The 267293-nt window shown below is 41.9% G+C and overlaps 2 protein-coding genes across 10 annotated transcripts in view; both read left to right on the top strand.

Moving 5' to 3' along the window:
• The first annotated feature begins 69389 nt into the window (after positions 1 to 69389).
• Positions 69390 to 194528, top strand: ADD3 (adducin 3). 8 transcript variants are annotated; one of them, XR_004972126.1, is made up of 15 exons: positions 69392 to 69606; positions 163870 to 164090; positions 174555 to 174693; positions 176062 to 176213; positions 177134 to 177214; positions 178262 to 178411; positions 178888 to 179031; positions 179144 to 179242; positions 180369 to 180551; positions 181148 to 181405; positions 182771 to 182890; positions 183334 to 183420; positions 187117 to 187240; positions 191571 to 191762; positions 192272 to 192405. XR_004972126.1 is itself a non-coding variant. In XM_036336040.1 (15 exons), the coding sequence occupies exons 2-15, from the start codon at positions 163896 to 163898 to the stop codon at positions 192562 to 192564; spliced, it is 2121 nt and encodes a 706-aa protein (XP_036191933.1). In that variant the 5' UTR covers positions 69392 to 69606; positions 163870 to 163895; the 3' UTR covers positions 192565 to 194528. The 8 variants fall into 8 exon arrangements, 7 of the variants coding, with proteins under 7 accessions (XP_036191937.1, XP_036191933.1, XP_036191936.1 ...); XM_036336040.1 differs by having other exon boundaries at positions 191571 to 191666; positions 192272 to 194528; XM_036336041.1 differs by lacking the exon at positions 69392 to 69606 and adding an exon at positions 71424 to 71741 and having other exon boundaries at positions 191571 to 191666; positions 192272 to 194528.
• Positions 194529 to 241240: 46712 nt separating this feature from the next.
• MXI1 (MAX interactor 1, dimerization protein) overlaps positions 241241 to 267293 on the top strand; it is a 70184-nt gene continuing 44131 nt past the window's right edge. Inside the window, exons 1-2 of one of the 2 annotated variants that reach the window (XM_036336037.1) lie at positions 241241 to 241502; positions 261167 to 261299. In XM_036336037.1, coding sequence (XP_036191930.1) covers positions 241241 to 241502; positions 261167 to 261299 — 395 coding nt within the window. Of the gene's footprint in view, positions 241503 to 258849; positions 259120 to 261166; positions 261300 to 267293 lie in introns of those variants that run through there. The other variant, XM_036336038.1, reaches the window with a different exon arrangement.

Genomic DNA, 267293 nt, shown 5'->3' with positions numbered 1-267293 from the left:
TTTTACATGATAAAAAAAATTACTTATATGCATTGTATTCTGTCCACCATTACATACCACATACACACACACACACACACACACACACACACACACCATAGCCATCAGTGCAGGGATTGTTTCTATTTTGTTTAATGGTGAGTAATACCTGATATGTAGGAAGTTCTCATATATTTTCGGTATGAATGAATGTCCCCAGAATGTGAAGTCCTCAAGGATAGGGACAGTCGCTCTCTTGTTCATTGTTATGACCCTGGTGCTTAGAATGGCACCTGGCACAGAGTCAGCACTTAAGAAATATTTGCTAAATGAAAGTGACCACATTTTTTTTTTTGCTTTGACCTTGGTGAAGGCCTGTAATCAAATAGGTTCTGCTGCCTTCAAGAGCCCGAAGTTCTAATTGTTATTCAACAAGCATTTCGACAAGCTAAATCCGGCCCTGTAGACCAAGTATGAAAAAAATAAATAAATGATGTGGTGCCTTGGAAAGCAGCAGACGTCTGCTCCATTTCCCCAAATTTATGGAGCCAAAAAGAGGGAGATTGTAAATAAAGTGACTGGTCCCAGCCCACAGCTGAGAGATGGTGGGAAAGATCAGGCTGTACTAGGGAAAAGGAGAAGTCAAAGAGATAGATAACTGGGGCCTAAAGGGAACAGGTATTTCGTAATCACGTTGCCTAGAGGAGTCTGCTCAGAATTTATGGCATCTGGCTTCAGGGGAGAAAAAGAGAAATAATTGTGTTCCCTGAAACAGATTTGTAGTCCTGTTTGCAGAACAACAAGGCCCCCTCCCCCATCTTGAACTTCTTTCCGCAGAACCTTAAGGAGAAAGTGAGCTGGATTTTCACTAAAGGTTGAGAACACTAGGCTCTTCTCATGGCTCTGCAGTCCTCACGTGTTTGAAGAGGTGGGACAGTCACACTAACATTTACTGAGCGCCTGGCCCACAATGACCCAGTGAGTGAAGGACTGTTGACCTCAATTGACTGGTTGAGGAGACAGGTTTTTAGAGATTGTCATTTGCCCGAAGTTTGCAAGCTAGTGTGTGATGGGGCTGTGGTGCGCATTCAGGCAGCGGGATGGATTCCTAGCCCCTGAACACTTAATCACTAAATTACATGGAAGAAACACTGAAAGTCCCATCATCCAGCCTAGCCCACACAGTGGAAGGAGGGAGGCAACCAGATTCACCATCCAAACTCAGACTGGGTAGATTTTAAATGGAGCCAGAAATATTAAGTGCGTGGAAACATGGGTTGAATTGCATCCTCCCAGAGTTCATATGTTGATGCCCAAACCCCAGTACCTCAAAATGTGATCTTGTTTGAATATAGGGCCATTGCAGATATAATGAGTAAAGATGGCGATTTTCAACCTTCTTCATCTCATGGCACACATTAACTAATTACTAAAATTCTGCAACACAACAAAAATTTTTTATTTTTTGCTGGTCTGACAAAAAAAAAGTTATAATTTTGATTCATTCACACCAGACAGCTATTGTTGTGTTGGCTGTTGTCATTTTTTTTATTTAACAGTCTGAGGGAAAAAAGGTCAGTGCCCTTGACTAAATAGTCAGGCATTGCATGTTTTAAAAATTCTTGCGGCACACAGGTTGAAAATCACTGAGTTAAGATGAGGTCATAATAGAGTATGACCCTCATGCAGTATGACTGGTATCCTTATTAGGAAGGGGAATTTGGACACAAAGAGAATGCCAAGTGAAGAAAAAAGCAAAATTCAGCGTGATGCATCTATGAGCCAAGGAATGCCAACAAATCACTAGAAGCTAGGAGAGAGGCATGGAAGTTTCCTTCATGGCCCTCAGAAAGAACCAACCCTGCAAATGCCTTGCTCTTGGACTTCCAGCCTCCGTAACTGTGACACAATAGATTTCCATTTAATCCACTGAATTGGTGGTACTCTGTTCTGAAAGCCCTAGGAAACAGTACAAAATGGGTTCTAAATGTCCAAGTGTATCCATGTGAGACTGTCATTTTGGCCACACAACATTCACCCATTACCCTTCTAGTTACCATCCTCCTATTCCCTCTGAGGACCCATACTTTTCTCCTTCCCTCCCTCCTTTATTCTCAGTCTGTGTTCTCTGACTGAAACACTTGGATTCTAGGAGTCCACCGTGACCCAGTGATAAGCCATAGGGATAGGCTCAGAGGTTGCAATGGGACCAGGGTGTGGGAAGCCGCCCATTGTCTTCACTAGCAGAGAGGTGTGGACAAGGAACCCGGAAGGCTGGTGACCCTTGAGCCCTGGCAAAGGTCAGAGTTATGCACCCACTGTTTAGTCGAGACAATGGTAGCTGAAGCAACTTCCCCACCAGATAGTCATGTAAATCCTTACTGATAAGATAGTCTGTCTATTACTGGAAATTGCCTGCCTAAGGGCTATGGGTATATCCCAAATTGAATAAAAGGATGGCAAGGCCTGAGCCCAAGTGGAGTCCATCTTCTTGCTTTGGGCTCCCGTCTGGCCCCCCAATTTCCAAATTATTATTTCTTGTCTCGTCTCTGTCTTTTGCACACAGCCCCTTCTCCAGAGCCCGAACCCTGAACCACGTGGGATGTGGGTCTTCACACCAGGGCAATGAAGTTTCCTGGTAAGTGCTGGCACAGAGTCTTGTTCTCCTCTGCCAGGTGAGAACCTGGATGCAGATGCTCTGAAACTCTTGCCTCTACATGCAACATGTGAATAGCACCAAAGCAGCAGAAGATAGAGAAGAGAGGAACAGAAGCAGAAATCTCACAATATTATTTGAGCCCTGAATCCTGCCCTGCTTGAAACTAGATCTCCCACTGGACTTTTCAGATGTCAGCCAAAAATTTCCTTTTGTGTTTAAGCCAGTGTGGCATGGAATTTCTGCTATTTGTGATAAAAAGACTCCTCATTGAATAATTTTAACTTTGTTTCATCTGTGCAACTGAATTTTATATGTGAAGTAGATATAACCTCTTAAATATTGATCATTAGTTATGAACTAAGAAATGGAAAAAGTAATTATAAACCAATGTAATACCCTACTTTATAATTATACTAGAGGCCCAGTGCACAAATTCATGCATGGGTGGTCCCTAGGGGTGGCCTGCAGGGATCAGGCCCCAGCTTGTGCCCCCAGCCTCGCAGCCCTGCAGCCCTGCCTGGCACCCTGCAGTGGCCTGGCGCCACCCCCTCACCTCTGCTCCACCATGCTGCCTATGGGGCGATCAATAGGGGCTGCCCTCGACGCCCAGCTCTCTCAGTGCCTGGAAGCTGGGTGGCAGCCCCACCCTCCACCGCCACCACTGCTGGTCACAGTCTACAGGGTGACCGGTGGGGCGATCGGACCCCCACTCACACCCACCTTGGCCTGGTGCCTCCTACTCATCTGCTCCCACCGTCCCACCACAGTCCCACTGTCTTTGGGGCCCATTGGAGCTGGCAGCATCTTCACTGCTGCCCACTACCAGCGCCACATCACTGATGCCCGCCATGGTCTGCGCCACCCCCTGGTGGTCAGCGCACATCACAGCAAGCAGTCAAACTCCTGGTTCAACTCCCAGTCAAATGACTGCCCGAGGGGACAATTTGCATATTAGGCTTTTATTATATAGGATATGTAATTTTATAATTATATATATTCTGATATAGACATGGTTTTAGAATAAAAGAAAAATTATCCACAAAATATTAACAGTGCTTTTCTTAAGTTGGCAGATTTCTGGGTGATCTTAATTTTGCTATGCTTTTTTGGGTTGGGTTTAGGTTTTTTTAATTTTCTTTTTTATTTAAAAGAAACTCAAATACTAATAATTTCTCTGATCATTTCTCCTTTGAAGATAGAATGAAGGACCTGTTATATCTTCCAAATCTGAGCACCTCTAGCAATAGTCCTCCAACCTTCAATTTGATAACTGGTTGATGGCCTAACCATTGATCGAAGAGGGAGGAACCCCTTTGATAAACCCCCAGATGAAAGGACTGAAAAATAGACATTCTTATACACTAGCAAACAAAATTATAACTCTAGAGGAGGGTTTTAACCTTTTCAAACATTTCAATTTGTTTTACTAAAATTGATAGTTATAAGAACACTGATGAGTGAGGCTCTCATAAATTGTTATAACATGGCCTTATTTTTTTTATAAAGTTAACTGAAAGATAGGCTTGTGGTTACACCCTAGAAAGGAATGGGAGAAGAAAGGCCAAATTTCAGGATTGCAGAGTCTGCCAGAACAATGTACTGTAAATTAAGGGTGAGAGAATGCATTTGGCTCAGTTCAGAATTCACTCACCCTTTGTATTCAATGAAAACTAAACTCAGACCTCTTGATATCTGAGTTCCATTTACTCTTGGCAAAGTTCATTTCTCTGGTTCAAATTTTAAAAAATGGCCGGGAGGGTTTCTTGGACTACAAATGGTTCTTGCATAAACAACATGTTGATGAGCTAAGTGTAAATGAATCAGAAACATACAGAGTAAGCGGCTCAAACACACAGAAACCTCCTATGCTATAGGAAAATGGGCTCAGGGCAGCACTGTGTTTGTCTCTTCTTTTAAGGAGTATTCCTTTTACCGTATTTTATCCCTTTCTCGGGAAGTCTTTGAGAGCCCTTTGTAAAATGTGGGGAAGGGAAGAGAGTATATATCCAGCTGTTCCTAATGTTGACTTCTCATAATCCCTTCCTAACTATGCCTTAAAAGCTGGGCTTTGGAAAGAGGCAGCATGACCTCGAGGTTAAGGTCAAGTGAGAAGTTCTGACCCTAGCCCTGCCACTAAATAGGCATGTGACTTCAGACCGGCAGGCCACCCTCTTCTCTGATTTCCTAAGAAAGGGCCTTTGACCAGCCTCTTCCAGGCTGGCTATGCATTCGATCAAGTCATAATCAGAGAACTTGAAGTTGACAGCCTGGCATATGTGTTATATGTGACCCTCACTATATTCCTTCTCTTGTGTGTGTGTAACAACTTTATATAATTCACATGCCATACAATTCATCCATTTAAAGCAGCGACTTTCAACTAGTATGCTGTAAGAATTTTAAAAACACACTATACCTTTCTATTTAGTCAGGGGCACTGACCTCTTTTCCCTTAAATTGTCAAATAAATTTTAAAAATGACAACAGCCAACACCACAATAGCCATCGGGTGTGAGTGAATCAAAATCATACCTTTCTTTGTCAGATCGGCAAAAAAATATGTATTTTTTTGGTGTGCTGCAGAATTTTAGAAACTAGTTTATGTGTGCCATGAGATGACAATCACTGCTTTGAAGTATGCAATTCAATGGTTTTTCATATATTCACAGGCTTATGCAACCATCACCACAATCAATTTTAAAACATTTTCATCACCCCAAAAGAAACCTGCATGCTTTAGCAGTCACTTCCCATTTCCTTCCATTCTTCCCTCTCGAACTTAATATCTCTACAGCTTTGCCTCTTCTGGACATGTCATATAAATGGAATCATATTTTAACTGGCCTTGTGTGACTGGCCTCTTTCACTTATCATTGTTTTCAAGGTTTCTTGATTTCTTTTTATTGCCAAATAAGATTCATATAATGTTTAGCCATTCATGACTTGATGGACATTTCAATTGTTTCCACTTTTTGAATATTGTGAATAATGCTGCTGTGAACATTCAAGTACAAGTTTCTGCGTAAACATGTTTTCATTTCTCTTGAGCATATATCTACACATGGAAATGTGGAGTCATATGGTCACTCTATGTTTAACCTTTCAAGCAGCCGCTGAAGTGTTTTTCCAAAGGGCTACACCATTTCACATTCCCACCAGCACGTATGAGGGTTCCAGTTTCTCCATAGCCTCACCAACACTTATCTATTTGATTCTAGCCCCCCTGGTGGATATAAAAATGGTACCTCACGTCGAAACCGGTTTGGCTCAGTGGATAGAGCATCGGCCTGCGGACTGAAGGGTCCCAGGTTCAATTCTGGTCAAGGGCATGTACCTGGGTTGTGGGCACATCCCCAATAGGAGATGTGCAGGAGGCGGCTGATCGATGTTTCTCTCTCATCGATGTTTCTAACTCTCTCTATCTCTCTCCCTTCCTCTCTGTAAAAAATCAATAAAATATATTTTTTTTAAAAAAATGGTACCTCACAGTGGGTTTGATTTGCATTTCCCTGATAACTAATGACATTGAGCTTCATTTTATGTGCTCATTGGCTATGTATATGTCTTCATTAGAGAAATGTCTATTCAGATTCCTTGCCTATATTAAAAATCTGTATTATTGAGTTGTAAGTATTCTTTAACTCTTCTAGATGAAAGTCCCTCATCAAGATATGTGATTTATAAACATTATCTCCCATTCTGCATTTTTTAAAAATTTTATTGATTTTTTTTTTGAGAGAGAGAGAGAGAGAGAGAGAGAGAGAGAGAGAGAGAGAGAGAGATTGGCTGCCTCCCGCATGCACTCCGATCAAGGATCAAACCCACAACCCAGGCATGTGCCCTGACTGGGAGTCAAACCCACCACCCTTGCTGTGCAGGACAATGCTCCAACCATATGAGACACACTGGCCAGGGTTCCCATTCTGCATTTTTTATTCTAATTAAGTAGCAACATTTAAAAAGAAAGGTTGCTATTTTAAAAATCCATATCCTCAGCTTCTGTTGGAAACCCTGCCTTCTGTGCAGCAACAAGCAATATGAACAGAGCAGGGGCTACCCCCTTGAAATGGGACAGGGAGCCCTCCATCTGACCATGTAGGCACTTATACTTTACCTGTCAGGCTCTTGTAGACATCCCAGGTGTGACTCCTCCTCTTAGAGAATTTGACAAAGCATGGCCTGGATTTCAACTCCACTGAAATTGTCCTTGCCATTGAGTTACATCAACTACTTCTTGCCAAGATCTTTTCACCTTTGGCATTTAGAGAGAGGAAGAAAGAGAGAGAAACATTGGTTGTTGACACAGAATCCCCCAAACTTAGCACCATGAACTATCAAGTCCTCCACTCTTCCTGTTTTGCCATTTGTATTTTGCAACGCATGGGGTAACTCACTGGGGCATGGCAAGGCCTCCAGAATTTTGGCAGCCTTGTTGGTACTGATGTCATGAGTGTTCCTTGCCATAATGCATCCTTGTTACTAACGCAAACCAGCCAAACTCAAACAAATGGAGTTTTAAAAAAACAACAAAAAAACAGAGTAACAGGCTGCCTGAGCTATGAAACACTACAAAAAAAAATCAGAAAAACTATTTCATGCTTAGAACATAGCCAAGAATGAAAATCACAATTTGTGATTGTTAATCATCCTTTTTTCTAATTATAATTTGCCTACTAACCTGCTCAGAATAAAATGAGGATCTCTAAAAAGACTCATTAGTAACTGAACCTTGTCACATAACATTATTTTCACCTGTTTCTTAACTTTTCATTCATCTATCTCTTTATTTAAATAGTTTTATTCTTTTTTTTAATCCTCACCTGAGGACATGCTTAGAGAGAGAGAGAGAAAGAGAGAAACATCAATTGGTTGCCTTCTGTAACTGAGGATCAAATCCACAACCCAGATACGTGCCCCTACCAGGAACTGAACCAGCCGTGTTTCAGTACACAGAACAATGCTCAACCAACTGAGCCACGCTGGCCAGGTGTAAATATTCTTTTTCTTACTTGTTCTTTTTTTAAACAGCTTTATTGAGATATAATTCACATACTATACAACTCACCCATTTAAAGTGTACAAGTAAATGGTTATTAGTATACTCACCGAGAGTTATACAATCATCACTACTATCTAATTTCAGAACATCTTCCTCACCCTGAAAAGTAACCTCATATCTTTTAGCTTCACTCCCCATTTCCCCCACCATTTTCAGCCCTCGGCAACCACTAATCTGTTTTCTGTTTCTCTAGAGTTACCTCTTCTGAGCATTTTATATAAATAAAATGACATTTACTATGTCAATTTTGCGTCTGGCTTCTTTCATTTAACACAATGTTTTCAAGGTTCATCTATGTTGTAGCATGTATCACCACTTCATTCCTTTTGATTGAAGAATAATATTACATTGTATGGATATGCCAAATTTTATTTACCTATTAAAGTGGACATTTGGGGTATATTAAAGAAAAACAATTTAATAGCAAAATAATTAATAATAATAATCCAATTACAAAATGGGCAAAACACTTGTATAGAGATTTTTCCAAAGAAAACATACATATGCCAACAGGTATAAGAAAAGGTACTCTATATTGCTAATCATCAGGGAAGTGCAAAACAAGACTATAATGAGATATCACCTCACACCTGTTAAGATGGATATTAAAACCATGCTAATAATGGCTAAAAAAAAGAAAAGATAATAAGTATTGGCAAAGATGTGGAGAAAAAGAAACCCTTTTGCACCCTTGTTGGGAATATAAATTGGTACATTTTGAAAAATAATATGGAGGCTCTTCAAAAATTAAAAATACAACTACCATATGATCCAACAATCCCACTTCTGGGTGTATACCCAAAGGAAATAAAATCACCATCTTGAGAAACTGTCTGCACGCGCATGTTTATTACAACCTAAGTGCCTATCGATGGATGAATGGATAAAGGAAGTGTGGTACATATACAATGGACTATCAGTCAGCCTGACAAAAAGAAGAGAAAGTCCTCCCATTTCAGACAACATGGGTGAACCTCAAGGACATTATGCTAAGTGAAGTAAGCCAGACACAGAAAGAAAATTATTACATGATTTCACTTACATGTGGACTCTTTTTTTTATTTTTTTCATATACTTTATTGATTTTTTACAGAGAGGAAGGGAGAGGGATAGAGAGTTAGAAACATTGATGAGAGAGAAACATCAATCAGCTGCCTCCTGCACACCTCCTACTGGGGATGTGCCCGCAACCAAGGTACATGCCCTTGACCGGAATCGAACCTGGGACCTTTCAGTCCGCAGGCCGATGCTCTATCCACTGAGCCAAACCAGTTAGGACTACATGTGGACTCAATAAAATTTTTAAAAAGTCAAATCATAATAACAAAGTAGAATGCTGGTTACCAGAGGCTGGGGGTAAGGGGAAAAGAGGAGATTTTTATCAGAGTACAAACTTCCAGTTGTAAGTTGAGTAAGTTCTGGAGACCTAATGTGCATCAGGGTGAATATAGCTAATAATGTAATACTTGAAACTTGTGTCCCCACCACACAAAAAAGTAACTTTAGGAGGTGATGGATATGTTAATTTGATTATGGTAATCATTTCACAATGTCAAAACATCACAGTGCATACCCTAAATATATACTTTTTAATTTTTTACCAGTAAATAAATAAATAAATAAATAAAATTTTAAGCAAAGTAATGCTGCTATGAACATTCATGTATGATTTCTTTTTTTGGTAGGAATATGTTTTCATTTCTCTTGAACATATACCTAGGAGTGGAATTGCTCAGTCATATGGTAACTTTATTTTTAATACTTTGAGGAACTGCCAGACTGTTCCTAAAATGGCTGTATTATTTTAGATACCCACCAGCAGTGAACAAGAGTTCCAATTTCTGCACAGCCTTGTCTGTTCTTACCATTTTTTAATCAGTATATTTGTTCTTCTTCCTCCATTAACTCTCCCCAGATTCCAAATGAAATTCCTAATGATGTTTTCCACTGGAGAAGTGAGGTGGCACTTCATTTCAGAGTGAACCCTTACTTGGCCTCTATTTTAAGGAAGCATTGGGAAAAAAGTATACTCCAAAGGTCCCATTTACTCTAGTACAGTGGTTCTCAACCTTCTGGCCCTTTAAATACAGTTTCTCATGTTGTGACCCAACCATAAAATTATTTTCATTGCTACTTCATAACTGTCATGTTGCTACTGTTATGAATCGTCATGTAAATATCTGATATGCAGGATGGTCTTAGGCGACCCCTGTGAAAAGGTCGTTCGACCGCCTAAGGGGTCGAAACCCACAGGTTGAGAACCGCTGCTCTAGTAAATCAGGTTTGTTTCCATAGAAACCATAAGCCTGGGTCTCTAATCACCTCGTCTGGATATCTTGGATACAAGCAAAAGACAGTAATTCAACCACATAAAGTAAAGCCATAGATTTATGGAAGTTTGAAACTGGAAGAACCCTAAGGATCCCTTCACCAGCGTTTTCACTTTATAAATGAGGATGCTCAAGCCAAGAGAGAGATTCTCATGGGCAAGACCACATAGCTGGTTTGCTACAGAATCAGACTGAAACCCAGGTCTTCTGATTCCATCACTTTGTCAGTTCAACCTGGTCTCTCAGTCCCCTGTGCAAACCCAGCTTAGCCAACACTGGAGCACTTACAAGTTCCAGGGCAAAGGCTGCATCCATACACACACCAAGCAAAGAATTAGGTGATCCCTGGCATAACACCTACCATAACACCCACTCAGGTGAAAACCTTCACCAAAGGTGGTGAATTGGGTACCCGAGGCTTATTCTACATGGTATTTTAAGATGTTTTTTACAGTTACCAACTCATAAAAATGAAGTGATTTCACCTCCAAAACTCTATTAATATTGGGCCTGTGGTTCCTGATTAAACTTTCCAACCAACAGGCTGGGGTTGAGCAGTACCGCCCAGTGCCCACCCAGTGGGCCTGGCCCATCCTGCTACCTGCCTGGTTCTTGGAAGTATATGAATAGGACTCAATTCAGGTCATAGAGAAATAGAAGAGGTGTTGGTGCATTTGTTGTCTGCAGGAGTACTACCACTCTACGTGGCCCTGTTTAAAAGAGAAAATGACAGTCACAAGACAGACAGACAAATACTGGTAGGCACCTGAGATCTTTGCAGGCTTGAAGGATGTGAGGTGGGCCGGGGAGGTGATCAAACAGGAACGCCACAGTGCTGCGAGTAGAGTGAGGAGGAAGCCGTGGGGCCTCCTTTTGGCCTAAGTTCACAAAATTAGCAGCAGGTGCTGTGAGGCGTCTACAGATTTCAAAGAGAAATAAAGACAGTGTGTTTGCCTCAGAGCACAAGTCCCCACAGAGAGTCCGGGAACAGCACGCAGCCTCCTGAGCAGCGGCCCCTCGCCTCCTCTGGTGCGAAGACCTGGGCTTGTTTCCAGAAAGTGCCATCTAGTTTGCTCTGCTGTGCAGCACACCGAGCTCTTCTAATCAATTGCTAATTGGTGATTGGGGAAAAGGCTACCTGACTGGAAAGGCTATTCTGAAGACTAAACAAAAAAGACGCAAGCCCTACCTGGTTTGGCTCAGTGGATACAGACTGAAGGGTTCCCGGGGTTTGATTCAGGTCAAGGGTGCATGCCCAGGTTGCAGGATGGATCCCCAATAGGGGGCGTGCAGGAGGCAGCCAAACAATGATTCTCTCTCATCATTGATGTTTCTATCTCTCCCTCTCCCTTCCTCTCTGAATTCAGAAAATATGTGAGAAAAAAAAGAATGCAAGAAAAGCACTTCCCACTGTGTCTAGAGCCTAGAAAGGACCCAACAAGTGTTAATTAATACTGGTGAACTTCCACAGTGCATTTTTAACATCGGATAGCTATGCATCTTCATAAAATCAGGACTGTCAAAACCGGAGGAGTCCTCGGAGAGCATGGAGCTCACTAAACTTATGAGAAAAGCAGTTTCCTCCTTCCTAAGATGAGGTGGTGGCCTTGACCAGTGTGTGGTCCCATCAGTCTAGGCTTTTGTCAATGCCCGCATTGTGACAAGCAAGGCACACCTGTAGACACCAGGGTAGGTCTGCCCATGGGGGAGACCTCGCTGTTATGCTGAAGCGTCACCTTGCCTGGCAGCTTGGGCTCACTACTTAGCAGCCAGAACTTAAGAGGCCCCTGGGTGAGGCTCAGAGACAAATGAGCTGGGAGCCCACATGGGAGGGCGTGATTTACATCCTTTCCCTCCTCCCCAGAGTTGCCCGAGTGTCTGAGGAGTGGGATGGAAGGCTCTGGGGTTGGAGTTCAGCACAGCTGTACAAACAGCCTGTCCCGATGGCTCTCCCCAGCTCTTTGGCACAAAGAAGCCGCGGAGAGGCTGGAGGAGGTAAGAGCAAAGGAAGAACTGCTTCTAAATGCAGAGAGAGGAAAACAAAACAGAAATTTCTATTGTATGAACTTATTGCCAACCAGGTCTCTCTCTTCCTTTCTTTGAAGTTAGGTGGAACTGGAATCATGTGGGTGTTAAGTAACATTTTTTTAAAGTAATAGATTCAAAATCGCTAATGATTTTGTGGTATGCCATGATGAGCAATTCTTAAGACCTGTCAACTGAAAACAGGCTTTAAAAACCTAAAAACCTTAAGGTGCCCTGCTGGGCAAGGCTGTGTCCAACCCTCTTCCTCATTCTTCCTTTGTGCCTCAGGACCTTTGCATGTAATAAATGGCCTAAGGGGCTGCAGCTTTCCTGGAAAGCTGTACTCCAAGGTTAGGAGTGAGGGGTGGGGGAAGGGGGTCATGGAGCTTAAAGGAAATGGGATCCACATGATTTCTCCGAGAAGTAGCAGAACAAACTGAAAGAAGGGGTCCTGGCTCTTAGGAGACCTGGATCTGCTTAGTGCTGAGCTGTGGTTTGACCCCAGGGAGTCCAACCACAATCCCCACTGAGCCACAATCCCGTTATCTATAATATAGAGGCCTGGATGTGCTTCGAGACCTGTTCTTGCTGGCAAAGATATTCCTGTCCTAGGTCTGCACACGCAACATGCACACATACATATGTTCACCAAAAGGCACATACAACTGCAGCACTGTTCATTGTAGCCCCAAATCAGAAACTACCCAAATGTCCATGAACAGGAGAATAGATATATTGTGGTATATCCATATCATTGAATAGTATAAAGCCATGAGAATGAACAAATGCACAACATGAATGACTCTCACAAACAAGGCCAGACACCTAAGAGTACATGCTGTTTGAATCCTCCTTTATCAAGTTCAATAACAGGAGAAACCTATCTGTCACATTGCAAGTTAGGTTAGTGGTTACCCAATCAAAATTCATGGAGCTGCACCCTTATAACTTATGCACTTTCCTGTAAGTATATTATATGTCAATTAAGATTTTATTTAAAGATCTTTTTAGAAGAAAATACTGGAGACTATCTTTAAGATTTTGGTGTAGGAAGAAATTTCTTAAGACACAAAGAATATAAATCATGAAGGCAAAGTTGATTAATTAGATGAAAATTTTAATTAAGGGGAAGCAGTAACAGTAACTACAATGACTCTGCAAACAGCTTCAGTAGAGTAATATCAAGAATAGGAAACACTTGTTTTTCTATGAACTAGGCCAAGCCCTTTGCAAGCATTGCCCATGGAGCCCTTATAACTGCCCTGTGAGCTCAGCGCTATCATCACCCCTATTTTGCAGATGGGCAAACTGAGGCTTGGAGTTAAATTGCTTGCCTAAGGGCACTTGGCTAGTGAGCCAGTACTTGAACTCAGGTGGGCCTGACTTCCGGGCTCTTCCCCATTCTCCACTCAGCCAAGGAGGGTTAGAGGTCCGCTTGCCAGAGATCCGGATTGGAAAAAGAGGGAGGTCACAGGTCCAGAGTCCCATCCCAGTCCACCCCCCAGCAGTGTTTTGAAATAGAGCAGGTAACCGGACTTGGGATGCCGAGCAGCCACCCACTGAAATCAAGAGCCTGAGGTCCAGTCGGAAATCCCTCCTCCTCACCAGGAAATGAGTGTGAAGGACAGGATAAGGGGTTGGGACCTGAGAAGAGATGGGCTTCTCCCTTTCATTCCCTGTGCCTGTTCCCATCAGGTGATGATGGTTTTCACAGCTCCTCAAAAGAAATAGTCTGCTCGAGCCAACCCTCTGCCCCTGGGTGTGGCCCCAGCCAGCGTGCCAGGTTCATTCCAGCCTCTGCACAGTGTCAGTGTCTCCCACCTGGAAGACCCGTCCCTCCTCTGCTATCTAATTCTGCCAGAGCCATACCTATTCTCTGAAGCCGGCCTCTCTTCTTCTAGGCCAGCACTGCCCAATAGAAGTCTCTCTGCAACGTGAAAATAATTTTGTTTTTTTAAATATATTTTTATTGATTTCAGAGAGGAAAGGGAAAGGGAGAGATAGAAACATCAATGAGAAAGAATAATTGATCGGCTGCCTCCTGCACGCCTCCTGGCCCCCACTGTGGCTGGAGCCTGCAACCCAGGCACGTGCCCTTGATCGGAATCGAACCCAGGACCCTTCAGTCTGCACGCCACTGCTCAATCCAATGAGCCAAACCGGCTAGGGCAAAAATAATAATTTTTCACTGCTCAGTATGATGGCCACTAGCCACATGTGCCTGCAGAGCACCTACTATGGCTAGAATGGCTGGTAAAATGAGTTTTAAATTTTATTTACTTTTACTTTATATTCAAATAGCCACATGTGGCATAGTAGCTACCATATTGGATAGCACAGCTCTAGGCTATGCTGACACCCTGTATTGCCTTGATTTTTATTTCTCCAGGAACTGAATACAAATGTGATTGGTCCTCAATATTTCACTTAGAGAAGTCTCGTGTTTGGAGCTGGGCTGTTAGCATAAGAAGGGAGGTAAAGGTAGGAAAAATCTACTATGTGGCCCATTATTGGTACACAGTGTACGCACAGGACAGGTTGGACTCCTGCTGAAATCAATTGTTGCTCAGAACAGGCAGAGGCAGACTGCAAGGCCTGGAGCACTTGGAAGCTGAAGTAGCTGATGCTCCAATATGGAAGGGAGGTGCTGGTGAAGTGTGATTGGGGGTGGGGTGGGAGTGGGGGGAAGCTAATAGCTCCCCTGATAAAGAAGCCAACCCATAGCACGCCCAGATGAAGGCAGCTTTAGTCCCACCCAAGTACTTCCACCCCTCTGAGGCCTCCTGCATTTCCTGGAATCCTCTTCTTGCACTCAGAAGTGGTTTTCGATTTGTAAACACCCAGGTGTAGGGCAGAGTTCAGGGGTGATTACAAAGCAGCAGGCTGGAAGGAGCAGGAGTGGCCCTGGGTGCTAATTAGAGGCATTCTCTGTTGCACTGCTGTGACGCCCTGGACTCTGCCTTCCCTTCTCCAAGCTTCAGAAACACCCTCATTGAGCCCTATCTGGTTTGGCTAAGCGGATAGGGCTTCGGCCTAGGGACTGAAAGGTCCTGGGTTCGATTCTGGTCAGGGCATGTACCTCAGTTGCAGGCTCCTCCCTGGCCCGGGGCCCTGATCAGGGCTCAATCATCCATGTGTCTCTCTCTCCACCTCCCACTCTTTCTAAAAATCAATGGGAAGATATCCTCTGCTGAGAACTGGAAAAAAAAAGCAAGAAAGAAACACCCTCATTGAGATTTTCTCTCTGAAGTGCTGACTGATCAGCAGAGGCTTAAGAGGAGCTGGTAGGCTGGGGGCACCTTGGCACAGGCCAGTCACCACAGCTTATCTTCTGGCTCTTAAATCTAGGTTGCTTTCCACGGGGACAGGCAGTCAGCAGGGACACTGTCAGCAATAGAAGGAAAGGAGAAGGGGCTGTGAGTCCATTGAGACAGGAAGATGAAAGACACGAAGGGGTTAAAGCCTAATAAAGCATGTTCATCGGATCTCCCAAGGCACAGACACTCCCACAGGTCAAACAGGGTTTTTGAAACAGAAACAACAGATGAAGGTTGAGCTGTAAGATGAAGACATGAGTGAAAGGGAAAGGATTCGGGGGAACCTGGATGTTGGAGCAAGTAGTCTACACATTAGGCATTCTGGGAGCTTCTTGTATGGAGTTTGAAGGGGCCCCCATACCTTCCTTTAGGATGAGGTGGGAGGTGGAGAGGAGGAGAGATACCCATTAGTACCCAGGATGCCCAAGCTACTGCTGGAAGATGCCCCTGGGCTGGCCTGGGGCAGGAGGGGGTGGAGAGCAGGAAGGTACCTGAATACCTGAGCACTTTACAGATGGGGTTCTTACCTAGTCTAGAAGGAAGTATTTGGGTCTATATGCTCTGGTCCACCATCTGTAGTAGACTCCCACCCTCACCTCCTGTGCCCACACCTGCCCTCCCTGTCCAGAGAGAGGACCATCAATAGGTTAAATGACCTAATACAAAATGTATTTAATCTCTTTCTGGCCCTGTCAGGAAAAAAGCTCGCTCTCTCTCTCTCTCTCTCTCTCCCTCTCTCTCTCTCCTCCAAATTCTGCCCTCTCTTCCCTTGACCTTCAGGGACAGGCTCTGCAAGGTGAGGTCCCCTGTCACTTCCTCCATGACTCATTTCCCCTGTTTACTCACTGACTCTCCCCAACCCATCACATCCCTGTGCAGGGGCCACCAATGACCTCCCAGATGCCAAACTGAACAGACTGCTGAGGCCTGACTTGTCCTAAACAGACATTACTTTAGCCTCAGAGATGACCCCTCCCTCCTTCATGAACTGTTCCTCCCCTAGGCCTTCTTAATAGGCTGTTCCCCTCGCTTTCTCCAGTTCCCTGGGTCCTCCTTCCTCTCCCCGCTTTTGCGGTGTCAGGACTCCTTCTCACTCACCCTGCACTGACTCTGGGTGCGTTCCCTAACCAGCGGTTCTCAACCTGTGGGTCGCGACCCCTTTGGCGGTCGAATGACCCTTTCACAGGGGTCGCCAAAGACCATCCTGCATATCAGATATTTACATGACGATTCATAACAGTAGCAACATTACAGTTATGAAGTAGCAACGAAAATAATTTTATGGTTGGGTCACAACATGAGGAAGTGTATTTAAAGGGCCAGAAGGTTGAGAACCACTGCGTAAACCGACTTGCCTCCATTGTCACATCTCCTAACTATCATACCTATAACTCCAGCCCAAATCTGGTTTTCTGAGCACTGGGTCCTTAGTTGTAACTTTCTACTCAACAGTATTGCCCAAATATTTTGCAGGCACTTGAAACTCAACATATCCAAAATTTCAATTATCTTCTCTCCTTGATATTTGATTCTCTCATTGTATTTACAAATATTCAATACCATTCTATTCATTAATAGAAAGCCAGCACTGAATGAGATGCATTTTTATAATTATCCCCTTTCTGTTGACAGGACACGGGTTTTCATTCAGACAAGACCCCTGGCCCTCGCCCCTCCCCATCCCCAGCCTGAGGGCATCTGGGGAAGATGGTGCCAGGCCTAGTTTCTTGTTTACCAGCATATCCCATCCTTCTGGCCACAAATTACCCAATTTGAATTAGTGAGATGTGCAGAGATATTCTCTGGGGGAAAATATGCCTCGCTCTATAAACTCCATGGACAACTGCTTTTCTCTGATGGATGTAACTAAGAAAGCAGGAAGCTCTCAGAGCATTCTGGCAGTCATCCTGTTATCTTAAGGCAGCTAGTGAAACAGATAGCCTGGAAGTCAGAAGAAAGAGAGGAGAAACTGGCTCTTTGGTGAACTTCTAGATCAAGCTTCCCCTGAAGGCCACCTTACCACTGGGCTTGTCGAGAAATTCCTTTTATATTTTACTAGTAAGACTGTTGGAACTGGGTTTTCTATTACTTGTAACCAAAAGCACAGTGAGAGATACAGCTAGTAATAAATCCTCAATAACTATTGGTTGAATTGAACTGACCCCTAAGGATGCATTAATTATGCTTTGGCCTCCAGGCAATGTAAAGCCTTGATCCAGTTAAACTACACACATCTCATTAAGAAAGCACTGGATAACTTTTCCTTACAAGTCAATAAATTTGACCTTTTGCTGATGTCACTTTGGGTCAGGGTTTTGTCACATGTAAGAATCCTGAGTTGGCAACTTTTTAAAACTAGATTGAACAAAAATAAATTTCGTGAAATCAAGGTTACCTTAGAGCAGTGGTTCTCAACCTTCCTAATGCCGCGACCCTTTAAAACAGTTCCTCATGTTGTGGTGACCCCCAACCATAAAATTATTTTTGTTGCTACTTCATAACTGTAATTTTGCTAGTGTTATGAATTGTAATGTAAATATCTGATATGCAGGATGTATTTTCATTGTTACAAATTGAACATAATGAAAGCGTAGTGATTAATCACAAAAACAATATGTAATTATATATGTGTTTTCCGATGGTCTTAGGCAACCCCTGTGAAAGGGCCGTTCAACCCCCAAAGGGGTCGCGACCCACAGGTTGAGAACCGCTGCCTTAGAGTAACATCGCTCTCCTTTGCATTCTGCTATGCTTTCTTGAGTGTGAGAGCAGGGCGTGAAGAAAGAGCCAACACCAGTAATGGCATTCAACCTACAGTTTAGGTGTCTCTTGAAGTGAGAGACCAAAAATCTGAGCCTCCTGAAATAGTGTCTCCTGGTCTCGGCTACATTTCATCTGTGACTCTTCACAAGATAAAGGGTGAAAACCTCTTTACTGTGGTAATTCTTAGATTTATTTCTTAGGTTCCTTCCAGACTGTGTACATGACTTTTATCATCACAGCACATTTCTGTCTATATCTTTGTGGATTTCTCAAAGCACTTCCCCACTCAACTCACAGGCACACTTGCACAGATGCCACCTAAGCTCCCTCCAGCAATTATGATACCATTTTACAAATGGAGACACTGAATCTGAGAAAGGTGAAGCAATTTGCCCAGCCCCACAGCAGGAGGAACTCAGGTTTGCTCATCCTAACCAGCTCCCTTTCCTCCTCCCAGGAGGGCCAATGAGATCATAAGTAGGAAAGCACTTTGGAAAGAAAGAAACTCTATTGATGCCAGATGTATTATTATAAGCCAAACCTAAGTACAGAATGACCTTGTTATCACCCCTGGAGTGGGGATGCTTACAGATCAGGCCTGTTTAATCTCCTGGTGCCCTGGGGTGAGCATCTGGGGCTTTCTCTAGCAGGGTTAAGCCTTGCCTCTTCCTGACATTACTTTCCCCAGAGGGGACCCATCAGGAAGAAAAGAGTGACATCCCCCTTCATTCCTTACAAACATCACCCCCAATTATGCCCAGCTCAGGCCGATCCAAATGTCAGAGGGTAACAGCATAGGTAGATGTCAGGATTCCAAATTTATAGATGGTGTGGACGTGTGTGATAGTTTGTCTGGAGAAATGGACTTGTCATGTGCAAGATATATGGCACCAGATAAAACATCCTGACAATATTACATGCTTGGGGTGGGGGTGCACGAGCATACTATTTTGAAAGTCCACTGTTATGACATTTTAAAAGTTCCAGAGTGAATGCTGAGCAAATCCAGAGGCTAATGCAATGCGGGAACATAAAGCATCCATTCTGCATCACAACGTGCACTTTTCATTTTCTTCTCTCTCCAGTCATGGAATTCAGTGCATTTTAAGCAAATTTGATTGGAGTATATTTAAAAGTTGGTCATGTAAAAGTAATAATAAAGACTCATTTTTGAAAATACAAATACTTGCCGAAACTGGTTTGGCTCAGTGGATAGAGCGTCAGCCTGTGGACTGGGAGGTCCCAGGTTCGATTCCGGTCAAGGGCATGTCCCTGGGTTGCAGGCACATCCCCAGTGGGAGATGTGTAGGAGGCAGCTGATCGATGTTTCTAACTTTCTATCTCTCTCCCTTCCTCTCTGTAAAAAATCAATAAAATATATTAAAAAAAAAAAAAGAAAAAGAAAATACAAATACTTTTAAAATGTGCTCAAAATTGCAAACTTTTTAACCTGAGAGCCCAGTGAGTTGGAGACTCTGCTTATTCTCTCGCCAGCTGTTCAACATAAGTGGCTGCCATCCTTTCCCAGGAGGAGTCTTGAGTCATAAGATTTGTTTGCTTTTCATTTACATGAGGTCTTAGAAAGTGCAACCCTCGTGTAAAATGCAACTTCCTTGTACTCAGATGTACTAAATGTTTGTAGAGGGCTTAAGATATACGGGTGTTCCCACGTCTGCTATTTTACACTTCACAACAGCCTAAGAGGATGATAATACCTCCTTCATTTTACAGAGGAGAAAATGGAGACAGAGGATTCCAGTAACTTGCCCAAGTTACATAGGCAGGAGGGTGCAGAACAAGAACTCACAGGCAGGGCTTCTAATTTCTAATGCCACAACCAATTCTCAGGACAACCTCTTACGCTTGTACATAATTTGTGTGAGTGAGAGGTGTGTGTGTGTGTGTATGTGTGTGTGTGTAAATCAGAAAAAGGTATGAATTTTATGTCTCGTCACTGTGAACCAGAACAGAGACCATTTGAGCTAAATAACTCAAGAATGAAAGGAATCCATAAGAACAGAAGCTCCATGGGGAATTTAGTAATGACTTGGAAAAAGTTTTGGATACCCATAGGACAAGGAATTGAGAGTTCATTCCATTTTCACCTAGACCTCAAGGAAAAGGGAAGTTCCAGCTACCATCTGGGTTCCATACCAAGGAACAATGAAATCCAGTCTTCAGAGTGAGACAGGGTTAAGCAGACACAGAGAGAGACCGTATTGCTTCTTGTATTAAGTAGGCGAGGGTGTGGTAACAAGTACATAAAATTTAATAATCGCTCAAAAACAATATGATTTGTTATGTTGTTGCTTTCTAACAGTCTGAAGACAGCTCTTTTCCATGTGGTGATTCAGAACCCAGGCTCCTTCCAGTTTGTGACTACACTATCCTCTAGAGCAGGGGTCCTCAAACTTTTTAAACAGGGGGCCAGTTCACTGTCCCTCAGACCGTTGGAGGGCCAGACTATAGTTTAAAAAAAAATATGAACAAATTCCTATGCACACTGCACATATCTTATTTTGAAGTAAAACAACAAAACGGGAACAAATACAATATTTGTAGTTGCATGTGGCCCGCGGGCCGTAGTTTGGGGACCCCTGCTCTAGAGTTTAGGTTCTCATTGTTATATATATCTAGCAGAAGGGAAATGAAGCAAGGAGGGGACACACGACCTTCTCAGCCTGGAAATGGCCTACATCGCTTTCACTCACATTCTGTTGGCTGGAACTCATGCATATAGCCACACCTAACTAACTCTGTAGCCCAGGAAGTGTGGTTTAACGGTGCATTAAAGAAAAAGAGGAAATGCCTGGCCTGCGTGGTTCAGTGGTTACTCGTCAACCTATGAACCAGGAGGTCATGGTTCCATTCCTGGTCAGGGCATGTGCCCAGGTTGTGGGTTCGATCCCCAGTGTGGGGCATGCAGGAGGCAGCTGATCAATGATTCTCTCTCATCATTGATATTTCTGCCTCTCTTTTCTCCTTTCTTCTCTTTGAAATCAGTAAAAAATATATATATATATTTTTTTTTTTTTTTAAAAGAGGAAATAGATTTTTGGTAAATAGCTGTCAATCTATCACTTCCAGACACTCGCTGTCCATTTGCACCCTTCTTCCCACAGAGAGCCTACATCATGCCTTTCTCAAAGAAGACACCACTGAGTCACTACATCCATCTCTAGGTCTGGGATTCTTGAAAATACAATGTCTTTTCAATTAGGTTTGAATGTGGCTCTTCATGGATACAGCAATTTATTAACTAAAAGACCAGTTATCTTGCCCCTTTAACACACATCCACTATACCACTATACCAATTTAGTGATATTTTGGAAAAGGTTTTGGATACCCATAGGAAAAGGAATTGAGAGTTCATTCCAGTTTCACCTAGAACTCAAGGAAAAGGGAAGTTCCAGTTACCCTCTGGGCAACATACAGAGAAACAATGAAATCCAGTCTTCAGAGTGAGACAGTGTTAAGTAGACACAGAGAGAGACCACGTTGCCTCTTGTATTAAGTAGGCTAGGGTGTGGTAACAAGTACAAAAATTTTATAATTGCTCAAAAGCAATATGATTTGTTATGTTGTTGTTGCTCACTCAACAGTCTGGAACAGGGACTTGAACGGCAATGACACTCTTATTGAGAAAAGGGAAGAATGGGAAAAACAGAGACCTTGGTTAATAGCATGATGGAACCTCTAGGCGGTATGAAGGCTCTCTGCCTGGTAAGAGGGGATAAGTCCCTTGCTTCGTCCTTTAATCTGCTTTCTGGGAGGAATTCATGGTCTATTTTTCTCTAGGGCCCCTTACTACATACACCCTCTGGATAGCCCTCCTTGTCCATTATCCCTTTTGGCCACTTCTGAATTGCCCTCCTCGAAGATTCTAAATAGCTAGCCTTCAGAGTCCACTTTCTTTCTACTCATGCAAATTTAGCACTGAAGGCTAAGGTTTCACCAATCAAAGATTATTTCATCCAAGCTTGTGATTTCTTTAACAATACAATTCCCTCAAAAACTTAGTAAGATTCTCATTTACTTGCTTCGAGTGTATTCCAAGCGCCAGTAACCACACCCAAAATTCCTTCCTGGACATAGTTCTGAAGCCTGAATTATTTGCTTCCTTGTCTCTATAGCTTTCTCTCAATGTAATGGCAGCTACCTCAGGTGATCTGAACAACAGACTTGAGTAGAAAGGCTACACCTTTAATCTGATCTTTGCTGCAAGGGTTGAGCTGCTATATTTAACTGAGAATTCTTAATGGGATTTAGTCTTTTCCAAATCTGGGGTTTTAATTACATTCTTCCCATCTTATTTCTTATTGCAGGGGGATCCAGAATCAATGGGTTTTTCCAAATGTGGGTGCTCTCTTCATTCCCTGTTATTTCTGCTTATAAACTGGTCATTTATTGTCAGGGCTATTTTTTCTAGTAATAACTTGTAGCAAGACACTCAACTCTAACACACACTAACGTTCAGTCTCTTTCTAATGGCCTTCTCTAGAGCTACCGGTCCATCTTGATCTGCCTTTTCCAGATGATTGCTGGCCACAGTTATAACAAATATTTTGCTACTGTACAACACAGCTCACCATCTTTGCTGCCTACTCTGTTTTCTTGTCTCTCACTGCACAACTACTGAGTGCCATATATTTTAGATGTTTCTTACATTAGCATTCCCTTTCTAACACCAACTTTTGTATTACTTAAGATAGAAAAACTGCTGTTAAAAAAACAGGCCCAAAATGTATAATGATTTGAGCAAAATAAAAATGTTTCCCACTCACATAACAGTCTAAGGCAGCAGCTCCTGATTGTTGGCTGACTCCCCTCCACAGGGTGACTCGGGAATCACACTCCCTGACCCTGTAGCTCTGCCACTCCTGGAGTTTCCTCATCTGCATCCAGTCTCACAGGGTGAAGAGAGTAAAAGGGGGCATCCCTGCTTATTAAAAGTTGACCCAAAAATGGTCGTGTTACATTGACTGGAACTCAGTCACATGGTAGCCACGCCCAATTACAAGGGAAGCTGGGAGATTAGTTCCTGGCTGGGAAGCCACTTTCTAACAACTGTATACTTAGTTAGTTCCAGGAATCTTCAAACTATAGCCCACAGACAAAACTAGGCTCATTGCTAGTTTTTTAAATAAAGTTTTATTGGAACACAGCCATGCTCATTCATTTACCTATAGTCTAAGGCTGCTTTTGCACTCAAACATCAGAGTGGAGTAGCTACAATAGAAGCATGGCTAAAATATTTCCTATCTGGGCCCTTCACAGAAAGTGTGCGGACCCCTCCTTTACACTGAGGAGGCTGGAACTATTGCAGCCATCTTGCCACCACAAGAGGGAGTCTGGAACTGCTGGGGCCACCACAGGATGGCTGAAAATGAAGCCAATCCAACAGAAGGCAGAGCCTAGAGATGGAGAGAAACCAAGTCCAGATGACCTCATTTGAGCCAAGAAGCCAGCCCCTCCTGAAGCCATCCTAGCCTTGGGCTTTTTAGCTAGCCGATCTAATGCATTTCCTTTTTCACTTAAACCAATTTGAATTGAGTTTTTGACAACAGAAAGGGCCCTCACTGTTCATCTCTCCCACCATAGCAGTGACAGGTAATGACAGAGAGAAGGATGCCTAACTTATACTTAAGAATGGTGACAAAATTATACTCTGACTTAGCACACCAACGAGTCAGACTGGAACTGCAGACAAGTCCTACTGAGGCGTAACCAACATGTGACACTCCCCGCCCCCCCCCCCCCCCCCACTTTAACCCTGCAGGCCAGTGAGACACTGATTGTTGGGAGCTTCCTCTAAATATTTCATGCCTCTGTCTGAATCGATCAGATTTCTGAAGGCAGGTGAAGTGAAAGGCAGGGGTTCGGCGAGGCAGCTGTTGAATGATCCCTCACCCCTAGAAGGCCTTGGATAAAACCTGGCCAAGAAACAAAGCAGAGATTTTTTTCAGACTGGCCTGTCCTGGGAAGGCCCTGTGTTATCCACACAGAGAAACATAATAAGCGGTGTCTCCTCCCGGCTGAGCCTCAGAGCTCTGCAGGCGCACTGGCAGAGCATGGAGGGGTTGGCAAAGGGCAGGTGGCTTTGTTCTCCCTGCTGCCTCCTCCTCAGAAGTTGCTCATTACAGAGTGAGACGGTGGTGTTATATAACAAGAGTGCGGCCTGACTCCACTAGAGTACACGGGAGAGCAAAATACCTAAATGTCTTCAACACACAGCACACTGAGAGACCAAATATAGAGCCCTTTAGACCTCGACAGACAGGCAATGCCTTAAAGTCATTATAAGCCGTAGGCTTCCTGTGAGGTGCCCCGTATGAAGGCAAACACTGATGTGATAAGAGTCGTCTAGAGTAGGGTCAACATTAGCAAAGCCTGTGTTTCTAATAATTCTTGGCATTAGCCAAGTAACTTCCCTCCATGGATATCCAAGAGCTCCTCAAACATTTGCTGTAAAATAACTTTACACACACGCATACAACTATACTTACTTTTTAAAATCTGCCTCGCAAATAAGCAAAAGAGTAATTATACACACTCCCTTTTCATTAACAAACATGTCCTCCCATAACCACATATCTCCTGTGACATGAATAAAAAATACGACACCCAGGAGATGGAAATGAGGCCAGTTTCTCTTTAACCCTTTGTAAAATTATGGGATTGCTGTGTAAAGAACATGGTTTCCAAGCAGAAGTATGTAGGGCAAGCATGCTACAAGCCACTGAAGCACAAAAAAGCAGGAGCCGGGAGGTCGTGAGCCTGCAAACAGTCGTGCGTGCACCTCACTGGGTTCAGTCACACCTACTTACCCAGGTCCCTCGGGGTCAATCTGTGAGGTCTCAGGGTTGGAAGCAGATCAAAGGAAGTTTTATTCAGAAAAATAAACAGCAGCTGGGCCAAAAAGAAAGTTTAAATCATGGTCATCTAGGAGAAAAATACAAGGTTAAAATGTAGAAATATGGAGTGAGGTGACTTCATGTGTAGAAAAATAAGTCAGAAACTGGGAAGGTCAGGTAGAGAGGTCAACTGCAAGGTGAGTCAGAGTAAAAGGTCCAGTAGGAAACATATATATGGCGAGAGAGAGAAAGAAAGAGAGAGAGAGAGAGAGAGAGAGAGAGAGAGAGAGAGAGAGAGAGAGAGACAAAGACTTATTTTCAAAATTTGGCTTTTATGTGGTTGTGGGGCTGGCAATTCCTAAATCCATAGGGAAAGCCAGCATGCTGGAAATTCAGGTAAGAGCTGGTATTGCAGGTTTGAGTACAAATATGTAGGGCAGGCCAATAGGATTTCAACTCAGGTGAGCTTTTTATGTTACAGTCTTGAGGCAGAGTTCCTCCTTCTCCAAGAAACCTCAGTCTTCTTTCTTAAGACTTTCAACTGGCTGGATGAAGCCCATTCGAGTTATGGGGCTACATTCCCTTACTTAACATCCGCTGACTGTAAATGTTAACCACGTCTACAAAGTACCTTCAGAGCAACAGAGAGACTAGTGTTTGGCCAACCATCTGGGCACCATAGCCTGCCCAGTTGACACATAAAATTAACCATCACCTGGTGTTTAAAGATGCCCAACAGAGCCGGATGTTTCCTGAGTTCCTTACATCTGAGGGATTTAGGGCTAGGAGAGACTCTCTATTCAGCGGTTCTCAACCTGTGGGTCGCGCCCCCTTTGGGGGTCGAACGACCCTTTCACAGGGGTCGCCTAAGACCATCGGAAAACACATATATAATTCCATATTGTTTTTGTGATTAATCACTATACTTCAATTATGTTCAATTTGTAACAATGAAATTGGGGGTCACCACAACATGAGGAACTGTATTAAAGGGTCGCGGCAATAGGAAGGTTGAGAACCACTGCGATAGATAAAGAAAATAAGAACCAGACAATGGTGAAGGGTGACCCTTGGGTCAGTCAATAGAGAGGCTGGAGCTTGGGTTTCCTAACCCCAATCCAATGTGTTGTTTTTTTTGTCAAATTCTGGAGCGAGGCTTCCTGAACCTCAGTGCCAAATCCCACACAGTTTCTCTCTTTTTTTTTTTTTTTGATCAAACTTGGTTGAATATAAAAACAGACATGTGCCTTGAAATCAGTGCCAGCTAGATCACATTCTCATCATCCAAATGCCTATTTCTTCAATAACTTCAGGAGGAAATTAGGGATAACAGAAGGCTAAGGACAACAGCAAAATGCAAGAGTTTCCAAGAGGCTGGAAAGCATATGTGGACTTGGAGCCTTGCCCTCATGGGTTTTAATTCCGAGTCAACTACATCTCCGCAGCAATGACTTTGGAAATTTGCGTTTGCACCAATGTTCATCGATTTGCAAAAATGACTTACATCAATATGGGCCTGCCTATCAAGATAGGGTTGTTCACTTTTTTACTCGCTAGGACTAAAATGGCAAAATCAGCTTGTTTCAGACTTTTTGTGAATGAAATAACAATGCTTGCTGTGTGGAACCATCTGGTCCATGCCCCGCGTGGATTGTTTGCATCAAACCCCACCTGGCATCCCTCAGAGGTCAGGACCCTCCTGTGGCTGCGGTGCCTCCAGGAAGTGCTTAGAGCAACAAAAAACTTGGCAAAAATCATCCACGAGAGCATTATGAATGCAAAAGCTCTTCCCGCAAGAGAACGATTACCAGATAAGCCAGGCACTTTTCTGTGGGAACCAGGGTATACTTGAAGGAATCATCCAGAGGCCAAGGCAGAGAGAGAGGGTCTGTTATCATTCTCCTGACATGGCCTGTTTCATGTCTCTAAAACCGCAGTTTGCCATGTGTGGGTGTTACCATGCTGTCCCGCCCGTGCCCCCCCCCCCCCCAATGGATGGCATAGTAGCATTGTTTCAGAATTTAACTGACAACTCTTTTCTTTCTTAGTGATGCTTAAAGTAATGATAAGGTTTTACAATCAATGGCATCTTAAATATGATGAGATACTGAAGGTGGGAGAGACAAGGTAGAAGCCAGGCAGTTTGGAGCTGGAGTCTATGTTCTCAGGCTGTGCAGTAAGGAATCCTTGTCAGGCCGTGCAGTAAGAAATCCTTGCTGCCTCGCTGCATAGTGAGAAGGGAAGGGGAAAGCAGGCTTTGACTTCAGCCAGGAGTTCCCAAAGTGCTGCGAATAGGATTTCCAAGGAGAACACACCATTTACTTCGTTCTTAACTTGGTCATTAAAAAAGCAAAACTTTACTTAGTTGGTTTTGAAATGGAAAAAAAGCTAAGGCAGCCTAACCCAGTTGCTCCATCGGTTTTATTTTTTTAATCCTCGATGCTTTTTGATAAATAAAAATCTCATACTGGTTTCCTCCCTCTGACACCCCCAGGAATTCTGATATGCTGACCCTCCCATCACCCCATTCAGTGTGAGAATCTTTGACCTGAAGAATAGCTAAAGATTTTCTTGTTCTGTGTATAATAATTACTCATGGGATTTGACCCACCTTTTACTTTCCCTACTTCTAGAGCATAATAATATTCACAGAGCACTAAACTTAAACTTTGAAAAAGAGCGAGGCTAAGTCAAGGGTGAAGAGGGAGAGTTAGGTTTATGTGTGTTTGTGTGCTCTGTGTGTGTGTTTTGTTTGAGTTTTTTATTTGCTTTCTGTTGTTTTGTTTTATATTTTTGGTTGGTAGGGAGGAAATCTCTCTTAAAAAGAAAATCTGTAATTTAAACCAATTTATTATCCCCAGTATTTCTACCAACAACACATTGATTTTGTTGCCCAGGAAACTGGAGAGAGTTTCTGGAGAATTAATTACCTCATTCCAAACCCGGGGTCACTAAACACTGTTTTCAACTCTGTTTTCATAGGAAACAAAGGCCATTCCTTGTAGCTCACCTGAGCCTCTCTGAGTCTGAAACCTGAGCCTCTGCTCATTCCTGGGATTTCGCACTTCCTGCTGCAAACCATATGTTATGTTATAACTGGGAAAACCCTGTAGTTACAGTTGGAGAGGGTGGGGGAGAAAGGATGAGGTCACACGTTCCTGCAGGAGGCAATCGCAGCTTTGGCCCAAAGCTGCTAGAAAAACATGTTCCAATAAATTAGATAGCTTGTTTTCATAGCCCTCCAACGTCAACATTTGGCTCTTGATGGTTGGAAGTGTCTTTCCCTCTACTAGTTAGTGTCAAACGTGAGCTCTTTCTGGACATCTGCAAAAGCTAGTGCCTCGCCTGCCCTGGCCTGCAATCTGCCTGGATTTTGTTCCCTGCACCTGGAAAGTCCTTTTAATTAGATGCATTTTTATTCCTCTCCTGTCTTTGGTGGAGACACCACAGAAGGAGGGTCTGGGGGAGGGGACGTCTCCAGAGTCACTAAAGAAGACTGAGGCCTCCCGGGGCTTCAGCGGTGCTGAGAACCCACCTAGGGCTGCAGTAAAAGATGCCCGAGGGCTATGGACCAGAGCACCAGGGGAGAATTTGGCCTCCCAAGGGCACAAGGATGGGAATGAAGATTCACTGACTTGCCTCCCTGCCCCCCTCCCGGCTGTGTGAAGGAAGACCTGAGTAACCAGGAGGCCTCCCGTTACCAATCGGAGCCAGAAGAAATCTGTCACCGGAGGTGGGGGCGTAGTCATTGTCCTGTAAACAGAGGACAACAGGAGGGAGTGCTTCCTTAAAAATCACTGGCACAGAACTGACTCATATCGGGGCGGAGAAAGAGAGAGGGACCGGGATTTGAAATCTGGCAGATCTAAATTTGAATCTTGGCTTTGCCACTTGCTAGCTAGGTGATGTGCAGTGAGTAACCCTGGCTCTCTAAACCTCTGTTGCCTCCTCTATGGAGAGAGGATTACAATGTAAAGTAGGATTCTTAGGAGAATAAAATTATACCATGTATTTACAGTGCCCGACACACAAAGGCTCTGAATGAATGCTCTGCCCCTGTGCAATGCATCGTCCAGATCCCCAGGGCTTCACATCCCCACCTGAGGGGATTAGGGCCACACCTTTGCTTCCGAGGGACCATCTCTCCAAGACAGCCCCGTTATGCTTCTTTTTCTTCTCCCCAACAAAGCTCAGACTTATCCCACTCCTCAGCACATCTTGGCTGCTTGTCTCTAGAGCAGCCGTTCTCAACCTGTGGGTCGCGACCCCTTTGGGGGTTGAACGACCCTTTCACAGGGGTCGCCTAAGACCATCGGAAAACACATATATAATTACATATTGTTTTTGTGATTAATCACTATGCTTTCATTATGTTCAATTTGTAACAATGAAAATACATCCTGCATATCAGATATTTACATGACGATTCATAACAGTAGCAAAATTACAGTTATGAAGTAGCAAAGAAAATAATTTTATGGTTGGGGGTCACCACAACATGAGGAACTGTATTAAAGGGTCGTGGCATTAGGAAGGTTGAGAACCACTGCTCTAGAGCCTGGTGGGCCTCCGAAGTTAGAGCTGTGCTTTTTCCACTTCCAACAAGAGACCAGGGACGTGGACCCTCTGGCCTTGCAGGCACTGTGCTGTTTGGACCGATCTGGGTAATGTCATAGACAATTTACTGCCTCGTGCACTATCAAAAACCACTTACAGCGATATCTTCTCTTTCTTCCAGCTCGGCTCTTTGAATTTATTTCCATAATAAGCTCAAGTTAGAAGCCACTTGGCCGATTGCTGCTTCCCTTAATCCTTCCGAAGGCCTAAAGCCTGTAAAATCTCCGGTCTGCCTGATTCTCGGCAGCCCCACCTGCTCCATGAAGCCCTCTCTGGTTGCCCAGCACCCACTGTGCCCTCCCTTCTCAGAATGCCTGCAACGCTGCTAATCAGCACCAGATGGCTCAGCAGGGAAGGCTCCTCTTGCTCGTAGCACCGTCCCTGGTCGGCCCCATGACAAGGGCTGCCAGATAACATACAGGATGCCCAGTTAAATTTGAATTTCAGAGAAGCATCAAATACCTTCTTCGTTTACATATATCCCAAGTATTGCATCCCATACTTTTATATGCTACATCTGGCGACCATAAGGCCAGACTCTTTATGCTTCTGCTTCTACAACAGCCCCCAGCATAGAAGTGAGACTGTTCTGGGCCACGCAGTTAATAATTACTGATAACAGCAACAACAATAACAACAGCTAGCATCTATCGCACATTGAGCTCCTACGTTTGCCAGATACTGTGCTAAATCCAGAGACTGGGTCAAGGGGAGGACACATACATAAACGTTGTTGACAAGGCGGAATTTGATTTTTTTTTTTTTTTTTAAGGCAATGTGGTTTAAAGATTGAAGGATCTCCCTCTAAGGCACATAGTCCAGCTCTGTCCTTTACTGTCCCGCTGACTGTGGGTGTTTACCAAATCTTTCCTTATTTTTTCCTCATTTATAAAACGATGGCCTTCCTCCTGGAGCTGTTTAATTCAGACAATACACTAAAGATAAATGGAATAAGACAGTAAGCCCAGCACATAGTAGGTTCTTAGGAACTGTGAAAGGTGTCATGGTGATAGAGATGGTGTCGCTCTCATTGGAATTTAGAGAGAGAAGCTCTTTGGCTTGGGTGGTCAACAGAACCTTCAAGGACTGGGAAATCTGACAAGTCAGGGCAGCAGGACAGTAGGAAAGTGGGAGGCAATTTGTGAGTCAAATGGTGAGTGAACGTATTTGCCAGAAATTAACAACCTAGCTGCTTTCAATTGCATTAATTGAAAACGTCTTTACCATTGAAAATGTTCTGTTAAAAATTTCACTGTCTTAGTTTGTAGGTCTAAGGATACAAGTTGAATATTTAGTGATATGATGGTGTGTTTTTTTTTTAATAAAAGAAGCCATCAGGTACAGTTCTAAAACTTCCTAAGAAAGTTCTAAAACTTTCTAAGCTTCTCACCAGGGAATAACCTTCACCAAGGCACTGAGCTATTTATTGACTGAATCTATCAATTGACAGTAAGAGGCTTGTATTCTGTTGATAATGAACCCGGAGAATGCTCTCCAAAAATTCCTTTTGCCCCCTTTATTTTCCTGCAGGAAGACGAGGGTACAGAAGTGTGGGCCCAGCGCTTGGGGCCTTTTGCAGGATCTCGGCTTCCCCTGAGGTTTCTGCTCAGCGCTGGGGCTGTGGGAATGAAACCATTGTGGGTGCCAGATGGCAGGGTGTGGGAAGTCTCGGGCTGGAAAGGGATGGCCAAGATAAACAAGCGACTAGAGGTCTGAAACATGAATGGATAAACATCCAGACCAAAGTCAACAATGCTGGAGGATCCAGCCCAGTCTCCACAGGCGGGGACGTCTTGACACTCGAGTTCACTCAAGTCCCTGAAAGAACTTTTGTGCATCCGATTCTTAAGCATCCCTGCCTTGGGGCGTTGGGTAGGGGGCAGATCACACAGCTCCTGTAGCAATGCAGAACTGTGCTAGTGGCACCAGTATGACTTTCTGTAAGATTTCTGCTTAAAAATCAGATGACTAGATACTGGTTGATATTAAAGAGGTAATGTTAATTTTAAAAACGTGACAATTATATTGTGTTTGTAAAATAATCTTTCTTTTTCGAGCTACCTATTGAACATTATTCGATGAAACGATCCGATGTGTTTGTGCTTCAAAATAATCCAGGAAGAGAGACTGGATTCTCTTTTATTATATGATCCAAAAAGTTTATTTTGTATCATAAAAAATCCAAATTGGGCTCTAATAGTTGGTTTTTGTTTTGTTTTGTTTTGTTTTTAGCACAAAAGACATTGGATTCAGATCTACATAGAAACAAAACGACATGGCATACCGGCAAAACTGAGCCACTTGGAGCTATGGCATGAAAATCTTATAGATTTGCATATTTCATTACAGAATGCTGATGCTTTCCTGTAAACTCGTAGATAACACGTGCGGAGTACTGTTGGTATTCTTACTTTCCTGGATAACTGGGTTGGGTGGGTGGACCTGATCTCAGGAAATAATAAGTTCAAGTAGTAGAGTTTATGGTGTGGATCTAAGAGATGCTTTAGTCTAGCAGCTATTCCTTGGTTGGCTAGTGGCCCGTTTGCAGTTCACTGGGATCTTGACACAGACTGGGGCAAAAAGAGGAAACAATTACTTGAAAGTAAGGAGTCTAACACTGTCCAAAAAGTCCCCGCTGGAATTCTTTTCTGACTCAACTCATTTCCTCCTAGCCTTCTGGTACTATGGGATTTTTTGTTTATTTGGTTTGTCCTTTCAATCTCTGATAAATTTGAATTACAGTCACTCTGTGATGTGTGCAAAAGAAAAAAAAAAGCACCCAAAAAGCAAACTGTTGAGAATCCTTGTTTAAACTAGAATAACTGATTCCGCTTTGAAAGTAATACATGATCGTTTCCTGCCCAGCAAAAGACCCCAAATCCTGTGTGACCAGAATTAGTATTTATGCAGCTAAAATGCCTCAAGTTTCTTTGCTGTCGCTGGAAATGCCCTGCTGGCTCTCTAAAGTCTGGTTGGCACAGCCATTGACCCCACCATCATACTTGGTTTGCAAAGTTGTTAGAAAACCAGCCCATGTCATGTCAGATTGTTTTTAATGCGGTGAAGAGTCAGATGATACTGCACAGCCCGCACAACTCAGGAGGGCCATGTGCAGGCCTGGCTGCTCTGCTCGCCGAGTCCAAATCAATTATGCTCTAATCAGGACTGTTTCCGGAGCTGGTCGGATGGAGGTTCAGAGTGAAAAGGAAAAATTGTTATTTCTCTCCAGATCCTGTTTGCATCAGCAGACTCCATCTGAGACACATCCTGTTTGACCTCTGGTGGAGCGGGGGAGGGGAACTGCTTTGTTTGACTTTTGACTGTCACCCAGAGGAGGCCCTCCTCTTTTTTCTTTTTTTAGAAAAAAAAAAATACTAATTTTTTGAATTAGTATTAAAATTCTGTCATCGTCCTCAGTTCATAAAGATACACAGTTTGGACTCTTCATTTCCCCAAATAGTGATTTCCTCACTCATCAGAAGCCCCAGAGGCTGGTTTAAAATGCACATTTCCAGCCCTACCTTGAGACACAGTCTCTGGAAGGTGCTATTCTGACAAAATAGGAAGGCGATTCTGAAGTGTAGTCAAGTTCAAGAACTTGTATCAGGATGAGAACTTCTCAAATCCAGGTTCCTAGTCTTAGGCCATTGACTCCAGCCAGGCCCAATTCCCTATTTATGCTCTGATGCTGGGAAAGTTGTTTTGCATTTTGGCACTTAGAAGGGACCGCCCAAAGCGATGCCCCTGCCTATGGGTCCGGGAAGGCTTTAGGACATCAGCCGCATACATGCCCAGGGAGCGGTCAGTGAGGACTGGAAGGTAAACCTGGAGCAATGTCGGTCTGGTCTGTCCGAAGGCTACTGTCAGACCCTTACCAAGTTTTCGCCAAGGCATGTCAGAAAGAGAAAAATAAGGGTAAAGTTACATTTATGTAAATTACTATTATTATTAATCTCCACCAAAGGATATTTTCCATTGATTTTTAGAGAGAGTAGAAGAGAGAAATATCAATGTGAAAGAAACACATCAATTGGCTGCCTCCTGCACTAGCTGCGACCAAGAGCCCAGGCCAGGAAGAATTCTGCAACCGAGGTACATGCCTCTGACTAGAACTGAACCTGGGACCTTTCAGTCCTCAGGTTGACACTCTATCCAGGGATGGGCAAACTTTTTGACTCGAGGGCCACAATGGGTTCTTAAACTGGACCGGAGGGCTGGAACAAAAGCATGGATGGAGTGTTTGTGTGAACTAATATAAATTCAAAGTAAACATCATTACATAAAAGGGTACGGTCTTTTTTTTTTTTTAGTTTTATTCATTTCAAACGGGCCGTAGTTTGCCCATGGCTGCATCTATCCACTGAGCCAAACGGGCTAGGGCTATATAAATTATTTTGTGATTATGTTAGCCATATCTTTCTGGAGATGTTAAAACATCTGTCTTTTTTTGAGCTGCTGTAACAAAATACCACCGACTGGCTAGCTTATAAACAACAGAAATTTGTTGATTCTAATTCTGGAGGCTACGAAGTCCAAGATCAAGATGCCAACATGGTGTGCTTCTGGTGAGGGTCCCCTTCCTGGTTCATAGCCCACACATTCTCTAAGTATCCTCACATGGTGGGAGGAGCTAGGAATTTTGAAGGAGCCTTTTTTATGAACCACTAATCTTATTCATAAGTGTTCCACCCTCATGACTTAAGCCCCCACCTCCTAACACCATCACCTCTGGGAGTTAGGATTTCAACATATAAATGGGGGGAGGAGGGAACACAAATATTCAGTCCCTAGCAATAGCTTCACTTTTAGAGATTTATTTTCTACTTATTTATTTATTTAAAAAATAGTTGATACATGATGCCCCTTGCACAGAATTCAAAATGTACAAAACCTACATCTCCCTCCTATCCCAGACTTCTGGTTCCCAAACCCAGAAGCAGCCGCGGTTACTATTTTCGTATTCTTCAAGAAATGCTCTGTGCATATGCAAGCAGACATGTTCATAGAAAATTTTTCTTAATATAGCAGGTGGCATTCTGCCTCTTCCTTTTTTCACTTCATAACACATTATACAGATATTTCCATATCAGTTCATTTGGGAATCTTTTTAAAAAATAATTCAATGATAGTGATGATATATTATCCTTGGGCATTTTTTTAAGTGTCCTAATGACAACACACACACACACACACACACACACACACACACACACATATTTAGCAGCCTCATGTTAGAGCTCTAAAAATTGTTTAAAAATTTTTTCTAGCCCATGAAATCTAAAAGCTGAAACTACTGGTATTATTTATAATACCAATAAATAATAATAACTTAATAATTACAGTATTATACCTAATATCTTTTTTTTTTTCTTTTTAAGGTGTTTTTTTTTTTTTTTGATTGATTTTTTTACAGAGAGGAAGGGAGAGAGATAGAGAGTTAGAAACATCGATGAGAGAGAAACATCGATTAGCTGCCTCCTGCACATCTCCCACTTGGGGATGTGCCCGCAACCCAGGTACATGCCCCCGACCGGAACCGAACCTGGGACCCTTAAGTCCGCAGGCCGATGCTCTATCCACTGAGCCAAACCGGTTTCGGCATACTTAATATCTTATAATAAAATAGAAATTAGTGATTTATTAAACTATTAATTAAGTAACAATAACACACATTTCAGAAACAAATACTTCTGGGTTTGCATCTTACTCCTGTTGTTTTCTAGCTCTAAGAACTTAGGTAAGTTACTAATTTCCCTGAGCCAGCTTCCTCATTTAGCAAAACTAAGGGTGGAGTGGGAAATAAAGCCTCCCTCCTGCAGTTGTAAAGTTTAAATAAATAATGAATACAAAGCACCTGGAGCCTTGGAAATTATCAGTTCATGGGACACGGGTATAGAGAGCTGGCAACAGACGAACGCTTGCAGAGAGGTCTTGGCGGGGCTGGAAATGTGCGTTGACTTTGGCAGCTGGGAGATCAATGAAGACTCAGGCAGAGCTCAGCAGGGTATTGCCAAGCAGAAACCTGAGCTGGTGGGAGGGAAGAGAAGGAGGGTGGTGGTGAGGTCATGCATCCTTGTTGAACTTGGGCACTATGTGGTCCAGTCTCAGAGCCTTTTCATTTCATTTTCAACAACAATCAACTCATGGCCAATTTCCCTGCACATTTCCTGCCCCTCCCCCCTCCCCTGTGAACCAAATACTAGTATCTCGAAGTATTTTATATCATTTCATCTCTAAGTATTTCAGCATGTATCGCTAAAAGATAAAGATTTTTTAAAAACAAAACTGCAATACTATGATCACCCTAAAAAGGTAACAATAATTCCTTAACATCATCAAATATCCAACGAGTGTTCAAATTGCCGGTGGTCTCATGAATGTCTATTGTCTCTGAACAGATTATCTGGGCAAGAGAAGACAGGAGCCAAGGGGAAAGGCCTAGTTGCTTCGTTCTGAAAACATTCCACCCTCCTCCAGGAAAATTTGAGTCCAATTTAACAAACAGAAAGGTAGTAGACTTGACCTTGTGTTCAACTCAGTTATTTTCAAAATGATACTGTGGTTTACTTAAAGGTCCAGTGCAAATAATTGGGTTCATATGTTTCACCAACTCAAATGAAAAATGAGTACCGGTGTGAGTTTGTGATAAGTCTCCTTTAAACAGAGAAACTCAGACTAAAAGAGGCAACCCAGTGCAGCTGTGGTGTTTGTTGCTCAGAGCTCAGACTTCGGGGTTAGAGAGACCTTGTCATCCTTCTAGCTGTGTATCTTTAAGCAAGTTGCTCAGTTACTCTGAGCCAGATTGTCTTTGTCTATAAAGTGAGGATAACATTGTTGTGAGCACATGTGTTGAGCACTGGACATTGAGTCAACCAGAGTATGTGTTCAAGAACTGGTTTCTGTTGCTGCTGCTAGGAGTTCTCAGAGAATCAGACTTAACGGATGTGCACATGTTAAAAATAAACTTTTAAATTTTGGAATAATTTTGCATTTATGGAAAAGTTTCAAAAATAGTCCAGGGAATTCCATTTACCCTTCACCTAGATTTTTTAAATGTTAACATCTTACATTACTGTGGTACATTTGCCAAAACTGAGAAGCCAATATTGGCATATTACAATTAACATTGCTATTACTATTAAACTCAACACTTTATTCAGATTTTACAGTTTCTTATTCTAGGATATCACATTGCATTTAGAAGAATAATTTTTAATTGATATGATAATCAACATTATTAATCAATCAATTAGTGACTTCATAGTCAAAAACCTACATTTACCTTTCTAACAACACTTGAGAGGTCTCAAAAACCATTTATTCTTTTAAGTATTTTTTCTTTTTTTACAAACTGATTGACCAAAGTAAATCCTTTTGCATGGTTAGGGAAATAGTCAAATGCAGGTTAGAAGCTATCTGAATTATCACAATATTTAGATGTGAAATTAATAAGATTTTCCTGTGTACATAAATCATGGCCTGTAAAGAGATACAGTGTCTGGCACTTAGTAGGTCTTCAAAGAGTGTGTGTTGCTAAGTTAAATGTGAAAGGGAATCCAGATTTCCTGACAGCTTGATCTGCTTACAGGCACAGGTAGGTGTGTTTTGCTTTGAGCTGGCTCTTGTTTTGAATTATCTCTCAGAGCTTGATTGCCCACAGAACCTGTTTGTACAAGAATCTAAGCAAATAAGACTTACTGTTTGGCAAACCATGAATTCCTCTACCATCTTTCACTCAGCAAAGATTGTCCCTCGGGGAGATCAATTCTGATGTTGAAAATAAATCAGCTTTACTTTTATCTCTGAGGAAAAAAATATTCATGTGTGTGAATTCAATTTCTTGGAGGTCAGTTGTGGTAGTTGCTATTTTTAATAAACAGAATGATGAGAATCACCGGGGTAGCTCTGGCAATGAGAAAGACAGAGATGAGAATGTCCAGCCAGCCGTGAGCTTCATGGCGTGACCTGGTGGGTCTGCTGCAACCACACTGGGACCTCCAGGGTAAGTTATTACAAGATAGGTACGGCAAGGGCATGGCTATCTACACCAATGTTGGCCAATGCAGCATTCATTGCATCCAAGTCATTCATTTAATTATTCTTTTTTTCAACATAAAATACCTAGCCAGCGGCAGATATAGACCATCTATTAGATTTTTGCTACTGAAAGTGTGGCTTCAGGAGCATCCATCTCCTTGCGGGCTTATTAGAAATGCAGAATTCCATGGCCCACCTGAGAGTGTGAATCAGAATCTGCATTTGAATAAGATCTGTAGGTGATTCTCATGTGAGAAGCATAAGAGCCAGGAACCTGTCAGGAGACAAATGATATATTTATTGGAGGGACTATTACTAAAATTTCCGTCAGTCACAGGACACCAATAAAGAACGGTGAAGCACCCTGAAACTAGTACTAGCAGAAAGCTCTTACTATCCCAGCAGGAGCTGAAGCTGGAGGACAGAGTTGCTCAATAGAACCAATGGTCTTTGGTAGAGGGAAGCAAACATTACCAAACTGCGCTTTGGCAAGGAGTGAACTAAGGAATAAATACCCCAGCTTTTCTCTCATTCTCCTGCCAGTGCATCCTAGCCTAATGTAAAGCCAGAGGGCAAAAGAGACCAGTTGGTGCAGTCTGTAAATATCATGTGCCCTGGGCAGAGAGCACAGTGGGAAAACGTGGAAAGTGTCTCTCTGGTGGGGCCAGCAGAGAATACGCATCACACCATGAAATATGGCCTCTGTCCTCGGCGAGTTTGGTCTCCAGAAGACCTTATGTACTTGTGGATTGGAGTGATCATAGTCCCTACTGCTCCAACTTAAACAAAAGGTGTAGTTTCAAAGTGGCCTTGAATTTGATATTCTAGGATTCTCCCAGACCCCTCTTGAACAAGTCAACCACCCATCTTAGTAACTAGTATGTGAAAGGCATTCAACTAGATATTAAGAAGGAGATAGAAGTAGTAGCTATGGTCCCTGCCTTCAAGAAGTTTGTGAAGGTAAAACTTTGCAAAGAGTCTCAATCAACCAACCAGAATCCAATGAAGCAGTGTATGGAGTTGAGAGCCTGAAACCAGACCGTTAGCTTCGAACCTCAGTCCTGACACTTACCAGCTGTGGGGTTGTGGACTTGCTGCCTAACTTCTCTATGGTTCTTTTTCTTCCTCTGTGAAGTTGGGTCAGTAGAAAGTGTTACCTGCCTCAATGGTTGAGGATGAAATGTGTCAGTAGGTGAAAAGTATTTTCAACAGCGCCTATTTAGTCAACCCTCTATGTGTTAGTTATTAAAAGCTAAGGAATAACCATGTTCCCACTGGCAGGAGGGCGTAAAAGAGCAGACTATCAGGCCCATGATATAAAGTTGCCCTTCTAAATGTATGTATTTAAATAAGTCAATTAAAGGAGAAAATAAATAAATAACTGTACAGTTGTCACAACGATAAGGGGAGTATTGAAACCAATAAGTCTGAGAAACCCTGACCCCCAATTACTCCTAGGCCCTAGATTTCATGCAGTGCCTTGTCTGAGAGTCCTTAGAGGATGAAGAGACTTTCTAAGGGGACGGGTTCCTACAAAACGTCCTGGTTTAGAGGTAAACGGAATGTAAGTATAAAAATGGGAGTGTCTTTAAGAAACTGAAGTTGGTTGTGAACTCAAAACTAATTAAACGAGTTCTAAATATGTATGGGGGTGCAGCTCTTCTGGGTATTGAATGTGCTAAACAGCTGTGCTGACGGAGGTCCTATACGTATGTCTGAGGGCAGAAGTCAGCTCTGAAGATTTTGTTTACTTACCTTAGTCAGGATTTCCAAAATTATAGGCTCCTTTTGTTTGATCCAGCACTTTTCTTTGCTTTTGGATGAACTTTTGACTTAAATTGTATTTCCAATTACCAGTCATTTCATGGAAGGTCATTAGTGACTGGCTAAGCACACACGAGCACGCGTGCGTGCACACACTCACACACACTCACACACACACACACACACACACACACACACACACACACACACAGTCATATATTACATTTCCAGACCAATTGAATTACAGAAGAAACTCATTTGAAAACTTATTAAATTAAAACCCTGAAAGAGAGAGATGGCTTTTATTGTTGGCGGTTGGCATGACAACTTGATAGGCTAGAGAGTAATATGTGCTCTGTTCACATCGTTGGAGACTCTGACAAGTTTAAGGCCAGGCCTTTGCCTCTTAATCTTGTTGCCAAGGTAATGCAGCATAAGGCCAGAGTCCACTGAAATGAATACCTCTGACAGCTCATGCCAGCAGGAGCTATCTGATTAAAAGGGATCTTAAAAAAGAAAGAAAGAAACAGTATTTTAACAAGAGCAGGAGGAGAATGCAAAGGCGGGATATTGAAATATGGGCAACAGAAAATCTGAAAAGAAAGCAGCCAGTGGGTGCCAAGAAGTATCTAAATAAAAGGGTCTGTTTTATTATCAAAGGGTGGGTGATGTGTGAAGGTCTGCAGGCAACCATTTTTGTAGGCAAAATGCTACCGCCCCAGTTTGGTTCCCTGGCTCAAGTTCAGCAGAATGACTTCACTTGATTGGTAGCCACTCCCCTTCCCTCCGCAGACTTTACTTTGACAGATTTTCTTCTGTGATAATACATGACAGAAAATGGTTTCTGAGGGACTTTGTAGGTCACACACATGTCCCAAGAAGCAAAGGGAATCCACAAAAAACTCAACCCAGAGATCAAATGCCACTGCCTTCAGCCACTAGAATGGCCTTTTGGATATTCTCCCAATTCATGTCCCTGTGATTTGTTAGTTGATGATTTACAGGATAATATTCTCAGGATCGTGATCCTTTGGGATTCTTTTTTCCTAGTTTTATGTGCCAGTTGGTCTTGGATTTGTTCATGATGAAACCGTGGTCCTTGGAGTATCTTACGCTTTACAAATGGAGAAGAACAAATCTTCAAGTTCATGATCATATTTCCCATCCAGATTTTATCCATGTGCCATGTGAACCATCTCTCCTTTACACTTCCAGGGATTTAATGGGAATAAGCAGTAAATTGGAATATGTGTGGGTAAGAGAGTAAAAGGTGGAATCTGACAGGAATTCAGAATCCAGTTCAGCAGTTCTAATTTAAAGTTTCTATGAATTCAGATCAGAGTATCTATCTATCTATCTATCTATCTATCTATCTATCTATCTATATGCCAAGTGACCGGAAGGACCAGAATGACTAGTCATTATGATGTGCACTGCAGCTGGCCAACTGGCCCAATCGGGGGCCAACCTCCCATGGCCCCTCCCCCCAGCTGGCCCTAGCCCCAATCGCACCCCCCTATTGGGGGTGAGGTCGATCCACCTCCCTTGTCCCTCCTCCCCCCGCCAGCCAACTTCCCATGGCCCCTCGCCCCCACACACCCACCGGCCCGGCCCAATCAGCCTCGATTGGGGGCGGGCCAGCTGGACCCGACCCATGCATGAATTCATGCATTGGGCCTCTAGTTATTTCATAAGCAAATGAGGGAATGCAAGTTTACCATGCTTATCCTACCCTATACAAGTAGCTTCTACAATATGGAGAGGATTTTGGCCTTTGAATTACTGATCCAAATCTAACTCCTGCCTCTGCAAATGATTAGCTGAGTGACCTTGGCAAAGTATTTAACATGTTTGGTCTCTGTTTCTTAAGCTATAAACAAGGTGAATGATCCCAGCCTTTTCCTTTAACAGTAGTTCTCTACCTGGAATGTACAACCAAGTTACAGAGAGAACGCTTTAGAAATTCAGATTCCCTGGGCCCTGCCCCATTCTCTACTGAGTCAAAATTTATATTTTTCAAGAGCTCTGATTTGCATCTCTGTTTTCAACAAAGAGTATACATAACTTGTACAGATCAACTAATATATCTGAGTTGTCTCAAGCCCCTTAATCCAAGAAGGCTACTGCTAAGTTTAACTTATTTTTTTAGCTCATATTTTTAATTTTTAAAATGGCAAAGAAATTAGAAATGTAGGAAAGTTGGCATGCATATAGTGGTTACCTTACCCTCTATCATTTGAAGTATTTGGAGATGTCCAAGCTTTAAATGAAAAGCTCTTTGAAGTAACTCTCTTTGTTCATGGTTTGCAATATTCCCCTCAGTCTTTATTGACCTGGACAGAATGATAATTGATGTTAATCTAATCTTACTGGCACTATTCTGAGTGCTTTATGAGTATTAGCTCATTTGATCTTACCCTGTTTTACACACATGCTGTGGGGAGATTAAGTAACGTGTGGAAGGCCTCAATAACAGGAAGAGGTGGTCTTTGAACCCAGGAACCCCATTCCAAAGCCCCACTCTTAATCTTTGTGCTATCCTCCACTTGGTAGGTCACACATTTCCAATGAGTAAATCGCTCAACTTTCTCAAGTGAAAACAAACTCTATGTATAGGAGTTTCTCGAGGCCTAAGTCATCATTTCTGAAATTATGTCCTTAGACTTCCTGATCTGAATGATATGAGGGTTTATTAAAAAATGCAGTTTCCCAGGACTACTCCCAGACCTAACTGGCATTTAGAAAATATACTTCTTAGGTGATTTTCCCCCCAGCTTCATTGAGGTATGATTGACAAATACAAATTATATATATTTAGGTTGTACAATGCAATTTTTAAAGGTATACGACGTGATGACAACATATATATGGATACATTGTGAGATGATTAGCACATTCAGATTAATTAGCACGTCTATCACATTTTGTGGGTGGGCCTCTGGTGAGAATACTTAAGATTTATTCTCTTAACAAGTGAAGGTGACTCTCAAGCCCAGCAAAGTGAAAGATTGATTGGCCTGGATCAATATTTGTGGGTCACCACTGTTGGGGGTGAGTGTGGGTAGAACATTTTGGGAGCCACCCAACCGAAGCTATTTTCCAGAATCACCCATTGGGTGCTGCCTGGGTGGAATGTTCGGTCTTGTGGCTAATGAATAATTTGCTCAAGGCACAACTTCTGGGCAGGAACAAATGATTGTTGTCTGTCAGGGAAGGAGGCCATCAAACTGACAGTATGAATTTGCCTGCAGGGCCCAGATCTCATTTCCCTTCAAGGGGTTCCCACTTGCTGGTAGCAAGTCTAGCATTGGCCTGGAACTTTGATGTTTTCTTTTTCAAGATCTAAATGCCAGGGAGGCTCTGTGTCACTGCACACAGGCACAATGGCTGAGTCAGGGAGCGTTCTGTTTGGAATGCAGGCTGGCCCCATTAGGGCTTTGAATTGGGCTGGAACTTGGAGACTTTCACAAGAGTTTATCGTGGTGTCTTTTTCAGATGGGCAAAGAAAAGGAGGCCAAGAGGCTAACCTAGAAGGACTGGGGATTTGTATTTTGGAAGAAGATCCCAGTGATGCTTTGAGGTATGGAAAACTTTTATGTGCGGTTCACTGAGGTATAATTCACATGCAGTAAATTTCGCTTTTTTGTGTGTGTACTATTCAATGAGTTTTGGGGGGCAGTTACCCTCAAGATCATACCACCAATGCCAGTTCAGTAACTTTTCACTAATGTCAGGTAGCCAACATCAAATAAGATATAGAACGTTTTTTTATTTCCTAAAACATTCCCTTGTACCCCTTTGCAGCCAACCCCACTCCCTTTCCCCTAGCCCTTGGCTACCAACTGATCTGATATGTGTCTGTATTCCAGAATATCACATGAACGGAATCTTATAATAGACAGCCTTTTGTTGTTACGTACATCAATTGTTCTTCCCTATTTATTAATAAGTAGTATTCATTGTGTGGGTTGTCACAATTTATTTATTGATTCACCAGCTGATGGAAACTTGAGTTACATTTACTCTTTGGCAGGCATTGAGAAATAAGGGAGAACTAATTCAGCAAGCATTTATTGAACACTGGAAAATAGGATACTTTATGCCTTCAGCCTGTGATAAAAATAATCACAGTGGAAGTTCTAACAACCAAAGACGGAGCTTCATTTGTGGTCCTAGAAACAGATGGGAAGGAGGAGAATGCCATGAAATGGTGCTGGAGTGACTAGAAGAGCATTTTATGCCCTTTGAAAAGCCCCAAATGAGACTACCATGCTGAGACACATGAGGGCACTGTAACCAGCCAGCATTACCAAACAGTTTTCATTCTAACAAAGGTTGTTTGTTTTTTAATTTATTGGAATGTTTTGTCGAAAACCCTGGTGAATTCTCACTCCCACCTTTGGTTTCATTGGCCACTCTTGGATGATAGGAAAGAATTTGGCATCAAGTGAATCCGTCTTTGACTAGTCTTTAGGGGTTTATTGTACCCAACCACAGTTTTATGGTGAGGCTCCAGTCGGCTTCCCTACTTCACCCTACATGGAGAAGCTTCCAAAGGGCTCTAGATTAGAATGTCTCATAAATCACAGAGCAAACTGAGATTGTCCCTAAAGTTCCTTTCTTACTTTACTGTTATTTTCAGGCCTTCCCGGAATGTAGCAGACAATAATCACCAGGCAACATTTTAGAAAGACTTGCTAGGCACTCCTTGCACATGGGGCAACAGTTTAGCTGGTTGAGGGTTGTTCATTCGTGTCAAAGGAACCACTGTGATCCACAGGGAGGAAAGCCATCTTTACAACAAAGCAGCAGGGAGAGAGGACAGGGTTACTGGATTTGGCTTCTGAATGACTGTTCAAAACAAAAACCAAAAAAAAAAAAGTCTGGATACATTTAAAATTTTTGAAAATCAATGACTCATTTGTTAAAGAGGAACCAAGTACAAAATAAAAGACACTTCATAAAAACTTGATTTGGGATGCTCTGATGAGACCCTAAATGAATTTAGTGCTGGGGGAGAAGGGTACATGATTTTCTTGCCAGGTCTGTAAAGTCTTAGACCCTTCCTCACTTAGGGGCAGGGTTTAGTTTCACCATTTGCAAGGGTGTCTCCGCAAAGACTTTTTACAATTAACAGAATAAAATGATCTCTTGAGGAAAGAAGTCTTTTATTCAGTCAGCCTATCCAACATAAAATCTGATAATTGTTTCAAGCAGAAAATTATCTTTGGCTGTTATATTCAAATTATATAATAGCATGGCTTTCAAATTAGGAAGAAAATAGTGAAGAGACGATTCCCAGCAAAGGGTATGGGCCTGGCCTGGATTCATGGATGCTTGGAACCAACTAGGAGGACCACCGTGGGGTACTCTCTCTCCCCATTTGGGTAAAATCCTGAACTGCTCAACCAGACCTGAACCCTTCACAGGGTCCCACTGTAGACCTCCTCAATCATCCTCTTCAAAGGGCATTCTTTCATTCTCTCCTTATCTTATCCCTTTTTTCCAAAGCTCACTCACTGGCTGTGTGTCTGTTGCTTAAAAAGATAGACCAATGAGTCATAGCTGGTTATGTGATCTTAAAAAAATTACCTTTCTAAGCCTCAATTTCTCCAATATAAAATGGAGATTGTAATAGCATCTATTTCATGTCCCCATAATAGTACCTATCTGAAGTTGTTGGGAAGATTAAAAATGATAATACATAAAAAGCAATAAGTCAGTGCATATAAATAATGCATATATAGAGCCTGATATATACATAGTAAGCATTCAATAGAGATTGGCATTATTATCATCATCATCAACATTATTATTATTCCTAATTTGCCCCCTCTCAACTATGACTGGACCTCCCCATCCTGGCAATCCATCTTTAGACTCCCCTGGAAAGAATCTTTCTAGTCAATCAAACTCTTAACCTCTCCTGTCCCTGCATCTTCCCCAAGAGTTGTCCCCTCTCCTCCCGCCAGGGCTCACAAACAAAATGCAGTCAATGTTAACAAATTTGTCCCATCACATAGCAGAGTTGTCTAAGAATGCCAGGAATGTCAAATGGCCATCACCTTAGCTAATTATCAATCTGGGATGGATTTACCTTAAGTGTGACACACACTTCATTCTATATAATAAAAGGCTAATATGCAAATTGTCCCCTCAACTGGGAGCTCAACAAGGAGTTCAACCAGGGGGCGGGGCCGGCTGGCCAACCTCCCCTGTCCCCTGCCCCTGGCCAGCCCAGCCCAATCGCCCCAATCGAGGTGGGCCGGCCAGACCCCACCCGTGCACAAATTTGTGCACCCGGCCTCTAGTTCTACTATAAATCCCTACACTCTTCATCCCTCCAGAGGAGAAATGTGAGCATATTCTGCCCATCAACAATCATCTTCTTATAAATGAGATGCAGAAAGAGTACAATGTGAGTGGAAAGGTATTCTGTTTAAGGAGGGGAAATGCTATTTTATGTTATTCCAATTATGTCCCCAGCAAGGAATAGAGTCAAAGCCAAGGCTGACAGCTATAACTTCCAGTTTTGCAAGAGAAGTGGAATAAAAGAGAAGAAAATCCAAAGAGACAGTGATCCCAGTTTTAGAAAATTGCCTCTGGTGATAAAGCTCTGCAAAGGATGAATGAGGAGAATCAAAGTGCCTCAAAATAGATCTGCTTACATTTCCTTTTCAAGAATGAAAGGGAGGGGGCGGGTATTACAGACAATTCAGAATAACTTTAGTCAAGCTGTATTTTAAACAAGTTTTCTTGATTAGCTGGTATAGTGATGTAGATTCTGGATCTGTCTAGCTGGGTTGATATTCTGCCTCTGTCCCTTAACTTCCCTAACCCTTGGTTTCCTCACATGAAAAATGGAGGTAATATCATTGTCTACCTCATAGCATTATTATTAGTTAAATACAATTGCCCATATATAGCACAGTGCCTGGAATGAGAAAAGTGTTGGGATATGAAGAAGAAAATAATAGACTAAGATTAAACAGAGAGGGACCCTGTCTAGACTAATGATGAAAGATGATGCGAACCCACAAGTGTGATTAATTCAACCCCATGTACCCGAGGTCCAAGGGAAGCAGTATGGTGTAGGAGCTTTAACACATGGACTCTGATGCTGTTTGCCTGTTCATCTTTTTATTTATTTCCTCATTTTCCACTGTGTCTGATTAGATCATAGGCAAGTTCCAGAGCAAAGGGGTAGCAAACAGAAAGGAGCTGTAGCATATACATGTGCATAGAGGTAAATCCACAGGCCAAAGGGACAGTAGAGGCCCTTTAGCTCAACCCTCTGAGGTTGGGGAGGTTAGTGGTCGCTCAAAGTAGTGCAGCTAAGGAGAGCCACGCCAGGACAGAATCTGAAGGTGTCTTGGGTTCTCCCAGTACATCAGACTGCAAGAGGAATGCAGATAATAATAATAATAATAATAATAATAATAATAATGCTATTTTATTTCATATCTTATGTTCAATAAAAAATAAAAGAGAAGCTTCTATACAGGCATCTTTTGAAGTTCAACTCACAATAGGCTTTGCCCTTTAAATGGGTCACTCTGTATCACCATGGTGATGCTTCCAAAGTTTCCTGGAATCATCAGCTGTTTTCTAATGAGGGCACTCCCAAAAACTTGCAACTCCACCAAATAGATAAACATTTCCCAGTAGGAATACTTAGGTCCTTAAGTAGTTTAGTCTGCAATTAATTTTCCTTCTCCACTTCTCACTCAAGGCAGCAGTTTAAAGCATGCTCTTACATTTGCTTTAGATGTTATAGAGTTCTTAAAGAAAAAAAAAACTTTAAAAAATGAACAATAATAATAACATTATTATTACCAATTATTATTATTATTATTTTAATCCTCACTCAAGGATCGTACCTGCAACCTGAGTATGTGTCCTGACTGAAATTGAACCGGGAACCTTTTGGTGCAGGAAAGATGCTCAACCACCTGAACCACACCAGCCAGGGCCATAGAGTTGTTTTTAAAAACCTCTAGCCAAAACCGGTTTGGCTCGGTGGATAGAGCGTCGACTTGCGGACTGAAAGGTCCCAGGTTCGATTCCGGTCAAGGGCATGTACCTGGGTTGCGGGCACATCCCTAGTAGGAGATGTGCAGGAGGCAGCTGATCGATGTTTCTCTCTCATCGATGTTTCTAACTCTCTATCTCTCTCCCTTCCTCTCTGTAAAAAAATCAATAAAATATATTTTAAAAAAATAAAAAATAAATAAAAACCTCTTGATTCTGCTGATGGCAAGTCTACCTTCCTGGTTTTTGTGTGATTTATATATTGAGAAACAGCTACCTTCTTGCCTCCTATCATTCTGAGCAGTAAGTATGTCAATTAAAGAGCCTTATAGTAGGGCTACTCCCCAAAATATTTTTTAAAATTACATATGATTCAGTAACTCTATTTCTGAATATATAGCTAAAAGAACTGGAAGCAGGGTCTCAAAAAGATATTTGTGCACCCATGTTCATAGCAGCATTATTCATAGTAGCCAAAAGCTGAAAGTAACCCAAGTAGCCATCGATAGGTGAATGAATAAACAAAATGTAATATATATATATATATATATATATATATATATATATATATATAAAATGAAATATTATTCAGTCCTTAAATGGAAGGAAATTCCGACACATGCTATAATATGGATGAATCTTGAAGACATTATGCTAAGTAAAATAAACTTGGCACAAAAAGACAAACACTGTATGATTCCACTTATATGAGGAATCTAGAGTGGTCAAGTTCATAGAGACAGAAAGTAGTTGCCAGGGGTGGGGGGATGGGGGGGGCAGAAATGGGAAGTTGTTGTTTAATGTGTATAGAATTTCAGTGGGGTTTTTGTTTCTTTGTTTGCTTTTAGAATTTCAGTTTTGCAAGATGAAAAAGTTCTGGGGATTGATCGCAAACAATATGAGTATTTAGTTGACCCTTGAACCACGTGAACATGAAGGCAGTGACCTACAAGCCAAGAAGCACTGATGCTGGCCAGCAAACCACCAGACGCTAGGGGAGAGGCGCAGAACTGATTCTCCCTCGTGGCCCTGAAAAGGAACTATGCCTGCTGAAACCCTGATCTTGAACTCCTAGCCCCCAAAACTGTGAGACAATAGATTTCTTTTGTTTAAGTCAATGAATAAAAGCCTTGGCATGAGCTTCACTAACATCATTTCCCTTTTCCTTGATTCTTTTTCCTCTTAGATCCGTCTGCTCTTATTCAATTCTCTTCCCGCCAGTTTCTTGCTCAGGCTCTATTTTTAATTAATTTTATTAACTTGTTTCCTTTTATTATAAAAGTAATATCGAGTCATGTTTAAAATTGGCTTTCAGCCCTAGCCAGCTTGGCTCAGTGGATAAAGCGTCAGCCTGCAGACCGGGAGGTCCCGGGTTCAATTCCGGCCAAGGGCACATACAAGCCTGGGTTTCGGGCTCGATCCCCAATGGGGGGCAAGCAGGAGGCAGCCGATCAATGATTCTCTCTCATCATTGATGTGTCTATCTCTCTCTCCTCCCTTTCTCCCTGAAATCAATAAAGAAATATATTTTTTGAAAAAATTGGCTTTCACATAATTCAAAGGGATGTAAAGTGAAAAGAAAGAGGCCTCCCTCTTCATCCCCACCTGAGCAGGCCTTCTCATCACCTCCCCAGAGACAATCTCTATTAAAGTTGGGTACATAGTCCTCCAGAATTGTTGATGCCTATACATACATGCATCTATGATTTATGCATTTGTTTTTAAAATGATAAAATGTAATAAAAATATGCTGTTTTACAACCTGTTTTTCTTTAATTAAGAATATATCCTGAACAGTTTTCTAAATCAGAATATGATATGACTCTTCCTATCATGGATGTTCCTTAAGTTATTTAACCAATTCACCAATAAAGGATATTTAGGTTATTTCCAGTTTAGTACTGTGGAAATCAGCACTGAAATGAACATTCTTATGTTCGTAGCTTGAGCACTTATTTGAGTATACTACCTACAGGATTAATGATTCTGCACCCAATTTACAATGTGGGGGTAGTTTCCCCACATCACCAAGCAATTCTCTGACAACAGCGGGGTGTCCTACAATTCAATTCAATTCTGACACTATCTAGCTGGAGATAACATCAGATCCCACAGGTTAAAGGTTCAGTCCTATAAGACTGCCCACCACTTCCAAGGTCATTGCAAATCTATGTTATCACCTGGGCTTCTGACAGATCAGTTATAGATTGGAGGTTATAGACTCCTTGGCTGGGTTGGGTTCATTTGCTAGAGCAGCTTACAACACTTAGAGAAACATTTTACTTGCTAGATTACTAATTTACTACAAAAGCTATACCTCAGGAACAGCCTTGTGGAAGAGACGTAAAGAGATGTATAGGGAAAGGACGGACACAGAGCTTTCATGCTTTCTGAGGGTGCTATTCTCCCCAAATCTCCATTTGCTCACCAATGCAGAAGCTCTCCGAACCCCATCTTTTAGGGTTTTTATGAAGGCTTCGTTGCATAGGCACTATTGATTAATTCATTGGCCACTGGCGATTGAACTCAAACTTCAACCCCTTTCCCCGCCTCAGAGGTCAGGAGGTGTGAAGTTCCAATTTTCTAATCACATGGTTGGCTCCACTGGCAACCAGCCCCAATCCTAATAAAAGACACCTAATCAAAGGCACTTTCATCTCTCTCTCTCTCTCTCTCTCTCTCTCTCTCTCTCTCTCTCTCTCTCTCTTTCTCTTTCATCACTTAGCAATTCCAACAGTTTTAGGAGCTGCATGCCAGATACTGACAAAGACCAAAAATATATTTCTTATTATAAAACACAATATCACAAGGATAAATTCCTAGCAGAATTATTGGGTCAGAGGATATATGCATTTTATATTTCCATAGCTACTTCCATGAACCTTAGTATCTGACAAAGCTGGGGTTGATTCTGTGCTCTGTCACTTAATGGTGTTGTTACATCAAACAAGTTACTCTACTCATTCTCTGTTTCCTTGGATATAAATTAAAGACCATCTCATGCCCTAACCGGTTTGGCTCAGTGGATAGAGCGTCGGCCTGCGGACTCAAGGGTCCCAGGTTCGATTCCGGTCAAGGGCATGTACCTTGGTTGCGGGCACATCCCCAGTAGGGAGTGTGCAGGAGGGAGCTGATCGATGTTTCTCTCACATCGATGTTTCTAACTCTCTATCCCTCTTCCTTCCTCTCTGTAAGAAGTCAATAAAACATATTTAAAAAAAAAAAAAATAAATAAAGACCATCTCAGAGTTGTTCATGGGTGAAACAATAGATTTAGTTCATATTGGTTAGGCGTTAGTTCACATACACTCAATCATCCCTTTCTCTCCTTTAATGTCTTTCTTCTAACTCTTCCTTGGGTTTTTGCAAAGATCCCATTTCAAGTCAACAAATATTCCTAGAACATCTAATACATGCAAGCTTTGACAAATGCTGAGGGGACTCTAATCTTTTTTAAAGACAGTCTTTTTTGGAGTTTATGATATTATATAGGATAAAAAATCTCTCAGGTCCTAGTACATGGTAATCCCTGACTTAATATTATCGGGATGAATGAATAAAGGAAGGAAAGGGTGTTGTTGAATGAGTAACACACCCATTCTGGAAGAGGACTCAGTTGGGGTCCTAGCATCATTGAGTAGAGCATGGAGTTAGGTTCCACAGAGATTAGGCTTCTCAAAACTTTTCCTCTGAATTTCACCTAATGGCAAGGGTGGCACTGGGGCTGCAGGCCAAAGGATTTGGCTAGAAAATTACTTGAAGTCTTGTGGTTTATCGTAAAACTTCACATATAATTTGTATCCTATTTCATGTTTGCTTCCATATAAATGGCATCCTCCTGCCCAATCGTAGGGTAAAATAAACATGCCAGAAAGATGTACCATATTTATCAGGTGACTCAAGCACCTCTTGACATGCTGCCAGCAGTGCGCATACCTGAGTTTGAGAAGCATGAGATTAAGATAGATGGTGAATGAGCTGTCACTTCATGCTTCACCAACTATCTCCCCATATGCCTGCCCTACACAACCATCACACCCTTAGCAGCCTCATCCCTCCCAACTTTCTGCTAACACTCTTCCCTACTGTCTCCCTACCTCTGTTTTCTCTTCAATGCTGATTTTGTTTTCTAAATTTTATGTTGAAACTTCTCAAAAATATTTAAGAAAAACAACTCAACTGCAAAACTGCTCCAATAACCATGCGAGGTCATTAAAGTCTCCTTCATTAGTCCACATTGTGTTGGCTTTTGGTCTGTCTCATTTCTGTCACCTATGACAACAGACTCTTAGAGGATGTGGCTTGTTTCATTTAAGTCTTGACAAGCACCCAAACCAATGCCGTGATCAATTAATGTTGCTCTGGTTCTGAGTGCTCAGTGAAGTGCTCTCCTCTGTGTTTGAAGGACACTGTATGTGGAACATGTGTTTTGAATTGCTTCTCCAGAGCTCAGGGTGACTCCCTGATCTGTCCGCCTCTTCTCCACTCCCACTGCCTGGGCTCTGGGTCAGGCCCTCATCATTTCTCATTTACATTATTGCTTAGCTCCCTGCGAGGGACTTCTTGTCCTTCCACTCTCCTCCTCCTCAGAACTGTTCGAGTGATTTTCCCAACACAGAGGTCAGCCATGCCATTCCCCTGCTTAAAACTTAGGTAACAATGGTCTGCAACTACATGCAATGAAATTATGTTGCACTTACCAATATGAGTGAGAGAGCCAGATACAAGAGAGTACATATGTTAAATAAAGCACAGAACCAATCTATGGTGGTAGAAGTCACTATTGTGGCCAACAAACAAGTACTCAACATCACTACCCACCAGGGAAATGCAAATCAAAACCACAATGTGATATCACCTCATACCTACTGGGTTGGCTGTTACTAAAAAATAAAAATAAAAAATAAATGTTAAGAGTTGGCAAGGATGTAGAGAAAAGGAAACCCTAATACTCAGCTAATAGGAATGTAAATTGGTGCAGCCACTATGAAAGCCAGTATGCCAGTTCCTCAAAAAAATTAAGAATAGAACTACCATATGATCCAGCAATTTCACCTCTGGTATTTATCCAGAGGAATCAAAATCAGAATCTTGAAGAGTCCCTGCACTCCCAGATTCATTGTAACATTGTTCTCAATAGCCAAGATTTGAAAACAACTTAAGGGCCCCTCGACAGATAAATGGATAAAGGAAAGATGATATAATATAAATATATATAAATATATATATATATATATATATATATATATATATATATTTCAAGCCATAAAAAAAAGAGGAAATCCCACTATTTGTGACAACATGGATGAATCTGGAGAACATTATGCTAAATGAAATAAGCCAGACACGGAATGACAAATACTCCATGACCTCACTTATATGTGGAAGCTAAAATAGTCAAACTCCAGCCCTAGCTGGTTTGGCTCAGTGGACAGAGTGTCAGCCTGTGGACTGAAGGGTCCTGGTCAAGGGCACATGCCTAGGTTGTGGGCTCCATTCCCAGTAGGGGGCGTGTAGGTGGCAGCCAATCAATGATTCTCTCTCATCATTGATGTTTCCCTCTATCCCTCTCCCTTCCTCTCTGAAATCAATAAAAATATATTAAAACAAAACAAACAAAAACTCCAAAAGCATAGAGTAAAATAGTGGTTGAGAGGGGAAGGGGAAATAGAGAGGTGATAGTAAAAGATTACAAAGTTTCAGTTCTGCAAGATAAATAAGTTCGTATCTCTACTATACAGCGTAGTTCTTATAGCTAACAATACTGTATTGTATACTTTAAAATTTGCTAAGACAGGATATATGTTATGTTGAATTTTACCATGAAAAAAAGAGAGTTATAATAAAGGAGGTGGGAGAAACCTTGGGGAGGTGATGGATATGTTTACAAGTGGTGATGCATTTGTAATGTATTCTTATCCCCAAACTCATAGAGATATATACATTAAACATTTAGAAATTTTTATATGTCAATCATACCTCAATAAAGTGGCTAAAAAAAAAAGAAAAGAAAGAAAGAAAGCAGGATAGCAGCTCCTGGCAAGGTTGGGGAGCAGTAGTGATTGGTAGAGATTGTGAAAGGGGCTTCTGGGAGGCTCTTAAGGTCTCTTTTGCCCTGGGTGCTAGTAAAATAGATGTGTTCAGTGTGTGCACCTCCATCAAGCTGTACACTTATGTTTTGGGCACTCTTCTCTGTGTACATTCCTTCAATAAAAGAGAAAAACAAACGGCATTGTTTGCTTTCCCAGGATGATAAACCGTCCTTCACCTATCTCCTACCTTTTCCCCTCCAAACCCATTCATCTTCCCCAGGATCCAACCACATCAGATGACTCAGTGTTCTACAAACACAGCACACTTCCTACTTTTATCTGCCGCTGCTCACTTAGACAGGAAGCCATTCAGCTGGAAGTCCACTTATCCCTTGAGGCTCTGTTCAGAGAGCACCTCCTCCTGAGATTTCTTTCTGCCCACCCTCGGCAAAATTAGTGGTTCCCTTCTCTGTGCTTTTGCAGTACTTTGTAATTCTTGTCCTACAGCCGTAGTGACCATCCTTTCAATATTTAAAAAAACAACACCCACCGGGTTCTTGGTCTGAAGTATGAGTTATACTTAAAAGGTCAATAGGACAGAAGACTGGGATCAGGAATGGCCTGGAACATCAGGCTGTGTTTAAAAAATTGTAAAATAGTAATTTCTCTGAATTTGTGTCTCTATCTAGACCAGAGGTTCTTAATCCTTTCCGTGCCATGAATCCCTCCGGCAGACTGGTGAAGCCTAAGGCCCCTCTTTTTAAGGTAAAATTTTACTGAAGTATAACAACTGTAAGTGCACAAATGATAGATGGATAATAGCTCAATGCATTTATACCAAGTGAGCATGTACACATTGCTAGCATCTCGATCAACACATAACCCAGAGCCACAACCCCTCCCATCCCCTACCCAACAAAAGGTAAACACTATCTTGACTTCTAACGCCATTGATTTGTTAAGTTGTTCTTAAACTTCATATAAATTGAATCATACAGTTCTCTCTTGTGTCTGGTTTCTTTCTTTCAATCTTATGTTTGTGAGTTTCACCCATGTTGCTGAATGTAGCAATGGTTTATTCATACTTGTTGCTGGTAGTATTTCATTGTATGAATATCTTACTACTGATTTACCCATTCACCTATTGATAAACATGTAGTTTGTTTTCAGTTTTTCATTATAACGAATAGTGCTGTTATGGATGATATCCTTATACAAGGTAAATATATGTTGGGTACTCATTTCAGAACATTGGTTTAAAATGCATAAAATGAAATAGATAGGGATGCAAAGTAAATAAACTAATACATAGCTTTCAAAATATAAAACAAAATTTGAGATATAGTTATATATGTGCTTCTTTATTAACACAATTCCCAGATCTAACAGTGGGCCTAATTGCTATTATAATTTCAAAGTAATGATGTGCATAAATGAAATTTTAAAATTTCTGTAAAACTATAACATGTTTTAAAAATGTTGCTGATTTATGTTGATGACAAAGTGACATATACTGTAAGTACCTCTGTGATTTGTGGTATAAATTCATAATGAAGGAATGTTAAATTCTAGTTAGAGACTAGTAAAAAAATAAAGATGTGCCATTTTTCTCCCCATCCAAGTTCAGGAAGTTCCTGAATTCACCTCTGGTGTACATTTAACCTCCTTAAAAACAAGGATTATATCCTAATCACATTAAAAATTTCTAATCTGATACAAATCTTGACACACAATACAGGTGATCAATACATTTTTTGAATATTAACTCATGAATGGTAATAGCAAACTTTGGTTGAGCATGTACTATGTGCCAGGTATTGTGCTAAGCTCTTTAAATGTTCTCCTAAAAATCCTCACAACAACCTTTTAACTACAGCCCCCGTTTTATAGATGAGGACTGGAGGCTTGGATAGGTTATACAACTTGCCAAGCTTTTACAACCAGTAAGTGGCAGTCCAGGAATTCAAACTCAAGTGTTTCTGACTCCAAGGTTTCCCAGCTGGCCACTAACTTCTATGTCTTACTATTGACAATAGAATGGAGAGATAAGTGAATAACTGAATGAACAACTGGATGAACTCAACCAGTCACAACTGCTATTCTCCTAATCCTTACAGCTAGTAGAACAATTTCAAGAAGCAATCTGCTAGAATCGGTGATGTAGCCTGGTTGTTGAAGATTATATTGTGTGAGGCAATTTGGCACCTTGAAAAAAATCAAACCCAAGGGCTCATCAACATTGTTCTCTAATTGAACTGGCATCTAGTAAATGCTTGGTGACAGGTCTACAGTGCTGAGCTTTGGAAGGCAAGCTCCTGGGCCACAGAGCTTTATTTATAGTCACCAGCACTTAACCCCAAGTGCACACACAGGTTGCTTATGGAAAATGATCTGATGACCAACTCTCACCTCCTTTCAAGGAAAACCCTCGTAACAGTCACACTCCACTCAAAACATTTGGCCCTATCTGCAGTCCAAAGGAAGTAGTGGAGAGGTAGGAAGGAACCCTGTGATGTCAGGAGTTCCAGATTCCTCCATTGAGGGCTTGGATAGGAGGGTGTCTTTCTAGGGCAGCGGTTCTCAACCTGTGGGTCGCGACCCCTTTGGGGGTCGAATGACCCTTTCACAGGGGTCGCCTAAGACCATCAGAAAACACATCTATAATTACATATTGTTTTTATGATTAATCACTATGCTTTAATAATGTTCAATTTGTAACAATGAAATTGGGGGTCACCACAACATGAGGAACTGTATTAAAGGGTCGCGGCATTAGGAAGGTTGAGAACCACTGTTCTAGGGAATCAAACAAGATGGTCTTTCAATTCTGAGGTTCTTTTTAGCCAAGGGAAACAGATGGACTTTATCCATCTCTCTTGAAAAGGTATTTTCTATGTGTGGACTCCTGAAATTTAAGAAAAGGTAGCTGAGTGCTTAAATGTATGTTCCTGAACTTAGCTATTCTTATTTTATTGTTTTAAAATTGTTGTGCCCAGATTTCAAGATTCCCAAGGGCCCACCAGGGAGCCAGCGAGTCCGATGCAAAAGCAAAGAGTCCTTCATTTCAAGCTAGCTTGAGCTCCCCGTCCACCACACTCACCGACACAACGGCAAGCCAAGTGGCCGAGAGAGAGTACTCTGTGTGGAGAGAGGTTTTATAGGGGGTTGAGGTAAAGGGAGGAGAAAGGACTGTGGGCCCTGCCGATTGGCCAGGCGCAAGTCGGTGTCTTGTTACACAGGATGTGGTCATATCTATGGCCCTTGATTGTAAAGAAGTCCTGGGTGTGGCTAGCAGAGGCTTGGCTTCTGGGAAGAAGCCTTGCTGAGCACATGGCCAAGGTAAGATGGAGGGCATAGCCCTTACCCTGGGGCAAGGTAGAGGGTGTAGTCCTCGCCCTTTCAAAAACATTAAACAAATAATACTTATATGTGTAAAACCACTCAAATATATAAGCATTTAAAGTAAAAAATCAGTGTCCCTCACCCTCCTAATCCCACTCCTCAGAAGTAAGTCCTGTTAAACATTAGCAGTTTCATATATAGATTTCTAAACTTTTTATAGGAAGTGATTATTTATTTAGGACTGGAATAAGGGGAAATGTTAAGAAAATTTCAGAACAAGAACATGAAATCTTGCCATAAACTGCTCAGGCCTCAATAAATATTGACTTTGTTATGTTCTAAGAAAAAGAATCTTCTTAGTCCTTTCATTAAGCACTCCCTATATGGAGGTATTTTATTTAAATTATTTCTAATTTTCCCAACAAAATTAGGTTGCACTTTCTTCATTAGACAGGTAAACAAACTGAGCCTCATAGAACTAATGCAATTTGGCCAAGATTTCACAGCTTCACATGGGGTCTGGGTGCAGGCTCACCTGATTCTCTTCCTACTGTAGTAGATGATCTCTTGCCATCCAAGTTACCAACTCAGAATTTCATTGGAAAGAAGGAAGAACAGTGAATGGAGGTCCAGAGATGCAGAACTGAGCTCATGATAAGGACAATAAGGAAATTAGGAGTGTCCTTTCCTGGAAGGTGGGGTAACTGGTTATCTATCAGGAGTATTGTAGATTAAATTCCTGTGGCGGATCAGAGGTTGGATCAAATGAAGATCCCCTCCAAGTCTACAAATGTATAATTTGACTCCCACACCCACTTTAAAGATGGGGAAACAGAGGTTCAGAATCATTAAGTAACTTGCTCAAGTTCACAGCTAACTACTGCAGAACCCAATCATCTTGGTGACTCTTCTACTGAGCTTTTCCCCAGAACACTTTCTAGCATTTGAATTCCTAATCCAGTAATAAAAGAATTAATGTTGTATATAAAGAAAGCAATGATATGAAGGAGGGAAGCTGCTTACTCCCAGAAAATACAAAGGACAAGCCCAACCAGAGGTACATCCTGTAAAAACTCTGGCAAACTTTTAAAAAGCAGTCAGGCCCAGCCGGTTTGGCTTAGTGGTTGAGCATTGACCTATGAACCAGGAGGTCATGATTCAATTCCCGATCAGGGCACATGCCCGGGTTGCCGGTTCAATCCCCAGTGTGGGGGCGTGCAGGAGACAGCTGATCAATGATTCTCTCTCATCATTGATGTTTGTATCTCTCCCTCTCTCTTCCTCTCTGAAATCAATTTTTTTAAAAAGCTGTCACAGTTGGATCAATTCTATATCAAGGAAAAGAAAATTCAGTATTTCATGGAGGAGAAAAAGAAAGAGACTAAGAAGAGTCTTCAAGAAACTACCACCTTCTGGGCTGAAGCATGTTGTGTCATGGCCAGACTCCAGGAAAACTGGCTCAGAAAATCCACACTGGACTTGAAGAGCCTCCAAATATTTGGAACTAAGATGTTTGTTGTCTATATCATTCTCTCTCCATACCCAGGTTCCTCACTCCCAGATGCAAATCCAGACCGGTGTCTCAACTGCCTCCCTGGCAAAGAAGTAACAACCACCATCTTGCAAAGATCCCACTTTTCTGAGAGACATTGCCACTCATTCCCCCTTCTCAAATCCATTGGAACAGAGTATGACCTTTGGGGAATTTGAAAACCAAGTCCTTGTTCACAAATTTGTAGGCTTGACTTAGATTAGATTCCCTACCTTCTCATTACTTTACTTAATGTGAAATCTGAGTAAGTAAATTTCTGTCAAGGCTGCTGGAAAGGCTCATTGATTAGTAAACAAGTAACCTCCAAGCAATTTGGTTCCTGAAAAGCCTGTTCATATTGATTACCTGGCTCAGGTAGTTTTCAAAATGTAATTTTTAAATATTCAAAGTGAGCGTTAGAAGGGTCTCAAATGATGATAGAAGGAAAGAGCAGGTGCTGTTTCACTAATTGGTCAGTGTTGGGAGGTAGTAGGAAAGGGGGTAAGAGCCCAGATTCTGGAGCCATTTTATTATCTGGACTCAAAACCCAACCTTTACCATTTACCAGCTCTTTAGGCAAATTACTTCATTTCTCAGTGGCTCAGTTCCATTGCTTCTAAGCAAGGATAATAGGACAATAACTCACTGGGTTGTTGTAAAGATTAAATGAGGTATTTACATTATAAAGCAGTTTGAATAGTACCTAGCACATAGTAAGTGCTCAGTAAAAGTAATTTGCCCTAGACAGTTTGCTTCAGTGGATAGAGCGTCAGCCTGGGGACTGAAGGGTCCCAGGTTCGATTCCAGCCATGGGCACATTCCTGGGTGGTGGGCTCGATCCCCAGTAGGGGGTGTGCAGGAGGCAGCCTATCAATGATTCTCCCTCATCATTGATGTTTCTATATCTCCATCCCTCTCCCTTCCTCTTTAAAATCAATAAAAAAATATTTTTTAAAAGTTAGTAATCCTATTTTATGTTTCAATGATAAGAATGATCCCCACCCCTTTTTGAAATGAAAATGATTTGCCATGCAAACTTAACATAGATTTATATCCAGATTTTGTTGTTATGTTAGTTTTCACAAATAGCAACCACCATTAAAAACAAAAATAAATTAATTAGGGTGTTCACATTTGATCTTCATTTATACTGCATATAATCTGCAAGTGATTAGATTTCCCTTCCTAGCACATGCTCCTTATCTCTCCCTGGGTGTGGTACACATAAGCATACTTCCTTTAGCATCCTATCTGTCTGTTGTGACTTAATTTCAGTAATCACTAGGAAAGAGGTTGTGAGAAACTTGTATTGTCCCAAGAATACTGCTTATAAGACATGAATTAAGTCAATTTCTTAGAGTCTTAAAGAATTATAGGTCTGTTTTAAAATGGGGGGGAAGGGAGAGGTCAACAGATGACTAGGATTTAACCCAAATGATTCGAAGGACAGGATGTTCTTATTTTCCCCTAGGGGCCACAGAAGGAAATGAGGACTAAATTTAATACTATGCGTTCTCATGTTCATGAATTGATGTCTTAGGTTTATGTGTCCCAGTAATTATGCCTGCTTTACCCTGAAAGTTCAGTCTGAAGATAGGAACTCAGGAGCTGAGAGGGCTGAGCAGAAACTACAGAACAAGAGAATCGAGAATTTCCAGCAAGGTGTTTATCTCCTGTACACTCAGGGCAAACTTGTGAAGTGGAATTTATGTGTTGTACCCCAGTCATCCCTTTCCTCCCGACCCCAGTGGTAGAACTGACGTCAAGCCATGGAGCCCTTTCACTCCCCTCTGCCTGACACAGTGCTGCTCAGGCTCTGCTCTCAGACACACTGGAGCGAAAACTTAGGTCAGCGTGTTCCTGCTCCCAGGAAGAATTTGTTTTAAAGACTTTACCTCTAATTATAGATTTTAATTGCAATGAATCTAATTGCTGTGTCTTAGATTATACTGCGGGCAACTGAGACCTCTCTACCTTAAGCGGAAAGCTTGGCAGACTAAGGCTCATGGCTTGTAGAATTGAGGAAAAAGCCAAAGAATCAGGTGTTGGAAGACAGAAGCCAACTCTGTGAGATCCTTGTGGCAGTATTCAGTGACATTCTCCTCAGGGACCCCCCTCAAGATAACTCTGATCTTCTTAAGTCTTTGTGTTACTCTCCTCAAGAATCAAATGCCGGAGAGAGAACATCTGCTTGGTCCCCCTTGGTGCCAACCCCTTGCTCAGGCAGAGGTCAGGGCTTCAAGACTGCAGCCTTAGGGCCAAAAAAAGTTCCACAGAGGAATACTGAAGCGTTCTTACTGGAAAGGGGATTAGATGCCGTGCAAACAAAAACATTCATTTACTATAATTACCAAGTAAAGGAACTTCACACACCTGCACGTAGGTGTGGACACACACTTTGGAGATGAGGTAAAGGAGGAGGACTGCCCCAGCTCTTAGGGAGTCCTCTTTCTTCACACGAAGATTCCTTCTTAGTGATCCCTTCCTGCCCTCCAATGTAAGTCAAATGAAATAGTAGGAACCCCAGGAGTCTTTCAATGGCTTTCTCTCAAAATCTTTCAAATCAACACCTTATGTTTTGAGTGTATTTGAAAATACCGTGAATTCTTAAAGCCATACGTTGTAGCCTTTTGGTATGGTGCTGAAATGTGGTTTCTAAGATATTCGAATGAACACTAATATATCTAAACCACTGGTTTAGACTGTTGACCACTGCCCATCTACAGTGCTGGCTGAAAATGCAGTTTCCTGAGTACAATCCCCAGACCTACTAAAGCAGAGTCCTGGTGGGGAGAGGTTAGGGTGAGGGCTGATACTAAACTCTTAAAAAAAAGAAAGATATTTTTATTGATTTCAGAGAGGAAGGGAGAGGGAGAGAGAGAGAGAGATAGAAACATCAATGATGAGAGAGAATCATTGATCAGCTGCCTCCTACACACCCCACACTATGGAGCAAATCCACAACCCAGGCCTTGACCAGGCAATGGACCGTGACCTCCTGGTTCATAGGTCGATGCCCAACCACTCAGACAAACTGGCCGGGCTGATTCTAAACTTTTTTTTTTTTAAAGGGTTCATCTTTTTTAAAAAATATATTTTATTGATTTTTTACAGAGAGGAAGGGAGAGAGATAAAGAGTTAGAAACATCGATGAGAGAGAAACATTGATCACCTGCCTCCTGCACACCCTCTACTGGGGATGTGCCCACAACCAAGGTACATGCCCTTGACTGGAATCGAACCTAGGGCCCGTTAGTCCACAGGCCAATGCTCTATCCACTGAGCCAAACCAGCTAGGGCAGATTCTAAACTTTTAATAAGCTGCCTGGGTGGTTTTGATGAACACTTAAGTTTGAGTACCATGAACCAGACTCCACAAATCCTAATATTTATTGAGCATATACCTGTGCCAGTTAGTGTTTTAAGACTCTAGGGATACAACCATGAACACTAGAAGCCAATTTCTTGCCGTTTTGAAGATTTTTATGGGGAGGAAATTAACGAACAAATACAAAAAATTAACAAGATAATTATAGAGTGGGATAAGTACTCTGAAGAGAAGAAGAGGGTGATCTCAAGCTTAACATAACCAAAGAGCAGTGTTCACCTTTACCTGTCATACTATTTCTTCTCAAGTCTTCTCTGTCTTAGATAATTGTGTCCCCATCCGCTCAGATGCTCAGGCCAAAGGCTTGCAGATCATTCCGGACAGATTCCTCTCTTCCTTTCTTTTTTCTTATTCCCCCACATGCCTCTAGCAGCAAGTTATGTCAGCTCTACCTCCAAAATATACCCTAAGTCTAATGACTTCTCCTCATCTCCACAGCCACTCCTACAACAGAGCCCATTTCTTCTTGTGTGAATGACTTTAATGGCTTCCTAACTGGCTTCCCTGTCTCTACTCACATCTCTCTATAGTCCATTCTTCACACAGAGGTGAGAGTGAAATTTCAAAAATGTAAACAAGACCCTATCCCTCTTTTGATTAAAACCTCCCCAAAGTCAAACTCTCACCTTGATCTGTCAGACCTGTCTGCTCCAGTCCCTGCCCAGCTCTCCAGCCAAATCTGGGGCCCCTCTGTCCTTTGCTCAGAGTGCTCAACCACTAAGCCAGTCCCTGTCTCATGACCTTTGAACTAACTTTCTTTCCAGCTGACAACTTGGGATCATTCGGGTCTCAGCTCAAATGCCACCTCCTCAAAGAGGCCTTCTAAGGAAAGTAGAACTCTACCCACCGCCCCCCTAGTCGTTTTCAATGGTCTGTTCTATTTTCTTCATAGCCCTTAGCATATGAAATAACCTTACTTACTGATTTGTTGATGGTAACATCTGTGTTTTCCCAGTACAATAAAAGCTTCGTGGGTGCAAGGATTTTTGTCCGTTTTATTCACTGACCTATCCCTAGCACCCGAACAGTGGCTGGCACATAGTCACAGTTCAATACATACTGTTTCCTCAATGAATGAAAATAAGTGAGTGAATTAATGAAAAGTAACTGGAGATGGGGCTACTTAAAAAGGCTATCAGAAAATAGTCTGGCTGGCATGGCTCAGTGGTTGAGCGTCGACCTATGAGCCAGGAGGTCACGGTTGGATTCCTGGTCAGGGCACATGCCTAGGGTTGCGAGCTGGATACCCAGTGTGGGGGGCGTGCAGGAGGCAGCCAATCAATGATTCTCTTTCATTGTTGATGTTTCTATCTCTCTCTCCCTCTTCTTTCCTCTATGAAATCAATAAAAATATAAAAAATAAAAAATAAATAAAATAAATAGGCTATCAGAAAATGAAGGCTGAGTTTTCAGGGTTGTGGGTTTGGAGACTCCATAAACTTTAACTTTGCCCTACACCAACTCTTCATTTCAGGCAAACAGAGTTTGTTTGCTGTTCTACCAACACACCTCATACTTTCCAGTCTCTGCTCAGTGAAGAGGCCTAGGGTGTGCATTCACCATGAGTGTGGCCCTGAGCAAAGTGCAGGGGGCCCTGTCTCAGAAAACACATACATATTTTGTTCCTCTCTCCTCCATCATCAAAGGCCTTTCTTCCCCATCTTTCCCCCATCACAATTCTGCTCTTCCTCCTCAGAGACGTCGTCTGTTTTCTCTAGTAGGAACTAACCCTCTCTTCCCCAATTCCTTGTAAACTCTTTATATGTCCTATTTAGCCTGGTGCTGGTATACTCACTAAATTCATGCTTTGTTATTTATGCATGGCAAGTTATTTAACCTCTCTGAGCCTTATTTTCTTCATTTGAAAAATAGTTTCAATGATTCTGATTTAACAGGATTGATAAGATTATTAAATATATGTAAAATGCCAAGCACAATGCTTGACATATAATCACTCATTACATGGTAGCTATAACAATTATTATTTCTTCTTATTGTTAATAAAACTATAAGAATTATGTCTTCTTAGTTATTGAAGAAGAAAATAATGATGATGAGGCAGATATTTATTGAACATTTACCATTTGCTAGGAGTTTCACGTTTATTATCTCATACATGATGATTTTGCAGTCTAGTTGCTTCATACATTTGTGTTTATTACCCAACTAAATGGTTAGAGCATAGGTTATGTTGTAAGGTTTCTTTTTAAATAATCTTCCCAGTGCCAAACTAGTTCATAATTTATAGCAAGTGCTTAAGAACTATTTGTTGCAAATGATACAATGGTCTATAGCTCTAAAATTTAGTGACTTGCATTACGTCAAATTATAAGTTGGTCTGAAAAATCAGATCATCAATTTTTACAATTTAGAACTTGGGTTGAGATACATCAGTTGCTTAAAAAGAGTGCTGATGAAAGCTCTGCCTTCCATTCATTCAATAAATATTTTTGAACACCTACTATATGCCACATTCTGTTTTGGGCAACTAACAAAGGCTTCAAAAATAAGGAAATGATTGCATTCATTTGTCTGTATATCTGGCATGTTTGTAAACTTCATTTTTGCAGTTGCTTATTCCTTCCAAGGGACTGGCTCATATGTTGGAATCTAAGCACTTAGAGGATATACAAAACATACGGCATAATGAATAGTTAGGCTCTGGAGTCAGAAAGACTGGGTTGCATCTCAGCTCTACTAATTCTTTGCTCTGAGATCCTGGCAAGTTACCTATCCTCTCTAAGCTTCAGTTCCTTCATCTCTAAAATGAAAATAATAGTACCTACCTTCAAGGATTATTTTAGGTATGAAATAAAATAATGCATATAAAGCAGTCAGTACTGGCATACTATCAGAACTCAAAATATTAGCTATTACTAAATTACGAGTTCTAATTTCTCCACCAAGCATACTAAGGACACTAAACAAGAAGAATGCACCTGGAAACTCACTTTTGAATAAGGAGAGAGGGAATGAACATATATTTAATTCCATTATGTGTCAGGCATTAGAGTAGAAGCTCTGCATATGCCATTTAATCCTCACAACAACACAGTCAAACAGGTACTATTTCGCAGGTGAGGATAATAGGACTCAGAGAGGTGTGTATCTTGCTCAAGTTTACCCCAGAGACCTGGTGGAGCCAAAGTTAATCTTCTCTGAATCCCTCTCACATCATGAAAAAGGACCCACCTACGTTTCACTCATAGTGTCTCTGAGAGTCTACACACATTGCATTCTTTCTATAGGAAACCTGTGCCCAAATTTTGCTGTGCAAGAGAATCACGCAGGGTGCTTTAAGAAAATCCAGGGGTCCGCCCCGAACAAATGTAATTCAAGGATAAGACCCCAGGATCAGCATTTTAGGAAATTCCTAAATCATGACTCTGTTAGAAAAGGAAGGTAGAGAATGGAGTTATTGTTTTAGACAATACAAATTACAAGTATTTCTGTTGCAGATAGTTCCTGATCACATTCTAGAAACAGTGCCATAAGGATGAAAACAATCACATAATTCATATATATATATATAAATATATATATGTATATATATATATACACGCACACACACACAATCACACACATGATTAGTTGAAATCTTAAGGCATGTGATCATGTGATGAAAAGATAGATAGGTGAACTGACATATTTTAGGGTTCACACAGCAATTGCATGCTTTGTATTCACTTTGCAGTTTCTTTCCTACACAGAAACTGAAAACTTTAATTGATTTTGTATGAGTTTTTATGTGCTACCTATGAATGAGCCTCTCGTTGGGAGTATCTTCTTTATATTAGTTGTTTATTTACTAGTTGTTTGTTTATTAGAAGTTATTGTGACAATTTTAAAAGGCTCCACCAAATAGATTTAAATAAGGATAAATACCTTTAAAATAAAGAAGGTGGGGGAAGAGAACCCTAGAGCTGATAGCTCCTTAATGTTACAGAAATGATCAGGCCTGATTACATAAACAGGTGTATAAGGACCTGTCAGATATTTGGCTGAGGTAATTCCTTGAGAATAAGCCATATAGGTCACATAGTGCTAATAAAATATGTTGAGGCATCCTTGCGTATTGCCCTGATTATGTCTCCTTGGGGAATGGAGAACTCATTAGCATGAGTTCCCTGTCAGTCCTTCCTGCTCTGTTCCCCAAGTACTTTCCAGATGGGCTTGGCACAAAAGGGTGATCGAAATGTACGTAGCACGGCCAAGTTTCAGATGAATGGCTCATCTAACCCCTCCGATTAAATACATGGCACTACGCAGTATGAAAAGGCTGTTGTGCTTCACTGACTTCACTTTTCTGTCTGAGAGCTTGAAAAAGGGAAAAATTTGCAGAAGGAAGCGGGGAGGGCTGTCTGTAAAGTCTTGGTTTTTCATATTCCACTGCAGATGCATGTTTCCCAGACTAGGGGAAAGCTTCAGAACGGAGAAGCTAAATTGGGAGCAGCAGGGTGTGTGTGTGTAAACACACAGGGAGAGAGATAAACCTGTTTGCTTTCTGAGACAATAAGTAGTAAAACAGGTTGTTTAGAGTAGAGTCCCTTGAACTAGATATTTGATTTTAAGTACATCTGCATATAATAATACCTTCTATTACCTAGTGCTTTTGAAAGTTTCAAAGCATTTTCACATTTATGATTTCATTTGAACTTCATAACAACCCTACGAAGTAGTTACAACAGGTATTATATCCATCATCACCACCACTTAAAAGATGGCTAAACTGAGTCATGAGCATGTCAAGAAACTAGTTTGAGGTCACATAATCACTTGGTGTCACAGCTAGAAGAACTAGAGCACTGGAATTTTGAAATTTAAGCCTGTGTTTTCTTGGCAGAAAGTGTCTCAGCTACTGTTTGATCTACCCAGAGTTCATGTGGAGATTTGTGGCTACAATTTAATTGAAGAATACAAATCAGGCATGCCTAAGAGCTCTACAGAAAGGAGATTGTTTCTCTTAGATCGGGACTGTGTTAGAGAAGGGAAGTAGAGAATGGAGTCAGTTGTTTTGCACAATGCAAATTACAAACAAACAAAAACACTTTGTAATCAGCTTCTAGATATCTGGGGGGCTATTCATTCATTAATTTGTGCATTCATTTTTTAAAAAGTATCTATTAAGTGTCTTTATATAAGAGACTGTGCTTAGACCTTTTGGGAAGATACCAAGAAATGCATTTAATTTTTATTTTTTTTTTGGGGGGGGGGTTTGCTTTGAATTATACAGATAATTGCCATTATAGTCATTGTCTAATACCACCTGGTAATGAAATAAAATGCAGAAGAGCAAGATATGTTTCATTCTTACTGGCAGAAGAGCAAGATAAACAAAAACAAATGAAGAAACTGGGTGACTAATTTCCTTCAATTTTCTTCCTATAGGAGGCATTTTTTTAAAAATCCAGGTGATAAATTGTCCTGCCAGATACACAAAACACAAAATTTGCTGTGCCGTCTAATATAACACAGACTTTAACTGTAACATTTGCATTAGTGCCAGGTTCCTTATTAGGAATGCCAGATCAGGATTTAAGAGAAAATGTTCACCCTGACCGGTTTGGCTCAGTGGATAGAGTGTCGGTCTGAGGATTGAAGGGTCCCAGGTTCGATTCCGACCAAGGGCATGTACCTTGGTTGCGGGCACATCCCCAGTAGGGGGTGTGCAGGAAGCAGCTGAATCAATGTTTCTCTCTCATCGACGTTTCTAACTGTCTATCCCTCTCCTTCTCCCTTCCTCTTTGTAAAAAAATCAATAAAATATACTTTTTAAAAAAAGAGAGAGAAAATGCTCTTAGCCCAAAAAGTAACTTCCAACAAGCATCTCTGAAGGCCAGGATTAATTCTCTACAATACTTTCCCCTGCCCAACTCCAAAACCAACTTTCCCTCTGGGCAGGCATGTTTAAGGATGTAGACAAAAGGGAACAGAGGCACCAATGGGCATAAGAAAACGGACAAGAGTTGGAGGCCCTGTCATCCTGTGGAACATAAGCAAGTGTTCTAAGTTTCCTTGGAGATTACTTAAAAAAAACCCCAAAAAACAAAAACCCCAAAATTTCCCTGGACAAACTTCTTTACTTTCTAGCATAAACATCTCCAAACCAGAAGGCAAAATTTGTGCTAATATTTACATACATTATAAGTACTTGTTTGATATAATTCTTTAATTTATACTACATGTGCACAAATACTGTCATTGAGTGAAACTACTTTTTTTGTTGTTGTTGTGACAGGTTCTGCTCAGCTCCCAATGTGTATATGTGAAACAGTGTGTATGTTCATACCTATTGTTTATTTGCCTCACGTGTGTCAACCCCACCTCTGTCCCTTCTCTGTCCTCATCTGTGTTTCTAATTTTTCCACTTGTGATATTACAGGGTTAGAGTCAGTGAGCTCTAAACTCTATTTCAACTGTACCATGTGATGTGCTCCAGTTTTTAAGTGGTTTTGTGGCTACTAAACATACATTAAATGTATTCCAGTTAATCAGTATCCTTAGCAATATAGTAGGGTCCTGCTTCAGGGAAATTTAGCACAAGTCGAATAAAATTAAGTTTATTTCTGAATAGTGATAAATAACAAACCTGGTTATACATGTAAAATATTTATTTTTAAAACCCATGTTTTTCTTGATTTTTTAGAGAGAGAGGTAGGGAGAGGGATAGAGAGATAGAAACATGGACGAGAGAGAAACATTGATTGGCTGCCTTCTGGATGCACCCTGCTGGGGATTGAGCCCACAACCCAGGCATGTGCCCTGACCTGGAATCGAACCATGACCTCCTGGTTCATAGGTTGATGCTCAACCACTGAGCCACGCTGGCCCAGCTGCTAAAATTATTTTAAATGTTACATATTTTGGGTTTTCTATAAATAATATTTTGATTTTTATTTTACTTATTTAATTTTTTTAAAATATATTTTATTGATTTTAGTGAGGACGGAGAGGGAGAGAGAGAGAGAAACATCAATGATGAGAGAGAATCACTGATTGGCTGCCTCCTGCACGCCCCCACTGGGGATGGAGCTGCAACTCAGGCATGTGCCCTTGACCAGAGTCAACCTGGGACCCTTCAGTCCGGAGGCTGACGCTGTATCCATTGAGCCAAACCAGCGAGGGCAATATTGTGATTTTTATAACATGTGAACAGATTAACCTCTGTCAATAATATATTTTCTAATACTGAAATCTCAGGCATGCTTATAGGTATTAGTAGAACTTGACTCCATTGCTCCCAGCCACATAAATGAGTTTTATTTTATTATTCTTGTATTAAATACTAAACAACCCCTCTTTATATAGTTTCCATTTTGGTGCAGTGATTGAAAATGAAATATTAGCACAAAATACTAATCAGTTTCAAGGTACAGGGATTTATTTTTGCCCAGACCCCAATGTTCGAAGTTATCAGGGCTCTTTAAAACTAGTGCCTCTAGCATTTCAATGACTCACATTAAATCGGTCCCTCGATCACCCAGTTTATTTTAACCTTGACCTCCCACAGCTGTACTGCTTTCCTAGGTCCAAAAAAACTCCCCGCTTCCACCCTTTTCTGCTTCTGATGAAGCAATCGCGGGGAGGACAAACCAAACCCATTCCTTTAAGAAAGATTCCGCCTCCTCTCTTATAAGCAAGCGCCTCATGCTAATTGTGGAGTCTCTCCTAAGTCACAACACTTTACTACTCAGCACTGGGAGAAGCTGCTGGCTGCTGGCTGCTGGCTGCTGGCGGCTGCTGCTGCCGCTGCTTCTGCCGCCGCCGCCGCCGCGGGTCTGAGGCTGCGGCGGGTTTCTGTGCAGCACTGCAGAACCCACACCTAGAAGACCCGCGTCTACTGCCCTGCACAGAAGAAAGCCTCGCATCCTCAGCGGGTAAGCACGATTTTTTATCCCATTTTGCTCAGAAGCTGTGTGCAAGGGAGAAGATTGCTCATCAGACATGCTTAAAATGGGTTGTGTTAATTTGCCTTCCTTTGATGGGGGGAGGGGGGTTGTCTAGATTTGTGACTGGCAAATGCCCTGCACAGAGGAGACTATTGTCTGATATGTGCCCATAACATACTTTTTTGGGGGGGAGGGGGGCTATTCATAAAAAGGCTAACCTCAATGCAAGCAAAGGCTTTTCATTTATTTGCTTTTTTAAATGCTTTTTAAAAGCCACTCCCAATATCTCTCTCCAATACTGCAGATATTCTTAAATGCCAAATAAAAATGACGGGTTAAGGATTTTTAAAAGTATTTTCTCCCCAAAGCCAGGAAGCCTTCCTCACGATCCCATCACCATGCTTTATGATTTAAAGCGTGGCTAGATTTTTGAGCAGATGGGAGATGGTGGTAGACTAAAAATGTCTATAGCCGTAGTCCAGTGAAGAGAGAAAACGAGGATAAATGGAATCACAGTTTATGCCAAGACAAGATTCATTTTCCACGCTTCATATGTGGGAAGAGGAAACTACATTTTAATCAGCACATTTTTAGGGGAGAAGGCGGGGATGAAGACGAGGAGATGGCGTGAAGTATTTGAGGGGGAAGAGTCTGCAGGGGAGGAAGGAAAGGAAATGCACCGTGGCTTGGAAGCGAAGGGATCTTGGGTGGGGAATGAAGTTTGCTGTGTGCGTTCGGGTGGGGTTGACCCCAGGGACCATGAATAACCAGAATGGCGCTTGGAGGGGTGTGCTCGGGAGTGGATGCTTGCCGGGGGTGGAGGACGTGTGTGCGGGAGGGATGTGCAAGTCGTGGGTGGCAGAGCAAGGTGCGCGTGGCTGAGAGGTCTGCCTCGAGACGAGGTCGTGGTGAGAAGCGTGGCTGGGCGGCGGGGTGGGCGGCCCAGTGTCACCTGTGGATGGAGCCACCTCCCGGCAAATGCATGTTGCAAAGTTTCCCAGGCCCCGGATTCATTCTGAAGGCTCGCGGCGCCTCGACATTTCGCCTCCAGGAGGTCAGCTCACATAAAGCCACAAGGGCGGCGGCCAAAGTGGGGGGTGAAGACCCTCGAAGGGTCCCAGGGTAGCAGGATTGAGAGAGGCCCTGCCCCTGCCCTGCCCCTCGGTGGAGCTAAGGGGGAGGAGGCGCCCCCACGGGCAACTGTGCTCGGGAGAAAAATCCAGGCCCCTCCGATGGGGGGCGTGCGGAGCTTGGACCTCAGCAGTGACCCAGCCCTGCAGACCCAACGATCAGTGCGGACAGCAGAGGCGGACCCGGAAAGAGGCCGCCCAGCCTCCGAATGGGGGGGTGGGGGGTCTCGCCCAGGTTAGAGCGGGCGACACTTCCGAGGCGCTCCTCCTCCCCTCGCAGTCGGGTTTCTGTCGGGGTCGCTTCCCGCTCCGACCCTCAGGGGACGCCTCGGATCCGAGCTGCAACGCCGGGGGAAGCGGTGCCAGGCGGCCGCCCGCGCCAAGCCCTCGCGGAGACCCCCAGGGCCGCAGCTCCACCGACTGGGCGCTCGCGCGCGTGGAGGGGGCCGCAAGGGGCGGGGCCAAAGCTCCGGAGGGGCGCGAGGGGCCGAGGGGCGTGGCCTCGAGGAGGCGGGGCCAGGGACGTCCTGTGATTCCGAGGGGCAGGGCTAAGCCGCGCAGGGGCCCAAGGGGCGGGACTAGGGGCGCTCGGGGGCTGCGAGAGGCGGCCCGTAGGGGGTGGAGCCAGGGACGCTCGGGGGCCGAGGGGCGGGGCCACGGACGCTCGAGAGGCGCCGGGCCAGTCCCGCCAGACCGCGGTCCGCCGCCCGTAACGGTCGTCAGCACTCGGGGCGCGCGGGGAAGGAGTGGGGTTTAAATGATATTTTTGAGAACCGGAGCGAGAGGCGTCGGCGACTCAGGTGTCGCGGCTTCCTGCTGCCCGGGGCTCGGCTCCTAGTCCCACCTTCCTCACGCCTCCTCCCCCTTTCCTGCCCTCCCCGCTGGAGCCTTGGGGCGCTTAAGAAGCGGCGGCGGCGGATCAGACGGCCGCTGCAGCGCCGGCGGCCGCGGAGAAAGAGGGAGGGGAGCACAAAGCCGGCTGCGCGCTCGGAGGTAAATCTGAGGGACGGGCCGGCGCTGGGGCTCAGCCCCTCCTCCCGGCGGGGTCGCGGCCGCTCCCGCAGGCTGGGCTTGCGGGGACCCTTCTGGGAGTCGCGCGGGGGTCGAGAGCGCGGTGGCTCGCCGAGGCGAGGGGACTTCCTATTGGCTGCCCCCGCGGCCGGTGACCCCCCCCCTCCTCACCCAGGGGCCGGACTGGGAGCTTCGGGTTGGCCCGAGGGGAGCGGATTTGCGCGGAGGGTCTGGGGGCGCCGCGGGGTGGGCCCCACTCTGGGGCGCATGTTGGGGGCGAGGGCTGGGAGTTGTAAAAATCTGGAGCGCGCGGCAGCGTTGGGGGCCCGGGGACCTCGCGCTCGGGAGGTGCGCTCCCGGCGGGTGGGAGGTTCCCGCGCTCGGGAAAGGTGGCGGTAACCCGGGAGGGAGCGCTGGTTCGGTTTGTTTTTCCTACTTAAGACACTTTGTTACAAGTTGGAAGTGTTCAGCCACCTTTCTCTTGCGACCCGCGTCCCCGTCGTTCCCCCCCCCCCCCCACCGCCCCACCATGCGCGCGCGCACAGACACACACACACACCCCCACCCCCGCCCCCTAGAAACACGCGTTACCAGGTAGGTTGAGTTTTCCACCCCGGGCGACAAGCGGAGTTGGCAGCAGGTCCGGCTCGCCGGTGTTTGGGACGCGTCCAGCTTCTTCGGAGGTATGCTGTTATAGCCAGGCAAGACCACAGAGACAGGTAGAAGAAGCTAGGCCTCTCTTAAAATGCCAAGAATGGCCTCAGGTGAACTTTTTGTTGTTGTTGCTGCAGAGATTTAATTGCAAGTAGGTGCCCGTTTACGATGGGAACGTAAGGAAAACCACTAATTTCTTTGGCACGTGTGCCCTTGCAGTTGACCTGCTGGGGTGGTCTGGAGAGAGACATGGAATTCAACTCAGCCAAGAGTCCCGGCATGGCTATGCTCTTATGCATGTTGGGTGAAGGAGATGATAAGGTTCTGGGGCTTGGAACCAGCTACCTGAACCTATGTGCACGCTTATGTTCAATTATGCATGTTAGACTTAGCAGGAATGAAGTGGCTCTTTTCTTGGGATTCAGTGTGCAGCATGCCCATGAGTACATCTTAATTTTGGCTCTAGAAGACATATAGTGAGGGTTTTTGTTGGAGAATAAAATAAGGGTACAGTGTCATTTGTCATTTGAAAATTAAGATGCCTAACTATTAAAATGTTTGTGCAATTAGGTATGAGAACGACTCATTTATAGGGTTGGGTTACTTTTGGAGCACAGGTATAGTTTTTATATCTCAGTCTCGATTGCATTATATTTGCCCTGTAACTCGTTTTCCTTTGCTTAAATTAAGCACATTAACTTTGCAGGGGAAGGACCAGACTCCCCCCCACCCCCCCCCCCGCCCCCAAATGGCCACTTTTGCTGTTTAACTTTTCATCTTCCTAAAGAGTTCAGTGTTAATATTGACCTCAAATACTGGCATGTTGATAGTAGTTACGTTTGAAGGGGGGGAGGGGGGAAAGCAGTGTGTCTGTTTTGAGTGTTAAACATAATTTAATACTCCTTGAGATAGTTGGTTATAAGCATTCAGTATTTTGTAGGTTTTTACATGTGTGATATCAGGACATGTTTGGTAATATTTAACATATGACTTAGGTGATCATCTACCTAGGAAATACTTTACATTATAGAAGGGTTTTATTTTCAGAATATAAATTTTATGTTCTGAAAAAGAACAGTGTACACTTTGCTATTTCCAACCCCCTTTTTTTCCAATAATGTTATACTGTAATGGATCTGAGTTTTGCTCAATGGTATTTAAAGTATGGATTTGATGTTTGTAAAACCAGAATGTTTTTTGAGACTAAGAGCACATAGAACCAGGCCACCTCCTACATACAATCTAAAACCTAGATCAATGATGGCAAACCTATGACACGCATGTCAGAGGTGACACACAAACTCATTTTTTTGGTTGATTTTTCTTTGTTAAATGGCATTTAAATATATAAAATAAATATCAAAAATATAAGTCTTTGTTTTACTATGGTTGCAAATATAAAAAAAATTCTATATGTGACACGGCACCAGAGTTAAGTTAGGGTTTTTCAAAATGCTGACACGCCGAGCTCAAAAGGTTCGCCATCACTGATAGATACAGGGTGGGGCTCAACATCTAAGGTTGCAAGGCTTCCTGCAGCAGGCCTATTATGTATGTTTTTTGTTATACCTAAGTCTGTACAGGTTGTTAGCTGTTTAATGTCACTGATCTCAAAGCAGTTTGTTAGAACTACTGGGCAAAACTTATGCATGTCATCAGGATATAAGAAACATTTCTGTTGAGAGAAGAAATCACATAAATGCATAGAAACCCAACTCTGAACAAACTGAGTGTATAGAATGTTGTGGGACAATAGTATAAGAACCTTAGCTTAACCCTGTTGTTATATGTAAAGTGCTTCGAATATAGTCTGGTGCTGAGTAAGTGCTTTATGTATTTATCATCAGTATATTAAAAACACGTTTTTGAAGACGGTTATATCATGCTACCCACCAGGTGAAGACTCAGCAAATATTTGTAACAGTCAGTATTTATTTGCTCTACCTCTGTGCCAAGCACAGTTTTATATGATTTAATTTTCTTAATCCTCATGACAACCCAATGACTAAACAGAGACCCAGGGAGGTTAAGTATTTTACCCAAGGTATACAATTACCAGGTGGCACAGGTTAGTTCTGAACCCAGGGTCTGGCCCAAGAGTAAGCCCATGTAACTAGTGAGCCCTTAAACTCTATTACACTCCTGGTAATAGTTGCAAATGATACTTCACAGTATGCCCAAGACTACAGCTGTGCATGTGTCTTGTTTAGCCACACCCTCCAATATTAATACCACCAATAGGTTGTGTTTAAACCTGAAGGGTGGTGATTAATCTGCATTAAGTAGAATCACCTTTTGACTTTGGAAGAGGATTTTCACACAACATATGTTTAGCTAGGATGCTAGAGTATATTATTTTAATTACTAATAACATTAAAATCTTTTTTTTTTTAAAGCTTGCCAAGTATATAGGGCTCCAACTGGCCCATCGGGCAATGATGCACCTACAAGAGGTTCAGGTTCTGCACTAAATCAGTGGGCCTGATCTTCTAATTACCAACACCATACCCACCTGAGATAGATTTTTTTTTTTTAATTTTTTTTTTTTTTAAATATATTTTATTGATTTTCTACAGAGAGGAAGGGAGAGAGATAGAGAGTTAGAAACATCGATGAGAGAGAAACATCGATCAGCTGCCTCCTGCACATCTCCTACTGGGGATATGCCCGCAACCCAGGTACATGCCCTTGACCGGAATCGAACCTGGGACCTTTCAGTCCGCAGGCCGACGTTCTATCCACTGAGCCAAACCGGTTTCGGCTGATTTTTAACTTATATCTGTCTTAAGTTCCACCTGAGTTGCCCTTAAAATTAACCTTAAGTGAAAAGATGGAACTTGTGACTTCACTCACATTCCTGTGTGTTGCTGCTTCACCAGTGTAGTTGATAGGTAAAACAAAATTAATTATAACCTAAATTAGGAGCCATTTTAAGTAATGTATAGAATTATTGTAGAGACCTGATAAGTCATTTTTTTTGACAAGTTAGTGAGATGTAATATAAGGGGAAAATGTTTAAAAATAAGCATATGTTGAATTTAAAAAGCTCAAGCTGTATCAGAGACACAAGTTACTAACTACTCTGTTTCTCACATTAAATAAACACAATATTCAGTGCTATTTCCAATTTCTTTGGAAATATTAAATTTATAGAGTTTGAATAGGAAAAAATTTACTGTCTAATCCAGAGTACTATTCTTCCCTTTAAACGTAGATACTCTATTTGAAATTAATTGACCAATCATAGGCTGTCATGTCATTCCAGATTCAAAATGAGTGACCTAATACTTTATTTTATGTCTTCTTTGTTAACACTTTATCATTGGATCTTGGGGTCCTTGCCAAAGTATTTATAGATGAGATTGTTATGAGGTCTTTCAGGTTCTGCTGGAGACTAAATCCTCTTGGCCAAAAGCCAAGACAATCTCAAATTTTTACTGTAATGGGTTGTATTAAGAATCCTCTCTAAGTCATGCAGGTTAGACGTCTTTTATTGGCAGTGACTTGAAAGGAAAAAAAAAGTCTGTTATCCCTTATGTATGATAATTAGATGAATTTAATTATTTCTTTCTTCCAGCAGTAGCTAGTTATGGACACACATGCATGTAACCATTCTACTTGGGGGATACTTTTCCTTTCAGGAAAGGTCACCTGGCATTCATGCAGTATTTCAATACTAACAGCATGCACAGAACAAGAACTATAACTGAAAATTAACCAAAAGTGTTGGAGAAAAAAGGTTCATGGGAATTTTCTTGGTTTATTTATTGTATGTGTATTTTAATGTTGGTTTTTAAATATCTAGACAAGTTTCATAATAATGTTCAGACTTATTTGCACCGTTGAAAACATATCTGAATGTTAAGAAAGTACTGTGTAACTTACCCTACAGCCTTAGATGATAGCATAGAAGAGAATCAGTTTCTTGTTTCCTTATGTTGAGTATCTTTGAAAAGCTGCATTAATAATCTCTTTTAGCTTTCTAGGACATTACTTACTACACTGAAGGAGCAATTTAACAAAGAGTATCTTAGAAACCTTAAAGAATGAATGTGGCTGTCAGTACTGTCTAGCATAACCCAAAAAGTGGTAGCCTGGTCACGAAAAGGTATGAAGTGGATGGAACCCATCTTTGATGTTGAAAGGTTTACCATATTAATAAATTTCAGTCTTAGGAAGATAGTATAGACTAGTTTTTAACTATGCGAAAGCTGTACTGTTATTGTAAAAGACATATAGGGTTTGACATAATTCTATCTTTATAACGAGTTTAGATCAAAATTGAGCTTTTACCTGATGTCAGTCTGATCTGAATCACCACCATAAACTTTAAATTTATTTTTTTAAAAAGTTGGCTTTAGTTTAAGCTTAATTGTGAATGGTAAGATTCCCTGATGTAAGATGAACTTTGAAATCTCTTTGCTTCAAATTGCCTGAAACTGAGCCTGAGGATATTGGTGTATGTATAGGTAGTACATTAATTAGCACTTAAGGTTGCTACCTCCTCAAACAAAGCTACAGTTTGAACCTCAGGTTATGAAACTCACTTTTTTCTGCTGTAGGCATACATGATTTCCATAGGCTAAAAATTTCCCACAACCAGCCAACCAGGGGATAAAAACACTTTTTAGAAACTTAAGAGCAAAAACAACATAATGTTCTTAAAATCAATGTCTCAGGAAATATACTGTATATATTAATAAAATGTAATGTTCACAATGTGCACTAAGGCAAATCAGCATCAAGGTAAGCAATGGATTAAGCAACATGAAAACCTAACTCTATGTAACATACATGAATTTATTCTTTTTGGTAACTCTCATACCCCTTTAAATTTATCCTTGTAATTTTTACTCCCCATCTGCCACTTAGGACGTACCTCCTTGATGGAAGAGGGAAGGACAATGCAGGAGTGAGTTCAGAGCCTGCTTTACTCAGCTCCCATGGCTGTTGTTGATTGCCTGCTGGGGGAGTTGGAATTCCAATGATGTAAAAAGCAATCAGGCTGGAGAAATGCTGAGTTTTTCAGTATCTTGGGGACTTGATGCATGCCTTTAATTTGTCACCATCAGCAATGTTTCTGTGAAGTTCTTCCACAATGGCTCAGCTCATCCTTTGCAAGGACAGCATTTCCTTTTTCCTTTTCCATACAATATTCTCATCCTGTCATCTTTTGATCTTCTGGAATGACTAAATGCCATAGCAAAAAGATGGATTTACTCAATATCCTCATGGAGAAGGTAATTAGGCTTATTTTGTATGTTTGAAGAACTCTATTTTGGGATCACGGCTTCCCCAGGGACTCTTTAAGAGCCCTCTACTTTTAATCCTTCAGAAATTAGAGCTACAGTGGATAGAGTGTTGGCCCGCCGACTAAAGGGTCCTGGGTTCAGTTCCAGTCAAGGGCATGTACCTCAGTTGCGGGCTTCATCCCCAGCCCTGGGTGTGTGCTGGAGACAGCCAGTCAATGTGTCTCTCTCACATGGATGTTTCTTTCTCTTCCTCTCCCTTCCTCTCCTCTTCTCTCTCTTTCTCTCTCTCTCTCTCTCTCCCTCTCTCTCTCTCTCTCTAAAAATCAATGGAAAAATATCTTTGGGCCCGGCTGGCATGGCTCAGTGGTTGAGCATTAACCTATGAATCAGGAAGTCACAATTCGATTCCCGGTCAGGCCGTATGTCTGGGTTGCGGGCTTGATCTCCCAATGTGGAGTGTGCAGAAGGCAGCTGATGAATGATTCTCTCTCATCATTGATGTTTCCATTTCCCTCCCCCTCTCCCTTTTGAAATCAGTAATAAAAATATATTAGAAAAACAACAAACCCATAAATTTGAAAGGTACAAGTTCAATTTGAAAAGAAAATAAAAATAATCTCCGGTGAGGATTAATCAAAAAAAGGGGAGAAATTAGGGCCAGCAACTGTTAACTGCATTGTCATTTCTAATCTCATTTGTCTTATTAATACATAAGAAAAAGATTCTGGAAGGTCAGCCTTTTAATATCTAAGGAAGTGGTTGGGGAAGGGTGATGGTCAGAGCTCAAGTGGGATTGTGAGTGGGCTCAAGTGCTTAGGATGAGAGGTGGAAATGGGAAAGAGATGGCAGTGAAGTTGATATATTGGCCTTATTATCCCTGTTCCCAGCTTGTAGTTGTTGTTTTTTAACTTTAAAACAGTTTTCCTCTTATCTTCCTACTATGACTTTTATTGCCGGGACTTTTATCTCTCCTAGAAAAAGGTGGAATTTTTTTGTTTGTTTGTTTTTGTTAATCCTCACCTGAGAATATGTTTCCATTGATTTTTTAGGGAGAGTGGAAGAGAGAGGGAAAGACAGAGAGAAACATAAATGTGAGAGAAACACATCAATTGGTTGCCTCCTGCACACACCGACAAGGGCTTAGGACCAGGGGAGGAGCCTACAACCCAGGTACATGCCCTGACCGGAATTGAACCCGGGACCCTTTAGTCCAGTGGTTCTCAACCTTCCTAATGCCACGACCCTTTAATACAGTTCCTCATGTTGTGGTGACCCCCAATTTCATTGTTACTGATTGAACATTATTAAAGCATAGTGATTAATCACAAAAACAATATGTAATTATATATGTGTTTTCCGATGGTCTTAGGTGACCCCTGTGAAAGGGTTGTTCGACCCCCAAAGAGGGCGCGACCCACAGGTTGAGAACCGCTGCTTTAGTCCACAGGCTGACGCTCTATCCACTGAGCCAAATGGGCTAGGGTGAGAAAGGTAGAATTTTTAAGGGGATTCACTATCATATTGCTGAAAAGTTTGGCTTTCAACTGGATGTTACACTAAAAGGATTTTACTTCCATCTCCACAACTGTCAGCTTTTTAAATTTCAAAAAGATCTTAAACAGAAGTAGCTTACTCATCATATAATAGTTGGGATCCATTTTGTATTAAAGTAAAATACATATCATTAATGAATCAGAAATCCATATTGCTTTACACATTTTTTGGGGGGGCAACACTATATAAAACCCTAATATGCAAATAGACTGAATGGCGAACAACCAAACAACTGGTCGCTATGACGTGCGCTGACCACCAGGGAACGCACTGAACATGGCGGGCGTCGGCAGCAGGCGGCAGAGCGTGGAACATGGCGGGCTTTGGCCGGGGCGGGATGGTGGAGCAGGTGAGCGTGGGCGCCAGACCAAGACGGGCGCTGGTTGCTGTCATTGGGGTGAGCCTCTGGTGGTTACTGAAAATTCTTTGCTCCTGTGCGCCATGGTCCCGCCCTGGTCCCGCCTGGCACTCGCACCCACTACCAGTGCTGGCCCTACTAGCAACCTGGCGCCAGCACCGATCGCGCGGCACCATCAGCGGGTGTGAGCGGTGGCTGCTGCCCTGATTGCCCCTCAGGAGCTTCACCTTGCACCCGCTGACTATGCCGGTCCCAATCACTCTGCGCCATCAGTGGTTGCGTCAGTGGGTGCAAGCGGGGCTGGTGCCATCAGTGAGTGGGAGCGTCAGCGGCAGCAGTGGGAGCGGGGCTGCCAGCAGACGGGGCTGGGGGCCACGGCAGGGGTGTGGAGGATGGGCCAAGACCCGCCCCTGTGCCCACTGCAGCCTTGCGGCCCACAGTTCCTTTAAGGAGCACAAATTCGTGTACTGGGCTCCTAATATCTAATAATTTTGTATTAGGATGTTTGATTCTTTTTAAGGGGTTATCACAAATTATTTTAAATAAAAAATGTTGAAAGTAATATGAAAGTAATACATCTTTTGTTAATCTTAGTGAATGTTGATAATGACAGAAATCATAGTTCTACATACTTTGTTATTATTAAATACCCTAATGAAATATTTGATAGATAGACAAGGATCTGGTCACCTCTATAGTAGAATGTAATAGGGAAGGAACATTTTATGCCTGAATATCTGCTTGACATAGTGAAGGCTCTGAGAAGCTGATCACTTGGTAATCACTTAAGTTAGGTGATTTTATGTTGTGTTTGATGTTTTATAATCTGAACTTTCCTGGGCTCTTTAAAAGTGTCTGGTTGGGCCATCAGTTTTTGATGAATGTATTTCTGGAGGGATTGTGACTATCAGTTAAGTACTTTGAAGAGAGAATTCCTGCTTTGTATCACACCTGAATGTCAAAGAACATGGTCCTTTGAGGTTGTCTAATTTGGGCTCAAAGGAAGAGTGCCATCTACTGAATGGCCAGCATTAAGTTGAGCAGCCCCAAGTTTTTCTTAGGGAACTCTCATCTGACTGAGAAACCAGGCTCAGCTTCATTGAAGGATCTGGCAGAATCTTAGTACTGAGTGGAATTGTTGCTTGCTTAATTTTAATTATGCTTCCCAGCAGGAGTCGTAGGCACATGATGAAGAACTAATTCACTACTTGTTGAAATGCATGGGAAAGGAGCAACTAAGTTGTTGAGACTTTATATTTAAGAATAGTTTAGTGATGGTGAAGTCATTATTAAAAGTGGTAAAGAAAAATTATTTCAATGCGGTATGCATTATTAGTGGCTCTGGTTATTGATGGCTTTTGCAGATAGTAATGATGATGTTTGAAATTTATTTGAGCTTAAAATCATCAAACAAACAAACAAAAAATCATCAAACAGATCATCTGCTTAACTAGAGGTAGAGTTTTAAGAGATGATTTTTTTTTTCTTGCATTTTTACTTTGTTTCAGTTTCTAAGGCAGTGATTCCTACATAAGTGAATTCATTTTTTTTTCAGAGTGGATTTTGTTGTTTTGGTTTACTCAAGTGGCCTCTTGTTTTTTTCTTTCTTTTTTGGGTCAAGTTTTCCCAAATTTCCAGAAAATGCCGATGATAGTAGCCGTGGGTAGAACTGGAGGTAGTAGAACCAGTATAGGTCAGTGGAGGTTGAGCACACCTGGAATAGGCCTATCAAAGCCAGATAAGAAGGAACTTGGACAATTTGTAGTGAAAGGAAGCTTTGAAATTGTTATGATAAGATCTTTGTTGTTATTATTTAATCAGTAACCATTTTTTTTTCACCCCTTAAAACCTGCCAAGGATTATGTTAAGCACTTGACATAAATTATCTGAAGTTAAGTAACTTGCCCAAGACCATACAGTTAATAAGTGGCAGAGCCAAGATTTGGAGCCCAGGGCCAATTTCCTTTAAACACTATGCTTACTGCTAATGCATTTAAGCCCATTCTTGCTGGAAACTGCACAAAAAACTTGAACCAAGATTAGAATGATATTTCTGACTCTGCTGGAAAACATTGGTGGTTTTTTGTTTGTTTATTTTTTAAGAAGGTGATGAAGTGGGTAAATAGGATTGAGATTTCACTAGAATCAGGAATTATGTTTATATGGGCCTTCAAATACTTGTTAATTGATTTTGTCTATAATGTTCATTTCTTTGTTCCTTTTGCTATATTATATATTAATTTAAGCCACAAGGAAAGTTTATTATTGAAACATTGAAGTGAATTATTTCATGTTGCTTAGAATATGCTACTTCATGGGAGGAGATGTTGAATTATTGAGGGGTTTTATGCTGTGTTTGCGGGGGTCAGCAGGGTGGGGGATCCAGTTGGGTTGGGGTGGAGTTTGTTAGTTGTCTTTCTGTATTTTGCTTGCTCCTACATACTTTTAGGTAGTAGTACTTTTTGGTATGGCAATGATATCCCATGTCCACAGAACAGTAAAATTTAATCATGTGCCAGTTTGAGGTCCTGGGGGAACCTTAACTTCTCATGCACACCAAGTATGCACTGTAGACCAACTAAATACCATACTTCTCATATAAGTACTAATACTTTTGAATGCATGTACCCACTCAAGAGATATTTAATACCTGATTACTATTTGAGTGTGTGTTTTTTAAACATTTCAACCTTAAAAGGCATTCTTCCTACTTTGAAAGGTTGGGAATTACTGATTTTGTATAACCAAAAGCTTCTAAAATTAAAGTTCAGTGATGGTTGTGCTGTGTATTTTAAACTTAATCATTTTTTTAGAACTTCTGATTCTTCCCCTTCATGTGTAAGAGAATCAATATGTTATCTTCCAGAAAACCTCCATAGGGATATCAATTATGTATAAAACTCTTTGGAATTCTGACTTGACTTTCCAGTCAAACATAGAGGTCAGCAACAACTAAGATGACAGTACAAAAGATGTTACTTGACAGTGTGTGCTGTATGCTAAATGACAGGTACAGATAACAAATGTCACAGGTCATCTGGTCAAGAATACAGCACCATAGATGGAGTGGTCGGAAAAAGATCCCCAGGAAAGAGGAACAGGGGTGGGCTTTGACAGACAGGGTAGGATTTCACTAGGTGCAGGCTATGGAAAGAGTTATGGCAAGAAATTACTGTCCATGAAAATAATAAATCTTTTTCTGTAACACTAGAGGCCCGATGCACGAAATTCGTGCAAGGGGCTTGCTCCCTGCTCCCACCACTGCCGTGGCTGCCTCTGCTTCGGCCCCCACCCGCTGCAGCTTCGTCCAGAAGGTCGTCCGGAAGGACATCCAGTCTAATAAGCATATTACGCTTTTATTATTATAGATCAGTGGTTCTCAACCTTCCTAATGCCGCGACCCTTTAATACAGTTCCTCATGTTGTGGTGACCCCCAACCATAAAATTATTTTCATTGCTACTTCATAACTGTAATTTTGCTACTGTTATGAATCGTCATGTAAATATCTGATATGCAGGATGTATTTTCATTGTTACAAATTGAACATAATTAAAGCATAGTGATTAATCACAAAAACAATATATAATTATATATGTGTTTTCCGATGGTCTTAGGCAACCCCGGTGAAAGGGTCGTTCGACCCCCAAAGGGGTCGCGACCCACATGTTGAGAACCACTGTTATAGATGATAGGAAATAGTTTATAACAGTGGTTCACAATCTCTTTCCATTGTAAGGCTCTTGAAGGCTAGAACATACATACCCCTATTACTAATAGCACCAAGGACATACCTCCCTAAGAGGTATATTAGAATATTAGAGAGGTGGGGTTTCTGAACCCCACATAAAAATGACTAGTTCATAGAAACATACTTATATTGCTGTTTTGAAGCTAGTAATGCTTGGGAAAGTTGGCATATGAAAAAAGACTTTAGAAATCCTCGTCATTCCCATCACTGGCCAAGGAAAGTCTCCTTTTGGGAAGAAGTTTACATTTTTAAAAAAAGCTAAATTTGTCCATCATGTACTTTGCTGAATGCTAGAATATAGTTCTGTTGATACCTCTGTTATGATTTTTAAAGCTAATGTATGGATAGATAGAGTTGTTGATATTAGGATATATAACAGTGATGGCGAACCTTTTGAGCTCGGCGTGTCAGCATTTTGAAAAACCCTAACTTAACTCTGGTGCCGTGTCACACATAGAAATTTTTTGATATTTGCAACCATAGTAAAACAAAGACTTATATTTTTGATATTTATTTTATATATTTAAATGCCATTTAACAAAGAAAAATCAACCAAAAAAATGAGTTCGCCTGTCACCTCTGACACATGTGTCATAGGTTTGCCATCACTGATATATAATCATTTCTACTTAATTTTTGTAAATAACATTGTTTGGTTTTGGATTTTAAACAGTTTGTTCCAAAGTGTCTGAATACTCTTGGACTTACTAATGTTTATCACCTACTATATGAAAATACTTAGTGTAATTATGCAAGATACTTTGGAGCAAGTCACTTTCTTTTTTAGTTTTCTCATATGTAAATATGTGAGGGGGTGGGATAGATTGTCTTAAGATTCATTGCCACAGTTTGAAGATGCTGTGATTATACCTCCAAAGGAAGTGAATTCAACAACTAATGGTTTTAGTTAGAAGGTGGCCAAGAAATCTGTGATTGTATTATGTGAAGGTATTGTGATTGGGCCTAATAGAAGCCCAAGGCCATGAAAGTCCTTGGCTCAACATTTATGTGTCAATTGAGAAAAGGACATTATCACTCCAAGAACTTGTCAACTCCCAGTTTATTTTAGTTCTTCAGAAGCTAAAGGACCTTGGCAATGGATGATGGACAGATCCTTTTCAAAAACAATGAAATGAGCAAGGATAGCAGTTTTCCCTCAGCAGCGGTTGCCAACCTTTTGGACTTCACGGACCAACAGTGGTCTGCGGACCACCGGTTGGCGTCTGCTGCTCCAAAGGTTTCCTTAAACCAGCAGTTGCCAACCTTTGGTGACCACTGCAAGCAGACTGTAAAAACATTGTGGCATATTTTTTTAGAAATGGTGCTTTCCATTGTCACCCCAACTTTATGTTTAGTATATTAATTCCTTATAAATATTTCATTGACTTCCGTTTAGATCTTTTATTTTATCTTTATTTTAAAAATACATTTGTATTGATTTCATAGAGGGAAGAGAGATAGAAACATCAATGATGAGAGAGAATCATTGATCAGCTGCCTCCTGCACTCCCCCTACTGGGGATCGAGCCCACAACCCAGGCATGTGCCCTTGACTGGAAGTGAACCCGGAACCCTTCAGTCTGCAGGCTGATGCTCTATCCACTGAGCCAAACCAGCAAGGGCAGATCTTTTCTTTTTTGAGCAGCTTTATGTTTCCTTTAATTTGTTCACTTATTCATTCAACAAGTATTTATTGAGCACTTATTATGTGTCAGGCTCTGTTCTAAGTGCTGAAAATTCAGCAGTAAGCAAAACAGACAATCCTCCTGCCCTAATAGAGTTTATATTCTTGGAGGTAAATAGAAAAAAACAAGTAGAGTGTATGTTGTGTGGGTGTGGATGTTATGAAGAAATGTAGAATAGGGAAGGAAGATAAAGGGAGTGTTTGGGGGTAATGACAAATTTAAATCTAATGGTGAGGTGAAGGCCTCACTGAGAAGATGACACATGAGCAAAGACTTCAGAATGTATCTCATATCAAGGAGAAGATCATGGCGACAAGGAACAACAAGCCCAAAGGCCCTGAGGCCCAAGTGTATGTGGCATGGATGAAACAGAATGAGGGATGGGTGCTGGGAAGCCACTGGATGGCTTTGAACAGAAGTGGGACATGATCTGTAGGTTTTAAAACAATTCTTTTGGTTGTGTTTTGACACTAGAGCATACTGATGCATTAATTGTGGTGAGAGATAATGTGTCTGGTAGAGATGGTGAGATAGATTGAATTCTAGGTATATTTAATTTGAAGGCAACAGGATTTACTAACTGGTATATGGGGGTAGGTGTGAGAGAAAGAAGTCAAACTTGTCACCAAGGTTTGGAGTCTAAGCAAAAGTTATAGGAGGAACAAGTTTAGGGTGTGGGAGAGAACAGGAGTTCAGTTTGAGGAATGTTAGGTTTGAAATGTCTACTAGACATCCATTTGGAGATTTTGAGGAGGAAGTTGCGATGGGTGGAGATCAGTGCAGAGTTATAAACTTGAGAGTTGTCCTTTTCCTCTTTCATTTTTAAATATTTGCATATTTAATCTCTTTGGTGACTAGAATAAACTTTGCTGTAATAGGGGTTTGATCTATTTCTTTACATCTTTATGCTTTGAAGACATTTAGTCTCTCTTGTAAAATCTTGAATTTATTTTAACTTCTGAGCACCCTGGGTCCCAAAGGAAATATTTTTCTCTACAGATAGGACAATTTGCTTTCAATGAAAATGTGAAAATAAAAATAGTGTTGTTACTGCCCTTTGAAAATGTGTGTGAATGTAAAATGGAACGGTTTAGCTATTCTTCCAAAAGTTAATGTGGTTTGATAGTTAAAAATAGTAACATATATAAGTTATCATTATGACACAGTAATTCTACTCCTAGGTATATATATATATATATATATATATACTCAAGTGAAAACATATGTTTACACAAAAAACTTATATACCAATGTTGATAGCATAATAGCCAAAAAGTGGAAACATCCCAGATGTCTATCAACTGACTAATGGATAAATAAGTGTGGTATATCTATGCAATGGTATATTATTCAATCTTAAAAAGAAGTGAAGTACGGATATATTTTACAGCATGGATGAACCTTGAAAGCACTATGCTAAGCGAAAGAAGCCAGATGCAAAAGGCCAATATTGTGTAGTTCCATTTATATGAAGTGTACAGAATAGGCTTACCCAAAGAGACTGAAAGCAGATTAGTGGTTGCTAAGGGATGGAGGTTGGAGAAATAGGGAGTGACTGCTTAATAGGTACTGGGTTTTCCTTAGGGGTGATGAAAGAGTTCTAGAACTTGTACAATTTAAGAGCGAATTTTATCTCAATTTTTAGAAAAGATATCAGGAAAAAAGTGTGTTTGTGTGTACTCATGTACATGAGAACAACTAAAACAACTTAGGTGGACCTAATTTCTAAAATAGAACTGCTTTTGCAATAGGAGGTTGAGGAAGGAAGAATAGTTGCACTAAACCTGGTTTAGGTTGCTTTGCTTAAAGAGGCAGAGTAAAGATACTTTCATCATTCAGGTAGCAATCAGGAGGCAGTTTTTTTATCTTATCCTTTGCAACTCATGGATGAGTCTAATTTTTTTAAAATACCCCATTTTATGGAGATGAGCAAGATAAGCAAAAGAAGGCTTTATTATTATCATTTCCATATATTTTAGACAGCAGAACCAGTTTATAAACTAGTTTATAAGGTCTTAAGTCAATAGAGATGGTTTGATTTTTTTCTCCATACGTATACTTTTAAAATAAGGAGAACTCAGTTCCCAGTAATTTTTTCAGACAAGTCAAGATGATATTTACCATTTTAAAAACAACATTATTACTTATTAAAGAGTTGCCTGTTGAAGAAGTATATGAAAGGATTATCTTTAATTTTCTTGTACCACTTACCCTAATGTGTTAAAATTAAGATATAATTCATATTCCACAAAACTTACCCCTTAATTTTATTGTGAATATATACGGTAGATATGTATATATTCCTTTATTAGAATGAAAATATTCTAGAGCAGCTGTGGGCAAACTACGGCCCCGCGGGCTGGATCCGGCCCGCTTGAAATGAATAAAACTATTGAAAAAAAAAGACCGTACCCTTTTATGTAATGATGTTTACTTTGAATTTATATTAGTTCACACAAACACTCCATCCATGCTTTTGTTCCAGCCCTCCGGTCCAGTTTAAGAACCCATTGTGGCCCTCGAGTCAAAAAGTTTGCCCACCCCTGTTCTAGAGAATAGAGGTTCAGATTATTTGAATGGTGATATGTTTTCAGCATTTTACGGGAAACATATGTGAACCAGACAAGAATTGTAGTAGGGAAGAGAGATACCATAACTGACTAGAGGCCCAGTGCACGAATTTGTGCACCATTGGGGTCCCTCGGCCTGGCCTGCAGAATCAGGCCAAAACTGGCTCTCCATAACCCCCAAAGGATCCCGGATTGCGAAAGGGTGCAGGCCAGGCTGAGGGACCCCACGGTGCACGATCAGAGCCAGGGAGAGATGTGGGAGGTTGGCCAGCCGAGGAGGGACCCCGGGAGGACTCCAGGGCATGTCCGTCCTGTCTCGCTCAGTCCCGATTGGCTGGACCCCAGTAGCAAGCTAACCTACCAGTTGGAGCGTCTACCCCCTGGTGGTCAGTGCATGTCATAGCGACTGGTCAACTGCCCCCTGATGGTCAGTGCACGTCATAGTGAGCAGTTGAGTGGCCTTAGCATATCATTAGCATATTATGCTTTGGTTGAATGGCTGACTGGTGGACTGGACACTTAGCATATTAGGCTTTTATTATATAGGACTAGAGGCCCGGTGCACAAAAATTTGTGCACTCGGGGGAGAAGGGGGTCCCTCAGCCCGGCCTGTGCCCTCTCGCAGTCTGGGACCCCTCAGGAGATAACGACCTGCTGGCTTAGGCCTGCTCCCAGGTGGCAGGGCAGGCCCAATCCCTAGGTGCAGCCCCTGGTCAGGCTCAGAGCAGGGCCGATTGGGGAGTTGGGGCGCCGCCCCCTGTCATGCACAGAGCAGGGCGGATCGGGAGGTTGCGATGCCACCCTCAGTCACGCTCAGGGTAGGGCTGATTGGGGGGTTGGGGCACCGCCCCCTGTCACACTCAAGGCAGGGTCGATGGGGAGGTTGCGGCTTCACCCCCTGTCACGCACAGAGCAGGGCCAATCGGGGTTGGGGCTCCGTACCCTGTCACGCACAGAGCAGGGCCAATCAGGGGGTTGGGGCTCCGTACCCTGTCACGCACAGAGCAGGACCAATCGGGGTTGGGGCACTGCCCCCTGTCATGCACAGAGCAGGGCCCATCAGGGGGGTTGGGGCTCCGTACCCTGTCACGTACAGAGCGGGGCCCATCAGGGGGTTGGGAAGCTACCCCCTGTCACGCACAGAGCAGGGCCCATCAGGGGGTTGGGGCGCCGCCCTCTATCACACACAGAGCAGGGCTGATTGGGGTTGGGGCGCCACCACTGTCACACTCAGAGCAGGGCCATGAGGAGGTTATGGCTCTACCCCATCACACACAGAGCAGGGCCCGTGGAGGGGGGGTTGGGGCGCCGCCCTCTATCACCCACAGAGCAGGGCCGATCAGGGGGTTGGGGCGCCGCCACTCTCACACTCAGGGCAGGGCTGATGGGGAGGTTATGGCTCTACCCCGTCACACACAGAGCAGGGCCCGTGGTGGGGAGGTTGGGGTGCTGCACCCTGTCACACACACAACAGGGCCAATCAGGGGGTTGGGGTGCCGCACCCTGTCACACACAGAGCCGCAGGCCGATTAGGAGGTTGGGGAGCTCCCCCCTATTAGGCACAGAGCAGGGCTGATCAGGGGGTTGGGGCGCCTTCCCCTGTCACGAACAGAGCAGGGCGGATAGGGAGGTTGTGGCCCTGCCCCCTGTCACACACAGAGCCGCAGGGCAATCAGGGGGTTTGGGCGCTGCCCCCTGTCACACTGATCCCGGTGCTGGGAGGCATATTACCCTTTTACTATATAGGATAGAGGCCTGGTGCACGGGTGGGGGCTGGCTGGTTTGCCCTGAAGGGTGTCCTGGATCAGGGTGGGGGTCCCCACTGGGGTGCCTGGCCAGCCTGGGTGAGGGGCTGATGGGTGTTTGCAGCTGGTCACACACCCTTCAGGGTGGGGGTCCCCACTGGGGTGCCTGGCCAGTCTGGGTGAGGGGCTGAGGGCTGTTTTCAGGCTGGCAGGTGACTGATGCTCCCAACTGCTCCTTTTTTTCTTTTTTTTTTTATTCTGGGCCAGCTTTAGCTCTGGCTCCAGCTCTGAGGCCTCTGCTGCTGAAAGCAGGTATCTGGTTTGTTTGGGTTCTATAATCGAAACACTGTATCAACTCCAACTCTGAGATCCCAGCTGGCTGAAAGCAGGTTTCTGGGGTGTTGTTTAGCTTCTAAATTTGTAACAATGTTTGAAACTGCAAGCTCAGAGGCCGGCAAGGCAGGCGGGGAGCGTTGGTTTCCTCCATCACTGAAGCAAGCAAGCCTCATGTTAGCTTCAAGCTGCCTGGCTGCCGGCCGCCATCTTGGCTGGCAGTTAATTTGCATATCTTGCCGATTAGCCAATGGGAAGGGTAGCGGATGTACGCTAATTACCATGTTTCTCTTTTATTAGATAGGATGCCAACACCAGCCTGAGAGTTATGTATAACAGTGATTTAAAGGAAGTGCAGGTGGGCACAAAGAAGGGAAATGCTTATCTCACTGCGGGGAGACAGTTCATGGAGGAGGATGTCATTTGAGTTGATCTTTAGAGGATCTCTCAAATGTTGAAGAGGAGGATGTTACAGACCAAGATAATAGAACATGCACAAGCATGTAGGTCTGTGGATTGATGGATCTGGTGGGAGGACGAGGGGGAAAGGTAAGGTTGAGAGGATTAGATCATGAAGGCCTTGGGTGCTGTTTTAAAAAATTTAGATTTTTACTCCATGGCACTTATTTTAGCTGATGAGAGAGGCATAATCAGATTTGGTGTTGTGAAGAATGTTGTGACAGTGTTGGCAAAGAGACGAGTTAGGAGGTATTTAGAGATAAGCAAATGAACTAAGGCAGTGGCTTTGAGGTTAGAAAGGGAGGAATGGGATATTTTGGAAGCAGAAATCCATACATCTCACTGAACACTGCAGGGGTTGAAGGAACATTTGATCATGGGATAAAAATTTAAATACTGTATTTTACTCCATTTCTGATACTCTGATTTGTGACAGTGGGAAGATGCACCTGTACTACTAGATATTAGGTAGATTCAGCAAATCTTGAAGGTACCATATGTAAAATAAGTTAGAAACTTGACTATTTCTTCATTTTCTTTCATTTTTTATTGCTTGTCAGTTATTAATTGTCTAATCTTTGGATTAGTTTTCATTTGTTTATTTGGAAATGACTGAATAGTCAACATTTTGGCTGAAGAATAGTCTTTTTGTTTCCAAATGAAACTGCTTCCCTATACTGTTTTTGTGTTTCATTTTAAACTTTTGTAGAATAAGAAAAGAAAGAATTGAAGACATTGAGCATTGCAATATTAAGTATTGCATGCTGTCATTACAGGAAGTCATTGTGCCATCTTAAAGTTTCTCTTTAATAACATTTAGTGGTTCATCTTGGAACTTCAAAAGTAAACGTAGTAAGTGTGTCTAAGAAACAATTAGAAATGTCAAAAGTAGCACATGCAAAATCATTTGTTTTGCTCTGTAAATTTAGTGGAGAATCTAATCCAGTAAGACTTTGTATATTTGCATAATAAAACAACCAATATGAGATTTGGCTCCTCTAATGTTAACTTACAGCTTATTTCCAGGCATGATGGCCATTTTTGTGTGTTTGTAGCCCCCTCTAATAGGATATATAACAAAAAAGGCTGTTGTACTAGCACGTAGTGATTTTATAAATGGATGGAAGAAAGTACCAGATTTGACAGACTAATTTCTAAAATATTGCAGTAAAAAACTTGCTTTCTATGCTTAAAAATTTTGAGCATTAAGTAATGTTTAAAATAACATTTATTCAAAAGTAACTTAATAAAAGTAATACTTCATGGACATAAAATACAATTGAAAGTTTAAAAATTAGAAATGTAAAGAGCACTCTCATTGAGTTGTGTTTTTTTTTAAATATATTTTTATTGATTTCAGAGAGAAAGGGAGAGGGAAGAGAGATAGAAACATCAATGATGAGAATCATTCATCAGCTGCCTCCTGCATGCCCCCTACTGGGGATTGAGCCTATGACCCAGGCATGTGCCCTTGACCAGAATCAAACCCAGGACCCTTCAGTCTGCAGGCTGACCAACGCTTTATCCACTGAGCTAAACCAGCTAGGGCTCACTGAGATTTTTAAAAGCAAGAATGATTTTATTAACTTGGTTTCTAAGGTAAACTTACTATTGAAGTCACATTTTTATAAAATCAATTTTATTTTTAAATATTTAAAATTAGTGTTTGAGTACAGAATATAAGGGTGTGGAACAAAAATCCAAAAGGCATGAAAGAGTATACAGTGAAAAGTAAATTGTCACTCCCCTCCCTCAACACTCAGCTTTCTTACTTTCTTGTATATTATTCCAGAAATATTTTTCATTGTTTATTTTTAAATTCCTGAATCAAGACTTGGCCTGCCTACACCTGGTAGTGAATTGCTGCATAAACGATATAGCTTTAGGCTCAGAACAACCTGGGGAAATAACCAGGCCTGTTCTCCTAAGTATGGTTTCCATATCCATTGTGTCTTTTTATTAAAGAGTGTGTTTTCCCAGCTTCCCCTCCACTTATGGCAGAGCTATGGAAAGTGGGAGGTGGTCATTGTAATCTTTCACTCATATCTTATCCTAGGCAATGACAAATAACTCTTATGAAATGACGCATGCTAACAAAGCAAGTTTCAGCTGAGGAGTGCTCCCACAGGAAAACATCTAGTAGGGAGGCAAAGAAGAGGTCAGGAATGGTCAGCTTTTTCCATCTTTATGTTTCTATCCTGTTATGCCAGTTAGAACTGGATTCTTCTAAAACTTTAATTTTACTTTTTTAGTACTTGACATTATTTTGTTGACTCTCCTTTCATTACCCAAATCATAACTTTTTCTCTAGACTTTGGGATTACCTGACTGACTCTAAGCTTGCTGCTACTAGACTTGGTCTTTATCTTTTTTTGAATGGTATTTGGTAGTATGTAATTACTATGCAGAAACTATAAATAATAGTCATATTTCATGGGCTGGGGTGGGGAGTCCTGTTTTTAGAATTTCCAATATATTTTTATTTTGTACCAGTCATGTTTTATTGGTCATTATTCTTAATTAGGATATGAAAGGATTCAGCAATGATCAAGTTTCTCAAGGAGTGGTGCAAAGAAGGATGCCCTTCATACTGGGCCCTCTTCATCGTTACTTGCGTAGCTGCTACTATTTGAGTTCCTTGTAATAAAGGTAGTAGCTGAAAAGCATGTAAGCTGCCAGCACCATAGAAACCCTAGCATGCTCCTTTGTTCACATGGACATGTTTGTTGTAATACAGGTAAGAATCTATTTAAAATACTCCACCAGTGTCTTTAGGGGCAAAATCCTGTATCAATATCCAGCTTGGTACTCCTCTATGTTACATCCATGAGTTTCTTCTTCACCGGTACAACTGATGCCCTCTTGGAGTGCTGGGGTCTGCTGTCTTCCAGTATTTTTTATTGTGGTAAAATATACATAACATTAAATTTACCATCATAACCATTTTTAAGTGTACAGTCAATGGTATGAAATCATAATGCTGTGAATGCATAATGTTTGTGTAGGCTTTCTATAATGACTGGAAGTGGGAATTTTCTGTAAACCTTAAAATTTGGAGAGTTAAATAGGCATAAAGAGAGGAATGAATTCTAGAGTCATAGAATTTTTGGAACCCTCACCTCACTTTATGTATGAAAGGAAGGACTTGGTCGGATAGAATGAAGTGACATGTTCTAGAGTCTACAATTGTGGTTCCTGTCTCTCAGTCCAGTGCCTTTTTTTTTTTTTTTTTTTTTTGAGAGGGAGGGAGAGGTGGGTGGCGGGGAGAGATTGAGATCTATCAGTTGCTCCCGTATGCACCCTTATGGGATCAAACCACAATCTAGGTATGTGCCCTGACCCGGAATCCAACCTTTGACCTTCTTGTGCAGGGAATGACTCTCCAACCAACTGAGCCACACTGGCCAGGACCTGGTCCAGTCCTTTTATACTTTATCACATAACCAGCCATCTTAACCCATTCAGGCAATTCTGAAGTGTGGGTATTCCACAGAATTCCTTTTGACTTTCCCTAGAGCAGGGTTTAGAAAGGATGAGAGACCTCAATCTCTTAAGGATTTGAAACTGCTTTTCAAGAAATAGTTGGTACCTGTCTTTGTTTTTGATTCTTTACTTCTTCCATTGAATTCAGGAAAGTGTTGTGAAGAAGTTCTTTAAAAAGTCTGGAATGTCATGAACTATCTTGTTTTCTTGACAAAAAGCTATGCTGATCTGTGTATTCCAGGTTTTGCATGCTCTTCATTGATGCAAGTGATGTATATGGTAAATGTTTCTGACATGTTTAGGAACATTATGTTGAAAATTCAAACTAGATGTATTTGGCTGCCTTGACATTTTCTTTTGGAAGGGAACATATTTAAATGAGAAACAGTTTCACCCACCAGTGAAAAGAAAGTTTTAGGTCATTTGTTTCAGTAAAATAGTTTATAAAACTTATGGCCGTAATTTTCCATTATTTTCAAGAAACTGGGCCATTTCATAAGGCACAGTCAAGGAAGAAATCTGTCATATTAGAAATGTTAGTGTTTTAATCTAATTTTGTAATGAAACTTACTTATCAAATAAGATTTTAGCTATCATGAATGCATTTTATCTCTTGCATCATACCAAGGACTCTGAATGGAATCTATCAGATTTGTTTTTATTTTTTGAATGTTTGGCTATGGCATTTGGTTCATGACAACAGTTTTAAAAGGCAGTTTTCAAGTTAGCCTCGTCTTTTCAAAGTAAAGCCTTCTATAACACATCCTTCTGAGGAACTGAAAAGATTCATTATTGTGCTGATGGGGTCTAAATAAAATATAATTGCTTTTTATCTTATTATGAGTATAAAATGTCTTTTGATCTGTTTTTTAATTTTTTTATTGATTAAGTTATTACATATGTGTCCTTATCCCCACATTACCCCCTACCCCCCCCCCCCAACTCATGTCCTCACCCCCCTGTTGTCCGTGTCCATTGGTTAGGCCTATATGCTTGCATATAAGTCCTTTGGTTGATCTCTCCCCCTTACCCCCACCCTGCCCTACCTTCCCTCTGAGGCCCGATGGTCTGATTGATGTCTCTCTGTCTCTGGATCTTTTGATCTATTTTTAAATCAGTTTTAATAGGAATAGGTCCAAGGTATTTACTGGAAAACTTTGAATTCAGTGTTTTATAAAGTTGATTTAAACTGCTTGGGGACTAGCTGTGTTTCATGGTGACAGTGTTTTTATTTAAAATACTAGGGGCCAGTGCACAAATTCGTGCACCTCGAAAGGAACTGTGGGCCGTGAGGCTGCAGTGGGCACAGGGGCAGGTCTTAGCCCATCCTTTGTGCCCCCGCCTGGCCCCTCCTGCCATGGCCCCCGATCCCCTGTTTGCCAGCAGCCCTGCTCCTGCTGCCGCTGCTCCCACGCGCTGATGGCGCCATCCCCTCTCGCACCCACTGACGGCACAGAGCGATTGGGGCCTACACCAGCAGCGGGTTTGAGCGGGGTCAGCGCCGTCAGTGGGTGTGAGCGGCAGCTGCTACCTCAATCGCCCCTCAGGAGTAGGGGGAGGTGGAGAAGCCCTAAGGGCTGATTGAGGCCAGCACCAGCAGCGGTGCAAACAGGGCCAGCGCCGGCAGCAGGTGCGAGCGCCAGGCAGGACTGCGGCGCACGGGAGCAAAGAATTTTTAGTAACTACCAGACGCTCACCCAGAGCCCCATCTTGGTCTGGCGCTTCTGCTCACTTGCTCCCCATCCTGCTGCGGCCGATGCCCACCATGTTCAGCATTCTGCCACCCGCTGCCAATGCCCACCATGTTCAGCACTCTGCCACCTGCTGCCAATGCCCATCATGTTCTGCATGCGCCCCCTGGTGGTTGGCACACATCATAGCGACCGGTTGTTTGGTTGTTCCACCATTTGGTCTATTTGCATATTAGCCTTTTATTTCTAGGATTGTAGTTCAATTTTTATGAAAACCATGTAATTTTTCTTTTAACTTATGGATTTTTTTTTTAAAGCTTCTAGTGCTTTTTTAAAAAGCTTCTAGTGCTTTTTTATAGAGAATGAAATGTCGATTAAATAGAAATGTCAATTGCCTGAAATTCCTTAGGTCCTCTAATGAGGAGGACCAAATGATTAAAAATACAAATGGATTTCAGGGATGTATTGGAACCAGTAATTTTTAGGTGCATCCTAAAGTCAGTGCACATTAACCCCAATATTTCTGTAGTCTACTACTGTACTTAGAATCAGTATTCAGAATGAAGACCCTACTATCTTTTTTAAAAATTTATTTTTAGAGTTAACATAATAATAATAATAATATGTTAGTTTCAGGTGTACCACATAGTGATTAGACACTTAATGTAACTTATAAGTGGTCACCCCAATAAGACTGTAATATCTTACACAAGCCTTAAGCAGTAAAGATACTATGTTCATGAAAATATATGAAACTGGAAGTTGGAATGATGGCTTTTAGGATTTTGGGGGAGTATGGGAGAGAAGGCTTCACTTATTGACTTGTTATAAGAATTGAAATTTACTATTTCTGATCAGAATAATTACATGGGTCTCCCCAAATTGTTTTTCTTTTGATCATCCACTACATTTTTTTAAAAAAGAGGTTTAATCATAAGAGTTTGGGCCTTCTCTTCAGGGATGATTTTTGTACAGGGCGATGAGATGGCTTTTGGGCAAATTACCTGCATAGTTTGAAGTTTTATAGGAAGGTCCTAGAATACTATTATCCCTTCCCTAAAAATACATATGTAATTTAAAATTTTCTAGTAACCACATTAAAAGAAAAAAGAAACATGAAATTAATTTTAAAAATATATTTAGTACAATTTAAAAATATCTTCCAACATGTAATTAATATTAATGAAATATTGGTTAGAAATATTAATCAATGAAAGATTAATGAGATTTATTTTTTCTATATGTCAAGTGTTTGAAATCCTGTGTGCATTTTACACTATAGCACATATCAATTTGGACCAGCCACATTTCAAGTCCTCATAGTCACATGTGACTAGTGGTTACCAAATTGGACAGCACAGCCTTAGAACATCTTTTTCTTTTGTCCCACATCAGTGTTGAGGAATCTTCTACTAGAAGTTTATCTTGTCATCTCTACATATACTCTTCTATAATTGAATGGAAAATGAAACACTTTAGAGAGAAAAACACACATTAAACCATTTAGATCTGATAGTTTTAACCATTTTTGCCTTTATAATGTGATAATAAAAAATGAGTACTTCTGAAGAAATGCAAATGTTACTGAATGAGAAATTTAGAGAGTAAGATCAGTTGGTTGTGCTTAAATGAGGAGAAAGGTGGAGTGGAAAAGAAGAGTCAGCATAGGATAGTCCAAATGGGATGGGTTTTACTATGAGACAGACCTCAATTCTGCTGGCCTTGAGCAAGTTATTTAACTTCGCTGAGCCTTTTTACTTTATTCATGTGTAGAATTAGGATAAAACTAACCTATTTCTTAAGTTGCTATGAAGATTAAGATTGCATATGTAGCCTGGTCAGTGTGGCTCAGTGGGTGAGCATTGACCTATGAACCAGGAGGTCAGGGTTCAATTCCCGATCAGGGCATATGCCTGGATTGTGAACTTGGTCCCCAGTGTGGGGCATGCAGGAGACAGCCAATTGATGATCCTCTTTCATCATTGATGTTTCTAACTCTCTCTCCCTCTCTCTTCCTCTTTGAAATCAATAAAAAAATATATAAAAAGGATTGCATATGTACAGTACCTCCTATGTTTGATACTTAGGAGATGCTCAGAAAATTTATATTAAATTAATAAATGATTATTGCTTACTTATGTTCTCTACTCCCAAATCCCTGCTTAGGAAGAGGAAGGAGGCATGCCTAAAATGAATATTGGAATATATTAAAGTAACAGTCCGTGTACTGTATTGACTAGGATTCTGTGTTTCTCTAGAACAAACTAGTCCCTAAGCATTGTGGTTAATTGAGATTTTAATTCAGGACCATTATATGAAAGTTTCAGAAAGTGATGATGAGAAATAAATTATACTCTACATTCTTTAAATAGTGAGAAATGAATTTTGCCAGTTAATTTTATTTCAGTATACTTTTTCCATTAATCAGTAAACATAGCATCTGTAAATGTTTCTAAATTTGTTTCAATTAAGAGAAAAATCTCAATTATTAAAGATATTTATTTTTATCTTTTCCTAGATAGGATACAAATGCAAAGTTTTCCATTTTTTAAAGTTTTATAACAGGGTTGTTGCAACTTGAAATTTAATGTTTTGCATCTACTGTGGAAGGCTAGCCTACCAAGTAATATTATATTGATGAGTGTAAACTTGTGTAGTAGTTGGAACTAAGAAAACATTTCTAAATGGAAGAAAACTGCCACTCTGTGCCTGAACTTTACATTATAATACAAGTTGTTGTTCAGGCATTCACATGTATTTTTATTTTTAGATAGAATGACATTAGCTTTATGGTGTGTTCTGAATCTATTTAGGAGGAGGGAGTTTTCAATCATACAGAGTAGTGCAAAAGTAGGCTTACAGTTGTTCATATGGAAAATAATACAATAATTAATGAATAATAATATAAAAATAAACTTATGTTTCACCCTAAATACATTTTGAGGAGTTTACTTTATATGAAACTTTGAGCCATCATTGAAATGTGTGGGAAAGAGTGGAGAGCTCTGAGTAGATGATTAGATTAGATATGAGCTTTTCAAAACTTTATATTCAGTGTGTAGGCCAGGGGTCCTCAAACTGTGGCCCGCAGGCCACATGCAGCCCGCTGAAAACATTTATCCGGCCCGCCGGGTGTTTTTGCCACCGCTGTGTATATAGGAATTTGTTCATAGTTTTTTTTTTAAACTATAGTCTGGCCCTCCAACAGTCTGAGGGACAGTGAACTGGCCCCCTGTTTAAAAAGTTTGAGGACCCATGGTGTAGGCCATGCTTATGGTAATGTTCTAGGAAATCGATCACATTTGAAATTGGTAAAATTCTTTGCCAACAACATCTGGTTGCACTTTACATGCTATGAAAGTACTTCTTGAATTGCAAAAGAGCAAACCATATGACACATGCTTTCCTTACCTGATTGAAACTTGTTTACCATTATAGTTGAATTTTAACAAACTTAGCATAACCAAAGACATAATTGTCCAAGTGCATGGATTATTGCAACACCTGATATAGATTCCTATATTTATCAGCTTTTAAAAATTGTCTAGACTTTTACATTATTCTAGTGACCCCTTACAAAGGTCTTATTTATTAAACATTCTTTCAGGTTTGTGGGATTTCAAAGGCACTGTCCTGATTGGAATATACTCTATTAATGCTCAATCTAGTAATAGTGTTGATTGATCTGATTGGCATTCCTCTATCAATTTCTTACAGCTCCCAACAGCTGTTACTGGTTATATACTTGTGTATATGTTTGTCATAGCTGACTATGAGCTTTTAATACACAGATGTCTTATTTTTTTTGTTAAAAAAATATATTTGTATTGATTTCAGAGAGGAAGGGAGAGGGAAAGAGACAGAAACATCAATGATGAGAGAGAATCATGGATCGGCTGCTTCCTGCACACCCCACACTGGGGATTGAGCCCACAAATCGGGCATGTGCCCTGACTGGGAATTGAAATGTGCCCTCCTGCTTCATAGGTCAACGCTCAAACACTGAACCACACTGGCTGGGCAGCAGTTGTCTTGTGATTATAGTATTCCAGGGCTTCGCAAACTCGAAGATTTGTGAGATGGTTTTAAGTGGCATAGATCTAGGCTAACCTGTCAACTAGGCAAAGACATCTTTGGTGCTTTTAAGATTCCCTTCTCAACACCCCCAATTTAGGTATCCTTTGCTTCTCCTCCTTCCTCTTGACTCCCCAGGTGGCTAACCTGTCTGAGATAATCCCTGTTGAAATGTTAACTGATTAGTTTACTGCTTTCCCAGAGAGGTTTACTTTTCCAGGGAGGTTTACATTTTAAATGTGAGATCTTTTAATAACAAGGATTTTAAGGTCCCTAATAAGATCGTGGAATAACAAGAATTAGGGTAGATTTTTTGGACTTGGCCCAGGTTTGGTGTCAAGATTGTTGCTCTTGTATATGGCTGTTGGCCACTTGAATTCTAGCTAGAACTTAATTGAGATGCACTAAGTGTAAAATACATACTAGATTTCTAAGACTTAATATGGGGAAAAAGAATGTAAAATAACTCAATGTTTTATATTTATTACAGGTTGAAATTATGGTATTTTGGGTTAAATAAAACATATTAAAATTAACTTCACCTGTTTTTTTTACTTTTATAATGTGGCTACTAGAAAATTTAAAAGCATTTGTGGTTCACATTATATTTCTATTGGACAATACTGTTATAAAAACGAGACTTTATATTGTGGTCTTACGGGTGGGAACTTGCAGAGATTCAGGGAAATGCTCCCCAAGGATGTCTTGGCTACAGTTATTTCAGCTGACTTGGCTGGGCCACTTGGTATTACAGGGCTGTTTTGAGGGCTATTACCTACAAGCAGCCACTACTTCTCTTCCTTCTCTAACTCTTGCAATTCATGAGGTATTAAAAAAAATTACTCCACCACCATCTCTAATGGTTGCTAACTTCTGTCTAGCTTCTTGAAGACAGGTGATTTAAAAAATTAAATTTATAGCTACTATTTATTGGGTGCCTGCCATGTATCAGATACTGTGCCAGGTACTTTACATAAGATATTAAATCTTCACATCACTTCTGCAAGATTGAAATTATAAGATAAAGAAAGAGATTCAGGTATATTGGGACTTTGCCCTGGGACTCAGCCAGTAAGTAGCAGAATCAGGATTCCAACCCAAGTCTGCCTGGTTCTAGGACCATTATTCTTTCTGCTCTATTATGCTTTTCTTGTATCTGCCATTAACTGTGTGTCTTTTTAGCTTGAAGCAAAGTACCAAAGGGGTCTCTTGCCAAATAGTGTTGATTGATCCTTGAGTTGTTTTCCTTTGCCTTGATGAATAACTTCAATGCCCCTCACTCAAGGCCACCTTCCTCCCCTGTCTGGTATGTGAGTTGTCCAGACATTATTGAAGAGACTTTTTGACAAGCCTATTGAGCAGGCTAGATAATCTAAAAGCTTCTTGAGAAAGAGCATCTTTCCCACCTTGAAAATCAGTCAACAAAGTATATTTCAGATGCCTTCGGGGAAAGATACAAGAAGAGTTTCCTTCTCTAAATTCCAGGAATATGGAATCTTAGACTTCAGAGACTGGCCATAGAAGGAAAGGGCTTTTTATAGACAGAGGGTTGAAGTAAAATAATGGGATAGAATAAGCGTATTGAGCTGGATGAGTCTTGTATAATTAATCGTAGGTCATCTCTTAATGGCTGTGTCCTTGACATTATTGCATTAAGAATGAGAGCAAAGGGAAATAGTCCATGTGTTGGCATGCTGGTCTGTAAATTAGAGTAGATGTAATCACAACTCATGAGTGAGTGCTCTGGAAGGCCGGATGCTGCATTCACTCACTGCTGCCTTCACTTAGGCTCAAGCAAGTGATGATGACTTGGGAAAGAGAGGGAGAGAAAGGGCAGAACAAAGAGATTCAAAATGTAAAACTAGACTGGATGTGGGCTGCAGGGAGGTTTGGGCGAGTTCAAACTACAAAGCTCTTCGTGTGTGTGTATATATATATATATATTATACAGTATTTATAATACTAAAAGCTATGTATACTGTAAAATGCTATTATTTAAGAAAAGAAACTGATGTACTAGAAAGAAAATAAAATTTCTGACTAGGTGGTCTGGATTCAATTTTCCCAGCTCCATTACCCTAACTGTGTAACTTAAGGAAAGTATAGAATCTGAGATTATAATTGTCTTTCTATATATCTGGGGTCTTTACATGATTTAATAAGATTGTGATGAATTTTAAAAACTTTGTGTTTGTTCCTATGTTGTATACGTGTTGTTACTGTTTTTATACAATTATTTGCTCTTCATCTGAAGTATTGCCTACATGAAACTTCTTTGAGAGGAAAAAATGTATACCCAAGAACCACCCACATTATGACTAAGGGAAGGGAGAGTTAAATTAAATAACCAATTTAAATAGGGCTAATTTAGCTCTCATTCCCAGGCTTTATAAAAGGGACAGTGGCAGCCTTGTGGGAGAAGGGAATGCAGGCCTAAGTACTTATTTAATTTAATCATTCATCCCTTTAACTCCTTTTAAAACTTGACTTTTGTAGGTTAATTATATAATGCATGAGCATGAAAGCACACACATGGTGCTTCTCTTTTACATGAAAAGCCCTATTGAATGCCTATTTTAAAAGATTTTGATATATTCATAGTAATAAACCTGGTTTGCATTTCTTTGAGGTTCATGGTCTTCAACTTCCGACCTAGTAAAGGGTTGCTATTACTACCAGATGTCAGTCTTTCCTAATCCAGAGTTAGATGCCAACAGACTAATACAGAATAGATGTAAACAGAATTTGGAGTATTATTTAAACTGTTCATCTAGCAAATTTAGCATAAAGAGGACAAGTTGAATATATTCATATTACCATATAATTGTTTGGTTCTCAGGGCAGTCCCAGAATTTATCTTTAATTTGTGTTCTATGTTAAATGCTGGGTACAGGGATATTTTGCCAAGTGCCAGTATGAAATTTACTTGGGGCCCATCCAGCTGGCAGATCAGTTGTACTAATCAGATGAGCTCATTTCTGGGGAATGGATTTCATAGGAGGAGCAGTGTTCTTAACTTATTTTTAAAGTAACTATACTGTAGCTTTTAATTTAAAATTCTCATGTGCTTTATTAAAATGTATATAATATAAACATTGTAATGTATATAGTACACATAATTCATGCATTTTTGTAAATAATAAATAGCAGGCACAATAAGTTCATTGTATTGTACTCATTTGTTTTTCATTTTATTTTGAGTTTTCTGGGATCACAACTTGCTTCCTCCTTAATCTCTTTGAACAAGAAAGATACTGAAGTGCAGATGGGTTAAACCTAATAACTTGAGCAACTAACTTTCTGTGTAGCACAAACTCTAATACTCTTTTTAAAACAAGCCAGGTAGATAGGCCTCATCAAAGACCACTTGGCACATTTGAAAAGGAATTCAAAGATCATAGATGGGATTAGTCCTGAAGAACTAGTATGGATCCTTTTTAACCTGAAGATTAACCCTATATAAGTAATGTCACTTTCCATTAGCAACCTCATGCCCCAGAGTAGCATTTCCCACAGTATGTTTTGTAGATCTTTAGTTCTAAGAGATTTTTCAGGAAAATTAGTTTCAAATGTGTTTGGGAAACTATTTTCTGCACTTTTTAAAAAGTTCATAATGCACATTAGCATCGCAAAGACTGAGAAGTATTGCTAAGTACTGGGTTTACCTTTCTTAGATCAAGGAAATCAATCTTCAAGTAAAATGTATTAATAGCCCAGGAACTCCTGATTTTTAGAACACACTTGGGGGAAACAGTGCCTTTAGGTAATGTTGACAGCAGATCTTAGAGTTTATTTTTGTGATTACTTTTTTAAAAATCACAATAATAAACTACAAATTATATTTGGTAGTTATAGATCTCTCAGTATGGGGAATATAATGCTTTTGTTTAAAAATTTTATTTTAAAATTTGTATTATATGTCAGTTTTTCATAGAAATAGCAATTTCTATGGGAGATGTCTTTAAATTGATATTATCTTTTGGGGGCATTTCGATGTTTTTGTAAATGTAATTTTCCTTATATTTGAAAATTTTCATTTACTTTAGATAGACCAGATAATTTTTAACGAGCTATTTTCAAATTTACATTATATTTTTTCAAAAATAAAATAAAATGGAATTATTTTAAATTCAACTATTAGATAAAGAGACATTTTAGTAGCAGTTAAACTAATCTTAATTGTTTTCACTTGAACTGGAAGGAAAACCAAAGATTTCAGTAACCCAAGATACTGCCATGTAACTAATTCTATTTTGAGACTGTCAACTTAGTGACACACTAAGCATAAACAAATTACTTATCTATACCAAAGACTACTATTATATTCTCTAACTTGAATATACATCAAGGGTTTTAAAGATTTCTTTGTTTTCCATGAATTTTTTAAAAATGACATCTCATGCCAAGACCAGTTTGGCTCAGTGGATAGAGCGTCGGCCTGCGGACTGAAAGGTCCCAGGTTCGATTCTGGTCAAGGGCATGTACGTTGGTTGCGGGCACATCCCCAGTGGGAGGTGTGCAGAAGGCAGCTGGTCTATGTTTCTCTCTCATCGATGTTTCTGACTATCTCTCTCCCTTCCTCTCTGTAAAAAATCAATAAAAATATATTAAAAAAAGAATATTGTTTAAAAAAAAATGACATCTCAGAATGGTTTTTAAAATGTTACAGCTAAATGTGGATCTTGAATCATCCCTAGGTTGGAAAACTGGAAAGTTGTGTCATATTGTGAGTAATAGAAGCTCGAATATATTTAGTATTTTGTAAGTTTGAGCCAGAGCATAAATTAAACCAAAAATGCTTAACCAGCCATGTTTCAGGTTTTGGGACATGTAATATATAAATGTAACCTCCTGCTGGAAAAGAAATAGTTCTCTTACCATTAACCACCAAACCAAATCATGAGACAATATTTTATTTTCAGTTGTATTTGAAAAACCATGTATCTGTTAGCTCTGGCTTGCCATTTACTAAATAACTAAAAATGGCATGTTTAATGCTAAGTAGTATTTATGACTAGGCCATCAAACCCCAAATGGAATTGAGGTGGAGATTCTTCCATACTGAAATATAAAATGAACATTTTGCCTTAGTGTTTTATTAGACAATATAAGATCCTTAAAATTACTTTTTTATGGAACATATCATCTTACGGAACATATGGATTATCCATATGGTTTCCTTTCTTCAATGGTTCATCCACTCAGCTTCCTTGGCTGCTAATCACTCTTCATTGACATTCCCTTTCCACCTTTATTCCTCAACCCCACCCCATCTGCATCCCATGTTTTAGGAATTACAGGTATTAGAGGGTAGACCCACTAGAACAATCTTCTACAAGATTTTGCTTGGTGACAAAGCCTAAATATTAGAGTGATAACTGGTTAGGAAGCCTAAAGATCAGTGATAACTAACGCTACCAGGAAGGAACTGCTCAGCAACAGAAGTGGGACCGAAAGCCCTAAAGCTAAGCTAGACTAGCTGACCAAACAGAAACTGCGCTTGGGGAACTGTCCACTACCTGGAGTGGACCTGCTCTGCTTTCCACCACCAGGGCTAACAGTCCTTTTAGACCGGCGGTTCTCAGACTGAGCATGCACTGGGTGTGTGTGTGGGGCCGCTCCTACACTTTCAGATGCAGTGGGTCTGGAGGAAAGCCAATAATTTGCATTTCTTTTTTTTAAATTTTGTTTTATTGCTTAAAGTATTACAAAGAGTATTAGATATGTCTCCTCCCCCCCCCCCCCTTGACATTCCCCTGGCCTCCCCTACCCCCCAGTGTCTTATGTCCATTGGTTATGCTTATATGCATGCATACAAGTCCTTACCCACCCCCCTCCCGCCCCCCAACCCTCCCCAATAATTTGCATTTCTAACCAGTTTCCTGGTGCTGCTCCTGCTGCTGGTCAAAGACCAATTTTGAGAACCGCTCTTTTGTTTAAGACTAGGAAGGAAATCTTTTTGAACCCTCTCTTTTCCTTCCTCATGCTACCATAGCCCCATCAAAACCAGCCCACTTCTGCTATGGACTGTCCTAGAAGCCCTCTTTTCTTATGAACTTTTCTACATCAGTTCCTTTATTTTTTAAAAAAATAGTTTTATTGATTTCAGAGAGGAAGGAAGAGGGAGAGAGAAATGAAAACATCAGTGATGAGAGACAATTATTGACCAGCTGCCTCCTGCATGCCCCGCACTAGGAATCGAGCCTGCAAACTGGCGTGTGCCCTGACTGGGAATGGAACCGGGACCTCCTGGTTCATAGGTCGATGCTCAGCCACTGAGCCACTCAGGCTGGGCAGTTCCTTTATTTTTAAACCATCAGGAGTGAGGCAGTATTGTACAGTCAGCAGTGTTTATAATTACTGGACAGTATTTTTACCAGCTTAGAATTCTTTATATTTTCTCTAAGTTTTGATACTTCTCATGTGAACACTTTAATTTTTAAAGTTGCCACATTTTAATTTTAAATACAGGCATACATCAGATATATTACTGGTCAGTTCCAGACCACTGCAATAAAGAGAGTTGTAATCTTCTTTGCTGATGAAGGGTCTTGCCTCTCATTTGTACAAAACACAAGATCAGTAAAGCACAATTAAGTTAAACAATAAAATGAGGTATGCTTCTAGATCAGCCGTGGGCAAACTACGGCCCACGGGCCGGATCCGGCCAGTTTGAAATGAATAAAACTAAAAAAAAAAAAAAAAAAAGACCGTACCCTTTTATGTAATGATGTTTACTTTGAATTTATATTAGTTCACACAAACACTCCATCCATGCTTTTGTTCCGGCCCTCCGGTCCAGTTTAAGAACCCATTGTGGCCCTCGAGTCAAAAAGTTTGCCCACCCCTGTTCTAGATACTTCCCAATTTCTGAGGTAATGCCATATATGTGATCTTCTAAATTCACAGTGGCTTAAGCTCTGAAAGTATTCCTTAGAGGAGTGTGCAGATAATTGCTCAGCAATAGAAAGTAGTGTCATGACCAGTCTGCTGGAGTTAGAAGTTAGGTGAGGAGAAACAGACTATCCCTCTTCAAGCAACTATTGCTTTAGCCACAAACAGTTTAGCCTCTTTTGTAATCTGACCTCCTACCTGGGCCTTGATTAATCAGAGGTAACCAGGTACTGAGTTCTGAGGACGAGCAGGTGGGTTTTCTGGGCGATAGAGTTAAGGAAGCACTAGGTGCATCATAAAAAAGAAACAAGCCGAAGCCGGTTTGACTCAGTGGATAGAGCGTCGGCCTGCGGACTGGGGGGGGTCCCAGGTTCGATTCCTGTCAAGGGCATGTACCTGGGTTGCGGGCACATCCCCAGTGGGAGATGTGCAGGAGGCAGCTGATCGATGTTTCTCTCTCATCGATGTTTCTAACTCTCTATCTCTCTCCCTTCCTCTCTGTGAAAAATCAATAAAATATATTAAAAAAAAATTTAAAAAAAAAAAGAAAGAAAGAAAATGTTAGTTGGAAAAATTGTTCATAGGCCTTAGAGGTTGTGTCATTCAGCATTCTAATTTTACACAGTAAGAAATGGGACATCCCCTGGACTTGCCCAAGGTCATATAGCCTGTTAATCAAAGATTACTGGACCCCTGTTTCCATTTTGCCTCAAGGCTTCTGCTGTTCTTTGACATTGGCATGAAGGGGAATTTTTGTGGCACACTCTGGTAGTAACTAACCACATAGTTCAGCTTCTTAGGAAATTAGCAGCATATAATATTTAATTTTTAAATAATGGTTTTAGTGATTTAAAGTGTATTTACATTTGAATAAATCACTGCGATATAACATACACTGTGTGCATGTGTGTATTCAGCACTGTTAATTGGTTTGTTTCTGACTGTAAAAATAACATAAGCTCATGGTAAAATGTTTGGAAAATGCAGATACAAGTTAGTAAATAAAAACCAGTAATAAATCATCTAGTTCTAGCCTATTATATTAGGGTAGGCTATCTGTGCTTATAAATACCTCCAACTTCAGTGATTCAATGCAGTGGTTTACTTTTCACTATGTGTAGTTCAATGTAGATTGGTTGTGAGGGGTAGGAGAGGATTTGTTCTCATAACCAGGCTCATCCAGTGGCTTCTTCCCCCAGGCCTTTAAATGCTGCACTGGATCTTGGCTCTTTTGCAACCAGCTGGTAAGTGAGGTAAGAGAGAGACCATGAAGGAACCCATTGTAGTTTTTTAAAAAATATATTTTATTGATTTTTTATAGAGAGGAAGGGAGAGGGATAGTTAGAAACATCGATGAGAGAGAAACATCAATCAGCTGCCTCCTGCACACCTCCTACTGGGGATGTGCCCGCAACCAAGGTACATGCCCTTGGCCGGAATCAAACCTGGGACCTCTCAGTCCGCAGCCCAATGCTCTATCCACTGAGCCAAACCAGTTAGGCCCCATTGTAGTTTTTAAGAACTAGCAGTAAAACCTGAGACAGCAGTCAAAAACAATTTTGTATCTTATTTTATTAAAACATTTATTTGTCATTTGCCCCTGTAAGAAATAAGGCGAGCCCCCTAATTGTGGGGTCCTGGTAGAACACAAAACATACTTGGGAGCCAGGTAGCAAAGCAATTATCTTTACTTCTACGTAGAAGGGTGCGCACACATGGTCTGGAAGCATGCACACACTCAGCAGGTGGTCTGCTGGGCTTTTTAAGCCTGCTGCACGTGACCTGCCCTCACTCTTGATTGGAGCTCAGGCGCACAGTCTTTCTTGATTGGCTAATTCAAAGGGAGGGGTTGGCCTTTGACGTTTCAGGATGGCGGCCCCCAGGGAAGCTGCAAGTCATGCAGGCAACATGGTGGCTGCCAAGTCACGCAGTCCAAAATGGGGGCTGTCTAAACTGTTCTTTGACAGAAAAGATGACTTATTCTCACACCCCTAATCATGAAGTGTTATTGGAATATTATGAAGCCCTTACCGACTGTCTAATTAATAACCACATTGTCTTTAAACTTGTGAAAGTCACATATGACCCGTAGAGGAAGTCCCAATGTAGTCAGAGCTCCATCCCTTATGTGTAATGATCCTTTGCCCATGAGGAGCAAGTTTAAATGCTGAACTTACAAACCTCAGCATGGGAACTACGTTCATTTAGGGACTGCAGGCAGTATTATGATATATTTTTGGGCTATTGCTTTGTTTTCTTACTGAACCATCTCTTAACAGAACTGATGTCATGAGTTCCTTCTATTTATTTACGATTGTATCCATACCTGCCCATTATATTCTTTCTTAGGAAATGGACTTGATCTATAATCATAGTTAAAATGTGTACATAGGACCTAAAGTAACTCCACATCCCATAGTCATATCCCTTCCCTCCCCTTCCTCATCTTTCAACAGATAACAGGTACCCAAATATCTTTTATGGTTCTTTTTCTTAGTGTTTGGGTTTTTCCCCTTTAAAGTTGGTATGTTACTCAAGTTTGAGAAATGCTGCTTTAAGGAACTTCTGATGATATGTGAGAGATAGGGGAAGAATTTATGTGCTTCATTTTTATAAGAGAAAAGCATACATGAGCACTTTCTAATCTATAATAATAAAAGTGTAATATGCTAATTAGACCAGACAACCTTCCAGACAAAGCCGGGGCTGCGAGGGAAGCCTGGGTCCTGGGTACCTGCTGGCAGCCAGAGGGAAGCCCAAGTCCCGGGTGCCACAGGAAAGCTGGTGCCAGCAGCTGGGGGATGGAAGGCCTACTCTTGCATGAATTTCATGCATCAGGCCTGTAGTGTTAAAACAAGCACAACTCAAAACTATATTAATCTATTGCTGTGTAACAAATCACCACAAAACTGAGCAGTTCAAGACAACAAACATTTATTATTTCACAATTTCTGTGGATCAGAAATGTAAGAAGAGAATAGCTGGGTGGTTCTGGCTCAAGATCTTTTTGAAGTTGCAGTCAAGCTGCTGGCTAGAGCTGTAGTCATCTAAAGGCTTAACAGAGGCTGGAGAATCTGCTTCCAAGATCACACACTTTTTGGCACACCTTAGTTACTCAGGGGCTGGAGAGCCTCAGTTCTTTGCCAAATAAGCCTTGCTTATTGGGTCTGTCTGAGTGTCCTTAAGTCATGGCAGCTGGCTTTCTCCAGAACAAGTGGGGGAGTGTGTATGACAGAGAATCTTGCAAACGTTATCATTGCTTCTGTCATATGCTATTGCTCTCTCAGACCAATCATGATACAGTGTGAGAGGGTACACATAAGAGTGTAAATACTAGGAGGGTTGCAACATTGCAGGGCATCTTAGAGGCTGCCTACCACAAATAACAGTTTTCTTTTCTTTTTCTTTTTTAAATATATTTTATTGATTTTTTACAGAGAGGAAGGGAGAGGAATAGAGAGCTAGAAACATCGATGAGAGAGAAACATCGATCAACTGCCTCTTGCACAACTCCTACTGGGGATGTGCCCACAACCAAGGTACATGCCCTTGACCGGAATCGAACCTGGGACCCTTCAGTCCGCAGGCCGACGCTCTATCCACTGAGCCAAACTGGTTAGGGCAACAGTTTTCTTTTTAGGTAAATCATTAGGGAAGTTAATTTTTTCCCCCACAGATTTCCAATCCTTTATCTTATAATAAGATGTTTGACATTGCCAGAAATGGTTGTTTGGGTGAGAATATACTCAGTGGAAAATATGATGTGGTTTTTTTTCTTACACTAATGGAGAAAGATCATGTAAAACTATTGCCAAGAATGAGAGGTAATTAATGGGCCAGCTTAATTGAAAAGATTGACACTGGCATGATTACCCAGCACACATCCAGCTTCACCAATTAGGGTGTGTATACTTATACAGTAATTTTTTAATGATTATCATCCACAATTAGGAGTAGTTCATTGCAAATTTAAGTACTCATTATTTCATTGCAGTGTAAAACAGATAGTAATTTTATAGTAAAAATTATATGAAGAAATTTACATACCATGCTAAGGAATTTGAATTCTATTCTTTGGGAAATGGGGAGCCATTGAAGGACTTGTAGGAAGTGATCAGATTTTGTTTCTAAAATCTCATTTGGCAGAAGTATCAAAAGTAGATTGAGGGATGAAATGTTGAAGACAAAGAGATTATTATGATATTCTAGGAGAGAGAAAATGAATGCCTAAAATAAATCAGTAGACTCAGGGATAGAGAGGAAGAGATTGGGCTGAGAGGAAAATGGTGAAATCAGAGGGAATTGGGAGGTGAAGGTCAGGTTAAAGAAACTCCTAGGTTTCTGGCATGGAGAAAGAAAACTGGGACAAAGATCTCTCTCTATCTTTATTTCTGTAGAAGAATTTGTGAGTAATTTTTATTTTTTATCCTTTGGAGGTTGAGAGACTTGGACAGCAGTAGGAGATTCAAGGTGAGCAATTTGACATGTAGATCTGAAGCATAAGAAGTTTGACAATTGGAAATACACATTTTTTAATTATAAGAAGAGAAATGACAGTTGGCATTGTAGGAGGCAAATGAGGGTGTCCAAAGTGAATGTGCAGAATGAGAGAAGTTTGTCAAATACCAAGTAAGGCACTATAAAATTATTCTTCTAAAAGCCACACTCCACAGAAGGAAATATCAGTGAAGGGGTCCATTCGAATCCCAGCCTTCCTGGGTTTACATTGATTGAAGTAACAGGACTCCTATGTGACTTTGAACAAATTACTTAAATTCTCTGAGCCTAACATTCTTCATCTATAAAATGAGGAGATTGATTTAAATCAATAGTTTTCAGGCTTTTTTTCCTGCTGGATTATGTATAATATAAGATGTTCACATGTACCATACATTTTCACAGATGTGCTCAGAATTATGGGCAATATCATTACTATGGCTCTGTCATACAAGAAATGCAAGCGAATGAGAAGTTATGTTAATATAAAGATAACATTGGGTCTGCTTTATTATGTATTTCAAATATTTCACAAACTTGAATACTTTACCAGCAACAAGGTACTTGTGACAGATACCCCACAGTTGATTGGCATATACCAACGACACCAGATTTAAAACCCCCAATCTACTTACATCACTTCCTTTTGGGTCAGAGGCCCCTTGAGAATCTGATGAAAGCAATGGACTTTCCCCAGAAAACTGCACATGATTTTTTGTGTTTAATTTGAGAGAATCCAAAATTTTCTGAAGTTTATCCATGGAATCTCTTGGGATCCGTGGGCTGAACTGTGTTAAATTCCTTATCTAGAAAAATCTCCTTGAAGATTTTATGACTTGATATGTTGCAAAAGGAGCCCTCATTCTTTGGAAATATACTTTGTCTTTAGATAATTGTAGGTAAATTCTATAGTCATTTTTAAAGTGTTGTTTTTTCAAGGCATTATTGTTATTTGTATCAGAGTTTATCATAATTAGAAAATAGCTGCCTAGTTTGTGGGCAAACTAGAGCCACAGTAACATGAAGAATAAAGTGAAACTAATATTCTATATTATCTTCTTGGGAGGGAGGCAATGAGGGCGGATGGTACCAAGGCATCCAGAAAGTGACAGAGCCCAGGCATTCAGGAAGTTTGACCAGTGCAAAAAGTGTTTTTGCTTGATCATAGCAGCATGTTTATTAAAGTCAGTCTTGCCAAAGTGACAGAGGTGTTTAGGTGAGCTGAGAAATAAATTATCCTGTAAATCATTTTACAAAAAAAACCCCTCATGCTTTCAAAAGAGAAAAAGTAATTTAGATTAAAAGTGCTATTTTTAATCAGGAAATTTTCTTGAATAAGATGGAATATGGATTTTAATTTAGAAATAGTACACTAATACAATAATAATAATAACAATAATCTTACTCATGACTGAATTTTGTCTAGTACTTTTTTCATAATTTTTTTTTTTTTTTACTGCTTAGGCACAGGAACCAAATCTAATTCTTCTGATAATAACAAATAAGTACTACTTCAACAATTTTCCATCATCCAGTTGTTTCATAAGAAAACTTCTATTAGCCGAAACCGGTTTGGCTCAGTGGATAGAGTGTCGGCCTGCGGACTGAAAGGTCCCAGGTTCGATTCCGGTCAAGGGCATGTACCTGGGTTGCGGGCACATCCCCAGGAGGAGATGTGCAGGAGGCAGCTAATCGATGTTTCTCTCTCATCGATGTTTCTAACTCTCTATCTCTCTCCCTTCCTCTCTGTAAAAAATCAATAAAATATATATTAAAAAAAAAAAAAAGAAAACTTCTATTAATGGCAAAACAGTTTGATTTTGTTCTTTTTCTAAAATGATACATATACCAAAGAAAATTTAATTTTGATCTAAACTAGTTATTAAAACTTTGAGAAAAAAGTAGAATGCATTTTTAAAATTAATGGGTCACTATTTTATTTTTCATGAATGATCTTATATTTCAGGTTTTGAGCAAATTGCATATGCTCGTCCAGTAATATTTAATCCTGGTCCAGTAGTCAAGAACGTTGATTTAAAAAAACTTATTTCCAGGCTGTGGAATAACCTAGGGAGGGCATAGTAATTTTGTTTGTGTTTAAGTTGCATGCTGGAGACCTTATTTGTATGGTTGTTGGACCACCCGGTTTTCAGTCTGTCTGCTGGCTCTTTACAGGTGGCCTTTCTTCTTGCCTTCTCCCTTTTATTTCTTGTAGTAGTAACTTTTCTTGAGGTTGTCTTGGCCTTTAAATCCAGATGAGTTGTTGTTTTTTGCTGAAATAATTTTAAGCATTTAAAAATAGGATTAGTATATCTGTCAAACTTTTTTGATATTTTAAAATCATGTAATAGAAAGTTTTCAAATCTTCACATGTATATATTTTGAGAGAATGAATATTTATGCTCACCTGTATCTGAGTTAACGTTTTTAGAGAAAGCTATAACATTATCATATAAAGAAATTTATTCCCCGCCCTTGTTTTTTCTAACAGTCCTATTTATTTTTTTAAGTATAGCTAGTCTTTTCTTAAGATTTCCTATCTTTATTATGTAAGTTGCTTTTGAATGATTTTGGCCATTTCATACTCCCATTTGCTGTTTATTCCATTTTTATGGTTAACTTACCCAGTCTGCTTTTTCATTTTTATGTTTCAACCAAGAATGAATAGCTTGGGAAGAATTACATGGCAAAAAAACATATCTTTCTTTGAGGGTGAAGGGAGAAAGGAGAGTATCACCATTGTAGACACATTTTTTCCACTGAATAAGTGTTTCCAAGTGTAGATTGGGAAAATTTTAAAGCTACATTAATTCCTTGAAACTGGTATGCTGTTTTCAAATTATTACGTTAAATTTTTCATTTAATATTTTAATTCTTGCTGATACTAACCTGGATAGAGGATACAAAGATAAATATAAAATAGATTCTTTCTCTAGGAATATAAAGTCATTTGGGGAAGATATGCTGTGTACTTGAATAATTATATTGTAAAGTACAAAGAAGTACAAAGGTACTGATCAAGGGCTGTGGTAGCTCAAAGGAAGAATTGCATATATTTAGTTTGAGAGGAATGAAAGAATTAGGAAAGATATTCTTATGCACCTTTATGTTAAAATTTGTTAAATACTTAGTAGAAAAAAAGAGTCTTCTGGTTATATAAATTAAACTTTATACCCAATGGGAAACCTTTGGTGAGAATTTACTTTTGTATGTTTCTGTCTTCTGGCCTATCAGACCATTGGTCCCTTGATAGTAAGAATCATATTATCTTTGTGTTGCCAGAACTTTATACTTGATTGATGTTTATTACATGATTTTTTAGGCTAGGAACCTAGAAATTTACACACCAAAATCAAGACAAGCATTTCATATAATTTTGTATTCTAGTCTAACATAGATACTGTCCTCTGTAACATGAGTTTCAAAACATTAAAAATATTCACAAAGCATCCCTAGTTGATAAGTAACACTAATGAAATTTTTATTCCAGGATAGTTAGTGATGGAGAAAGGAACAAATATACTCCTTCACAATAAAATTGTAAACTATGGAAGTAAAATGTGTTAGAAGGGTAGGTGGTGGAGTCTTAAGATATTTCCTATGAAATTAAAAAGTAATAACCTTTTAATTCAAAATGGAAAACTATTGTGATTTATACTTTGGAACAAAGTAACTATACAGTGTTGGCAAATGATATTTCTAAAACTATTGTACTCATAGTTAATATATAAATGCATTTTGACTGCAAACTTACCAACGGACTCTTACTATAAAGTACTCCCTGGCCTAAGGAAGAGTATCAACAATTTGGGGCACAGGGAGGTAGCTGATTGCTTTCCTACAGTACTTTTTCTAGCACACAAAATTTGAAGGAAAGTACTCATGCTGATACTTCTGCCAGGATTTTGTTCCTGATTGTGAAAGAATAGACTGTTTTAGGGTTCTTTATTGCTATTTAACAGTTTTGAGCTACTAGTTATATCAAGAATTTGTATAAGTTTTATCTATATAATTCTAGAGAAAGGGAGGATCAAAAGCTTTGAAGAACATGAAATCCTATCTAATGTGAAATTTTTAGATTAAGTACATAAATTTATAAGTTGCAAGACAGTTAAAAGTATGGAATTCTAATCCAGCTAATCTTGTAACTTTGGAAATTGCTAAATCTTCTAGGCTTTGTTTTCCTCATCTACAAGATGGAGATATAGTTGCCTTTTTAAGTTAGTGGTTAACATTAAATAAAATGTATGTATAAGTCACTTAGCATGGGTACCTTGTACATAATAAGTGTTTCAAAAACTAGTGTTGCAGAGAAACAACAAAAACAATCCCATTTACCATTGCACCAAAAAATTAAGATACCCAGGAATAAACTTAACTAAGGAGGTAAAAGACCTGTACTCAGAAAACTACAGGACATTGAAAAAAGAGATAGAGGAAGTCATAAACAAATGGAAGAACATACCATGTTCATGGATTGGTAGACTCAAATCATTAAAATGTCCATAACTACCCAAATCAATCTATAGATTTAACGCAATCCCCATTAAAATACCAATGGCATATTTCACAGACCTAGAACAAACTCTCCAAAAATTCATATGGAATAAGAAAAGACCCCAAATAGCTGCAGCAATCTTGAGAAGGAATAATAAAGTTTGAGGGATCACAATACCAGATATCAAGCTATATTACAAAGCCACGGTTCTCAAAACTGCCTGGTACTGGCACAAGAATAGACATATGGACCAATAGAACAGAACAGAGAACCCAGAAATCAACCCAAGCCATTATGCTCAATTAGTATTTGACAAAGGAGGCAAAAGCATACAATGGAGTCAAGACAGTCTCTTCAATAAATGGTGTTGGGAAAATTGAACAGATACATGCAAAAAAATGAAGCTAGACCACTAACTTATACCATACACAAAAACAAACTCAAAATGGATAAAGGACTTAAACTAAGGAGAAAATAAACAAATGGGACTACATCAAAATAAAAAGCTGCTGCACAGCAAAAGAAATCATCAACAAAACAACAGGGAAGCCCACTGCATGGGAGAACATATTTGCCAATATAATATCCAATAAGGGCCTAATCTCCAAAATTTATAGGGAACTCATCTTAACAAAAGGAAGATAAACAATCTAATCAAAAAATGGGGAAAGGACTTAGACACTTTTCAAAGTGGACATACAGAAGGCCACGAGACATATGAAAACATGCTCAAAGTCACTAATTATCTGAGAGATGCAAATCAAAACGACAATGCAATACCATCTCACACCTGTCAGAATGGCTATCATCGACAAACGACAAGTGCTGGCGAGGATGTGGAGAAAAAGGAGCCCTCGCACACTGCTGGTGGGAATGCAGACTGGTGCAGCCACTGTGGAGAACAGTATGCAGTTTTCTCAAAGAAGTAAAAATGGAGCTCCCATTCAACCCAGTAATCCCACTTCTAGGAATATATCTCAAGAAATCAGAAACACCATTCATATGCACCCCTATGTTCATAGCAGCACAATTTACAATAGCTAAGATTTGGAAACAGCCTAAGTGCCCATCAGATGAGTGTATTAGAAAACTGTGGTATATCTACACAATGGAATACTACGCCACTATGAAAAAGAAGGAACTTTTACCATTTGCAACAGCATGGATGGACCTGGAGAGCATTATCCTAAGCGAAATAAGCTAGTCAGAGAAAGATAAATATCACATGATCTCACTCATGTGGAATATAATGAACAACATAAACTGATGAACAAAAATAGAGTCAGAGACATAGAAGCATCAAACAGAACGTCATACTTCAGAGGGAAGGTAGGGGAGGCTGGGGAGGGAGTAAGAGATCAACCAAAGGACTTGTATGCATGCATATAAGCATAACCAATGGACACAGACACTAGGCGGGTAAGGGCATGTGCTGAGTGGTGAGGGTGGCCGGGGAAGGTCAATGGGGAAAAAAGGAGGCATATGTAATACTATATGTAATACTTTAGAATTAAAATAGTGTTGCAGATGCTTTTTTGGTTTGATGTAGTCCCATTTGTTTATTGTTTCCTTTGTTTCCCTTGCCCTAGGAGATACATTAGCAAAAGTATTGCTAGTTGAGATTTTACTGCCTTCTAGGGGGATGTGGGTGGGGCAAATGGGATGAAAGAAGGTAAAGAGAGTAACCAAAGAACATATATGCATAGCCCATGGATACAGACAACAGGGTGGGTGGTTAGGACCAGAGGGAGGGGAGGGCAGGGTCTGAGGGCTAAAGGGAAGAAAATGAGGGACATCTGTAATAATGTCAACAATAAGAACAAACTTAAAAAAATAGTGTTGCTAATGAAGCATTTATGAAATATTGGTTTGAAAATATTTGGTGTGAAATTTTAAAAGAGTAAAACCTGGCTCTGGTTGTTGTGGCTCAGTTCGTTGGAGCGTCTGCCCCTACACTGAAAGGTTGTGGGTTTGATTCCCCAGTCAGGGCACATACCTAAGCTGTGGGTTCCATCCCTGGTCAAGGTGGGAACAGGAGGCAATCAATCTCTCCTCTCTTTGTGAAATCAATACAAAAATATCCTCAGGTTAGGATTTAAAAACAAAAAAAACAGAGTAAAACCTGAAATACTGTCATAATTCAGGGTAGTTTGTCTCTTTTTTGGTTTGTTTTATGGAGTTTGTATTCAGGCACTGCTGAGATCCAGTGTAATTTTAAAGTGATGTCTACTATAAGCCATTGAAGTTTGTTCATAGGTGACAGTGCAGGCTATTTTGAGATGAAGTATTTGACATCCTAAAAACAGTGGGATGGAGTTTTCCCCAGGTCACTTGATAATATATGTTTTAAGGGCCATGGTTTCCTAGTGTGCCTCTATAATAAGGATAGTTACTTCAAAGTAACTATATGTTATTCATTATTTAATACTTACCTATAGAGCTCTATAAGAGTTTTCCTATTGATAGATCATTCAAATGTTTAAAACTCTTGTAAATAAGTTACTATGTAAAAATAACTGTTTTGTATTTTTTTGGTTTAAATAAATTGGATATAAAACATTTTTTAATAATTTCAACAAAAATTTTTGTTGCTACATACCGGTACAAATTAACACTCTTTTTTAACAACCATAATTTTGAGCTTAGGCCGTTTTGTGTAATATATTTATAGTTGGAGGACTTGTATTCTGTTACATGACCTTGGGCTAGTCACTCGGCTAACTCAGCCTCATGTTGCCCATCTGTATATATATACACTATAACACAGAACTGTTATATAGAAATGTCATAATGGTCATATGAAATCTAGTGGTTCTTGAACAGGGAGGTGCATTAGAATCAGATGCTAGCATTTTACAGGTATATGTCTGGGTCCCATTCTAGGTCTTCTGAATTAGGATATTTTTATTTATTTATTTATTTATTTATTTTTCATTATTATTTTTCTTTTCTTTTTTTAAATAGGATCTTTTTAGATTGAGGCCTATATAATTTTTATATTGCTTAAGAACATTTTTACAAACACTATCTTGTCATATTTATACTTCCTTGAATCTTAAATGAGTATTTTGGGGCTACTGGAGAGAAACACTTGTCATGCTACTTATCATAGGTATTTTAGAAAAATAAGAAAACTCAACCATAGGAAAAAGACTCAGTTGCAGAACAAAAAGTGAGTGTCTTGGAAGCAAATAAAAAGAATAAGTTAAATCCCAATGCTTTCTCGCCAAAAAAAAGAAAAGAAAAATAAAAGTTTCATGTGTATCTCCAATCAAAAAACATCTTGGGGACCTAAAGTAAAGATGAGTATATTTTAAAACTATACTCACCTAGTGAAAATCACCAGCCATTTGAAACAAATATATTATTAAAAGATTTACGTATGTATGATATTTACAAACTTTATTTAAAAGATAGTTACCTAAGTATGATATTAAATATATCCTGTCTCAAGCCATATTATATTACTCTCAAACATATGTTTGGACGATTTGGAAAATAGATCCACCAAAATTGAAAAATAAGTGGGTTACCAAATTACACAATATAAGTTATTGGGCTAATGGTATTATTTAAGGTTCAAAGTCTATACGTATTTACAAAGTTAATAACTTACTTTTTCTTGATTTTATTCATACTACAAGTCTAAGAAAAGTGCAGATTTTAAAAACTGATAAGCTAAAACTTTAGTGACTAAAGTATAACAGCTCACTTGCCTAAGAATAAAAAGACAGGTGTCAGAAGACTTGGATTCCAGTCCTAATTTTTCCATTTATTAACTCTGTGTCCTTGCTGGATTTTAGTCTGTAATGAAGGTATAATTTTACAGAGTTGATTTGAGCATAAAATGAAATAGATATGAAGTGTATTGTAAACTAGAAGGCACTATGCACATAGAAGGAGCTACATATTCTTTTTCTAATTTAGACTTTCTTTGCACAGTATGCTTTATTAGATGACATAAAAGCCCATCATGACAGTTTTCTTAATGGAATGAGATAGTAATGGTAAAATGGAACACTTATTGTAATCCATGCTAACCAGTATGAAATCTTTTGGCCTAGCTAAACATGCAGACTAATACAGTGCCTGTGGTAGCATATATGAGCTTATGACCTGAGGACTGTTGAATTGCAGATTTTTATACGTCAGCAGAAACATTAATCCAAAGTCACATCTCAGTTCCAAGTGTTCTTAATGAGATGACTAACTACATAACTATCATTCTCCCTCAGTTCCAAGGTTTAGGTTTAGAGGGGAAGCCTTTTGAGCTGATATAATTCAAAAGGGTTCTGATGAGCCTCACATGTATATATAGTTCTATGAATAATAAATTGCTTGCCAGAATTACTTCCATTTTGCATTTGCAGACTTTCTGTTGCTGGATTGAATGGTATGTTTTCTAATTAGTTGATTCCTTTAATGATCAAATCCAGGCATGAAGAGTAATATTTATAAAAAGCATGAAAGTGCAAGGGGGAACTAGCAAGGACTAAAAAAATTAGTCTTGACCTTTTATATTGGGAACTAAAATTATTTTGAATATGACTGCCAGCTGAAGTGGAGGGTTTTTTCCCCCTCATCAAAACAATAGTAGTAAGGGGGAGAGATCAACCAAAGGACTTGTATGCATGCATGCATATAAGCCCAACCAATGGACACAGACAACAGGGGGGCGAGGGCATGAGTGGAGGGAGGAGTGTTATGGGGGGAATGAGGCCACATATGTAATACCTTAATCGATAAAGAAATTCAAGATATGAAAAAACCAAAAACAATAGTAGACATAATTTTTAGAAGTAGAGTATCTTTCCTTATGCTTTAGGGAAAAATGGGACTTTTTCCAAAATAATTCAGGATTTGGAGTAGAAAGTGAAGTATTAAAGTATTAATTTGCTCTGACCAAGAATTAACAGAAGGAAATGAGAAATGGACAAATCAGATTTTTTGTCTAGTCAACACTGAGTAGATTCACAAAAATATTGAGTTTGAAACTACTGGTGTACATTTAAAACCCAAGACCCCTGTCCTCAACTTCTGAGTGAAATTTGATGATGTGACATTACAGCCCACCTTCCTCAGAAGTAACCTCACCATGTATCTAGAGCAAATGCAGAACTCTCTTTTGACTGGTCTTCTTCAGTCTCCAAAGAAACTGTTAGACATTGGCTTTGCTAGTGGGAAGGTGGAATTATAATTACATTACTCTTGGTCCTCTCTAGATCTATATTTTTATTAGAAAGTTGTTTGGATTCCTGTGCTCAGTGGTGTAAGGAAACCCTAGGTTATTAACAGTTTCCAATTATTTCCTTAAGAGTTCCTTTGGTTGCAAAATCTTTTGATGTCTTTGTTCATAAGAGGTGGAATATGAGGGTATTGACTGCAAAAGGATTTTTAAATTTATTCTTCACAATGGTGAATAATGTAAGTTCCTTGAGGGCAGGAAGCTTGTTGTCCATTGTGCCCCAACATGTAAGCTGGTATTTAGTGCATAGGAGGCACTCAAAAGAATGCTTTTTACTGAATGATCAAATACGCTTGTTACAAATCAGTATAAATTAAAGAAAAAACCAAGCATCAGTCCTTTGAGATAATCTGAATTGTAAGAGCTAGTGATAAGCTAGTTAAGAAATATGGAACCTTTTTGTGTATGTGTGGAAGGAAAGCTGAAACTAGATACTTATTAAAAATATGTATAGATAAAAATCCCTGCATGAACATCAAGTGCATATATGTTCTTATCATTCCCTTCAGATTTGCACTTAAGATAACCCACTAAGACAAAACGATGAATCCCCAAAGGCTAACTTCTACCATGAAACATTTCTTTGACTTAGTTCTTTTCTCCTGTAGCTCTTGAAAAAAATTTCTGCTTGTTGTATGCATGTATTTTGCTTTTCGTGTGTGTGTGTGTGTGTGTGTGTGTGTGTGTGTGTGTGTGTAAATAAAGGCGGTGCTCTGTCTTCGCCCTTCAGGAAACACCTTTTTTCTGTGTGGCAGTTTTTGTCATTTCCACTTTAATGTGAATGAAGAAGTCAGTCATCCTTTTCCTGTGAAAAGGAAGTTTCCCAGCTGTTTATGAATTGTGGCGTTTGCTGTGGGAGAGGGCAAGATTTCAGAGAGCGTTCTTTCGCTCTATTCCATGTGTTCTTTTATTGCTTTTTTCATACAGCTGATCTTTTCATTTCTAATGTGTACCATCTAATTGACAAGATGGTGACTTCCTCTTTGAAAGTTAGCTCTGTTTTTGTGTATCAGACTCATGGTGATAGTACTTTGTGAGGACTGTGCTAACACTGGTGTTCTCTCCTCTGATTTAAGAGGTAAGCTGGTAAAGTCAAGAGATTGAAAGGAGTGTTATGTTGAAAGTAATTCTATAGTGTTTTCTTGGTTAAAATGCTCACCACTTCCTCTCTTCTCTAAACACACCCATTTGAGCATATCACTGTTTCCTTTGTTTTGAGCCTCTTTTATTTATGTGTGTAGAACTACTATTTGGAAGGTGATCTCCTGTTGATTCACCTGAGCACGTCTACTCAGCAGCTAAGTATCCAGCTAACTGACTCTTTTCAGTATTACAAACCAATTATCATTGGTCCCAAATATACCATTGCTTTTGTTCATGCTACTCCTAGTGCCTAAAGCACATTCTTGCTGCTTCTTTGCATAGCTAGCTCTATCTTTTAAAATATAATTTATAAATCACACATGTACATATGTATGTGTAATATATACATCACTTATAAATCACATGGTAGCTCTATTATGAAATGCTCCCTTTCACCTTTGTTGCCTTGGCCTAGGTTAGGTGCCTTGTTTGTTAACTCACATAGTATCTTGCAAAAGATAAAAAAGAAAATTATTGTTTTTTAGTTATATTTTGGTGCCATGGAAACAACTTTCAGAAATGGGAAACTAAAGATCATTCATACAAGTATGAATTTCTTAAGAGCCAAGGCTGGTTTTGTCATTTTTGCTTTAACCTGTTTCTTCAGAAGAGTATATCCAACACAGGTTTTTTATTTGGGGACATCATAATTAAAGATTATTCTGTGAACTTGTTATCCATCAAGTTCAACACTTCATCTAGGCTATTTGATTGAGTGTATTATACAATCCTGGTCAAAGGGTGAGTGTGTGCTGGAAATGTGAAGTGAAATCAATAGACTTGGGGCCTGGGAACATTTATATTTTTTAAATTGCTACTTCCTGGTCAGCAAAAGAGAGTCCTGTAACTTTGCTGATCGCTAAGGAGATAGTCCTGAAAGTCTGGCAGATCACAGCTGTATCCTGTACTTAGTATGAAAATGTATTTGCTTTCCCTCCTGTTCATTTACTTTTTCTAATTTCCTAATAAAAGTTTATTCCAGTGTTTCATGGATCAAGAGGTGGGATATATGCCCAGATGAGGATGAGAACAATGGTTAAATACTAGGGTATAGACTGAGAGTGAATTAAAAAGGGGGACATGTGTGTGTAAAAACTGAATGACGAGGAGAAACCCATTCTGAATAATTTTTTAAAAGAAGGTCCTAAGAAGAGTATTTGGATGTTTTAGACTACTGCTATAATTGAAGCAGTTGTATTTCTTCTATAGACCATGCAGTTCCTTTACAAAGAATCACATACTTGCTCTGGATTCTAAGAGTTCTACCATTTTCTCTCTCAAAGATTCAGAACAACCTTAGGACGTTATTTCTTTCATCTTACCATCCTAAACATCTTTGATTGCCACTGGAACAATATTAATTACCCAGAACTCTTTCCTTTCTTCCTTCCTTCTACCCTTCCTTCCATCTTCCTATTTTATACTCTGACTAGGGGCCCGGTACACGAAATTCGTGCACTGGGTGTGTGTGTGTGTGGGGGGGGGGAGTGTCCCTCAGCCCAGCCTGCCCCCTCTCACATACTGGGAGCCCTCAGGCGTTGACCCCCATCACCCTCCGATCGCCTGATCGGCCCCTTGCCCAGGCCTGACGCCTCCGCCAGAGGTGTCAGGCTTGGACAGGGGACCCCCATCTCCCCCCGATCACTGGCTCTGGCCCCCGCCCAGGCCTGAGGCCTCTGGCCCAGGAATCATGCCTGGGCAGGGGACCCCCATCTCCCTCTGATCGCTTGCTCCACCCCCCGCCCAAGCCTGACGCCTCTGACCCAGGCTTCAGGCCTGGGCAAGGGGACCATCATATCCCCCCAATCCCCGGCTCTGCTCCCCACCCAGGCCTGATGCCTCAGCCAGAGGAGTTGACCCTCATCACCCTCCGATCACCAATCACCGGATCGGCCCCTTGACCAGGCCTGAGGCCTCCGGCAGAGGTGTCAGGCCTGGGCAGGGGACCCCCAGCTCCCCGTGGTTGCAGGCTCCGCCCCTGCCCAGGCCTAATGCCTCTGGCCTAGGCGTCTGGCCCGGGCAGCGGGGACCTGCAGTGGCAGCGGGGGGCGCCACGATCGTGGGCTTCGCTTTAGGCCCAGGCAAGGGACCCCTAGCTCCTGGGACTGCCAGCTTCCACCGTGCCCAGCTCCCATCGCTGGCTCCACCCCTACTTCCTGCTATCACTGACCAGGGCGGCAAAGGCGCCTGATTCGCCGATCATGGCTGGGGGGCAGGGCAAAGGCGGCCCCAGGGCCGCCTTTGCCCTGCCCCCCAGCTCTTAGCTCCACCCTGGGTTTCAGATCACTGTCAGTGGCAGGGGGCTTCTTCCTGCTTTCCCTTCCGCCTCCCTGCATTGTGCCTACATATGCAAATTAGCCGCCATCTTGTTGGCAGTTAACTGCCACTCTTAGTTGGCAGTTAACTGCCAATCTTAGTTGGCAGTTAATTTGCATATAGCCCTGATTAGCCAATGAAAACGGTATAGCCGTACGCCAATTACCATTTTTCTCTTTTATTAGTGTAGGTGTCTGTGTAAGCCTAAAACACTAACTAGTAGGTCACTCACAACAGCGCAAGTTCATTTCTTGACATTGGAAAGATAGCTTGATGTTTTTCATCATTTCAGTTAACGTGGGTGGGATGTTTCATTGACGATACAGAGTAATGACAACATGTTCCATAGGGAAGAATATTACAATTTTAGCATTCTTTCCTGAGTGGCAACTTTAACTTTGATAGAATGGAAGGAGTGCTGGCCTAAAATCAGGAGATATGTTTTCTGTATGACCATAGGTAGCAGCCCTAGGTACCTCTGAATTCTCACAAATGAAGAAATTGGACTAGATGACCTTTAAGTTATTTTCAGCTGTATTTGACATTCATGAAGCCTGAGCTTTCTGCTTGTACAAAACATAGTCGTCTCTCTTATTATATTAGTGTCAGTTACTCCCAAAGACCCACTATATAATATGAAAGGTGGAAAGAAGGTAAGCCAGTTGAGCTGTTTGAAGGATGAAGCCTCAGTTCCAAATGGTGAGGCTCACGCAGCAGGACACAGACTACAGCTGAAGTAGATGCAAGTAATACTGATGGCCTGACAGCGTAGGTAGTGGACAGGGGTTCATGGATTGATTTATTCAATGGCGCTCACTTGTATTGGTATAGCACAGTCTAGAAAAGGTTTTTTTTTTTTTCTACAGCTTCTTGGTCTTGGGGAAGCCTAAGTGAGAGGATTGATCGTAGTCAAGCCTTCCTTTGTGATCACAGAGTAAGAGCATCTTCAAAAGTACTTTTGTAAGGAGCGAAGCAAGTTGGTGCTGTATTTCACACAGGGTATGCTCTTCCTGCATACATAAAAACTGAAATACATAGATAAAATCTAGGTGCTTATAGCCTGGCCAGTGTGGCTCAGTTGGTTGGGTGTTGTCTCATGCACCAAAAGGTTGCCAGTTCAATTTCTGCTCTGGCACATGCTCAGGCTTGTGGGCTTGATTTTGGGTAGGGGGTGTGCAGGAATCAGCCAATCAACATTTCTCTCTACATTGATGGTTCTCTCTCTCCCTCTCCTTTTCTCACTCTCTCTGAAAATCAAAAATCTAAAAAAAACACCTAGGTGCTTATAGAGGTGCATGGAGACCTACCACAGCAAATGCACTGGCTAATGAAGGATTAACTATTTGCTTTTGCTTTTATGTTGCTTTGTTATTTTTATCTGGGTAGCCTAATCCATGTAAATTTCTAGTCTGAGATACATTCTTCAGTATACTTAGCATTGTATGAAATCTTTGAGGGAATGTAGTTCTGTCCCCTCATTTACAGTTGAGAAAATTGAAGCTGAAAGAGAGTGAGCAGTGATTTGGCCAAAATCATGCTATGAGTTAGAATTGGAGTTCGACCTGGAACTAGAACCCAATTCTAGTTATTCCTAGATTTTCACTATTGATGTTGTGGAGTGCGAGAGACAGAATGAGCAGAACTCCAGACTGATTAAAATTTAGAGAGCCTTTATTGACTGGCCAGTGTCCGCTCCTCCACTCGGGAAGCCCAAGAGAGAAGCGGCCCCGACCAGCTGCAGAGTCCAATATTTAAAGGGGACAACTACATCCGTGTTCAGGTTCCCATAGCAAGCAAAGCCAAGTTACAAAAGCTAATTGCGTAGTTTTAGCCAAGCTATTCATCATCCTCCTGTTATTCATTTCTGGGTAACTTAAAGGTCAGGACTGTTCTTAATTTTGACCTGTCTGTTCTTTGTAGGTCGTTGCTCAGGTGTGTGAGCGCAGTTCCTAGAAACTTTGCACAGGCTGTCAAGCTGCTGAGGTGGCTAGGTAATTAAGCAGGCCTAAAAAAAAATTTCTACTCTGTAACATTGAAAATATGAGCCTTAAAAGTATGAAGTGTACCCACAAAAATTTCCAAAATGGTAAGCAATTTTAGTAAGTTAGTGAATGAGACTAAATCTTCCTTTTCCCCCTTAGGGCCCTTAGGAATCCTCCCCCTCAGCCTTTGCTCTTCAACAACTGAAAGAAGCATTCTGCCAATAGACATCTCTCTCTCAGATTCTTAGACTGTGGTATAAAGCAGTATTAGGCAAAAGCAGGATAACATAAATGTAAGTTTCTGTACAGTAAAAATCCAGAAAATTCTCCTATGGTGGCAAGATTGTGTAACACTGAAATATGTTGGCTTTGAATAGAAATGTCAGTGTCTTACTCATCAGAGAATGTGATAAAGGCAAAAAGAAAATCCCTGATTATTTGCCATGCATTAGTAATTATATGTAGTTTTTTTTTCATCTTACATCATTATTTAGTTGGAAAAATGTCTTTAATTTTTTTAAATGACTATGAGGTCTAATTTATCTTTAAATGTTTTGTGAACATTTTGGGAATGTTTCTAGTCACTGAAAAATGATATTAGGATCTGAAGATGGGAGAACCTGTTGAATACATTGAGACAATGGAACATATTAATATTTTAATATTACTGTTGGCCACAGTGATTGAACATGGTCGTCATTTCAGCTATACTGTACAACTCTATCCATTCATTATATTATTAATGTGGAGTATCTAGTCTGCTGATTTGAGACCTAAATTCTCTCTTTGAGAATCTCTTAATTTATTATGCTGAGCAGTTAAAACTATTATAAACTTTGTTCTTGTTTTTATAGGAAATATGCAATTTAACATGTAAGATAACTTGCATTTCTTATAAGTGTTTAGATTAGGCCCTAACCAGTTTGGCTCAGTGGATAGAGCGTCGGCCTGCGAACTCAAGGGTCCCTGGTTCGATTCCGGTCAAGCGCATGTACCTTGGTTGCGGGCACATCCACAGTAGGGGGTGTGCAGGAGGCAGCTGATTGGTGTTTCTCTCATCGATGTTTCTAACTCTCTGGCCCTCTCCCTTCCTCTCTGTGGAAATCAATAAAAAATAAAAGAGTTTAGATTAGGAAAATGCTTTGGTTTTGTGAGAAAGGATTTAACAAATCTTCTAGCTTCCTTTGCTCTTTTATCCATGAAATTCATCCATATTGTTGCATGTAACAATAATTCTCATTATTGTGTGTAATCCATTTTATGATTGATGGGCATTCAGATTGTCTCCAGTTTTAAAGTATTAAACACAATTCTGCCATGAACTTTTTTTTTGGTGTTCATATGTATGCATTCCTATTAGGTGTATTCCTGGGAGAGAAGTGACTGGATTATAGGGCATGTATGTGTCTAGCTTTCATAGATAATGTCAAACAGTTTTCCAAAGTATTTGTACTAATTGACATAAAGACTTATAGTATTTAAGAATTCTAAATGTTTCACATCCTTGCCAATACTTAGTATTAAGTTTTTTATTTTTGTTTTCATTTCAGCCATACAGGTGTGTAGATAGCAGTATTTCAATGTGGTTTTCACTTGTATTTCCCTGATGCCTGATGATGATGGGCACTTCATGTATCTATCTATTGGTTGTTTGGATGTTCTCTTTTATAACATGCCTGTCCAGATCTTTTACTGATAGGCAAAATTGGGTTGTCTTTTCTTATTATTATCTTTACAGTGCCTTTTTTATTTCTCTGACTGAGATTTAAGGAAGAAATACATTTTCATGCTTCGAAAAAGCTAGATACTACTTCTGATTTTCAGTACTCTTTTTTTTTTATTGTTGAAAGTATTACATATGTTCTCTCCCCTCCACCCTCCCTATCCCCACCACCACCACCACCATTGACTCCTTCCAGTCCACCCCTACCCCAGGCCTTCACCACTTATTTTATGTTCTGTGTGTCGAAGTTCTATTATCTGAAGTTCTGGGGAGCAAGGGAAGAAGGTGCCAAATTCTACTCTGTTGTTCCTACTGACTTTTGTTTAATGTGGTTTGTTTATTCATGTGCTTTGTAATTCTGAATTTTGAACTTGGCAGCATTTATGTGTGGCAATCCTTAGGCAGCCTGTTTTGGGAGTACCTTTATGCGGACAGGATTTATGTTACCTTTTTGCCAACTGTCTGGGGGGTGCTACCGACCTAAGACTACTTTGTGTTATTACTCTCTAGACTTGGAGTTTGCTGGACCATGCTGGTGTGTAAATTCAAATTCTAAATTCTTGGGAGGGTCAACCTGTTGGTACAGATTCTCAGGGGAGACTTTCCTTTCCCACTCAGCATTTTTGAAAAAACATATACTAGTAATGTTTTTTGGTTGTTTGTTCTGTTTGTGTGTGTGTGTGTGTGTGTGTGTGTGTGTGTGTGTTTAATTCCACTTGGTGGACAATTTTTTTCGTGTGTGTGTGTGTGTGTCTACCTTTTTACTGAGGATATTACCTTTTCAGACTCTGACTGTATGTGTTGGAGCTCTGTAACAGCTCCCTATCTTGTAGAAAGAACTTGCATTCTATATTCCCCTATAATTGGTGAAAACCTGGCTTCTAATTTAGCAATTTTTTCTTGACAACATTGAGTTCATCATTTTCAGAAGTTTTAAGCTGTTTATATTCTCTGTGATGCAATTAAATGTCTAGGGTGTTTTCTTTCTTTTTTTTTCAAAATTACTCAAATAAGAGTATTCTTGAGTATCTTTTAATAATGATACAATCTATATAATGACTTTATATTGAGGTTTGCATGTTTAGATTCCTCTTTTGAGTTAGAGCTATACATTTTGTTTTTAAACTGATGAGTCAGAATCCTAGTGCTATAGCTGGTTGCTCTGTTCTGACTTCTAAAAACACCAGGTCTAGATGTATTAGTGCTTACTGGTTTATCAGGTACATCTTGATTTTTGTGTCATGGCAAAAGCCAACACTTGTTGAATATACAGGGTCCTTTTTCCAGTTCTGTAGGAAGGTACTAATGAATGCTTGGAGGAATGAACAGATTTGATTAATGTAATATAAATCATGTGCAAAAAGCTTGAAATATTTTTTCTCCTGCTTCGTTTCTGAGGGTGTAACAAAGGTGTTACATAACTGTTAAACTAGAAATTTAAGAAAGTAATTTGTTTCTGGCAGAAGCCCTCTCCGAAATCCTTTCTGTAATTTTTAGCCACATGATTGAAAAATATAGCATTCAGTGTATTATCTTATTGTTTCTCATTTTCAGTTTTTTTTTTAATTGGGACAACTATCTTTATATTTTTTTGACCATGAAAAAATACATTTAAGTATGTTAGTTCTTAATTTAATGAAATACAAAGACTATCATTTAGAGTGGAAATAGTACAGTTTTGTTACTAGTCCAGTGATTCTTTTTTTAATAAATCTTTATTGTTCAGATTATTACAGTTGTTCCTCTCCCCTCCCATAACTCCCCTCCACCCAGTTCCCACCCCATCCCATGCCCTTACCACCCCCACCACTGTCCTCATCCATAGGTGTAAGATTTTTGTCCAATCTCTTCCCGTACCCCCTACACCCACTTACCCTTGAGAATTGTCAGTCCACTCCCTTTCTATGCCCGTGATTCTATTATATTCACCAGTTTATTCTGTTCATCAGATTTTTTATTCACTTGATTTTTAGATTCACTTGTTGATAGATATGTATTTGTTGTCAGTTTGTTGTTCTTAATTTTTATCTTTACCTTTTTCTTCTTCCTCTTCTTGAAGAATACCCTTCAGCATCTATAATAATAAAAGCATAATATGCTAATTAGACTGGACAGCCGAGTGACCTTCTGGAGGTCATTCTGGATAAAGCCACTGTGGCGGGGGCCAAGGCAGAGGTGGTTAGGAGTGATCAGGCAGGCAGGCGAGAAATTAGGGGCGATCAGGCAGGCAAGTGAGTGGTTAGGGGTGAGCAGGCAGGCAGGCAGAGAGGTTAGGGGCAATCAGGCAGGTAGGCAGGCAAGCGGTTAGGAGCCAGCATCCCGGATTGCGAGAGGGTGCAGGCCGGGCTGAAGGACACCCCCTTCCCACCCCCCCCACTCCCCCCCACGAATTTCGTGCATCGGGCCTCTAGTTTCATATACTGGTTTGGTGGTGGTGAACTCCTTTAGCTTTTTCTGATCTGTGAAGCTCTTTATCTGACCTTCAATTCTAAATGATAGCTTTGCTGGGTAGAGTAATCTTGGTTGTAGGTTCTTGGCATTCATCACTTTGAATATTTCTTGCCACTCCCTTCTGGCCTGCATAGTTTCTGTTGAGAAATCAGCTGACAGTCGTATGTGTACTCCCTTGTAGGTAACTGTTTCTCTCTTGCTTCTTTTAAGATTCTCTCTTTGTCTTTTGCCCTTGGCATTTTAATTATGATGTGTCTTGGTGTGGTCCTCTTTGGATTCCTCTTTTTTGGGGTTCTCTGCGCTTCCTGGACTTGTAAGTCTATTTCTTTCACCAGGTAGGGGAAGTTTTCTGTCATAATTTCTTCAAATAGGTTTTCAATATCTTGCTCTCTCTCTTCTCTCGCACCCCTATAATTCGGATGTTGGTATGCTTGAAGTTGTCCCAGAGGCTCCTTACACGATCTTCATATTTTTGGATTCTTTTTTCTTTTCCAGTTGGGTGTTTTTTGCTTCTTTGTATTTCAAATCTTTGACTTGATTCTTGGGATCCTCTAGTTTGCTGTTGGATCTCTGTATATTATTCTTTATTTCAGTCAGTGTATGCTTAATTTCTGATTGATCCTTTTTCATATCCTTGAGGGTTTCACTAAATTTCTTGGAGTTTCTAGAAGATTCTTGAGTAACCTTATAGCTGTGGTTTTGAACTCTATATCCAGTAGTTTGCTTTCCTCCATTTATTTCATTTGTGACATGTTTCTTTGTCTCTGCATTTTGGCTGCTTCCCTATGTTGATAGAGTGGCCTTGTGTGCTAGGTGCTCTACAGGGCCCAGTGGCTCAGCCTCCCCAATTATCTGAGGTGGACACTCTTGGTGCACCCCTTTGTGGGCTGTGTGCACAGTCTTGTTGTAGTTAAGCCTTGATTGCTGTTGGTATCACTGGGAGGAATTGACCTCCAGGCCAATTGGCTGTGAGGACCAACTGTGTGTACAATGGGAGAACTGCTGTGCTGGAGACACCCTTATGGAGCAGGACTTGCTTCAGTGGGGCTTAGGTGCTCACTGAGTCTGCTCCTTGAGTGTGTCGCTATGGATGTGAAGAGTTGTAATCTGGTATGGTCTCACACTGACCAGTGGGTACACTGGCTCTTGGATCTCCAAGGAGGTGCAAAGTCAGCCACTGCCTGAGGGCACCCAGCAGGAGCTACAATGAGATCTGCAGATTCCTCCTCTTTGTTTGGGGTTCGGAAGTGCCCAGATGAGGCGCAGCTGTGAAGCAATGCAGGCTGCTGGTGCTGGGCCTTAGGCCTTCTTTTGGAAGCTTTGGAGCTCTCTGACCCAGCTGCAGTTTGTTAGGTTTTAGGTTTAAAAGGACGGGCCATTCATATACAAAAGTCGCTGTACACAGCTTGGGTGGGGTTGTAAATTGGGTGGGGCAAGGTCTCAGGGAATCACCAGGGCAGAGTAAGCAGCAATGGCTGCCAGTCAGCCCTGCCCCAGAGAGGTCCCGGGTCTCTGTGTCCGCGGCCCCGTGTAGGAACAGTCATCGCTGCGAGCACCTCTGAGAGGAAGCCGTCCTCATGTTCTGGCCCGATGCCAGACAGTCCAGATTCTCCCTGTATGAGTCTGGGTCCCCAGAGTCTCACCCGGAACTGGAGTTCAGAGCAATCGGGAGCTTGTATCTCCCTCCTGATTGAAGAAAACAACAGCGCACCCAGTTGCCAGCCCGTTTCGAGTGCACCTCAGCACCTCCGTACCTCCTACCAGTCTCAGTGCGCTTTTTTCTTTCCTTCTAGTTGTAGAACTTCCACTCAGCCAGCTTTCCCATGGTTCTGGATGATATTTGTTTTGTTTTGTCTTTTAGTTGTAGTTTTGATGTGGTTGTGAGAGGCAGCAAGTACAGGTGTTTACCTATGCCGCCATTTTGGTTCATCTCCCTTGGTTTTTAACTTAATAGTAACTCCAAAGGCATGAGTTTGGGCCTTCTTTCTCTCTTTGCACTCCCTTTTTATTTAAAACATTGTATCATTCATTATATTGGACCAGCAGGAATCAGTTTAAAGAGGTTAAGAGCTGTTTTAGATTAATGGCTTGGCAACTTGGAAATAGCCCACTGGAGTCAAGTCCTGCTTATCTTGGAGTTTTAAAAACTTAGCCATTGAGGATTGTTTCTGTAAGCTGCCAAATTGAAAGTTTGAGTGAAGAAAAGCTTTACACTGATCCACATACCCCCAAATTCTTATTAGTATGCTTTATAAGAATCTTGTTGTTTGGAGGATGGCAGAATCCACAGGATAAAGAGCTTTTCATGACAATCAATAAATAATGCTGCTCTGGGTTTACATGGAATTTATAGTGTTTTTCCTTTAATTTCTCAATTTTTCATTTTCATATATGGTATTTACTTTCCTTTTTTTTTGCTTTAATATTTTTAAGTGATAACCCTTTATTACTTCCTAACTTTTTCTATATTAGAAAAACTAACCCTTCTTTTTCCTTCTCCCATTTGTAGGATTGCACAACCTTTCAGTTAAACAAAACCAAAATTGTTCCCTTGCTCAGTTTCCACCCCCTTGAAATAAGCCACATAGCTCCCTTTGGGTGTGCCCTGCCTCAGACTGCTGTCACAGTTACTTGATCCTCCTTATCTCAAGCCACTCTGAGTTTCTTAAATTGTCTCTTCATCTCCTTTCTTAGCTCCTCCTTTCCTCTCTTCCTCCCAGTTTTTGTCCTGCACTAGTCACCTCCCTTCTCAGAGACTCAAGAGCAGTTCTCCTGAATTGTTTGTTGTTTTCTGAGGAAGGGACTTATACACTGTCCAGTGATCAATGGTTCATTGAGGAATTCCTACATGAGGATTAACCCCTTCAGACTGAACATTTTGCAAAGGTCCTTCCTTCCTTCCTTCCTTCCTTCCTTCCTTCCTTCCTTCCTTCCTTCCTTCCTTCCTCCCTCCCTCCCTCCCTCCCTCCCTCCCTCCCCCTCCCTCCCTCCCTCCCTCCCGTCCTTCCTTTCTTTCTCAGAGATTATGTATTATAGGTGTGAATTCATGAATATAAAATACAGATGACCCTTGCTTTGTGTAATTATGTGCTCTAAAAAGTTGGCTGTATCTTATATTGAATAGGAGACATTACTACTTAAAAGAACTTGGCAAGGAATCTTTAGAGTAAAGAATTCACAATATAAATAATACTACTTTGTTTTAGAAGATATTTTCATTCAGGTTGTTATATAGGGTGTGTTGCAAATGATGGTGTTTATAATATTCACTATAAAAGAGAATTTGTTATATATGTGTGCTTGGATGTGAAAACATATCTTATATGTTAGCCTATGGCATTTTCACTCCAGTAGTAACTTGATAATATAGGTTATCTGTTCTTAGCGATTTAATATGGCATACTTTTCACCTTTCATGAGGTTAGCCCAGTTTTCCAATCCACAGAAGTAATTTTTCTATATGTGTCAGCATCTTTCTGGGCCAGTAACCTTGAGAATTTAGGTGTCTTACAAACACAGTGCTTGGTGATTAGTTTTATTTTTTTCTTTCCAGCCCCTTTCATTAAATCTACCATGCTCAAACTTTTAAGGATTTGAGCCCATAGGGTATGGTACTGGTGTTCCAGATTGACATGTCATTGTTTTTTAACATTGGTATTAACCTAGAACATTCTTATACTACTTCCATGATGATGTGGTGGCAGATTACAGTTTGAATGGCTTCAAGATAATTGGTCTTAATTATTTCTAAGTCACTGGTTAGTGCAGTGTAAACAAGCATTGTTCTAAAAAAAGGGGGGATATAAATAGCTTTCGAGTTTCTTTTCTTAGCATACAAGTAAAAAATTAGGGTGAAAGCAAAAGCCCATGACACTAAACTACATGGTTTGCTAGTCGATTGTAGGGTTCTATAGTTTAAATTATATAAACCACTGTAAGCTGTTAACCAGTAACAATTTCTATTTCCCTTTTGCATTAGTTGCAATGTGTGATTCTTTCATTTAAAGTAAAGCCATGTGTCAGAGTACCAGTTTATTAAGAAGTATGTTGTCTTTGCATATCTTTCTGCCAGGCTTGTACTTACCATCCTCTCCCCCAATACCAAACGCCAATTGTAACTTCCCCCGAACCTTTCAAATGGGCTCCTTTCTCTAAGTCTGCAATGTATCTATTATAACACAGGAGCACAGTGTGTACTTACAATTGTTTAAGAAGCTGTCTGAGCCTCCCCCAGCCTACCAAGTTTCTGTTAGCTTAGGATCAGGGATAATGTCTCATTTATTTTTTGCATTCTCCACTATACTACGCCCTGAATTGCAGCATATAATAGGTGTTGAATGAATTGTTGCTAAAAGGAAAAATGAATTTAAGCAGAAAGGAGAAAGATTTGTTGATGAATTGACTTACCAACTAAGATTTAAAGAGAAAATTTTAAAATCTAAAATCAGAGTAGATTAAAATCAGTACAGCCATAGATTTGGCACAGAGCAAGTTAATCTCCAACTTTAGTAATACTTGGGGACAGAGTGTGATGCAGTAAACTGAACTGCCCCTAAAATGCAAGGAAGAGACTTGTTTATAGGCCAGTTCTGTTTTTATGTTTGATTTTGTTTTATTTTTTAAAAAAATACATTTTAATTGATTTCAAAGAGGAAGGGAGAGAGATAGAAATATCAATGATGAAAGAGAGTCATTGATCAGCTGCCTACTGCACACTCCTACTCAGGGATCAAGCCCACAACCAGAGCATGTGCCCTTAACTGGAATTGAACCCGGGACCCTTCAGTCTGCAGGCCGATGATCTCTCCATTGAGCCAAACCAGCTAGGGCTGTTTTTTGTTTTAATTAAACCTCCTATCATGCCTGAAGAAATTGAAAGGTAGCAAATCTACAATCATCCAAAAATAATTTCACTAAGGGCAAGTGGATCTGGAAGGGTTGAGGAATGGGAGTGAAGATGGGGAGAAAATGTCTACTCTAAACACTGTCTTGGAAAAAGCTTATTAATAACTTTAGAGCAGCGGTTCTCAAACCGTGAGTCGCGACCCCTTTGGGGGTGGAACGATCCTTTCACAGGGGTCGCCTAAGACCATCAGAAAACACATATATAATTACATATTGTTTTTGTGATTAATCACTATGCTTTCATTATGTTCAATTTGTAACAATGAAAATACATCCTGCATTACGATTCATAACAGTAGCAAAATTACAGTTATGAAGTAGCAACGAAAATAATTTTATGGTTGGGGGTCACCACAACATGAGGAACTGTATTAAAGGGTCGCGGCATTAGGAAGGTTGAGAACCACTGCTTTAGAGGATGGGATGTGGTTCTTGTCAAAGAGAAGCAGCTTGTGTTCTAGGGCTTGATGTTGGAGAAGTTTAGACCTCTAAGCCATGTGATTTGTCAACTTGGCCACCTACCTATTTTACAGCAATGTTCAAGCTAAGAACTTGAATTTTTTGGATGAGAATATTTAAATTTCCCAAGATTTAAAAAATTTTGGTATGGCTTTGTGTTTTTTAAACTGGGTAAATTATTTGAAATGTGAAACATATTTTTCCAACTAAAGAGATTTCGTCTCATATTTAGAAAAAGCAAGAATTTTAGTCCTATACCTTTAGATAGAGCTGACCAAGGCAAAAGTAATATATATAGATATATTACTTTAAATAATTTTTTACTTTTCAGTCACAGTTGACATACAATAATGTTATAATGTTATATTGTATGTTAACTGTAATATAATTTCTTGCTCTCTCTCTTCTCCTTCTGGCGCCCCATAATGTAAATGTTGGTATGCTTAAAGTTGTCCTAGAGACAAACTCCTTATACTATCCTCACTTTTTTGGATTCTTTTTTCTTTTTACTGTTCTGATTGGTGTTTTCTGCTTTCTTCCAAACCTCTGATTTGATCCTCTGCTTCATCTACTCCACTGTTGATTCCCTGTAATGTATTCTTCATTTCAGTTAATGTATTCTTTATTTCTGACTGGTTCTTTTTTATGTTTTCTAGTTCTATTTTTATGTTTCCTAGCTCTTTGTTGAAGTTTTCACGGAGATAATTGAGGATCCTTATAACCAATGTTTTGAGCTGTGCATCTGGTAGATTACTTGTCTCCATTTTTTTAGTTCTTTTTCGGGAGTTTTGTTCTGCTCTTTCATTTAGAACATATTTCTTTTTCTCCTCATTTTGGCAACCTCCCTGTGTTGGTTTCTATGTATTAGGTAGAGCTGTTACATTTTCCAGGCTTTGTAGAGTGGCCCTAATGTTGTAGGTTTTCTGTAGGATCCAGTGGCACAGTATCCCTGATCACCTGAGCTGACACTCCAGGTATGTTCCCTCCCCCGTGTGGGCTGTGTACACCCCCTTCTGTTGTAGTTGAGCCTTGATTACTATTGGCACCTCAATGGGAGGGATTTACCCCCAGGCCAATGAGCTACGAGGACTAGCTATAACCACCATGGAAGTTCAGCTATATAGGGGCCTACCCCACGGAGCAGGACTTAATCCAGCAGGGCTCTGGTGCCCACTGAGTCCACCCTTTGAGTGGGTTGCTTGTAGGGGTGGTTCTGGGGCCTCTAGGAGGTATAGGCCAAGGTCAACTGCAACTTGTGTGCTGCCCAGGGTCACCTGACTTGAGCTACAAAGTGATCTGCAGATGACTGCTATTTGTCCTGGGCTTGGAGGTGCCCATGTGAGGCCAACCAAGGCCAGCAGATGTTAGTGCTGAGCCGGGGACACTTAGCCAGAGGTATGGGCACACTGAGGCCAGATACTGCTTATTTGAGAAAGTTTAGGAAAGTCTACAGCATGAGTTAAGACAGGTCCTTTGTGTGGAAAAGCCCCTGGAAGCAGCTTGGGTAGACCCACAAGTTGGGTGGGGTGGGTCTCAGGGAATACCAGGGTGGGGCTAACAGTTTAGCAGGGTTGATGGAGACTCAGATATGGCACCAGCCTCTGGCTTTGTTGGCGGGAGGGCTCTACAAGGGAACAGTGGCCTCTGCCAGCACTTCTCTCTGGGAAAAAGCTGCCCCTCTAGCGCTCACCCTGAAGCCAGTTTAGTTTCTCCCCTTGTGTCCCTGGCTTTTTTGAGCTCAGAGTTTTCCTGTAAGTCCATGTGTGGGGCCTTTAAGAGAACTGCCTGAGACTCCAGAAGCGCTTTGTGTCTCAGCCACAATCCCTGCTGGTTTTCACAGCCAGAGTTATGAAGACTTCTCTTTCTGGCAGTGGAACCCTAGGCTGGTGGGGCTGGTTTGGGGCTGGGATTCCTTGCTCCTCAGAGGAGACTGCCAAAGCCAAGATATCCCTCCTGATTTTAATATGCCACACGTGGATGTGGGACCAGCCCTGTTTCATGTCTTTGCCTCTTTTACCAGGCTCCATGTGGCTTCTTCTTTATAACTTTAGTTGTAGGACTTCTGTTCAGCTAGATTTCAGGTGTTCTGAAAGATAGTGGTTTTGTAGTTCATTGTTAAATTCCAAAGTGATTGTGGGAGGATTCAAGTACCACATTTACCTATGCTGTCTTCTTGACTGGACAAGATTGCAAAAGTAATATATTTTAACAAAATATTTCATGTGTCATGAATGTTTTTATATGCTGTATATTCATGTTACATTTTATTTTTACTTGTTTTCTGTTCTATTTTTGGACTTTTCCTCAAAGCAGAAATTGTGAATCCAGGTTTTTTTAAGAGTAGATATTACTCTTCTCTTTTTATTGTTGTTTTTGTTTTGTTTTGTTTTCATGTAGTCTTTATCTTCCTCTAAGAGTGGTAAATAAAACAGGTTGTTTTGGGAAGCATTATGCCATGGTAGGGTCAAAGCCACATATTGGTGTGTGTGTTTTTTTATTTCAAGTTTGGCAACCTTCAGATACAATACAAGCTCACTAGTTCAGTTAATTTTTGTTTTAGATGGGGATTATGCCTGATCTTCAGACCTAATGATTTACTGAATTTTGACCTCAGCTTTCTTAGGTTTAACTTGCCAGTCATTGTAGGTTATGTTTTTTTACTTTTTTTTTTTCTTTTTATCCAGAAGAAAACCTATTTGACCACTAAGCATATTGCATTTATCTGTAACCTTACAGGCTTTTCTGTAATTGCTTCTTTTTAAATCCTGGATTACCTCTTTTAACAAATAACCACCTATCAGATATTAACTAGGCAAAGGACAGTATTCATTTATCAACCATAATATTTTTTGAAGTTCCCCTCTACGAGGTCCTGAGGGGCCCTGTTCTCTAGTTGCTCATAGCACATGAGAGAGCTATCCCAGAACAGACAATTGTGAGTCAATGTGTCATGAGTGCTATTTGTTGGAGTTAAGTCAGAGGGCTGTGGGATTTGAGGCTTTAAACTTCAAGGTGGAGGCTTTCCTTCACAAATCCATCTTTGCAAGGGAGGCAAAACCAGGGTTTTCCTAAATGGGAAATTACAGAATGTGGCCAGAGATGCCCGCAGACCGGAGTTGTGTTTCACCAGGTTGGCGAGGCTCTTGTTTTTTCTTTAGCACTCCTAAGCTTCAAGGGCCGTCTCTGACTAAGGTTTTATAACTCCAGATTAGCAGACTGTTCCATGAAGATTACTCCTACATAGAACTCACATACCTCTTATCACCTCAGCTATGGTTTGATTTTGGTCCAGGCTTCCCCCCCCCCCCCCCCTTGAGAGTTGCTCCCTCAGCTGCATCTCTTGTACTGTTTGGTGGCCCCACAACTATCTGCATTTTCTTTACCCCAGACCCCCTCCACACTGTAAAATTAGCTTATTATGAAAATCACTTCTGACAAAAAGTCACTTCTCTACTTTTTATCTTCATTATTACTAGTGTGACCTATTTCCTTAAACTTTTTGAATCTCAGCATTCTCATCTATGAAAGGAGCCTAATAGTACTACCTGATTGAGTTGCTGTGGGTGGTACATGGATAACTGTATAAAACACACAGCCATCTGCCTTATTCCAGTGGCACTTCACCTGCTTAGCAGCAGTCGTTTCTCTGAGAACACAGATGTTTGCACACAGTTGGCTTTTAATCTTTTTTTAATTTCATGCCTTTTAATATGCTCTATGACCATCTCCCTGACCCCCTGTTTTTCTGGCACTTTGCTTTCCTTTCTGGTGAATGTTCAATAGGGTTTTTTGCTACTTTGTTTTTCTATTTAATATATACATATATATTGATTTCAGAGAGGAAGGGAGAGGGGAAGAGATACATAAACATCAATGATGAGGGAGACTCATTGATTGGCTGCCTCTTTCATGCCCCCCATTGAGGATTGGTCCGCAACCGGGACATGTGCATGCATAGGAATCCAACCATGACCTCCTGGTTCATAAGTCAATGCTCAGCCACTGAGCCATGCCGGCCGGGCAACTTTGATTGTAACTGAATACCCATTACCCAGGAATATCCATTCCGCAGACATGGATGGTTTCAGGATGCTAGGCATTGGATACAGAGGTACTCCCATTCAAGTAGGGGAAACCCCTGGAAACAGCCAGCTGGTATGAGTTGTTCTGGAATGCTGTTGTTTAAAGCATTGTGGAGACACGGATGAAGGAGCTTTAAATTTGGACAGAGTAGATCAGCAAAGTAGGTTGGATTATTAACTGAGCCTTGAACTTTCACTTGGTAGAAAAAGGAAGATCTTGCTAGGCAACGGGAGCTGTTTATAAAAAGACAGATGAAGATACAAGTTTATAAGGTATAAGTAGTTCTTCAAAGTGAAAAGTCTGTTTTCCTCCTCTCCCACCCCTGTTCTGTCATAATAGGAAGGCAAAGGGAAAATAATTAGCCCTTTTATTAGATGTAAAAACTTGTTATCTCAGTATTGAATAAAGAGTTCTGCTTTATTTGCTTTTGCTATTTTCTTTGCATGTACAAAATGAGTAAGGAAAGCACAGACACTTAGAAGCAGTATGTGAATGTACTTATTCTTGAACTGCCTCATACTATCAGTTTTTCTTCCACTTTTCTTTCCTTTGATCACTCTCTATATGCCAGGCACTTTGCAGTGATTATCTCTTTAGTCGCAGAGCTTTATGAGTTAAGATTTTCCTTTTTCCATATGAGAACACTGAAAGTAAAAGGCATTTTAAAAACCAACCCCCCCCCCAAAAAAAAATTTGTTTAAGATGCATAGCCTGTAAGTGGGAGAGCTCTTCCTCAGAGACAGCATTATCTCCAAAACTTTAGTTCTTTTTATCCTAAAATGAAGTGCAGAGCTGCTGCCTAAGAGCCTTAGACTAGGCTCGGCCAATAAGTTACTGACCAGTTGGATGACTAGTATAAGCAGCCAAGCTTTCTAAACTGTATTTTGTTTTTTTAACCTAAGAAGTGGAGTAGTTGGAACAGGTGAGACTATACTGCCTTTTCTTTTTTAAATATATTTTTATTGATTTCAGAGAGGAAGGGAGAAGGAGAGATATAGAAACATCAATGATGAGTGAGAATCATTGATCAGCTAAGGCTATACTTCCTTTTAACGTGTTTTTCCCCCTTAGGCTCCTTCATCTATTTTGTCCATGTCTGATAATTTTGTGGAACCTTATAAGTTATGTGATATAGTGAGAATGTTCTAATGCATAGGTTGCAAAAACACGATTGTTTGGAGTTGTTTTAAATCAAAATAGTGATTGCCTCTGGGGAAGTGAGAGAGGGAGTTGCTTGGGAAAAGGCATGAGGGAACTTTCTGGTGTGAAGGTGATGTTCTATATCTTGATAGGAGCTTGGGTTATACAAGTGTACATTTACATTTCTGCACTTCGTTGTGTGTAAATTTTACATGGAAAGAAAAAAACCATAAACAAATATTGAACTCTAGGTAAAGATATGCATGCTGAAGTATTTGGGGGGACGTATACTGGTGTCTGTAATTTACATTATAATTCACTAAAAATAAGATGGATTAACAGATGAATAGAGGGATGGATAGATGAAGAGATAGGTGATAAATATAGTACAGTGTGGATAATATACTATACTTATTTTATATACAGTATTAATGGTAGAATCCAGGTAGTGCTTATATGGTTCTCAGTGTAAGATTATTCCAAATTTTCTGTATATTTGAAAATTTTAAAAAGTACATATATAAAATTAAAAATATTATAAATTGTTGGGGAGAAAACCACTTTTCAAATGAATCAGTAATTTCATATCAATATCCTTTCCTCCCCTTAAAGGGTCTTTTAATGCTACCCCAGGCTCTAGTTAGACTATCCTGAGTTTAAATGACCTAAATTAAACAGTTCAGAGAGATCTTTTCTTTCCTTAGCCAACCTGCAGGTTGGGAGGTTCCTTCCCTTAGACCAGTGGTTCTCAACCTTCCTAATGCCGCGACCCTTTAATACAGTTCCTCATGTTGTGGTGACCCCCAACCATAAAATTATTTTCGTTGCTACTTCATAACTTTAATTTTGCTACTGTTATGAATCGTAATGTAAATATCTGATATGCAGGATGTATTTTCATTGTTACAAATTGAACATAATGAAAGCATAGTGATTAATCACAAAAACAATATGTAATTATATATGTGTTTTCCGATGGTCTTAGGCGACCCCTGTGAAAAGGTCGTTCCACCCCCAAAGGGGTCACGACCCACAGGTTGAGAACCGCTGCTTTAGACATTTCAAGCTAGTCTGAATGTCTCTCAGAGTTGAAGCTTGTCAAGCAAAACTCATCCCTGTGTCTGTTTGAGTCACTGATAGTTATATTTATAGAAGTTAGTGTCGCCATCAGCCAAAGATTAAACTTTTCCTTTGCTCCCCCTCCCACCCCTGATGTACCCTTGATCAAATGGTATTAAGGAAATAGCCCCTTTTTTTTGTTTTGTGCTTTGTTTTTAGTCTGTCACGTGTTTGAGATGCCTTGTGTTTCTTTAAGAAGTCACACTTGGTGCTTTCACAGCACTTTAGTTGCAGACAACTTCTCATTGAGCTGGTTTGAGTTCTGGCACTTGAGAGCATCTTCATTCTGAAGCTTATGGAATGTCGCTCTTGTATTTGGAGCAGATAGTTTACCTTTTCTTCATTGGTTAAGCCCAGCCCTTAGTGGTGCCCCAAATGAGTCTCATCCAACTTGTATTTCAGAATGTAAGACCATTAGGAGTGCATGAATTCTTGTGTGGTAAAAGGGGAAAGCAATGAATTATGTTAGAACAATGAATTCAGTTATGGGGATACTTAGTTGTATATAAAAAATTAGTAAGATAGCTAAAGTTGTTTTGAATTATTTTGTTCTAAAAATATCATTTTCTCTAATTTTCATAACAATAATTATTCACAAGTTATTTTACACACTGAAAACAAGTTACAGTATTAAAATATTGTATTTTTTATAAGATTTAAATGAAATAAATATTTGAAAAAAATGGAGTTGGAGGGCAGAAAGAGAGAGGAGTAGAATACTTCTTGAGTTGCACTTGAGCCATACTGTTATTTATGTTAAGCCTCTAGCACTCAGTAATGGAGTATTTTTATAAAATCTGCAAAACTGATGGGGAGTGGGAAGGAGACATTTGATTGCTTGAGAGTTTTCCTAAAAGATTGGATCTATAAATTTACATGAATTCCTGAAACAGGCAGGTGTATGTGAGTGCCAAATAATATTAGAACTAACCAAGAAAAACTTGCTTTTCTGCATGACTGTGGTGAAAGCATTGGTTCTCAACAACTTTCACGTTTATAAGGATTTTTTAAAGGGACTAACTACACATTGGGCAAGCAACTATAGTCCAAAAAGTATTGGCTGGATTTAACGCACTGGGGCATGTGGATTCCTGAGAATGTCACACATTGTCTAAGCCAATAAATCGGTGTCTATTCTTGATACTAAATCTGATGTCACTGGCAGATTTTCCTCTTTATTAGAAGGGTGATATTCAGAAGGGCGAATATTTTTTCATGTATTTTGCTGTTTCTGTGATTGGGTTTTTTCTTTTTTAAGCTATGAAATATTACTGGCAAATCCCAAGAAAACTAGATCTGGATTTCATTTTGTCTCTTCAACTCTGTGTGATCTTGTGCACATTCCTGACATGTTACAAACAGCCTGTGTCCCTGAATGTGCAGTATCAGTTTTCAGTGGTGAAAGCCCCAAAAGGAAACAGACTGATTCTTCCATGCACAAACAGCTGGGCAGTTGTGGATGGAATTAATTGCTGATATATATTGGCTGTGTTTTTCTTCTCTTGTCATTTCCTTTGCAGCTGCGAAAGTGAAGTTTGACTTGAAAACAGACATTTCCAGCAGTGCAAATCCAAAAAGTATCAAGATATGGGATTCTTCAGATATAATATCTAACTCTGCTACCTTGGAGTTATTCAGTTTTGGGGAAAGCAAACAGATGATTTATAATTACATATTATGGTTGAAAAATAAATCAGGCACTTGAACTATGGAAAGATTATTTTGGAATGGGTTGATTTATCTTATGGTAAGAGTGACCTCATAATTCAACAAAAGGCTAGATCAGTCATCACCCCCTCCCTAGGATCCTGAAAAACGATTTTTTAGACATCTCTCAAAATATCGAAATGGTCAATACTCCAGACTGATTTATTGTTTCAGTGTGAGGGAGTAGCTGTTGATGAGGGTAATGTATCATTAAAAATAACATTTTCCTCTTTTTCCCCCCCCAATCCTTTTCTATTGTTTGTTTTAAATCCTATGTAAATTATTATATAACTTATTTTTTACATGCTTGGGTATTTCACTGAGAAACATTTTTTATTTCATGAGTTATAAGAGTTTAGTTAAAAGTAATAGTTGGTTGTGTTTCTGAATGTGCATATTCAAAAAGTAGTATTGAGTAAAATCACTTTTTAAAAAATTTAAATTCTTTATTGTTTAAAGTATTACATAAGTCTCCTTTTCCCCCATTGTAAAATCACTTTTAATAATCAGATCTTTGGTGATAGTTTCAATAACTGATAAATTATTTTAGACACCATTAAAGATTTTTTAGATATATATGTTTGCATACTACTGAGTATCTTATTTAGAACTAAATAAATAAAATTTTAAATCAAAACTCATGAAATTATTTTTAAAAGTTGGTGATTACAAACTTTTTCAAAGTATAGTATGCATATTAGTGATTTTCATCAAAATAATTTATGTGTTCATTTCAGTATTCTGCCAAAGGAAGCCCATAAATCAGATCCCTTATTTTTTAAGGCAGTACTTACTAGTTAGTTGATAAGAAAATGCTTTTATTGTTTCCGATTGCCAGGAGACCTAGTGCATTGGTAGAGAAGGGTAGGTAATGCTTATGTTCATGTTCAAATCCCCTGTTTTTGCCAAATGGGCCAAAGTAAAGTTCTAGAGTGAGCAATGTTACTGACACCTTGAGATATGTTGAAGCTGCTGTTGCTAAACTTAGAAGTTGGCATGGTTGGACTTCCTTTGTAGTAGTTCAGTCACTTCCACCTAACATTCTATTTTGTTAGTTAAGCTTTGTGATATACCATGCATTTTATCTTTACTTTCTTCCAAAAAAAAAAAAGAAAAGAAATTAGTCTCTATTTCATTTCATGGCAGGAAAACTGATCTACAAACATGAACTTTCCCCATGATTCTTTAAGGAGGATTAACCAGTTAATTTGGACTCTGAGGCGCTGAAAAATGTTATGGCAATATTAACGTGCAGTTTGCTCTCACTGAAGTCTGCCTGGGTGTGTTGTTTCCCCCAGAGTGGGCTCCACCCTTGCTCTAACCGCAGCGAGTGTGGATATCTCGCTGTTTAAAACAAAGTTCATTTTTAGGGCAGCATTGCATCAGAATTGCCACACAAAACCAGCTTAAGAAATGCACAGCAGCTTCCATTTTTTTTTGTAAGTAATGGATTGTCTATTATAATAGTGATCATGCACAGCTTAGAGGGAAGCATAGATAAGATAGATGGTTAATTTTGTGCCAGCAGCTAGTAACATGCAATATGCTTCTTGGGGAGAAGCCTGTGGCTTTATCACTCAACTAAATTTTTTCCTATTCACTGTTGGCTCTGTTTTTAAGTGATTTACTGAATTGTGTTTAATTGTTTTGGGGATGACTGACTATTTAAACTAAGGAAAATACTGGAATAGTGTTTTACACTGAATTTATTGGAGTATTAATAGCATAATCTGGCAGTACTGTATTTCGAGTCATCATGGCATGAACTTTGTGTGTAAGAGGGGTTCATTGAATTTTAAAAAAGGCAGCATCTAAGGAGCCTTTATTTCCATTATAATGATGCTTTGTCCTGTTGCTGTTGGGTATTTGTCAGAAGAGTTGGGGAAGGCTACAGCCCAAAGTTCTGTTCCATGCCTTATCTGTGCTTCTGTGTTCTTTCTAGAGTTTGTGACATGAACGGTAAGTTAAACTATAGGAGAACTATTGTTATTTAATGAGGTTCATGTTCAGCAGTTTTTTCTTTGCAAATGGGGTCTGACTTGCTCCTCTACACACACATTAGGGTTCTGTTTCTAGCTGGTTTTTAAATGCCTGTGAAGTGTTTAATTATGCGCTGACCAAAGTGGGCTGGTTGAGGGAGAGGATGTGCTTGGTGATGTCTAAACTGACTGTTTTCTTCCTCTCCTCTCGTGCATGTTCATTGTGTACCCTTGTGGGGTAGACACACCCATTCTGTCCAAGCAAGTTGAACCACTTGCCCTAGATAAAATCAGAGCTGAATGTTGAAATTGGTAGATTTCAGCAACGCTTGCAGGGGTGACATTGTGTCATCCTTTTTGGACTTGGACTTCTTAACATTTCCTTGCTTCAGTTTCCTCTTTGTAATTTGGTAGTAATTGTGTTTAGCAATTTTATAACATCACTAGGGGCCCAGTGCATGAATTTGTGCACCTTAAAAGGAACTGTGGGCCGGGAGGCTGCAGTGGGCACAGCAGCAGGTCTCGGCCCATCCTCCGCACCCCTGCCCAGCCCCTCCCTCTGCAGCCCCCAGTCCCCTGTCTGCCAGAAGCCCCACTCCCGCCACTGCTCCCACATACTGACAGTGTGGGCGCCAGCAGCAGGTGGGAGTTAGGCTGGTGCCATCAGCAGGTGCGAGCAGTGGTTGCTGCCCCGATCACCCCTCAGGAGCAGGGGGTGGTGGAGAAGCCCTCAGGGGGGTGATGGGAGCCAGCAGCCACCACTTGCACCCACTGATGGCGCCGAGTGATCGGGACCGGCACCAAGAGCTGGCAGCAGGTGCAAGTGGGGCTGGCACCGGCAGCAGGTGTGAGTGTCGGGCGGGACCGTGGCGCACAGGAGCAAAGAATTTTTAGTAACCACTAGACAGTGACAGTGACCGGCGCCCCGTCTTGGTTTGGTGCCCCCACTCACCTTCACAATCCTGCCGCAGCCAACACCCACCATGTTCTGTGCTCTGCCGCCTGCTGCCGATGCCTGCCATGTTCTGTGCGAGCCCCCTGGTGGTCAGTACACGTCATTGTGACCCGTTGTTCGGTTGTTCTATTTGCATATTAGGGCCATAGATAGATAGATAGATAGATAGATAGATAGATAGGGATTAGGATTTAAGAATAAAGTAAAATCATTGTATCATAGAAAAAAAGCACTAGCCTGAGAATCAACAGGCTATTTCTTTGGACACTAGTATCTTCACCTGTAATATTCGGGATTTGGGTTAGCTCTCTAAGATCTTTTCCAGCTTAGAATCCTAATATTCTTTGTAAAGACATACCTATTCCAGAACTACTAAAAGGATTATATTAGAATTGGTAAGAAATGTTTAGATACTAACCCAGAATCATTCTTATAAATGACATGAAAACCAAAGATTTGCTTTAAATAATGTATGTACTAGTATATCAGAAATTTCGGAAATTTGCTTTTTAATATCTGAGCAGTAGAATTAGCTATATAAATAATCTCAACAAGAAAATAATTTTCAAGTTGATACTAGGTAAATCTCTTATCACAAGTGTTGTGTAGCATTTCATTAATCATTGCCTGTACTCAGTGTAGTTATTAGTTATATCACCTTGGGTAAGTGGCTTTAAAACTTGCTTTCAATATGTTTTGTATCATGACCCAATACATACACCACATACCCACACTTAATCTCTGGAATAAATTTTTCTTACAGCTCAGAAAACACGGCTCTTTTCTGTTCTTTTTTGTTTTTAAAAAATGTTGGTTTCCATCCACTGAGCTAGATCATTTCTACTGTCCATTTGAACTCTGGAGAATACAGTTAGATACTCTTACACTTTTAAAGTTGCTCTGGAGTAAAGCTTGCCAACCAGTTTGCTGTTAAACATTGAAATTAGAAGGTTTCCTAATAGATCTTATTTGTAACTTTTGAAGAAAGTCGATTAATATCCTCAATAATACTCCTATTTTTCTTATAATAATTATGTAATTATAAAAAATGGAGTGAATTTTTTTTTTACCACTTCCTATGGAGCTGCTCTCAAACCCCCTTCTTTTTACTCCAGTATGTTATGCACATTTTACCCAAGCCAGCCCAGCTACCTCATTCTTTTTAATGGCTGTATAGTACTTCAATATATGGCTGGATATACTGTAATTTATTTATTCATACACCTTTTGACAGATATCTGGATTATATTCAAGTTTTTTCCTTTCTCCCCAGTCAGATATATTTATGCCATTAGTCTTCTACTTCCATTTTGGGACAGAATCCAGAACCCAGGTGCTATAAGAAAGGGGTGATAGTATTGTGTGGAAGTGGGGAACCCCTCACCAACTTCTCCTGTAGTTAGAATACCAAAGGTAGGCCTCTACTGTCCCAGCCATTCACACATAGGTAAGCACTGCTCTAGGGGTCATTTTCCGGCAGATTAATGAGATGATGTTGGGTTCAGAGTTCAGTAACTTGAGTGTGAGATTATAGGTAGATCACCTATAAGCTCACCTACAATTTCCTTGTTCCTCAGTTTTACCATCTATAAAATGAGATGTTGGAATAGACGAGTTCTAATGACCCTTCCAACTGTAATATTTACCTAGTATTTTTGTTGGAATATTGATTTAAGCTATATAACCTAAATTATATGAAGTTTCTATTATTTAATTGAAAACATCTTTTGTATATATTGTGTGGTCTGTAATTTATTTGACCTGCCATATGGCCTAAGCTATGTGAAAGTTTAAGGATGTAAAAAAGGAAAGTTGAATATTATACTATATTTTACATAAACTCTCCTTTGTAAAATGTCGATTTCCAAGGCACAAAACCCATTCCAGAAGTAAAAGCAAGTCCTTTTATCAAACTTGAATACTTGAGGAGAAGATTCCGAGTGAGGTGATATTTGTTTTTAAAACGGATCCTTGTAATTTTCAATGAATCTAACCATTCAAAGCTAATCCTAAGGGCTTAGAAACTTGGCTTCAGCCCCTTGTTTAAATTGTTTTCACATTCTAGCCCTCTAATCCATCTCTTTGTTTCCCTGAATGCTAAAATTGATATTGCTTGACATAGCTAACATTTTCTGATTTGGTCCTGAGGAAGCAGCCTTAGAGGTGAACTGTATACCATCATCCTGCCAGCAAAGTTATCAAGTTACACAGCAAAGTTATAGAGCCACTGAAGCAGGAATCTTTGCTGTCTCACACGTGGGCTGTTTAGCACTGCCTGTTTCACAATTTTATTCTTGTAATTCTGTCAAATGACACCTGTCCTGAAAGCAAAATGGCATAAGAACTTCAGCATTTGATTTGTGTAATTACAACAGGAAGATAAAAAGACATTTTTTGGCCTGGAGTGTGTATTTGTGTGCTGGTTACCCTAACTTCTTGGCAGAAGGCTTAACATACTTTGAATATGTATACTTCTCTAAAACTTGAGATACTATTTATTATCCAAGTAATGTTAGATAATTATACTACTGGTGTTCCATGTTAATTTTTATATCAATTGTTTGACATATGGTTCAGTTTATTAAAATGTATTGAGGACTTTGTAGGACCCAAACACTGCATTAAATGATGGGACCGACTGGATGGCAGAGACAATCTCACTGAAGTCTACTAAGTGACAACTGTTCCTATTTCTTTCATTGTTGAACTTTTCTAATGTCCACTGGTAAGTGGAAGGGGCAGAGCAAGTTCTTCAAATTTCAGTCTTGAAAATGAAGCATATTTGCAATATTTAAAAGGGGGTTTTCGTGTCCAAGGGCACTCACTGTCAGTTGCTGTGCAGGCACATTGTTCTGTATGTGTGTCCACATTAGTGAATCATTTTCTCACTAATCAAATTCTAAATGGAATAAGGTCGTGATGCTTGGACTCATTGAGCCTCAATTTTAGCCTACTAAACTGTATCTGAGTTATAAAAACCTGTTGCAGTCATCATGCCTCAGATAGTCTAATGACTTAAACAATTACTTGTATGAAATTAACCTTGAAAATGGTCACACTATGTCTTGATGACACATCCTAATACCTTCTTTGTCAAGTTACCCCATCCATTGTGGTATTTATGTCTAAGGAAATTCACTATAGTCAGAAATATACAGGATACTGCTGTCTGTCTACAGGATGTTGAACAAACTCTAAAACATTTTAAATCATTTTAGAAAAACAGTCCTTAGCAAAACTAGTCAAATAGCTTGTAGTTTGAGCTGAAGCAGAAAACCATTTTAAACAGGAGAGAGAGAAGAAAACCTTTAATCATTACTCTGGTCTGTTATGCAATCCCAGAAGGGACTGGCGTTTCTCCTTTGGAGCCCACCCAGCCTTTGGCTAGGGCCCTGTGACACACAGTGGGAATTCACTTCCTATCAGGAAACGCTGTTTTTCAATGTATTATCTTGTTGAGACAACCACAGTGAACAATAGGCTATTAATGTATTAGAACAACAAGTGTCATAACTAAGCCAATATTTGCTTTGTTTTTTGAGTGTTGCACGTTAAAAAAACACACACATACAAAAAAACCTTTGGCTGGGCTTCAGAATTTATTTGTACTCTTGACCATCAGTGACTGCTGAACATAAAAGCGATGACAGTTAAAAAGAACAAAAAAGAAAAATTGTTTTAATAATGATAATGAACTTTTGAAAGTTTACGCTCTTCTTGTCCACAGAGAGACAATAATAAATTTAGTAATCTCAAATATATCTTTCAAGTATGGGAAATGTCTATTTAAAAGTCTGTTTTGAGTTTTGGAAGCCACAGCAAGAAATGCCATAAAGAAAAAAAGCCTCTAACTCAAGTTTTCTTATGAAATATCAAACCCTCTTAATAGATATATAGCATTCAGTTTTGGATATTTATATTCAAAATAATTTTATAATACTGCTTATTTGGGAACTGACAGCTTTTTAAAAGCCGTTACTTTTCATATTGATTAGGAAGAAGAAAACTCCATTTAAGAGGTAGTCAGTTAATATCAAGTCACTATAATTATGTTAAAAGGAGTACAATAAAATTTCAGAGCTGGAAGCTAAACCTAGAGGTTGTCGATCAAACCACCTCACTTTGTATATGAATAACTTCAGACCTTGCAGGTTCTGTCTTCTAAGTTCTGTCTCCTCTTGTCTTGTTACATCTGTATTTATACCAGTTGATTCAATCCTATCAATCTCTATTCCAAAGGTTAGGGCGTTTCTTATCTCCATTCCAGGGAGTAAAGATTATGTAGCTTAAGCATGATTGTTCGTAGTTAAAGTGATTAATTACCCGCCTGGCACTTAGTTAAGGGGTTTTATTCCCTCCCTAACTTCAGGGGAAAATCCCTACCTGGGGAAACAACCTTTCTCAGAGAGGTGACCTTGGTTAAAACACATAGTGCCAAGAAGGTGAGCAAACATATTAAGAACAGTATGCCATATATGCCAGGTCCCTTGAAACAGCAAGGATGGACCGGCTCCCGGCAAGACCTTATGTGTTCATTGAAATCTTTACTATCTTAATCCAAAATTCTGTTTATTAGCATTTCTCAACAGCTCTTGGAAATCTCACATTATCTTTTTTTAAAATATATTTTCATTTTGGAGAGAGAGAGAGAGAGAGAGAGAGAGAGAGAGAGAGAGAGAGAGAGAGAAACATCAATGATGAAAGGGAATTATCAATTGGCAGCACTGGGTATCAAGCCCACAACCCAGGGCATATGCCCGACCAGGAATCGAACTGTGATCTCCAGGTGCATAGGTCGACGCTCAACCAATGAGCCACACCAGCTGTGCAGTCTTTTTTGGCAGTTGTCGTAAAATGCTTTTACTGCCAGTTATCTTTCCATGTGGTCATGTTTTAGTTCTCTCTTTGATTAAACTGGAAAGCCCTTAAGGGCAGGACCTAGACCTGTGCCTTATATTTCTTTATACCCTTTACTTAACATTTAGTGTTTGCTGATTGGTTGAATCAGTAGTTTTTTTTTTGGGGGGGGGGGGCGGGGGTTAAGATGACATTTTTGTAGCATTATTTGTACCTGGTCTCAAAACATTGCAGTAACTATAGATTTTTTAAAATTGCTCATTTTATACCTTTATACTTTCTTGTGATTACTTTCCAGTCAGTTTAAGACATTGTAGATGCAGATTGCAATATACTCAACTATCTTGGATGTGTGGTAATTCTTTTATTTTTTTTATTTTTTAATATTTTATTGATTTTTCACAGAGAAGAAGGGAGAGGGACAGAGAGCCAGAAACATCGATGAGAGAGATCGATCAGCTGCCTGCTGCACGCCCCCCACTGGGGATGTACCTGCAACCAAGGTACATGCCCTTGACCGGAATCGAACCTGGGACCCTTCAGTCCGCAGGCCAACGCTCTATCCACTGAGCCAAACCAGTTCGGCTTGGATGTGTGGTAATTCTGATCAAACCATGATTTGCCCAATTTTCAAGGGTTGCTCTAGGTTCTCCGCCCTAGTTTAATCTAAGACGAGTAGAGAGTGTGATGTTATGAATCAGTAGTCCTACTCATCTCACTTCGTTTAATAAATCCTTATTGAATAACTTTAATTGGAAGTGAAGAGAGGAAAAAGATGTTGCAGGGGCAGACAGATATACTCAAATAATTTAAAAGCAACAGACACTATGACAAAGTGCTTTGGGAATATCAAGGGGAGAAACAGGCTAATTTTGGTGGGGGAGATTGGGGAAACCATAATGGAAGGACTTGGCTTTTAAATTAAGACCTCCAATGTGGGTTCACATTTGGATAGATGAAGATTAGAGAGGAAAACAGGTTAAGTGTGTGAGAAACAAGGTGAACAAAGCTTTAGTCATGGAAATAGCTTTTGTTTGAAGAGGCATCATTTTCCTAAGTCTGTAGGAGATGGACTTGAAGCCTTCTTCATTCTGTTTTGAGAGCCCCCCAGGCTTGATTCCTAAGTGTTTTCTTTTAGGATGGGACTCTGGAATTCTTCTTCTTTTCCCTTGAGGGGAGAACTAAGAAAATGATATTGTGGCAAATTACAGTAGGTAGCTTTGTGCTTCTCAGTTGTAACCATGAACCTCAAGGGTTTAAGTATCCATACTATATTTTAGATGTTTGAAATAAACTTTCCACCACTTTACAACTCTGTGAAACCCTTCCCTAACAATAGAGATCAAGAGCAGACACAAAATATTTACCAAACTCTGGAGAGCTACTTAAGTGGCTAAGCTCCATGAAGATTGCTTTTATTTGACAATAAAGTACTTGATGTGGGCTTTAAGTCCAGCTAAATGAGCACTATAGAACTAAGCTGTAAGTCTAGTCTTTGTGGGCCTCAGAAAAACAAGAGTCCTACTGCAAGCCTGAGTTTAAAATATAGCAAGGAGTTTTAAGTGGTCCCTTCAGGCATGTGTTGAGTGGGTACAAAAAGCTGAGTTATATAGTTTACTCTCTCTAGTGAATTACCACAAAAGCTTGAAAGAGAAGCATTCCCGTTATTTAAAAATGGTATAAATGGTCCTAAATTCTTATGAAAACACATTTTTAAAAATATAATGAACAACATAAACTGGAACAAAAACAGAGTCAGAGACATTGAAGCATCGAACAGACCGTCCAACCTCAGAGGGAAGGCAGGGGAGGGGGGTAAGAGATCAACCAAAGGACTTATATGCGTGCATATAAACATAACCCATGGACACAGACGTTAGGGGGGTGAGGGCATGTGCTAGGGCAGTGGTCGGCAAACCGGCTCGCTAGCCACATGCGGCTCTTTGGCCCCTTGAGTGTGGCTCTTCCACAAAATACCGACTTCTGCGCCTGGGCTATGAAGTTTCAATCGCACTGTACATGTGCACCTGCACGTGGTATTTTGTGGAAGAGCCACACTCAAGGGGCCACAGAGCCGCATGTGGCTCGCCAGCTGCAGTTTGCTGACCACTGTAGGGGGTGGGAACGGCCGGGGAGAGGTCAATGGGGGGAAAAGGAGACATATGTAATACTTTAAACAAATAAAGAATTGAAATAAAAAAATAAAAATCTGTTAACCTTGAATGCATACCTACAAACCCCTTAAAATCAAGAAATTGGAGCTTGAGTCTTTAAGTGCTTTTCTTTCTCATAAAAGTTAACATTTTATATAATATGCTGAGCTTCTTAAATTAGTTTACTGCCAAAACTTTTAGTTAAAGGACTTTTTAAATGAAGTGTATGTTTTAAATCTTTTTTTTACAGTGACAGATCATATGATCTATATATCACATGCTACTCTAGATCATGCAAAATGCCCCGAGTAAGATAAATTGAGGGACTTAACTAAGTCACATTTTCTTTTGGGACCTGTTTTTTCATTTGGAGCAAAGAGAGTATAGGACTGGATGTAATAATATCTTATATCCTATTACTCTCTAACAACTTTAAATTCTAAAGGTGCTATTTCTCTTTTGGTTCTAATTAGGCAATATTAGGGAAGGCAGTATTTATTTCTAAAGAAATGACTTTTGATTCTGCATAGGTGCTATCCATCCACATTGTTATGCTGGTAAAATGCCTCCTAAAATAGATATTATTGGGATGGAAATTCCATTGGAACAATGTGTGTATTAGTTTTCTAGGGCTATCATAGCAAAGTAACACAAAGTGAGTGGATAAAAACAACAGAAACTTACTGTCTTACAGTTCTTGAGGCCAGAAATCAAAATTCAGCAGAGTTGGTTTCTTCTGGAGGCTCTGAAGCAAATTGTTTTATACCTCTTTCCTAGCCTCTGGTACTTGCCAGCAATCCTTGGTGTTCCTAGGTTTACAGATGCATCCATCATCACATGGCTCTCCCCTGTGTATCTCCTCTATGTCTCTGTGTCCACATCTTTCTCACTTTCCTCCTATAAAGACTCTAGTCATTGTGTCCTAATCCAGTATAACCTCATCTTAATTTGATTACAAATTAAGACTATTTTCAAAAAGATCACATTTCCAAGGTAATGACATAAATTTTGGGGGATACTACTAAACTCAGTACAGCATGTAATGTTGAATTTCAAATCTAAAGATGGTTTATTTGAAAAAGCTAATTTCCAAAAATAGTTTGTTTTTACAAAAACAGATTTCTGAGATTGATAAATATCTCTTTTCATGGACTTCCACTTAAAACCATTATCAGATCTCTAAAATGACAAGTGATAACCAAATACTTTTTTTTTCCAAATACTTTTAAAAGTTATTTCAAAGTACTATTATCTGTGTTTAATAAATTGCATTTTCATGGCTCAATAGTAGACTTCCCATGGGGAGAAGTGGGGTGTGGAGGAGGAGGCTCAGGGGAGAGACACACAGATGAGGCTATGGTGATCTTGAAATTCTCCATACTAGCCAAAATCTGAAGTAAGAACTCCTTCAAATCAGATTTCTTTGCAGTAATGATGTATTGAGTTACCTACAGCTTTTGGATTGACTTTGACAGCTGTATTTTATAAATTCTAGCTATAAAAGCCAAAAATCTTTAGCTGGAATACCTGAAAGGAGATCAGATGAACTCTTGGGATTTACTCATACCCTGTGTTCTTTAACATTTTATTAGTATATATTTGAGTAGTTTTTAAAATGAGGAATTTTGCCTCATATTTTTTGTGCCCTTCCAACCTCCCTCTTGTCACTCACTGGTCACAGTGATCATATTAAGGGTATACCTTTAGAAGTATTGTCAAATGAATTTTCTAGGTTAGCCTTAGGGTGAATGTTTGATTTTGCAAAACTCAACTCATTTTTAATAATGAGCTTTGGAGGATTGTTTGCATTTCTTCAGACTTAGGAACCAGAATTTCTTGGTTTCTTCTGGAGGCTCTTAAATCTTAATGAAGCAAATTGTTTTATGCCTCTTTCCTAGCCTCTGGTACTTGCCAGCAATCCTTGGTGAAATAGGTAGATGTAAGATTGGAATTTCAGGGAGTTAAGTTTTCTATATTACTTGTATTCTGATACTCACTTTGGAAAGTTTCCCAGGTTTCTAGAGTAGATATGCAGAAATAGGTAAGAGTGAATTTGACCTCAAACATTACTCTCAAGAAAATGTCAAAAGTAAAGGCTTTAAATTTTTAAGCTCAGTACTGGACAAATAATTAAGTAGACTTTAGTACATGAAGGTATGTGAGGGTTGATGTTTATTTAAAAAAAAAAAATGCTTTGTGTCCAGAAGGACTTACATACCAAATAGTAAAGAACCAAAGACTTAAGGTATCTCCAGAAATTGAGCGCAATGAATCTTTCTTTAAAAATCATAATCTCCAGTGATTCCATTTTTTAAAAACCTCTCATTTATCATGAGCTGTCAAATTCTGGATCGTTTCCTGCATCTCGGTTTTTAAAATTTCACTGATACCAGGGGACTTAACAGAAACTAAATGTCTGAGAGACACATTGGAGTAATCAATCCACTTGTCTTTGTCAACTTTCTCTTAGGGACAGGTTGGGGCGGGGGGGGGGGGTCCTTTTATTTTTCCCCCCAACCATTTCCAAAAGCTCCATGTTGTAGACAAATGATAACTGAGGAAATATATACAAGGCATTCGTTATATTTTGAAGAAAGGAGGGTAAAGGAACCAAGGCATATGTTTTTGGATTCTCAAGATATGTGAAGGATTACCTCTCTATGGTTGATTGTTTTACTCATCATTTTATAAGACTATATGTTAGTTTATTGAAAAATCCGTTTCTTGTTTGCTTTTCCAAATGATTCATATTGGGAACAATTTGAGCTAAGTCTGGGTAATGATTGAGCTTGGACTTTAGAAAATACATTTCCTCTGAACTCTTTATACATGTTTTCAAATTTGTAACTCTGCCCTTTGCATGGCTATTATCAATGTTAAATTTCTAATGAAGGATTTTTTTTTTCAAGCTACCAGTGACTGTTACTTCCATTCCTACCAATGTCTAAGCAAGTAACTGCCTCTCTTCTCCCTAACCCTTACTCTTCAAATATAGAAATCCAGCTCACAAGTAATGTTGATCAATGAAATATTCTTCATTACTTATTGGCACTTTAGTAAGAAAGAGGTTAGATTCATCCTCTGCTTAATACAGCAGTGAATGCCTATGATCTTTGAAACACCCTGCTGAATGTTGCCCTAGCAAGCATCTACTTGAAATTTTTGCTCTGCACTTACATTTTGAACTATGTATATTATGATTGCATGTAACTACTACTATATGTCCCAATTGTACAAGTACAGGATGTATTTTTCATGTTTGTTAAAATAGTTGATCAGTTCACAGTGTTATTTTTAAATAACAGTGTTATTTTTAAATATTTTATTCTAAAGAAGACAAAGTCAGAAACCAAAATACTCTCATAGTTGTGCCCTCCAATTTTTCTTTTCTCTGTTGTTTTTTTTTTTTTAAATGAATGCTGATCCAGCTGTCAACTTCCATTAAGTATAGGACACTTCGTAATGTAATGGGTTGTTGTTACTGCTACTAGTTTATTTTGTTATTGTTAGTATTTTTTCTTTAAATTGAATTTTTAACTAAGACTCAGATTAATAATATCTTTTACTAATCAACTGTAGATTCATTGTTCCCTAGACTTTTAAATTGAACATTATAATTTATACTTTTATCTTAAAGATATACTTAACAAATCATTTCAAAACAACAAAAAGGATTCAGAAATTTTAAAATGATTTGGATCCATCTCAAGATTTTGGCAGTAGGCCAGACAGAGTTACAGTTCTACATTTTTATAGCCCTACATGTTTTTTAATTTTACTACTTTGAGAACATTTACTACATATATTTTGGTGCTGAATATTGTGATCCTATATTTCCAGGCATCACAATAAAGAAAGGCCATAATCAAGGTTGTAATAGCTATGCATACTTTTGGGAAATGACAGTCCTTGGAGCTATTCCATCTTTTTTTGCCAACTCTTCCACACCTATTAATATCTGTAACCATGAATAATTCCTCATTTGAAGAGCATTTGGTTATTATGAGGCAAATTATGAAACCTCAATTTTTTTTTTTATTATGAAGTGGGGATGCTACGAACATAATCTTTTTCTGAGGGTTGGTTTGCTTCATTATAAATAGTTAAAGGCCATCAACTCTTTCAAAATGATGCCAAATTAACTTGAGTGGTAAAAGTGTAAACTTGAACATCATTTATTATTACCTAGAGCACAATCAATGTCATTTTGATAACCTCTTATTAAGACATAGTAGTCATCTGGTGCTTGAGCATTATAGCTTTAGAAAAAGCACTCAACATCTCTGAGTATAATTTTATCTCATCTATACAATGTGATCCTGGAATATTCCAAGACAGCTGTCATAGAATCAATAGCATTATAGCAATAAGTGCTTTGTGGGATAATTAAATCTTCCATTGGGCACTTAGAAAGTGATATTTGTATTGATCAGTTATAGTCAATGCCAATTTATTTGTTTTACATTTTCCTTGACTTTTATCTACTTTTTCAGATCTATTGATTTCATGTCAGTTATATATAAAAATTTGGCTACCAGTTGAAACTACTTCATGTCTTTTCGAATTTAAAATGAATAAAATTTCACTGACCAATATGAGGATGTGACTTGTCATAGTTTGTGCCGAGTCCAATTTGTTTCCTAGAACTTTAAATACCTTCACAGTGTTATAGTAACTTTCATTAAGAAAAATTCTAACTCAGTAAACAAGCTGTTGTTACCAAATGTCCTTCTGAAGTCTTGGCATATCTGATTATTGTTTTAAATATAGAACATTAGGCCTGGTACTTGAAAGTAGAGCCATCTTGTTGCTAATATTCTATAGAAAGCTGTTAAAACTGCCAAGAATTTTAAGTTTGGAAAGACGTTTCATAAGTAATAACTTTTCATAAGATTGTGTTTACCATTCCCAGACTAGAAATAATAGAAACCAGATTTATATAGAAGCTGTGATATAGTAAAATAATTCAATTCAGCTGCCACTTATGGAGCATTCTACCACTATGAGGACTACAAACATGAGCAAAGAGATCTGGACAGTTGAACTAGAAGTAGATAAGAGTCAGGAAAAAAAAAATCTGACATTGAGTTATACAGATGGCACTTCCTAAGTGGCCAAATGGAGGAGAATTTAATTATCCCACAAATCACTAAGACCTATTTCTATAAACTGTCATAAACATTTAAAATATATAAATCAATGAATCATTTATTTTCTTCTATCTCTTTAGCACATATTCATTTTCCCCTTGTTCACCAACTCTCTCTCTCTCTCCTCACTCCTCTGTCCTCTCTCCCTCCCCCCCTCCCTTTCTTCTTTTCCTTTTTCTGTTTCCCATCTGACCATCACTTGAATTTCTAGGATAGTGTTTTTCAAACTGTGGGTCACAACTCATTAGCAGATTATGAATCAGTTTGACCCACATTTTTTAAAAACTGAAAATATTAGAATATACCACATAGTAAAGGAAAGTATCATGTCATGAATTTATTTGTCATAAATCTCATCTATTTTATGTGATTATAACATAAAGTATATTTCTATTGCTGATTGCCATTTTTTAAAAGTTTGAAAGCTACCATTCTAGGGTGTTCCATCTATTTGTGTCTTGAACCTAATGTTCTTTAAACATACATGTTGAATAGTTACTGCGTAAATATTTGGATAACATTTTTAAAACTAGAATTTTGTTTATGCTTGATATCTTGTGTCTAATCTGCATGGCCAGAGGAAACCCATAGTGCTGACAAGTTTTATAACATTACTTTAAAAAAAAATCTATTTTCCACAGCATTTTCAATTCAAAGAACACTGTTAAAAGACTGATTTTTTTTTGTAATAGAGTTTATACTGGTTTGCTCTGGTTTATATTGCCCCGAAGCCTAGGAAGCCTGACTGTGTATAGCGGTGGTGTGGTACTAAAAATAGGATTAGATCATTTTAAAGAGAAGGAGCCTGGGAACTGAGTTGTTTGACATATCACCTGAAAACGGAAATATTTATGTTAGGTTTTGTTGTTCAGGGTTAAGAGGAACTAGAATCTATCATTTACTTCTCTTAAAACATTCTTCTTGTAAGGCAGTATAGTAAAGATGTAAGACTCTCATATTCTAATTGAATTGTTTTATTTTTTAACTGTTAAGCTTTGAGAGTTTCTTATATATCATACATACTAGTCCTTTGTAGGATCTGTGGTTCGCAGATTTCTTCTCATGGTCTGTAGCTTGTTATTTTAATCTTAACAGATTTTTGCAGACAAATATTTTAAATTTTGGTAAAGTCTAATATATCATTTTTCCTTTATAGGTCATGGTTTTGTGTCAAACCTAAGAATTTTGCCTGGCTCTAGATCTGAAGATTTTTTCTTACTTTTTTTCTAAAAGTTTTATAGTTTTACACTTCAGTTTGTGATTCATTTTGAGTTCATTTTTTTATTGTGGTAAAATACACAGAACATAAAATTTACTATTTTAACCATTTTTAAAGTGTGCAATTTAGTGGCATTAAGTATATTCACAATGTTGTGCAGCCATCACACTCTCTAGAATCAGAACTTTTTCATCACACCAAACAGAAATTCTAATACTCATTAAGCAGTCTCTCCTCATCCCGCCTTCCCCTGAATAATATTCCATTATGTGGATAATACTACATTTGTTGTTTATCCATTCATCAGTTGAGGGAATTTGAGTTGGTTCCACCTTTTGGCTATTGTGAATAGTGCAGCTCTGAACATTTCATGTACAAGGTTTTTTCTATCTAACTTACGTCACTTAGCATAATGCCCGCAAGGTCCACCCATGTTGTTGAAAGTGGCAGGATTTCCTTCTCTTTATGGCTGAATAGTATTCTGTTGTATATATATATATTACATTTTAAAAAATCTGTTCATTCATCAACACTTAGTTTGTTTCTGTTATCTTGGCTATTGAAAATAATGCTGCAAACTTCTCCCATATTTTTCTGAATTTTGTTTATGTTCAGATAATCTTGGGGGTCCTAAACGTTTTCAAAGTTTGAAATACAGTTCAATCTGTAGTACTTAGTGTACAGAATTGCAGATAATCAGTTATGCTTATGATTGGCTTAAAATCTATGTAAAAGGAGAAGTTACTATCTTATTCTTTATTCTATATCCTTTATATAAATTCCCAATTCTTATTCCATGTGCATAAAACTTTGAAACTTCTTTTAAAAAGCCAAGTTAAATAATGAGCTTTTGAAGTTTTAAAAAGGTCAGAGTGTGGTGAGTCATTTCTAATCTTATTTACCTTTTTTTGGTGTCATTTCCTCATTTTTTTATAAATGCCATGAGCTCCAATTGTTAAATATTCAGGACAGAATGTAGACTAAACGTTTCAAAATTTTGGAGTCCTCTTATGTTTTATGATATGTGAAGAAGTATGTGTCATTGTAAAGTGAACTAGGAGACAGAAAATCATGACTTGGAATATTGCCCCAGACATAAGCAATATGAATTGAGGCAGGATTCTTAATCCACTGAACATCTCAATTATCAACCTGAACTTATAGCTGCAAAGATAAAATCAGAAAGATTTAAGAGATGGTATAAACTACAAAGTATTATACACATATAGTATGTTCTTTTATTATTTAAGTAGGTGGTTTAGAAGTAGCTTTCTCTTTACCTCACTCGAAAAATGTGTTAATCATAACGAGTTCTTCAAACTATAAGCTTTTACTTATTAATGTTTCACTTATCAGCTTCTTAAACCAATGCTGGGAAAAACGAAATGAATCTACCACAATTCTTTACTTTTTGCTGTGTTTTCATAAAATTATTTTATAAACATCACAAACTTGTTATCTAACCCTATTCTTCATTAAACTAAATAGTGCTTTTGGAATTAAAAAATAGGTAGAATCCAACTAAAGGCAGTATTTGTGGACTGTCTTTTAAAAATGGCTTAAGCCAGTGGCCTACTGTGGCAAATGAAATAGGATTGATTTCTGTGTTAAGTGATATTCCAGTTATTAATCAAGTACTCGCTTAGTCTGTAGTTGGCCATTTAAAAGTCAGCATGACATAATAAACAGCTTCTAAGAAAATAATGTTCCAAAGATTGATTAGACCTCTAGACATGTGATAACCCATCTGGATATGAGAAAAAGGAAAGGTTTTTTACAGTTGGTGCTCTGTATACCACTTTTTTTTATATATAGCAAGATAATGGTAAAGACCATAGGTTGGTATGTCAAACTAATAGCAATACAAAAAAACACACAAATTTTTGAAGAATATAATATGGCCAGAGTTACTCCACTAGTAGTAGATGTTGTATAAAAAGAAGAAATTTTAAAAAAACAACTTTGAAGAACACATTTAATTATCACTCATTCTTTAATTGTTTTTTCTTTCAATTTTTAAAATAATGACTTAGGATGTGGAAGGCTCAATTATATAAAAGCTCATTTTTTACATTTTTTTCACTGATTAATTGATTTCTAGTCACAAAATCAGAATTTCATTTAAGTGGTATCATATAAAGTGTTTTTTAAGCTATATTTCCTGAATTTTCAGTGTAGTACACTAAAGTAATTTAGATAGCTTACAGAATGTTGTATATGAAATTAATGTTGGCAAGAAGAAGGAAATAATTTCAATGTGTTTTGCAAAAAATTATTTTTAAACAATGAGTTTACACTTCTAAGACCAGAATTAATGCAAGAAGTTTTAATGTCTTATAAGTTTGCGTGGGCTAAGTTGGGTCAAGGCAGCTTTAGAGATGAAATCTATCACAGAAGACTAATTTGTTAGAGACAAATTGGTTGTTAACTGTGTTTAAAAGGTGAGACCAGATGTCCCTGGTCTTTATCAGGGGTTCAGATCTCTAAGATGAACATGACCTTTTTTGCCTTTCCCCTTCTGGATCTAACTAGAAAAGTGTTCCGCTGGGACTTTGAGGTTGTGGAATTTGCAGAGTTGTGGGTCCACAGAAACTTCTCTCCCCTTAGATTTTGACGTAAATGGAAAAAGAATACTTGGATGTTTTACATTTAATTCCCCTTATTAAGAAGTGATTCTTCCCACCAGACAAATAATTACTTAAAAAATGCCACTTTGTAGTTAGTCAAAATGGTCTTTTGTTACCCACTCATTAATACTGAACAAGTTGTACGAGTGGAAGTCACGATCCGTAGAGAAAATTATGTTAAGCAAATTCATTTTTACAATTTCTTTTTTGTTTCCTTTTCTGGTTCCTTCTTGCACATTTTTGCATTTTCTATACTCAGTTCAAAAGAACAACTAGGAAAAGGAATACACCATCAGTGGTCTTCCTTTCTCTTGATTTAGGCTTACTACCATGTCACTTCTAAAAACTTGAGGAAGCATTCCTTTAGTTGACAGTGACTATTGCTCTCTGCTAGGTCATTGCTCCTCTAAGTGTGGTTCAGGATCTAGTACCAGTCTGCACATTGGACTGTCTGTGACAAGTACAGACTGATATTATGTGTTTAGAAACTTATTGCAGTTGGACATTGCCAAGACATCTAAATGCATAATTTTGTATTTTACAAAAATATTGGCTCACAGTAAGTTGGAGAAGGCCACCATAGACAACTTGAAAAGCACCAAGCTAGATGACTTCAACTTCTAACACAGAGATCCCAGGTGGGGGTGATGGAGGAATATTAAATGACTATCCTGTTGATCTAGCTATAGTTAGTTAGGTGCTCAGTTGTAGCAAAGCCCAAATGAATTTGTTTCCCAAGCATGAAATCAAGACTAATCCTTAGTATCAGTGATAATCATGATAATTAAGTGAATCAGCTGTTCATGTGGTTTTTGAATAGCTTTTCATCGTTTCTTTACTTGGATTTTTGAAGTACCATCTTGCTGAAGTTATGTAATCTAGCAATCTTAGTAATTCCTACATTTTCCCTGGGAACTTGTTGAATCATTTAAAAATCTTAAAGCATGTTTCTCTCATGTCAGTAAATTATATTCACTACAAAATGTAGTGGGTCTTAAATCTGGCCAAAGTTTGGTCTAACAAAATCATAACTGAGAAAAAAGAGCTCTACTGACAGTACTCACTAATTGTGAAAATTTGCCATTTTAGATGTGGCGTATGTATTTTGATCATTACTTTCTTTAAAAATTGAACAGCAGTTGGTGACATTAAAATTGAACCACAAGCTTCCATTAGCTCTGAAAATATCAATTTCCAATTTAGCATTACAATCTAAGACATTTTTTACCTTAATTAAAAAATTGATCTGATATTTTTTTGAGAAGTTACTTTTAAAAGAAAGCTACCACTTAACTCTAGGGACTGGGGGAGGGAGGAGGTTCTGCTTGACCCATGTAAATTTTAATTTCATAATGAATTTACCTTACCATTAATGTCCTTCTTTGTGTTTATTAATACAGATAAGGGGAATCAGAAGGCTTGAAGCATGAGTTCAGATGCCAGCCAAGGCGTGATCACTACTCCTCCTCCTCCCAGCATGCCTCACAAAGAGAGGTATTTTGACCGCATCAATGAAAATGACCCAGAATACATCAGAGAGAGGAACATGTCTCCTGATCTACGACAAGACTTCAATATGATGGAACAGAGGAAACGAGTTACTCAGATCTTGCAAAGTCCTGTGAGTTGAAATAATAAGAAGGCTATACTTTTTCCTCTTCTTTGGAAACCTTGATATAATGAGGTCGGAGGTATCTTAACTCTCAGTTTAGAAGAGGGATGGAGGAAGAGTGATTAGTTGCCCCCAATCTTGCAGAAGCAAAATGCACACCTAATTTAAATATTTAATTTGCAAGGCTTTAATAACAAAATAGTATTGTCTTGGTGGTGTCAATTTTCTTTGGGTGATTTCTGAATGTAATGCTTCATTGAAAGATGCTTCTGAGCTAAACGACATCCAATTCAGACTGAATATCTCTGAAGAAATGAAAGTCATTACTGAAGTGTTAGAAACCAAGAAAGGAGTGAGGTATATCTCATGCACATATTTTCTTCTTCCTTTGGGTACCTTGACAATCAGAGCAGCATAGGAAGACGTAAGGTTTTTGAGGTCTGAGATTGGGCAGCCTCGTGTTACATATATCTAATGCAGACACACGTGCATGCATACACACCAAACTAATTAGATTACAAGTGGACTACAATCTAAACTCAAGATAAAAATTCTGTCTGCACAGTAGTATCCAAACCTTACAAATTATATTCAAGTTTTTTTACCCTTAGTGGAATTTCAAAGGTCATGTATAAGTAAGAGAAAATGAGAGAACAGCTTAATTTAAGATGCAAAATTAATTCATAACTTTATATAAAATGAAGGTCTTGGTCCCCTTAAGGCAGACAGAGTTCAGCACACATAGACAGACACATGATGCCCAGGTTAGGGTTATATTAGGTTTCCAACTTAGGTACTAAAATAAGCACCGAGACATAGAACTGCCTGGGGTGGCCCTGGTAAATCATTTTTGTTGTGCCCTTGTGAATTTAATCACAGAGGTTAAGTCCAAAGCCAAAGGGGAATTCCACTCTGAGCAATTCTTCTATACTAGTGGCCTAGATAAAAAGCAAGTACAAGTTATAAAAGTAGTGCAAGCTTTGAGAAATTTAAGTATAGCTTAAATTTATTTTGTTATTACTATTTTGTGTGTGTGTTAATCCTCACCTGAAGATATTTTTCCATTGAATTTTTTAGAGAGAGTGGAAGGGAGGGGGAGAGACATAAAGAGAGAAACATGGATGTGAGAGAGACACTGATGAGTTGCCTCCCACACATGACCCACCGGGACCAGGGATCAAGCCTGCAACCAAGGGGCAGACCAGAATCAAACCCTCGACCCTTCAGTCCCCAGCTGAGGCTCTGTCCACTGAGCCAAACCAGCTAGGACAAGTGTAGCTTAAATTTAAAGCTATCCTTTAAATAAACCCTTAAAGAAACCCTTTCCCAATGGAAAAGAGATTAACTAGACTTCATCATGAAGGAGTAAATGTTAAGTGCCTTCTTTTATGAAACTAAGTTTCTGTGTTTAGAAATATTTGAAGGACATGTTAATTATTTGGATCAAAATAGATATATTTGCTCTTCTAAAGAAACCCCATTTTTAAGCTCTAACTTATTAGCTCAGTGATTATGTAATATATAGTAAAAAGTAACTGAAAGAATGAGATAAAGTTCAGATTTTATGCAGGATTATTAAATACTGAGATTTCTTTGGGAAGTGCTCTAAAAAGGACCATCAATTCTAACTATAAAGTTTAAAAGGAAGAAATACTACACTACATTTCCATGTGAAGTTTTTTGTTTTATAATTTCCCTATTAAACCAGAGACAGCATAACTTTGAGTAGATTACCTAATTTTTAATATTTATGTATTTTCATTTGTGATTTGGCTTAAAAGTATCAAGTTTACTTATGCCTTGGGGAACTTAATAAAATAATGAGGAAGGGACGACATATAGATTGTTATTTCTATATTCATGTAGCAAGAGTGATAATCTTTAGCCCAGAGAGTAACAGAGAAGGTTTAAAAGAATTGTGGATTGATCATTTTCCCCCTAGATTTTTGCTAATGAATTTAAAGTCTTGTTTGTGAAAGTGTAAAATTTTGTTTTCCTGCCATGCTTAACAATGAACTTCTCACCAAAGGAAATTATACATAGTGTCCTGGAATAGTTACCTATTGCTACATAACTACCCCAAAATTTAGCAGCTTAAAACAACAAGCTTTAAATATCTCATCATTTCTGTGGGTCAGGAATTCAGAGCAGCTTAGATAAGTGGTCTAACTCAATGTCTGTTATGAAGCTACAGTCAAGACATTAGCCAGGGCTGCTATCATCTAAGGGCTCGACTGGTCCCGAGGGTCATTCACATAGGTATTGGCAAAAGGCCAGAGTACCTTGCCACATGGACCTTTACCTGAGGCTGTTTGAGCGTTCTCTTCCAAAGTATCCTAGAGAGAGCAAAGAGGAGCCTGCAGCACCTTTTATGACATTAAACACTACCATGCTTACCATGTTTATTAGTTAGAAGTGAGTCACTAAGTTCAACTCATACTCAAGAGGACAGAAATTAATCTCCACCTTATGAGGGGAGGATTGTTCACTCTCTGTTCCCAATTTATTTTAAAAGACTACTGTCTGTCATAGTTTATTTACCTTCCTCCTACCTGCAAAATATACCCACCTTTTCCTAACACCCCTGCAAAAGTCTCATTCCAGTACCATATTATATGCCTGAATCCAGAATCTCATCAAAATCTGGTCCAGGTGTATAAATCTGGTCCTGGGGTATAATTCCTTAAGTTCAGGTCCTCCTCTCAATCTATTGTTCTAAAAACTGAAGAGATAAGTATATTGAACAAAGAGCTAAAGAGATAAGTGGTGGGGCAGGCAAAGATAATGCTATAACATTCCTGTTCAAAAAAAGGGAAAATTGGGTTATAGAGGAGTAACTCGCTCATAGCAATTCTGAAATCCATTTGGACAAATGCTTGGAAGTTCCCCTGTTGAGGACTCAGTCCTTCTACTTACCAGGGAAGAGTCTCCTTAGTTGTTGGCTCAGTCCTCTGGGGTTTGGGGTCTGTCCTCTGAATCATTATTTCTTTTCCTTGAAAGGTAGCCTGTGTTGGCAACTGTATTTTTCTCAACCTGCTTCTTTCTTGTAGAGGTTTTAGAGTTCAAAGACCTCTTGTCTTTTTGGACTGTCTTTGTTCCTTTAAGCCCAGGCTTGAGTTGTTTCTACTAATAAAAGTCTTTTAAAACCTATGGGCCTCCTGTGAATATTGGTGTTCATTATTAGACAAAACTCAGAGCCAATAAGATACAAATCAAAGATATTTCTAGTTTGTGTTTGTAAGAAACAAATTGGTAAGTGGTAAGTTTTTAAAATGGTGAGTTCATTTGGGAAGAAAGGAAATCAGGAGAGAAATCAATAAAAGCAAAGTATAATACTTTTTTTTTAATTAAGGATTTATTGTGTGCCAGGCACCTATTATGTATTGAATCTTATTTAATCCTCAAAAACTCCGTCAAAGAAGTATTACTATCCCTAGTTTACAGATGAAGAATAAACTGAAACTTAAAGACATTAAATAACCGTAGTTTTTACAAATTTAGTTAAATGGTGGGGTCTAAATTTAAACTCTAAAGTTCACACCCTTAACCACTAAGCTTGTAGCACTTAAAGCATTCAATAACAATGAAATAATTTCACCCATATATTATTTTTTCATTTATCTTCAAATTCTGTTGCTCACGTTAATCTAACCCCACTCAAGAAGAGTTTCTAGTTAGAAGACATTTTGGTGCCTGTAAATTTGAACAACAAACAGCACATTATTGTCTTGAGCTGAGAAAATAAAAGAAGAGCTTAGAATTTGTCTCATCCAGACTCCAGCTATTACTTAATTTCATGGCCTTTTGTCATAATGTTTTTTAATTTAAGAAAGTATTTGTCTTAGAAATTAAATGCTGGTGAGGAAACTGGTTTTAGCTAGAGATTTTGTTAATGCAGTAGGGAGAAACCACAAGTTTTCTTTGACAAATATACTCCTAATTTACATGTCTATGGAGACCCTAGATTGTCATTTTCCCCCTTGTCTCAGAATGAAGCATTCATGGCAAACCACTGTGATTAAATGATGCCTCATCAAAGTTGAAGTATGTAAGTTGAAAAACTAATAGCACATGCGCATAGGTAGGTATTTGGTAAATTCTGAATACATGGATGAAGGGTATATGAATAGCTGAGTAGGCTTTGAGTCATTAAACACTTGAATGTTGTCCAACAAGCTCCTATAGAACTTTACTGTTTAATGTGGAAAACGGTGGGTTTCAGAAAAAGAATGCAAGTTCTTAAGCCTTACCACTTATAGGAAGCAATTTAGACTAGTTGACAGAAGTGTGTAATGTTATTCTGAAAGATAGCACAACAGGAATGTAGATGGTGAGCGTTTAGGCACATGACAGGGTGATGTGTGATGCTATACGCTTATTTTGAAGAATGGAGAAACTTCAAAGTCATACATCTTAGAATATCACTGTCATTAAGGCCTAAAATTGAACTGTGCCTTAATTAGAATAGTTAGTCAAAATCACCATGATTTATCTGGGCACTTTAGAAGTTTAAGATGCAAGTATTCTGTATTAACTGTTTGCATTTTAATTATATACCAGTTTCAAGAAGAGATATTATTCTAACCTTTAGTTTCATATTAATTAAGACTTACATACAGGAGAAAGACCATCCAGAAGAAAATTTGGTTTATTTGTTTTTTCTCCTTTCAACAGGACCAGTGATAATCTATTTCCAAATGAATACATTTCTTAATGGAGAATTTCTAAGTAAGTTTGTTATGCTCCTAATCCCTCCTTAGGAGAGATCTGATAACATAATTGTAGGGTGCCTTGGGAGCAGCAAGTCTGTAATCTTTTTTTTCTTTTTGCTCCAAGTTTTCTCTCTAATAATTCTTATGATGTAGAACATCCACATGTGGATATTTTAAATCCATCTCTGATATTTATCAGTATTGCTACCTGATTTCCATGAGTTAGATATTACTTATAAATTAGCCGATGTGATTTCTTTTTAGCCTTAACTGAGATAATTGCCTCAGGTCAGTTTCTTTTATCAAAGTGGTCCTCTTTTTTTGTGATTTAAAAATCTTTCACTTTCTCCTGAAAGTTCTGATTTTAGATGCAGAAGCCTTCAGATCCTACATTTCAAATTAATTCTACTTTTGGTTTATAGTATAAAGGAATATGTATGTACTTAAAAGTATACTCGTACCCTACAAAAATCTCAAATCTCTGAATCTTTGTTTTTTATAAGTTTATTTTTATCCATACCTTATAAATTCAAAGTTTACAGGATCACTCCCTCAACATTGACAGAAGATGTATAAAATAAAAAGGTATGAGATTCAGATAAGGCTTTTAAGGCACCCTCTCTCTAACCTTAAACATTTTGTTTTTTATCTAGTGATTTTTTTATCATACTTTTTTAGACATGCATTTGATGAGGAAGCTGTCCAAATTATAATATTCGGGGGACAAACCAAGTTTTCAAGTATGATTTTATTTGAGTTGAAGAATTAAATGACTTTAAAAAAATTTATAACATTCAGTGAATATTCACTTCTTACATAAAAAAAGATGACTTTCTCCCATTAGATGATGGACGGGCCTAATCACACAGGAGGAATTTCTCATTCAAGTGATAGACTCATGAGACTGTTTCCTAGAGCTTTAGATTCAGTACTAATAAACTATGAAATGGATCTTTGCTATCCTTAACTCAGTCAAGATTGAGATCACTTTTTTTTTTTTCTTATATGTAGGGAAATAAGAAGAAAACTCTGACTTACAATTTTATTAATTGAGCACTGAACTAGATTCTCAGGGAGACTCTAGGAACGTAAAAAACAGTCCAGCCATCAGATATTGTGGTATAGTAGAATAGGAAGAATAAATCACAATCATATGGTAGGTACCCTAAGTGTAGTATAGGCAAATGTTAAAAGAATTCAGAACAGGGTAGAAAGAGAAGAAATAAGGAGATCTTTCCTAAATGAGGTGATTAAAAGAGAGACTTTAAGAAGAAGGTGGCATTTAAGATGAATGTTGAGTAAAGGGTAATTCATTAGATAGAGGAACAGTGGAAGCCAGGATTTTCATTTGGTGGAATATTCTGAGCAAGAATAGAAAACTACAAGTTGTGATCAGAGACAATACTTGAGTGAACTCCTAGACTAGACCAGAGCACAAGGAGTAGATACAGAAAAAAATTACATAACAGATTATAGAAGTCCTGGAGTAACAGCAGACTATTTTGATCTAAGTTAGAGGTCAGCCCATTTTCTCATCATTTCCAGTTTCAATCTGTTTATACAATTTTTTATACATACATACACACAATGGTTGTTTTGGACCTGGGTTCACCACCACTTATTACCTGTGTGACATTGAGAAACTCACTTAAATATAGTAAGCAAATATTTTTGTGAAAATTGTATACGTAAAGTTATATACAGTATTGCTAATTTAAAACATGTTATGCTTTTGTGGCTACACTTTGAATATTATAATCATAATTCCTTAAATTGTATTTTGGGTTTTGAAGGTCTCAAAGATTCTATCACCCTGATGGCAACCTGGAGTATTCACGTTCATGTATTCATGTAGTCAAGGTGTAATAACCCCCTCTACTTCCTCCTCTCTGTTCTTCTGTATCTGAGATGGAAGCCACAGTTTATGTGTTTGATCTTTTCACCTGACTTCAGAAGCCCAGCATGTGACCTTGCTGCCCTGCTATAAGTTAGTTTCTCATTCTACTTTGATGGGAGAATTCCTAGATGTAAGAGGGCAAGTACTCCAGGATCATATAATCTGCTGCTATATAATTTTTTGCTCTGTCATTTCAACCTAATGCTCTAATCTAGCCTAAGAGATTTACTCAGTATTTCTGATCATAACATGCCTGGTGCCTTATTAGTTGTATTTGGTTTCAGTGATAACAACCCATCTCTGATAAAATTAAGGAAAGATCATGTGTCCACCTGAGAGCCCAGATTGGAATCTTTGTTTCATTATGTATTAGCTGTGCAACCTTGAACAAATCATTGTCTATCTCAAGACTTGGTTGTGAGATTAAACTGATTCAATTAAAAAGGATTGTTTTGCTAACATTGAATTTTAGTAGAAATATGATTATCATAAAGATAAGTATTTTATTTTTAAAATTTTAATGAAAGTTTAATGATTTTATTGATAAGCTTTGAAAAACAGCTGAAACAAATTTATATCATTAGTAATTTTACATTATTATAACCTAGGCAAGTTCTGAATAATATTTCATTGAAACATTAAAATGAGTTATAAATGTTACGATAAAAAATATTAAATCTTTTGGAATAGAAGAATTCTTATCTATTGAAGTACTATCAACTATATACAAAGGCTTGAGAAATTTTATTTACTTTGAAATTTTTCTCTTAGACTTTATAGATGCTATTCACTAGCTTTAAAGAGGAAAGTCATATTTTTCTCTTAGTTGATTACAGAAGGTCTTATACATTCCCTTGTATGACACTATGGATCATCCTGAAGCTTTAACATGGTATTCACCATATTGTGGGATATATTGTAGTGAAAAAGCATTATCACTAATGAAAAATCCATTTGACCTGAGTGCTTGTCTCTGGCACTTGACAGCTATGTGACCTTGGACAAATTTTTCAAACTTTCTTACTTAGCTTTCTCATCTCACCCAGCAGAAATGTCTCATCAGTTTCACAAATAGTTGTGATTCTCTTTAATTTTAACTTTAAAGCCATTGTAAATCAGCACACTGAGAAGATTGTTTTGATTCATGTTGACTGCTAGAGAATTTAGATAAAATTTGACTCATCTCTATTGAATGCATAGAGTCTTATAGCATGAACTTTGTGTCTTAACCTCATTCCTGGCTCTGTCTTGCCTCCTTATACTTATTTCTCATTAGCTTGACTTTTATAATGCACATTTTATTTTTGTATCATTTTAATCTACGGAATCTGCCTTCTGTACTTCCTGGAACAGCATTCAATAAAATAAATAATGCCTACTTTTCAGAGCTATTATAATGTGAATAATTAGTGATATAATAGGTATCCTTAATTTTTTTTTCCTTACTGACTCAAAGAACATTGGTTACAGCTGCTTTGAACTGAGAAAAATTTAAGAATTTTGTTTTAGAGAGAAGATAACAGTGGGCCCCATAGCTCAGGGGTTAGAGCACTGGTCTTGTAAAGAGAAGATAGAGTTTCAGAAGAGCAGATTGACCCATTGCCAGGTATACAGAAGTTTTCTGTAGTTTATATAAAGATAAATGAGTATGTCTGGAAGATTCTTTTCGGCCTTAAATGTGGTAAAATACTCAGGTTACTTATCTGTATGAAGGCAACCACATTATAAACAGCTCTATATACAACCATCTTATGTTCATGAGGTCTTAGAAATGTATGAATGGAGTTTTCTGATAAATGTAATGTGTCTTTGTTGAAGAGATTTTATAGGATAGTTTCTCTGGTTTAAATCATGTATTTAAATGAACTAGATATAAACAATGGAATTAGATGTTTATAATTTTTATAATTGTGTTAACGAGTTTCATTCAACAAACCTTGAATTTGTAAAAGAAAAGCCATATTTAACTGGTGTACACTGCTCCATGAACTCAGAATTCAAATACGGTCACAGCTAGTATATTTGAGATAAATTACTCAAACATCCACCTGCTGTATTAGTGAAAAGTACAGCATCTTCCTCTTGGAATTTCTACTTTCCCCTAAATTGTCCCAAGAACTTCAGTGACTTATATAGTCCAAAAGGGTTCATTAATGGCCTCCATATCCAAGATGTGGTGTGCACATCTGTCTGCATATTTGAAATAGTCACACTAAAGTCTGTTGAGTCCACCATTGCCACTGCTCCTCCCTGCCATATGGTGGTGGTGGTGGACTTACCTGGTCCAACAGAAGATGCAGGTTCACAACTGATCCAAATGCCTGAGCAGACTACCATGGTGCATCAGGGAAGGATAACCTCCCTGTCCCTCTTCCAGTGCTAAGCTCAGGGTGTTCCAGGGTGCCCCCCATGGTTGAGTTTCGAAGATTACAGCTATTAGCACTCGGCTCTTTCAGTGATTGTCACAGATGCTTCTCAGCTGTTGTTCAAAGAGCAACACAAGCATTGCTTCATAGTCTCAGAACCACATTTTCCCTTCTACTGGGGGCTCTTATACCATTATATTTTTTTTAAGAGAGAGGGAGAGGGAGAGAGGAAAGAAAAGTCATTCTTTCTGAAAACCTCTAAGTTATTCAGCCATACTCTAAGCAAGGCTACATCTAAGTAGGAATTCCAGGGGATCTTATTCCCAAGCTGTGAGGAAGGCTACTATTGGTGACTCAGAGGAGATCAACCCTTCTAAATAATATTTCCCCTGTGATCTCCAGGGTCTTCATACCCACCCCTCTTGGAGGTAGTGATTCGAAAGCAAATGTCTGCCTACTCCCTCTTAGGTGAAGAGGCGGCGGGGGTGGGGGTGGGGGGTTGAGGAGGGGGGGGTGGGGGGGGATTGAATTCAGTTTCTGGCAGGACATTCTGTACACATGTAACCAACCTCAAATGGAAGAGCGTGGTTTAGATGATTTGTATTGCAAGAGCCTTCATGTTTAAAATGAATAAAAGTAGACATGAGCAAGAGAACAAATGATTAATTTAATTAAGTGTTGATTGGGTGTGATGGAAATAACAAAATTAGCTATTTCAAGTAATGTGAAAGATTTGGAGAGGTGTCAAATGATCAATTATATTAGCAACTCAAGGGTTACTAAAATAGAGATTTCCCCCTTAATGTTCTGGATTTTTATTTATATAAACACTTCTGCCACACACACATCCCCTTGCCGCCCCCCTTCCCCCCAAAAGAAAAGATACAACAGAACTCCAGAACAGGAACATGCAGTACCCAAAGTTGGAAAAAAGTGTTCTTTCTTTAGCACAGTGTTGCAGAAGGGGAGTAATCCGTTCTCAACTCTGCTTACCGTTTGCTTCCAGAGTTCATGGCTAAGTCACTGCCATAGAAATACTAAAATGGAAGCCATGATTTAGTATGACTTAGCGAAGACTTTTGCTGTGAGGGACTCTGCTCAAGAGTCATGTCCCATTCAAGTAGAGACTCTATTCTAACTTGGGTAATGAGGCTGCTGGGCAAGGAACAGATCTCTTTTTGTTATCAGTCCATACTTGATGCTCTGGTTGCTTTTACTATACCTATACTTGTCTATTGTAGATGTTTTAATAGCTGATTTTGAGATTAAGAATGCCTAATGTTTTTTTCTCCCCTGAAAGCAAGTTTCTAGCTTCTTCCAGTGTTTCAATTTTATTATTTTGTGTTTTATACTTGTTTTAAAATACTCTGGATGAAACCCATTTCAAAGAGAAGTGGGCGGGGGGGGGGGGAAGATTAGTTATATCAGCAAGTTGTGTTTGGGCTGTTCTGCTCCAAGAGAGATGTGTGTGCTCAGTGGTTATTTCTGTGTATTGCAGGCCTTTCGGGAAGACCTGGAATGCCTTATTCAAGAACAGATGAAGAAAGGCCAAAACCCGACTGGATTACTAGCATTACAGCAGATTGCAGATTACATCATGGCCAGTTCTTTTTCGGGCTTTACTTCACCTCCCCTGAGTATGTCAGTTTGGAAAGTTTTAAAAAAATGATAATTTTGTCTCTACTTTCACACTATATATCCCTACCAACATATTCTGCTCTGGTTCAGTCCCTAAGTTTAAACATCTAATACTTAGAGTAACAGTGTTAGAATCTCTCACTTTTCATATCAATCAGGCATTCACTAGACTTTGTGAGGATTACAAAATAGTCACAAGATGTGGTTTCTTCCCTATGTTGAGGACACATACCATGAATGCATAGAAGATTAAAACTGCAAGATAACTATAGAGGAAAATTACAAAGCAGTTCATAAGCAATTGTCCAGTGACCCTTAACAAGTCATCATGCTATGAGTTCAGAGTTGGAATTGGTTATTGGCTGAAGTGGACTGAGGAAACTTTAGAGAAAAGAGAGGCCTAAACTACCCAGCTTTAAAGGACGGAGTAATTAGAACTTGGTGTTAAAGAGGGGTTAGGGCAGGGGTGGGCAAACTGGACCGGAGGGCCGGAACAGAAGCATGGATGGAGTGTTTGTGTGAACTAATATAAATTCAAAGTAAACATCATTACATAAAAGGGTACGGTCTTTTTTTTTTTTTTTTAGTTTTATTCATTTCAAACGGGCTGGACCCGGCCCGCGGGCTGTAGTTTGCCCTCGGCTGAGTTAGGGCATTATATTATTAACAGATTTGTGAAAGCACCAAGTTGGTCAGCTGAGCATTCAGGATATCAAGAATTATGGCATTAACTTCAAGCACTTTACATCTGAGTGAGATGTGTGTAGAACTCACTGCAATACCAAGGCAGTTACACAGAGTGCCAGAGGGATTGTCAGGGATGGCTTCACATTAGAGTCAGAGGTGGTACATGGTGTCAAAGGGAATGGAGACAGCAAAAGTTGAACATAGCAACTGAGTCATTAGAAACCAAGACTAGTTTTTGTTGTTTGGTGAGGACAGGAGCAAGACTATTATTTAAATGTATCCTCTTCCATCTTAAATATTTTTTCGTTGAATTAAAGTGAAATGGGATATCTTAAAAGTAGCTTTCTGTTGTGATCTTTTCATCATAAAATTAGCAATAACCTCAGTACTAATAACACTTTCACCAATGGGGTCATAAGACCATTTTTCCGAGCCTAACTCCCTAACAAGCCACTCCCTAACATGTAGATGAAACAGCAAAGAAGATAGCTGATGCATGTTTTTATTCTCAGTGTATTTCTCTGAAGGAAGATAAGCTAATGAAACATTGTGTGGGCTGAGAAGTTTCAGATCATTATGTACAAGGCTGGGCACTGAGACTCAGGCTGCTTCCCGGCAACTAATTCCCAGGTAAGGGGTTACTTGACCTGAATCTCTCTCCATGATCTTTCCTCTTCTAGGTCTCGGCATGGTCACACCTATCAATGATCTTCCTGGGGCAGATACATCCTCCTACGTGAAGGGAGAGAAACTTACTCGCTGTAAACTTGCCAGCCTGTACAGACTTGTCGACTTGTTTGGATGGGCACACCTGGCAAACACATACATCTCAGTGAGTTCTTGGGCTTTCTATTCCTTTGTTTAAAATCCTAACTAAAAGGCAACTATACTCCTCTCACCTTTACTCAGAAGTCCAGTTTTCCGACTTTATTCTCTAAGCCTAACTTGCTGGATCACAGTCTAATTCAAGTTAAAGGGAGAGGCTGCAATTATCCCAACTTCTCCATTTACTATCTGTAGAGGTCTTTTCATTCAAACCAGTTGTAGAACCTATACAGGAAGAAATCCTTCTGACAGAATTTTCTCTCTCCATGTTATTTGTATCTGAGCATCAGTGACATTAAAAAGGTATTAGGGGTAGGGAAAATAGAAGTGGTTACGGAAGTATCCTCCCTGGTCTTTACTTTTTAATATATTTTTCCCACTCATGATCATCTTGTTTTCATGTTACCATACTTGATAGCAAGACAATATTTGGAAGCAAAAAAGTATGAAAATATTGTGTGATGGAAATAGCACAGATGCGACATGAAGTCTTCCTATAACTTCTCTTTCTCCTGGCCATTCTGTTGCCCTTTCAAACTCCACCTTAATTCCTTCCTAGGAAGAGACTCTGTCCTCCTTCCTTTGCCCATGTTACCTTAATTTCCATGTTGTAAATCAAGAGTATAGTTATTACCACATTCAATTGAATAATGTTGGCATTTGTTATACATGAAGTAGCTGACGCTAAGCAACCTTAGAATCACCAAATTAAGTTCAGTAAGTGAGAAACTAATGTCAGAATTTTTTAGCAAGTACTTGAGGTTTTAGGGAAGAAAACCATTCAGGAAAAGGCTTATGTTGCACATCTTTAATATCTGCTTTGTTTGTTTTTTTCTCCCCCAGATCTCTTACACTTATTTGTAGTCATGTTTATATTGCAAAATGTGAACACCTCACAGTAATTCCCTATTTTTTTCTTTCTCCCAGGTAAGAATAAGTAAGGAGCAAGACCACATTATCCTAATTCCCAGAGGCCTGTCTTTTTCTGAAGCCACAGCCTCCAATTTGGTATAATTCTTATTCCTGTGTTACTTTTTCTGTGCTTCTTTATTTTCTGACAGGTTTTTTAGCTTTTAGTTCAGGATAGAACAATAAAAGGTATGGATGGAAAAAACATTTATGAGGGAACAGAGAAAAACTTGGCAAGTTATGTTGACTTGTAAGAAAAGCTTTAGGGTTCAAAAAAAATAGGGTAGTTGAAGAGACTAAGAATGAGTTGGTCTTATCAGTTAACCTGTCCATATTTTGAAGGGAATCTTTTCAGGGTTTTTTTCCACTCTGCACTCCGGGAATTGTTTTTAAAAATACACTTGCCTGACTGGTATGGCTCAGGGGTTGAGCATTGATCCTGGAGGTCATGATTCGATTCCAGTCAGGGCACATGCCTGGTTGCAGGCTTGATTCACAGCAGGGGACATGCGAGAGGCAGCCGATTGATGATTCTCATCGTTGATGCTTCTATCTCTCTCTCCCTCTCCCGCTCCCTTCCTCTCTGTGAGATCAATAAAAAAACTTTTTTAATATATACTAGTACTCACACAGTCAATCTGTATTTCATAGATATATTTAAACAAAGTTCAGTTGGTATGAAAATCAGGTCTGACCTAGCATCTAAGTTGTCCATGACTGTACTCCTAGCCTCAGTCATCGGCCTCCAGAGCAGCAGGAACCACATTGGTTCTGGGTGCTGCAGTACTAGCAGATGGAAGTTTTCCAGCCAGTTCAGTAAATGCCAGATTTGTCCAGACCTTGACGAGCTTAAGTTATTCAGTTTCTTAGAAACTGTATTTCTTGCTAAATACTAAGTTTTGTGGCAGACTACCTGTTTCTGTAAAGTTTTATGGAAAGAAAGCCATACCCATTCTTTTATAGTTGTTCATGGCTGCTTTCGTACTACAGCAGCAGAGTTGAGTAGTTGCAATAGAGGCCAACAAAGTCTAAAATATTTTCTATGTGACCTTTGACAAAAATGTTTGCCATGCCCATGCTTTAACTGTGGAACACAGGCAACTTTGATACACGTGTACCAATTCAATGTCTTTCTGATTTTTCCAGGTGAAAGTCAATATAATAGGAGAAGTGGTTGATCAGGGAAGTACTAACTTGAAAATTGACTATGCAGGATTCAGTCCCCATGCTGCAATCTATTCAACACGTCCTGATGTTAAGTGTGTGATACACATCCATACCCTTGCAACAGCAGCTGTAAGTCACTAAAGGGCCAAAACCAACAATGACTCTAGGAAGTGTATTATTTTCATGGCTTTCCTTACATGATATTCTATTATCACATTCTTCCAGACCCCACCATTTAAAATTATTTGAAATAATCCTCTGCATACCCAGAAATCAAAAGGCCCTTTGACCCAAATGCTATCATTCTAGGAAACAACTGGAGAGATAGCATTACTTTTTTTTAACTAATCATTTTAATAATTGGGTCATTGAGTTCTTTGCAGTAACACTTCTTGCACAATAGTTGGCATGGCATTTAAATTGTGTTGTATCCGCTAAGTCCTCTTTTTTTTCTGGAAGAAGCAACAAACTAAAGTGGGAGGTGGGCTGAAATGGTGAACACACTGAATAGGCCAATGTTTCCTGAGCTGGCTAAAGAATCCGGTTCCTATGAAAATGTAATTAGTAACTGAATATGTTATCTTGGCATGGACCCAATCATCTAGGTATCCTCCATGAAATGTGGAATCCTTCCAATTTCTCAAGAGTCCCTGATCCTGGGAGATGTTGCCTATTATGACTATCAAGGGTCACTTGATGAACAGGAGGAGAGAATTCAACTGCAGAAAGTTCTGGGGCCAAGTTGTAAGGTGTGTAGTAGAGTTTCTATCTAAGGAGCTATTTTAGTTGCTATTGCTGTTGATGAAACCAGTGTGCACTATGCCAGTTATTTGAAGTGATTGCTTTGGAATTCTATTTTAGGTGCTGGTACTCAGAAATCACGGTGTGGTAGCACTTGGAGAAACAGTTGAGGAGGCTTTTCATTATATTTTTAATGTGCAAATGGCCTGTGAGATTCAGGTAGGAATAATTATTCAAAACCCCCCTTTTATTTTTTTGCTTTGTTAACTTGCTTGTTGACTTGGGTTTCATTTTTACTTATTGCTGAAGTCTTACTGGTTGGTGACTTTGTTTTGTTTTGTCTTTTAAGAGAAGTTCTGCTTTACTTCAGTTATCCCTTTAATTAAAAATAGGAGAAAAGAAAATTAAAATTCACATATAGACACACACACACACAAATCTATGGGCCTCATAAAGATTATTTTCCTTATAATGCTATTTTTTAAGATAATATATTGCCCATTTCTCTGTTTTCAACCTCTAGTGGTGTAATGCTAATTGAGACACAAAGGCAACTACCAATCATCAAAGATGTGATGTGTTGTGGCCACTTCTATAAAGAGGGTAAAAGTGGGGATAGAAGTTTTAAGAACTCGCGTAGTTTCCAACTATTCCATAGCCTCAGCCTCATTGTTGTAATAAAAGGTTGAATATTTATTAATCAGTTTTTTTTCCCCTCAGAGAAGCTGGATGTATTTAATGGCTCTAATTTCTCTCTTCAAGAAAATCAAGCAGGTTCTCTTGAAGCAAGTAGCAATAATCTTAATTTATTGGAAGGGCCACAAAAAAGGGGGGGCACTTTTTCTACCAACTTAGCTTGTCTTAACCAATTCTTTTTTTGCTTTAATACTCCCTCCACTTCTTCTCAAATGAAACTGTGCAGAGCTTAAATAAATTAAGATAATGAATTGACTTCTTCTGCCTAAGTAGCCTTAAATTCAAAGTATAGTGTCTGTATTCCTTTAAAATTATAATTTTCAGTGAAAGTTTTAACTAGATAGCCATGGTAAAACTGCAAGAAAAGAACTTTAAAATTTGGCAGGAGAATTCAGTTTCTTAAGATGAGTTAAATTTAGTTGTGTTTTTTTTAATCAGGGAGGACCAGAGTCCTGTCAGGTATCTTTTTCAGATATATGGAAAGAGATACTTCAGCTGTCTACTTTCATAAATGTGTTGCCTTATTTTTTATGTTAATAGTCTGACAAGTATTAGATATTTGCTAGATTGAAAGTGTGCCTTTTTAAAAGTAAAATACTCCTTATAGTGTTCACATCTTGTGCCTGTGTGTGCTTTGCATTGGTTGCAGGTTCGGGCATTAGCAGGGGCAGGTGGAGTAGACAATCTGGTTGTACTGGATCTTCAGAAATATAAAGCTTTCACTCACACCATCGCAGTGTCTGGAGGAGGGGGAGTGAACATGGGTTCCCATCAAAAATGGAAGGTTGGCGAGATTGAATTTGAAGGACTGATGAGGACTCTGGACAATTTGGTAGGTGAAAAGTGGAACATAAAAAAAAAAAGTGTAACATAAACTTGGATTTCATACCTCCCGATTCAGGAGCAGATGGTTCCATCTCCCTTTTGTTTTGGAACTTGCTCCTCACTCCTCCAGGAGGAGAGTTTAACCCTAGGGTGTCATTCAAGTGTAATCTTAATATTTTTAAGAATTAAACAGTGGAACCTGCTAATGTCATCTTATCTTAGGTTTTACCCTCTTTTACTAAGGGTCAGAGGCAGATTGCCTTCAGACCCAGGAATAAAGACTTCAATGAGCACTGTGATTTGGCCTCCAGAAAACCAGCTTATAGCTAGAAAAAAAGTTTCTGGTCAGCAGTTTTGAAATTACCTTTGTCAGAAACAGTTGTGTGCTTGGAAATTATATTGTCAGCTGGAATCAGTTTTGACCAGATCTTGAAATTTGCTTAATTTCAACTCGAGTGTAATGTGGGCTTTGGAAGGATGTTTTCCTCTTTATTTGTTTTTCAACAAAGGAGTCTTTTTGAATCATTTATTTAAAGAATTGGCATCCAGATGCTGTGTTTGGTACAGGTTTGATTGCTTCCAATGTGGCTTTTTCCTCCTTAGGGATACAGGACAGGCTATGCATATAGGCATCCTCTTATTCGAGAGAAGCCTAGGCACAAGAGTGATGTGGAAATTCCAGCAACTGTGACTGCTTTTTCCTTTGAAGACGATACAGTACCACTCTCTCCTCTCAAATACATGGCACAGAAACAGCAGCGTGAGAAAACCAGATGGCTGAATTCACCAAATACTTACATGAAAGTGAATGTGCCTGAGGAGTCTCGGAATGGGGAAACCAGTCCCAGGACCAAAATCACAGTATGCCACTATTTTACATAATTTGCCTTTACTAAATGTTTTGCCGAGTTACTCATGAATTGAATGTTCTATGTCAAAAATATTGGAAAAGTAGAATATAATGTTAACAATAATTGTATCACTATTATTTATCAGGTATTAACTTTGTGCAAGACACTTTCCTTACATGAATTATCTCATTTACTTCTCCTAACATGGAGAGGATGCTGTTTCTCTACACCTCTCCCCACTCCCCGCCCCTCCCCCCCCCCCCCGCTGTTTCTCTACACCTCTCCCCACTCCCCCCCCCCCCCGCCAACCCCCCCCCCTCCCGCTTATAGATGGAAAACTGTATCACAGAGGGGTTAACTAATCATTTGTAAGTGATTTGAATACAGGCAATCTGCCTTTGAATACAGGCAGTTCTTACCCATTACATGAAACCACTTTGTAGTTTGTATTATAACAGTGAATCAGAACTATAAAAGTTACCAACGTGCCAGAGTTTCAGGAATTACTGCACAAAGCTAAGCTACTGCAGCATCTCATAGAGAAATGGGTTCTCTTATCTTTTTCAACATTTTGCTTCCGATTTGTTTATAGTTTTAGAGTGACTATCACCAAATATTCCCTAGATATTCAGAATTATTTCATCTTATCATATACATCAGTAACATTTAAAATGGAAATGTCTAGTCATCAAAGTGTTTTTCCCTAGTCTATAAGATTTCCTAGTTAAAGAACATAATTCAACTTATATGTTTCTCAGAATTAATTTTATTGACAGAGACAGATATCCCGCCATCATTAATCTTGATAAATATTTGCCTTTTTAGGGAATGTAATGTGGGGTAAACAAGAATTGTATAAGGTTCCTCAATCTCTGTGGTTCTATTATTCCATAGATTACTACCAAATTATCACCTTTCTAAAATGCTGGCCAGGGCCTTTGCATTTTTTGTCAGCCAAAAATAAAAATTGAAGTCTGGAAAATTAAATCTTAAAAGATTCCTTGAGTCCTTTTTGGTGACTTCTTAGCCATCATCCGTTGAAAATTCAATGCAAGTGACAACTCTCTGTGAATTATTGTATGACCAAGCTTTATGTCTGCTTGAAATATTTTCAGCATAATATTTAAAATGCTAAAAGGCAAAAATGTATATAGCAAAAGTGTGTATTCATGTGAATATTTAATAATATTTTTTAAGTGAATGCTGATTGTGAGCCTTTTTCTAACTAGTGTGAGATATACACTAATTGACCACTAAATGCTGCTTAGTGAAATTCTTTAGAATATTGGCAGTATATGCTCTCCCTCCTTGAGTCACTAAACAGAACATATTTCCTTAACAAAAAGCTCATGCTAGAAATTTTTTTATTCTTTAGTGGATGAAAGCAGAGGACTCTTCTAAATTTAGCAGTGGAACACCTATCAAAATTGAAGATCCAAATCAGTTTGTTCCTTTAAACACAAACCCAAATGACGTACTAGAAAAGAGAAACAAGGTAAGACATGGTCTTCTGTGCCCAGGAGAGGCATTTTTATGCAGTTTTATGTTTACATCATTAGTGATTAGATCTGGTTAATACTAAGCTCAGGGGTTTGAATCCAGAAGAATTTTAATTTAATTCAGTATAATTTTAGCTTGTACCAGATACTTCCAGCTCTGTGGTAGTCACTGGTGAGGGCTACATGGGGAAGAAGTATTAAACCTATTTCTGCTTTTAAGAGCTATGGTTTAGTGAAAAATGTAGTTCTTTAACAATATACGACAACAGGAAGTCACATGTCAAGAAGAATGGAGGAGGTTAATGTGAGTTGTTAGGATGGTAAAGCGGGGCTTTATGGAGGTGGAGGTTAAAGAGGCCCTTTCTCGGGTGTGGTCAGGTAGTAAAGATCATCTGTATAGTTGCCCCCAAGAACTTGTTGCTCTTATTTTTCGATTTAGATTCGAGAACAAAACCGATATGACCTGAAAACAGCAGGACCGCAATCTCAGTTACTTGCTGGAATTGTTGTAGATAAGCCTCCATCTGTAAGTCCATGAAGTCATATGCACTTTGCTTTTCTTCCATCACATTAATGTCTTTGCTTTTTAAACATGAATATTTATTTTTACTAAAGTTAATATAAGTACAAGTTAAAAGTCAAGTAATCCATTACACTTAAAATGACACCTTCAGCCCAGTCAGCGGGGCTCAGTGGTTGAGAGTCGACCTATGAACCAGGAAGTCACAGTTCGACTCTGGTCAGGGCACACACCCAGGTTGTGGGCTCAATCCCTAGTGTGGGGCGTGCAGGAGGCAGCCAATCAATGATTCTCTCTCATCATTGATGTTTCTATCTCTCTCTCTTCCTCTCCCTTCCTCTCTGAAATCAATTTTTTAATAAGACACCTTCATTTTCCAATTTCCAGGGGCAAAGCCTTGCTTTAGCATTTACTACCTTCATTTTTCTAAAGAGCACCTTTATTTTGCTTTTCTTAATTTGTCAATTTTAGACTTCAACTTTTTTCATCAAATCTATGTCATCAACTATAAGAAGTACCATTCTTTTATGTATTACTAGAAAAGAAATGACCCTGACAGTTATAAGATTAATCCAATGTCAGAGATGGGGAAATGTGCATTTGAGAATCAATGAAAGATGATAGTGACTTATTTTATGAAAGATGGGGATTTAGCCTGTTTACACAATACTTTCCTTTTCCATTCTCCCAGTGAGGTTATATCACAGTTTTTTTGTTAAATCGTTTTTTATTGTTTATATTATTAACCTTTACTGCTGATTCAGATATTATCCTCTGATTACATTTCCTTTCTTATACAACTTTTCTCCCCTGGTGTTAATAATTACCTTCTTTAATCATTAGCTTAGTACTTTGAGTACTGTACACTGGATTAGTTCTTCCCAAACTTTTCAACAGGATTATAGAGCTTCTCTTTATATTATTTTCCATGGAGTCAAAGGTAACAGGTAATCTCTCAGCTCCAGACCTGTCATCTGGTCCAGATCTGAACTGATGGTTCTTCAGGCCAGCTGCACAGCTCATCATGAGGACTCCTGTGCACCTCGCCTATGTAGTGTCCCGTTTCCTGCATCATGTATCTTCAGTTTTCTTGATATACTCCTTTATCACTGAGCGCATCCTGTCATAGCTTCCTGAAAAAGGATACATAAGCAGTAACTATCTGAAATCCTGTATTCTGTCTTCATGGATATAGAACTTTAGTGTAGAAATAACTTTCTCCCCAAATATGAAAAGTATCTGTTGTCCCCTAATTCCATGTTATTGTTAAGAAGTAGGAGAGTATTGTGATTTCATGTACCTTTGTGTAGTTGCGTGTTTTTTTTCCTTTTGGACCTATTTTACATCAATGCTTTTCTGAAATTTTATGATGGCATGCTTTGTAGTAGATTTCATTGTAGTCTTTGTTCTTAGCATTTAGTAACCCTTTCAATTTGCAGAGTCATATCCTTCCATCCTTTTTTAAGTATTTCTTCAATAGTTTTTTCCCTCCTACTGCTTTCTTTTTCTGTCAGTATGCACTGTTAGTTGAACCTCTTTTACTGAGCCTCTGATTTTTTTTTCCTACTTGCCATCTTTTTATCCTACTTTCGGTTTGCTTTGGACTTTGTTTTCTAACCCTTCTATTTAAATTTCTGTTTTTTGTTTTTTTGGTTTTTTTTTAATTTTTTAGACTCATTTCCTGAATGTTCCCTTTTTTTTGTTTTTGTTTTTTAAATAACATCCTGTTCTTTTATGGTGGTTACAGTATTTTCTCTCATTGCCCTAGGGAATCAATTTTAAATTTTCCTCAGCTGCCCTTATCTTCTTTGTTTCTTCTGAGTTCTTTTTTTCTTGTTTGTCCTGGTCTCCCTCTCGTGAAGCTTTCCTCAAGTGTCTAGCAATCTGTGGTAGTCTGTTTATTCTTAAGAATGAGGTACTGAGAGCCAGTCAGAAGCTCTGGTGTGTGCAGAGCGTGGGGATGGGTGAGCTTCACTACAGGATGATTGGACGGGATCAGGTTGTTTTTCTGGGAAATTCCCAAATGTTAATGTCTGTTCTTTTATCTGGGGCCACTGATTTATTTGGAGAATTCTTTAGTCTCCTGCCAGTCTCCCACCAGCATCCTGGGAGTCCTCGGTGTGCTTTGTGTTCCCTAATCAGTTGTTCTTAAGTCTAAGCCTCTGATCTTTTGCAGAGAGGGGAGAGAGGTAAATGCTTCGTGTATGGAACAGGAAAGGAGACCTGAGAATCTGCTCCTTATTCAGACTTTTAATTTGCCCCACTTTTCACTTTTCTTCCCCACCACCTTCTGTGGTACCTGATGCCTCTAGTTTCTGAGCCTTTCTACAGGGCAAATGAGCATGCTTCTTATTTTCATCCTCCTTTGCCAGGCTTAGGCTCTACTTTCTCAGCTCTGCTACCCACTCTTCCACCTGCTTTCTTTCCAGTTTCCAAAAATGTGTTAGCATTTCTCATCCTCTGTTGTCTCCTCTCTTTCTTTTCTCCTTAAAAGTTTATACCATGTTTGTTGTTGTTCCTTTACTCATTTTAGTGGGGTTTTGGGAAGGATTTTTAAAAAATGCATGAGTTCGCCCTGGCTGGTGTTGTTCAGTGGGTTAAACATCATCCTTTGCACTGAAATGTTGCTGGTTCAATTCCTGGTTAGGACACATGCCAGGTTGCAGGCTCGATCCCTGGTAGGGAGAGTGCAGGAGGCAGCTGATTGATGTTTAGCTCTCACATGGATGTTTCTCCCTCTCCCTCTCCCTCTCCCTTTGTCTCTCTAAAAATCAATGAAAATATATTTTTTAAATGCATGAGAAAAATTCATGGGTTCAATCTGCCAGGTAAAAATCTCATTAATTCCTTTCCTAGAGCAAAGACAAGTTTATTTTCGTAGGAAATTTAGAGAAGTTCTTTTGGTACCATTTCATTTTTTTAATACTTTTTTACAAAGGCTTTCTGAAATGCAGCAATTCTTGGTTTTTAAGATACTTTGTAGTTATGTGAAGCTTATTAGAACTTAAGCTTAGTTTGTGTTTTTTTTAAATTGACCTATATAGGCTTATTGAGGAAACATCACTGGCAATTTTAGTCCATTGGATCAGTAGTCTAAAAGCACTAATCTGATATGAGTATTTTAAACATGTGTTGCTCTATCATTTCTTTTCTTTTCTTTTCTTTTTTTGGTAAGAACTATTTATTAATCTAGACATTAACAAAAGTTTATTTAGAAACTACTCTATACCAGGGACTGGTAATAGAAAAACTCTGTCTCTAAGAAACGAAGAGACTGATGGTACAGAATAGAAAGCAAGCATATGAAAAGGTTCCTGAAATTTATAATGATGTTTTTCTTGGAAAGTTTCTTAAAGTGATATAGATTACAACATGAAGCTGTGGGGCTCACAAGATCTAATCATTCCTTTGCAGTTGGATTTTGCTTTAAATCGGAACCCTGTGTAGTCCCTAGCATTGCACCTTGGGCAGAGAACAAAATTACAAACTGTCTGACAAGTGAATATCTATATATGAAGTGATTTTCTTCACATGAAAATTTTTAAAAAGAATCTTGCCCTATCATTTCTTATGATTGTTATAAGGTGTCACAAACATTACATACATTTATATATGTGTGTGTGAAGTTGTATATATATACGTACATCAGTATATAGATGTAAGTAAAGCTCTTGGTAATGTGTTGACATTTTTCTTTGCAAGACCATGCAGTTCGAAGATGATGATCTTGGCCCACCAGCTCCTCCCAACCCCTTTAGCCATCTCACAGAAGGAGAACTTGAAGAGTATAAGAAGACAATCGAACGTAAACAGCAAGGCCTGGAAGGTTAGTTCATTTTTAAATTAAGCCTAGGATAACCATACTATTAACAATGAAGCATCTTGAGTTGGATGGCAGTCAATGTTTTTTTGAAATGTTTCTTTCGCAATCGATTGTTCTGTCATCTCTCCCAGTCCTGAGTATAAATGAGGCTGAACTTTAAAGAGCTGCCATGGACCATGTATGTTAACATGTAGTAAAAACTGTTTTCCTCAGAAAATAATCTGATTAGTAGTAAAAAGTCTAAAGTAAAGTGAAATCCCCAGATGAGTAAAGAATTTCTAGCTAAAGTAAATGTAGATATGTTAATAGATTTGAACATTTCAGAGATTGTGACTTTTTAAAAACTTTCAACTTTGATATAATTATAGATTTACAAGTATGTGGCTTTAATGCTTTGTAAAATCTCTATTGTTCCTAGGTATCTCAAGGTGCCAATATCATAATTTCAAAATCAAAATATAAAGCAAACTGCTAGGGTTCTGATGTGACTTTTCTTAAGCACATGGGCGCTCTAGGTTGAGTTCTGACTGCAGAATCCTAAGTAAGGATTATATTTTAGATTGCTAATGAAAACACTCAGCTAGAATACAAGGTCCCATTTTCTCAAGAATAAAAGATTCTTTAAACCAGGGGTTCTCAATCTTGGGTGGATAAACTTCAAACAGTACATGAGCAGTCTTAAAAATATATGCTTAATTATGTATAATATTTGGGGAAAGGGGTTTAAGGTGGGGACAAGAAGTCTGTGATCTCAAAAGAGGTTGTGAGCCTATGCTTTAGAGCAGGGGTCCTCAAACTACGGCCCGCGGGCCACATGCAAATACAAATATTGTATTTGTTCCCATTTTGTTTTTTTGCTTCAAAATAAGATATGTGCAGTGTGCATAGGAATTTGTTCATAGTTTTTTTTAAACTATAGTCCGGCCCTCCAACGGTCTGAGGGACAGTGAACTGGCCCCCTGTTTAAAAAGTTTGAGGACCCCTGCTTTAGAGCATCTACAATATACAGTTAAAATTTCACCCTAAGCAAAACAGAACCAGTAGTTGAAGAATTTTTTTCCATGTTAGGTATCAAGTAGGAAGAACTAAGGAAGTTTTATCATTGTATTAGTATCTTTGTCACAAAAGGGAGTCATCCTGACTCATCCTATCTAATAAAAGAGAAACATGGTAATTGGCATACGACCGCTACCCTTCCCATTGGCTAATCAGGGCGATATGCAAATTAACTGCCAGCCAAGATGGAGGCCGGCAGCCAGGTAGCTTGAAACTAACATGAGGCTTGCTTGCTTCAGTAACGGAGGACTCCAACGTTCCCCGCCTGCCGCTGCAGGCCTCTGAGCTGGCAGTTTGAAACATAGTTACAAAAATAGAAGCTAAACAAAACCCCAGAAACCAGCTTTCAGCTAGCCGGGATCTCAGACCTGGAGTTGATACAGAGTTTCGATTGTAGAACCGAAACAAACCAGATATCTGCTTTCAGGAGTGGAGGCCTAAGAGCTGGAGCCTCAGAGCTAAAGCTGGCTCAGAATAAAAAAAAAAAAGAAAAAAAGGAGCAGTTGGGAGCTTCAGTCCCAGCCTGAAAACAGCCCTCAGCCCCTCACCCAGACTGGCCAGGCACCCCAGTGGGGACCCCCACCCTGATCCGGGACACCCTTCAGGGCAAACCAGCCAGCCCCCACCCATGCACCAGGCCTCTATTCTATATAGTAAAAGGGTAATATGCCTCCCAGCACCGGGATCAGCGGAGCCGCGAGGTCTCCTGGCACCGGGATCAGCATGACAGGGGGCAGCATCCAAACCCCCTGATTGCCCTTGATCGTCCCTGCTCTGTGCCTGATAGGGGGGAGCTCCCCAACCTCCTGATCACCCTGCGGCTCTGTGTGTGACAGGGTGCGGCGCCCCAACCCCCCCACCCCACGGGCCCTGCTCTGTGTGTGACGGGGTAGAGCCATAACCTCCCCATCGGCCCTGCCCTGAGTGTGAGAGTGGCAGCACCCCAACCCCCTGATCGGCCCTGCGCTGTGGGTGATAGAGGGCGGCGCCCCAACCCCCCCATCCCATGGGCCCTGCTCTGTGTGTGATGGGGTAGAGCCATAACCTCCCCATCGGCCCTGCCCTGAGTGTGACAGTGGCGGCACCCCAATCCCCTGATCCGCCCTGCTCTGTGCGTGACAGGGGGGAGCTCCCCAACCCCCTGATTGGCCCTGCTCTGTGCGTGACGGGGGTGGCACCACAACCTCCCCATCGACCCTGCCTTGAGTGTGACAGGGGGCGGTGCCCAAACCCCCCAATCGGCCCTACCCTGAGCGTGACTGAGGGTGGCATCGCAACCTCCCAATCCGCCCTGCTCTGTGCATGACAGGGGGCGGCGCCCCAACTCCCCAATCGGCCCTGCTCTGAGCCTGACCAGGGGCTGCACCTAGGGATTGGGCCTGTCCTCTGCCCCCCTCGAGCAGGCCTAAGCCAGCAGGTCGTTATCTCCCAAGGGGTCCCAGACTGCGAGAGGGCACAGGCCAGGCTGAGGGACCCCCCCTCCCCCTCGAGTGCACAAATTTTTGTGCACCGGGCCTCTAGTTAATCTAATAAAAGACAAACATGCAAATTGACCGTACCTTTGCTATGCCTTAAGCCACGCCCACCAGCCAATCAGAGCAACTATATGCAAATTAATCCAACCAAGATGGCGGCCAGCAGCCATGGAGCTGGAGCGAGCAGGAGGCTTGGTTGCTCCAGTGATGGAGGAAGCCAAGCTTCCCGCCTGCCAAGGCTGGCTCTGAGCTCCACTGAATGCAACAAAGTTTCAATTATAGAATATAAATAAACCCCAGATACCTGCTTTCAGCCAGCTGTGGCCACGGAGCTGGAGCGAGCAGGAAGCTTGGTTGCTCCAGTGATGGAGGAAGCCAAGCTTCCAGCCCGCCCTGGCTGGCTCTGAGCTCCACTGAAGGCAACAAAATTTCAATTATAGAAGGTAAATAAATCCCAGAATAAAAAAACGAAAAAGAAAAAAAGGAGAGGCTGGGAGCTTCCATCATCGGGGGGCTTGGCCAGCCTGAAAATGGCCCTCAGCCCCTCACCCAGACTGGCCAGGCAACCCATTGGGGCCCCCCCACCCTAAAGGGGGTGTGGCCAGCCTGCAAACACCCATCAGCCACTCACCCAAGCTGGCCAGGCACCCCAGCAGGACCCCAACCCTGATCCGGGACACCCTTCAGCGCAAACCAGCCTGCCCCCACCCATGTACCAGGCCTCTATCCTATGTAATAAAAAGGTAATATGCAAACTGACCCTAATAGCAGAACAACTGGGAATGACTGGTCACTATGACACTGGTGGTCAGTGCGCTCCCACAGGGGGAGCTCTGCTCAGCCACAAGCCAGGCTAACGGCTGCCAGTACAGTGGTGATGGTGGGAGCCTCTCCTGCCTCCTTAGCAGCACTAAGGATGTACGACTGCAGCTTAGGCCTGCTCCCTGCTGGCAAGTAGACATCCCCCAAGGGCTCCCGGGCTGCCAGAGGGATGTCTGATTGCCAGCTTAGGCCCAATTCCCCCGGGGAGCGGGCCTAAACCAGTAGGTGGTCATCCCCCAAGGGGTCCCAGACTGAGAGAGGGCACAGGCCGGGCTGAGGGGACCCCCCCCCCCCCCAGTGTACAAATTTTTGTGCACCAGGCCTCTAGTGTAATTATATTAAATGTTCTAAGTGGTATCATTGAATTTGTTTGTTCTAACATAAAGATGAGAACTTTCTCTGTTTCTATATTTTGTAAAATATCCCTCTTTAATCTCTTATTTTTTGAAAGCCTAAAGATGCCAGGTAACAAATATTACACTCTAGAGCCATCACCTTTATTTATAACTTTATGGTTTCTTCCACATTCATTATGACCTTCTGAATTAGCTCACTAATATTGCTCTGACAGGAATCACTAATTGGATATTGTTCAAAAATTCAGTGAAGCATTCTGCTTCATTAATGTAACATCATTGGTGAGGCCTCATAATTCTTTTCATCTGGCTGCTCAGTATATTTTAGTTTCCTAACACCCTAGAAAAGGCTAATTGCATACGTATTATTTGCCTGGGCTGCCAGTAGCCATGCTTCCTTGGTAAGCATGTATGTAAAATTTCTATTCACAGCCAGAAATTCTAACACATTAATTCCTCCTGATGCACAATTATTGAGGTATGGGGTAACCGTTAGCATGCGCAGCTCATTCCTAACGAGTTTCTCATCTCTGTGTATGCAGGCATTCGACTTATGCACTAACCTCCCTGAAATCTTATGCTTCTTTGTTTTGCATGGCTTTTAACTAAACTCTTATCCAACAGATGCTGAGCAGGAATTACTCTCAGATGACGCTTCATGTGTTTCACAAATTCAGTCTCAAACTCAGTCACCGCAAAATATCCCTGAAAAATTAGAAGGTATTCAATGTAATTTCCCATAGCATTCACTGAGTTAATCTAAAAAGCTTCCTCTGTCATTTGAGTCTCTGTAAGGAAGTTGAACACCTGATTGCAGTAAGTTTGCCATAGATTTTACTTAAAGCTCCCAATTACTTTATAATTTTTAGTAAGTGGGGTGCTACTTTTGTTCAGCATTTATATTGACTTAACCTTATTTTGCATTTTGGTAACTCATAATTCTTAAGAATTTGTGAAATTAAAATTGGTTTATCATATGTCTTCCAATCAGAAACATGAAACCTTTTCAATTTTGATTCCCAAACAAACCCAAAATTAAAGAAAAATATGTTTTCTTCCTCATTTATATTGACTTGATTTTTAGTGAAACTGTCAAGTCATCAGACTGGACTTATCTAGCCTTCATTTTTGGTCTAACAACTTTCCCCTTTATACTATGGAAGAAAATTTTCCTCATGCTAGTAGAGCTACTGGTATAGTCCATTAAGATAAATGCCTTAGTGTGACAATTGGAATTAAATAATGCCTTAGTACATTGCTAAAACATTTCAGTTTTGCAAAGATGTTAACTATATAAAATAACCAAAAACCCTCCCCTTTTGTAGAAAACCATGAGCTATTTTCCAAGAGCTTCATCTCCATGGAAGTGCCTGTCATGGTAGTGAACGGCAAGGATGACATGCATGATGTTGAGGATGAGCTTGCTAAGCAAGTAAGCAGGTTAACCACAAGCACAACCATAGAAAACATAGAGATTACCATTAAGTCTCCTGAGAAAATTGAAGAAGTCCTGTCACCTGAAGGCTCGCCTTCAAAATCACCATCCAAGAAAAAGAAGAAATTCCGTACTCCTTCTTTTCTGAAAAAGAACAAAAAAAAGGAGAAAGTCGAAGCCTAAAGGAAGTCTTTTTATAATTATTATTATTACAATGTGACGTTGCACATTTAAATACCACATTTAAGTTGATCATTAATATGCAGTGGTAGATCAGATGGGGGGGGTGTAGCAAACTGGACTCTGAGAACTGGAAAGGGGTTTTACTAAAAGAAAAACATATTATGAAGAAAAGCTTTCAAATTCATCTCTCGTTTTATATGTCAAAAAAGGCTTTGAATTTTTAAAAAATTGCTAGTTTTGATTAGCGCTACCTTCATGAAGTGTTATAACTCACCACAAACAGATATCTGTCTGAATTACTTCAGGCCTTCTCTATATCTGTTGGAAAGAAATTACCAGTGAACAAGGGAGAGAATTTTTATTTCTCTACACCTGCTTTACTTGGTAATCAGATTATAATTTTTTATCATTTATTATCGACTGTACCTTTTTGGTTCCCATTGTTTCAATGGGCATTAATAGAATGCTTTAAAAAGCTTCTAAGATAAGAATCTATAGCATTAGTATACACTGGCACATACTTTTTTAAAAAAAAATATATAAGAAAAGATTCATTTGGAATTTTATTCATAGTATAAAATTTCCTCACCTGAAGTAACTTTGTTTGCCAAAAAAGGCCATTTTAGTAAAATATAATTTTTGAGAACGTCCTTTTTTATTCATTTAGAAAGCCCCTTATTTTTCAACAAAGGGGATTTTGTACACTTACCATGGGTTATTTAGTTTAACTCTGGCAAAAACGATTTTTGTATGTCGAGATGTTTGTATACCATTCAGTATAAAAATGTCATAAGCAAATTAGCCAATCATTTAACAACAGAGCAGATTTGAGGCTGCTTGGTACTAAATATACTCAAATATAACTCAAGAATCCAGGGACTTGGTATCAACATGATTAGAGGATTTAAGGTATAACTAGATTCATATTTGAACCTTACAATGTATTTTTCTCTTAGTATTGCTAATGAATGAAGAAGCTCTCATATGATAACCAAATGAAAAGGAAAAGAATGAGAAAGTGAAGAAAGAATGGAGGGGACAAATGAGGGGTCATGAATAGAAGAATTCTAGTTTGATAATGACTCACAGTCACAATAGGATTTGAAGTGTAATTTATTCGAAACCAGTCCCAAATTTCTAAAATTCTGCTTCTCTACCAAAATCTTTGTATTTCTTGGTTGTTAGTTCAGTTATAAAGGGTCATATACTTGGAACTGATGTATCGTTAGAAGGCAGCACTAGAAAAAGTCAGTAGGTCTAACCTCCCTCCCCTAGTGATAAAACTACCACTTCTTAATTTTTACAAATGTTTTTATCCTTTCAGTTAATTTTCTTTCTAATGTAAATAAAAAATTAAACCTAGGATTAATATGGTTTTTTCCCCCTTCACCCAAGTGATGTCACAAATCAATGTAAAATCAATGATCGAAAGTGATCAGTGGGTAAAAATAATCCAAAGTGTTTCTGGAGGATGAGTTGGCATGAAAATATTACATTGTTAACTGTGTGTTCTGGGCTGGCTCTGTTTGGCTGTGTGTGCATGATGAGCAAAGTTGAAACAGCTGGAAATTTCATCCTAAATCTCACCAACTACTGGAATCGGTGTTTTAATCTCTTAGTGCACACTTTCAGTTTAATTCTGTATTTGAGGGTTTTTTTATGTTCTACATCATTTATGTTGTATTACAATGTAATGTAGAAACAGTAACCTGTGAACTATGCTTTTCCATAACTTTTTAAATATATATATATCTTAAATGAATGCAGCGTGCATTAATATTTTTTAAACTACAACAGTGAACTATTTGCACCTTTTGCTAATGCCTCTATTTACTTGCTTTGGCATAAAGAATGAGCCAATGAATTTCTGTGTCCTGTGGAAAATGTATAAATGATATCTGATATTGCTCTTAGATGTAATGCTAATTAATGTGAAATCACAAATAAACAGTATTTTAAATAGATGGATTTGGTATCATGAGCTTTCAACTCGGGGTGATTATTTAGCCTGAATTACTTTGTGGACTGAGTTTTATACTGCAGTGAGATTTTGAATAAGATTGGTGCTTTTGAATAGGGGATGTCCTGGTAAATTTATTTTCAGATTAGTTTAAAGGATTGAGGATTCTCAGTCTTAATTCTGCTCTTCAGATCTATGGATGTAAAATAGAAAATATTATAGAATACATGCTGAGTTTATATACATTACCCTTGTCTTTGATTTTTATGTAACAATAAGAAAATAGCAGAAAGAATAGAAAATAGGTTACAATTCCACCACATCAAAAGTATTTATTTTTTAAATTCCAGCTCTTGTTCAGTTATGTATGTATTGCCAATATAACGGGGTTGTTGTTTTTTTCCTTCTTAACATAGCATAATCCACCCTTGAAATTTTCAAACTAAATCCCTCACATGAATGATTTCTTGTGATTTTTTCAACTTTCTTTTAAAAATAGAGGGCAAGAGGGGAAATCATGTGAGTTGAGGGTTCTGGTTAATTGAAGTTTTTACTATAATTATCCATTATAAAAATGAAGGGTATAGGCAGAGAAGAATAGATTCATAGTTCTTGGGCATATTTAATTATTACCTTGGCTTGTAAATAGCCCTGTGGTGAAAAATTGCTGTTTTAGAAAGATCTCATTTCAAAAGTCTCTTCCGTAAAGCAACAAAGACAATTGTCTGCAGTATTCACTTGAGAGTCAACAGCATGAAGGGGTGATATTGCCTTCATGCCTTTTCCTCTGTTGATTATTATTTGCATTCATCAGGGAATAAAGAGAACTGAATGGATCAAATTGTGATCGCATTGGTTTCTCTTAACATTAGTTCTTTTTTCTTGACATAGAAAACACAAAAAATATACATAACCTAAATTGCAATCTTGGCTAGAACAGGTTTTTAAAAAGAAGTCTTCTCTGTGGCCACTAGAGGGTGCGATAGACCTAACAATCCAGTGTGTTTCTGGTCCTTGCACTTAACTTCCCTTTTATTAGTCTGCAGACGCCACCATGTTTATTGTGAAATACCCAGAACTTGGAATAGAAGACATTCCCTTCATTGCTTATCATTTCCCTCACTTGATTGTTTTCAACTTTGTTGTCCCGTTTCACCAACACCAATACCACCAGCAGGGACTCTGAAGTCCAGGAAAACACTGAAAAATTTTGAGGTGTAGTTTCAGAAAGAAACCATGGTAGAAAAATGACTCCGGGAGAGTTTTCATGCCTCCTTTTTAAAAACCCGTTCGAGCCAAGAGGCAATGTAATGCCTCTTTTAAAATATTTGGCATTTTTTGACTGAGGTGATAATTGATAATATCTATCACTTGTTGCTAAGGGCTTCTCATGTATGACCTCATTAGCCTTCAACATCTCAACAAAGTAGATGATGTCCCTATTTTGTAGATAATGAGACCAGGGCTTGTTAAAAAACAAACAAACAACGAGGTCCAAGTATTTCACCCGTAGAGATTTCTGTTTCTAAAATAACTGGTGCCATTTGTGTGCCAGACCCTATGCGGCTCCAGGGTACATTTTTGTGGGATTTTTTAGGAAGAGTCAGCCCCCTTAGTTTGGACCATAAGTCCAACTCTGGTGACTTCATGTGTTGATATAAGCTACGGGATATACATTGGGGATAAAACATTAACTTGATTCGGAAGACACTTTTTGTTTTTCAACAAGTTGCCCCAAGAATGAAGAAATTAATGAATCCCTGGAGAGTGGGAATGACCCAGGGTGAGGTCATCCTTCAGGGTGAGAACCAGCTCCTGACTCTTCTGCATGACACCGGAAGGCAGGGCACCTATACCTTTTTTTTTTAATTAAGTTATTACATATGTGTCCTTATCCCCACATTACCCCCTATCCCTCCCACTCATGCCCTCACCCCCCTGGTGTCTGTGTCCATTGGTTGGGTTTATATGCATGTATACAAGTCCTTTGGTTGATCTCTTCCCCTTACCCCCACCCTCCCCTACCTTCCCTCTGAGGTTTGATGGTCTGATCGATGCTTCTCTGTCTCTGGATCTGTTTTTGTTCATCAGTTTATGTTGTTCATTATATTCCACAAATGAGTGAGATCATGTATTTATCTTTCTCTGACTGGCTTATTTCACTTAGCATAATGCTCTCCAGTTCCATCCATGCTGTTGCAAATGGTAAGAACTCCTTCTTTTTTACCGCAGCATAGTATTCCATCGTGTAGATGTACCACAGTTTTCTAATCCACTCATCTACTGATGGGCACTTAGGCTGTTTCCAAATCTTAGCTATGAGGGCACCTATACCTTTGCTTAAGTTGCCAAAAGACTTGGGTAGAAGTTCTTTATCTTTCCCTCTTTTTTCCTTTTTGATTTCCAATGTTAGGGGGAGGGAGAAACATTCTAAGGGAAGGGTTATTTTAAAAACTTGAAAAGATGGTTTAGTTCATATAAGTAGTTTTAAAGAGGAGAAATATACCATATCTACTTACACGTTTATTTAAGTGACTGTACTTGGAGACAGTCTTTCTTGGAGAAAAACCTAGTGTACATGCTGGAGATGAGACCAAGAATAAGCCTTTGAGAACTTTTCATAGAAAAAATAATTTGTGAATTCAGTATTTTCAAAGAGATTTTATTTCTGATCTGACCATTAGGGGGCAATCTTGGGTCTAAATTTAGTTTTAGTTCATTGAGAGAACTTCCTTCAAATATCTCTGAGCTTGGCTTGAGAACTTCATTCTGATTGTGCATTGCTACATACAGTGTAAGGCTGAAGAAAGTTTATAGAGGCCAAATTACTTTATTCGTTCCTTACAGCCTAGTTATCTTGTTCTGACTTAGAAGGAATCTGCCCTCCAGGGAAGTTGTGTTTGCCTAACCATACAGCTCAGAGGCATACACTAGGGTTCAAGCAAAGGTCTTCAGGTTGCATCCCCTGCTTTTCTACTATAAGCAAATCTGAGTCTTATTTATCAGCCTGAGTCTTATCAACAATTGCTTTTCCTAAAATTTCAGGTCCTAAAATTTCTGTGGAAGTCTTTTATGTATTTTCTCAACTTAATCATGGTGCTTATTTCTTTGCTGCTGCAACCTATATTTTAAACTAGGGGCCCAGTGCACAAATTCATGCACCTTGAAAGGAACAGTGGGCCATGAGGCTGTGGTGGGTACAGGAGCTGGTCTCAGCCCATCCTCTGTGCCCTGCCGCTCCCACTCCGGCCCCTGGTCCCCTGTCTGCTGGCAGCCCCACTCCCACCACCCCAGCTCCCACGTACTGACTGCACTGCCCCGCTCACACACACTGCTGCTGCTCTGATCACCCCTCGGGATCAGGGGGAGGTGGAGAAGCCCTCAGGGGTGATCAGGGCCGGCAGCTGCTGCTCACACCCACTGACAGTGCTGAGTGATCGGGACGGGCGCCGGGTGTTGGCAGCGGGTGTGAATGGTGGCTCCAGCACCAGCTGTGGGTGCGAGCGGGGCTGGTGCTGGCAGTGGGTGTGAATGGGGCCAGTGCCAGCAGCAGGTTCGAGTGCCAGGCAGGACCACAGCATGCAGGAGCAAAGAATTTTCAGTAACCACCAGAGGCTTGCCCAAATGACAGCAACTGGTGCCCCACCTTGGTCTGGCGCCCCCACTCACATTCTACACCATCCTGCCGTGGCTGATGCCCACCATGTTCCGCACGCACCCCCTAGTGGTCAGCACATGTTATAGTGACCGGTTAATCGGTTGTTCCGCTGTTCTATTTGCATATTAGCCTTTTATTATATAGGATTATTATATAGGATGCTGTTGTTATACCTTAAATGACATACTAGTACTTTTTGATACTCCCTCTATAGCAAAAAAAAAAAGTAGTATGTTTTATTTAGCAGAAAAAATAGATGGATATATATGTGTGTGTGTATATATATATGTGTGTGTGTATATATATATATATATATACATATATATATATATATGGTCCACAATTATTTTTAAGGCCTATGTAATTTCTGGTTGGGTGAGTCTTGACTAAAGCAATGGTGAAGGTTGTTGATTATGCTAGCTTTTTTTTTTCCTCCACAACTACTTTAGGTTTTGTCCTCCAGGGCCAGCCTTGACCTAGCTCATAATGTGTGTGTTTTTAATCCCATATTTTCAGTCCAGGTAACTCCTGTCTCTAGACAAAATAATGGTTCCTTGCAAAACTCCATACCTTCAAATCAGCAGCATTGATTTTATTCATCTAATTTGGATTTGCACAGAATATTAAATTTCTAAGAAAAGAAATTCTAAAACTTTTAAATGTGCCTTTGAAATGACAAGAACAAATATGTAGTACAAACTCTTGAAGATGAGAATTTTCCTCATTGTCTACTTTATTAGACTGCCGCTCCAAAAGCCAGGAATATGTGAGCCCTGTGAAAAGACCAAGTTGCGGGCTAAGTAATTGCACTTTTTAAACCAAACAATGTTCTAGCCAGTTTAGACTTGAGATTTTTCAAGAAAACACTTGGATTTCCCAAAGCTGAAATATCCTAATAGCTGGGGATGGAAATGAGGAAGTGGTAAGCTTATAAAATGCAGGCGCTAAGAAGTAGACTGTTCTGTGGATTTCCCACTTGTACTCTTGGCTTAAATGATCTTTTCTGATCATTTGAAAAACACACACACACACACATTGGTAGTGGCAGTCCCAGCCTGGACCTTGAGTTGCAGTGTTGCTAGACTCTTTTCAGTGATTTGCCAGACTAGGGTCTATCCTTATTTACTTAACATGGGGTATTTTTTAATTTTATTTTTATTGTTGGGGTATTACAGATGGCATTTTCTTTCATAACCAGGACTTAAATGAGTTGCCTTTTCCAAAAGCAATAGCTCCTGGTGACTCTCGCTGAGCAGAGCTATGGAGGAAGTCGTCGTTGCGCTCTATAACTCGCCTCTTTCCTGTTGAGTAATGCCCTGGGACCCGGCTTTCCGGGGTGGCTGGTATGGTAGACTTTGACTTCGGAGTAGATGACTCCTGACAGTTTTATGAGGGAACATGAGATACAGCCCATTTGTTGGGAGGCACGGGCATACTCTTCCAAAGGTGTTTACTTGACTAACAAGTGAAGGTTAAACATTACTTCCTACCTGCTTTCTCTTTTGGGTATGTTGGCTTCAATTCTGTCAACTGAAATGAAGGTCATTTGAGGTTCTTACGACAACCAACAATGCATTCTAAGTATTATCTGCTGGTCCCCAGTGGGGAGCGGAGGGGAGAGGCTCCCAACACACCCGGATGTTTGGATGTGTTAAGCCTTTTAGAAAACATTGTGTGGCCAATGCAAGATGTTTCATTTTCAAAATATCTTTTAAATAATTTTACACAATGGGATGGTGAAGGCCTTGGGTGAGGGGGTAGGGGGCTAGAGGGGATCGATGGGTGACAGGGGGGCATATATAATACTTTCAACAATAAAGATGTTTAAAAATAAATAAATAGTTTTATATTTTAGAGCCATGTATATGAAATAATTTTGTGTAGGTACGGTCTTGTGTCTCCATCTTGGCCTTTAGGTTAATATTGAGCAAGAGGCACGCACATGCACTTGCTAAAGTCGAGCTGAGCGTGGCTCAATTCAGTGCAGAGGAACAGGGCAGGCTGGGTGGGGCAGGCACTGGAATTCTGCCCACTCACTGAGCAAAGTCAGGCGTTGGGGGAACAGCTTGCGCTGAAGCAACTCATAGGACGGCCAGCCCAGCAGGTGAAATATGGAATCTGGAAGACATGGCAATCAACCAAAAGCACAATCTGGTAAAGTAGTCTATCGGGGAAGTGGGAGTCCTGAGCAGGAATCCGGCGCAGGAAAGCAGGACTGCCGAGTCTGGTGGCGTGTGCAGGAGCCCCAGCCCCAAGCTAAGCTTCGAGAGCAGCGCTTCCTCCACTTCCTGTGGGGCAATGGCAAGGTCAGGGCAGGGCCTCAGGCTTCGGTGGCCTGAGAATAGCTGGTCAGGACAGGAACTCTAATGTAAAGAGAATGGCAGATGGGGACCCTGTTATCAGGGCAGAGGGACACGTTGCTGCTCAGAATCCCAGGTGCAAGTCAATGCTCGCGGCCAAGACATGAGGTGGGGACTGGCCTGGAGACTTGCAAGGAAGGCTTGATGTTGAGTGAGTTTCAGAGCCTGGAGTTGGAGGTAGCTTAGTTCTTCCTGCCTCATCAGGACCCGTCCTGGAGACCACAGCCAGGTGAGGGGGTCAGGTGACCCCAGCCGTTGGGGGACAGGAATGCTACAGAGACAGGAAGGACCTGGCTTCCACAAGAAAAGCAGCCCATGTGACAAGAGACATGGCCACATGAGTGCTACAGGGCGGCAGGAATGCGTTACTAATATTTCACACGAGGACCAAAACGACTAATGAACAAGGGCCAAGTGCTACCCAAGTACTAGCTATGAAGATGGCCTTCTGTTTCTTGCAAACTAATTTTTTTCTAGCTGAGGCATAGTTTCACCATAGAAAAACGGAATCACTGTAAGATATTCCCCAAGAGTACTAACTGGATAGAAAAGAACCAGAGAGAGTGCTCTGTGTTTCCTCCTCCTCCTCCTGGAATACACTAGCCTGTGACTGTAGATTAGAGAAACAGCTTTGATGCTCCCTGATACGTCCTCCATAACACTCTGGTTGTGGAAAAAGTCTTTTGTTCTTGAGTCAGAAGACCTCTCTTCTTTGTCTTGCCATTTGCCCAAATAATGACCTCTCTATTCACTCCCCAGCCTGCTAGAGCAAATGGCTTCCTTGGGCCTTTACCTGTAGGAGCTCTGATCTGTCATCATCATCTGTGTGAATCATTCCATCTTCTACTCCAGCAGCTGTCCAAAGAACACCTGTTCCTACTCCCTGGCAAACAGCCTCTTAGCACCCCACCCCCCTTAACCCGCATGCCCAGCAGAGAGCTTGCACCCTCCCGGGTGCCTTTCTAGCTCTCCAAGCATCCTCCACCTGGCCCCACTGATGGGGGATGTTTCTTGAATCAAAATGACTTTCTTCTTCAACTAAACTCCAGTAGCACTTTAGGATCACACTGAGCCTCTTATGTTAACATTATTGATTATATATATCTGTCTCCCCTACAAGATGGTGAGCTCTGGGAACACAGGGACTGTGTAATTAAGAGCTTATGCACTGGAGTCAGAGAGACCTGAGTTTGATTTCTAGCTCTCCATTTTTCTATGAGTATGACAATAAGAAATGAAAGGAAGGTCATTTTTTAGAGGGAACAGCTATGGAGCACCTGCTAAGTCCTAGGCCTTATATTTTACATTCACTATTATTTCAGAAAAAAACGTATTCTCAGTTTTAAAGTTGAAGAAAGGAGACTCCAGGAAGATGTATAACTGTCCAAGGTCATATAGCTAGTAAGTGTGAGAGGAGCATGGCAAATACCTGTTGGCCTGAAGTCACCAGTGTGCCATCACCCTGCCTCAGAGAAATGGAGAGCATTCCCAACCATTAGCTACCTGACCTGTCTAAGCCATGGCCATGCGTCGGCCAGAGAGAAATGGGTTAAATGCTCCAAGTTTGATGAACTCTAACCAAGCTGTTTAATTCCTTTCTAAATCCTTTGGAATCAAACAGATGATAATTCTCCTTCAGAAGCACGTCTCCTGCCTCCTGCGATTGCCAGTATTTGCACAGTCTAGTGCCTCTCCTCACCCCTGACTTTGAAAGCCAGCCAACTTCTCTTCCCATTGCAGCTGGCTGTGACATGGAGGCCAGTGGGTGGGGTCAATGGAGTAGGGTGACCTTGAGCACAGGCGTGTGTAAGAACAAGGCCCTCCCTCTTAGGGGAACTGAGCCAAGCCCAATAGGGTGGAGATGAGACAGCCCATCTGCCCTGGTGCCATGCTAGACTGAGGAGACCTGATAAGGCCAGGGAACCACCCACCCACCTCGGCGTCCTCTTCCAAATATAGATTTTGCCCCAACACTGCCCTCTCAGTCATTGATTGACACATGGCCACCTGCCTCCAGAAGTAGCTGGTGGCCTCCTTGCTGCTGGGAGATGGGACCCAATCCAGGGCAGGACCAGCTCTTTGGGGTGCCAGGTGTACTGGCCAGGGGCTGTGAATGTGTACCTCTCTCACCCCCACTTCCCAACATTGGCTGCTCCATTCCTCTTAGGAGACAGATGTTTCTGATGGATCTCTGGTCAGCACTGCCTTTTCTGCTGAGAGCTCGTGCCTGGAGAACCGCGGACATCTCAGCTCACCAAGCACATGTCCTCATGCAGAGAATGCCCTTGGGTTGGAAGTTTCCAGAGCCCGGGCTGTGGTCAGAGGCAGAGCTGGGGTGGGAAGGAGGGCAGCTGGGCTGTTGGCCAGGGCTCCAGCCTCTATGGGCACTGAAAACCACCCTGATGAAGACAGAAAGGGTGAATTCCTCTTAGGAAGTATCTTCTAGCCAGCTGTGGGTGAAAACACCATGACCGACCACTTTGAGGCGAGGAAAGGCACTGAGACCTCTTGCATCAATTTATTGCCAAAGATGAAGATCTAATTAACAGCAGGGCCTTTTTTCTGGGTGTGGCCTGTGCCTTCGAAGCCCATCACTGCTCCCGCCCTGCCCCACGTGGTCCTCCACCCTTTTCTCTGTGCTCAGCCTCCTCTCTAAGTGAAGGAGTAACAAGCATTGAGAGGTTACCTGCTGAGGACCACCACCAAGTTGTTAGCTCACATAGAAGGACCCAGAGCTCGTCAGCCCTGGTTGGAGCCATGTGTCCATGGGACAGGCTACCCTCTGAGCAGGGCGTCTCTGGGTGGATCTGGGACACAAGGAGATGCCACTGGCTGTGCCCCTCCCCCTCAGGTTGTCCTCCTGGCTTTATGGGCAGCAATTAGGCTTGGAGTTTCCTTTTCCTCGTAGCTGGGGCTGATCCCTCACTTGTGAGTCCCGGACCTGTGACAGTGGTGAACAGCAGGGTGAGCCCACAGTCCTCCTGTCCATGCTACGCGCAGGTGAGCGGAAGTCCTGCCTGGTGACCTGCTGCCCCAACTGTCAACCCTGGTGCCGGAAACGTCAAGAGTGTGCAGCATGGGCGCTGGGAGGGGTCGCCGAAGGGTAGGAAGTACAGGGATGATGAGCATGTCTAAGGCAGTGTGCTGGGTGCTTCCCATGGGCACACATTCCTGACGATGCCCCCCAGGGCAGGCACCGGTGTTACTCATCATGTCTTCTGAAAGCGGACCTGCAGGCCCGTAGCTGCCCATATATTTGCCCACGACTAACCAGTCAGTGGGGTCAGGATTCAAAGGTTGGTATCTCTGACTCCTGAGCCCTTTGAGCCACTGTGTCTCTCCTGAGAGAAGTTGCTTCAATGCTTGGGAACCTCCCGCCCCCCCGATTCTGCCTCTCCTGTGTCTGCTCTGCTCCCGCTTCCTCTGAGGATGGAGGCTGGGCCCTCTGGCCTCGGGAAGCTGTCAGGGGTGCTCATGTGATCCCTGCGGTGATATGATCATGTCCAGCACAGATCTGGGGCCTGAGATGGGCCATGGGTGTCCCTTTAGAAGGCAGAGCCCAGCCTAGTGAGGAGCTGGGTTGTGGGTGCTCAGGCCTGTGATCAGACTGACAGACAGACTACCCCCAGAGCGAAAAAGTGTGGAGAGACGGGTCGCGTGGCTTTGGAAGCAGAAGCTGCCACAGATCAGCTGTGTGGCCGTGGGCAGATCTCTTCCCGGCTCAGCTTTCTCAGGTAGAAGGTGGCGATGAGCCTGGGGGCCTCATGGGGTTGGTGTTGGGGATGAAGCACTGGTGAGTCAGTGCCCGCCCGGCGGGAGCTGGCCCACTCCCCGCACCCAGATGTTGTCGCTGGCCCCACCCCGACTGCACCCCTTCTATTCCTGTCTCCTTCTCCTTCCGCCTTCATGACTGAGGCCTCTGAGTGGCCAGAAAGGTGTGAGTGAACGTCCAGTGACACTCAGGGAGGCGCTGGCCACACCTGTTGGTGGCCTAGAACACCTCCAACCGGAAAGGTCAACTGAGCCAGGCCCCACGTCAGCCAGGGAACACGTGTCCATGACAACACACCCCACACCTCTGACCTACACAGCCACCCCCTCGCTCACGGGCACCTTGCCAGTTGCTCTCCACCCCTGACCTCTACCCCAGGAGTTCTGGTGAAGGTCTGCGAGAAACAGTTGACTGAAAAGAGACCGAGGCCATGTTCACAGAGCCGGAGGGGGCTTCGGACTGCCTTCTCCAGCCCCCAAACCTGGAGGAAAGAGGAAGCAAGGGGTTTCCCCCGCTGTTAAGGCCTGGCAGCTGGAATGCCCCTCATAGTGTCCCCTCCTCCGTGCCCCAACTCCCTGCGCCCTGGCTCACCAGCTCCTGTGAGCCAGGCCTGGGGCAGTCCCACAGGCTGTGTGCATGTTTGCTGCAGGGGCTGGAGGCTCTGCAGCCCTCCAGGGCAGCTGCTGGGGAGAGCCTGGCCTCCCACCAGCCCTGTGACACCCCCCATGGCCCCTAAGCCAGAGGATGGGGCTCCCAGCCCTGGATGGGGCTTTAACGAGGAGGAAGAAAGCTGCCTGGTCTCCTGATCTCCACCTGGGCCCACGCACCACGCCCACTGCACACAGGGCCGGCGAGTCATGGTCCCTGATCACCAGCTTCGGGCCACCTGAGCTCTGACACCTCTTCCCCAAGAGAGACCCAGACAAAGAAAGCCAACAGCCTGGGTTCAAATTGTATTCCTGCTGCTTTGAACTTGGGCAAGTCACTCTCTGAGCCTCCGTTTCCTAACCTGTAAGCGGGAAACTGCGTACCTCCTTGCAGAGCTGCTCTGAGGATTTTATACGGCGAGACCATAGCAGAGGCCTCGTGGCCAGTACATCCAGTGATGCTATTTCACAAAGCTCTCTCCCCTTTGGCCCTCTTTCTATCCCCATTGTCACAGTCATCCAGGCTGCTCTCCTCTACCTGAACTGATTGAAACAGCCCCTTACCGGCCTTGCGGCCCCAGTCCTTCCCCAGCTCCTCAGACACCCAACTCTTCATCCTGCTGGGTGCCAGGCACTGTGTGAGCATTTTATTTGCATTATCTCATGACGTAGGTACTGCTAGCAGCCTCCACGAAACAGGTGACAGAACCAAAGTCTCGGGGGGTCTATTGTGCTCCCCAATCTGTGCTCTTCTAATACAGCTGTTTCCCAGCGCCAATGCCTCCTCCTCCACAAAGCATCCCCCCCCCCCACCCCCGCTCCAAGTGCGGGGTGGATCTGGCTTGGTGTTTGAGGCAGCGGAGTGTGGAGAGGGGTTTCAGAGAAGCACATCCTTTCTGACCAGGGCAAGTGCACGCTCAATCCAGCAAACATGGGCTCAGCAGTTCCTGTGTCTAAGGGGCAGGGCTGGGGTTAAGCTCCAGGTGGTGGACAAAGACAAGGGCTGGCGAGGATGTGGAGAAATCTGAGTCTCTCTGCATTGCTAATGAGAATGTAAAATGGGGAGGCCACTTTGGAAAACAGTTTGGCAGTTCTTCAAAAAGTTAAATGGAGAGTTTTTCTGTGACCCAGCAATTCCACTCCCAGGTGTCTACCCAAAAGAGCTGAATACATATGTCCACATAAAAACATGTACACAAATGTTATCAGAAGCGTCATTCATAATAGCCAAAAAGAGGAAACACCTCTATATCCATCAAATGCTGAATGCATAAACAAAACATGGTTTTATCCATGCAATGGGATTTTATTCAGCAACAGAAAGTACTGGTACATGCTATGGCAGAGATGAACATTACGATGAACCATGCAAACATTCCGCTAAGCCAAGGAAGCCACATTTATTGTACAATTCCATTTGTATGAGATGTCAAGAATAGTCAAATCCGCCCTAGTTGGTTTGCCTCAGTGGATAGAGCATCGGCCTGTGGACTGAAAGGTCCCAGTCAAGGGCACATGCCCCAGTTGCAGGCTCGATCCCCAGTGTGGGGCGTGCAAGAGGCAGCCGATCAATGTCTCTCTTTCTCATTATTGATGTTTCTATCTATCTCGCCCTCTCCCTTCCTCTCTGAAATCAATAAAAATATATTATTTTTAAAAAGTCAAATCCATAAAGACCTAATGTAGATCAGAGTTTTCCAGGGAGTAGAGGTGTTGAAAATGTTCTAAGATTAGATAGTGGTAATGGTTGCAGGACTCTGTAAATACATTAGAACAACTGAATTCTATACTTCAAAAAGATTAATTTTATGGTATGAGAATTATATCTCGATAAAGCTGTTATTAAGAAAAACACACACACACAAAAAGCACGGATACAACCTAAATTCCCAACAATAGAAGACTGGTTGAGATTATTGTAATTACAACTGTTTGATAGAATGTTCTGCAGTGATTCTCAGTGATATAAATATTGATATGAAAACATGTTAAGATTATCAAGCAGGCACAAAAGGAGTTACAGAACAGGAAATAGTGTTTGGTTCCATTTTTTAAAAAATATATTTTATTGATTTTTTACAGAGAGGAAGGGAGAGAGATAGAGAGTCAGAAACATCGATGAGAGACAAACATCGACCAGCTGCCTCCTGCACACCTCCTACTGGAGATGTGCCCGCAACCCAGGTACATGCCCTTGACCGGAATCGAACCTGGGACCTTTCAGTCCACAGGCCGACGCTCTATCCACTGAGCCAAACCGGTTTCGGCTTTGGTTCCATTTTTAAGTAAACCTGGGGGAGGTGTGTGTGTGTGTGTACACCCAGGAAAAGGGAAAGATCACCAAAATGTTACAGTCCCAGCTGGTGCATCGTGGACACATTTTATCCTCTTTGGGGGAGAGGGGTGCTCTTTGATATTTTTAATATTTCCACACAATGAACATACATCCGTTGTATAATTTCTAATAAGAATGGTTAAGAGGTCACCCATGCTCCCCCCTCCCACCACCACCACCAAGGGCTCACAATCTAGGAAGACAGATACAAATGTCAGGAAGGGTGACTAGCAGATTAGGAGGTCTACTGGGGGGTAGGGGGGATGGAATTTGAAATTATGGCTGGAAGAAGGCATTTGGAGAGCAGAACCAGAAAACTGGGCCAATGGCCCTTGGTTCCCCATGGAACAAATGTGCATTTCTCATCAACTGCCTCCAAAGGTCCTGTGTACTGTGACCCTGTCCCTACCGCACTCCCGAAAATCCTAGACAGCAATTTTGCCTTCCACACCCCACCCCCCATAACCATCGGTAGGAGAGTGGGTACATTTACTAAAACCAGTAGCCGACCATTCATCCAGGTAGGCCGTGGCAGCGCTTGAACAGGGCCTGGGCCAGAGTTCCCTGGGGCAGCCACCCTGGGGGGTGAGAAGAGGTCCCCACCTTCCCAGTAAAGTGGGTGAAGAGAGGCAGGACAGGGGACCCCCAGCACCCTGCTGTTTCCCACCTTCCACTTTCTCTTGGTCTTTCTTTTTTAAATGTTGTTTCCTCTTAAGCCCTGGGAATTGCTCAGTGGACTGTGAACCGAAGTCAGAAGCTGTGAAGTCAAACAGCCTTGGAGATCAACAGGAAGCGGGAGATAAATCACAGGAGGATGACTTGGGGAGGGCGTGCGCTGGGCTGGGTCTTATTTTTAGTGGCCATGGTGGTGGCGGTGGTGGGGAATTGAGGCCACACGCAGGAAGCCGGGTTTCCCAGCCTCAGCTTTTGATGGTTTCCGGCTCCCCCCCTCCTTGGGCCTGTGAAGAAGGGGCCCATGTCTGTGATAAACCAGCCCTTTTAAGTTGCCTTTCTCTGAGAGAGGTGTTCATATGTGCTTGCGGAACTGCTGCTCCTGCGAGGGGTCCCTCAAACCATGAGCAAAGCAGAGCATGGTGACCAGGGTCTGTCTGAGCATCACCCTAAAATCGTAGCATGGTGAGCGAGCCCCTAACACATCACTCACGCATGGTGTGCACTCGAGACATGGGGAAGAAAAGCTTTTCATCAGAATCTCTGAGGAGCACAACCTGCCCCAATGAAGAGTCACTATGATAGAGGGGAAAGCCCTGGACCGGGAGTCCAACACGGAGTTTGACTCTCAGCCTGGAGACTGATTCGAGACGAGTTATTTAACGTCTCTGAGCCTTGCTTTCCTCAGCCGGAAATGACCTCTGTTCCCGATGCTTAGATGCTAAGGAATACCTCACCCAGAGCCACACCACACGCCTGCCCACGGAGCGCCTCGCTCCTTTCTGCCGGCCTGTCTAGCTACCACACGTTTGAGTTCCAGGGTAGAGAACGCTGTGTGTGCATCCAGGGAAGAGAAACGGCCTGGGAGGGAAAACAGCAGAATGGAGGGAGGCGAGCAGGCCCGCCTGAAGCCTGGCTTCCCGGGCACTCCATCCCTGGGAGCGTCAGGTTTGCATCTATGAAAGAGAGAGCATTACGAGTGCCTGCCTCACGGGGTCTGGCTTTGCAGATGAAGCCAGGTGTTGTCTGTAAAGACTTGGAGGAAGTCAGCTCTCAGTGAGTCTTGGCTATGATGTTTCTTCTCTCCCTGGCGGGTGGGGTGTCTGCGCTTCCCACACACTAGCCTTCCTCGAGGCCCTCCGGTGAGCACTCCATTCCCGCCAGCAACCGATGCTCCACATCCTCGCCAGCATTCAGTGGCATCGTGTCCCAGATGTTGGCCATTCTAATAGGTGTGTGATGGGTGTCATTGCTGTCGTATCCCTTTATTCTTTTTAAATAAATTTTTATTGATTTCAGAAAGGAAGGGAGAGGGAGAGGGAGACAGAAACATCAATGATGAGAGAGAATCATTGACAGGCTGCCTCCTGCACGCCCCCCTCCCCCCTGCCCCCTGAGGATGGAGCCCACAACCCCAGGCATGTGCCCTGACCAGGAATTGAACCATGATCTCCTGGTTCATCAGTAGATGCTCAACCACTGAGCCACGCTGGCCAGGCTCCCTTTATGTTTATATTCAACAGGGCTGCTCTAGACCCTGGGACACAGCCATCAGTGAGACCCACTAGACCCCAGCCACGTGGAGATCCTGCTTTTGTGGGGGCAGAGAATAGTCCCACCACTCAGTTGGCTTCTCCCCAAGACCAAAGGCCTGATCCTAACCAGCAATTTCATAACGAGAAGTGTCTCCAGAATGGAGACAAGATCGGGGCATAAGAACAGGTCAGGGCTGCCCTGACCCACCCCTGCAGAACTCACCGAGAACCCGTACCAGAATCAGGAAGAATCAGGGGCTGGCAGGCCCCCACCTCCTGACTTCACCAGGCGAGGAAAGACTGGCGTTAGGCGTGTGCCTTCCCTGAGGTCACACAGCTGGTGTAAGACAGGGCAGAACCACACCCCACGTCTCCTGGCTCCACTCCCAGGACTGTATCCTGCACACGCGCTCACAGGTGTGCAGAGCAGCTCAGACCCACGCTCACCCACTGCAGTGTCCTTTCCCACCGAAAGCACTGGAGGAATCCGAGTTCCTCGGGGGAGGCGAGTTAAATACACTGATGGCTGCGTAAATGGCCAGAACAGAGGCAGCAGTGAGAGAGGGTAAGGAAACTCTTAGTGTCCTAACAATTTCCAAATTCCATCAAGTTAAAAAGTAAGGTGCCAAGCCCCGGCTGTTGTGGCTCAGCTGGTGGAGCATCGTCCTGTGCACCGAAAGCTATGGATTCCATTCCTGGTCAGGGCACTTACCCAGGTTGCAGGTCCCATCCCTGGTCAGGGTTCCTGCAGGAGGCAGCCCAGCCAACTGGCATTTCTCTCTCATCAATGTTTCTCTATCTCCCTCTCCCTTCCTTTCTCTCTAAAATCAACAAAAACATTTAAAAAAAAAAAAAAAAGCAAGGTGCTGATAGTGTGCAGAGGATGTTCATGTGTGTTTACGGTTGCATTAGGGGTGGGCATGTGACACAGCCCTTTTCTGTAGATGTGCAGATACTAGAAACTGGTTGACTCCAGAGAGGAACTGGGGGATTTGAGAACTGAGATAAGAAGTAAATGCCGAAACCGGTTTGGCTCAGTGGATAGAGCGTCGGCCTGCGGACTGAAAGGTCCCAGGTTCGATTCCGGTCAAGGGCATGTACCTGGGTTGCGGGCACATCCCCAGTAGGAGGTGTGCAGGAGGCGGCTGATCGATGTTTCTCTCCCATCGATGTTTCTAACTCTCTATCTCTCTCCCTTCCTCTCTGTAAAAAATCAATAAAATATATTAAAAAAAAAAGAAGTAAATGTCCTTATTTTTTTGGAAGAGAAACAATTTCATTAACTATCCCTGTGTTTCTTTTGTAACCAGAGAAATAAATGACAGATTCAAAAAAAAAGTCCTAAAGGACCACAGCAGAGCTGTTTTACAAATCTGAACACAGGTTCCTCAGCCGTGGCTGACCTGAACCACAACAGAAGCTGGAAGTCCGGGGAGTGGATGGCTACTGTGTAGGCATGACTGCAGTGTGAGTTACTGAACCCCTGTTCATGAGCGGGGGAGGGGAGCTCAAGGCCCCGTTCCCTTCTTGCCTCCAGGGGGGTGGAGGAGCTAAAGGGTCTTCAGGCTGAGCATTGAACTCCTGGGACACTGAGCACCGGTCCCTGAAGGCAGCCCAGGTGGAGGTATCTCCTCAGCCCTTTGGGAAAGTGACCCTCCAGGAGCCCGGGGCCTGCCCGGGGCTTCCCATCTGATTCAGCGTCAGGAGGTGCAGCTCTGGCCCGATTGGATGTGGGAGGTCAGACAAGTAGGGGAACCTTGTCAAAAAAATAGTCTGAGGGCCCTAGTGAGTTTGGCTCAGTGGATAGAGCGTAGGCCTGCAGACTCAAGGGTCCCAAGTTCGATTCCGGTCAAGGGCATGTGCCTTGGTTGCAGGCACATACCCAGTAGGGGGTGTGCAGGAGGCAGCTGATCGAGTTTCTCTCTCATCAATGTTTCTAACGCTCTATCCCTCTCCCTTCCTCTCTGTAAAAAAATCAATAAAATATATTTTAAAAATAATCTGAGAAAGGCTGGGTAATCAGAGTTAATCAGGCCCTTCGCTGCAGACCTTCTCAGAGCCTTGAGCACACTCAATGCATTGTGACATGTCAGGTGTGGCTATCATGTGTATCATTTCCCAAATTTTTCTGAGCACAGAACCACTTTGGAGGAAAACATCTACTCAGATATCCGGGAATCAAGGTAATCCATGGAACTGGTTTGAGAAATGCTGATTAGATGCAGGAGGGTAAACAGAAAACCCTATTCAAAGGTGCAGGGATAGAGAGAGGGCTGCCATATAAATTCCTGTCGTTAACACCTCCTATCTGTTTCCTTGTTCACAGTGTTTTTAAATGGGGAGGGGGTGGGATCATAAACCATTCCAGGGGAGTGAAATCAATTAAGCGACTCACAACTAGCTTTAAAACAAATGAATTCCGGTAGACTAGGAAACAGCAGTGCAGTGCATTCAATGAGGGTATTTTTCCTGAGACTCATATACAGGCATGTACACGCTGGATTGTGACACTGAATGCGTTTCTTACTGTGACTTGTCACAAGAAAGTTAGAAAAAACACTGCTCCTCTCCCCAGTACAGAGGAGTGCCTCCAGGGCCACCCCCACCTGCCACCTGCACCTGGGTGACTGTCTGGCGAGGGCTTTGGGGACAGGGGCCTCTCCCTGGCCGTGCGATTTGCAGGGTAGATTTTAGGATTAGCAGTGTCACCTGGCTGGGCCCAGAGAATGACAGAGGCCCCCTTTGTTATTCACCGTGCTCCAGAAATGCAACCGATCCTTCCATCCTTTTCTCAGACGCTGCTCAGCCCCGACCAGAAAGCACCTTTCCCCTGGGAAGACGGGCTTGTGCAGGCTTCGGCTTCTTGGACGCTCAAAATGAAACTTCAACTCTATAGCCTCATTTTAACATTGTCTCCAGCTGTTGGTGTGGTTGTTGTTTATGTGGTGCCTTGAACTAAGTCATTTCCTCATCCTGGCGCTAATTCTCTGCGACAGGTGAGTATTGTTTAGAACTCTGGGGAGGCGCACCCTGACCCATTAGAGCAAACATCTGCGGATCTTTATTCCTTAATGAAGGCGCTTTGTCCAAGTCCAGGCTCAGGACTGAAGAGCTGTGTGACTTCGGGCAGGTGACCTGCCCCCTCTGTGCCTCTTTCTTCTCACCTGTCCCCGGAGGGTAATAAAGTCGGCCTCGCAGGGAAGTGATGGGGATTGAATGGACAGTCTCCGCTGGACGTTGATCACAGTCCTGATGCAGGGTACGGGCTCAGGGAAGGGCTGATTCAGTCGCCGCCACTCCCTACTGCTGCTTGTCCTGTAAGTCATGTGTTTACTTGAAACCTGAGGTGAGCTGGGCCAGGCCTCTTTCAAGGCGTGTAAAAGAGCCGGAGTATTCAGAGGGAGGTCCCCAAACCTCCAGACCCCAGTTTTCTTTGACCTCCTCCCTGGGTGGAGGGAGAGTCTAATGCAGTGATGGCGAACCTATGACACGTGTCAGAGGTGACACGCGAACTTATTTTTTTGGTTGATTTTTCTTTGTTAAATGGCATTTAAATATATAAAATAAATATCAAAAATATGTCTTTGTTTTACTATGGTTGCAAATATCAAAAAATTTCTATATGTGACGAGGCACCAGAGTTAAGTTAGGGTTTTTCAAAATGCTGACATGCCGAGCTCAAAAGGTTCGCCATCACTGGTCTAATGTCACGAAGATTTCAGGAGGCGCTTCTGTGCCTGGGGAGCGCTCGGGCCTTCTGAAGGTGACCTCACCTGCCTTCCACGTGGGGTCTGCCCAGCACGTTCCCTGGAATTCCTGCATCCAGGGGGATCCGTTCCATCCCTGCAAACCCACTTCCCAGGTCCCCCTCCAGCCGCCTCCATGACCCCAACCAGCATGCGCCACAGCCTCTCCCAACACTGCCTCTCCCACTTGCCCCAGTGCCGGGTTCAAACGCCCAGGTTCACGGACATTTCTCACTTGACTTGTCCACTTTTCAACTCGACTCTGGGTCCCTGGAGGCCAGGAACTACGTCTTGTCCTATAAACGCAGCCTAGAGGCCTCCGCAGCTCTAAGAGCTCCAAGCAGACTCAGCGGGAGGCTCGGGGGGGAAGGCCTGAGAGGTTGCAGGTGAGGGAGGAAGGAAGGAGGCTGAGCCTGGGGCCACCTGCTGGGAACCAGGGAGGCAGGGGCTGGGGAGAAGTTCAGGGACAACCTCTTTCTCTCCTCCCGCCTCAACCAACAAACCCAGGAGCCCCCGCCCTGCCCCGCCCCTGGGATCCCCACCTGCTCCATCGCCCAAGCAAGAGTAGAACTAACCAGGAGCCGCCTGTGGACTGCACCCCAGCAGGCAGCGCTCTGTGGACTCTGCCCTGGTCCTCAGGCCACCTCACCAGGCACACGTGAGGCTTTGACTTAAAACACCTCCGACGGACGCCACGAGGATCCTCGGGTTGCGGCCTGGGCATGCGCTTTTGAACAGGTGATGCTGATGTCAACTAAAACCGAGGACCCTGCGACGTAGCGGCAGCACTTCCTGCACCTGGCCCGCCCCTGATGCCTTCCTGGGCTTGGCCCCAGTGCCCTCCCCACGAAGGGCAAATGGAGGCCCAGTTATTTCGGGACAAGGGGGCAGGTATGAGATGGAGCTGCCGAACAGCACAGCCTTTTTTCAAAGGACCAGAAAGGCATGGCCGGAACTGACCTTTGCCCTGGCCTCGGGGTGGACCCCAGAATCTGGGCTTGGTGATGGGGAATGGGGACTCCAGGCCTGTGCTTCCCTCCTCCATGTCTTCCTGGAAGCATCAAGCCAAATCTTTGTTTTCCGTTTAAAAAAAAAATTCATCCTAGAACTGGACCCCAAAAGAGGACCTCAGGAGATCCCCGAATCACTGAAACGGAGCACACAGCTGTGTGTGTGTGTGTGTGGCGGGAGAGGCCATGCAGGAGATGCATCGAGATCCTGCAGGTTGGGTTCCAGACCACATTTATTCGAGCGTCACAAGAGGATAGTCCTACCTCACTGCTGGTGGAGGGCCTTGCCTTCAATTTGTGAAAAATCATGACATCTGTGAAGCAGGATTCCGTGAAGTACAACAGAACTAGGCCTGCCTGTGTGGCTTGGTGGTTCGTGGTGCAGACTTCGGGGTCACGCTCACTGCGTTTGAAGCGTGGCTGTATCCGGTTCCCACTGCTGAGACACGGGGCTGGCCGTCTCTGAGGCTCTGTCTTCTCATCTGTTGAATGGGGACAAGGACAACACCCTTTAGCGCTGTCGCTAGGATTCGGTGAGTCCGTCCATGGAAGGCACCTAAGACAGCGCCTGGCCCATGGCCAACATTACTGGTCACTGGCTGTCAGGACAAAACAATAGCTGTGGGCACGTCTTCAGAATCGATGGTCCAAAAGGAAGTTAAGAGGCGGCACAGTGGGGGGGTTAGCGGTGGGGTACTGCTCTCAGTGAGATCGGAAGGCTCTGCCAGTTACTGTGGGGCTGGGGCACGTCAGCCTGCCTCTCTGAGCCTCTTAACCATCTGTGAAATGGGAGCATCGTGGTACTTATCACGAGACTCACGGGATTAACTGCAGGTTGCACGGAGGGTGCGCAGCACAGTGTCTGCCTCAGAGCGAGCCTCCGGGGGGCTCCCCACGCTCTCCCGTCATTGGTTCCAGGAGACGGGACTTCTCTGCAACATCTCCCCCGCTCGTTACCCAAAGGCCATCCTCCAAAGCAGCTGAGAAAATGGTCCATGGAAACGTCCTCCCTCCATCCATGCTCCCGGGTAAGGAATAACCTCTGCAAGGGCAGGTGTGGAGAGACTCGGGACCGCCCCTCAGAGCAGGGATGAAAGGCTCCTCCCACTCCCCTCCTCCCTTCCCCTTCACTCTCCCGGCTCCCAGGGCCCCTCCCAGCCCCGCTCCACGTATCTGTGGGGCATCTAGGCGGCTCTGAAGACAGCCCGGGTGCCCCAGAGCCATCAAAAGGTGCCAGAAAGTCTGACACGTTGGTTCAGGGAGGCCCTGCCTACAAATACAATATCAAAATCTTAGGCCACACAGAGACGGGAGCCCTGAGAAGTCAACGGGTCCAGCTTCCTCTCCCCAAAGCCAGGCTTCCAAGTCCCGCTGAGCGCGGGCCAAAAACACGTGGGGAGGGCTCTCCAGTGGTTCCGGGCGAGGCCTGGGGAGCTGCGTGTGGAAGAGCATCCTGGGTGATTCCTAGGATCAGGCACGTGTTAGCATCTCCGAATACCTCTGGGAATGGGGGAGAGGATAGACTTAAAGGTTAAGAGTGTGGACTTTGGAGCCACCTGTGGGGTAGGGACCGCAGCTTTTCCCAGATGCGAATTCAGCCACCTGTAAGCAGTTAACTTCCCTGAGCTTCGGCGGTGATGTTAGGGACACGCATTGACTGCAGGCATCCACTTCCCAGGTGGTCAGAAGGTTTGCTTAGGCCAGTGTAGATAAAAGCAGTCAGCATAATGCTTGACACTGTCCTCAATGGACGGCAGCTGTGAGAATGATGATGCCGACAGGGGAAGTGGTCTTGCGGCCTTTCTTATGTTAAGCTGACATCTGCTCCCCTAGGTTGCAGATCCGCCGCTCCCTCTGCCCGCCGAGCCCCCCCTCCTAATCTCTCTTCTGTGATAGCCCTTCGGGCAGATGCCACACTCCAGGCTTTCCCCAGCTCTACTGAGGTATGACTGGCAAATATAAATTGTGTATATTTAAGGTGTAAACCGCGTGTTTCGATACACATGTACATCCTGAAGTGATTGCCACAATCAAGCTAATCACCACACCCATCAGCTCACGCAGTCATCTTTGTGCGAATGCGGTGAGCACACTTGGGATCTGCCCCGTTAGCAAATGCCAAGTATGCGATGCAGTGTTTTTAACATCGGGTCTCCAGAACTCACCCACCGTGTAGCTGAAAGTTTGTACCCTTTGACCCACATCACCCTGTCTGCCCCCCCCCCACCCCCAGGCCCTGAGAATCGCCGGTTCTCTCTGTTACCATGACTGTGACTCTTTTTTTTCTTGTGACTCTTTCTTTTTTAGATTCCACATAGAAGTGAGATCATGCAGTATTTGTCTTTCTGTGTCTGGCTTATTGCGATGAGAATAATGTCATCCAGGTTCTCCCATGTTGTCTCAGATGGCAGGGTTTCCCTTAAGGCTGAATAATATTCCATTGTGTGTATGAAGATATATATATACACACACACACATATATATAATATTATATACAGACATATAATATTATACATAAAATATATAATAGTATACATAATATATACATACATATACACATAATATATACACACATAATATATGCACATGATATATTATATAGCATATTTATATATGTAACATGTGCACAATACACCACATTTTCTTTATCCATTCATCTGTCTATGACATTTAGGTTGTTTTCACATCTATCTTGGCCACACCCCACTTACTAGTAACTCCCCCATCCCCACAAAGTTTTTTTTTTTGGCCCTTGAAAGTGAGGCTCCTCGGGACTGGGTGGCAACCTCCAAGGCTCAATTTGAGGAAAAGGTAGAGCTAGTCCCTCAGGCCTCCTGGGGTGCCACAAACCCCCACACTTCCCATCCTTACTTCTAGAAGGACCCTGCAAAATGCTGGTGAACCAGAGGAGGGAACAGGTGACCTAGAGGCAGCCAATAGCCGGTGAGAACAACTGAGCTGTAGAATGTGTTGGAAGAGGTGAGCCAGGTGCTGAGGGACAGGCCCCAGGGCCCAGGGCCCAGGCCCTGCCTGGGGATCGGCACCCCAGGGCCTGCAGCAGAGCTCTTGGTGCTAAATATGCTCCGTCCCTAACCCCCACCCTCCATCCCCTCCTATAGGCCCTCCCTTCGGAGTTAACCTGTGTGTCCCCGGATCTCTGGAGTTACTGCTTCCTATTTTCCCAGGCGGGACACGAGCGCCTGAAAACTTCCCATGCACTGGTCACCATGGGATGGAGGCCATGGTGGAGTTTTTGCAACTCTGAACCCAGGATCCTCCCCGGGGTGTGCTGGTTGAGAGCCCAGGCTCGTGAGCCAGGCTGCCATGGTGCTAATCTCGCCTCCACCACTATTCATCTCTCTAAACCGCGGTGTGTTCAACTACAACAAAAGGGATGGTAACTAGTATCCATTTCACCCAGTTACTTTGAGAAATCAATAAGACAACCCACATAAAAGTCTCTAGCAAGCCTTTGCCACTGGTACGAACAGTGGACGCTAAAGCTACTCTTGAGGGTGTGGAAAATGGTACAAATGTGCCATAGTTCCCCCCTCCCCTCCTACCCCCTGGTTTGAGCTGCCACAGCTGGTCTGCCTGTTTCCACAGCTGGGAACTATTTGGTCTAACATCTAGGTGTCAAAGCACCACACGGGGTCCCCGAGAGCCTGGAGGCTGGCTGGCGGGACTGTCCATGGGTAGAGACAAATAATTCCGGACCAGGGGTTGGGGCTTCGCCAACGTCCCCAACCCTGAGCAGCAGCTAGTGTGAGGCAGTTGGATGGATGTCCCCTGGGCTGTTCCTGGAGCGGCCCTTGAGCACCGCTGTGACCCTGGGTTCTGTGGGTGGCGGCCGCCCCAGGAAAGGGATGGTTAGTATCCGTGGCCTTTGCTCTGAGCTGGTGGCAGTAGACTTTGTGGGCCCGTGTGCAGGCTTGCTCCTGGGGCAGCAGGAATGGGTGTGGCTTTACAGCTGAAGAGGTTTTCTGGTGCCTGAAAGATTGGGGGAGGGGGAGGGAAGGAATCTTTTATCTTCCTAACAGCCTGGAGCCAGGGACTTGGCACAACCAGGATTGATTTTCCTTCTGTTTGCATTGAGCTATGGGAGGTACAGCCTGATGTGTGGTCCTCCCAGGGCTCCCCAGAGAGGACCCACCTTGCTGCCTTCCTCCCAGCCCATCCATTGTGCAGCCGCTGTGGGCTGCTGGGCCACCAGTGGCCAAACAGATTTTTTTTAGACTTTTAACAAAGAAGACTTCCTCTATCCCACCCTGCACAGAGGATCAGTAAACTTTCTAACAGCAATGGGAGATCAGGAGTCAAAATATAAAACCAGGAAAACAAAACCTCTCATCCTGTTTCCCTGGTGGGTTTGCTGCAACCTGTTGAAATATTTTGGGGCGTTGGAATGTCCAGGCTCGCTCGCTTCCTGCCCAAGCCTAGCGGGAAGGGGGGGGGGGGCAGAGGTTGCGAGGGGGTGATGGTGCTGTCCAGTCTTGTAATGACTCCTCTTTGGAAGGCAAGGGTCCCTCCTGGAGAATAGAATCTCTGTTTTCTTTCAGGTCCAGTGATTCCCCACTTGAGGCCTTGGTAGGCTCCTCAAGGATCTAAGCTGGGAGCACATCGGTGTCACACAAGGTGCCCAACCCTTCTTTCGTAGATGAGAAACCTGAAAGGAAATGACTCACCCAAGATCACAACCAAATGAGTCCTTGGGGGGGAAATCACACCTCATGTTTCAGGGTTTGACAGAGCTGCCTGCACCCAAATCACCACTGTATGAAGCTGGCCTACAACCGATCTTTCTGAGATACACATTCATCCATATAAAATAACATCTCCTTTTGCATTTGTTATGAGGACCAAATTACTGTTTACCATACCTGTCCCTTAACAGGTCATCAGCTAATCATCCGACCAGCCCCGCCCTCTCCTTACCCCCACACAGAGATATTAGTCACTCCCTTCTCTGCCCTGGTTCCCACAATACTTGTATTCCTCTCTCAGGGCATTTTTAAAATTATTTTGTTGTAATAATTTAGTTGAGTCTGTCTCTTTCTCTCTGTGAGTACCCTGAGAGAGTTAGAGGACCTGAGAGGTACATACAGCCCCCATTCCATTCTTGTGCCTGTCCCAGCCTGAGCCCTGAAACTCACACACAACCACCCTTGGACACACACACCCCAATCCATTCATAACAGGATGGAAGACGTTATAGATGTCATGCACCATTGGCCAGTGGTGGCAGAGATGTCATTAGTCTAGTTGGGTATAAAGAGCTTGGCTTTCTGGTCTTGTGTCCCTGCTCAAGGGCGAGGGACCTGCCCCCTCTTCCTTAGCATCCTGTGCCCTTCTGTTCTTCCTCCTTCCTCCTGTTTCCCCCATTACTATGTGAAAATTGCCCCTACACCTTCCAGGAGGCAGACGGGATGGTAAGGACTAAATTAGGATTTGCACTTTTAAATAAATGGAAGTATTTTAGCTCAATGCTTCTCAAAGTGTAGTCCTAGGACCACATGCATCAGCATCCCCTGGCAGGTTTGTTGACAACTAGTTCGCTGTCCCTGGAATCTGCATGTTTATGCATCCAAAGTCCATCTCTGACTGAAGTTTGAAAACAGGCAGGTAGAGTCTCAGGCTGTGCATTTTGGGACACTAACTTCTGGCCAGAGAAGAAATTCAGAGAGGGTACATGTCCTGGCCTCCCTTGAACCCCCAGAGACATCCTACATTAAACATCCCCATAATAAGACTTGGCCTCTTCAAAGCAAATTGAATGCATACTTCACCTTCTCATTGCTCATCTTTGTTCTTTCTCATCATTATACAGTGCTATTAATATTAAGACACAAGCCCTAGCTGGTTTGGCTCAGTGGATAGAGTGTCGGCCTGCAGACTGAAGGGTCTCAGGTTCAATTCCGGTCAAGGGCACATGCCCGGGTTGCAGGCTCAATCTCCAGTAGAGGGCGTGCAGGAGGCAGCCGATCAATGATTCTCTCTCATCATTGATGTTTCTATCTCTCTCTCTCCCTCTACCTTTCTTTCTGAAAACAATTAAAAAAAATATTTTAAAAAATATATTAAAACACAACACACACATACACACACACCAGAAAACTTGAATACAGGTTGAGGACCAGCTTTCCACAGGCTGAGTGAGCAGCCAAGTTACTGATATGACTTGAAGAGCACCCAATAGACCTCCCTACACCCCACAACTCTCCCCAGTAGGCAGCCCTGTGTCTGGGATTCCATCGTAACTACTGCTGCACGGTCTCTGAGTATGGCTAAATGTCCCTAGGAGTGCCGGTCAGCAGCGATACATCATACAGCCACTCAAAGTCCAACTCTTGAATAATTGCAACTTTTCCTAATCCACCCCCACTATTGTGCACATATTTTCTTCTCATTTACACTATTGGTGTTTTGCCCAGTGTTCTGAAAGCCAGATGGTTTGTGTCTCTCTTGCTACTTTCTAGATTTTTTTTTTTACTGCATATTAAGCTCACATACCAAAGCATTACAATCATGCTGTTACCTTAAAACAACTGCTATGTGTATTTTGTGATATCTTCCTACAGTCATCGTGCAAAAACAGATTTCGCACAGGTGTCACCAAGGCGTGGGAACTGCTGCATTCTTCCTTTACCCGATATTATTTCATATGCACTTTTCCATGGATCTACTTAAAAGTCATTAGTACCCTTCATGGAAAAGTAGTATTCCCTCAATTTGATAAAACCAAGTTTGCATAACCAATCCTCTTTTGTTGGGCATCTGGGCAATTTCCAGATCGTCTTCACTCGGAATCATGCTGCTGTAAATATCTTTATACAAATAGTTCTTTAACTTTTGACCAACTTCCTGGATGGAGGTGGCTCCCAAGAGGGCATGTCCCGGGACCCATTTGGATTTTGGGCTCCTGGAGGGCAGGAGCGGTACTTGACTGTTTCACTGACATTTTGCACCCTCCATGCCCACCTCTTCACGCTCTCACCCAGGACAGAAGTCAGCCCATCAGGAGGGCTCTGTGCACGAGCTGACTGACCCTGACGTTCCTACTGAAAAGGAGTTTAGAAAGGATCTCATGATCTTTCTTCAGGAAGTAGCCTCATCCTTGAAGGATTCAGCTGCTGAGAACATTGTCCAATGGCAGTCGGGGAGGACCCTCCCAGCAATTGCAGGAGGAAGGCCGACAGGGTAGTAGACTGGCTGCCCACATGTTGGCTGCAGAGTTTGACTGGGATCATTCTTCTTGCTGTTTTGAGTCCTTTTATTTTCTGGCAGAGAGTGATGAGGACAAGGGAAGGTTCTTCGCCTCAACAAAAAGGCTCCTGAACGGAAAAAGCCCAAGACCTCAGTGCTCAGCCAAGGGGAGGTCTGAGCTGTGTTTCCAGGAGATGGGGAACACTTTGTGTAATGGTATGTGCACTCAAGAAACAGGAAAGTGGAGGTTAGTGTGTCCTTAGTAGGATTCTTCCTGGGCATGGGCCCTCAGCGCTGTATCAACTGGTATATTAGCCCTGGGAGTCCCATTCCTGCCACTGACCAGCTGTGTATCAAAGGGCAAACCACTGACCTCCACAGCTTCTTTGGAGGCTGTGCAATGGGACAGTGCTGATCCTGAAGGGCTCCACAAAGTTCCTGTGAAGCTCAACAATGTCTACGGGAACGTGCTTCCCAAACACTAAGCAAACGCCATGGATTTCTATAGTTATTGGGATCGGGATTGTCATCCCTGGCTAATTAGAGAACACTTCCTTTGTGCTTTCAAATGAAGCTATTACCTATGCCTTCTCTCTAGAGCAGTGGTTCTCAACCTTCCTAATGCCATGACCCTTTAATACAGTTCCTCATGTTCTGGTGACCCCCCAACCATAAAATTATTTTTGTTGCTACTTCATAACTGTAATTTTGTTACTGTTATGAATCGTAATGGAAATATCTGATATTTACATTATTTTCATTGTTACAAATTGAACATAATTAAAGCATAGTGATGAATCACAAAAACAATATGTAATTATATATGTGTTTTCCGATGGTCTTAGGAGACCCCTGTGAAAGGGTCGTTCGACCCCCAAAGGGGCCATGACACACAGGTTGAGAACCGCTGCTCTAGAGCATCAGGTAGCAGAGCTTACCAGCTCAACCTTGTCAAATATGATTTCAATCACCATGCATTGAATGTTACTCTCTGTGCAAGACACTGAGCTTCCTGTGGAACGAGAAGAAGAATCTGGGTGTCAAACTCTTCCTCATCCATTATTTTATTCAATTCTTACTACAACCTTGTATGATGCTATTATTTCCATGTAATGGAACAGAAATGATTGTTAAAGGTCCTATCTCTGTACCTATCAGATTTAAACGCTAGGATTTAAGCTCTGTCTGAGCCCAGGGCCTATGTTCTTGCTCTGATACCTTATTATCTCTCTATCCCTGGGGACGGTAGTATAGATGGGCAATGGTTCAACACATTTAGAAAGTGAGTTCTAGAGGAGCGGGAAAGTACATTAATAGCTTACTATATGCACCAGTTAGTTATTGCTGCATAACAAACCACCCCCCCAAATTTAGTGGCTTAAAATAATAAGCATGTGATCAGCTCCGGAGCCTGTGGGTTGGGTAGGTGGTTCTTCTGGTCTAGGATGGCCTCACTCGTGCTCCTGTGGTCAGCTGCTCGTTTGTTAGAAAGGTTGCCTAGGGGTTGGTCCATTGATCATTGCTGGACTTCCTCACATGTCTGGAACCTCTGCTGGGACAATAAGGCTGACTCATCTCTGCCTCACGTAGTCTGTTATCACCCAGCAGGCTAGCCTGGGCTTGTTCTCCTGGCAGAACCAGGGATCCGACAGAGCCGCAGTGAGTAAGACCTCTTGGGACCCGGGCTCTGAACTGGCCCACTGTCACTTCTGCTGGCCAAAGAAACAAGCTGACTCAGACTCCAGGAGTGGAGAAATAGACTCATATTGCTGACAGGGGTTCCTGCAAAGCCACATTGCAAAAGGCTGTATACAGAGAGGATATGAATTGAGGCCATCAGTGCAATAAATCTACAGCACAGTAGTTGTGTTTCACATGCTTCATCTACATTAAGGCATGCCATCTTCAGAACATCTCTTTGACATGGCAACTGCTCGTAGCCCCATTTTACAGATGAGGACATTGAGTTACAGACTGCAGAGGCAAGATTAAAACCCAGAGCCCACTCTCTTCGCCATTCCTGCCTCCCCGCGAGGTGTGTTTACAGCTCCCCTGGGGAGAAGCAGAAGTCAAGGTCATCCAAGGAGCCGGGACAGGTCACACAGCATTGAATGCCTGACTGTGCAGCTCTGGCAGGTGGTCAAATCAACCAGCTTATGTGACCTCCTTCTCCTGAGAAGGTGCTGACAGAAGACAGTCACAGGCCCGGGAGGATGGCCTAGTCCAGCCTGATCCACCGCTGAAAAGACTTGTTTTGTTGCAGTTAATTTTTTAGAAAGGTCCCCTGGCTGGGACTTCCCGTGTCTGGCTCGGTCTGTGCACTATTTGTGTGGGGAGAGCTGGGAAGCCCTTGGACCTCAGAGGCCGGGACAGCTCAGCATTGTCACAAAAATAGCCCTTCTCGGGGAAGGCAGGTACTTCCTTTGGCTGTGTTTCCCTCTCAGGCCCGCCTGGCCCGCACAAGAAAAGAGGCAAGAGCCAAAGACGCGCAGGATTGGGACGTGGCTGGTGAGAGGGCTTCGTGAGGACTCACCAGTAACAAAGGGAGGAAATGCATATGCAGTATCGGTAATTATACTGTCCACGTCCCAATTTGTATTTCAATATCTCATTTCCATAATAAAACTGCCAAAGCAAGAAACCAATGACACGACCTCACGTCAGAGAGCTGGGGAAGGACAGAGGGGACAGGGGCTATTTTTCCCCCCTAATAACAAAATTGCCTTCAGTGGGAAACTCTTTGACGACAGACTGGCTGTTTGCAAGGCAACCAGGAGCTGAAGCTGCCGTCCAACTTCCATAGCCACGGGGAGTCGGGTTCCGGGACAGGGATACAGCCTGCAGGACCCCTAGGCGCGCACAGTATAAGCTGAGATGGGCTTGGGGCTTTGGAAAATCCACAAGATAAAAGTGAGCCGGCCACAGCCTTGTGGATTTGGCTGTCCCACCCCCGGCTCGGGAACCCAGAATGCTGCTGAAAACCTCCATACCTCGACAGGCGCTGTGCCTTGCACTCGAGTGCCCTTTCCTTCCCCTGCCTTGTTTAGCTGCTTGTTTGTTTTTACTCAGCATTGGTTCCCTCTCTAGAAGCCAGCCCTGACCACTAGTCTCAGGGACGGATTCCCTGTTCTGGAGAGATCTGCCCTCCGCAGATTCAGGTGACCTCTGTAGCGCTTAGCACAACACATGATCGGCACTTCACTTCTCCCACCGTCCCCAGTCCCCACGGGACTGTAAACCCTGAGAGCAGAGTCTTACAGTGCCTGGGAGCTGGGGTGGGGGCTGGGGCTTCTGAGGAAGGGAAAGGAGAGCAACTGCCATGACCTCCCCCACCTCCCTCACCTCCCCCACTCCCCCCTCCTCCCCTGAGGCCAGTTGAGACGTAACAGGCTTTGCCCAAAGTTCATTTCCCCACGTGCAGATGGAATAGAGTGTGATCTTCAGGAGAAATAACCAAATAAGTGTCATGGCATGAAAAAATAATAATGGTGCCCTGTAATTGTATGGTGCTTTAGCAATGACAGAGCTCTTTGTGGGCCGTGTTAACGGATTCTCTCATAACAACACTGTGAAGTAAGCAGGCAGCGATGACAATTATTCTCGTTTCACAGAGAGGAAGCCAGGACTATACGAATAAGTGACCTGTCCAAGGTCACCTGTGTGTGTGTGTGTGTGTGTGTGTGTGTGTGTGTGTGTGTCTGTGTCTGTGTCTGTGTCTGTGTAGCTGAGACTTGAACCCAGGTCTTCAGTTCTGATTCCAGCGCTCTTCCCGCTGATCTGGATGGTGATCGAGGTGGTTTCATAAAGTGGATTGGTCATCGGGCTCTGATGTTACAATAGCATTGGGACTAGAGGGCTGGGGTTGTCTTTAGCTCAAAGTTTTTGAAGTCGCCAATACAAAAAGACTTAAAATAATATCTAAAGAACTCGCCTTTTCTGTCGCTGACACTGAATGACTGTTCCTCAGAAACACCCTCTAGTGGCCCGGCCAGCGTGGCTCAGTGGTTGAGCGCTAATCTATGAACCAGGAGTTCATGGTTCTAGTCCCCATCAGGGCACATGCCCAGGTTGCAGGCTCAATACCCAGTAGGGGGTGTGCCGGAGGCGGCCAGTCAATGATTCTCTCTCATCATTGGTGTTTCTAACTCTCTTTCTCTTCCTCTCTGAAACCTAAATACTTATTTTTTAAAAAAATTCAAACCTATAGCTAGCTATTCCCTTCCAGGAATGTATCCCAAGGAAATAAGTAAGAATGTCCATGAAGGGTTTGCTCTAGGATGTTTATTGTATCATTGTTTACAGCAGCAAAAAGTATTTGGAAACAATTTAAATGTCTACCATTGGAAGACTGGTTATGGTCCAGTCATATAATGGGATATTGTGCAGCCATTATAATATTGTAAAGCATATTTACTGACCTAGAAAGATGTTCATGATTGGGGGGGGGGGGGGAAGAGGTTACAAAACAGTCTGTATGATAGGATCTCATTTTTATTTTTAAAAAATATGTGTGTGTGTGGGTTTGTATATACAGGTTGTCCCCAAAAAGTGTGTACACACTTTAACAGCTGATAGCTGTACATTCTAGCACATTTTGAAAATAAAACGTATTTTAATAAACACTGCCTTCAAAGTATATACACATTTGGGGGGACACCCTGTATGTATAGTAACCAGGGAGAACATTCTTTCAGGGGAGACTTGGCTACAGGCCAAGTCTGGAATCCAGGGCCGTCTGGGATATCTGTTGCATTATGGTAACATGGCTTTTTCATGTACCAAGTTTTGACTTTACCCTGGAGGGAAGGGTGGTACACATGAAGGGCCTGAAGTATGAAAATAAGTATGTTTCTATGTATATACCAGCCAAAATGTTATCAGTAGCAGCTGGGATTTGGATAACTCTTATTATCTTATTTTTTTTCTTCTCTATATTTCTGTGATGAGTATTTATTTATTTAAAATTTTAAAGTTTTTTGGTGTATTTTATAAAAAAAAAAAAATAGGACTAAAAGAAACCCAAAGGAAGGTGGCTGGAGGACCTGAGAGCTGGGAGGGAGGGAGGAACGGGGAGTTGAGAGAGCAGCAACACAAACTCCAGTGGCTCTGGAATCTCATCCCCAGTCTCTCAGGGACAGTGCCCGTGGCCTGCCCCGGGCCCCTGGGACACATGCCACCAGTGGCCAGGCCCTCTTTCCTGTAGTCACGCCTCCTTAGGCCAATTGTACGGGCATGGCTAGTTTCCATTTCTGGGCAGACGCTGGCTCTCCTTTGCCTGACTCTGCCACGTGGTCACCTCATTTTTGGTGAGGCCTGGAAAGGAGAAAAAAAACACACACAATGAAACCAAAACTGCTGCTGTGCAGGAGAGCTGCGGGTGGGAACTGGGCAGAACAGGAAAAAGAGAACTCCAGCCCAGGACCGTGGTGGCACTCCGACTAGAGAGCTTCTGCCTGTTTTGTGTTGGTTAGCGGCAACCATTACTTAGTAAAAATAGCATTTAAATGTAGCATAAAGCAATGATAAGCACATTGTACCATACATTTGTGCAACACTAATGCATTTCTTCTTTTCTTAAATTTTACATCACAGTACAATAATTCTAGTTCTTTCTGGACCAGAGGTTACTCATGTTGAAGTGGAATGAGGTATATTATGACCTGCTTAAACTCTGCACTTGTGAATGGGGAGCATGGTTGTGACTTCTAAGGGTAATTCTGATTCCCCCCCCCCCCCCCGAGCTGTTTCTTAAAGTTAAATGTTGGATGTTTATATAATTGTAGATCCTGTCTACCCTTTACCTGGTTGCCCCCAATGGTACTTGCAAGTACACTTGTGTGAGTGTTGATAAAACTGCCGCTTTATTGAGGTGTGATTGACATGTAACATTGTGTGAATTTAAGGAGCCCGTGTGATAACTTGCTATATGTATATATTGTGAAATGATTACCACAATGAGGTTAGTTAAGCTAACATACCATCACTTCACGTAGTTGTGTGTATGTGTGTGGTGATACTTCTAAGATCTACTTTAAAGTAGACAATACAGTATTATTAACTACAGCCATCAAGCTGTACATTAGATCCCCAGAACATACTCGTCTTATAACTGGAAGTGTCTACCCTTTGACCACCTTCACATCATTATCCCCACCTCCCCCCACCCCCCCACCCCCATCCCTGGTGACCCCTCTCTCTTTATGGATTCAGTTTCTTCTTAGATTCTACATATAAGTGAGAACATACAGCATTTGTCTTTCTCTATATGGCTTGTTTCACTTAGTATAATGTCCTCAAATATTATCTGTGTTGTTGCAGATGGAAGGATTTCCTTAATTTTTAGAGCTGAATAATATTATATGTGTATGTATATGTATATGTATATGTATATGTATATGTATATGTATATGTATATATATATAGACCATATTTTCTTGATTGATTCATCTGTGGACTCACATTTAGATTGTTTCCATGTCTTGACTATGGTAAATAATGCTGCAATGAACATGGAGGTGCAGATATCTCTTTGAGATTGTGATTTCATTTCCTTCAGATATATCTCCAGAACTGGAATCGCTGAATCATATGGTAGTTCTATTTTTAATTTCTTGGAAGAATCTCCATACTGTTTTCCACAGTGCATCAATTTACATTCCCACCAATAGTACACAAGGGTTCCCTTTTCTCCACATTCTCATCAGCACTTATCATTTTAAAAATATATATACATTTTTTATTGATTTCCCCCACTGGGGATTGAGCCCACAACCTGGGCATGTGTCCTTGACCGGAATCGAACCCAAGACCCTTCAGTTCGCAGGCTGACGCTCTATCCAATGAGCTGAACTGGCTAGGGCTATTCACTTTTTTTTTTTTTTCAGTCTATTTTCTCTCAGTTGTCCAGATTGGGTAATTTCTATTGTCCTAGCTTCCAGTTCACTGACTATTTCTTCTGTCTCCTCCATTCTGCTATTGAGCTTATCCACTGAGCTTTTTATGTTGGTTATTGTACTTTTCAGTTCTAAAACTTCCATCTGGTTCTTCTGTATATCTCAGATTTCTTTGTTGAGACTTCCTTTTTTAAAAAAGATATTTTTATTGGTTTCAGACAGGAAGGGAGAGGGAGAGAGAGATAGCAACATCAATGATGAGAGAGACTTATTGATCGGCTGCCTCCTGCACACCCCACAGTGGGTTGGAGCCTGCAACCCAGGTATATGCCCTGGCCTGGAATCAAACCTTGACCTCCTGGTTCATAGGTCAATGCTCAACCACTGAGCCATGCTGGCTCCCCCCCCCCCCTTTTATTTTTTTATTTTTTACTTTTTTCAAGCATGTTTTCTAATTGTTCATTGAAAAAAATTTATGTGGCTAGTTCTCTGTTCTAGGTGTTGGCATCTATTTATTGTCTTTTTATATTTAGTTTGAGATTGTCAGGTTCTTGACAGGATGAAAGAATTGTTATTGAAACATGGGCATTTTCATAGTATAAGAATCTTCATCCTATTTAAATCTCCTGTTTCTTGTGACTCCCTCTGACACCACTGTGGCAGGAAAAGGGGAGCACTGCCTTGTAACTGCGAGGTGGAGAGAGAAGTCCAGGTTCCCCTCTGGGCCTCCATTGACCCTTGAGGAGAAGGGCACTTGGTCAAGCTGTGCAGGGGTGGGAATTCCCAATGTGACCTGCCCTCACACTGCAGAGGGGTGTGCCTCATTCCGGCTGGCAGAGTTCAAGGTTCTGGCTCTCGGTTCCGCCTTCTCTGGCACCACTCTGCTGGGGGATGTTGGGGAGCCTTGTTGCAGCCCAGCTAGGGTGGAAGTCAAGGCTCCCACTTGGCCTTGACTGGGGTGAGTGTGGGTGGGGTCACAGTTTTTCTGTGCTGTTTGGCTGAAGCACAGTGGTTACTATCTAAAAGGTTTCTGTCATGCCAGGGTGCCCCTTTCCTGGTCCTTTGGAAAGAGAGAACAGGTTTTTCTTGACCCTTTTGTTGTCTTCACTTTAATGTTTCCAGGCTGCCAGCTTCATTAGCTCCAAGTCTGGGATAAATGAAGCAAAACTAAAACCCAGAGAACTCTTCAGTGAGTTGTTCCTTGGGCTCTGAGGTACCTAACTGGCCTGCCTTTCTCTCTCCACTTCTAACAGTCTTCCTATGTTTGCTTTATATGTAATGTCTAAGGTTCTTAGTTGCGCTTAGTAGGAGGAATAGAGAAAACTGTCTACCTCATCTTCCTGGAAGTGCAAGTGCCTTCCTTCCTGCTTTTACCTACCGCTCTTAACCAAAGCAAACACCCACCAGAATTTCAGTATCGTGTCCACCTTTAGCATAACCGACCAATGTTTTTAAGTCATCCAAGCCCTTTGCTAATAGAATATCTCCATGAGATATTTTGGACCCATCTTTCCAGAGAGATAATCAGGCCTGAATTATGCAAGGATCATCTCTGGGTAAATCTGCTATCACAGTAAAATTAACTCCATCAAAGGACATTAGACCTTACCAGTTCAAAGAGGAGAGGTAAAGATAGTTTTACACCGAGAATGGCTACCCTAAACACACCAACATGCCCCCCTGTTGGGTCTTGCTCTCCCATGCCCAAACTGCAAGTGGTGGCTAACAATGTCCCTCGAAATTAATGACCTGCAAGCCCCACCCTAACCTTTTGGATTTGATTTCCCAGAAAAACTTTCCAAATTCCTATGAGGTTTCTTTTAGCACAGCGAGTTACCAAAGCCAGACCAGAAACAAATTTCTGAATATTATTAATAAAGGAGGAGTTTCCTGTGAACGAGAGTCTTTTAAACTGTGCTTCCTAGAGCTTTCCTGTGCAGCTTCAAAAGGAGTCATGACCACTTTGATTAGGACTTTATCTCAAGCCCTGATGAAGATAGGCGTGCTCTCAGAATACCCATCAGCATGCACGTTCGCCAGTTATGTTCCCTCGTAAAAAAGCAGCACGCCCGGCCTGTGTAGCTCAGTGGTTGAGGGTCGCCCTATGAACCAGGAGGTCATGGTTTGATTCCCAGTCAGGGCACATGCCCGAGTTGCGGGCTCGATCACGTTTGAGGCGTGCAGGAGGCAGCCAATCAATGATTCTTTCTCATCATTGATGTTTCTATCTCTCACTCCCTCTCCCTTCCTCTCTGAAACCAATATATATATATTAAAAGCAGCACAACACCCCCTGGGGATCTACACTAATGAAATTATTTTCTTCATCAGCCATTTCTCAAGTTCTGAGCCCTGTGGCAGGAAAACTTCAGGAAACCCAAAGAGGACTTTTTCTTTTGTTACCCCGTCTGTTCGTAGGTTCATCCTGATATTAAACACACATGGACAGAATGCTGTCTGCTGAAACCAGAATCTTTTATTGCACTGTTATTTCACTCACTGAGGGGGTTGGAGAAAGATGGTGGGATGGGGGCTAGCGAATGAAGACAGATGGCCCATGCAATTACCACTTGAAAAACAGGTTTGTCCTTCAAAAAATGACAACAGCAGTGGACTCCAGCAACAGGTGAAATTTGAAAAAGGATTAGGGAAGGATTACTTAAGAGAAAAGGAACAGGTGTATCCAGGGTTCTCCAGGCTGGGCTGGGAGGGGGTCTTCAGCTTTTGAAATGACCTCAAAATAGCCCCTTTGCATTTCAGTTATGTTTGTATCCATGGACATTGGCAATGGTCAGTGATGGTGAGTTTGTGGCCATTTTACAGAAGGGCAAAAGGTAGAATGAGCGCAGAAGTTTCCTTCCTTTTTTGTTTTTGTTTGTTTGTTTGACTCACATTTAGCTTAAAAACGTGGTTTCTTTCTTTATTTGCTTATTTATTGGGGTGGCATTGGTTAATACACAACTCAAAGTGAGAAGATATGTGTGCTTTAGCAAAACAGAAGAATATATGTACCTGAAGAGAAGGCAGAATATCTCCTCTTCACCCTGCAGGACCCCAGTGTTCAACTTCAGGACCCTGGGAATGGGTAGAAAAGGAATCTTAATTCTCTGGGGAGAGAGAGTGGCTATGGAGTCAAGGCCAGAATTTTTACAAGTAAGTTGATCATAGAGTATTATGACTGGAAGTGACCATTTGGCTTTTACCCATCTTACAAATGAAAAAGCAGCCCCAAGAGGGGCCAAGACCTGGCTACCTCATGAGCAGTTGGTGACAAAGTCACAACTGGAGTTCAGAGAGTCGGGGCCCTATAGTGCAATCTAAGCCATGGTTGTATGCTGTGAGTAATCCTATCTTACCGGGCTTGGTCGAGGGCTTGAAGCCAGGAAGGTGAGAACAAGAGGGTCTGAGCCCATGTTCCATCCAGCAGAGCGACTCCTTGGGGAGCTCCAGTTGCTCTTTTGCTGCCAAGCTTTGGGGGAGGAAGAGCTGCAGGGGGCATCTGGGAAAGGCAGTCCAATGAAATAATAATAACAGCTGCTTATTAAAAATTTTAGCATAAGTATATCCCCACTGTTGTACGGGTTATACTTATGCTAAAACATTAGTTGTTGTTTATCTGAAATGCATATTAAACTGGGCACCCTGTACTTTCATTTGATAAGTCTGGTCCACCTATCCTCAGGTTGTCATGCACAGATGCAAGCTGAGAACCTCTGTCCTAGGTGACGGCAAGCCTTCCTTCCACAGGCACTCACGGATGGCTCTCAGCTTCACCACTTCCGGCCCCAGCAGCAAATGTGTGTGTGTGTTTAATATACTTTTATTAATTTCAGAAAGGAAGGGAGAGGGAGAGATAGAAACATCAATGATGAGAGAGAATCATTGATTGGCTGCCTCCTACACGCCCCTACTGGGGGATCAAGCCTGCAACCTGGGCATAGGCCCTTGACCAGAATTGAACCTGGGACCCTTCAGTTCACAGGCTGACACTCTATCCACTGAGCCAAACCGGCTAGGGCAATATATGTGTGTTTGTAGGGTCTTTTATGGCACTGTGTCTGGCCTTTAACTCGGCAGCAGAGCTAATTTGTACAGGGGAGGACAAATCATGAGAGGTTGGCTAGGAGCCACTGGGAGACTGGTGATGTCTGGTAATAACACTGAAGTTGCTGCCTGCTCCCTGGTTTGGTCCTGTGCTGAGTTCCTAGCAGGTAAGCTATGAAGGGTTGGGCACTCCAGAGATGCCATGGATACTCTGGAACAACCACAGCCTAGGAAGGGAGAATCCAAGTTCCTTTACTGGAGACATTTTCATTCTACAATCTGATGAGGATGTGGAACAAGTGCCCTTGTCATGCACATAACCCCAGTTAGCCACACAGCATAAGTTTACACCCACAGGGCATGTGGCTGGACAGGACCAAAGGAAGGTAAGTGGCTCTAAACAGGAAGAAGGACCTTCTGCTCTGCCCGGCTGGGACCAGGGAGCGTCACTTGCTAGCTGTGCCATCTGGGGTAAGGCATTTTTTCCCCTCAGCCTCCATTTTTCATCTGTAAAATGGGGGTGATGATAATACCTTATGGAGTGTGAAGATAAAATAAAATTGTGCTTGGAAAACAGGTATGGAATATTATAAGCACTTTATGAATAGCAGCTCTTATACTTACCAGTATCTCTAAGACAATCTGGGATCACATTACACATATATACAAGGATGGGCAAAAGTCGGTTTATGGTTGTAAGACAAATAATACAATAATTAATAAATAATAATGCAAGAATAAACTGTTTCTCGTTTGCCCACCCCTATATAATGCACCTGAAAGTGTTCATGTTCAAAGGATATAAAATTAAATGAACAAGATGTTCCTTAACATTCCCTCAGCCAGAGGATTGACAGAGCCCAGCTCTTCCACAGCTTTGAAACATGGACAGGAAATGAAGAAGAATTTCCCAATTCTAGCCTCTGTGTCTGGGATTTTTTTTTTTTTTTTTTTACTCAATTCTACTTTAATGCAATTAAGTATCAAAAGTCTAAGGCAGATTCTTGCAACTGTATGCCAACATGTTATTCTCATGTGCCTGCCTGTCTGGGGTGGGTGTTTTAGGGTGTAGTTATATGAAAATAGCCTCTGATTACGTTTCTGACTTTTCCAGGTAGGTTATAATTTCAGACGGTTGTTTTGACGTGACTCCTTGGCAGGCCACACATATCCGTGAGATCATCGGGACTATGTCAATTAGGATGACATATGACATTTTAAAAAATTTAACTATTCCGGTACATAATGTGGTATGTCTTACTACTGTGGAAATCTGCAAAGGGTCAGTCTTATGCAAACAAAATTAATTTCCAATGTAGGCAAGAAGACAGGGAAATATGAAGGCAAACCCTTGCTCACTCTTATTTTTTTATCCTCACCCAATGATATGTTTATTTTTTAAATCCTCACTGGAGGATATTTTTCCATTGATTTTTAGAGAAAATGGAAGAGAGAGGGAAAGACAGAGAGAAATATTGATGTGAGAGAAACACATTGATTGGTTGCCTCCTGCATGTGCCCCAACCAGAGCCCAGGAAGGGAAGAAGCCTGCAACCAAGGTACGTGCTCTTGACTAGAACTGAACCCGCCCTTGACCAGAATTGAACCCAGGGACCCTTTGGTCTACAGGCTGACACTCTATCTGCTGATCCAACCCAGTTAGGGCTGTTTATTGATTTAGTGAGAGGAGGGAGGATGGAAGAGAGAGAGAGAGAGAGAGAGAGAGAGAGAGAGAGAGAGAGAGAGAGAGAAACATCGAGGGGAAAGAAAAACGTTCATCAGTTACCTCCCAGGGATGGAACCCACAGCGTAGGTATGTGCCCTGACCAGGAATCGAACCTGCAACTTTTTGATGCACAGGACAACGCTCAACCAGTTGAGCTCCCCAGCCAGGGCCACACTCTCTTTTATGACTATTTCTGTGATGCATAAGAGGGTGTAACAGTCCCTTTGGATGAATCCTATTACTCTGTCTTCAACTTGGCGTTTAATTTCATTTTCTGAAAGACACAGGAGTAAAGGGGACTGTCTTTGAGTGTATGTATGTGCTCACACGCATATCTGCATGCAGAAGACTGGTCCTATGTCTACATGTATACCTGGGTCAGAAATAAGTCCCATGAGAATGTGGGTTTGGGCTCTTTGCTCACTGCTCTGTCCCTAAACCTAAAACAAGTCTGACACATGTAAAATACGTCTTCTGACTAGCGGAATTAATCTGTATGTTGAGTATCTGTTCATGTGTGTTATCTATGATAAATGTACCCACTTTGTTGCTCATCAACCTTTCACCGGTGAGAACTGAGCTCTGGGTTAGGAAAGGGAGAGGGCAACTTCCAGGGCTCAGGCAGGAGACATGGAAACAGAGAAAGGGAAAATAGGCTTCAGGGAGGGGAGGATGGGGCAGGTGTCCAGGCAGAAGGTCAGAGACTAACCTGTAGATTTTGTATGACCCCGATGTGGGGGCTGTCTCCAAGATTATTGACCCACTGGTTCACAGACTGGGGTTCTAGGCCCTCCCGCAGACCTCTCTGAACACAGGAATGGACCTCCTTTGTTCTTTTTAAAAGTATATATTTTCATTGATTTCAGAGAGGAAGGGAGAGGGAGAGAGAGATAGAAACATCAATGATGAGAGAGAATCATTGATCAGCTGCCTCCTGCATTTTATTGTGTGTGTGTGTGTGCGCGGGGGTTGGTGTTTTTTTTTTTGTTTGTTTGTTTGTTTTTTTAAAGAGCCAATGGGAAGCAGGCTTTCCCCAGTGGTAAGGTAGATTGGATGACCTAAAATGCCAGTTGCTTTGTTTAGGGCTAGAATTTTATCAGTGTGGTCATGCTGGTTCTCCCTTGCTAATCTGAAACCTCAATGGGCAGTCACATCTCAGCCTGTGATTAATGAATATGGGGAGATGAATTAATGATTCTTTTGGGAATGGGAGAGACGTAGACTGTGCCGATGAAACTCTCCTTTCATAGATGAGGACCCTGATGCTGACAATGGAGAGGTTACTTATCAACATTACACAGTAATACAGTGGAAGAGCCAGCCCAAAACTCTGGGCTTCCAACTCTCAATCCCATCTTTTTGTCATTGTTTTTGTTTTCCATGAAAATCTTTCAGGACTCTCTTAGCCTACTATCCTAATGTGCACAACACTTTACAGCTTCCAAAGTTTCTATATATGCCCCTTCAGCAAGGAAAACCTTGTTCTTTCCACTTTATAGATGAGAATTCAGAGGCTCTGAGGGGTTAAGAAGTGACTTACACAAATTTATCCAGCTAACAATCAGGAGGAAAATCCTTTGCCATCTGCAGATACCTTCCCTTCCATCACCTGATACCTAACATTTCACCATTAAAACTTTATTCTTTTAATATATATATATATATTCATTGATTTCAGAGAGGAGGAAAGAGGTGGAGAGAAAGAAACATCAATGATGAGAGAGAATCATTGATTAGCTGCCTCCTGCATGCCCTGACCAGGAATCTAACCACGTCCTCCTGGCTCATAGGTCGATGTTCAACCACTGAGTCACACTGGCTGGGTAAAACTTTCTTTTTTTTAGCTCAAGGCATTGGCCATCTTTTAATGCCAAATGTCTCTGGGAATGATTGCATTTCAGCTAGTATCATTCACTGGTACCTTAATGTATATGAATTTAGAATCTTCGATGAATTCCCCTTTATAAAAAAAATATAGAGACATTAAAGAAAGTAGGGACCTAACGGATCCATCTAGAAGATACCCCAGAGGGAGAAAATGTAAAAAAAAAAAAAAAAAAATTTAGCTGTGTACGACTCTCACCGTGATCTCAGGCCACTGCCTTCATTGCCTGGTGATTTTGAAAATTCCCCATCAGAGGCATCTTGTTACAGAGGAGACCCGTCATGGCACCAGATCGGCTGAGCCGTGAGGACGGGGAGAGGGAGGCTGAGCCTCAGTACTTTTGGGGCAGGGATCTTCAACCATCTGGCTCCATGGGTCTCTGGCTCCTCCACGGAGACAGCATCTTGATATTTAAACTTTAATTGAGTGACTCAGAAATAGCTTTGCAGACAGTGTCAAATGCTTCTTCTTGCCTCTCTGGAGCAAGGGAGCCGTGAAGGCCAGCACCACTATTCCAGGCAGGCAGGCAAGGGCATTCCTGCCTTCGACCCCCATGGCCCAAGCCCCTGTTTTGTGTCATGCATGTGCTGTGCCAGGTGCCAGGGCTGGGAATGCCAGGGGGAGCGAGGCATGCTTCCTGTCCTTGATGAGCTCATAGTCTAATGAACCCTTTAAGTACTGGGCGTTGTACAGAAGAAGCCCGGGCTGAGACAGGAAGGGCCTGCCAGCCTCAGAGGTCCAGAAGGAGGGAGGGCAGAGTCCATAAGAGCAGAGATAATGCTTAGGAGCAGGTGACACCCGGGAAAGAGGCTGTGGAGGGTGGAGGCTATTTATCCTCTGCCCATGTCTACACCCGCTGGTGAGGGTGGGGGTGGGGGCGGGGAGTGGTTGGAAGAGGCCTTTTAAGGCTGTGCCAGGAGCCACGGGGAGCGGCAGAGTCCCACAGCTCTCCTTGTTCCTGACATGCAACTTGTGTCTTAACAGCTCCTGGCTGTAGTCGTGGGCCTTCCTTGAAACCACTCCTCCCTTCTAATAGATGAAGACACGATGAAGACTCTTTTTTTTTTTTTAAATATATTTTATTGATTTTTCACAGAGAGGAAGAGAGAGAGAGATAGAGAGTTAGAAACATCGATGAGAGAGAAACATCGACCAGCTGCCTCTTGCACATCTCCCACTGGGGATGTGCCCGCAACCCAGGTACATGCCCTTGACCGGAATCGAACCCGGGACCTTTCAGTCCGCAGGCCGACGCTCTATCCACTGAGCCAAACCGGCTTCGGCGACGATGAAGACTCTTAAGGAGAGAAGGAGCCCCAAGCCAGCTCCTCCACTCTTGCTGGATGATGCCTTGTCAGAGGGAAAGGTGCCCGGGAAAACCTGGCTGGGGACGCTCTGGGGGTTAGGACTCAAGTGACGACGCAGGGGCAGGAGATCTCTTGATGGTGTTTATCAAGCCTGAGTACAAAGACCACAGGTCAAAGAGCAGGGAAGAACCTGACTTGGCCATGCTGGCAAGGTCCAAAGAAAAGCTAGACTTTGGCGGGACAGATTTAGGCAGGAAGGACTAGCGAGGGGAGAACAGGTAAGGAGGAAGAGCAGAGCTAAGGAGCCCAGGAGAGCCAGCACGGTCCAGGGTGGGGAAGGGCATCCCAGCATCCCATCCTGCCGCAGGATGGGGAGGTCTGGGCAACCGTCCTAGCGCCATGTTGGTAACTAACCAGCCTCTGTGCACCTGAAGACACGATTACAGACAAAACAACTCCTTTGAAGTAAGAGTACAGAATGTCTGGGGGAAAGAGGGGCAAATAAAAGAGAGAGTGATCTTGCTTTAAAATGCAAACAAGGTTGATGGAAAAATATTACCAAACAGGCAAACAGGCTGAACAAAGAAAAAGAAGGTTGGGAAGGCAAGACCCATGCTGAGTAGACACCCAAGACACCTGGGGCCTTTAGGAGGGCCGGGGCGGCCTTGCTGGGCACTGCAGTTGCGCTTTCCTTTCAGAGAGAGCCCATGTCCCTCATGAGCTGCGCCTGCCTTCTCATCCCCTACCTTCTCACCCCCTACCTGTTCTCTGCACAAATTCTCGGCCAGTTTCCAAAGAGGCCTATTTATTTATGGAGTCAAAGCCCCCGGGGAAGCGAGGTGCAAAGGGTTTGAATGGTTCCTCCTTGGAAGCAAAGCTAATCGGAAATGGAGCTGAGCTTGTAACCCAGCATCCTGGAGGCCTGTCCCATGATATAACCCCCGAACCACTACTCTTTCTGTTGAGGCCAATTTTATTAGAGAAATCTGTTAGTTGGGAACAGTGGGGGAGGGGAGGTCAATATGATGCTAACATGATTTAACACTTGATGGGCTCTGCAAAACCAAGAAAGGGGCTTTGAGCTAATTTAGCTTGGCACATTCATCCTTCCACATACATGTTACCAAAATGAATATATGCGACGAAGCTACATGTGAGACTCTGGGCTACAATGGCACAGACTTCGTGGAACAAAAAGGCATTTCTCCTGCCTCCACTGTGTCTCTTGTGGTGCCATTGTCTGATGCTAAGCACTCACATAATAACAAAAAACAATGCCCCTATGATGGGGGAAAAACTTGATTTGGCACCAGCGGTGGTGTTTTCCATGGGAATGGTGGTGGGGGCTGTGGCCGTCTGTGGGAATAGTGCAAATCAGCACTTTTGGTAGATTTTCTTCAAGCCATTGTTTATTTTGGCTTTGGTCAGATCCATGGCCCAGCTTGAAGATCCCACTGGGCTTTCTGAGGCTCACAGACCTATGAGAGAAGAAATAAGGATAAATAAATAATTACAACACACCTTACTACCACCCCTGCACTCATTCGTGGAGTGTGCCTGTCTCGCGCGTGTGTGTGAGTGTGAGTGTGTGTGTGTGTGTGTGTGTGCGTACGTACATGTAGGTCACAGGACTGCATATGTGCACATTGGCCCAGGCCTTCACCTGGGAATTAGACCAAGGTTTTTGGGGTCTGGGCTTCCCTGGTTCATTGTCTCACTATCATCTATTTAGGGCTGCGGAAGATCAGGGCTATTTCACACAAATGCCAGTTTTTGCAAAATGGTATTGGATAAAACTTGTTTGAAACTGTAACTTCCTAAAGCCCTCACACATTTATAGATTTTAAACATGAATACCTTGAGTTGTGGTTCTGATAGCAACAAGGAAGTCGGTGATTGTTGTGATATTGGACGGAGAACTTTTATCTCGAAGCTCTTCAGAATACATTGGCTTTACAATGTCGATTGACTGATTGTTCGTGTCCATAAGTTCTGTGACTTTAAGCAAATAACTTACTAGAAAACCCATTTTTCCATTGGCTAATTAATATAAATGAGTTAAGTTTCTACAGCATCTACTAACATAACAAAATGACGTTATTTGAGGACCTGCTGTATTATAAAAGTACAAAAGACTTTTTGAAGGCTCTGTGAGGGTGTGTGCACTCCAAAGTTTCTATTAGTGCGTATTTTACAAAGAAATGCACTTTCTCTCCTTTTTCCAAAAAGTTTCCATTCCCAGTAAGAGTCTTCCTGACACCTGTGTATGAAGCTGCCTCTGAGTGGGGTGGCTGGGTGGCACAACTCTAGGGGGCAGTGTTCCTGGGTCTTCTCTGAAAATGGTTCCCTGGGAGGAAAACTCCAGGTGGCCTTGCTCAGTGACAATATTTAGATGGGCTTGTTGCAGAGATGTTTTCCAACGAAGTGAAGAGGTCTTGTCTCCTGCAACTTATGTTCTCTTGGATGCAGTAGGGGACCCAGCCTCTTGTCTGGGTCTGGGTTGAAAGAAAAATATCTTACTATGGGCCAGGTAGTGTGTGCAATGTAGATATAATTTAATCATGACATAACTTTTTTTTTCTAATTTTTTTCCTTTTAAATATATTTGTATTGATTTCAGAGAGGAAGGGAGAGGGAGAGAGAGAGAAACATCAATGATGAGAGAGAATCATTGATCAGCTGCCTCCTGCATGCTCCACCCTGGGGATGGAGTGGCAACCTGGGCATGTGCCCTGGCTGGGAATCGAATTGTGACCTTCTGGTTCATAGGTCGACGTTCAAGTACTGAGCCACACAGGCCTGGCAAGAACAAGACTCTTATTAGAGTTTCCCAGGTGGGAAAACTTAGACCAGAGGTTAGGGGACTTGCCCAAGCTCACACAGTCTGTCTGCATCAGAGGTGGGACTTGAACCCTTCTCTATGGCACTTCCCAGAGGCCTTCAAAGCACCCAGGGGCCCTGCAGACACTGACTGGGTGACAGCAGCAGCAGTGAAAATAATGCCAACTGGGGTAGGGGTCTTCAGAGCCAAAAGGTGGGATTCAGTTGGAGTGGGGTGGCCCTGGGCTGCCACTTCTGCCTCTCTGTCAAATCAAAGGGCCAGGTGTGATGGCACCCTGGTGTGAGCTTTGCACAGCTGGACCAGGGCCGGGAAGAGGAGCATAGAGACGTGCTTACATCTCCTCCCCTTCCTGGACGAAACTTTGCATTTAAAGGAAGAAAGAGAGTAAATCTGTAACCTGGGATTTGTTGGCCTGGAGATTTCATTTGGCCCTTTGAAGGCACAAGGCCTTGCGTGTGTGTGTGTGTGTGTGTGTGTGTGTGTGTGTGTGTGTGTATGGGGGGGACTTCAGATTACACGTGATGGGTTTTTTTGATTGGGTTTTTATTTTTATTTTTTTTAAGTCATAGCTGCTACCATTTTTTGGAGACCTATTATGTGCCAAGCCTTGTGCTAGCTAGACGCTTTTCGGGGTAATATTTTGATGTGGAGGAAAAAATAACTTAGTAGTTTGTTTTTATGCAGGTGCAGAGGCATCGGGTATTTTTTCCATTCGGATTAAAATACGGCGCTCCTCACCGAGGGGCGGGGAGGGGTGCGGGGACGGCCAGGGGGCGGTCCCGGCCTCCCCAGTCTCCACCTTTTATTTTGACCGGCCAGCTGGCGGCAGGCTCGCACTAGGACCCAGGCGCCTCCGTCTGTCCTGTAGGTTCATTCAATCTCCCATACACACAGACCCACTGCGAGACCGACACACACTCACACTCGGGCACACAACCGCACGCAGTGAGGCTCGGGAAGTCAGATCGCCTCCTCGCCCGAGCGCCTCCTCCGCTCCAGCCAGCCGGGTCTCCCTGGGCCCGAGCCCAGCCGGGCCGCGCAGCCCTACCCGAGGACGAGCTCGGCGGCCCCCGGTCCCCCCATGGGCAAACGCGGACGGCCGCGCAAGGAGGCGCGCTGCGAGGGCGCGGGGCTGGCCCCCGCCGCGCCCCCGGCCGTGGCCGCGCCCCAGCCCCCTGCCCAGCCGGACGAGCCCGCGGGGGCCAAGCTCAGGTGCCCCTTCTCGGACATTTTCAACACCAGCGAGAACTCGATGGAGAAGCACATCAACACTTTTCTGCAGAACGTGCAGATTCTGCTCGAGGCCGCCAGCTACCTGGAGCAGATCGAGAAAGAAAACAAAAGTAAGTTTGGGGGCCCCCGCTCCTCCTCGGGGCCCGGCTCTTTCTTCCTCGCCCACTTGGGCGACCCCTGTCGCCTGCTCGGCCCGCGTCTCCCTCCCCCCAGCACACATCCAGCACTCGGCAGGAAAAACCGATGACACGGGAGAAAGGACACGCACGCACAAAGCTGCTAAAGATGTAACAAAGACGATCGGGGCGGGGGGGTGGAGGGGGGGTGTCCGTGCATCTGTCTGTCCGTCTCCCGCAGGCTGGGAGGATCGCCTGGACGAGGAGCAAGAGAGTGTTGTTGTTTTGTGACAACTGAGCCGAGAGCTCAGCTCTTCGAGGTCGCCTTTCTTCCTTTTTTTTTTTCTTTTTTTTTTTCCGGAGCCTTCTCGGGCAGACAAGTGTTGTTTTTCTGTCGCTCGTTCCTGGGTGGGGTGGGGAGGATTAGAAGCCGAAAGTTGGAAACCGTAGGCAGTGCTCAGCGGTTTCAGAAGGAGAACACACAGACATACACGACAACAATAACAACAGCAGCCACCGAAAAGCCCTTCGCGGCGTGGGCTCGGGCTGGCTCGGCTGGGCTTCTCCCTCCCGTCCGCTTCGCTTTCCTCTCCCCTCTCGCAGCAGGGCCGGGCTCAGGCCATCGCGTCCTCCGGTGCAGTGCCCCTTCGCCTCTGGTGCCCTGGGGTGCCACCCTCCCCCCCCCCCCTTCCCCTAAGAAACAGGCCGGCTGGGCCAAGCGGCGCCAGCAGCTCGCCCCGAACCCGCCGTCCTCCGGGGAAACTTGGCGAGGGGGACGCAGCTAGAAGGAAACTTTGGGATCTCGCAGGAAACAATAGTTGGGGAAGAAGGTGTGGGCTGTTGTGTGCGGTTTCTTTATTTTCCGGGAGACGGCTCCCGAGCTAGGGCGCAGGGCGAGGAAGGCAAACGCCTTTCTGGTCGATTTCTACCGTCCACCCCCACCTCCCCACCCCGGCTCAGGTGGAGAGTGATGCGTTGGGGGGGGGGGGGCGCGCTGGGAACCCCACCCCGGCCTGGCCTCCTTTTTTTTTTTTTTTTTTTGTATTTGTTTGTTTCATTTTTGCTCCTTCCAGCCAGGTCCCCCAGCCCTCCCCAGGCAGTCGACTCTGCGCCCTAACGGGGGCACCCGTGTGCGGTGTCGCCAGCACGGTCCTCACAGATAATAGCTGCGAGAAGGGGGCAGGGGCAGGGGCAGGGGAAGGGGCAGATAGAACGACAGACTAGAGAAGACCAGTCTGTTTAATCTGTCTGAGCAAGTAGGAAGATCAATAAGAAGGGGGGGGATGGTCCGATTGCAACGTGTCAGATATTGTAACCTCCTCCCCCCTCCCCAACACACAACAACAACCCTCAAACACAAAAACACAGTAGCTGACCGACACCCCAGGCCTCCAGGGTGAAAGTAAGCCTGTGTTGGCAACGCAATTTTTCAAAAGCCGTGAGGCAAAAACCCAAGGGTTTGTGTTGGGAGGTCGGTGATGCGATCTTTTCTTTCTCTTCTCTCGTTTTCTCGGAGTGCCTGCCTGGGTTTCGAGAAAGGCGCATCGCCGGCGGTGTAGCCAAATCAGATTGTTATTATTATTCGGAGTGTGTGTGTGTGTGTGTGTGTGTGTGTGTGTGTGTGTGTGTTGGGAGGGGGGGGTGATGGTGGTGGCGGTTGTGCATTTGTCAGGAGGGTAGTTACTGAAAAGCCAGAGCTGGTGGGGAAACGGGTGAAGACCTGGTTTTGTTTGGTGTGTTTGCTTTTGTTGGCGGGGGGGAGGGGCGCGATTTCTTTAGCTGCCCCCCTCCCGGGTTCCCTGTTCTCTGGAGCCCGTCTGGTAGCGCCGGCATCTGCGGGGAGGAGGGGGGGGGTGCACCCTAAGAGGGCACCTTGGAAGCGTGTGGCGAACCTGGCTGGCCCCCCTCCCCCAGTGGGGTGTACTAAGGAGGCTGCTGGAGCTTCCACCGCGTCCCGTCACCCCTTTGCACCCACAGACAATCGGAGACCTCAGCCACCCCTCACTACCCACCCCCGGCCTTCCTGGCCGCCGCCACCTCCTTGTTTACCCCAGGACGGGGCTCCGGCGTGGCCACTAGTCACGTAAGCAGAGGGCCGGGCTGCCCCGCATGGGGCGGGACAGCAACAACAGAGCTGGGCTCCCCAGGTTGAGAAAGCCTAGGGCTTCCTCCCGGTCCCTCTCCCGAGGCGTCTGCGCCGCACGTCCGCCGGCCCCCAGGAGGGGCTCGGAACCTCAGCGCCCCAAAGTCAACTTCGAGCGCGTAATCAGTCCCTCGGCCCCGCTGCACACCGTCCCCCGCACCCCCGCACCCCCGCCCGGATCCCCGCGGGAGTATTTTTAGCTCTCTTGCCTCTTTTCGCCGCTGCTGTTTGGCTCAGCATGACGTGATGTCAACAGCCCCCAGATTTCCCCGAGAGCGTGGGACGCTGCGCCGTTCCCGACTCGGCTACTGAGACCCCCCACTCCAGACCCCAACAGCTCACGCGGGCGAGGGCGACCTCCCGCAAACTACGGGCGACCCTTTGAGGGGCCCTCTGTTACCCCCCTTTCAAACTGGAAAGACCCACGGTGGCCACTTGATCCACTCCATCACCCCCCCCCCCCCCGCCGCCGCCACCCGCTCCCGGTCCGGGTACGGAAACCCGCGGGCCCCACGTCGGCCTCATTTTATTGGGGGCGCTTCTTGGCGCTGGCGGCGCTCGCTGTTGTTTTCTGCTCGCTGCACACAATGCCCGCGCGTCACGGCGGCCCGCGTGTGCACAGCAATAACGTGAGTCGGGGGGCGGGTCGTGCGTGCTCCCGGCTCGGGCACTGCGGGTCGCTCCGCGCGCGCGGGGCTTGTTTTGCTTCAGAGCCCCGCTTTCCGAAAAGCTTACATCATTCGTCGTTGGGAGGAGGGATGGGGATCAGGGCGTTCCGGTAGGATTCCGGCGTTTCCTAGGTCCCTGGTTTTTGGAAGGAAGCAGGGACCCTAGCTTTTTCATGATGATGATGATGGGAGGGCTCAAGTTTGGTCTTTTGGGCAAGTTTTGGTTCTTTTATTTTAGGTCACTACTGCAAAGGGCAAGGCTAGCCGGCTCAGGTGCACAACCTCCCCGCCTTCATTTCAGCCAGTTCCCCTGTAATCACTTGATCTCAGTTTCTCCGCCTTCTCCTCCAACCCCCTCCCAGCTAGAGACACATGGTTTCCACATGGAGACAAACTTCTTTCCTCTGACTGGACTTGACCTAGCTGCGTCGCTTAGCCAATCGGCAGCGGCAGCTTCGTATGACGTCACGCGTTGCTGAGGCCAGAGACAGGGGGTGGGGCCAGGAGGCAAGCCAGGAAATCTCTGGGAGTTGTAGTGCGGCCAGCTGGTCCAATCCCTTCTTAAAGGGACGCTCTTCTCCCCGGAGATGGCTGTAGAGCCTCAATTCGATTCTCCATTTCAGGTTCTGTAAGAACTTCCTGAAATGCCCCGATAGACCCTGGTCATGAGTTCACACGTTCCGTTTTTACTGTTGTTTGCAAAGTACTTATTTGGCAGGAGCTTGCCTTATTTTCCATTCTCACCAGAACTACTTTTCATTGCCTAGTTGAGGTTTCCATGCTAGGAGTGCTCACGAAGTTGTGGCCACCGTGCTGAATTATTCCCAGTAGATATGGTGAGTTTTCTTGGGGGGAGGGGAACCAAAGCAAGTCACCCAGGATTGACTGCTCTGTGCAAGGCAAGAGTTCCCTAGGCAGGTACATTCTCCCGAAGTTCCAACCGATGTGAATCCTTAAGAATCTCAAAGGCCTCCAGAAACATTAATCGCGGAGACTGTGGCTCTGTTACCACACATTCAGCACTTATATATAAATAACCTCTGGCATCATCACCTAAATCCATGTGGGGTCCAGGGGAGGGGTGGCAATTTAGGATGGACTGATAAACAAATATTTGCTTCCTGCTTTGGAAAAGGTTAAAACTGAGAGAGAAAGATTCACAAAGGGGTGCTGTGTGCATAAAAGCTGTTCAGTAGGCAAGTGGAAACAAGGAGAGGTCTACTCAGTAGAGGACAGAAATGAGCTTCTCCGTGCCTGGGGAAGGTGACGTTCGGGACAATGCTTAGGATAGAGAAGAATGATTAAGTGGGAGTAGAAGCTGTGGTCTGGGATGGATTACCTGGGTTTGAGTGTGAGGCCCTTTTCTGGGGGCATGAACAAGCCAAGGAGCAGCCTGTTCCTCCTAATGGAGGAAGCTGCTACTGCGTGGTATCATTTGGCCCCACCCTGCCTTCCTGACTTAATCGCCTCTGCTCCTGTCCAGCAGGTCTACCAGCAAGCACGGTTAATTGAGACATTCCTGGTGCCTCTGTGTGCCACTCAGACTCTTCCCTCTGTCTAGTATGCCCTCATTCTCTTACTCCCTTGGGGTTAGGTGCATCTTACCTACTTTTCAAGACCTAGGTCAGTTCCCACCTCCTCCAGGAAGCCTCCCCGGGCTATTTCTTAAGTCTGGGCAGTTGAGACAGTGAAAGGTTTACAGCAAGCATGTCAAACTCGAGGCCTGCAGGCCGCATGCCTTGTTTATTTGGCCTGTGTTAGCCTTTGAGCTTGACATGCTTGCTTTACCGTCATCAGAGGAGGGAACTAATTCCTTCTTTGCTGCTTATTGGCTGTGTGAATCTCTCTGAGGTTCCATTTCCTTTTTGTAAAATGGGAACAACAGTAGCACCAGCCTATGTCATTGCTGAACCACTAAACGAGGCACTCCCTTTAAACATCTAAAGTATCTGGAATACAGTAAATGCTCAATAAATAGTCACTCCTCCTAGCTTTGATAATCAGTACCATGCAATTTTCTACTTGTTTCCTGTGCATTTGCTTTATCCTCACAGGGAGATGATTAGCATCTTAAGGAAAAAGATCACCTACAGTTTCTCAGCATATGTCACTGTTGCATATAGCATACCACTGGACATACAGTAGACCAGTGGTTCTCAACCTGTGGGTCGCAACCCCTTTGGAGGTCAAATGACCCTTTCACAGGGGTCGCCTAAGACCATCCTGCATATCAGATATTTACATTACGATTCATAACAGTAGCAACATTACAGTTATGAAGTAACAACGAAAATAATTTTATGGTTGGGTCACAACATGAGGAACTGTACTTAAAGGGCCAGAAGGTTGAGAACCACTGCAGTAGACACGTAATATACATTCTTTGATTGATTGGATTTGTCATTTATTGGCTATGGCAGAGCAATCAGGTTTGAAGGCCAGGGTACACATGACAGACTTTCTAAAGATTTGGAGAATTGGAAATGTTGATCTCCTCCAAGAAGGGAGGGTTATGGGTAAATTACCCAGCATCCCTGCTCCTCTGTAAATGAGTGTAATAAAATTGCTTGTGTCAAGAGGCGTTGCAAAGATGGAAGGAGATAATGCATGTTTAGCCCCATACTTGGTATATAGTCAGCGCTCAATAAATGGTAGCCAGTATTGATACTATGCAATGCAATCAGTTGCTGCTGCTGCATGCATAATCCACACACTGTTCTTGGGCTGTAAAGAACAGAGCTTGCAAGGAGATGGTAGGTAAGGCCTGGAGAGCTGAAAGTGCATACTGAGATCAGCTGTGACTCTGAAAGTGCATTAGTTACTGGCTTAAAGAGCAGGGACTTACGCTTAAATTGAGGGTTTTGATGGCAACTAATGTTCAAGCTGGGCACATTTCTGCATGGCAGGTGTCTTATCATTCATTCATTCCACAAATATTCATTGAGCACCTACTATATGCAGTTGCCTTTTTTTCTGAAAACTCTGGGTTGATTTATGCTCGGGGTAGAGTGGGATATTTGTTTTTGATTGTATAAAGAACATTCTTAAATCAGACTCATATTTCCTCTGCATCCTAAATGATGTTCCCCATTCAACATTTTTTTCTGGTTTTAATATGATCTCTGCCCACTGGTTAAATGCCAGAAGTAGGCTTTCAAGGATATTATTGTGGCTCTTAGAGTCCCAGGGACTGGGTACCCTGCAGAGGGGACCCAGGGAAAGGGGGAAGGGCCTTAGGAAGTTGACGCTTAATTGAGACATTCCTGGTTTTGGGGGAAAGGGATATTCCATCAGCTGCAAGGCAAAACAAAAGCTGCTCACCTACCTTCCTTTAATGACCAAAACACTCTCCCACTGTCATACCCAGAAATGGGGTTTTCATCTGAGGATGGCTGAGCAAAAAGTCTGGAGGTAAAAATGAAGGAAATGAAGAGGGTACCAGCATGCAGCAGCAGCAACTAAATGTACCGCATAATATCAATACTGGCTACCATGTATTGAGCACTGACTGTATACCAAGTACGGGGCTAAACATGCATTATCTCCTTCCATCTTTACAACACCCCTTGACACAAGCAATTTTATTACACTCATTTACCGAGGAGCAGGGATGCCGGGTAATTTACCCAAAGGTCACATGGTTGGTAAGTGGCAGAGCTGAGTTTGTAACCTAGGCCTCTGATTCCAGAATGAGCCCGAGGTCTTAACCATATACACAGGTATGAATTTTACAGCCAAGGAATGAAGTCCAGAGAGGTGAAATGGCTAGTTCAAGGTCACCCAGCCACCTGGAACAGCGCTGCTATTTGAAATAGCCTGCTGATTGTCCACAGCCTTCCTGTACACACCTTGCTTACACAAAGTTGAGAAGTTAGGCTGGAAACAGAATAGCCAACAAGAGCGTTTTCTTGCTTTTAAGAGTTGTTCAACTCTCTGGCCCTAACTCAAGTTCATGCTCCTAGGAAACACCCTCTCCCTCCCCCCACCCCCCCACCTCTGCCTTTCCCAAGTCTGCCCTCTGGGCATATTAGAGGACTTGGGGCTGTTGCTATGGTACTGGAGCCAACAGCAGGTTCATCAAAAGCTGGGTCTTTTTCCTTAAAACAACAACAACAACAACAAACCCTGCCCTGCAGAAGCGAATTGGCCACAAGGATTTGCATCAGTCATTGTGGCTTGTTCTGTTTTAGATCCCCCTGCCTCTGCACCCCGCCCCCTCCTCCCTACCACCGCCACTTTCTATAAATACAGTTAGATAAATATTGATTTAAACTGGGTTTCTGGAGGAGGAGCACATGGTTGCCCTGGCCTGGTCTTCACTTAGATACCAGCACTACGCCAGGCCTGACACACCTAAGCCCTGACAGACAGCTCTGGCTTCCAAATGACCCATTCGGGGGAGGTGAGTTGTGGTTTTGTGGCTTTTGAGTTTAAAGAGAGAGAAATAAAAAGTAGTAAAAAAAGCAACAACTCAGGAAGAAATGGGAATCCTCCTGCAGAAGGAAGAAAGCAGGCCGAAATAGAGGGAGGTTGACTGCCGTCTGGCCTTCTGAACTATTCTCTTCCCTTTCCCATTCTTCCTTCCTCTCCATTTTTGGGTTTTGTTTGGAAGGGAGGCAGGTGGTGAGACACAGCTTTGGGGCCAGAAGGAGCCCCAGAGGTCACAGCATCCATCATTCTCACTATACAGTCGGGGAGGCTGAGGCCCAGAGAGGGACAGTGGCTTGCTCCAGAGGACACAGCAGAGGCAGAACCAGGTCCTTCTGGGCTGGGTTCTCTCCTGCCTGATATGAGAATGGTCCCGGCCTGAGCCCCAAACTGGGCTTGTGTTTTACAGGTCAGGTGCTCATAAAGTCAGCAGCTCTCAAACCTGGTTTACTGATTCTAGGGTGTGTCCAGTTATTGCAAAGGTCATTGCAACATTCGCAATGGTCTTTCAAAATGAAGCTAATTTGAATTTGCCATTTAGAAAAAAATATTTTCTTTTCTCTTGGGGGTGGGGAGTGGGAAGGCGGTGAGTGACAGGATGGCAACACAAGCCTTCACTGAGGAGGAGGAATTCAAGTCTTCCCAGAGGGGCCTCTCCTTGGGGGTGGAGGGTGGAGCTCTGGGCTCAGCCTGGAGGGAGACTTCAGTTCTGCAGGGACAGACACCTGCTTGCTGGCTCTTCTGCTAAACTAAAGGGGAGTAATTGTCTCTGATATCATTGTCCCTGAGTGGCGTGGCTGGAGGTGTTAAAGCTGTCAACAGCTGACTTGATCTCTCTGGCCAAAAATAATGGGGCATTTGCTGCCATTCTCCTGAGCTGGAGGTTCCTTCTTTGCTTCCTCATCTGGGCCCCTTGCTTATGAAATACTTTAAAAGTTCAGGTGCCTCTTGCTTGAGCAATAAATCTACATGAAATGTATATAAATAGGATCCCCCTTTTTTAAAAATTTAGAGAACCTCTCTTTAAAAGGCCCTTGTGGCAAATACGTTTATAAAATATGGAATTATGTTATGTGCCAGGAGTTCTCCCTAATGTATTCTGTGAGTTCATTCATTCATTCATTCATTCAACTGGTATTTAAGGGGCACATGTTGCTTATGTCAGGCACTGTGCTAGGTCCCAGTCTCTTTCCTCATGGAGTGTATACTCTAATCCAGTACCAGGTTTTAGAAATGCAGCTGTCTTAAAGGGAACCTCCACAAGGTGGGAATGCATCTGACCTGGGTTTTGTGTCTTTGGTTCTGGCTGTCATTATAGATAAAACAAAACTATACCTTGGGCTTCCAAAAGGAATAGTTTCTGCCCTCCCTGTACCTCCACTTTCCCTTTGTGGCCCCCATGTTTAAAATCCTTTGTGTTTTGTGTTTGTCCTTGTAAGTTTTACAGATCTGACTTTAAAAAACCCACACATACACACACACACACACACACACACACACACACACACACACACACTGCCTGAGCTTAGGAAACCAAGTACCGTGTAAGCAGCCTGGGAAGTAAACACATTCCACTCTCAGTTCTTTACAGATTGGTGCAGTCCGTACTTGGAGGATTGTCCCCACCAGTGTTCCTACCAAGCCTGCTCTCTCATGCAACATGCCCTTGGCCACATACCTCTAATATCCAACTCCGGCGTCTGCTAAGGAAATTTAAACACAGCAAAATTAGAAAGACAAACAACGTCCTGAGAGAGAGGAAGATTGGGAAATTCAAACTAAGGCCAATAAAAGGGGACTTGGATTACCTACTATTTGAGATATTTTACTCTGCATCTTTATTGCCATTGGCGAGGATACCTGAATAAAGATAATACAACAGTATTAACAGAGGGCAGGCCCAGGGCTGCTCTGTTTCTGGCCATGGGTGGCAAGTGGGAGCTCGCTCGCCTTTGTTTTTATTTCTGCAGGGACCCAGAACTACCTATGGTGTCCCTGTGTTATCTCCTATCTCCACCACACCCGACCATCCCTACCATAGTTCTTGACTCCCAAGACTCTGAGTGCCTTGCATACAACTTTCCATCATTCTTTCCACGAGCTGTAAAATTTAGCTCAATTCAATAAACAATGTCTATAACCTGCCAGGAACCAGGTTATATGGAAGCATTCGGTTCTTCCCAAATGCTCTATGTATGGTGTCCAGTTCTACATTGCAATGTCCATGATAGACACATAGAGGCCAATACATCTGGTCTGTCTCCTGGGAGTCTGATAACCGGTGTCAAGTTTTCTCCGTTTTCCAAAGGAATAGTGATAATGGCGCCCCACTTTTTACTGAGCAGTTACTATGTGCTAAGCACAATGCTAAGTGCTTTACATTAAATCCTCACAACCATCCAATAGGAAGATAGGTGCTCTAATTACCCTCATTTTATAGATGAGGGAAACCTTAGCCTCAGCAAGGCTGATGGATTCCAAGGCCACACGCTAACAGAGAGTAGAGCTGAGACGCAAACCCAGGCTTTTCTTTCTAGGAGAACTTCGGGCTCTGGGAGAAGCCTCAGGAAGCAAGAGGCAAGAAACGGAATCTAGAATGTTTGAAGTCCAGGCTGAGGGTCCCCTGGGAATGCCTCCCTGGAGCGACTTCCTTTACTTCCCACTCATCCTGGGGCAGAGAGAGGGCAGCCAAAATCTTCCAGACCTCTCTGGGTGTTGACGCTGAAGCCAGATAGGACCCTTTTTTTTTCTGGAGGACAGTGGTGTAGGCTAGGGTGTTGCTACTGGCACGTGCAGTACTACCTTGCCCAGCAGCCTTGGAGAACTCATCCAACCAGTAGGGCTCACCTGTGGCTCTAAGTGTTAGGGTGTCGGGGGTGTGAACCCACACCCTATCAGGCTGTACGAGGCTTCCTTAAGGCGCCCAAGTTCGTAGGGCAACTGGTCTGGCCCATGCTCGAAGTCAAGGGCTTCTGCCAGAGAAGCCAGAGGAGAGAGGCAAGTGTGAGCCACGCAGATGAGCTTTGGGCCCTGGCTGTCACCATGACAGCACGGGCCAGCTGGTTCCAGTCAGATGGCATAGGTCCAACCACCTTCTTCCTTTCCTTGGTGGAGATCTAGGAAACCGGAGTAATCCTAAATATAACTGGGTTCAAGTCACTTACTTGTTAAAGCCCTTCGATAGTTTCTTTCCTGCCTCGCTTAGAATAAAACCCAGATTCCTTCATGGCCTTCACCCTGACCGTGGAGTGGGGTCTGCAGATGGGAGCCGAGGTGTGTCCTGGGGGCTTGTCAGGAATGGGATTCCCGGGCCCCAACCCAGACCTGCTCAATCCGAATCCGCATTTTACAATTCCCAGGTGATGAGTGTGTCCATTCAAGTTAGAGAAGCTGGCCCTTGTGACTTCCCTAATTGCTTCACCCACCTAAAGCTACTCCACCCATTTTTTCTTTATCCCTTATCCAAATTTACCACAATTTACAATGATTTTACTTGCTTATCACCAGTCTGCCAGGCTAGAATACAAGCACCTTGAGGACAGGGACCATAAGTAATTTTGCTCATTATTCTGTCTTCAGCGTCTAGATTAGTGTCTAGCACATAATCGATGCTGAAGCAATAGATGTTGAATGAATGATGAGTTCTCTGCCTTTAACCTTCTGACCTAGTGTCTCTCAACAAGGGAGCTACTGGTGAGACAGTTCTTGTGTAGATTTGTCCAGAATATGGCAGGTTTTAACATCTTTGGTTCCCAATCACTAAATCCTAGCAGTACCCCAAGTCATTGTGATACTCAAGAAACACACGCCTGCCTGGCCAGGGTGGCTCAGTGGTTGAGCATTGACCCATGAACCAAGAGTTCATCGGTCCAATTCCCAGTTAGGGCACATGCCTGATTTCAGGCTCAATTCCCAGTGGGTGTGTGTGCAGGAGACAGCCAATCGATGTTTCTTTCTCATCAGTGTTTCTATCTATCCCTGTCCCTTCCTCTCCTCTCTCTCTCTCTCAAATCAATAAAAACCTATTGAAAAAAGAAAGATACTCCTACACATCTTCCAAAGCCTTCTAGGGGGGGTGACATTACCCCTGGTGGAGACCGTTGCCCTAATTTTGTTTGACCTTGTCCAATTGAACATACCCTGATGTATACCACGGGGTCCATGAGTTAGAAAATCCAGGTTTGAATCCATTCACTATGTGATCTTGGTTAAATCACTTAATCTTTCTGGGCCTCATCTGTGAAACAGGAACCCCAGAGGCATGTTGAGAATTAAATGAACGGACTATAGGAGCAACACCACGCACTTACTTGGCTCTCATTACATGACGACTGGTAGGCAAATGGAGGCAGTTATTCCAGGACCTTTGGAGAATCCCAGAAGCCTAGAATCAGAACGCTCGAGTTGGAAGAGATGCCAGTGTCCTTGGGCAGGCAAGGACCTGGTATTTTTATTCTGAATGGTCCACCTAAGGTTGAGAACTCAGCCACAAGGCAGCAGGGCTGGGTGTGTAATTTAATGTCCGGGGCCTGGCTGGGCTTAAGGGTGACCTCCACAAGTTTCTGCTGCCTGGAAGGGAGTGGCGATGCCAAGAGGTGGGGGCAGGGCAACTCTAGGCACGATCCTGGCAGGGATGGAGGGTTACCCAGTGCTGTGGCAAGAATGTGGGGCATCCTCTTAGCAGCAGGGGAAGGCCTCTGTCAACCTTTTTTTTTTTTTTTTAAGGTTTTAAAATCACATTGTATCTAACTTTGAAAGAACAGGTCGTTGCATCCCAAACCCAATAAATGCCACAAAAATTTATAGTACAATCTTGCTTTTGAATATAGATGCAAACATTCTAAACAAAATATTAACTCATGGGATGGCAGCGTTTCAGAAGAATAACATACCATGGCTGACCAGGCGATATGCCAGAGATGGCTGAAAGTCACCAAGTCTACTGCTATAAATGATTATAACCACAAATTACAGGAGTACAATACCTGACCACAGCAACGAATGATGAAATGTCATTTGAAAAAAGAATTTGGGAGGCATCTGTAATGAAGGAGACGACGTCCTTCCATCCAACACAGATTATTTACCTGTGGTGGTCTTTTAATTAAAGCCGGGTAGTGTGCCGGCGGACCATGGCTTATGGTCCTCACCGGCGAAGGAGCTGATTCGGAGGCCATCCTTTCCTTAGGGAAGAATGAACCTTGAACAGAAAACAAAAGCAGTTCTTGGATTCCTTTGGAATGTAACTTGATCTTGATCCTTAAAGGAGTGAGGTGCCACGAATTTAAAAGACCAGAAAACTCACTCCATGTAAAAAATATATATATTTTAAAAACATGAGTAAATCTGAAAAAGAATTATGGAGATGGGCAGAGAGCACCAGGCAAGAGTCTAACCCTGAGTCCTAACCCTTGTTTGACAGACGGCTGTGTGGCCTTGGGTAAGTTACCGTACCTCTCTGAGCCTCAGTTTTCCCTTTTGAAAAATGAAGACCGGATTAAGTAATTAGCTCAACGATAGAAACGTCTATGAAATAAACCACAAAATGCTATTTGGGGGAACCTGAACTTGGCACGCACTTCGCAAAATCCTCCCGAATACCTCATCAGTTGCACCCCCAGGTGGGGTGCTCCAGAGTAAGCAAGCCTCTTAGATGTGAGTGCTGAGTCCTGCAATGCAGAGTTCTTCTTGGAAGGAAAGGGAAATCTGAGAGATGAACAAATAACGAAGCCACCGAAATGGGCTGCTGTAATAAGGGCCATTAAATACAATGTAAGAAGCCCTTTTCTATACGGGGGGGGGGGGGGGGGGGGGAGAGATAGGCCAGGATGCAAGTCAAGTGCAGCTGTTTGAGCCTCTGCCAGTGGCCTGATCTCACCAGAAAACTGAAGTTAAAAAACAACAAACTTCCAGATTCAGAGAGCTCTGCTTTCCCCTGCTGTTTCCTCCCACCCCCTCGTCCTTTCTGTCCCTTTCTCCCCAGCGCAGGCACCTGGGTCAGTCGCCTGCTGCTTTCCCCTGTGGTTGGGATGCCAGCCGACAGCCCTGGCGACTGGAGCTCTGGGAGGCAGCAGCTACCCCTCGGGTCTAGCATTACGTCATCCCTTCTAGACCCAAATATATCTCGGCTGCACACAGACCTGCAGCTCCGAGCTGCCACTGACTTGAGGAGAGCTTACGCATGAAGTTAGGCAAGGCTGACTCACCGGGAGGAGGGAAGGGTTTTCTGCTGCTCTTCATGTTTCTGGGCTCCGAGGGGAGGGCAGGGGAGGAGGCTGCGGTTGTCATTTTGGGGGTGAGGGGAATAGAAAGATGTAGAACTGTTAGGGTTCTCACTTAGGAGCTCAGGACTCACCCTCCCCTGCCCCCAACCTTGGTTATTTGAAACCCCCACCCTTAAAGATAATTGCAGAAAACATTGCCCTGCACAGGAAGCACCATGCAGTTCAGAGTTCTCTTAAGCTCCCGGTGTCGTCAACACAGTGACTTCGGACTTGCACCTTCACCTCATGCTCCCTTCCCCTTGTTCCATCTCTTCTATCTGCAGCAAAGATAAGAACACAGACCAGCCTCCTCCATTGTTCGTGAATATGCAATAAATCACTCGAAAACCTGCCTTGAGTACACTGGACAGGGAAGGGACCCCTAAGAACTGAGAGCTTGGCCTGCTTCCTCCAGAAGGCAGATTGTCTTCATGGGGCCATGTTTGTGATAGGCCTGGGGGCTTCTTCCACCTTCAGGGAGACTCCCCGAGAAAGCTGCTTTCAGGAGGGGACAGAACCAGAGACATCAGTAGAATTCCGGGTTCTTTTGTCAGTAGACTTGGGAAGCAAATGCTTTTCCTCAGTTTCCCCACCTGCATGTGTAGGGCAAACATGGAATCATGTGAGCAAAAGAAAGGGCACGGCTGGCCCTGGGTTCCTCCAGGCTGGGACTGATGCTGGGGGATGGCTGGTGGGTGGCATCACTTTCCTGAGGCTAGAGCCCCAAGCTTTGAGCTGGAGGAGGCCCATGTGCCCAACGTCCAAACAAGAATTCTGGAGTCACCCAGAGCAGGGAGAAGAAAGTGGCAGCTTCAGTTGCTGTTAGAAAAGGCTGGAGCCCGAGCTGGTTTTTCTAAGTGGATAGAGTGTCAGCCTGTGGACCAAAGGGTTCTGGGTGCGATTCCGGTCAAGGGCACATAGCTTGGTTGCAGGCTCCTCCTCGGCCTGGGCCCTGGTCAGGGCTCCTGCAGGAGGCAACCAGTTTATGTGTTTCTCTCACACCGATGTTTCTCTCTGTCTTTCCCTCTCTCTTCCACCCTCCCTAAAAATAAAAAATAAAAATAAAAAAGAGAAAAGGCTGGATATTCTATATATAAACCAGCTGTTAACACTTTCCACTGCCCACCATTACATCATCTCTCCTCTTCTTCCATGTATGCAGGTGGCCTTTTGGTGGCTCTTGGCCTACTTTCTATCTCCCCATCTCCCTCTTGGCCAAGGCTCTAATGAAGGGCTGATTCAAGCAACAGTTTTTCTGGTTTATAATACTCACCTGTTCTGAAATATATAGTAAAAGACAAGAATATAGAGTTATTTTGTGACTTTTAGTTTATCTGTATGTTTCTCTTATTTTATGCATATAATATAATAAATATAATATAATATAATATAATATAAATTCACTTAAGAGACTATATTATTAAAAATCACTATAGACATAATGGATCCAGGTTAATCCTTATGTATCTACTTTACAAGATTTCCAGTAATAATTATTCTTTCTAGGCTAACTAAAATTTCCAATATGTTTCAACTGAAAAACTGACTTTTCCCCCAATGTGAACAATAACAATTTCAGGAGAAAAAACAAAAAGAAAGGCTGGTTAATTCATCTGTAGGTCAACTAAGAAAGGCCAGACACGTGCACCAAGCATCCCACTTTCTCTTAATAATGTCCTAGGGCTTATGACCTATGCATTAAACCCATCTTGAACCCATATGTATTTTCAGTTTGAACTTTTTTTCTTGAGTGCATGTCACATGGCTTAATTCCCATTGGGTAGACTTCTACTTGTCATAAAACTACCTCTTTTAAGTTCTGCAGGTAGCTCTTAGCAATTTGAGATCTAAAGCTTAAAGGGGTTCTGTAAGTGGTAGAAATAATTTCTGCCCTGACCTAACAGATGTTATGAGTGAACAGGTATTGTCTTTTAAATTATCCTATTCTTCCCCTACCCAACATGACCCTTTTTGAGGCTGGAGGGTGGTTGTTAACCAATACCCAATAGGAAAGTCCAGATCTGAAATGACCCAGCCAACAGCTGAAAAAGCACAGTCCCTGTTTTAAAGCCTTTACAAAAAAATTTAATTCTCCTGTGGCTTGTGAACACCTCTCATTTTGGGTCTCCCTGCTCTTGATGGACCATCTCTTTGGTTCTTAAATGTGGTGCCAAGTATAATATTTAAAAGGGCTGGCAGACTTTTGCAGTGTTTGACCTCATTGGAAATATTGTTCACTTTTGAAAAAAAAGAAAGAGGGTATTAAAATGCAGTATGAAGCCCATGACATTTTTGAGAGTAAGATTTTCATCCTGAGTTGGTATTTTCTGCAGTAGCCACTGGAATTTCTCCCCTCACCAAGAGCTTCCTGTTATTTTGGATGTCCACCAGCAGGTTAAAATAATCAGGGTGGGGAAAAGTTGTAGATGTTTACATAATTACCAACTTGGTCCTAGAGCATTCAACAGTTATGACCTTCTTGCCCTTCCTCTCCCTGGACCCGAGGTTCTCAAACAGAGATGATTTTGTGCCTCAGAAGACAATTGGCAATGTCTGGAGACACTTTTGGATGCCACACTGGCTGGGGTTGGTGTTGTGCTACTAGCATATAATGGGTAGAGGCCAGTGATGCTGCTGAACATCCAAAAATGCACAGATCACCCACTGCCTCGTTCCTCCCCCCCCCCCCCCCCAGGAATTATTCACCCCCAAATGTCAATAATGCTGAAGCTGGGAAACTCTGGTCTAGACTTTGAGGACTTGGAAAGAGGGTGATGGTGAGGGCAGCCATTGACAGTCTTTTAATGTGGTCCCAGCTGTCGTTAACCACTGCTTTCAGTTCTCTCTATGGAAAACATGAGAGGAAACAGTCATCATGGCTTCCATTTATTGAGTGTCATGTACCAAGTGCTGGAATTATTTCATCTTCACAATAAGCTCGTGCTGACTATACATTCTTTGAGAGCAGGGGCCTTGTCTGTTTCTCTCATTACTGTACACTTTATGTCTAGTACAGTGCCTGGCATGTGGCAGGCCTTTAACATGTGGATAAATGGAGCAATTATATCCATCTTACACATGAGAAAAACGAGGCTTGAAAAGACCACACAGCTAGTGTAAGTAGCAGAGTCAGGATTTGAACTGACCCCGTGTGACTTGAGCAACCAAATCCCTTACTCGCTGAATTATATCCTTCACTTGCAGCACTAGAGCGGTTTTCTGGCCTCTAAAATCACTAGTGAAGGACTGAGGGGGGAGAAAGGAGTTTTTAAAAGAAGATTAAAAAGGAAACACTTAGCTCTAGGTGAAAACTGAGGTAGGAAGAAAGGCCTTATGGAGCCCTCTCTGCTTCTGAAGGGATCTTCCCTTGTTTCTGGAGGCTGATTTTGGCTTTTCAAGTGTTTCTCGGTGTGCTGTCTGAGCAGCACATTTTGCAGAGGGGGAGACTAAGGCACAGAAGTTACAGGAGAGTGGGAGTGGATGAAGGACTGGAACTTCGGAAAAAGAATGCTCCAGCTCTGGGCACCCGCTGGTAGTCGCTGAGAAAAGGGCAGTGGACACTCAGCTCACTCAAACCCTTGCCCGACAGAAGCAAGTCCAGGTAACCCCTTGGGCTTTCTACCCTATAGAGCAGGCAAACGTAACTACACATCCCAGCAGCCATTGCGGAATCCGGCTGCACGCAGGAGCAGCAAAGCGGTCCGCGTACTACAACTCCCGGCGTGCAGTAGGCGGGGCGGGACTACATTTCCCAGGAGGCAGAGGAGGGGCGGGAGGGGGCGGGCCGCGGCGCTGCTCCCGCCCCTCCCCGTGCTCGCGCGGAGAGGTAAACAAACCGCGCGCGGGCTGCGGGCAGCGCGGCCAGGGCGGTGGGGCAGCAGGCACGGCGGGGCCGGGGGCGGACAGCGCGCCGAGCCGCGGTCGGGCTGGCCGGCCCCCGCCGCACATGTCCCAGGGCGGTGCCGGACTGTAGCCGCCTGCGGTGCCTCCTGTGGGTCGGGGAAGGGAGCGCGGAGAGGCCGCCACCGCGGTGCCCATGGAGCGGGTGCGAATGATCAATGTGCAGCGCCTGCTGGAGGCAGCCGAGTTTTTGGAGCGCCGGGACCGAGGTAACGGCTGGGCGCCGCCGCCGGAGCCCGCGCACTCCCGCTCCGCGCGGGGAGTGCGGTGCGGCGGGTGAGATGCGCGTGTGAGGAGGGGTGTGCGCGTGTGAGGGGAGGTGCGCGTGAGAGGAGGGGTGTGCGCGTGTGAGGAGGTGCGCGTGTGAAGAGGGTGCATGTATGAGGGGAGGTGCGCGTGTGAGGAGAGTGCTCGCGTGAGGGGAGGTGTGCGTGTGGAGAGGGTGCATGCATGAGGGGAGGTGCGCGTGTGAGGAGAGTGCTCGCGTGAGGGGAGGTGTGCGTGTGGAGAGGGTGCATGCATGAGGGGAGGTGCACGTGTGAGGAGAGTGCTCGCGTGAGGGGAGGTGTGCGTGTGGAGAGGGTGCATGCATGAGGGGAGGTGCACGTGTGAGGAGAGTACTCGCGTGAGGGGAGGTGTGCGTGTGGAGAGGGTGCATGTATGAGGAGGGTGCGCATGTGAGGGCAGTGCATGTGTAAAGAGTCGTGTATAAGGAGTCGTGTGTGCATGAGGCAGTTGCGCATGTGAGGAGGTACCGCTGACTACGCGTATATGGGTGAGGTGTATGCGCATGTGAGGGGAAGTGTGCGTGTGTGAGAAGGCTGCAGTTGTGAGGAGGGTGCGCTCGTGAGGGGAGGTGAATCTGTGAGGAGTGTGCACACGTAAGGGGAGGTGTGCGTGTGTGAAGAGCGTGCATGTATGAGGAGGGTGCATGTATGAGGAGGGTGCATGAGTGAGGGGAGGTGTGCGTGTGTGAGGAGCGTGCATGTGTGAGGAGGGTGCATGTGTGAGGAGGGTGCATGTGTGAGGGGAGGTTGCATGTGTGAGAAGGGTGCATGTATGAGGAGGGTGCATGTATGAGGAAAGGTTGCATGTGTGAGGAGGGTGCATGTATGAGGAGCGTGCATGTGTGAGGAGGTGTGCGTGTGTGAGGAGCGTGCATGTGTGAGGAGGGTGCATGTGTGAGGAGGGTGCATGTGTGAGGGGAGGTTGCATGTGTGAGAAGGGTGCATGTATGAGGAGGGTGCATGTATGAGGAAAGGTTGCATGTGTGAGGAGGGTGCATGTATGAGGAGGGTGCATGTGTGAGGAGGGTGCATGTGTGAGGAGAGGTTGCATGTGTGAGGAGGGTGCATGTATGAGGAGGGTGCATGTGTAAGGAGCGTGCATGTGTGAGGGGAAGTGTGTGTGTGAGGACTGTGCGCGTGTGAGGAGATGCACGTGTGAGTTCGCGAGGGAGCGGCATGTGGGAGGCCCTTTGTGAGGGAGGTGGACACACGTGTGGGAAGGCGCATGTAGGTCTGTGCAGGAGGATGAGGGCGGTGCAGGGGCAGGGAGCGGGTGGGAGCTGGGAGGCTGGAGAGCAGGCGCCTGGAGAGGGTGAACCTGAAGCTGGGGGAATGGGACCCAGGAGCCTGAGGCAGGGATGGGAGCTGCACAGGCAGGGCTGGGAGGCCGGCTGAGAGCTCGGGTGGCGCACACTGGGGAGGGGCCTCTGGAGATCCCGTTAGGGATGGGGAGACCAGAGGAGATGTCAGGAGACGGGCATGAAGAGCAGGAGCAGTGGGAGTTGTGGTGTCAGGAGAGAAAATGCCCTAAGACGAGGAGATTGAGTCATTTTAAGTACATGAAAATGTGGGGCTTAGAAAGCCACCTTCTAGCCTGGGAAGAGTTCAAGGAAAGGGGAAATTGTGAGACAAGTGAAATGAGTGAGGTGAACGGTAACCTGGCTCAGCAATTAGGGTAAGTCAGGAATTCTTGGAGAAAATGACTTTGTTAGAGGGATAAGCGACTTGATTTAGAGGACGTCTCCACACACCTTCCAGGCGGTTGATTGGGTCTGCGTGTAATGTCACAGGACTGATGTCCAGGCAGGGACTGGGGATTTTATCTTCCAACCAGAAAGAACGGGAAAGTAGTGCCTCTTTTTCTTCTCCTGTGTTAACAACCTGCTACTGCAAGGACTTCCGGCGCTAGGGATCCATGGAATTGGGTATATTTCTCATATCTTTTTTTCCCCCCTCGCTGTCTCTTTAGAGTGTGAACATGGCTACGCCTCAACGTTTCCCTCCATGCCGAGCCCCCGGCTGCAGCATTCGAAGCCCCCACGGAGGTTGAGCCGGGCACAGAAACACAGCAGCGGGAGCAGCACCACCAGCACTGCCAACAGGTAGCAAGCTGGGGAGGCTTAGAGAGGACGACGTGAGGGAGGGAGGGAGCACACACTCAGGCACAAGCGCCAGGCCTGCTGACCGCAGGTCTCTAACACCAAGTGTGGAGCAACACTGCTCAGCCAGATGGGTCCTTTTACCAGCACCCCTGGGGATGTGGCCCTTTTAACGTAATGAAGTGTAGGAACCATAACCTGACTTGGTGTAGAAGGGAAGGAATAGAACCTGGAAAGACAACCAAACAAGTTGTTCCTGTTATGCATGTCAAACATTGGTCTTGTATGTCATGGGATTGAGTGGGAGGTCTATGATTTGGAGGGGCAGTGGGCTGACAGGCTTTGCAGCGTGTGTACATGCATGCAGCAACATGCTAAACGTAAGCTTGGGCCCCGCTTTAAACTTGGGATGATCCAAGAAGAATTTTTTAAAAATCAGAAATATCTCAGGCAGGACATAAAGCAGAATTAAGGGTTTTGTTAAACGAACAGACATATTGTATTAGGTACAGTAGGAAGTTAGTGGGCATGGTCTGTTGGTTGTTTACAGATGAAGGGGAAGAACATGCTATGGTTTTGCCTTTTACTTAATAAGATTGAATTGGTAAGGGAGCAAAAAAAGAAAAAAAAAGGAAAGATGCTTATTCTTCAGTCAGAACAGACCCCTAGAAAATGCTTGTCTGGATGTACATCAGACACAGTTGACTTCCATTTTTTGAAAATTTTTGGTGGTGACTGGCTGTCTTTTCAGTGTTCTTGTTCGAGAGCGCCAGTGAATTCTAAGGATTCATCTCATGAGAATTTCAAAAGGCTGTCTTTAAAGGAAATCAACTGAGGCTGCCTTTTCCATGGATGAGAGGAATTGAGATGTTTCCCCCTGAGTCCCAAAGCTTTGTCTAGGCAGCGGTTCTCAACCTATGGGTCGCGACCTTTTCACAGGGGTCGCCTAAGACCATCGGAAAACACATGTATAATTACATAGCGTTTTTGTGATTAATCACTATGCTTTAATTATGTTCAATTTGTTACAATGAAATTGGGGGTCACCACAACATGAGGAACTGTATTAAAGGGTTGCGGCATTAGGAAGGTTGAGAACCACTGGATATAAACATGCATTTTGGAGGGGCGGAGAGCAATCTCTGAAGGCTTTGGAGAATGCCAGACAAGCGGTTGGATAGTCACTTAGGAAGGCAGCAGGACCAGGGGCTCTTACTGATTGATGCAGGAAACCTAAAACTCCTGTAGAGGACAGAGCTAGAAAGGTTAGATTTTCCCATTCTGCATTTATAACATCACTGAAGCAAAACTCTTCTCCCTTTGACTCGTCTATAAAGCTGTATGTTTCCTATTTTGGCTGCTTTTCTTCTTCAAGATTATTCTGTATTTTTTAAACTTACTTTAAAAATAATTAACCATAAGCTTAATATATCGTATTTATGTTTATGTGTGGGTCTAGAGCAGTGATGGCGAACCTTTTGAGCTCAGCGTGTCAGCATTTTGAAAAACCCTAACTTAACTCTGGTGCCGTGTCACATATAGAAATTTTTTGATATTTGCAACCATAGTAAAACAAAGATTTATATTTTTGATATTTATTTTATATATTTAAATGACATTTAACAAAGAAAAATCAACCAAAAAAATGAGTTTGCGTGTCATAGGTTCACCATCACTGGTCTAGAGGGTTTATTGTGGTATAGTAGGTTTGGGATGAAAATATATAATATGATAAGCATCATTTAAAAAATTTAAGTGTAAATTTTCTTGCTCTTCATAGTTTCTCTGGTTAAGGAATCGGCAATTAAGACATATTCATAATTTGTGTGTTTTTTCAATCCATGGGTGGATTAAAAAAGATCTTTTTTTTTTAAAATTTGGAGACCTGAGAAGAGTACCAGATAGAACACCAGACTTGGATTCTGTCATGCTACAAGTATTTATTGAGTCTTTTTTCTAATAGAAGTCAGGTATATGACCTCATTGCATTTTCTCTCTGCCCCTTGACATTCTTATTTTTAAAATAAGGGAATAGACTACATATTCCCCAAGGTCCTTTCTTCCCTCAAATTCTATGACACTGATTTATTGACAGTTTTAGAGATCAGTTCCTCTATTAGTTATTCACTCTACCACCCCATCATTTCAGATGTGACATTTTTATTAACAGCTCAAAGATTACAGAGACATAAATAAATGTGCATTTCTAGATTTTTACCTATTATGTTACAGGTCATTAATAAGTCTTTGTCATCTTTTGACTCCTACTTTGCTAAGCTTGGGGTTTTGACTAAGTGGTATTTCTCTTTCACGCTAGTGTTCCTGTCAGGATTCTACTATTGTGTGTGGGACCACAGTGCTAATTACTGTGTGTTTTCATATAGCATGTCAGAAAATTTGTAAAACTAGAAGCATTCTATGTTCTTACAGTACCCAAGGGAAAATAACTGCATGCACATTGGACCACCTAAGACTAAGGAAGGTAATTTTTCATGGGAATATAAGTAGAGAGAGAAATAGATTTTAGAATATATTATATCAAGGTTCTCTCATGGGTGAGATTTAAACTGGGGCCTGTAGATAAAAATTAGTATGTTAAAGTGAAACACTAGAAATTATTCCTCCTTACAGTTTTTTTAAAAAAAATTTCTGCTTCATGAAGTAGGGGAGCCAAGAATTAAATTCCAATGCTGGAGTACTTGGGAAATAGTGTTGTTAGTCTTTTTGTAAGGGGAAACTGTAGACTTCCTGTTAACTTGAAGCCTATTACTGGATTTAATAGAGATTTTATTATACTGGTTACATAAAGCAGAAAGAAAGAAAACTTGTAAAAATTTTCCATTTATTAGTAATCTGAAAGAAGGAAAGGAATAGAGTCGATGCATATATATGTCTTATTTTCCTGACAAAAAAAGCTATCTTTGTGGAAGTTTTTCTTCCTGTTATGCATTTCAAACATTGGTCTTGTATGTCATAAAATGACATTTGTTTCCTTGACATGGCAACATCTTTAAGATACAATGTTGATTGAGTTTTTCCCCCTAATAATTTCAGATATAATAAGATAATCCTGACATCAAATGTTATTGTACAAATTTATGTTTCTGGTTGATTCCTAATAGTATACATTTCTATTCCTCCTTTCCCCTAAGTCTTGAAATCTTCTTTTCACAGAAGTACAAAGGAGAGAAAATAAGCGCTATGATGTAATGTTATAAGCTGCCCCCTTGGAAATCCCAGTAATTTTGACATTTGGAATCTATGACACGTAATCATTTTTTGAATACATGGTTGACTTTACTGTAGGCTTGGTCCTGGGCTTCTGGCACACTACCTGAAATCACCCTTGCTAAGATGTTACTGCTATTAGAGAGCCTGGCTACAGTTGCTTATCTGGCTTATTGAGGAGCATCAGATAAGCTCAGATTCCTAGATTATTCACTGTTTTGTTTCACAACGGAAAAAATATCTCAAGATCTGTCATCTTTAAAATGCTGCTAACTCTGTGGCTTCAGTGTGTAACACTGATTTCTTCCTCAGTATCTCTTCAGTCTGCCTCCCGTCTTCATTACTACCCTCCTAATCTAAGACACCGTCATCTCTCACCTGGACGACCGCCATAACCTCCTAACTGGTATCTCTGCAACCACTCTTACCCCAGAGATAATTCTGATGTTTCCTCCTATCTTTTTGCCCGTACTCTGTTCTCTGCTGGGGAATAATTTTTCTTCCTCTTTGGCCAATTTATCTCTGCCTAATAACACTCTTATTTCCTCTCACTCATAACTTCTTCAGGAAAGCTTCTCCTCACCCGCAAAAGTAAATCAGATGTTCACATACCTCATAGCACCCTTATTTTTCCTTCTTATAGTATGCAGAAATATAGTTACCTGATTGATTAATTCATGTCTCATTCGCTGTGCTAACTCCACGAAGGCAGGAATTGAATCTCTTCCACTTAAAAATGTACCCCCAGTACCTATCACGGTGCCCTGTATACAGTAGATGTTTCTTAAAGAATGGAAGGTTTTAAGACTCCAGGTAGACTGTTAGTTGAAAGAGACTTCTCTTTTGTGCTGCATACCATATTAGACTCTTGAAGGAGAAATGATGGAAGAATATGCAACTCTTACTTTAGCAAACTCTTTGATTACGTTGTATTCTAAAGATGTTAATGATAACATATTTGGAAAGGAAAACAATACATAATATTTGAAGAATAAAAATCTTCAAACCACCAGTTCTATAGAATGTTACAATTAATTTTAAAGAACACTTACTGTGTTCTTTGTCATGTGAAAACAAAATCTCAAACTTTGTGTATGCAAAGAACCATATGTCTATCAAATATTGATATGTACCTGTGACATATGCATAGTAATTGCATTATTTTAAAGTGATCTAGAAAGTAGTGAGTATAAATTTATGTTTGAATTTCAAGCTGATGAAAAATTTCTTCTCTTTAGTATCTTGAATGATTAACACAGTCTGTGTGATATGTCCTGTGATATTGTCTTCCACTAAAATCGAGTTTAAATGAAAAATTCTCAAGAATTATTTATATACCTTTAAACAAACTCAGACTTTTCATTAAATGCTTCATTGAAGCATAAGTTTGCTGTTGCTTGGTTTCTTAAAGATATATTCCTCTGTGGAAATATCTTTCGAAGGAGACTTAAATGATCTTGCCTTGTAAGTCAGTAGGGTAACTGCTTCTGTTCCTATTTGATGAGAGGCCTTTTGCCAGAATATTAAATATATGATGTGGATAAGATCACAAATCATAGAAAGAGAATTCAAGATTTCATCTTGCATAGTTCTCTGCTTTATGAAGGTAAGATATTACCACTCATTTTATGATTAAAGCACATGTGGCCTAGAGATGGTAAGCGATTTGCCCAAGCCTGACAGGTATAGGTGATGGTTGACTTTAGTATCAAATTGGATTCTAAGTGGTATATACTAACTAGACAAGATCGTTGACCTGAAGAAAGCTTTCTCTTCTAAATTTCTTCTTACAAATGAAACAGCATTGCCTCATTTTGAATATAGCATGATTCTTTGTTATTTCTCAAGTGAAGACTGTTGACCAGATACTAATTTAATCAGAGAGGCTGGATGGTATGATTTGACAAAACATATTTCTAGACCCCATTTTTGGCCAATAGTGCTGAGTATTTAGTTGTAATTTTCTTAGTAAATCCTGCCTTGTTTGTTTATTTATTGCAAAAAGTGGATAATGGAACGTGAGCTACATTAGGACAAGGACTTTGTAACGTTAGAGTGTTTATATTCTCAGTGTAGATACCTAATAAATACATACTAATTGAATGAATGTTGAGAAGACTTTTAGAGAAACTTGGGCTTAATTGATTGCTTTGTGTGAAACTGATCTCGGGATGTTTAATATTTTCATTCTCATTGTCAGTTTATTTTAGCAGGTACACTTATTGGAGACAAAGTTATGTTTGTTCAACAACATTTGAAGTTGAGGCCCATATTATGAGAAATAGCTGAGTAATGTGTTTCTTTTATTCTTTAGCAAATATTTAAGTATCACTAGGAATTTAATATTGATTTGGTAAGTACCAGTATGTGCTGTTTTCATAAGTTTGAAAAATAACTTGGATCTTAATGGTCAAGTAAGTGTAACAGGTGTGAGGCACTGTCTTAGAAGGTGAAGGTCTCTTATTCTGTTTGTCCACAGGAAGACTTGAATGTAAATGGTTATAGCATTACTCATAATCACCAAAAGCTGGAAACAATTAAAATACCCATCAGTTTGTGAATGGATAAATCAAATGTAGTATATTTATACAATGGAATATTACCCAGCAATAAAAAGAAACAAACTACTCATACATATAACAAAATGGATGAACCACAGAAACATTATGTAAACACAGTCAGATACATACGAGTACATAGTATATGATTCCAAAACTATAGAGATAGAAAGCTGTCCAGTGGTGGGCTAGGGGATGGGAGTGGAGATGG

The sequence above is a fragment of the Myotis myotis genome, unplaced genomic scaffold (assembly GCF_014108235.1).
Source record: "Myotis myotis isolate mMyoMyo1 unplaced genomic scaffold, mMyoMyo1.p scaffold_m19_p_15, whole genome shotgun sequence".
NCBI lineage: Eukaryota > Metazoa > Chordata > Mammalia > Chiroptera > Vespertilionidae > Myotis > Myotis myotis.
This window is presented reverse-complemented; position numbering and strand designations above follow the sequence as displayed.

Coding starts and splice junctions, on each gene's coding strand:
- ADD3 (XM_036336040.1), top strand. CDS start 163,896: ATGAGTTCAGATGCCAGCCAAGGCGTGATCACTACTCCTCCTCCTCCC. Junction 178,412..178,887: donor ATACCCTTGCAACAGCAGCT/GTAAGTCACTAA, acceptor CCAATCATCTAG/GTATCCTCCATGAAATGTGG. Junction 182,891..183,333: donor TACTAGAAAAGAGAAACAAG/GTAAGACATGGT, acceptor TTTTCGATTTAG/ATTCGAGAACAAAACCGATA.